The sequence below is a fragment of the Sturnira hondurensis genome, unplaced genomic scaffold (assembly GCF_014824575.4).
Source record: "Sturnira hondurensis isolate 20B ecotype Veracruz unplaced genomic scaffold, ASM1482457v3 Scaffold0013515, whole genome shotgun sequence".
NCBI lineage: Eukaryota > Metazoa > Chordata > Mammalia > Chiroptera > Phyllostomidae > Sturnira > Sturnira hondurensis.
Genome location: NW_028086146.1, coordinates 6,415,629 through 6,659,421, shown reverse-complemented (window position 1 = coordinate 6,659,421; position 243,793 = coordinate 6,415,629). Strand labels below are relative to the sequence as shown.

General features: G+C 41.8%; 1 protein-coding gene and 1 pseudogene across 2 annotated transcripts; one reads left to right on the top strand and one right to left on the bottom strand.

Moving 5' to 3' along the window:
• Positions 1–3,762: 3,762 nt before the first annotated feature.
• Positions 3,763–231,834, top strand: CARM1 (coactivator associated arginine methyltransferase 1). 2 transcript variants are annotated; one of them, XM_037061748.1, is made up of 13 exons: positions 3,764–4,056; positions 76,000–76,125; positions 116,796–116,902; positions 117,761–117,865; positions 137,733–137,843; positions 182,473–182,650; positions 188,628–188,718; positions 210,519–210,600; positions 211,727–211,812; positions 214,308–214,397; positions 216,162–216,299; positions 227,538–227,627; positions 231,200–231,834. In XM_037061748.1, exons 1-13 carry the CDS (start codon positions 3,885–3,887, stop codon positions 231,207–231,209), a joined length of 1,386 nt encoding a protein of 461 aa, XP_036917643.1. In that variant the 5' UTR covers positions 3,764–3,884; the 3' UTR covers positions 231,210–231,834. The 2 variants fall into 2 exon arrangements, with proteins under 2 accessions (XP_036917644.1, XP_036917643.1); XM_037061749.1 differs by lacking the exon at positions 231,200–231,834 and having other exon boundaries at positions 3,763–4,056; positions 227,538–227,631.
• Positions 219,860–220,479, bottom strand: LOC118997811 (60S ribosomal protein L22-like; annotated as a pseudogene).
• Positions 231,835–243,793: the final 11,959 nt, after the last annotated feature.

Sequence of the window (243,793 nt, the reverse complement as noted above, 5' to 3'; positions counted from 1 at the left end):
AGTTTTCCAGCTTTGTTTTCCTCTCATACTTAAACAGGTAGGGACTCCTTGCCTGGGGTGGGGGGGTAGTGATGAGAGACACGCAAGGGGACAGGTGCCATGATGAGTGCCATGCTGGGGATCAAGGGCCATGGCATGAGACACGCAGATAGACACACAGCTTGCAGCATGCGTGGTGCGCCCACCGGTGAATAAAGGCATGCCAGACATCCCAACGGCTCCGTGAATATTTCTGCATCGGCACGAATACCACGAACCTGCCTGGCCTTGAAGGGGAGCAACACAGTGCATTGGTAAAATATATGCTGATGCATATTTTTGGTATCGTCCATTTTATTCTTTCTACTATGTTCCCTAGTAAATCTGATAATCGAGTGTGTTATGGTTGGTGATGAGTTGCTGACAGCATTAGAGGCGGGTCAGTAAGCTCGCTATGTCAGTCTTGTAATTCCTGCTTGGGGGTCAGGAGCCTCCTGAGGACTCATGCCTAGATCTCATACAAACACTCCTCTCTGGGTAAAACTCCCAGCAGATGACCAGCAAAGTCGTTGCTTTGCAACTGACTATCACAAGGGGTCTGACCCCAGATGTATGCAAGGATTGGCAGATGAATACTCATCACGTCAGTCCTCGAAATGCCTCTCCTACCCTCCAACCCTCTTCTCAGTTTTCTCCAAACTGTGTTTCATGTTTGCTTTCACCTTCGTGCAAAAGAATCTGGAAATACACCGTTGTTCATTTGGTAGTTTATAAAATATGGCAAATGTGCCTGTGGACATGAGTACAATATAAATCGTAAGCCATAAGTAAATGACAGGACAACAAAAACAAAACTAAGTAAAAGGTAAAACTCACATGCCTTTGTAACTAGTAAGTCTTTATTCTCTTATCAGGGGAAATGGAGTCGATGCTACATACATCTCTCATACCTGTATGTATTTTCCTTCAATAAAAAGCTCACTGAAAGCTAAGATTAGCTGGCTAAAGAAAAAATGTTGGAAATAATGCTTCTAAAATAATTCTAATGGTCACTTTCAGGTAAGGAAATGTGGTTGATTTAAACTTTTTCTTTTTACTTTTTCATATTTTATTTATTGAGTAATACTACTAATAACAGCCACTATAAATTTAGCCCTTGCTAAACAGTGTCATGTAGTTTTCACAATAAGCTCACAGGGTTGTCGTGGGTTTACAGGGGTGTCCAACCTTTTGGCGTCTCTACACCACACTGGAAGAAGAGTTGTCTTGGGCCACACATTAAATACATTGTGACACGTAATCACAAAAACATCTCATAATGCTTTAAGTAAGTTTACAATTTTGTTGGGCCACATTCATAGCCATCCTGAGCTGCATGCAGCCCACCGGCTATGGGTTGGACACCCCCCTGCAAGCTTCCATAAATTCAAACATCTGACTAATAATTGACCTGGGTTACCCAGGTGATACAGAGCAGGGCTGATATTGGCCCCCAAATCTGCCTCCTCCCAAGCCTCCCAGCGGACTCAGCATGGCTTGTGTGCTGTCCTTGGACTCCCAACCCTATGGGGCCCCCTTTCTCCTCTTGCTAATACAACAGCTGAAACTAGAAGGTGGAGCATCACTTTGTTCAGCGTCAGCCAGGAATGTGCATGCATGACGTACTCTTTCTGGAGGACATGAAAGAGGAAGAATCTGGAACGTGGCCTGGACCCTCTGACTTCCATTGGATCTCTGCACATAGCTAGTGAGGCACAGCCTCCCCGGGCATGCGCCTCGGCTGGCAGAGCGGAGACGGGAGCTCGGCAGATAAGCCCACCCGTATGCTCTCATCAGCGTCCATCCGACTGTGGGCAGGAGACCCTCTCCTCAGGGACTCTGGAATTAGTTTTAGAAAGTTGGGGGGGGGCCTGAAAAGAAGGTGCTGATGACAGAAATGAAGAGGCAGAGGAGAGCAATGGCTGTTGGAAAACAAGTTTCGAGTAAGTTAAAGATACAGAGTCCAATTCAGGGGTGGTTCAGATAGATGATGTGCTTGAATCTACTTTACACTCAATAAAGACATAAGAAAATATGATTTGTGGACTTTCTGCGGCTCATGCTCACATGGGGTGAAAACGTCTCAGGTGCAAGAGAACTACTGGGAGGTGAAACCCGAGGGAGAGTCTGGGCAATTAACAGTCCATGTGAGGGTGGCAGGATGAGAGGAAGGGAAATGAGAACCTTTAAAATATTTCTGGGGGCTCATAGTTCTGGGCACTCAAAGGTCTCGAGCTGTATGCATTTGGGATACTAAGAATTTAGTCTGCCAGCTCCTAACTTTGAGAAGTGACACAGGGGCTATCTATGGTCTTACTTTTCCATCTGCTCTGTTGTACAGGACTTACGCCTCTTGTAAATCCTGGCTTTGGGGGAGTTAATCTTTGTGCCTTGGTTTCCTTATCAATGAAAATTAGGGTAATAATAGTGAGTCTTTCACAGGGAAGGAGAAGAGTGAATGAATTAATGTAGGTAGTGTGTTTAGAACAATGCCAGCCATGGAGTGAGCACTCCATGTGATAAACTTTGTCCCCCCAGGAGCCGCTGCCCTCCGGTTATCTGCTCACCCCTTCGTCAGTCCATGGAAGTTTGGGAAAGCTTCCAGTCTCCCCCATCCAAGTCACAAGTAGGGTAGACCTATCACAGCGAGCCAGTCATTTTCAAATGCCCTGAGGCAAGACTTGCCTTTGCCGCAACGTTGAATATCGGGGACTGCTTCCAGCACACCACTTAGGCCTGTCTGTAAGCTGGAGAGAAAACCATCTGGTCACCTTGAATTGAGTCCCTAAATGTAGGCCTGAACAATGCTTAGACTTCCCAGCGTTTTAGTGAATCGTAATATCTCGAGTTTTTGCTCAGGTTAGTCTAAGCTGAGTTTCTGTTCTATGCATTCAATGTTGGGGGTGGGGGAAGACTGCCATTATTTTTGTTTATTTTAAGTAATGGAACCTCAGATTTGTTGAGAGTATGGTGGGAACATGATATATATTGCCCTTTTATATATCTATATGTATCTATATACAATGGAATATTACTCGGCCATAAAAAAGAATGAAATAGCACTTGCAACAACATGGAAGACTAACAAGGTGTGACTTGGTTCCCCAGCCTTCATCCTTTGACGCCAGCCGACTTCCTAGAGTAGGTAGCTGCCCGGTGTCAGGAGTCAGTCTGAGGACAAGAGTCCCTTGGCCCTCCCCACCCCCCTCTTCTAGGGAAATGCTCACAGTCCAGCAGCAAGTTTTCAATTCTAAGTTAAGTGAGGGGAGATGAAAGCGATCATTCCTCACTCGTACCCAGTGAGTTGCCCGAACTCCCGGTGGTCCCCATCACCTCCTTGCTGCTGTCGGGACCCTGTCAATATGGAAAGAACAGGGCACTTGGGCCCGCTGCTCCTAAGCGGGCGCCAGTAGCCCCCAAACCTCCACAAGGGCGAGGCCCATTGGAGAGCCCGGGCCAAGGCCCGTTCCAAACAGACGCCCAGGCCCGCTAAGCCATCTCCGCTAACAGCAGGTGTCACCCTTCTGCTTCCAAACCCTAACTGCCTCCAGGTGCGTTTTGCGCTCTCCAAACTTGAGAGTTCTCAGCTGCGGCCCGGCCGAGAGGTTGCGTCCACGTGCGCGTCTGCCGCGCGCTCCCGCGCCCGGGGGTGGGGTGCGGTGCGGGGGGTGGGACGGGGCGGGAGGGGTTAGGGGTGGAGTGCTGCAGGTGTCCCAAAAGCCGCGGGCGTTTCCGAGGGCGAACTCGCGGCGGAGGTGAGGAAGGTGGCTAGCCCGGCCAAGTCCCTCCCCCTCCAAGGCGGTTTCCCCGGGCGTCCGGGGCGCGGACCGAGCGCCGCCAGCGCTCCGGGCCGAGGCGCGCGCACCATGGCCGCAGCCCCCGCTCCGGCCCCGGCCCGCCGGCACTACCGCGTGCAGCTGCGCTTCCTGACCGAGGAGCAGCTCTTCACCCCTGGGCCACTCTTGCCCCCCAATCCGAAGTTTCTGTGGCTGGAGGTGCAACCAGCAGGGGAGGAGGCGGACGCTACGGTGACTGACGGTGAAGTACTGGGCGCCACCCACCCGTGCGAGTCTCGCTCCCAAGTTGCGGCCCGTGGGCGCGCGGATAGAGGGTGCGGCGGGGCGGAAGGGAGGTGCGAGGGCGCGCGTGGAGGGGCGCGGGCGCGCACTCTCGGGCCTCTGCGCAGGTGTGCACCCGGACAGCTGGCTCGGGGAACCGCGGGGCGACCACCCAGTCCCGGAAAGGCCCATCGATACAGTTGAGTCTATTGCTCTCGGAGAATTTGGGCGCCGCGGGGAGAGGGCCCTTGAGAGCTAGGCTTGGCCATAAGTTAGAGATGTCAGAAGTTGAGTCCTGAGAAGGGAGGCCGGAGTTGCTCTCTCTGGGAAGTACTTCGCGGGCAGAGTAGGACAGGAGCAGATGTTCCCTCACCTCCAGGGCTGCAGCACCTGGAGTTTCTGAGAGCGGAGTCGGAAATGTAGAGAGCACGGCCGGGGGAGGGGCGGGGGGCCGCCGTCTGAGCCGCCGTCGCAGCCAGTGTGGCGTCTATTAGGCATTACTTTGGTTCAAACACCGCTCTTCACCAAGGACGTGGGAGTGCAATCACCTGGGTTCCTCCAGCTGTGGGTACGTTAAAGGACTGCTTCCGGTTTTTGTAGGGTCTCAGACCTTTTGAGAATTCAAGGAGATCTACGGCCCTCGACCCCAGAAAATGCACGTACTTGTGCACTGACCCTGCATACAAATAGGAAGGCTTCACTCCTCCTCGGCGCAGCTTCTAACCCGGTTGTAGTTAAGTGTAGCCTCCAGAGCCAGAGGCAGCTGGAAGACTCCAAAGACTCCTGGGGTTTCTTCTCGTCCTAAATTATAAGATGTCAAGTTCAAAGTCCTCTGCGCTGTGGTGTGGTTCCACTGGGAATTTCAAGTAACTCACAAGTACTGTCTAAGACCCCTCGGTGATTAGTAGAATACAAATTCGCTGCTGCGTCTCCAAGGCCTTAGAACAGAGGCACACAGTAGGTACTCAGTAAATGCTGTGGAATGAAAGAAGTCCTCGGGATGCGTCTTCTCCCTTTACGTTAATCTGGGATGGGGAGGTTTGGGTATTTAAAAAAGAAGTATTAAATACCATTTGACTAATGTCTTAGGAAGCTTGAGGCTTGGCAAGGGATCAAAAGGCTGACTCAGCAACTCATTGACTTCTCTTTTACATGAAGGAAGAAAAAGGAGTAGCTTTCAGTGTTTCTCCTGGGAATTCTGAAACACAAGCTGCCAAAAAAAAGAGTTCAGTTTGCCTCTTATGGTAATTTTGTTTAATCTGTAGCCAGGCATAGAGAGAAACGAAAGTGCAGATTTGAGATTTACACATTACTTGGTATCCTATGAATTTCTTTCCTGCAAATGTGTGTTAAGAAATATCCTAGGTTCAAGGCAACTGAAGATGCAGATTCTCCAATGCATTACCACACTCTTCTGTGGAGAGTTTTTGGAGGGAGATTGTCCTGGAGTTTGTTTTTGTATTTTTTTAGTAGCTCATTGTATTCTGTGACCAATTAGACCCTTGCAGACGGTGGCCAGACAGAGCAAGCTTAAAAACAAATTCTAATAAACTAGTAGAAGGAAGATTCTGCTATACACAAATATTGTAGATTTAGTAGCTGAATTTTGAATGGGTAGGAAATCTCCTGGGATGAAGATTGGCCCATGTTCCTTAATGGGCTTTAAGAATGGGTCTGGCAGTGCACCTCCAGAAAGTTACCGTTTCTTAGCTCACATCTGGAATCAGTTGGTAAATAAGCGTGTGTGGAGTGACACCACCTGGGCCAGATCCTGGCACTGTGTTTTATTAGCTGTGCTGCGCTTAGCCAATTACTCACCCTATTTAAGCTTTGGATTTTTTTCATAACAATATGCCATGTATTTTCATCATAAGGATGATAATATATGGTGTATGGTTAAATAAAATAATGCATACATCATGCTTTGTACATGCTGGGCATATATTAAAACCCTAAGTATTCAGTATTATTATTAATACTATATTTATGTTCTTCCCCCCAAAACCATTTTTCTCAGACTGTTTTGAGGAATAGCTCGGCTGTAATTTTGTGAAGATATTTCAAAGAAGACAAATTAAATCTTGGAGAAATTGAATAATCTTGCAGATTTCCAATCTCAATAGCTCATGTAAAGAATGGAGCAGAACCAGACAAATCAATTTATTCTCTTTTCGAACCTCCAGTGTCGACAGTGATTTTAGGAATGGAACACACCAGGCCATCCAACAAGCAGTGCACTCCAGCTGGTGAACTCGGGGAAGGCATTCATTCATTCATTCATTCCTTTTCTTAAATATTTCTTGAATCCTACCAGGAGCCTGCCTGAGAGAATGTTTAATTCATCCTCCTGTCCCAGAGCTTTCCATAGTACCTCGTCACACAAGGCATCAATAAGTGTTTCCTGAGTGAATCTGTGATCTAAATCAAGAATGTTTAAATCTTGCTAAAGTCCCACTTAAAATACTGAACACCGAGAGTGCAGAATCTCAGTCGCCCCCAAATGATAGAGACACTGATGTGACTTACAGTCTAGAGGGCTGACTTACATACAGCATAGTCATTGAAAATTGGAGGTATAGTATGGTCAGCAGGTCAGGAGATGACTTATGTTGGCCAGCTAGCGTGTTCCTCACAGTTTCTAATAGGAGGGGGCATGCCACACTGGGGGGGGGCGGCGCACCAGGGGAAGTGCCCGAGCTGCTCAGGAGGCAGACAGAGCACGTGGGCCTGGAGGCAGGAATGGACGCGGCTGGGTAAGCAGGGCTAGTGTGGGTAATTCCTGTCGGCTCTGGGGCGTAGGGGCCTTGCCTCCTTGCTTGGTGCCTGGTCACGTGGTGACTAGAGTCATGGATAGTAGCCCTGGAGTGTAGCCCCACAGAGCTGGTGGTTGAGTGTGAGCTCGGATTGGTTGGCATTTAAAAGGTGTGCTTGCAGGCGAGTTGTTTACTGTCTCTAAGAATTGGCTCACCTGGGAGGGACAGTCACTCTAGGGGCAGCCAGGCCCCAAATGGCAAAGCATCAGAATCAAGGGAATAAAAGACGTGGTTAATACAAGGGAGAATTAGAATGCAGGGGATTAGTAAGTGGATGGGTGGGTGGGAGTGGATGTTGGCTAGGCTCGGACAGTGGCTGTGGGTGTGAGGGGCTTGCAGCCAAGGACTTGAGTTCAGGTGATGGAAAAAGTATGTATATATTGTTTTCATGCCTTAAGTATGTGAAAGAACTGGAAAATGAAGGGGCAACCAAAAAATGGGTGGGGGATAGGTGTGCTTTTCACCTCTTTCTCCAAGCTCTCTGTCAGCCCTGTGCTGGGGGAGCTGAGACTGTACCCCACAAAGGCTAAGGGTCGAGTGGATCTCCAGGAGAGAAGAGAACATTTGTTTCCCCTTTGCAGTTTAGAATTGTCCTTTAATTCATCTGTCAGAGGAAAATGTATAAATAAGCCACACAGATAATTAAGTAAAAAAATGCAGTTGTTTTGTCTCTGAGATTGTAAAAGGATTCTAGGGTTTTTTGTTGTTTTTTTTTTGGTTGTTGTTGTTCCCTAGTAGTTGCTCATCTCATTAGAGGTGGAAAAAAAGAACAGAGGAAAAGGCGGAGAAAAACATCCTTTGTATCACATGGGAGTTTTAGCCTTCGTTCATTAAATTCTGTGAAAACAATTATTAAGTTGAGGGCAATGGACAGAATCCTGAAGTCAGTCACCTACATACCACATAAGCATTCGTTACTTTTCACTCAACAAATCTTCATTGAACATGTATCTGTGCTATCTAATCACTGTGCAAACAATGAATCAGTCCGACAAAGACCCATCTTTATGGCCTTAATATTTTCATTGGGGGAAGACAATCGCCAAAGACACAGCAAGATAATTAATTTCAGATCAAGATAAACATTTTGAAGAAAATGAAGAGAAGGAAAAAAATTGAGACAGAGAGACAGGGAAGCCAGTTTAGACAGTGTCGTCAGTGAAGGTCTCCAAGGAAGTACTCCAAGGAAGTAAAATTTGATTTGAGGCAGGGAGAATGAAAGGAGCCCACGCAGCAAAGAGCTGAGGGGAAAGAGTTACTGGCAGAAAGAAGGACAGTGAGCAGGCGCCGAGGCCAGCCGGAGGGAGGCGGTGTGTTTGAGGCCAGCGTAGCTGATGCTTGTTAAGAGAGATGGGGAGTAATATGAGTTATTGGAACATAACAAGCTACCTCTAAACCTGGTGGCTTAAAATAACTAGTGTGTAGTGCTCCCAGCCTCTGTGGGTTTGGAGCCAGGCCGGGCTTGGTGAGGTGAGTCTCTCACTCCTAGTAGTATGGACTGAGGCTTCTCATCCGCACTCAGCTGGTGGCCAGCTTGGTCTGGGACTGCCAGGAAGGCTTCATTCACCTGAGCTGGTTTCTGGGCAGGTGTGATGGCTAATTTTTTGTGTCCATTTGGGTGGGCCATGTGCCCAGATATTTGTTCAAGTATTATTATCAGAGATGTTTCTGTGAAGGCGTTTCGGGGTGAGATTATTTAAATTGCTGACTGAGTAAAGCAGGTTACCCTCCAGACTGTGGGTGGGCCTCAGCTAATTAGCTGAAGGTGCTAATAGAACCAAGACTGATCTTCCCTGAACAAGAATTCCGCCAGCGGGACTGTAACTGCAGCCCGGGCTCTTCCCTGCCCTTCTCCCTGCCAGCCCAGCCTGCGGATTTTGACCTTTCCAGCCTCCACAGGTGTGGGAGTCCATTCCTTGAGATCAATCACTTCCTTTCTGTATGCACACATCCTGTGGGTTCTGTTCTCTGGAGAGCCTGTGCGAATACAATGGAGTGACTTGCTGTGGAGCTGGTGTGCAGTCTCTCCATGTGACTGGGCTTCCGCCTGCACGGTTTCCTTGCCCCGTACACTTCTTCCCTGGAGACTCGCGCTTCCAGGTGGGAGTCATCTGGCAGGTAAAGCAGACGCTGCATTATTTTTAGTGACCTGTCTGTGGGAATCAATTGGAATCACCTGTGTCATACTCTTGGTCACAGCAGTTACAAGCCTGCCCAGGTCCAAGGCGGGAGGCTGTAGACCTCACCTCCACACGGGAGGAGTGTCAGAGTAACTGGGGACAATGCATTAGAATTAGATGAACCAGGTCGTGTGGGATGTGATAGTCTCTCTCTTTCTCCCTCTCCCGCCCTCCTCACCCCTTGGCTGCCTTTCTCTCTCTCTCTGGTTTTGGAGGGGCTGTACTAACAGTCCTCTGCATCATTCATAATCACTGAAAAAGAGGCTCAGAGAACATGAACCTTCAGGTTATACCACAGTAAACTCCCTAATTCTTTCCTCCTAAATGAACTTGTCCCCTACTGTAAATGGGAAGGAAAAAACCACACACGTCTCGGCCTGCCACTTGGGCAGAGCAGCCCAGAAAACACCGTCTGGCAGGCGGCAGGCAGGCAGGGACTCCAGGAAGCAAGAGGGCCGGTGGCTGGGCTGGGCAGGCTCCTGTCTTTCTCCCAAAAGCCTCAGTCAGAGAACCTTGGATGGGGAGAGTGAGGTGGCGAGAGGGGCTGGGATTGTCCTGGGACACAGAATTTCTCACTGTGGCACGTCAGTGAAGAGAAAGTGTTCCCTTCCTGTGTCAGGCAGCGATGGTGCCTCGAACCGGCGACACGTGGAAAAACGTCCAAGGCCCTTGCACGTCTGGGTCTAGAGACAGCAGAAGTGAAGATATATGAAAAGATTTGTTTTCCTGGTCAAATAAAGACCCTTTATGATCCCTTTCTCCCCCATTTTCAGTAGTGGTACTAAGGTGTATTTAGCTGGTGAAGATAGCACTTTGTGTTGTGACTGGCCACTGGATATTTGAAATAATTACTTTGACAGCTTAGGCTGATTAGAACCTCCTGAACCTCCCCGATGACGAAATCCCTCTCCACTCCTTCCTGCCTCCCCTGGGGTCACAGACAGTGAGCACTTTCACCCCTGGCGGTTTGAAATGGAATCGTGGAGTGAGTGCATTCTGTCCTCTATGTCCTGTCTTCCCAGGATTTTCCTCCCTCAGAAATTCTTAGTGCTGGGGCTGTCTCCATACTCCAAAATTCCTTCTCTTTCTAGCCAGCGTTTCAACCTGAAGAATTTCCAATAAGAGCCTTTTCCCAGTGCATTACTATTTTTATAAGAGACAAATCCTTGTCTCAGAGGAATGCCTTTAGATTTTTGAATAAGGTCTTCTTATTTCCAGGTCTGAGAGATCACGGGGTATCCCACGTCACTTTCTGATTATTATTTTTACCTCTTTTTTTAGCTACTCTTTCTTTGTAGGTGCTAGATACATTATCTCTAGCCTCACAGAAATAGTTTATTGCTTCATTTTGTCTCAGATATATTGTCCTCAAAACTCCCACCTCCCACGATACCCATCCAGCGTTTAGCTACCCAGTTTTTAACGCTGCTAAAGCTGGACGTCTACCCACAGATCGAGTTGCATTTGCCTATAGGATAAAGAAACATTTGCTTATTGTTCGGAGAGAGCTGGATCCTTCAGGGAGCTAGAAACCTTAGTGAGAAGCTAGAGGGACTGACAGTGTGGCTTTTGGCATATTTTAGACAGATTTGAGGTTTTCTAAATTCCAGGCCAGCCATCCATATAAAATTGTGTGATTTTTTTTTTGGTGGTGGTTATTTGCTTCTCACCATTTTAATCTGCTTTATGATTAGGCGGTAAGGGGAGTGGATCAACCTGATCAGTTCCCCCATTTATTAGCTTTGTGACCTTGGGCAAGTTTACTCCCTCTGCCCGAACCTGAGTTTTCTCTCCTGGAGGTTGAAGTAATTTATACCTCATAAAACCGTAGAAAAAATAAACATAATGATGAAACATTAAAACCTCAAAATGACTTCTATTAGTTTTCAAAGGCTATAAAGTCAAGGTTATCAAATAAACCTAATGCAAAAACATTTTATGAACAATTGTAAAGCAAAAGTGCTGCTTTTGCGGAGCCGCATTCTAGTGCCAGGCAGGAAGCGTCCGAAGACTTTGTCCCTGCTCGGCTTGCCACAGGCCTGGGTGCGAAGAATGTATTTTGTGATTCTAACAGGTTCATATCTGCAGTAGGACGTCAGGTGCTGGCTGCCGGTTTGTCCGTGGTCCCGTTGGATTCCTCAGCACCTCGGCCTCTCCGACGTGTTTCATCAAAACCAGCCAGAGAGTCCGATAGCAAAGTGAGAGGCTCCGTCTTCTGGAGCGCGCCTTCGTTGACAGTCCCGGCTCACTGGGCTAGGCCATGCTTTAGGGGCCAGGAGTGCATACCGGCAGGGACGCTCGGCTGGCGGAGGGTGCTCTTAGAGGCTGCGGGCCACAGAACGAGCAGAGCAAAGTCGCCACTTTCAAAGGGCATACCTTCCAGTGCCACCGAGAAAGCATCAGCATTTCTGTCTGTGCTGGGTTTCCCTTTAGGCCTGTCTGAGAAAAAAATACGACCTGTGCTTCTAACGCAAGTTGCTAAACATCACGTGAAGGATTTTTTTTTTCTCAGACTAGTCATCAGAAGCAGTCCTCTCCCGAAACTCTCAGGGAGCCTGCGGTTAAATTGCAGAACTAAAACGTGGTTCTAAAAGTATGCAACCCCTCTCAGCAGCCCTGCACTGATCACTGAAACAGAAAGTAAGCTCCACTATGCTTTCGGCTTCCAGAGCCTTTCCTCTACTTTGGGGAGCCGGATGGGAGAGGCCCCTGTTTATGAAGAAGACCCAATTCCATGGCAGCAACTTCTGTTTCACTTTAAGGCAGCTTTACTTAATCACAACTTCATTCCTTTGTCTTTGGGGCTTAGCTAGCTTTTCTTCTTTGCGGGCAGGAGATGCACTGAAGATAGATTTTGCCTTGTGTTTATGTTCTTACACTGAAGTGCTTTTATTAAGTCGCTAACAGGAGCCAGAGTGAGCTGTTGTTTCAAGTACTAGAAATTAAAGGGACATTTTATAGAGTGAAACAAAGAAGTTAGTACAAGATGGGAAAGGAAAAAGAAAGAAGAAGGAAGGAAGGGGAGAGGAAAGGAAGTTGGACCCTTACTGTGGATTTGTCGCGTCTTGCCTGATAAGCAACTGGCACGCTCCATGGACATTGTTGTTTTTGGTACAGCCCATGTTTTAAGGCTTTAATTCAGTGTCTAAAGCATGTTTTACGAGCCTTGACATTGACCCAGTCATATTGCCTTTATAGTTAGGTGCTCCTATGTTGGGCTCATAAATGGATACAAGACTTAACATCCTCCTGTTGGATTGATCCCATGGATTGATTCCATGTCCTACTTTTTCTCTTACTATGTAGCCTCTGTTGTAAAGTTCGTTTTGTCTGATGTAAGAATTGCTACCCACATTCGCAGTGTGGCTGACTCGGTGCCACCGACCCCTCTGCTGAGGAACTTTCCTTGGTGCTGTTGTTGTGTTCTTCCTTCTTCTGGAGGTGCTGCTCCGTGCCCGCATCTTCATCTCAGCCTTTGTACATGTGGGTCCTTCACACCCTATATAAAGTTCCGAGTTTGAAAGTCGCGTTTCAGAAAGGACAGTTCATCGTGGAAGCACAGCCTGTCCCCCAGTGCCCGCGCCCAAGGGTGTCAGCCCTCCCGCCTTCAGAGCAGTGATCACAGCCTGCAGTGAGAAAGTTTTGAAAAATTATTTACTCTTGGTGAAGGTTGAAGTTGGAATCACAGGCTAGAAATCACAAGAGTATTTCATGAGAAACCATCAGTGGAAGGGAAGAGGTTGAACCAAATTCACTTTCAGTCTGTGTCCTTTATTCTGTCCTTTATTCTGTGTGGGTCTCTTGTATGGAACATATATGTGGGTCTTGTTTTCTTATCTGTTCAACTACTCTCTGTCTGGAAACACCATTTTATCTATTTTTTCTATGAATTGTCTCTTAATGTCTTTTGCACATTTTTACTGAATATTAGTCTTTAACCCTCATTTTTAAGATGCCCTTGTATATTAAGGATAATAACATTTTGTGATACACATGGCAAAATTTTCCATTTGTCAATTATGTTTTGAACTGTAAATGTTTTTTTCTGCATTATATTTTATTAATATTTTTAAGTTGCATCAGTATTTTGAGTTCCAAGTATGTTTTTCCCCACACAGGCGAAAGAAGAATCATGTATGTTATCTTCTGGTGCTCATATGATTTTATTTTTATAATTAGGTTTATGATCCATCTGGATTTTATTCTTGTGTATGATGTGTATAATCTAGTTGTATCTTTTCCAAATGGCGAACCAGTTATCCCAGAGTAACTCATCAAAAATTCATCTTTGCTCTGATGATTTGAGATGACATCTTTATGCTATAGTTCCAGATAGTCTTGGGTCTATTTCTAGATTTTTATTCCGTTTCATTGATTTGTCATTATCTTCATGTTCTTTTTTTCTTTTAATCCTCACCTACGGATATGTTTATTGATTTTAGAGGGAGAAAAAGGGGGAGAGAGAGAGAAATATCACATCAATGTAAGCAAGAAACATCAGTCAGTTGTTTCCTATAAGTGCCCCAACTGGGGATCAAACCCGCAACCTAGCTGTGTGTGTCCTGACTGGGAATCGAACCTGCAACCATTTAGTGCACGGGACTGTGCTCCAACTAACTGAGCTACCTGGCCAGGGCTCTTCATGTTGTAATTACTGAGACTTGGTGATTTTTTAAATGGGTGCTTAGGGGTGCTGTTCCCGCATACCTTTCATTTTAGTGGTGCTCTGGCTATGTGTTGTCCCCACATGAACTCTCATATTAACTTATCCAATTCCACTTAAACAAAAAGTTTGTTGATACTTTTTGGGATTGTGTTAACATTTTATAATAATTTAAAGTGACAACATTATGATGTGAATAATCTTTTCCAAGAATAGAGGAGGCAGTATTTAATGTATTCACATATTTGTGTGTCTTTCAGGAGTGTTTTAAAGATTGCCTTGTCTAGTTTTTGCAAATTTAATGTTGAATTTAAGTACTTACTTACTGTTATTATATTTAACTGGAGATTCTCCTGTTGCAGCCACAAACTGGTTATTGTTTCTGCATTTACACACTAGCAATTCAGTGCCGTTGTGTTAGTTTTATGTTCTGCCACTAGACTGGATTCTTTTTATTACTGGAGAATGTGTTACCATTGTTTCCCTATAGTTTTCAAGGTGCATGATCGTATTATCTGCAAACAAAACCTGCTTTCTTTTGCCAATTCTTATCCCTTACATTGTCTTGGTTAATACTTCCAGGACAAAGTTGAATCATAATGGAGATAGAAGGCATATTTTCTTCTTAATCTTAGTGGAAGTACTTAATCTTAGTACAAGCACTTAGTGGAAAGTGCTTGTAATATTTTCCCACTAAGTTGAATGCTTGCTTTAAGAATGAGTTACATATTTTGTATTCAGTTGAATTTTATCCATAGATTTTTTTTAACACCTCTGGAATATTCCTATAATGTTCTTCTCATTAGATCTGTTAATATAATGTACTATTTTTCTGGATTTCCTAATAGAAAAATAAGCTTGCACTCCTTAAAAAATTGCTTATTCATGATTTTTTAGATTTTATTGTGATGTTGGATTTTGTTTACTAATGTTTTATTATGTACTTTTGCATTAATATTCGCAAGTGATATTGGTAATGATTTTATAATTATGCTGTCATTAGCTTATTTCCTTCAAAGAATGATGATGCTCTGGAGTAAGTTATAGGGCATTGGGTCTGTCTGGCCGTTGAATGTGTAAGAAATTCTCCCATGAACCACCCAGGTCTGTGCTTCCGTGTGGGGTAGCTCCCTCATAACCTTCTCAGTTCCCTTGGTGGAAATTGGCCCATTTAACCTTCTCTTCCAATGAAGGATTTTTTTAAAGTCATAATTTAAAGTATTAATTCTGTTCCTTGTTTTGTATATTGGTTCAGGGATGCCATTTATATCTAATTGGATTATCTTTGCATATATTTCATTTCAAACACTTTCTCTTTTATCTTTTATATTTCTTTTTTAAAGCATTTATTCTCTTTATAGTCTGATTTTCTTCAATGCTCTTATTAACTTTTTGTTTGAATATTTTATTCCTTAGGGAGTTCTTATATGACTCTTCATTTCTTATATAATTTAAACTATTCCTTCTATGTTTTTCCTGAATTTAATCAACCCTTGTTTTAGTCTGTTATTTTGTGTCCATTTCTGTTTTGGGTTTTCAAACTTCTGTTGCAAAGTGGTTTGGTTTGCTTTTCAAATCCCCAAATGCTCACTTGAGACTATTTCATTCCTTTTCAGTTAGTGGAATTTTCATCGGCTGAATTAATTTGATTCTCATTTCCAGCTATATTTTTATGGTAGTTATATATAAATGAAAACTCTCTGTGCCTCTTCGTGTCTGTGGACAGGCCTGTGGTCCACGGTGGTTTAAGAGGTGCCTGGGTCAAGGGCGCTCTGTGTTACCAGCGCCGTGACATGTGGGCGCTTTACTGGTTGGCCCCTTTTAGTGAGGAACCAGGGGCCTGGGGGCGGGACTGTTTGCTCCTCATTGTGTTCCTTCTTTTTCTTTTTTAATTTTGCCTTGTACGACCACAAATGTGCTTTTTAAAATTCCTCTTCAGCATGAGGAATTTGAAAGGCAGTTTGAAAGGGAGCCTCTTTATTTTAAACTCCTTGTCTTCTGAAGTGCTGTTACCTGTCCAGAGCTGCCTCTGGACACACTGTTGGCAGTAAGTGTCTTCCCTGTTGTGAGTGTCCTGATCTACAGCATCACTTTGTATCCCCCAGAATTTCCACCCCGTGGTGAACTTTCTCTGTGCCACGATAGTTCAGGTCAGTACCATGCCTGCTGCTAGTTCTGCTCCTGTCTATGCAGTTTCTCCGGGATTGCCCGTGTGATCCACAAGGGTTTACAGCGGGAGGGTGGAGATAACTCATGAGTATTTTGTGTTTATTTTTGCAGGTATTTTGAAATTTAGGCAGTATTCGTCTTCTTATGCTGAAAGCATGAGTTTAAGTTCTTCTTGCTATTTTTGTTGGGGGGTGGTATTTTCTTCGTAGTGGTATTTTCTGAGGTCACCCCTCAACTACCCAGAAAATTAAATGTTGAATGATATTGTGCCACCACATAAAACATTTCTAATGATGACCAACTGTGAGGGCCCCAGTTTTTCGCTCTTGTCATTCTCTAGTACAAGGGTGTCAAACTCATTTTCACAGGGGGCCACCTCAGCCTCAAGGTTGCCTTCAAAGGACCGAGTGTAACTTTAGGACTGGATAAATGTGACTACTCCTGAACAGTTAAGCGAGAGCTCAGTGCTGCTGCCGGGTAGAATCAAGGTGGGTAGAAACAAGGTGCCGGTTTCCGTAAAACCAGGGGGAGGGCCGGTCTGGCCCAGGGGCCATGTGTTTGCCGCCTGTGCTCTGGCACATGGTCAATGTCACCCCTGAAACAACACAGAAGACTGAGAATGTCAGGATCACCGAAGATGCAGGTGTGTTTGGAGCTGTGTCCACCACCACACACCCCAGCAGATAACTAGTGAAAGAGGGGAAAATGGGAGACCTAAAGACAAAGTGGAATGTGGGGCAGCAGTTACTTGTGCGGCGGTGGCGGCGGCCAGTAAAGACGTGTGCCGACTGCTGTTCCGAAGAGGTGGATGTGGGTTCGTGGGCCTGTCCGGCCTTCGCTGCTTCACCTCTCAGGCCTCAGCCCCTCTGTGTTATGGTCTCGTCTCTTGTTCTGTGAATATTGTGTTACTGGTTTCTTTAACAGAAAATTTACTTCATGAATTTAAGAGCTAGTGGTCTCCAAAGGAATAATTGGGAGGAACAAGTTAAGAAGCAAAAGGGCAAGAATATACCTTTTCATGTGGTGTAGGCTCTAGGTCCTGACAACAGTCCCTGTTTCTCTGAGGTCAAATCATCAAAAGCAGGCATCATTTATGATAATTGGTTATTTTTGATCCCGATGAGGTGGTAAAATGGTACAGGCACAGAAAGGTGCTCAATAAACAATGACAAATAAGTGGAAAACTGTCAGAAATAGTGAAAATGACCATGACTTATCACAGTCTTGTCACTTGCCAGTGACAAAACATGTGGCTTTGGGAAAGGTTTATGCCAAGGCTACTGGTCCATTTCACATGGCACGAAGTCCTAATGTTTTGGAATCTGAGCTACGTGGAGAAAATGTCCTTCTCTTGCTTTCCGAGGAACTTCATGAGTCAGAAACTCCAGGACTGTGTGGAAGGTGGGTACTGTGCAAATACGTGTGGCCCCACGTAAACTATGCTAACCAACAGCATAACAACACCTTTAAGAAAGAAATTGGGGGAAAAGAGTGAAAACTTAGAGGCAGTCACATTAAATGATGCTTTGTTAGGGTGCACATCACACATTAGCTCATCCACTGCCCTCACTCGTCATATTTTACTCTTTTAGAGTTTGGGTTCATGCTCTTATTAGGAAGAATTCACTCCAAATGGAACAAAAATTAGCTCATAATAGCCAGGAGAAATGTGATTCACTTTTGAGAAAATTTACAGAAATTCTCTCACTGTAATAATAGTTGAGTAAAGCTGATATGGGTTCTGGGTCCCTATTTTCCTTGGAAAAATTACACTTTCTGACTCAGAAGCTGCGTGACTATACCCACTAGAACTAGAAATGCAGAAATGATTAAGACATAAGCCCTGACCTAACAAAACTGTGAGTAAAGGGCCACATCATAGTATAGGGGAATGCAAAAAAGTAGAACTACTGAAATACTTTCATACAGGGTAATACACTACCATTCTACACAGAACATCAAGGAATCAAATGTTTTGTGAAACAAAGTTAAAAGTCTCTTATAAATGAAGAAAGAAAAATTATGACTATTCCTGGGATTCAAGAGACAAAAATTGTAAAAGTTAGCTAAGAGAGTGCATTCTAGGTATCCTTTAAGGAGACCACAGCTGAGAGCTGAACTGGGGAGCTGAGCTCTGGCCCGGCTCTAGTAAGTTCTAGCTAGGTAAGCCTGTAGATTCATTCCTCCACTCTGAGCCACAGTCTCTTCTAATGTGCTTATTATTCTATAGAGTAGATAGTTCATATTCAGTGCTGATTGTTGGCATTTCTCTGCTCTTCTAACAATGATATTCCTAAAAATCTGAAGAAAAAGAATTCGTATTCTGAAGGACTTGTCATCTGTGGAAACAGGTTAAAAAATTTCCTTGTCTGAGGATGAAAAAAATATGAAATCAGAAATGAGTCTCCCCGTGAGGAAGAAATTGGCATTATCCAAAGAAAACTCATGAAGTAATTACGCAGAACTTCCCCCCTCAGCACGGAGAAGCATTGTGGAGGTTCAGACACTAGCTGCCCCCCCACCCCCATGACTGGGTTTGCATCTCCGCTCTGCTCTTTCCTCTAATGTGTTGGGCCAGTTTCTAAACTGTCTCAGTCTTTTTCCAAGTACTTTTTCCAAGAGCATCTCACAATAATTTGAAATATTTACAAATATCTTAGGATCTACGGTATCATTAGCTAGACTTAGTTAGACTCAGAGCACTACACACAGTTCAGATTCACTTTCCTTTTCCCTTTCTAAATACAGATTTTCATTAACCTTTGATTTTTCTGATACCTGAAATTGAAGGCGTGGGTGTTCTCTCAAGCCCATCAGGAGTGTATCTCCATGTCATAGGGGGACTTTAACGCCCAACTGACATCAGCAGATAGACCTTCAGATAGAAAATCAACAAGGAAATAGCAGCCTTAAGTGACACATTATACCAGATGGATTTAATTGATATTTTTAGAACATTTTATTCCAAAGCAGCAAAATATACATTCTTTTTAAGTGAACACATGAAACATTTTCCAGGAGAGACCACATGTTAAACCACGAAACAACTCTCAGTAAATTCTAGGAGAGTGAACTCATATTCAGCACCTTCTCCACCACAGTGGTACAAAACTAAAAGTCAATGACAAGACAACAAACTGAAAAACCCACAGGTGTGGGAAGCTGAATAACATGTTACTGAACAATGAATGGGTTAACAACGAGGTCGAGGAAGAAATCAAAAGGTATACATATGGAGGTAAATGAAAATAAAACTACAACAACCCCAAATCAAAAGTACACAACAAAAGTAGTCCTAGGAAGAAAATTCACCAGTGATGCAGTCCTACATCAAGAAAAAAAGAAAATTCTCAATCTAACTTTATACCTAAAGGAACTAGGAAAAAAACAATAAAGCCCAAAATGAGTAGAAGACGGAAATAATAAGGATCAAGAGGGAATAAAATAGAGTTTGAGAAAGACAAAAACTCAACAAAACCAAGAACTTGTTCTTCAAAAAGATAAGCAAGCTAAATTAGTCTATAACCAGACTCATCAAGAAAAATAAAGAGGACCCAAATAAAATCAGATGAAGAGAACTGACACTATAGAAATAGAAAAGATTATAAGAAAATACTATGAACAATTATATGCCAAGAAATTGGACAATCTGGACTAAATGGTTAAGTTCTTAGAAATATACAATTTCCCAATGAGTCAAGAAAAAACAGAAAATCTGAACAAGCTGATTACAAAAAATGAAATCAAAGCAGTTATAATAAAAAAAATCCCAACAGACAAAAGACCCGGTCCAGATGACTCCACAGGTGGAATTTACCAAACATTCAAAGAACTAAAACTTCTCCTTCTCAAACTATTCCAAAAAATTCAAGGGTAGGGAAGACTCTCAAGTTCATTTTATGAAGCCAACATTATTCCAGTCCAAAACCAGATAAAGACTAAGAAAGAAAATTATAGCCCTGGCTGGTGTGGCTCAGTGGACTGAGCACGGGCCTGTGAACAAGAGGATTGAGGTTCGATTCCCAGTCAGGGCATATGCCTGGGTTGCAGGCCAGTTCCCGGCAGAGGACTCACAAGAGGCAACCATACATTGATATTTCTCTCCTTCTCTCCTCCTCTTCTCCTCTAAAGATAGATAAATAAAATCTTAAAAAAATTATAGGCAAATATTCCTTATGGACATAGAATAAAAAAATCCTCAAAATATTAGTAAACCAAATTCAGCAATGAATTAAAAAGATCACACACCATGACCAAGTGGGATTTATTCCTGGGATAAAAACTTGGTTTAATATCTAGAAATCAATTATTGTGATATACCACATAAACAAAATGAAAAGTAAAAATTACTTGCTCATATCAGTAGTTGCAGAGAAAGCTTTTGACAACCATTATCACCCCTTTATGATAAAAATTCTCAGCAAAGTAAAAATAGAGGGAACATTCCTCAGCATTATGGCAAACCTATAGCTAAAATTATACTCAATGGGGGAAAAAACTAAAAGCATTTTCCTTAAGGTTAGAAACAAGGTGAAAATGTCCACTTTCACCGCTCTTATTCAGCATACTACTGGAAGTCCTAGCCAAAGCAACCAGACAACAAAAGAAGTAAAAGCCATCCAAATTGGAAAGATGACATGATTGTATATATAGTGAGCCCTAAAGATTCCACTAAAAATTGCTAGAACCGATAAATGAATTCAGCAAAATATCAAGATAAAAAATAAATATTCAGAAATCAGTTGCATTTTTATGCACTGATATTTCACTATCAGAAAGAGAAATTTAAAAAAATTCTATTTACAGTTACATCAAGAAAATACCTAAAAATGAATTTAACCAAAGAGGTAAAGACTTGCACTTGGAAAATTGTAAGACACTGAAGAAAGAAATTGGAGAAGATAACAGATGAATGGAAGCATATACCATGTTCATGGATAGGAAGAATTAACATCATTAAAATGTCCGTAGTACTATAGATTTATCACAATCCCTATCAAAATACCAATGCCATTTTTCACAGAACTGGAAGAAATCCAAAAATTGAGGTGAAACCACAAAAGATTCCAAATAGCCACCGCAATCTTGAGAAAGAAAAACAAAGTTGGAGGTATCACACTACTTGGTATCAAACTATATTACAAGGCTATAGTAATTTGACCAGTAGGGCACTGGCATAAAAACAGGCACATAGATCAGGAGAATAGAGAGCCCAGAGATAAACCCATGCCTATATCGTCAATTAACGTATGATGCAGGAGGCAAGAATATACTATGGGTTAAAGGCAATGTGTGCAATAAGTGGTTCTGGGAATATTGGACAGATACATGCTAAAGAATGAAACTGGACCACCTTCCTAAACCATATATAAGAAAAAACTTAAAATGAATTAAAAACTTAAATGTTAGTCCTGAAACCATGAAACTCCTAGAAGAAAACATAAGCAGTAAATTTTGACATTTCTCTTAACAATATTTTTTCTAATAGATCTTCTCAGGCAAGGGAAACAAAAGGAAAAATTAACAAATGAGACTGCATCAAACTAAAAAGCTTTTGCACAGCGAAGGAAACTATAAAAAAAAAATGAAAAGACAGCCTAAGGAATGGAAGAAGAAATTTGCCAATGATATATCTGATAAAGGGTCAATATCCAAAGTTTGTAAAGAACTCATACTACTCAACACCAAAAATCCCCCCAAACAATCCAATTAAAAAAAATGGGCTGGAGGCCTGAATAGACAGTTCTCCAAAGAGGACATACAGATGACCAGTAAACATATGAAAAGATGCACCATGTCACTATTCATTAGAGAAATGCAAATTAAAACAACAACAAGATATCACCTCACACCAGTCAGAATTGTCATCATCAATAAATCTACAAACAACATGTCAGCAACGATATGGAGTAAAGGGAATGAATGCTCACGCCCTGTTGGTGAAAATGTAAATGGATGCAGCAACTGTAGAAAACGGTGTGGGATTCCTCAAAATATTATGAATGGAGCTGCCTTATGACCCAGCAATTCCACCTCTGATTATATATACAAAGAAACTCAAAAATTCAAAATGATATATGCACTCCCATGTTCATTGCAGCATTATTTATCATAGTGAAGACATGGTAGCAACCAAGGTGCCCATCGATAGACAAGTGGATAAAAAATCAGTGGTATCTATGTACAATGGAATAACACTAGGCCATGAAAAAGAATAACAGTGTGATGATTGCTAGGGAGAAGGGAATATAAGGGGACTAAATGATAATGGAAAATATGCAATAATAAATAAAAATGCTGAAGCAAACACAAAGTAATATCAGTAAATTTTTCAAAAGAATGAAATCTTAGCATGTGTGACAGCATGGATGGACTTAGAGGATATTATGCTAAATGAAATAAGCCAGTCAGAGAAAGACAAATACCATATAATTTCACTCATATGTGGAATCTAAAGAATGAAATAAATGAACAAATACAATGTAAACAGACTTTAAGGTACAGAAAACAAACTGATAGATGCCAGATGGGGGCGGGACTGGGGGCTGGGTGAAAGGGGTGAGGGGATCCAGACGTACAAATTGACAGTTACAAACTAGTCCCCAGGATGTGAAGTACAGCACAGGGAATATAGTCACTCATGCCGTGAGAACTGTGCGTGGTGCCAGGTGGGCACTGGACTTACTGGGGGATCATTTTATAAATTATATGCATGTCTAACCACTATGCTGTACACTTGAAACTAATACAGTATTAAAATGTCAATTATAATGGAAAAATAAAATCAAAAGAGGACGTTATAAGAAATCATGACACTACTTTGTGCTACTTTGTGAAAAAGAAAAACAGAAAGAATAAATGTCGTGAATAATTTATTTTAAATGCAGCTTTAAAAGTTGACCTCATTAGAAGAAGAAACTCTAAACGGAACAATTATCACAGAAGAAAATGGGGCAAATGTTTAGAGTTCCCCCAATAAAAGCATCAGACCTTAGAAGTTTCACGAGTATCTGCTAAAATTCCTGTAGGTCAAAACATTATGAATACTTAAACTACTCCAAAGCAGGACAGTTGACACCTTTCAAATTTGTATTGTGAAACATTATTATTGATCCCCAAACTGATGATTTCATAGGAGTGTATTAGTTATAAAAATTGCTAACCAATCTAGTTGTGACTATTGCTACAAAAATTTAAGATAAAAGTTATTTAACAAATTCCAACAGAGTATTTTAAAAACAATCAATTACGTTTCATTCTTAGACTGTTGAGAAACCACGAATTTATTGTATTAATTGAGCTGAGGAGAAAACTAGCTGTGTGAGTTGCGTAGATGTGGTGAAGACCCTTGCCTGCCCCACGTTGTCCTGCTGGGCTGTCAGACTCAGTACCCAGGGCCCCTGGTGGGAGGTGGCGCCCCCAGGTGGCCTGCCCTGCTGTCAGCCTTGCTCCTTGCTGGTGTGCACCCAGAGGAGGCCCATAGGAAGGAAAGAGTTGAGGAGTGCCTAAGGACTCCATTTGTGTCTGGGGCTTCCGCAGATTCTAAACGCTCATGTTAGTTTACCTTTAGTCTTAAAAAACCCATTACTCTTTCAGTTGATTGTATTTCCTGCTTCCCCTAGTCTGCCAGGAGTAAAACAATTCGTCTCTCTCATTTCTCCACAGAGGGATTTGTCAGCTTTTTAATTTCAGTTTGCATGGTTGCTTTGTAACCTTAGGTTTTATAGAGAGAAATAGAATATTATTAATATATGCACATATACACACATGTGCATATGTGCACATATATAATTGGCTTGTGCATTTATGGAGGCTAAGAAGCCCTGTCATCTTCAGATTTCAAGTGGAGACCCAGGAGAGCCAGTGCTGTGATTCGGTCCGCGTGAATGTCCGAAACCCAGGAGTGCAAAGGGCAGGAGAGGATCAATGTCCCAGATCAAGTAACCAGTCAGGAAGGGCTGAATTCTTCCTTCCACTACCTTTTTATTTCATCCGGGTTCTCAAAAGGTCAGGCGGTGCACACCACAGTGGGGAGGGCAAACCACTTCACTGATTCCACCAACTCCAGGGCTAATTTCTTTTTTTAAAAAAAGATTTTATTTATTTATCTTTAGAGGGGAAGGAAAGGAGAGAGGGAGAGAAATATCAATGTATGGTTGCTTCTCATGTGTCCCCTACTGGGAACTGGCCTGCAACCCAGGCATGTGCCCTGAATGGGAACAGAACCGCGATCCTTTGGTTCGCAGGCCCGTGCTCAATCCACTGAGCTACACCAGCCAGGGCAGGGCTAATTTCATCTGGACTCACCCAGAAATAACGCTTAGCCAACTATCTGGACCCCTAGTCAAGCTGACATGAAAACTTAACCATCACACACACACATGCATGATATATATAAACCCTGAACTCAGGAGCTGTGGTTTATGCATCAGTGTAACAACTAATCACATGTAGCTCTCCTATTAACACACTCGTTATTGGCTTCAGCTAGACATATCAAGTTACATTAATTGGAAGATTTTTCTATTTTTTTGTCTTCCATGTAAATAATTTAAATATTTACTCTTGGTTACTCCCTGGTGGTAGCATTTTGAAAACAACTGAGAGTATTTATTAGAAAATTATTTGACAGTATTTCAGGTCTGAAAGAGAAGCTCTAATAAATAAGCCAGTACACAGAACAGAAACAAATCCTTTGAAGACGAATAAATCTTGCTGTACTAAAGACATATGAAGGAAAAATCATCAAGCTTTTTGTAAGCAGAATAGGTTTCTGAGAATAGTTACTAACCTGAGATTCTCACCTCAGAGACTTCCTAAGGACAGCTAGGGCTTTGCTTTGTGTTACCAGAGTTCCTGCCCCAGGCGAATATTGGATTTAGGGAGAACACAACACAAACCAAGCAGATGCAAAATTAGATGCCAAGCTGGACAACTGAAAAGTCCAGTCTATTAGAAGTGCATATAGCCACAAGACTGTTGAAATTCATGGTGCATTTTCTTACTCTTGTCTCTCCTAGCTTCTATAATGGTTTCTCTGGGTTTCTGATTTATTTATTTATTTGTTTGTTTATTTATTTATTTATCAGTCTTACTGTTAAAAAAATTTTGCTTCTGATTTTGGTTCCTCTCCGCCATTGTTCTTATGTCCAATTTGGGCCTCACAGTCACCACTTCCCGCAGGTCTTGTTTCTCCGAGTGAGTCCGACAGTCGATTGCTTCTGTGGGTAAACACCCCTCGTACAATCAAACCCCATTCCACGGCCAGTGTTCCAAATCAGATCAGGACCTCCACACTTCTGCCTTTTCCTCCGATAGTTCACATCTCTATTTCATGGCGGCTTTTTCTGGGTTAGTTTACCTTCATCTAGATCAAGTTTATACTCCCTCATTCACTCAACCTGATTGGTGTGTTGATTATCTAAACTGTGTATGTATATTAAGATTACCCTCGTGTTGATGGAATCTGTGTTTGTCTCTGGGGAGGCGTTAGTGTGTTATCTGTGGTATTGCTCTCTGTCCATTCCGTTTCCTCAGTAGATTGTAAATTCAGCACAGGCAAGACTGAAACTTCGCCCATTGCTTAACTTGAGAACAAAGCTCAATTTCATGCTTCTTGGGAGGAGGCAGTAAGGCCTTGTATGGTTCCGGTGTCCTCACTGTGAGCTATAATTAAGGCATGCCTTTTAATAGTTGTCTGGAAATGCTCGAGTCTAGACATACTAGGGATAATAACGAATTGGATAAAAAGTGATTTTACTGAGTTTTTGAAAGATAATACACAGAGCAAGCATCAATATTAACTGTTCTTGTTATCTTTTCTATTGGGACTAAAAAAAGTATGTTCATAATTCTTTAACCACTGAGGACTCTGATCATCCACGTTTATCACTGATGACATAGGTAACTGACACTTCTTTTAAGTAGAACAAATTAACTGTGACACTTGACACACTTTCAAAATGCGACCTCCTTCCTCGCTCTCAAGTCTGTTAGGCCATGCAGGCTGTCTTCTGAGTGGATAACATCTAATGAAACATAGGTACTGCCTCCATTTTACTTCTTCCTCTTTTTCTTCCCAAGTTAAGCTTACCCACCACCTTGATTTTTCTCTTTTCCTCACAGTTCTTGGATGAGGAGGGTCTTAGTTTTTAGACTGCTGTCACAGAAATGCTACAGACTAGTGGCATAGATACAGTAGAAATTTATTCCTCACAGTTCTGGAGGCTGGAAGGCGGTGAGGATAGCAGCATGGTCAGGGTCTGGTGAGAGCCCCCCTCTGGGCTGAAGAGGGCTGGCTTCTCACTGTACCCTCCCGTGGCGGAGGGAAGGAGGTCTTAAGTATAAGCCCCCAGTCCCATTCATGAGGGCTCTACCCTCCTGTCCTCGGCACCTCCGAAAGGCCCTGCCTTCTCATTCCATCGGGTGGGCGTTCGAATTTCAACATGTGGATTTGGGGGAGACACAAACATTTATAAATGGCAATGTTATATTTTTGAAACGACTAGATCTTAGGGTATGTGAAAATTTTGGCTGTCTATAACACATTAAACTTCAACTCTTTTTGAAAAAAAAAAAGCCTTAAAAATTAGTTTGGGTCAGCAACACCAGGTCAGTTTTCATTGGATAATCTCATTTTTTAATATCCTACTGTTTTGTTTCTCTTAATCATGTCATACCAATTTGTACTTAAAAAGTTTTCTGTGTGAATTAAGAGGTGTTATTTAGCAAAGGCAATTATTTGATTACCTCCCTGGTGCTAGTCTCAGCCTGGCATTTAATCTGGCTGAGGTCCGCAGACTGTAATTTGAACAATCAGGGTAGTTTTCTGTAATTGCAATAAATCATATCATTAACCATGGCAGACTTTCCCTCCCACAGATATTTTTTTTCAGTAACAGTTAACTCCTGAACTCCATGTGAAAGCCAGATTTCACTGTGGTCGAGTGAATATCATAGTCAGCCGACAGAACATAGAGACAGTGTCTGTTGGAAAAACACGTATGTCCCAAGAGCGAAGCCTAAAGAGGTCACTTTTACTTTAAGAGATGTGAGGCTCGAATGAATATGCCACACACAGAGACCATCCGAAAGAATAACTGTGAAAGGACTACTTGCTACAGGCTGTGTACTTCCTATTGGAGAAACAGACGGAGAACAGGATGCGAGGCCTACTGCTATTGACATTTTGGTCATTTATGTAAAACATCTCTGCTACTGTGTTAAGGCTTCCTGTGATGAAAAATATGAAAAGAGAAAATCTTTTATTTTCTTTAGTTTTTATTTGTTAATTTGAGAGAGAGAGAGAGAGAGAAAGACCAACCGACCGACCTGTGGTCCTACTTCTGTGCGTATTCATTGGTTGATTCTTGTGTGAGCCCTGATGGAGAGTCAGACACACAACCATCGGGATGATGCTCTGACCATCTGAGCTACCAGGCCAGGACCAGAGAAAATATTTTTAAAAGAACGTATTGTCATTTTATAATGACACGTAAGCTCATTTTACAATGTGTCCCTTTTATATTTAAAAAATTAACAATGTTCAAGGCCCTCCTATCTTAAAACTTTTATCCTAATATTGCCCTGCCCAGTGCCTCACGTTCAGCCGGGTCTCCTAGTTTGTGCTTTCAGTGACACGCTTTTCTGTGATGTGCTGTTGGTGTTCAGGCTGTTGGCTTTCACTGTGGAAGGTGAGAGAGTTCGTGTGTTTTTACTATAACCTTATCAATGTTGTTAAGCGTGTGTTTTTCTCATTATTGTTCTTTTGACCATTTATATTTTGTTCCACCTCTCAAAGTCTCTTTTGCTTTGTCTGTAAATTCAATAAAATAGCATAGTACTATGATTATATAAATTATACTTAAAATGATACCAAATACTAATTAGAACTTGTATTAATTTCCTGTCTCTAAACCCTTGATAATCAAAGAATGTCCCTGTATCAAGGACTTGTTGCTTCTTTTGAATTTCTTTTGAGCTTTCTTTCCATTGCTAAGTTATTCGCGGCTCCACTGTGTGCTGTATGGGGCATGTGGGAGGTAAGTCCTCTGAGTCTCGCGTGACTCAGACCGTCTTTATTTTGTCCTCAAATTAATTTCTGACTACGGGCTTTACAGTCCTAGCTTCGTGATTACTGTCCATCAGACATTCGGATGCGTTTCCGCAGTCCTCTAGTATTTGGGATTGTGTCGAGAAATCTGATCTCAGTGCAACCTAGTTTTTTATGGGTAATCTACCTTTGTTTTCTAGTAGTTTTATTTTTCTTTCTATACTTGGTATTCTGAAACATTATGAATCTTTAAAAATTCTTTTAAAATTTATCTTCTTTACCATTTGGTAGCATTTTGCCTTTTTGGTTTTTATACCATTTTCACAATCACCTTCTATTTCAGACATCTTTTTGTATTTCTTTCCTCAATGACTTTCCTTATTATATAAATACAATGTCTTTTTTCCTGTTAACTTTTTAAAAAGTTTCTGAGCACAAAGATATTTTGAAAAGTGGGTTTCATGAGTAGCTAACACCCCCAACTAGACTCAGCCATTGCTACCATTGGTGCAATAGCCTTTGGAATCTCTGTGTGGACATCAAACCCCCTAACGTGTCCTCCTCTTTTTAGTAAATTATTTCTCTTTCTTCTGGTGTCAGTTGTTCTGATTATTTCTCTTGGACATTCTCTTTTGTGCCATTAGTTTTCCTTAGTTGTTTATATTTTGTATTAGTTGTTTATATTAGTTTAAGTTTTTTCAGAAAACACTAGATTGCTTGGTGGGTAAGCTGGTATGAGTTTCCACTGGGAAGCATTTGTGTTTCTTCCCCTTTTGCTCAGTGAGTAGCCTGGTCACAGGCTCTGGGCAAGAGGCTGGGTGTGTCGGTGGGCAGGCTTCACCTTCAGTGCTGATTGCCAGAGGTACAGATGACTTCAGGACTTCAGTGTGGTTGTTACTGGGCAGAGTGATCTTTCCTTTTTCCCCTCCTACGTGTCTGTTTTATGATTCCGGGGTTATCTTCAGCTTTGTTTGCTTCTCTGATACAATTCTACATATAGGACCATTGTGGAGTTAGAAGAAGGGACTTGCTCTGTACAGATAGAAAGATGTATTTAACAAGAGCTTGGCCTAGGTTTCAGCCCCAGGTAAATATTTCGCAGGGAACCTATGTGCAGCACAGAGCCTACGCACCTGCATGTGGTGACCTTACCTATATCCAAGACCTAAGAGCCTCCCCAGAGTGGAGTTCACTTTTAAAAGCTCTGTAACGGTGAAGGGAGAGAGATGGAAGGCTAGAGCAGCGTTTCTGGTACCCACTCCAGTTCCCACCTGTATACGGTTTCTCCATTGCTACCAGCAAACTTTTCCTAGTATTTATAAACATAACATTTTCTCTTGTCCAACAGCAGGGCAGGTGTGAGTGTGAGGCTTCAATCCTGAGGGAAATTACGTGAATAGATCATGGGAGCCATGGGAGCGGCTACTGGAGGGGAGGAACAAGGAAGGGCTAAAACAGAGATTAAATTCCCATGTGTGAGGTAAGAGGTGTGAGGGTAAAAGTCGGGAAAGGGTACAGGGTTAGAGACGGTGTCTGCAGATTCACCTCCATGGAGGTGAACCCTGAAGCCATGTTGTTAGTGAACTCCATGGGTTTGCCACTTGGGATGTCCTATTCAAAAACAAGATGTGTTTGCTATTAGGTAGTTTTATTTACTTGCAGCAAGTGAAGGAGGGTGTTCATATCCAAAGTTCCGTCTCCCTGAAGGGAGGCTTAGCCATTGCTCATGCACACTATTTAGTTAATTCCCTCTTGATTTCCTCTTCATAGTTGGCTACCCTTACCCACCCGGTTGTGTTCCTGTCAAGCTCATCTTGTTTGCAACTGCCTCTGCAAAACACTGTGCTGTATTCCAACACTGGGCAAGAGTAGCATTTAGTAAGAACTGCCCAGACCTCAAGATCCTTGTCCTGTCCAACAGTGAGGGTGAAAGAAACTGAGGGGGTGGATGCAGGGAGTACACCCTTGACAAACACACCAAGGGTGGGAAAGGCCAGAAGAATTTATGAAGTTAAGAGAAGAAAACAATATAGCTTAGGTGGGAATTGTTGTTACTGTTGTTACAGTAGGTAGTTGGGGAGCAGGTGTGCCATTTTATGTTATGTTTGTCCTGCATTTGTAGCTTGAAAGTTTCTCCATTCACTCACCATAGGACAGAGTGAGAACTGTTGTGCGTGACATGCACCGGCCTCCAGGGTCTGGCCGCTGCTTGGCCTCTAGCTCCCCCACCAACCCCCAGCATTACTGTGCGCTCCTGCATTTCCAGCCTTGAACACCATTTTCTCTCATGTGCCTATAACTGTAAATGTAAGATTTTATCTAATTGCTTTTCATCAACATGAAAAATACGTTTGCCCCCTCTTACCCTTAGAGATCTCTTTGCCACAAAACCCATTCCCATGGTGAGTTGATTTGTTCTTCCATCCTCCTCCCCCTGTACGGTGCCCTTATATTATATTGCATTTTTTAAATTGCTCTTAGCTATTTCCTTCCAGAATTGCCCTCATCATGACATTCACATGACTCGATACTTTACAGGAAGTTGCTCAGTGATTGTCGGCAAAATAGATAGATGAGGTCCACGCCCCACCCATTTCTGACCCTCATTCTCTGACACACCCTCCTGCCTTTTGGCCCTCTTTTATATTAACAACTTTAATTCTTCAAACTCAGAAAAACCCATCTGAAGGTAAGTCAATCAGGTTGAAAGACTTACCTTCTCAGAAGATACAGTAGCAGTCTATTTATTCCTTTGTCCATTCAATACACACTGTGTTCCAGAAACACTGGGAGTGAACAAAAGCGACCCAGTTTCCTCCTCCTTAGAGCTCACTGTTTAGAGAGAGAAACTGACACTAATCACGTGATTGTACAGACAAGTGTGATCTTGTTCTCCAAAGGAAAAATCCGTGGTGCTGAGGGAACCTCTGATGGGGCAGTAGGTAGTTGGGAAAGTCACGGAATACTGCTTCGGGGAAAATCCCTGAAAGGGAAAGTCTATTTATTCTGAGCTGAGATTGAAGAGGAGAGAGGAGAGTGATCTAGCAGGAGTAAACAGCACATGCAAAGACCCTGAGGCTGGCACAGGGACTAGAATGCATTAGAAGAGGCTAGCAGCCCTGGCCGGATGGCTCAGTTGGTTGGAGCCTTGTCCCGTACACAAGAAGACTGCAGGTTCTATCCCTGGTCAGGGTACATACCAGGGTTGCGTATTCAGTCTCCGATCAAGGTGCATGTAGGAGGTGGCCCACTGACGTTTCTCTCTCAGGTTGCTGTTTCTCTCTCGCTCTCCCTACCTCTCTCGCTCTCCCTTCTTCTCTGTCTAAAATTGATAGATATATTCTCAAGTGAGGATTAAAAGAGAAAAGGAGGTCATCAGGGCTAATAGGAGCAACGGTGAGCATATTGAAGAAGGTGGCAAGCAGTCGGCATCGGCGAGCCGTGTCCTCTGGGCCCTGCTCAGCGGCCTTTCCCTGGGACCAGGCTGCCTGAGTTCGCATCCTGCTCTAGCACTTACCTCCTGGATGGCTTTAAAAAGTCTCTCTGTCCCATTTTTCTGTGCACACGAAGATTGTATAATACCTGTCCCAGGATTAAGTGCATTGGTATGAAGAGCATTAGAGCCCCTAGCACTGGGAGAGCTGTCAGCCATTGTTGTCCCTCTCCTGGACGTTCTGCCAAGGTTAGATGCACTGAAGTATTTACTAAGTCATGGAATCATGGATATCATGTATATATGAAATATAGGTATGCCTCTGGTGACACATATGCATCTGCATATATAAAATATATAGGTGGTCTATACATACATACATTTTACATGTGTTATGTCTGTATACAGACCTATTATCAGTATATATTTTATACATGTCTATATCTATATCATCATTGGTGTATATTTTATTTACATGCATACATATATTTATCATTGTAGGTATTTAAATGAATGTATACACATAGATATGTATATGATTTCCATGACTTTATATAAATGCTTGTATCTAATCTTACCCATTTTTATTTTGGTAATACGCCCATGAAAAATATTTTATATTGAAAACTAGAAAGAGAAGGGAAACTAAAGGATTGTTTCTCTAATTGTCCCTTTAAAAACTGTAATTTTCAGACCCATGAAGATTTTGATACAGTTAAAACCTCTGCGTAAAAGGACTATTTATTCCTTTCCACTTTTCACTCCTCTTAAGAGCAGGGAGACCCCGTAGGTGGCATTTTTCTGTGAGCGAAGCAGCGAGTGCTTCCAGCACCCACATGCTCCGAGCCAGCACATCTTGACCCCTTAAGTCGAGGTAAACGTGCAGTAGCAGAAACCTAGCTGATAACAACACCCTTTTTCAAGTCACTAACTGCTGCTAAGACATACTTGCATAAAGGGTATAAAGGGATTTCATTTCAAGCATCATTGAGTTGTGAAGGTAAGAATTATACATAATTTGTTTCATTGGAAGTGTTATTCAAGTGGCCTTATTGATTTTCATTGGTGACCACATATAACTTGTAACATTACTTTCAATGATCATTTAGAATGCAATTGTGTTAAAATAGCATCGAAAGCACAAATAGGAAGAAAGAGAGGTTTCATTTAGAATTCTTTTTTTTGCTGAGTTTTGTGCTATTTGGTGAACATGGAGCCTGGAGTGAATGTGTGTGTGTGTGTGTGTGTGTGCGTGTGTGTTTTCTACAAGGATCACCGATTGTGGTGTCTTTTAGAAGGATATTAGCTTCTGAATACATTTGGACTGTGAAATAATATTACTCTTTGTCTCCCTTTGTCATTGTTAATTAGGGAAAATTGCCAGACTCCCCAGTGGCAGCATGTCTAATTTAATAACCTGAGAATCTGATGCTTGAAAATGTAATGAAGTGTACTAAATACCGTGGCCGTTTTATAATCACTGATACACAACATATTGTAGCTAATATTTACTGATTAGAAAAGACTTTTATAAAGCACAAAATATAGTCAGATGAGAACTACAGCTCTATCTGCATAATTTAATATAATTACCCATCAGGAAATTGTTTTTGAGGATGGGCTGGCTAACAGGCTGGATTCTGAAGACGAAGAAGATCAGTCAACAGTACTGTGCTAGATTTTTTTCTTAGTTATGTAAAACACACACACACACACACAAATAAATTCAGTGGAAGTCTTTTTCTTTGAGAAAGTTTGGACTATTTGGTTCTCTTTGGCAGCCTAAATGATCATCCTAACAGGACAGGCCATTTTCTTTGGTGTTTTGGTATCTTGTGTATACTGCCTGAACCAATCAATGTTTCTACTTACTTTAGAAAAGCCAGTCTCCCCCAGTATTTCCTTTATTTTAAAGTGTTACATAGGTGGCATTGTGGAATAGGGGGACTTACACTGAATCCCCGGTTTAGTCTTACCTCGTTGTGTGACCTCAGAGAAAGATGGAACTTGGCAGGTGACTTGACCAGGGAATCTCAGTTTCCTTATCTGAAAACACAGGTGCATTTATTATGGGGATTAAGTGAGATTTCACTGTAATGCACTTTACCTGACACATCAGAGGAAATCCAGTAATGGTTTTTTCTCTTCTACATTTCCCGAGGAAGTAGCCATGATGCCGGAGTAGTGACACATGAAGACTGAGTGTAACCCATGACCCTAAAGCAAAGACACCATTTACTTATGTGTACGTGCCCTGCGTGCATGGGAGATGGTTAAGTGTGGTGATTTGGAACTTGGAGGTGAATGAATTCAAGCTTGGATGAGCTTCAATACTGGCTCTCTTCCTTATGGGTTTTGTGATTCTGGGGAGATTTCTTAATCTCTGGGAACTTTATTTTCCTGATCTGTAAAATGGGAATAGTAATAATACCTAACGGGTTAAACAGTGAAGCCTGCGTAAATTGAAGCACAGAGAAACTGCACGCAGTCAGGGACACATGGCTGTTTTCCCGTGCCCTTGTGTTTCAGGCGTTCCTCTCACAATCTGCACACGCTCGTGGAGCCTTTGCCTCACTGTTCTACCCTTTGTTTGCGATGTCAACATCATCTAAAGTTTCCTCATGGTAAAACATGGATTTTTATTCCCCATTTAGCAACCGATTTGACTGTGCACATATTGCAAGGATAGTTTTACTAGTTTGAATGGATTTATGGTTGGTAGTGGAATCATATTTTCTTCCTGTTAATAGTAAATGGTTTTAAAATATATATATTTTATTGATTATACCATTACAGTTGTTCTATTCCCCCCTTCATTCCCCTCCACCCTGCACACCCCTCCCCCACCATTCTTCCCCCTTTAGTTTATGTCCATGTGTCACAAGTTCTTTAGATTCTGTATTTCCCATACTATTCTTGCCCCCCGCTGTCTATTTTCTGCCTACCGTCTATGCTACTTATTTTCTGTACCTTCTCCCCCCTTCTCCTCCTCCCACTCCACTGTTGCTAACCCTCCACGTGATCTCCATTTCTATGGTTCCACTCCTGATCTAGCTGTCCTCTTAGATTGCTTTTGTTTTAGGCGTGGTTGTTAATAACTGTGAGTTTGCTGTCCTTTCACTGTTCATATTTTTTATCTTCTTTTTCTTAGTAAATGGGTTTGAGAGAAGGCAGAAACCAAAGTAATAACACAGATCACTCCAAAGAATGGACATGCGTCTTCATAGTCTCTCCCACATTACAAATTTTGGGATAGTTCCAAAAAGTTGAAAAGACAGAAGCTCCAGTGTTTTGCATGTTTCAAAACACGTTCACATTTTTTCCTTAGCAGAGACCAAAGTCTCTGCGTGTGCCATTTGTTTGTTTCGTACACTTTTCTCAATGAACATTCATTGAGCACTTAATGGGGTACAAAGGTTTGGGTGTGATTCCCACCCTAATGTGTTCAGAGTTGGGGGTGGAGGACAATGGGGACAGGCACAAATCGTGCTGCAATTCCCTGTATTAGGACAGTGTTAGAGAAGTGAAGAGGTGTTACGGGGACAGGAAGAGGGGTTCCCCTGGCCTAGCCTGGGGAAAGAAGGAAGGAAAAATTAGAGGTGATGAATAGGGGCTGGGTCTCAATGAGAGATGGTTCTACACTTTTAGGAGGTATTTAGAAAATATGGAGCAGAAGTATCAAACTCATTTTCACCAGGGGCCACATCAGCCACGCGGTTGCCTTCAAAGGGCCTAATGTAACTTTAGGACTGTATAAATGTAACTACTCCTTAACTAGGGGCAAGGAGATCAGCACTGCCGTCAGGTAGAAATGAGGTGCCAGGCTGGATAAAACAAGGTGGAGGGCCGGATTCGGTCCGCAGACCTTGTGTTTGACGCCTGTGATGTAGAGGCATTTTTGGTTGCCACAGTGATTAGGGAGTGGCATTACTGGCCTTAAGTGAGTGAGAGCAGTAATGCTAAATGTACTTCAATATACAGGACAATCCCACGTGGCAAAAATTTTCCTTTCCAATGTCAGTGGTGTCCTGGTTGAGAAACATTGAGGGCTGAGGGGAAACAAAGGGAGTGGTTTTGATGTCCTGTGTATTCTATAGGGTGGGGGGAAAGATTTGCTTTGAACTTGTAGCAGTTGTGAAAATAAAGGCAGTTAGAAAGTGAGAATGATTTTTTCCTGTTTGTTGCTTCTGTTGGAATGCCTTGAACTGGTTTTTAATTGTGTTGGCTTGAATATGCTCTTGGAGAATTAGTCCACTCACAACACTATCAGAAGGATGAAAACCCCAGGAAAGAACATTTCCTGTTTTTATTTTTCTTTCCACAAACTGCCAAGTTAAGAAGGGGCCAACTATAAAACAGTAGTGACATTCTGAACCAGAAAATCTGTTTTTCTTTGCTTTGATACGTTTTAAAATAAAATAGACTTGCTCAGACATCTAGAGCCATTCATAGCGTTGTCCATGGCTATGGCCTAAAGGAGGGAAGACACCGGAGAAATAATTGAGTTGTGTGCAAGCAGGAGGAGGAGGAAAGGAGGGAGAGGAATAGGAATCTAGGAGCCTCTGGCCCCAGGGTCCAGCCCGTGCTCACGGCAGGTATAGCCCAATAGTGAGGGAGCAGGCAAGGTGCCGCAGTATTTCAGCAGAAGCGGAAGTCCCGTGGTGATACACGCAGAGGTTCACACTCTGCTCTCCGAAGTCCCAGCGGTTGGCAGAGGTGTCACGCAGGGCAGAGTTGGGGACAGGGTCCGGGAGGGGGACAAGTGGGAAGAGGAGGAAGGACAGGCGGGGTCAGCCAGTCCCTGCCATGGCCTTTCTGTAGCTGGCGTCTCTGACTATTGTCAAAATAGGAGTTCTGGGTAAGATTTCATTATAAAGTAAGAGTTGTCCTTTTAAAACTGTTTGATAACCATGAGTATTGAAAAGACCATTGGAATGCTCATTCCCATGTTGGCTAATCATTTAGAAATTAGCCTGCTGTTCAAGTTTGGTCAAATGCTAGGGCCTCTCTGTGCTTCTTTGTTTTCCCCCTTCTCATCTGGGAAATGAGGAGTTCAGATGAAATTTCTGCATTTCTTCCAGCTTTAACAGTCTGAATTTTTTAATATATTAATCAGTTTACTGCACTGTATGAAGGAGAATGATCTGGTAGCCTAAGTAAGGGCTTCGTCATAACTACTAACAAGTATCGCACAGAACGCCTAGGAGAGTCTAGGTTTCTGATCTGAGAGTTACAAGAGGCGTGAAATGAAAACGAGGTTATTTCTGGAAGTTACGTTTCGTGCATTCACAGGTCCCAGGGGTTTCATTAAGGCAGAACGTCTTGACGAAGAACAGGAACCCTAACTCATCAATTTACCCAGAGATCTAGTTCTGGCCCTTACCTGGGACAATGAGTGGGCCAGCCTTCTGCTGGGTAGATGAGTTGGCTTTTCTGGATGGAGTAACTAAATTTTTTCAATGGGATGGTCAGAAAAAGAGTCCAATCAATTCATGATAAATGCTTTTAGTTAGTTAGATGGAATATGGAATATACATTTACTTTTTGAAGAATCCTCTCTTTATGGCTGTGCTTCCCATGCAAGGATCTGGACACATTGTTCAGCCTGTCCATTCTGACAGTCTGTTCTGTACATTTGTTCCCCCTTTCCTGCTAGCATTTTAAAAAATCGTGTTACTTATCTGACCTCCATTCATTTTAGGCACATTACCTCAGGTTCAGGTTCAAGTTCAAGCTGTGTGTTAAGGAGCAGTCCCTCTGGTTTCCACTGTCATCTCCTCTATTTGCCGGGGCAGGTCCCTTGGCCATTGCCCAGTAATTTAAAATGGTTTTGCAGGATTGCTGGGTTTTGGCTGGCTCTCTGCTTGTTTTGAAATATACTGGCTGGCATTGTAGACGTTTGTCCAAGATGATCTCTTCATTAAACAGAGAAATGAAACGTCCAAGGAGAAAAGCAGAGCCTAGCACACCTTTATGCTGTGATTTCAAGCCCACACATTGGCCTTTGATTTAAGCCTCACAACAGCCCCATGAGGAAGGTATTATTGTTATCATCACTGCCTTTATCATTATTATCTCGTAATTATAGCTGAGAAAACTGAGGCATAGAGAGGTGAAATAACTTACCCCAAGTCTTATAAGCCAATTTCTATTGCAGCAAACTTTCTTAGCTAACCTAGTTGAACCCACCTAGATTCAACTAGATTGCCACAATCTAGTTGAATCTAGTTGGTGTTTGTTTGCAGAAATTACAAAGGTATATGGAATATATTCTTCAGTCACACATGCACTTCTGTGGTTTAACATCCCAGAGATCTCTCCCACTATAAATTGCAAGGAGAGTGCATATTTTTTATTAGATTAATTCACACTGAGGCCTGATGAGATGTCTTAGACACGAGATGAAGTTTGACTATTCCTGTATCAAAGCTTTGGGTTTGGGCAAAGTAAGCGCAGCCTGAGTCGTAGCCCCGTAACTACCGGCGCTCAGTTGTGTTTTGTGATTCCGTGGTCAAGGACACTCCATCCAGTTCCCTTCTTTTGTTACACCTGAGAACAGCCCAGAAACCTGAAGTTGTTATTTCTTTCAGCGAGTGCTTACAGACTTACAGTGAGAGAAAAGGATTCATCAGATGTTGCTTTTCAGCCTTTCTATCAGGGGAGTGAAGTGGGTAGGTGGGTTCAAGTGATACCAGTTACTGGTACTGGTTTGTTTCCACGGCCCAGCCCAACTGCTCCCTTTGGAATGTTGTCAGTACTTAACACGGCCCGATGCGGAACCCTGCACTGCTCAGGGTTGCCGGTATTCACAGGGGCCCGGTAAAATAGGGCATCATGAAGGCTCTATGGCTGGTGTGTGCCAAGTTCATCCCGACTCTGCGAGGAGGTTTGCCACAAGTTTTCCCCTCTTTTGACATCATCAAATCTTATAAACAACCTAAAATTCTTATCAGAAGTAGGTAAGATGAATCATAAGTGAATAATTTCCACAAACTCTGTATGGTGCCCAATGCCTCCCTTCTAGTGCATGCCTCTACTTCAGTTTATGCCAGCTTTTTGCATTTTTAACATATTGCTCAGTTATTTTTTGAAAGATTTTATTTATTTATTTTTAGACAGAAAGGGAAGAAGACAGGGAGAGACACATGAATGTGTGGTTGCTTCTCTCACGCCCCCTACTGGGGAACTGGCCCACAACCCAGGCATGTGCCCCGACTGGGAATCAAACCAACGGCCCTTTGGTTCACAGGCCAGCACTCAGTCTACTGAGTCACACCAGCCAGGGTCATCAGTCGTTATCTTTAGTGTAAGTTCATGTATGTGCAAATTGTCTCTTAGTTTTTTTAAGCACTGAGTTATATTCATTTTCCAATGTAAAGTTTTGATATTTTTTGTCTCAGTGTTGAAGTACAACAAACTCATTATGTAAGGAAAAGAGGAAACTATAAAAAGGCAGAAGGTGGACAAAACCAAAATATTCCATAAGACAATCATCACTAAAACTTTGTGTTTCGATGTACCCTTACATATTTTTGTACATATTTGTTTTTACAATGTACATAAGATTGGTGCTCTGGTTTTTCATTGATCATAACAGTAATTTTCCAAGCTGAAAAATAAAAAAATATTTTAAAAATAAAAATAAAATGGCATTTCTAAATGCCATTCTAAATGCAGTAAATCTATGGTTTTGTACTAAGAAATATCCAACATAATTTTCAGCTATTAAATTAAGGAAGAGGAGGGTTCTAACTATTTTTAAGGTCATAGAGTTTCAGCCAATAGCCTGTTTCATAATGATGAGACATGAGGAGCTTTAACCACGGGTAAGCACAGTGCGGGCCCCACCAGACGGGGTGGCCAGGAGCCTGTGAGCTGCACCAGAGCCCGCTGTGGCCCTGCTGTGTGAGCCATTAACCTCTCTGAGTAGGAGACTGAGGGTGTCCTGGTGGTGCCGGGCAGCAGCTCCTTACCAGCCCAGAAGGCCTTACCCATAGACTGGTGGGAAATTCCTTCTGCCTTTCCTTCTAGAGTCAGGACCAGGACAAGGACACCCGCTATAACAATGATTATTCTGGGAAATTCTAACAAATTCAATGACTAGTGTCAAAAGTAAAAGGAAAAAAATAAAATTTATAGATGATTTAATTGTCTAGAACAACTCAGGAGAATCAAAAGAAAACTTAATCTTATCAAGAGTTAAATGTCCAGATTAAAAATGAATATAAAAAAATTAGCATTAGCACAAATCCTCAATTTTGTAACATAATGCTGCTTTTGAATATTTTCAACTGAATATCTATAAGTACAATGAAACTTCTTTTGACCCTGGATATTCTGATATGAAAATTTTATATTGTGAGTGAACATCCATAAACCTCAAACCTAGATTTTATCAGTAATGTTTGCCTATACTTGCTTTATCACACATCTAGTCATTAATCTCTCCATTTATGAATCCATCTTTGTGTTTTTGACACATTTCAAAATCATCTGTAGATGTCAGTATATTTCACCCTGAATACCTCAGTGTGCATACTATAAAGTTTAATATTTGTTTACCCTTTTTTCTCTTTGTAAGTAAATTTTACATAAAATTTTCAGCATGCCTGTTATAAAGTTCGATATTTCTTTACTGTTTGTTGGTAAAATTTACATAGAATAAAATGTATAAATTTTACATGCGCCGTTTGAGTTTTGACAAAGTCCTCCATCCATGTAACCCAATCCCTATAAACCTAGAGAGCATCACCATCTCCCCAGAAAGCTGCCCAGCTGTGCACCTGTCCCTCCTCCCAGAGGCAATCACTATTCTGATATGTTTCCCCGTGAATCAGTTTTGCCTGCTTTCTATGTGGAATCGTGCTGTATGCACTCTTTTGTGTAAAGCTTCTTTTATCGACATACTATTTTTGAGATTTATGTATGCTTTTTTGAGTATCAGTACTTAGTTCCTTTTTGTTGTTGAATTGTATTCCATTATATTGAATCTTAATATACCTCAGTTTGTTTATACATTTTTATTGATTTCCACTTTCTGGCTATAAATAAATAAAGCTGCTATAAGTATTCTTATACATAAAATGGCTTTTGATGGCCAGATATTTACCATGCAGAAATACGTAGGATTGGAAATTCTGGGTCATAGAGTGGGTATTTGTTGAGTCTTATAAGAAGACACTGCCAGGCTCACCAGGCTTCTTCTAGAGGGATTATACCACTTTGCATTCCCACCAGTGATGCTTGAGAGTTCTGGATGCATCACCTGTTCACTGATAGTGCATCAGCGTTCTTCATTTCAGGCATTCTGACGTGCTTTAGTAGTGTCTCCTTGTGGTTTCAATTTAATTCTAAATGATGACTACTGATGTTGAGAACTTTTTCAGGCACTTTTTGCTATACATATTTTCATTTCAGGATTATCTTTTTAAGTTTTTTGCCTGTTTTGGAGGGAGTTATTTTTATGATTGAGTTGTGGGGGTACTTTTTAAATCCTGGGTACTAGTATATTGCCAACTGTATGTTTTGAGGATGTTTTCTTCTAGTCTGTGGCTTGCCTACTCACACTTTAGACCATTAAGTGTGATTTTTGTTGAGGTTGTTTTGTAGATGCACTTTATCTGACTTAGAAGTTTTTTTCATATTCCTAGTTTGCTGAGAGTTTTTCTAGTCAGTGATTATTGGAGCATTCCCATTTCTGTTGTTGTTCGTTGAAACAACAACAGAAACTATAGAACGTGTTAATGTGATGAATTGCAGAGATGGAATTTTCAGCGATAAACCAGCCTGACATTGCTGGAAACCCTACGTGGTCATGATACCTATCCATTTTTCATACTACTGTTTCAGTTTGCTTTCATTTAGTTAACAAAATTTGTATCTGTGTTCATAAAGGAAGTTGATCCATAATTTTCTGTATCTTTGCTCGTCAGAGTGATTCTAAATAAGCCTGACAGTTAACGTTGGCCTCAAAAAATAATTAAGAGGTATTCCCATTTCCTCTATATTGTGAACGAGTTTTGTGAGTTCGATGCTATTTTTTTCTTTAAATGTTTGGCATCAAATTCAGCGAGACCACCTTGAGCCTGTGAGGATGAAGTGTTCTTTCAGGTTTTTAATAACAAATAAAAGTTCTTTATTGTGTGTAGGCATTCAGATTTTTAATTTCTTCTTGTGTTAGATTTGGTAAGTTGGATTTTTCAAAATATTTCTTCATTTAATCTAAATGTTGAATTTGGGATTTTTAAAAATAAATAGTAATTGTGATTTATTTTCATTTTACTTCATTGTGGTCAGATAATATAGTCAATATAATTTATGCCTTTCAGAATTTTCTAGACTTCATTTATGGTCCATGATATGGTTATATTTGACAGTACTTTGTATACTTGGAAAGAATGCATGTTCAGCAGTTTGGGGGCATCTGTTGTATAAACATCAGTTATATCATGGTGGTTGATAGTGTTGTTCACACCACCTATGCTTTTACTGATTTTTTTGTCTATTATTTCTGTCCATTTTTGCTTCATGTATTTTGGAACTCTGTTACTAGGCACATACACTTTTATGATTATTTGTCTTCCTGATGATATGACCCTATTACATTATAAAATTATTCTATTTCTAGTAATATCTTTTTGTTGAAACATACTTTATCTATTGATATACCTTATCCACACACTTACTGATTGCATATATATGTATGAATTTTTATTTCTATTTACTTATTTTAAAAATCCATTTACCCCAACATACCTGTATCTTTATATGTAAAGTGTTCAATTAGGATAATCTCTGCCTCTTAAGGTGTTTAGTCCATTAACATTTAACGGGATTGTTGATGTGATTGGACAGACGTCTGTCGTTTTGTTGTTTCTTGTCCCCTCTGTAGTTTGTGCCTCTGTGCCTTCTTCCTTGCCTTCCTTTGGATTATTTAAATGTTTTTGAGAAATATATTTAAATGTATCTGTTGATTTCTTAGGGTTACCTCTTTGCAGTTTTAGGGGTAGCTTTAGGAATTATAATATGCATTTTAAGTTTTCACAGTCTACTTAGAATTATTGTTGTGCCATTTATATAAAATGTAGAAAATTTGCAACCATACCATTTAATTTACTTTTGTATTGTTTATATTTGTCATATTTATCACATATTCATATGTTAAAAACCTTAGAACACAATACTGTGAATCTTATTTTAAATTATCATGGCTATTTTAAGCAATTAACAGAGAAATGATATTTTTATTAAAACATATATTTACCATTTCTGAGTTTTAGCCTGTTTTGTAATGAAAGTCTTCTAACAACAAAGTCTTCCTGTTTTCCATTGTCTGACAATATCTTAATTTCCTTTCTTTTTTGGAGGATATTTTTCTAGATACAGAGTTTTAAGTTAGTGGCTATTTTTTTCCTTTCATTTTATTAAAGTGTCCCGCTCTGTTTGCATTCTGTTGTTATAGACAGAAGTCACTGATAATTCAAACTTCTGTTCCCCTGAATGTTTTGTGTCATTTTTCTCTGGCTACTTTCAAGATTTTATTTCTATATTTGCTTTTCAAAAGGTTAACTAGGCCATTTTTGATATTTATTTTGTGTTTGCCAAACTTTTTATATCTAGAACATTGTGTGCTGCCAAATTTGGGAAACATTCCTTCATTGTTTTTAAAAATATCTCCTCTGCTCTGTTCTCTCTCTTTTCTCCTTCTGATACTTAAATGACATGTGTGCTAGATATTTTCATATTTACCCACAGTTTATGGAGAATTTTTTCGTAATTTGTAAAATATTTTTCTCCATATTGGATCATTTTTATCCATTTACAAATTTGCTGATTGTTTTTCTCATCCTATTATCTGTAAGATTTTAATTTCAAATGCTTTTTATTTTTAGAATTTTCTTTGCTGTTTTTATGGTTTCTATTTCTCTAAATTCTTCCCATCTTTTAACCCATTATAGTTATATACGCTGTTATTTTCTTGAACATATATAAGTAGCTGCTTTAAATTTTTTCCACTCTGAAAGCAGGGCTAGAGCTGAGCAAACAGCATTGTTCCCTCTCTGACCCCGCCCCCACATGCAACACCACAACACAAGGAAGTGAGTTGCCCCACCTGGTGAAGACCTGCGTCTCCACCCTTTACAACATAACATGTGAACTGTAACAAAGAAATATGGCCCAAATGAAAGATCAAAACTCCAAAAACAGAACTAAGCAACAAAGAGATAGCCAACCTATCAGATGCAGAGTTCAAGACACTGGTAATCAGGATGCTCATAGAAATGGTTGAGTATGGTAGCAAAATACAGGAAAAAGTGAAGGCTATACAAAGTGAAATAAAGAAAAACACATAGGGAACCAACAGTTAAGGGAAGGAAACCAGGACTCAGATCAATGATTTGGAGCAGAAGGAAGAAATAAACATTCAGCTGGAACAGAATGAAGAATCAAGAATTCAAAAATATGAGGAGAGGCCTAGGAACCTCTGGGACAACTTTAAAGGTTCCAACATCTGAATCATAGGGGTGCCAGAAGGAGAAGAGGAAGACCAAGAAATGGAAAACTTATTTGGGGAAGTTCTTCATTATGTTTTCATTCTGTCAAAGAAAATTATCTGAACTGCCAGTAAGTCTAGGAAGCTCAGAGAGTCTCAAAGAAGTTACACCCAAGGAAGCCACACCAAGGCACATCAAAATTACATTACCCTAGATAAAAGATAAGGAATGAATCTTTAAAGGAGCAAGAGAGAAGGAGACAGTTACCTACAAAGGAGTTCCCATAGGACTAACAGCTGATATCTCAAAAGAAACCTTGCGGGCAAGAAGGGGCTGGAAAGAAGTATTTGAAGTCATGAAAGGCAAGGATCTACATCCAAGATTGCTCTATCCAGCAAAGCTTTCATTTAGAAATGGAAGGGCAGATAAAGTGCTTCCCAGATAAGGTCAAGTTAAAGGAGTTCATCACCATCAAACCCCTATTACATGAAATGTTAAAGAGACTTATCTAAGAAAAAGAAGATGATCAAAAATATGAGCAGTAAAATGACAACAAACTCACAACTATCAACAGCTGAACCTAAAAGACAAACTAAGCAAATAACTAGAACAGGACCAAAATCACAGAAATGGAGATCACATGGAGGGTTATCATCAGGGAGGAGGAGGGAGAATGGGGAAGAGGTACAGGGAATAAAGAAGCATAAGTGGTAGGTTCAAAATAGACAGGAGGAGGTTAAAAACAGTATGGGAAATGGAGAAGCCAAAGAACTTACATGTATCACCCAGGGACATCAAATGGGTGGAGGGGGGGATGCTGGTGGGTGGGGCAGTACAAAGTGGAGGGGATTAAAGGGGAGAAAAAAATGGGACAACTGTAATAGCATAATCAATAAAATATACTTTTTAAAAAATAAAAATAAAATTTGATCTGCCAATTCCTCATCTAGGTCATCTTGGGAGTGTTTGTGGTTGAGTGTTTTTTCTTGGTGAGCAGATTACTTTTTTCTATTTGTAAGTTAATAACTTTGTATCATGTACATTGTGAGTATTATATTGTGGAGCTTCTGATTTTTGTAGTATTGTTTCCAAAAAAGTTTTTTCTTAAACAAGGAGGTATCTTGGTTGGACCCACACCTCTGGTTTTTGTTTGGAAGCCTACATCTCAGTTTGTTTTGCTTCAACTAAACTCTTTAGTGCTTATCCTGTGTGTGTGTTTGTGTGATTTAGCTTTTAGCAGGTATTTGTACAGTCCATCCACAGAATTGGTTCTCCTTCTCAGGCTGTCTTCTTTATGGGATTAGCCCCTCACTGTGTAGCAGCTGTGGTTAGCCTAAATTGTGTTCTCTTTTCATTCAATCCAGACAGACTACTTTGTAGTGCTTTCAAAGTTTTGCTCACCCTGCATGGCACAGATTGGGATTTTCTCTCAGGCTAGAAACTTTGAAAAGTAGAGAAGGAACACAATGCCATTCCTTTCTTCCAAGGGTCAACTCCTGTCTGGTTTTTGCCTTCTTTTGATAGATTTTTGATACGGAATTTATTTGGGTGACATTTGTTCACAAAACCATACAGGTTTTAAATGTACAACTCAATAAAGTGTCATCTGCACATTGTGTCATGTGCCCATAACCCCAAGCAAAGTCTCTCTCTGTTCCCATTCCCCCTGCCCTTTGCCCATCTCCACCATCCCCCAACTCTCCTTTCCCTCTGGCTGTCACTACACTGTTGTCTGTGTCTATGTCTGTGTTTTTGTCTGTGTCTATGTATATATGTCTGTGTATGTGTGTTATGTATATATGTTTTTTACAGCTATCATTTAGAATCGAAGGGCAGATAAAGTGTTTCCCAGACAAGATAAAACTAAAGTAGTGAATCATCTCCAAGTCATTATTATATGAAATGTTAAAGGGAGATATATCAGAAAAAGAAAAAGAACAAAACTATGAACATTAAAATGGTAATAAATTCACAACTATCAACAACTGAATCTAAAAAAACAAACTAAAATAAAGTAAAAAATCAGAATAAGAACACAATCATAAGAAATGGAGATTGTTTGGAGGGTTATCAGCTGGGTATGGGAAGATGGAGAATGGGGGAAAAGGTGCAGGGATTAAGAAGTGTGAATTAGTAGGTACAGAATAGAGACATGGAGTTGTTAAGAACCGTACAGTAAATAGAGAAGCCAAAGAACTTACATGCATGACCCATGGATATGAACTAAGAGGGGATTGCAGGAGGGAATGGGGGTACCAGGTGGAGGGAGATAAAGGGGGAACAATTGGCACAGCTGTAATAGCATAATCAGTAAAATATATTTAAAAATAGTAATAAATATTTTTTAAAGACTGGTGTACATAATTCAGTGGATACAGTATAGCACCCGTACACAGTGGTGATATTGTCCCATCAACACTACAACCTAAGAGAAGATGGAGTTTTGTACTCCTGATAGTAGTTGATTTAAGCTCCTGTAGACCTGGCCTACCCATCTGGATGAATGTGGCTTCTTTAAATCCTTGGGTGTCAGACTTCCATACAGCTGTTTTCTGACAATTCTGGGTGGTATTTGTTTAGAAATTTAGTAATTTTTTCCATAGTTACGCAAGGAGGTGAGGCATGTTTACCTATGCCTCCATCTTGACCAGAAGTCTGTACCAGTCTTTATAAGTTCAGTCTAATTTATTCAATGCTCCTTAAACATGGAAAACTAAACAGAAGTATCCTAGGAGTGGTGGAAAGGAATGATGCTTACTTCCTGGACTTTCATCGTCATGCTTCTTTTAGTGATCCATTAATTCAAATGTATGTCTCATGTTTAGTAGACCTTGGTCCTAGACTTCTTCCTGCAGTACACAAGTGTATTTTTCACGATTTGTTTGCTCTTAATTATACAGTTTGTTGTGAACAGTTATATGCACTGATTTGGCAGCGAGAATTAAAGCCTATGACAGTGAAAAGGACTGAGAAGCCATCAGCTTGTTGAGGGGCTGAATATATGACCTGGGTCTCAGTAATGTCATGGTGTAACTAACTGAGATTCTTTTACCATGGAAAGCCCACTCTCATTCTAATTTTCATCTGCAGCACAGCACTCATAATAAGGATAATCATAATTGTAGCTAACATTTGCTGAGTGCTTACAAAATACCATGCCTTACGCAAGGGCTTTGTCACTGTGCTATTCTCAGAGAGGTTGAGTAATGTACCAAGTGACCCTCAGAGGGGGTAGGACTGAGATTTGAACTCACAAAGTTCGCCTTTAAAGCCTATGATCTTAATTGTTTACTAATCATAGTCAACACGTGTTCTGTGACTCTAATTCCTCTCCCGTGTATCATCTGACTGTGTGGTTCATTATGTATCTTACCAGAGGGCAACATTTTTGTCTTTTCCATCCTTATCTTCTGTTTAGGGTAGATAGCAGTGCCTCGCATGCAGTAGGTGGTCGGTAAATGTGTGCTGACTTCAGTTGCTCATGTTCCATGATTGCAGTCTGTTTGGTCTGCCGTTGTAATCTCTCACTGCACTTATATTTTCCCTTTGTAATGATTTCTACATCATGATGTATTATACTTTATAAGATTGTTTATCTCTCCAACTGTGTCATATGTATTTTGTAAATACATATTAGATAGGTAGATTCCAGGCAGTTAACATATTTAATGTGTTGTATTACATACTTGTATAACAATATTTGTTATATATTCATTATATTTTTTAGTTCTGTCGTATGGCGGGCCTGTTCTAGACTCTGGGGATACAAATATGAAAAGAAGGCAAATTCTCAAACTGGAATTAATAACTCTGCCTCTACTCACTGTCTTTCTAATACATCCTTTCTCTAGTTTTGTCTTTCATCTTGGATTCAAGATCCTTTGTCTAGATTATATTTAGCCTATATAAATCTAATCTGAAAGAAACTGCTGTACTGCTACTTTAACTCAAGCCCTGTTCTCAGTGAATTCTGGTGACTACAGTTGCAGTGTCCGGCTGGTGGTCACTGGCACATATCACGGAGCGTCAGGAAACACATCAGAACTTTACATTTAATGCTCCGACTTCAGGACAGCCCTGCTGAGCCTTTAGATGACAGCTGATTGTCCCTTCATTGGATGGACTCTAAGAGGAGACAGTGCTCTAGCTCGCTGTTTGTCATGTGCTCACATACCTCAAATGATGGATAATCTCTGCATGAAGCCTGTGATGGGGTTTACAGAGGGGAGAATGAAAGACCTTGCTAGTGAGCATGAGGCTGTCTGTAACTGTTTGCTTGGCGCAAACATTTCACACCGCTTACTCCCATTGCGCCACCCTACATTTTTGCTGGCAAGTGTTGGCTTTTTTGTTTGAAAGTGTTGGTGGGTCGTCACTCTGGGGAGGACCGGTCCTAAGGGCACGAACTTCCTGGCTCTCCTAACCTACTCGGAGCGTGAGCTCAGCATATATCTGAGGCACATGCTTTCAAGTGAAGAGACACAGAAGCTTGTGGTACAAAGTCATTGGCATCAAGGGGACGTGTTCTCTGGGGTGCAGGTGATTGTGCACATTTGGCAGGGGATGGACAGCATGTAGCACAGAATGTATTTGATGTATATATCCACTAACGGTGTCTTGTCTGGGAGATGTAAAGAACTGCTACAATCAATGAGAAAAATACAAACATATCAATAGACAAATGGGCAAAAGCTTAAATGGATTTTTCACAAAAGAAGATATCCAGATGACTCATAAATATAAGAAAAATATTTAGGAGCAGACGCTTGCCCAACTTGGGAAGGGTCCTTATTCAAAAGGAAAGGACCTCCCTTCCCTTTCCTCCCTCCCTCCCTTCTTCCCTTCCGTTCGTCAGAGTTTAGATACTTGGACTGGGTCGAGCAAAAGAGAAGTACCAGACTAGGTGGGCAAAGAATAGGGACATAACATAGAAAACTGTGGAAACAATTTAACGCAGAGGGAGCGGTGACTAACTCTAAGTAGTTTGTGATGAACAGAACAGACCATAGTAAATGGAGGAGGTAAAGACCAATAACAATAGCTAATACGATTTAAGCAATGAGTCTCAGAAACTGTTCATAATGTTGTGTCTATAACAACTGTTAACGCCTTCCCAACAACCTGTGTTGTAGTTACTCTTATCACCTTTACACAGATGAGAAAACTGAGGCCAGAGGGATTAGGTAATTTGTCCAGGTACCAGTGTATGGTAATTGGTACAGCCAAGATATGAACTCTTAACTCCTATAGTTCTTAAATAAGAAATAAGAATTTAGAGAAAGAAACCTTGGAGGCCCCATACAAAAGAATTTGAAATCAGTTCTGTATATAGGGTGGGCAAAAGTAGGGGGAGGGTTGTTCATATGGAAAGTAATACAATAATCAACAAATTCTTATTTATTAATACAAGATACATAAATATCGTGTATTAGTTACCTTGTATTCTGTGTTTCACGTAGTTGAAACTATAAACCTACTCCTGTCCCGCCCTGTATTACGGGGGTCCTTCAGAAAGTTTCAAGGGTTGGGGGTAGTGGGATGACCAAAGATGTATGTTCAAAAATTCAGTACCCATGGGGAGAATAAATACTACCAAGGCAATGTCAGAGGCAGGCATATCAGCTATTTATCTGTTCCCTATTTAATTACAAATAGGAAATGAAGGAGAAAAGGGTAAGAATATGAACTTGCCCACATTAAGGCAAGGGCAGCAAACATAGGGTGCTGTGCTGTGTCCCCACGAAGGCTGTGCCACAGGCTTGGTTCTAAACCACCAGCATGAACATGGAAATACAATCAAGCCACAGTCTCCATAACATACTGGATGAAGACAGTGAGAGGAAGAGGAGAAGGTATAGAAGAAAGGATGATTATGTCATATACATCTTTCTGATGTTTTGGCCTAAGATATAGAGGAAGACTCTAAAATGTCAAGTTCAGAAGATAGTATTTTATAAATATTACTTTTAACCCATATTTTCATAGGTATTGGGGAATACAGAGTTCAAAATTGTTTCTGAATAAGCTCCTTTTGCGCAGCCACTGATGTAGCCAGTTGAGTGAAGAGGCGTATGCTTTAACTATCAGCTGAGCAAGGCGTGCAGTTGACATTCTCTTAAAATGTTGCCTGCCTGGGTAGAACTGGCCTGTGTCCTCAGCCTGTTCCATTACTCACCCATGCAGTCATGCACACATGCTCTGCTCGGAAGTGACCTGCAGGGCAAGGGTGGAGAGTAGAGACCCAGAGGCAGGATCAATGTTATTGTAAGGAAAATATGTCCACCTGTGCTAACATAGGCAATACGTTCAGACCAAGCAAGGTCTACTCCGTGTAGCATGACCATGTGGAGTTTAGTCTGGGACAATTATTAAAGCAGGTGCAACCAAATGCCCATGACAGTCATAACTCATTAAAACACCCCAAAGGCTAGGTTTGAGCAGGACAACCTCCTGGGGTGTCTCTAAGATTCATTGTTTGTAAAATGTAAGCCGAAGTAACTGAAGGGATGTACTGGATGGAGTTACCCGACAAAAATCAAGTGATCGTTTATCTGAAGCTGTCTGTGGTGGCACTGTGTGGATGGCAGGATTGACTTCTTCTGAAGGCTTTCCTTGCTTGTAATTAGAAAAGAAATCATGAAACAATACGCCCATCTACTTCAAAAGGATTATCTTATTATTAAAGGACAAGTGTAAAAGAGCATGATTTAAAGTTTTGAAAAAAAAGGTTAAGAGAAACTTGATTTATGGAAAAGTATTCATGGAGATAATTCCTTAGATGCCTTATTCTCTCAGTAGCTGAATGATGGGAGTCTGACCCAGGGTCTGCACTGAGAGTAAGTAGCTTTCATCCATACAGATTCCCTGCCTCTAGAGGCAAAGAGCAAGGATGGGAGAGAGCAGAAGTCACCGACAATCTTGCACATATCCCCTTAGACTTCCCCAGAGGTGACAAAGAGTATAACATAGTCTGAAGTGGAATGACTGAGGACTTGCCTTCTCACCGGCCCTTCTGCTCTCTTTCTTGTTTGGGGGTAAATCAACCTAAGAAACCCTGGTGTGCAGTTTTATCAGCAAGAAACCAATATATGGTTTGGAAAACATTTCCAAAAGTAAGAAAGGTTATACTTCTGGAGAAAAAAATTTTAAATACCACTTTTGGGGGGCTGGACTCTGTCAGTGGGGACACTTTTATCAAATGCTTAAGAAACAAATAATTCCAATGTTATGAAAACTGATCCAGAGTTAGAGTATTTTGGTCAGTTTCTTACGGCATGGTGTTGATTGTCAGGGGTTGGCCTGCCTCTGGTAGTCACGTGTGGCCAAAGGGCAAAGCAGCCAGAGGTGCATCTTCTGAAGGAGAAAAATGTGAGAATACACTAAATTCTTAACAAGTACATTAACTTATTAGAACATAATTAACAATATCCAAGCCAGGTTATCAAGGAAATTTAGGAATCGTTTAACAGAATACATAGGAATAAAATTTTTCACTTAGCATTTTAATAGAATAAAGGAGAGTAACATATAAATAGATGGTAAAAATTAATTTAATAAATTTAAGCTTTATCTGTGATACATTATTAGTAAACTTAGTAACATTAGTAAAATATTAGTTTTTAAAACTTTCTTAATATAGTGAAGAATTTATATAATAAATATATAACAGATTTCATATTCAGTAGTCATGCTTCCCTAGACAGTTTGGCTCAGTTGGTTGGGCATCATTCTACAAAAGGTCGCTGGTTCAATTCCTGGTCTGGGGATGTGCCTGGGTTGTGGGTTTGGTCCGTGGTCAGGATGTATGTGGAAGGCAACCAATCGATGTTTCTCTCTCCCACTGATGTTTCTCTCCCTTCCTTCCCCTCTGAGTAAGTAAGTAAGTAAGTAAGTAAATAAATAGTCATGCTATAAAGATATTAATCTAATATTTTAAAATGTGACATAGTTGCCTATTCCCACTGCTGTTTAGTCCATTGTATCAATGTTGTTTTGGTCAATAATTAAGGGTGTTTTTTAAAGGAAATTGCAAAGTTATCATTGTTTTGAAATGCTCGATTATTTACCTACAATCAACTGAAAATGCCAAAGTTTCTCCCCCAGATATGGGAGGAAATGCTCCTAATAAATATTTTAATGGAGTGCTTATAATATTCTAGGGCATAAATAATAAACAAAAACATTAGGCAGTATAAAGCTATGTGGAGAATTAAAATAGGGTTATGTGATAGGGAATCATTGAAAGACTAAGGATGGATGGTGGGGAGGTGTTATTGGAAGGTGCATTATTAGGAAGTGATGTTTAAATTGATACTTGAATGAGGAAAAGGAGCCAGTCATGAAGAAAAGGACTTCTCACCCACAGAACTGAGCTAATAAATTTCTGTTGATTTAAACTGCTAAGGCTGTGGTCATGTGCTTACTAGCAGTAGATAAGTAATACATAAGGGTTGTCAGAGGCCTGCGAGAGAAGTGGAGCCATTAATGATCTGCCAGTTTTCTGTCATAAAATATGAGGGGAACTTCAGATCCAAGACTAAGGTTATGGAGTAAAAGACCAGGAGTCCACTATAGGGGTTTTGGAGGCCAAGGAATTATGGGATAGTGGGTCAGATAAATGAATGACTTCAGAGGCTTCAAATTATAGTATTATATGAGGTTAATGAAAGTGTGAGGCATAATGGAATAAGTCTGAATGTGAGGAAAGTTGGCAACCAGCTGGAAGGTCAGGGGCCATTGGGTCATTATTCTCTAATGTAGTTCCAGGCGGGTGGCAGCAAAGAGGTGGGTAAAGTCTTCTTGGAGAACTGTTCTCGTAGGGACTGGAACTGTGAGGTGTAGTGTCTTAGTCTTTCCGGAGAGTTTGATGTAGGGGGTTGGGAGAGAAGTGATCTTATTGGAAACGGGAGGCTAGGAACAGCCTCTTCCTTGTAGAGAGTGTATGGAGATACACAATAGACTGAAAACAGCCAGCAGTATAATGATAATGTATGGACTTGGCCTTAGTTTATAAAGCAGAGAAAGTAAGTCTTGCAGGTAGTAACCGGAATCTCCATGCTTTCAGTGTTGTAACTCTTCAGTCTACTGCTTAAAATCCTTGGTGACCATAGCTAACATCATACTTCATGGGGAAATACTGAAAACTTTGTCCCTAAGAACAAGACAGGGATGTCCACTCTCACCGGTTCTGTACAACATTGTACTGCAGCTTCTATCCAGGGAATTTAGATAAATAAATGGAATATACATAATTTACATATTTCTATACATATATCCATTTCTATATGTATATCAAAAATTTGAAGGAACACACACATTAAAAACTATTAGAGCTATAGGTAGTTCAAGGTTGCAGTGTACAAGATCAGCACAGCCAAGTCAGTTGTATTTCTATGTACTAAACAATCTGAAGATAACATTTTGAAATTCCAAATTGTTTGAATAAAATACTTAGGAACAAATTTAACAAAAGAAATGTGAGACTTGCACACTGAAAACTAAAAAACATTGTCAAAAGAAATTAAATAAGACGAATGGAGAGCTATCCTGTGTTCATAGATTGGAAGACTTAATATTATTAGGATGATATCAGAAGACTAAATATCATTTAGATGACACAACTTGACAATTTTATCAGCAGAGTCGGTGAAATATCTATCAAAAATCCAAATGCCTTTATTGCAGAAATGGACAAGCTATTCCTAAAATACGTATGGAAATGCAGAAGACCCAGAATAGACAAACACAATCTTGCAGAAGAACAAAGTTGAATGACTCACACTTCTCAATTTCAAAACTTAGTGTAAACCGATAGTAATCAAGCAGAATGGTACTGGCATAAAAACAGACATTTAGATCAATGGACTTAGAATTAAGAGTTCAGAAATAAACCGCATACAGTTATGGTAATTGATCTTTGGCAAGGGTGTCAAGCCAATTAAATGAGGGAAAATACGTTTTTCAGCAAATAGTGCTAGGACAACTGGATATTTACATGTAAAGAAAAAAAAGAATTTGGATCCCTTCACCATGTACAAAAATATATAACAAGTGTATAACAAGTGTATATATATTAACTCAAAATATATAACAGTGTAAGCTATAAAACAGTGTAACTCAAAATATATAACACTGACAGCTATAAAACTCTTAGAAGAAAACATAGGCTTAAATCGTAAATTAGGCAATGGTTTCTGAGATGTGATACTTTAAAGTACTAAGTACAAGTAACTACAGAAAAAACAGGTAAGTTGGACTTGATCAAAAATAAAAAACTTTTTATGCATCAAAGAATATTATTTTAAAAAGTGAGAAGAACAGAGAGAGTGGGAGAAAATCAAGCAAAAGACTTGCATGGACATTTCTCTAAGGAAGATAGAAGGTACCCAATAAGAACATGAAAAGATATAGTCATAACAATTCTTAGTCATGAGGGAAAAGCAGATCAAAAGCACAACAAGATACCACTTCAGACTTCCATCCAAGATGGAGGCATAGGTAGACATAATGTCCCTCCTCGCACAACCAAAAGGACAACAAAAAATTAGAAACAGAAACCAACCAGAACTGACAGAAAATTGAACTGTATGGAAGTCCAACAACCATGGAGTTAAAGTAGACACATTCATCCAACCTGGTAGGAGGGGCAGAGTCTGGTGGCTTGGCAGAGAGTGGTTGCGGGGAAAAAAAGCAGTTGCTGGTGGACCTGGGCACACAAGGCCGCAGCAGGTGGACCCAGTGAGGCAGCAGATTGTGGCGGGGTGCCAGCGCTCAAGGCGGGACCGCCTGGCAGACCAGGCGGTCCCACGTTCACACACAGATAAACCAGGCAAAACTGGGGAGCGAGAGAGACTACACAACCCATAGTCCCAGTGTGGGGAAATAAACCCTCAAAACATCAATTGAAAACACTTGTGGGGGTTGGGGTGCCAGGAGAGACTCCCAGCCTCACAGTACAGTTTGTTGGAGAGACCCACAGGGTCCTAGAATATACACAAGGCACCGCATAGGAATCAGCACCAGATGGGCCCAATTTGCTTGTGGGAAATGGCAGAGCTGACTGATCTGGCAGAGAGCAAAGCAAGTGCCGTTGTTTCCTCTTGGATCCCTCCCCCACAAACAGCGTCACAACCCAGCAAGGAGGTTACCCAGCCTAGGTGAATACCTAGGGCTCCGCCCCTCACTAGGTAACAGGCATGTTAAGACTAAAAAAAAAATGATCTAAATGAAAGAACAGATCAAAGCTCTAGAAAAAATACAACTAAGCAATGAAGAGATAGCCAACCTATCAGATGCATAGTTCAAAGCACTGGTAATCAGGATGCTCACAGAATTGGTTGAATTTGGTGAACTATGAAATTTGAAATTAAATTTGAAATTTCAAATTTCATTTGAAATTAAATGAAAAAATGAAGGCTATGCTAAGTGAAATAAAGGAAAATATACAGGGAACCAATAGTGATAGAAACTGGGACTCAGATCAATGAAGTGTACCAGAAGGAAGAAGGAAACAACCAAACAAAAGAATGAAGAAACAAAAATTCAAAAAAATGAGGAGAGGCTTAGGAACCTCCAGGACATCTTTAAACGTTCCAACATCCGAATTGTAGGAGTACCAGAAGAAGAAGAGAAAGAGCAACAAGTGGAAAAGTTATTTGAACAAATAATAAAGGAGAACTTCCCCAGTCTGGCAAAGGAAATAGACTTCCAGGAAGTCCAGGAAGCTCAGAGAGTCCCAAAGATGTTGGACCCAAGGAGGAACACACCAATGCACATCATAATTACATTAGCCTAGATTAAAATGGAGAAAATCCTAGAAGCAGCAAGTGATAAGGAGATAGTTACCAACAAACGAGTTCCCATCAGACTGTCAGCTGATTTCTCAAAAGAGACCTTATAGGCAAGAAGGGGCTGGAAAGAAGTATTCCAAGTCATGAAAGGCAAGGACCTACATCTAAGATTGCTCTATCCAGCAAAGCTTTTGTTTAGAATGGAAGGGCAGATAAAGTGCTTCTCAGATAAGGTCAAATTCAAGGAGTTCATCATCACCAAGCCCTTATTATATGAAATGTTCAAGAGACTTAGAAAAAGAAGATAAAAAACACGTAGAGTAAAATGACAGCAAGCTCAAAATTATTAACAACCACACCTAAAACAAAAAGAAAAACAAACTAAGCAAACAACTAGAACAGGAACAGAACCACAGAAATGGAGATCACATGGAGGGTTAGCATGGAGGGGAGTGGGAGGAGGAGAGAGGGGGGAAGGTAGAGAATAAGTAGCATAGATGGTAGGTAGAAAATAGACAGGGGGAGGGTAAGAATGGTATGGAAAATGTAGAAGCTAATGAACTTATAAGTATGACACATGGACATAAACTAAAGGTGGGGAATGTGGGTGGGGGGTGCAGGGTGGAGGGGAGTGAAGGGGGGAAATGGGACAACTGTAATAACAATCAATAAAATATATGTTTAAAAATACCACTTCAGCCCTGGCTGGTGTAGCTCAGTGGATTGAGCACAGGCCTGTGAACCACATGATCGCGGTTTGATTCCCAGTCAGGGCGCACATGCCTGGGTTGCAGGCCAGTTCCCAGCAGGGGACTCATGAGAGGCAACCATACATTGATATTTCTCTCCTTCTCTCCTTCTCTTCCTTCTAAAGATAAATAAATCTTAAAAAAAATACCACTTCATACCCATTAGGATGGCAAAATGATAATAGAATAAAACAGTAACTATTATAGAAAATGTGGATAAATTGGAAACCTTATGCATTGCTGGTGGGAATGTAACATGGTGCACCTGTGATAGAAAACAGTTTCTCAAAAAGTTAAACATAGAGTTACTAGATGACCTAACAATTCCACTCCTAGGTATATCCCAAGAAAATTAAAAGAAAATTTTAAAACAAAAACTTTTATAAGAATGGCTGTAGCAGCATTATTCATGATAGCAAAACAATGAAAATAACCCAATGGATGAACAGATGTGCTGATGAATGGATAAGTAGTGGTATGTCCATGCATTGGAATATTATTCAGTCATAAGAGGAATGAAGTACCAATAATAGGATAGATGCACCTTGAACATATTATATGGTTCCTTTTATGTGAAGTGCCCAGAATAGGCAAACGCATAGAGATAGAAAGTAAATTCATGGTTAGCAGGTGCTACAAGGAAGGATTGGGGAGTGACCGGTGTTGGGTATAGTACAGGCTTTCTTTTGAGGACGACAAAATGTTCTGGATTTAGTGACGATGTACAACCTTATGAAGTAAAAATACCACTGAATCGTACATTCTAAAATGGTGAATTTTATGGCATGTAAATTACATCTCAACGAATTCCAGGCTTATTATCATGACGTCCTGAAGATTATGGTTTTGATGACTTAAATGTGCATCAACTCCCTTCTAACAAGCTTGAAAACCACCGGCAGGTTTTCCTGAAGCCCGTGGACCCGGGAGGACTTTCGAAACGCAGAAGTGATGTAGTCATGTCTTCTGATCATTCTGCCATGAACCCACTTGGCTTTTTAAATTTGTTATGGTTTTTGGTGGCAGTGGCAGCAGAGTTCCTAGGGTCTGTTCCTTAGTCTCATGGTGCTAGGAGGCAGGGCTGAAACACCTATTTGTGGACATCAGTTGTGGTGAGAGGTGTGTGGTCCTTGAGCCAGCAGCCACTGCGGTAGCTTCACATTCCCCCATTTCTGAGCCTGGCAGAGATGGCAGCTGGGAGGATCATTCCTTAAAGATCAACCTAGAAGCTTCATGCAAAGCCCTTCCAACGCTTTCCTAAGCCCCTGTTTCTTTGAATCAATGTCTTTTTGTTTAGCTAGAATAATTTCTGTTCCTTCAGTTCTAGCCTGATAGCTGCCCATGGGGTATGCGGATCCTGCCAACCTCTTACCCTGCTTTTTCAGGCCTCTGAACCTCTGTACAACCACCGGCAGGTTGGTTGACTGCTGTCACTTCTACCTGGGCTGTGCCATTCTCACTTCTCTGCCTAGTCATCTCCAAAGCCTCAGTCACTACTGGGAAGTGTCATCATATGGAAGAATCATCTCCAGGAGGTCCCTTGGAACTCACCTCCCCACCCCTCCATGTCTAACACCATGCTACACTGCAACACTCTGATTACAAGTTGAGACTGTGAGCACCTGGAGGGCAGAACCTTGTCACACTCTCTCTCTCACCCTTTCGCTTAGCACCAGTGCTTGCTTCTCAGAATTAAATGTATGCCTTTGGATATTCCTAGTATTTGTGTGTGTGTAGGTATTTGTAACAAATAAGGACAAAAGACCAGCTTGAGAAAGAAGAGTACTAGAATTATACATAAGGGAAACTATAATAAAGTGGGGCTCTACTTGTAGGGCCATGATGGAGTACAGTTGTTCTTTAAGTTACTTCTTCAGGGTAATTTAAGGGCTCATTAAATAAATATTTTTCATACAAGTCTGAATATAGTGAAATTAGGGCATACTTTCATCTACTTATATAAGTGGTAGGGTCTACCACCTAAGTTAAAAAGTTTCTGTGATATGATCATTGAATGGTAAACACATTCCAAGTTACCACAGATATATAGTATATTTTATAAATATATGTACATGTGTTTTGGGGAAAATATTTTAAGTGTTGCAGATCTATGGTCCGAAGGCTTGTCCTTATCAGTGCCACAATGATGGAAACTTTAGATTGGACACATGGCACAGGGCCCTGGCTGGGTGGCTCAGTTCCTGGAGTGTCGTCATCCTATACACCAGAAGGTTGTGGGTTCGATCCCTAGTCAGGGCACATGCCTAGGTTGTGAGTTCCATCCTTCCCTGGGATGCATGTAGGAAGCAACTGATCAGTGTTTCTCTGCCTCTCTCTGTCTCTCTCAAGTCAATAAATATGTCCTTGAGTAGGATTAAAAAAATAAATACGGCAGAGCAAAGAAAATTAGAGGGAAATTTTTCGCCTGTTGTATTTGAAAGGGCGGCCTTAGTCTGTCAGTGGCTGGTCACTCAGAGTCCCACAACTAGACACACGCATCAAGTTCTGGATTTATCAAAGAATGCAATAAAGATTGAGTCTTTTTAAAAACTCAGATGCACAGACAACAGTGTAGTGAGAGCCAGAGGGACAGGAGGGTGGGGGAGAGTGGAGGTGAGAAAAATGGGGGGAAACGGGGGTAGCAAGAGAGTAAGAAAGGCAGATGGCAAAGTTCATAAAGCCTGGTGTTCAAAATGCAGCAAGGTATTTTAAAATAATAGTGAGTCGGGAAGATATGCATAAATACCACACTATTTATGAAATTACACTCATTTCTTTGGAAGCCTATGTAAATTTTTAAGGAAATGTGGAAAGACAGGCACACTCCTCACTCTTTGTGCTACACTTACTGAGTTCATTGTCAAGTGCATTCCAGTAATTCCAGAGACTGCAATTTCAGTGTAGTCTTATACATGTATCAGATTCATTTTGTGTGCCTTTCAATTTGATAAAATACTAAGTAATTATTACCACTTCAAGGCATATGAGATATATGCTATGCTCCCTTTTTTGTAAAAATAACTCTTACTTTTTCTATTATTAAAAAGCATAGCTTTTTATTAATAGATATTAATTACTAGGAAATCAAAAATGGAGATAAGCAAGAAGATAACCTGTAATTCTACCTACCAGAAAAAACTACTGTTATAGCTTTTAGACACTTTCCTAAGTGTATAGTTTTTCCTTATAAAATTAAAATTGTACAAAACATCTTATTTTTTTAGAATACAAGAGGAATAGCTATCCATGTTAACATTATTTTTGGCTGTTTCACGATGTCTCTTTATGTGGATTACCGTGACCTATTTAATTAATCCCCTATTGCTTGACATTTAAAATTTTCCAATTTTTCAAAAGTACAAGCAGTACTGTGATGAATAGAAATGTAATTAAATCTCTTCACACAACCTTTATTATATTCTGAGGATAAACTCACCACACTGAAATTACTGGGTCAGAGGGCATGATAATTGTAAAAGCTTTTGATATATTGGGTTGGCCAAAAAGTCTATTTAGTTTTTTCTTTAAAATAAAAGACACATTTTTTATTTTCCCCAGTAACTTCATTGATTTAGATACTTTGAGTATGTCAGCTATCTTCTGCTATTGGCCTCTGGTGGATAGAGGCTGCTAAACATCTTCAAGTGCATAAGACAGTCCCACAGCGAAGAATTATTTGGCCAAAATGTCAGTAGTACCAAGAAACTTCACAAATTACATCTGACACGTTTGACCAGTCACAGCACCTTCTCCATACACTGCACAAATCTTTCTTTTTTTGCATCTTCTACCCTTAATATTAAAATGACTTTACAAAGATTCACCAGTTCTTTCTTTCCTTTCTTTCTTCCTGGGATGGGAAGGAGAAAGAGTGGGAGAGAAACATCAATGTGTGGTTGCCTCTCATGTGTCCCTTATTGGGGACCTGGCCTGCAACCCAGGCATGTGCCCTGACCGGGAATCGAACCAGTGACCTTTTGCTTCGCAGGCTTGCGCTCAATCCACTGAGCTACACCAGCCAGGGCAGATTCACCAATTCTGATACTGTTTTTAAATGCCTGCTGATACAGCAGCTGCCACAATGCAGTCAGTCTAACAAAATTGTTTTGAATGATGTTAAGAACAACTAAGCACTATTAGAACCATCGTCGGCAAAAACTAAACGAACTTTCTGGCTCACCCAATGTATTATCAAATTGCCCTTCCAAAATATACCATCATTTACATTTTCATCATACAAATGTTATTTCTTTGTATTTTAACCCACATTCACTAAAAACATTGAAAAATGTCTTCACAAATTTGATAGATAAAAGTTTGCTTAATCTGTTGCTATATATCACAGCATATTTCCAGTTTGTAACTTGCTATAAATTTGTGAGCCTTTAAACAACAGGTTTTCAGATGTATTTGGTTTTTGCCCTTACGACTGCTGTCTGTGGGATCACACTTGGGAAATAACAACTGTTCTGCAGCCCAAGTTTCTGTAGCAATTTACCTGTATTTTATTTTATTATTTTACTGTTTCACTTTTTAACAAAAAAATGTTTAACGTACTAATCATTTTGGGGGGAAGAGTAAGACATAGATATATAACTGTTTTTATTCCTCAAGTGTTGATCCAGTTCTCTCAACACCTTCATTGCACAAACCATTCTGTCCCCACTGGTGCTTTCTAACGTTAAAAAGTAATTCAGTTGTTTAAAAATCTGCATCATGTTCTATAAAAAAACATGCTGGTCTAAACATTTAAGAATCTATAACTGCAGTAAAAATGCAAGCTCTGTGTCATGTAGAGTCTCATAATGCCTTTTATAAAAGAATTCCTTTATCTAGTGAAGGAGTGGGGCAAAATTATTGAATGACTACCAGTGAGGGCTCTTAGTAACCTTGTTACCCTTTCCTGAAACCTAAATGTCTTGGAAAATTCCAAGGCGAGATCTGGTGCATTAAACAGCATTAGAAAAACATTTTCTTTATTAAGACAAAATTTATTGTATTTTTTCCATTAGTATTTAACCTCCTCATACCCACCTCCTCCTTGCAATAACCACACTGTTTGTTGTCCATGTCCCTGAGTCCTTGCTCCTTTCTGCTCGATCCCTCCCCTTCCCCCCACCCACTAGCTGTCATCTGTTCTCCATCTATGAGTGTCTCTGTCTTGCTTGTCAGTTCAGTGTATTCATTATGTCCACATATGAGTGAGATCATACGATATTTGACTTTCTCTGACTGGCTTATTTCACTTAGCATAATGTACTCCAGGTCCATCCATGCTGTCACAAAGGGTAACATTTTCTTCTTTTTTATGGTCGAGTAGTATTCCCTTGTGTAAATGTTCCAATTGTTTTATCTACTCATCTACAGATGGACACTTGGGCTGCTTCCATATCTTGGTGATTGTAAATCACAATGATGATTTGAATGTAGGAGTGCTTATGTTCTTTTGAATTACTGTTTTGGGTTTCTTCGGATATATTCCCAGAAGTGGGAATGCTGGGTCAAAATGTAGATCCAGTTTTAATTTTTTGAGATATCTCCATATTGCTTTCCACAGAGACTGCACCAGGCTGCATTCCCACCAACAGTGTGCAAGGGTTCTCCTTTCTCTACATCCTTGCCAGCACTTGTTTGTTGATTTATTGGTGATGGCCATTCTGACAGATGAGAGGTGATATCTCATTGTGGTTTTAACTTAATCTAGGACATTGCTGGTAGCAATATTTTGTGTGATATATTTCCCCAGGTAAGGGAAACAAAAGAAAAAATAAACAAATGGAACTACATCAAACTAAAAAGATTTTGCACAGCAAAGGAGACCATCAACAAAATAAAAAGACAACTCATGGAATGGGAGGACATGCTCACCAATACATCTGACAAGGGGTTAATATCCAAAATCTATAAAGACCTTACAAAACTCAACACCAAAAGCAAACAAACAAATAATCTAATTTTAAAAAATGGTCAAAGGACTTGGATAAACTCTTTTCCAAATAGAACATACAGATGGCCAATAGACATATGAAAAGATACTCAGCATCACTAATCATCAGAGAAAAATATTTTCTAGTTGCTCCCTAATTATAAAAGAATATTTAAAATGTAGAATATTAGAATTCTAGAGGGCTTATCTGTCTACTTAATAACAATTTTGAAAAACAGAACACTAACTGCTTTTTTGCACTTTTTAAAAAATTAATATAAGACAGAAAAACTGTACTTGAACAAGAATTAAATAAAAAAATTAATACTGCTAAATAAAACTGGAAATGTCTCCTAAAATCATTGATTATGATGAAAACTGGAGTAACAGCTGAATTCACTCAATAAGTGACTAGATATTTGTCTCATTTTTACCTTTGCAATATTGTAATCTATAAGAAATAAGCATTTGTGGTATCACCGAACACAGCATGCAAACATTTTCAACTTGACTAGACAGCATGCAATATTTCCCAAAGATTTTTATATTTATTCTCTTTACTAACATTTGAAATTGTCAGTATTTTAAGTTTAGGCCAATCTGGTAGATGAATATGAAATGGACTCTCATTTTGCTTTTAATTATATTTCCCTAATTAAGGTTGAGCTTTTTTTTTTAAGGTTGAGCTTTAAAAAAATGTTTATTGGTCATTCCTCTTGTGTAAAGTGCCAGCTAAATTTCTGTGCCAATTTTTAAAAAAAGAAATATGTATTTGGTCATTCAGAAGACCAACATTTAGTTCCCTCAAATATTTGGTCTTTATCCGCAGTGTCTGGCTGACAGCTCCCCAAATCCTTAGAATTCTCTAAATATTGAGAGTGGAAGTATCTTTCATGGTATTTGTGAGGTGACCGTGGAACGCACTTAAGGACTGAGGCTGGTTTCCACCCAGAGGACTGGAACTTTCAGTCTCTCCCCTTAACCTCTGGGGAGGGACCAAAGATTAAATTAATCACCAATGGCCAAGGATAATTAATCATGCCTATGTTGTGAATCCTCCATAAAACCCCCAAAAGACAAGGTTTGGGGGACTTCTCGTTGGGTGGACACATGAAGGTGTTGGGAGAGTGTCGTGCCTGGAGAGGGTGTGGAAGCTTCTTGTCACTTTTCCGTGCCTATCCTTGTACCTCTTCCATCGGCTGTCCCTGAGTTATGTCCTTTTACAGTGAACTAGTAATCTAGGAAGAAAAATGTTTCTCTGTGTTCTGTGAGCTGCTCTAGTAAATTAATAAAACCCAAGGCAAGGGTCATGGGAACGGGAACCTCTGATCTGTAGCCAGAGGGACAACCTGGACTTGTTTCTAGCATCCGAAGTGGCGGCTGGGGGCAGTCTTGTCAGACTGAACCCAAACCTGTGGGATCTAGTGCTATCTCTGTGTAAAGAAATGGTGGCATACCTGGGCAGAATTCGTGAACAACCTACTGATGCCTAGAGAATTGCTTGCAGGTGTGGAGACCCTGGGCCCCACCACACACACACACATTGGAATTGGTACCAGCAATTTAGTTTAACCTCTATGGACACAAAAGAGCAAATATATTAAATTATCTATTTCTCAAGATTATCTGAAGCAATTTTTAAATTAAGCTTAATTAATAGTGTTAGAAAATTCCTTTGGAATGGGTCAGAGATTTAGTCAATAATCTAATGGTTCTAATAGTATTTTGAGGTCTCATGTTCAGATTTAGGGATTTAAAAAAAATTTTTATTGTTGTTCAAGTACAGGTGTCTCCATTTCTTCCCCTCCATCCACCCCCACCCACCCATCCCCACCTCCCACCCTCCATCCTACCTCCTTTGACTTTGCCCCTCTCTCCTTTATTCAGGTTCCTTGACCACCCTTCCCCTATTGTCCTCCACTACCCCCTTCCACCTCCCCTCTTTTTCGAATAGCAAAGGTGCTGAAAATGGAGGCACATGTGCAAAAAGGGACGACTGAACAGAGAGAAATGTGAGAAGGAAATGTGCACTATGACACACAAAATAGGATGGACATCCCCACTTTCGGAAGGTTAGAGCAGTCCTCAAACTTTGTTTGTGTGAGTCATCCTGGGGTCTTGATCAGACATATGAGTACACACGCTCCGATTCGGCATCAGGTAGGCCTGGATCAACATTGCAGACAAGCCCCAGGCGATGCCAAGGCTGCCGGTCCGTGAGTTGCAAACACGTTAAACAGGAATAATTTAGAGGAATTTGACTTTGACTTCTTTTCAGGCACTACAGTTCTAGGCTTAACTAAGTATGGGATTCCTCATTTACTTGGTAAAGAGACACTTCGGGCTTCATTTTTTCAAGTATATTGCTATTTCAGTAGGTGAATTATCCACAGTGACAACCAGAATCTTGACCTCAAGTAAATTAGTTACCCCTGAAGGTAATAAGGATGGGGATAGCACGTTCTCAGATTTCTGCAGGCTGAAATAGTAGAACTACAGCACAGCCAGCGGGACTTAGCTGATGCTGGGCAGTTAGAACGTTACTACAGGGCATGCAGGAGAGACTTGTACAAGCTCTTCCACTGGGTACAGAGGCCGGTCACCATGGAGTCTCTGCAGTAACCCGTCTAAACCACACAAGAGCTGCTTCTGATTTGCAGAGTTTCTGACTTGCCTGCCCATTTTTTTGTCTGTTCTAGGCACAAGAGGCTATGTAAGTGTGAATGTGTGTGTGTAAATTGGCAGATTATCTAAAGTTTTTTAATGTGTTTAAAGGCAAATATAATCAGCTATGGAGAAAATTCCAACTTCCAGATTTCTACTTGAAAGGAGGTTAATGGAGAATGTTGAATGAAGTCTAGGCTCAGATCTACTTATTACCGTATTTTTCGGACTATGTGATACACTCCCCCACCCCCCAATTTGGGAGGAATAATGGTTGTTAGTGCTGCTGTTGAGTTCTGTTTACATTTGCATTGGTGAAATATTATGTTATTTATGTTACTAAATATTTTGCCACATTTTTTGCTGAAAATTTTTTTCCCTATTTTCCTCCTCTAAAACCTGGGTGTGTCTTATTGTCTGAATAATACAGATAACTAGCCATATGGTCTTGAGCAAATCACTTTTCAGCCTGGGTCAGGTACCCATTTCTGGGATGAATGAGCTGCGCAAGACACCCTCTAGTGTGTTTCAGGTCAACAGTGTCTCCAAAGAGCTTGGTGTAAAACCTGAACCTGGGCTTTGAACCTTTTATTTTCATGAGGAATTAATATATGTTAGGCCCAGAGGGTCAGCCTTCTAAATAAAAAATACTTGCTTTATTGCCGAGTTTGAAAAGAGTTTATAACACGGACAACCTCCTTGCTTTTGGTAGTTGTCAGTGTAGTAACCATTCCTATCCGGTTGATTTGATTTTTCACTTTCTGGCTGCATCAGTGATTTTCTCTTTGATTTGGTATACTGAAGTTTCACCACAATATATCTCAATATAAAATGTCTTTTTCTTTATCCCGAGGGCAACTCATGCTTCTAGTATATGAGGATTCATATTTTATGTAAGTTTCAGCGTATTCTTATCCATTGTATTTTCAAGTATTATTTGTCCCTAGTCTCTCTCTTCTCATAGAACTCTTACTAGATGTATATGAGTTCTTCTTATATTCTCTGTCTTGTGACAGATTCCATGTTTTCTGCCTCTGTGTCTTTTCCTGGGCACTTTATAAGATAGCCTGTGGTGTATTTTCTTTTCACTAAATCTTTATTCAGCTGTTTTTAAACTCATCTGTTATTTTGTTTTTTTTTAGTTTCTAAAATTTCTGTTGGGCTCTCCTGCACACCCACCCATGCTTTCTTCATCTTTATTGTCCTTTTTTTTTATCTCTTCCACTTCTCCATGCACATCTGTCATCATTTAAAAGACACATCACACTAGCAACAAATGATCTGAACAGGAAATAAATGCTCCCATTTAAAAATGTTTAATTCGTACACATTTTTCTTTGGATGTACACTTAAACTTTCTCTATTCTAATATTTGAGAAATACTCCCTTATACCCTGGCTTATTTTGAAAAATCACTATTTATTCTTTAAAAAGTTCTTATTTGGGTATGAAATGTTATGTAGGGATCTGTATTAGTTAGGATTCAATTCAGCTGCACACAACAGGAAACTCCCAAATGACCTTAAAAAAATGTCTTTAAAAAATGGAAGTATACTTTGCCTTCACATGAAAGACATCCAGCAGTTGGGTGTTAGGGTGGTCAAGGGGTTATGGCCCTGGGCATCCAGCAGGTACCAGTCCAGAGTTGGCGCCGGGAAATGTTCAGGAACCTAGCTTCCTGAGTTCAGCTCACTACTCTGTCACCTAACTTCACTCATATAAATCGTTACCAAACCGGCCCAGGCTTAACATGTATAGAAAAAGGGTAAACTAATTTTTTTCAAGTTCTTCTTTTGTATCACTTGTTTAAAAAAGCAGTCCTTTGCACATTGACTTGAAATGCTATCTTTGGCAAATACTAAATACTTCGATAACTTTATTTCTGAGTTTTTTCCTCCTGTAAATCCATCCATTTGTTTAGTGTTGTATCAGAACTACACAGCTTTCAGTTTGAACCTTTAATTTCTGATAGTACTGTTTCTGGCTATTTATTTATTACTGTCCACCCCCACCATAGAAAAGGAAACTAATGGCTATTTTCATTCATTTACTTTTCTTGGAAAGAATTTAGAATCATGGATTAATTTCCACTCCACATATGCCTACACAACACTGAAAATCTTGGAATTACAGGCAACTTCTAGACTTTGCATTTATTTGTCTTTTACACACTCCAGCTTTTGTAGTTCTGTTCAAATGGTCTGATCCTTCATGTTTCTTGCTAAATTTAGTTCTAATGGTTTTATAATTTCGTTGCTATTTAAAATACATTTAACAATTGTGCGGGGGTGGGGGGAGAGCTGCTACACAGAACAACTAACTATTTGGTCATTTTATTTTGTAACCAGGTTCCTTTCTCAACTCTCTAATTAGTGTAAGTTTTACGTTGATTCTCTTGATTCTTTCAAATCCACAATCAAACCACCTTTATTCTCCTATTTATTTTCATGCTTGACTACATTGGCTAGAAATCTGAGAACAATGTCAATTAATAGAGATTTGTGCAAACTCTTTGGTCTTATTTGTGACTTTAAATTAATTTCAAACTGAGGTTCAATATTGACTTTTTGTTCAATGCAAATATTCCTTATTGTAATAAAGATTTACCCCAGATTGCTAAAAGTATTTTAGTGAAAGCTTTTCTTTTCCCCACTGCTCTTTTTTTCTGCATTAATAAAATGTATTACATATTTTCCTTCAACATGTTCATATGATATGAATACTAATGACTAGAGGACATTAATATTAATTGCTGTGTGGGACCTAGAATCAGACTGCGAGGGTTCCAATCTTATTTCTACCTTATTTATAATCTTATTTATACGAGCTCTGTAACTGGGGTGCTTTTCTGCTTGCTATCTCAGTCACCCGCCTGGACAGTGCAGGTTAGAGTTGGTGCAAAGGGTTGGTACCTCAGGGTTGGTGCGAAGGTTGGATCTCAGTGCATGTCAGTTCTCAGAACACTGCCAGGTGAGGGGTAAGTAAGAGCAACAGCATCATTACTTTTGTAGGGTTTGGGCTCACCTGATACTATGATATTATTTTATTTATTATAAGATGAATAAAATCCTAGTCATAGAAAGAAAAATAATATTCCTAAGGAGATAAAGCTAAGTACATGTTCTAACCAAGACTTCGATCTAGGCCGTCTCCATGGTCCTTCATACTCACAGCGGAATTCCGTGCTCACTTTGGGAGCGGCATTGCCGACTTTATTGCTGTACTGCCTTGTCTTCGTGAGGGATTCAGGTAGCGTTCCATGGTTTCCTCTGTTCTGGACCGGTGTTCGGTAGCGTAGAAACTCTCCTTCCTCAAATGTTTGATGAAATATTGCCTGGGGGCCATCTGAACTCCATAATTCTTTTGGAAGAAATTCTACAGCACTTCAAAATTATTCTCAGAGCCAAGTCAAAGAGTCGTGATCTATACTTAGGAAATATTTAGTGAATATGTATTTTGTGACTATAAGCTTAGTGAATATGTATTTAGAGAAATGTATTTAGAGAGTATGTATAGTGTGTAAGGGATTTGGTGAATGTGTATGGCGTGTGAGGGATTATGCTGGAGAGTATTGGGTAAAAAGACAGGAATAAGGCACCTGAAGGAATTTACAGGCTGGTTAAGAGGTAGATAGAGGCTCAAAAAGAGCAGGTCAACAATGTATGACAAGAAATTAAGATAAAGAAAAATGTGAAAAGTAAAGAAAAACAAAAAACTAAACAAAAATGAAAAAAAGAAGTTAAGGTAGTGAAAGAAGGCTATGCTTAATCAGTTCTTGGAAAGGGTAATTCTTGAGGGCTAGAGCGATCCCATTCCCCTTACGGAGCAGACGTGGTTTGAAGCAGGCTGTGGTAAGAGAAGGGGAGATGTACCCCTGATCACTTTGAAAGCAGGATTTCAGATCTCCTATATTGAGAAATCTTGAAATGCTTTTGTCCCTTTCTCCTTCCCTTTTCCTTGTCGTAGGGCGCAACATAATGCCGAGCAATGAGGAGGTGAACTTAAGCAAATCCCCCCGTGACTCTTAGCCTCAGCTTTCCTGTCCATAGAATGAGCACGAGGAACCCCACCTCATGCTATGACAGTGTGGAACAAATGAGATAAAAATGGGAAAAATGCTCAACAGAGATAGCTGGCGGCTCGGTTGCCCCATTTTTCTTTGTGTTACAGGTCACTGTTGTCAGTCAGAATGGCAATATGAGTATCAGCAAATGAAAACCTTTTTAAAATCCCTACGCTAATCGCCCTATGCAGATTAATGTATTAACACGCATTACTCTACCTACAAACCATGTGGGACGAATTACCCCTTATTTCCAGATCTACCGTGTTCATTCATGACATGTTCACTCACTAGCCTTTTACATATGCCGTTCCTATTGCTTGGAATGACCTCTTCCCCTTATTTCCTTTCTGTGCAGAAAGCTCTTATTTTCCTTACGAGACTCAAGTCCAGTGTGATGCCTCCTATGAGGGATGTCCCAGGCCGAATGAGTTGCTTGTTTCTCTAGGGTACCACTGCATTTCAACAGATCTCTTCCCCCTGCACTGCAAGCTCTCTGAAGGCTGTGACTACAGTTTCTTTCTGCATCTCTTTCTGTTGCCAATCAACAGTGACTGGCTTATAGCAGATGCTCATAAATGTTAGCTGCATGTGCACATATGAGTGAATCCCCAAACCGAGGCTTGCAGACATCTGGCTCCACCGTACCAGCTGCAGGGTAAAAACACAAATGAATCTCTAGAACAGCTCTTGACAGCCAAGTTGTTATTTTATACTCTTTCATTGGAAGCTCACGCTTTTTTTGTTGTTATAGCTGGTGAAACCACATCAGAACAATTATCTCCAACTGAGTGAATTCAAGAAGATAGTTTATAATCTCTAGAAACCACAAGGAGAAAGCTGGTGATCTGAGAAAACTCTTCCCAGAAAGAACGGAGATACCACAATATTTTGTTTCCCTGAAGAAACATTCACAGTGAAATTAAGTTTAAATCTGAGAGGAGAAGCTTATTTAGGGAAAGTGTGAAGAATTTTACATTCTTATGGAGAAATTTAAAAAGTGAACTTTTTCTTAACGTCACATCATATTTGGAAAAGCATTTAAAAAAACCCCGAAGATCTAAACACTATTTGTCAGAGTTGAAAAAAATCAGCTAAAAATACCAAGTATTTGATTGTCACTTTGACATCTGTAATGCTCTGAGATTTCATTGTCTTTGTTTTGTGTGGTTTAGGAAGTGATCAAGACTTAAATGATGGTATTAACTCAGTTTAATTCAGTAAGCATTGTCAATTATAATCTGTGTGCTGAGTGCTGTGCTGGAAACAGTAGACATACATTCAACAGAAAGAGTTGAGACTTAAAGAGAAAAAGATCTCTTTTTCTAGAATTCCTAGTAACCACGGGCTCTCTAGCTCCCGGTCACTTTCCTATCTTGAGAAATCCCCAGGGGAGCTGAAGCATTACTCAGACAAGCACTGCGAATACATTGGAGAGAACAGTCTGTTCCTAGAAAAGCTGTTAGGGAAGTGACATACTCTTTCATTAAAGGCAGAATGAAATGTTACTTCCTTCTGATTTGAGAATATTGGTCACAGAGGTGTTTAAAATTTCATTATGGACTTGGTTTTCAGTGTTTATTTGTTCTTTCTGCTAGGATCATGTGTAGATAGAAGGACGTGGAGTAAAAGAGAGAATGTTAAAAATTTCTAAGCTGATTCAGAGGCTAGAAAGATGAGCAAAATTTGTCCTTTTCATTTTTAACAGTGAATATGGCGAATGGGCCTTATGTGTAAGTGGTGGAATGAAGCCGATGGTGGTTTCAGTCAGTTTGACAATTCACGGTCCCTGCTGTGCACCGGGGCCTCCAGCGGAATCAAAGATAAGAAGGGCACTCTGCCCGTGGACAGTGTGACACCTTCCCAAGTGCACAAGAATGGGGGACCAATGGGAAAACAAGCTAAGTACTGTGAGGGAGCTACAAAGGCTGGGGGTTGGTGGAGTGAGGGAGACAACATGTGCCGGTTGTAGGGCAATCAGGAAGGGTGCCCTTTGGAAGGCACATTAATAAATTGGGTAATTTTGGTGGCAGGAGGGGAGCTCTGTCCCTTCAGAAGTCCTGATCTTTTCTTTCACATCTCTACTGATACCACAGTTCTGTCTTTCGTGGAGAGCAGCTGGTAGCCAGTTTGGCTGGGGTGTGGTATGTGTCTAGGGAGTTAGGGGTTTGCTGGGCAGAAGCAGGAATGGTGCCGGAGGGCACGTTTCCAGTTTCGTGCCAGGGATCTGTACTTTAGTATTCCAGGAAGGAGTCTTTGAAGGTTTGAGCAGAGCGTAGCAACCACTGCACATGTGCTTCGTTAATTGAAATCTGGTGGCTTGGAATAGAGTGAACTCGTTTTCAATTGCAGGAGCAGATAGCAGTGGAGAGATTGTCACAGTTGTCTAGTTGAGATGTAATGAAAGCGTAGAATGCGCAAGGTCAAGAGATTCGGGTGAAGTGTTCTTAGACTCGATAACGAAAAACGATTCATGAAAAGGGAAAGTGATAGATTGGATGTCATCAAAATTTAAAACTTTTGCTCCATAAATTTCTCATGAGAGAAAAAGGAAGACAAACTACAGAATGGGAGAAAATGTTTGCAAACCATGTATCTGACAAAATACTGGTATCTACAATACGTGAAGAACTCTCAAAGCTCAGTAGTAACACACAGGAAGAGTCCAATTTGAAAACGAGTAAACGACATAGCAGTCACTGAAGAGGACATACAGATGGTAAATAAGCACATAAAAAGATGCTCAGCATCATTAGCCATCAGGGAAGTGCAAATTAAAGCCACAATGAGATATCACTGCACCAGTATAAGAATGTCTAAAGGAGAAAATGGTGACAACCCTAATGTTGTCAAAGATGAGGGGGAAAAATGGCTTATTTGCCCATTGCTGGTGGGAATGTTAGATGGAACAGAAATGGGTAGTTTCTTATGAAATGATACAAAGTCTGTCTGGAAAAGTCCAGCCATTGTTAATATAGTGAGAACTGTGTCCAACATTGATGGAACCTGACAGCCAAAAAACTTCAGCTTTTCTGAAGTTTTGATCTGTCCTTTCATTTGGGCCGTGTTTCTTTGCTTGTTTTGGCAACCTCCCTGTGTGTGTTTCTATGTATTAGGTAGAGCTGCTATGACTCCCTGTCTCAGTAGCATGGCCTAGTGTAGTAGGTGTCCTGTAGGTCCCAGGGCCATAGCCACCCTTATCATCCAAGCTTGGTACTCAAAGTGTGCCATTTGTGTTGGCTGAGTACACCCTGCTCTTATAGTTGAGCTGTGGTTGCTGTCGGCAGGTCAATGGGAAGGATTTAGCCAGGCCAGTCAGCTGCAAGGGTTGGTTGTAACCACTGATCACCAACCTCTGTCTTCTGTGGAGGATCAGCTGTGCAGGACCAGGGTGGTGGTGTTCAGACATGGTCTGTGGCTGTCCACTGGGTGCACTGGCCCTGGGGTTTCCTGGGTGACATAGGCAAAGTTCACCCCCACCTGGGTTCTGCCTGGGGCCACCCAATCTGAGATGATTGCTGCTTATACTGGGCTTGGAGAGTCCCAGGCAAAGGCAACCTGTGAATCCAGGCTGACTGCTGTTAATGCTGAACCTGGAGCCACTTACCAAGAGGAATGAGGGCTGGGGACCCACTGGGATTGTCTGTTGCTTATTTGAGAGGATTTAGGAAGTTGTGAAGCATCAGCCAAGACCAGCCATTCATATGGAAAGGCCACTATTAACAGTTCTAAGTTGGGTGGGATGGATCCATGGTGGGGCAAACAGTGTGAGCCAGGTTGATGGAGTCTCAGGTATGTCGCCTACCTCCTGGCTCTGTGGCTTTGTCGGGAGAGAGCTCAGAAAAGGGACAATGGCCTCTACCAGCCTTTTGGTCTGGTAGAGAGCTGTCCCCCAGGTCTTGTCAGACACTTCGGTTCCTCCCTGTATGTCACTGGTGCCTTTCAAGCTGCTGCATTGGTACTGGAGCTTAGAGGGAGTGAGTCTGAGTAAGTCCTTGTGTGGGTTCTTTAAGAGCAGCTGCTTGGGACTCTTAAAGTTTCTTCTACCAACTCAATCCCCACTGGATTTTGCAGCCAGAGATTGTGGGGACGTATCTTCCTGGCACCGGAACCTTGGGTTGGGAGGCCTAGTGTGGGGCTGGAACTCCTCACGCATGAGATATCCCTCCCAAATTTCTGTCTACCACATGCAGATGTGGGACCAGCCCATTCTGTATCTCTACCCCTCCTACCAGTTTGGATGAATGTGGTTTCTTTAATCCCATACTTGTCAGACTTCTATGCAGCTTGATTTCTGACAATTCTGAGTAATGGTTCTATAATTTAGTTCTAATATTAATGTGGTTGTGTGAGGAGGCGAGCCATGTTTATCTCTGCTGCCATCTTGGTATATATCTGTTTAGACAGCTTTCTACAAAGAGAAACACAATATTAAATTGCTACAGTGATGTTATACGTGCTGCTCTGCAACCTGAACACAGAGGTACCATGTTTAATTTAACTGGCCATGTACGTGATGGACATTTTCTAGCTATAATAGATCCCTCTAAGATGCACGTCCTTGATTATACATCCATCCACACTTTATCGATAAAATACATTTTACAAGAATTTGTTATGAGTAGAATGTCTAGCAAAGAGTACATAGATTTAAAATTTTAAGCCATATGAACAGAATACATTTCAAGAATATACAAACTTACTTTACCACTAATGACCACTCATTGTTTTCTTATAGCCTTTCCAATATTTGATATTGTCAACATATATAGTTTTTAAATTTGCTGTTGGCATTTTCTAGTTGTCAATTGCCTAATGACCCCTCTTATTATGTTGTTAACAGAAATGCTTATTCTCCTCATCTTTTAGAGCTAATTATATGTTGGGGATACTAAGTTGTTATATATGTTGAGAACCTTTTCCTAGTTTATCACTGCTTTTTAATTTTATTTCAAATGTTAAAATTTTTTGCCATAGGTATATTCTAATATTTGAAGTAGTTACCAGTGCTTTCTGGACATTGTGGCGTACTTAAAAAGACATTCCCCATTATATTTAAACAGGATGGGGAGAGGATAAACAAAAGAGGATGCAAGGGGAGGCCTTTTGCAATTTATAAAAGTAGGAAAAAACAGCAACTCAGTCTATACCCAAATTAAATCACAACCAAACAAACAATAACAACAACAAAAAAATGTCCAAACCTATCTGGTTAAGGAGAATTGTGTCATATAAATTTTGAAACTTTTAATCTATTCTGGGGTGGGACACCATCAATACAGGGTGCTTTCACTGTTTCAAAAAATATTTAAGTTCTAGGGATTGTGCTAGGTTTCGGCCCAGGGGTAAAAAAAGATAACCCTAAAATACAGTAAAGTTGCCCCTGCTCACAAAGAGCTTACAGGCTATAATAGTCGTGCTTGTACAAGGGACTTAGGAAGGCTGGATCCTCCTTCCTCCTTCATCCCATCTTATCCTACTTCAAAACCATAAGAAAAACAATTGCTAAATGCTAAAAAGCCCTATTTCTTGAAGAAATATTTCTTGTGACTTTAAGAAAACACACTGTGTAAGAGAGCCCCTGTTTCCCTTCTTCTGCGTCTGTGTTCATGCCTGCCTCCCTGCAAGGAGACACCGATGCCTTCGAGGCACTGACTGGCTGCAATAACAACCTGTAATCGTGTTTTATGCCAGGAAAGTGCTTTCAGAACATCTGCACTATTTAACCAGCCAAGACATTTCGTGAAAAGTGTCTGTGAATGCCTCCGTCGGGAGCTACTCATTCATTTGAAGCAATGGTTGAAAATATTTAAAAATATTTGATCATCTTAACTCTGTATGTATGTTTTGAATGTGTATGCACAAATGTGCATATGTGCATATGCTTACACGTAATGCTGGAACTTTATATACAGTAATGTTTTTAATTATAATTTAATCCATTTACTGCCATTGATTTTGTAAGAGAGAATGGAAGACAAAGGTAGGAGCTAAGATCTGCTTTTTAATGAGAAATAATAACTTACTTCTTTTATTAAATCTCATTGTTTTAATAAGGGTTTTTAAATTACCTAAATTTTATTTTTGAGTTTTAACAAAAAGCCTATGAAATTAGCATCAATATTTCCATCTTGCATAATGAAAAAATGTGACTCTGTGTGATTAGGTGATTAAAGATCCTCAGTTCATAAATATCAAAGATGAAAAGATTAAAGCAAAACTGAAGGTCATTGCTTTTTGCACCACACTGCAACAACCCCAGTGCTAACAGCATTCATGAGTTAGTACCCAATTATCTATGGATGAATCTAATGAGACCCTAGCAAATCACCATGGGCCCTTCTTGCAGACTCCAGGCTCCCTTTTTTATCCCACTTGCAGTAGGAGCACATGTGGTAGGGGCAACATGGGGTTTGGAGTCGAATTCACCTTGGATTTGAATTCCAGCGTGGCCCCTTATTAGCTGTGCATATCTGGATCGAACTCTGCCTTGTCTTCACCCAGGAACATTGTCAGTGATAATGCTTAGAACTGAGATTTTTATGATGTCTCTGGCACATAGTAAATGCTCAAGAGTCACCCACAATGGCATTACCTGGATTCTCCTAGGATGGTGTCAAGAGATGCAAAATGATTTGGGGGATGTAGGGTTATGGGTAATGGAGCCCTGGACATAAAGGCAAAAGCCAACATGTGCTCATTTTGTGAGGTGTTAGCCCACCTGCAAAGAATTGGCATTCAGCTGTAGTTAGATTCATCTCTTTTAATCTCTGATCCTCATATTCCCATATGTCCCAGGAGGGGTTGTATTAAGAAAGAAGAAATTGGGGGCCTGAGAACATGAGAGAAATGTAGGAATGGGGTTGATGAACCTTTCTGCAGTGCTCAAAATGGATTTTCCTAATTCTTTTTTTCCCACCTTTTATAGCTGATGGCGTCTGTGTCTTTAAATGCTTACTCAGCAGAGACACTGAATGCTGCCGTGTGGGGAAGGAGTCCATCTTAATCACTCTGGGGTACAACAGTGCTCTGCTGAAGTTCGAGTCTCATGCTGGTAAGTTTTGTCCTGACCCCCGTCTTCCCTGAAAACCAATCTCCTGATTCATTGACTTCTCACTGTTACTGACTGGTTGGCTTTCGGCAGCATGTTTCCTGATGTGAATTGTCATGATTGAAATGATGATTTAAAACTGATTCTGGTGCTTACCTGATATCAAGGCTAGAGAATACTCAGCCTTTTCCTAGACTATGAGAACATCCGTATCCTTAGACCCCCCACCCCTTTTAGTCCTCCATCCAGAACTGCAGGAGAGGCCACCAAGGATTGTCCAGGTCTTCACCACAGTTGTTGACTCTCCTTGGAGATGGGGTTGTTTTCGGAACTGTGAATTTCAGTGTCAGTGTCAATCAGAATGACTTCATCCTTGTCTTTGGGTCTTTGAGTCACTCGCTGAACATTTTTATATTCTGGACAACAAATGCAGAGCAATAGGGAGGCAGACTGGAGGGTAACTAGAACCACTGTAAGAAAGGACCACAAGGCACTCAGGAAGGTGTTTTCCAAAGTGATTGTACCATTTTACACTCCCATCAATAATGGACAAGTTCTGGTTGTACCACATCTTTGCCAACATTTGGTCTTTCAGTCTTCAATTTCTACCATGCTGATGGTTTCATCCTATCTCATTGTATTTTTAATTTAAAGTTTGCTGATGACTAATGATGTTAAGCCCTTTTTCATGTGCTTAGGAATTAAAATTGGTTCGCTGTTACTAATTGCTTGTTTATCTGTGGAGTTATTTTCTATATATGAGACCAGTGTGTATCAGGTAAATAATTTATGAATGTTACTGTCTAGTTTGTAGCTTTCTTATTTATTTCCACAATGATATCTTATGTCAAACAGTTTTAAAATTGAATGAAGTCCAGTTTACCATTTTTTCCTTTTTGTTTATTGCATTCTGCCCTGAGAGCACCTTGCCTACCCTCAAATAGCAAATTATTTTTTCCTATATTTCCTTCTAGAAGTTTTATAGCTTTATATTTTTGGAATATAATCCATCTTATTTTTATATGGTATGAGGCATGGGGCTAGAGGTTATTTTTAGACCATATGAATAAGCAGTTATTCTAGCAGTGTTTGTTGAAAAGACTTTTGCAAGTCAAATGTCTGTCTATAGACTTAGTCTATATTGGAGCTCTCTACTCTGTTCATTGATTATTGTTGTGCCAATCACATGGTCTGAATTACCTTTAAAGTAATCATTGATATCTTCCAACTTTGTTCTTCTTTGTCAAGATTGTTCTGGATATTTTTGATACTCTACATTTCCATATAACTTTTAAAATTAAGTTGTCACTTTCTATAAAAGTGCTTGGTCTGTTTATGCTTGAGATTGAGCAACTTGGTGAGAATTGTCATTGTAACAATATTAAGACTTCCAGTCACTGGTAAGCTGAAGACAGTGCATACTAAATTACAAGAGGCCCTTATTAAAGTTTCAGGAATTTGGTAGCTTTAAATTAGTGAGCTTGAGAGAATTTACACCGCAGAATTTGCAAACTTCATAAACAGGGATCTCTCTTGTTTTGTGGGGGCAACCAATTGTTAAATTTTTACCGATTTCCCACTGCTTCCAGAAATAGAGTATTTCTCTCCATTTAGGTCTTTGATTTTTCCACAGAAATGTTTTATACTATTCAGTGTGGAAGTCATACACAATTTTTGACAAATTTATCTCTTAATGTTTTATTACTGAACCTATTATGAATAAAATTTTGAAAACACACAATTGCCTGCCACAACTATATAATACATTAATTTTCAGTATTAATCTTGGATACCACAAACCTGTAAATTCACTCACTGGTTCAGTAGTTATAGTTTAGATTCCTCAGCATTTCTTACACTTTTGAAAAAGGTGTTACCTATAAACAGAGACAGCTTTAATTCTTATCTTTATGTTCCTTTTATGTTTTTTCTTGACTTTTTGAAGTTCTTATGATGCCTAGTACAATGTTGACTAGACCCGAGAGAGCAGTTGTCCGTAACTTTCTCCTGATTGAGGGGGGGAATCACCGTTGAGTGTGGTGCTTGTTGTATGTTTTTGTGGGTGCCCTTTGTCATGTTGGGGAAGTTTACCTCTTAGGTTTCTGGGTGTGTTTTATCATAATTGGGCATTGAATTTTCTTATTTTTCTGGCTTTATTGAAATCACATTCTATGAATTTGGTGAAATGCTTCTTATAAAATAGTTTATGTAGGACTGGTACTATTTCTCCACTAAATGTTTGATGGAATTCACCCATGAATCATTAAAGCTTGAAGTTTTATCAATGGGAATAATAAAACAGATATAGGAATCTTCAGATTTTCTTTCTTGTGTCAATCTTATATTTTATGTTCTTTCACAGAATTTTTTCATTTCATCTAAGATGTCAGATTTAGTGGCATTTTTTCATAATTTGCATATTTCTTTAAAGTTTGCAGTTCTGTAATAATATCTCCTGTTTCTTTTTTAATATTGTTTTTGATGTCTTGTCTTTTGATGTCTTTCTTGATCAGCCTAGTCAGAGGTTTATCAATCTTATCAGTCTTTTCAACTTTTGGTTGCCCGATTTTCTCTGTTATTTATCTAGTTTCCTTTTCACTGATTTCTTTAAGAAATGGAAAATTGTGGGGGGGGGACTATGTAATGGGACATAACTAAGCTAAGAGCAAAATGCTATTTTTACTTTTTATTATAATCATTTAATCTATTGTCTCATCTAACACACCATCCACTTGAGGAAGAATTTAATTGGATCATCTTACTAATGAGAAAACTGAGATTTCAAGAAAACCAGTTACTGTTTCAAGGTGCTATGAATGATATTCACTGACGAAGGATTCAAGTCCCCAGCTAACTGGCTCTTCCCAGGCCACCACACATCCTCCTGGGCGAGGCACGTTCAGTTTTAAGAAAGAAATAGGAAATAGCCAGCGAAAGAACAAGGAGTGGCTGTGCAGTGTAAAGATGAACAGAAAACCTTCCTTCTAACATGTTCACACGTGGAACACTTAGTGCTCGAGGAAGTCACGATGATTAACTCTAAATAGAATGCATATTTCCCCAGCGTCCATGTTTCAAGCCTAGGGTAGTGTTCAGAGTTGGTAGTTAGAGATTAAACAGATCTGAGAATTTTACTTTTTAGGGACTTTCAAATTGGACGGCCTTCTTTTTCTGAACAAAAGCCTTTTTTTGAGTCTTTAAATTGCGGTGCAGTAGACAAAGTCCAAAGGTAATGGGGTACGTTTCACTCCTATCACAACCAGTGGCCTCACACTCACTGCCTGTACTGCTCCCAGCCCTCTGCTTAAGAAAATCTTAAATAGCCTGGACAGGCATGAGGCCCAGAACCAACATGGCTCTCTCAGTGCCGGGTCAGTGACAGGAGACCATTGATCTGGCATGAAGGCCCTCTGAGTAATATCTGATGCCTCCTCTGACAAGGGGAGTGGACTGACCCTCTTCATTACATTCCTTGTTGCAGAGATGTTGCCCGCAATAATGAAATATGGATTCAAATGACTAAGGTTCTACTTAATTGTTCATGCAAACCAAAGAAAGCAAGAAGGGGAATTTCTAAGTAGGGAGCTCATAGGTAGACTAATTCGGAGATAATTCTTTAATGGTTCAGTGTGTAACCTGTGTTTTGGGAATATACACAAACTCTTTGGCCCCTTTTGCTTTAGAACCCTGACTATAATTGATTAGTTTCATTCATTCTGTAGGAAGAAAAAATAATCAATACCAAGAATTTCAGTCTTAAGAATTTTCCCAAGAGTGCCTTAAATGGAGTGTCTATTATGGAGTTCATGTGTCTCTTGGTTTCTGCTAAGAGTAAATCCCAGCACCACATGGATTAGAAGTAAAGATTTTTGCAAATTAATGGCCCTTCTTAATTGATTTTAATAATAGTTTTCAAAATCAATGACTACCCCTGGAGAATTGGGGTAGTCCTATGGCCTGTCTCATTTTCCTGGCCCTAGACACTGAACAAGCCAAGCAGCTGATCCCTCATTCTGGATCTGTCCAGGCAGGTTGGGATGCAAAGGACTAGAGTCCACAGCTGCAGGCAAGTAGTGTGGCAGGTGAGGAAGAAGCTGGCTGTGACTCAGTGGGTCCCAGATGGCCCAGTTCCCAGGTGGCAATGGGATCTTAATTGTCCTTCGTCAGCCTGGGTGTTGACAGATTGCTGTCTAATGATGTAACTGTCCAGCAGACATGACTGTGAAATTTTTGAGATGTGCTCTGCTTGGGTAAGAGGATGTGGCATTTGAAATGTGAGGCTGCTATTTTATATTTAGAAGTGAACAGCTGACAATTATCTGTAGCTTGGGTTAGAAAGAAAACCCAGCTTTATTGGGAAGTTGACCTGTAATGATAATCAGGCATCACTAGGAAAGGAATGATCAAATACCCAAATATACCTATGAGGAATATTTCTTTTCTACTTTCCTTTTTTCAGAATTGTGACTCAGTGCTTTCCAAGCCTGATTTGGTTACCAGTCAGATAATCTCCAGTAATCTCGAAGACCACTGTGAAATCCAGTACATTAAAATTCATTGTATTTTAGAAGTAGTGGGGATATTTCATAATGACAGAAGTCAACAGAGAAAAAAGTTTTAATTAAATGAACTTCATATCTATGACATACTATGAATGTTCTAGATATGCACAAGGTTTACTTCCCATTCATTCTTCAAATATTTATTGAGAGTCTGTTATGTGCCATGCACTTATTTATGCGGTGAAGATACAGTACTGAATAAATAGAAGTCTTTATAAATATGTAGTAAACATTTTAACAGAACACAGAAAATTAATAAGTGAGCATAATAAGTGAGTTATGTGTGATAAGTGTTGAAAAGAAAAATACAGCAGGGAAAGAGGCAGAGAATGACTGGGGATTCTGTGTATACTCTTTGTAGGTACTTTCTGAGGGAAAGCCTCACTGATTCAATATTTGACTGTAAAATAGAAGTGGAGAAGGGAAAGAGCCGTGTGTGTCAGGCTAAGGTGGTCCAGACAGTGAAACAGAACCACAGAGGCCCGAAGGCAGGATGCGTTTGAAGAATGGCACTAAGAACAGAGGGCCTAGATGAAGTGAATTCAGGAGAAGGGCAACGATAAGATCAGAGACCTGGAGGGCCCAATCGGGTGAGACCGCGGTTCACATCTTGCTTTATTCTGAGGGAGAATGAAAGTATCAAGCAGAGGCCTAGCATGGTCTGAGCATTATTGAATTTTTATATATTTTTACAGGTATGTATTTATACCTTCTCTAGTAATTCTCACAGCAGCCCTGTGAGTTTGGTGTATCATTACTATTTATTCCTATTTTTAAGCAAAGACACTAAGACTCATAGATTTGAAGAAAATTGCCCCAGTGACAAAAAAAAGGAAATGTAAGGCCCATTTTTTTCCAACAGCTTCTAAACTGCCCCTTCACTCTTCATTGGTTTACAAGGAATCTAGAAAACTCAGCTCATGTCATTAATTGAGATGATAGCATAGCCATGGAAAGCCAACTTTTATTAACATTTTGCTAATGGAAAAAAAGACATAAAGATACTTCCATCTTCCGGAAGTTTATGAAGCATGGGAGAATTGTTGCCCTTCCTCTTCCCCTTCTGGTACCCCTATAATTCAGATGCTGGAATGTTTAAAAGATGTCCTGGAGGTTACTAAGCCTCTCCTCATTTTTTTTGAATTCTCGTTTCTTCATTCTTTTCTGTTTGGTTGTTTCTTTCTTCCTTCTGGTCCACTCCATTGATTTGAGTTCCAGTTTTCTTTCCATCACTATTGGTTCCCTGTACATTTCCCTTCATTTCACTTAGTGTTGCCTTCATTTTTTCATCTAATTTGCAACCCAAATCAACCAGTTCTGTGAGCATCCTGATCACCAGTGTTTTGAACTGTGCATCTGATAGGTTGGCTATCTCTTGGTCACTTGAAAGTATTGGCTCTGGGGCTTTGATCTTTTCTTCTGTTTGAGCTGTAATGTTTTGGTCTGGTCATGCCTGTTACGTATGAGGGGTGGAGCCTTGGTTGTCCACCAGGGCAGGGCAACCCAGTGGCTGGGTTGTGATGCTGTATATGGGAATGGGGTCAGAGAGGGAACAGTGGCCCTTGTTCCACTCTCTCTCGGATTTCAGTCCCCTCTGCTGCTTCCCACCAGCTCTTCTGGTGCTGGTTCCTCAGTGGGTGGATGGGCTTGTGTACATTTTAGGACCCGGTGGGTCTCTCTAATGAATTCTCCTACGAGGCTGTGAGTTTCTCCCAGCCCCTTTTCAATTGGTGCTTTTAGGCTTTATTTCCCGGCGTTGGGGCCCTGGGTCACGGTCTGTCTTGCTGCCCATTTTGCCTGGTTTACCTGTGAGCAAATGTGTGACCATGGTCAGCCAGCTGTCTTGTGCACCTCACTGGGTCTGCTTGTTTCCTCCCCACGCCTGGGGTCTGCCAGCCCTGTGCTGCCTGTGTACCCAGGTCTGCCAACCGCTGCCCCTTCCTGCCACAACCCCTCTCTGCTGGCTGCCATCTTCACCCCTCTTACCAGTCTGGATGAATGGTTGTTGGACTTTGGTACAGTTCAATTTTCTGTCTGTTTTGGTTGTGTTTTTGTTTCTAAATTTTTGTTGTTCTTAATTTTGGTTGTGCAAGGAGGCACAGTATGTCTATCTACGCCTCCCATCTTGGCCGGAAGAGCTGTTTATTCTTTATTATTTTAAAAAAACGTCTCCAACTTAGCAGTTTTATAAACATAACTGAGAACTTCTGGATACCCTTTAAACAGATTCATTAATGTACACTATTTTGTCACATCCAGTGTGTCTATCTGTACATGTGTGTACACATGTAAACACACTTTCACTTCTGAAACCATCTGGGAATAATCTGCATATATCATACTCCTTTACTCCTTAGTACTTCACAGGTATAAGCCATAAACAAGAATATTATCCTTTGTAATTGTGGCAGGTTGACCAAATTCAGGAATTTAACGTCTATAGAATATTTATATCGCCCCAGTAATGTCTCTTAGAGCATCTCTCTTCTCTCTCATACCACATCTGGTCTACGTGTCACGTATTTAGATGTAGTGTCTGTTAGACTCCTTTAATTTGGAAGAGTTCCTCACCCCTTTTCTTCCTTTGATGATATGGAGGTATTTGGAGGACGGTCAGTTCTTTTATAGAATATTCCCCAGTTGGGGTTTTTCTGATGTTTCCTTACAAAAAGATTCAGGTTATGCCTCCCCAGTCAGAGAACCACCTGCCTGGTGTTGTGTCCTTCTCAAGATATCACCTCAGGAAGCAATGAGGTCTCTCTACCCCTTGTCGGTAGCATCAATTTTGAACACTAGGCCAAGATATTTTCTGTTTTTTCCACTGTGAAGTTACTATGCTTTCCCCGTTAGATACAGATAATAAGGAATCTGGGTGAAGGCACTTCAGTATCATGCACATGTCCCATTTTTTAATCACACAGCCCAAATTTAGCATATCTTTAGCTACCTACTGCTTTGGGTATGAAGTTGATTTTTTTTAATCCTGCAGTCTTACCAAGTCACTTAGTTTGTGTAGGTTTCTTTTATAGATCCCTAGGATTTTCTCCATAAACGCCCATATCATCTGTGATTTGAGATAGTTTTACTTTTTCCTTTATCACCTGCCTGTTTTGGTTTCCTGCTTATTGCACTGGCTGGGCCCTCTAGTACAGTGATGCAAAGAAGAAGTGAGAGTGGGAATCCTTGCCTCTTCATGATCTCAGGGGAAGCGTTCAGTTTTCACCATTGGTTTGAGGTATTTTTATTGATGTCCTTTATCAGGTTGAGGAAAGTCCACTGTATTCCTAACTTGCTAACAGTTTCTCCCTTGAATTATGTTTCAGTCCAAGGTAAAAACTATATATGAATCAATGAAGATGATTGTTACTTTTATTTTTAGCCTGTTAATATGATAAATTAAACTGATTGATTTTTGAATGCCGAAACAACCTTGAATTTCTGAGTTAAACCTTTTTGTCATTATGTACGACCCTTTTTGTATAGTGCTAAATTAGATTTGCTAGAATTTTATAAAGAATTTTGTGTCCCTGTTTCTTGGAGATTGCTTTATAGTTTTCTTAATATCTTTGTCTGATTTGGGTATGAGAGTAATATTGGCCTTATAAAATCGGAGCCTGTCCCCTAAGCTTTTGCTTTTGTGAATTCTTTGTATAGAATTTGGCATCATTTCTTCTTTAAACATTTGTTAAAATTAAACATCAAATGCAAATAGACCTTGAGATTTTTGTGGGAAGATTTTAAGTACTGAGTCAATTTATTTAATACATGTCAGTCTATTTGATGTATCTTCTGTTTATTGAATAAACTTGATTGTTTGCCTTTTATGGAATTTGTCCATTCATGTAGGTTGTCCAACTTGTTTCTATTAAGTCATTCATAGTACTCCTTTATATCAGTATGATCTGAAAGATGTTTTTTCTCTCATTTCTTATATTGATAATATATATGTTTTATTAATCTACCTAGAGGCTTATCAACTTTATTGATCCTCTCAATGAGGCAGCTTTCGGATCATTCGTTTTTCTCTCTTTTGTCCATTTTCTGTCTTACTGAGCCGTGCTTTTGTATTTATTTTCTTCTCATTACTTTGATTCTCTGATCACGCTTTTCTCTTACTTCTTAAGGTACACACTTAAATCATTAATTTGAGTCATTTCTTTTTCTAATAGATGCATTTACTGCTATGGATTTCTTTCTGTGTGCTCTTCTAGCTGCGTCTCACAAATTTGGTATGTTGCATTTTCCTTGTCCTACAATTCAAAATAATTTGTGCTGTTATTTGTTTTTTGGCCTATGAATTGTTTTGATCCATGTATTAGAATTATATTGTTTGATTTTCAGCCTTTGGAGATTTTCCAGGTCACTGTCTGTATTTTTGTTGAACTCGTCTGTGATGCGAATGAAAATGTGGTTTGTATAATATCAGCGATTTCAAATTTGTTGGAGTTTGTTTTCTGGCTCACAGCACGGCATCCTTTGGTGAACGTTGCATGTGCCCTTAAAAAGAATATGTCTTCTGTCATTATAGAGTGGACTGTTCTCTAAGTATCAGTTAGGTCAAGTTGATTGGTCTCTAATGATTCTTGGTCTACTTATTTTTCAACTATTGAGAGGAGAGGTTTGGAGTTACCAACTATAACCAACTATTTGTTATAATTGTTTATGACCCTTTGCAATATGAAAGTTGATATTCTATTGAGTATATGTGAGGTTATGCTTCAGATAATGACTCAAGAAAGCAAAAACTAAAAATCCAAGCTTCTAGTAGCCGTTTTTCAATTCTTTTATGAGGAGAACTCATACTTCATGTAAACCCAGCCGGAACACGCCTGCTCCATGCCTCCCTACGCCCAGTATTTCGTGCAGTAACCATGTTCTCGGGGCCCTGTTTCCTGCGGAACATGTGCACAGTATATCTGCATAATACTGAAATGTTTATGGTTGAAATGACATTATGTCTAGGATTTGCCTTGGAATGTCTAGCCAAGGAAACAAAATATACTTGGCAGTATAAATGAATTAAGATTGACAAAAATCTTAGTAAGTTTTGAATCTTAATGATAGAAATCTTTATATCAATCTATGTACTTTATGTACATTTGAAAATCTTCATAATCAATCTATTTTTAAAAATAGGTAGAAAAGTCCATCCAATATCAAGAGCTACCAACATTTCTCCAGGAAACGAATCTCATTTACCTGTAAGTTAACCTGCCCGCTGGTGATCTGAGGTGCATGGATCAAGAGTTGCGAAGCTACAAGGAAATCCTCTCTTAAAATACAGTAGCAAGGGCAGGAAGCGGAGGTGACTGAACAACAGAACTGCAGAATTTTTATAATTGGGTTTTACTGGATTTGGCTGATAGCTCTTGGAAAAGCGGAACAAGAGTATTTAATATAGGACAGTGAGAAGTCAACATTACCGTTTACATTCTCCCCTTCACTCCTGGTTCTTCTTTAAAGTGCTTTCCAACGCTTTATCTCACTGGGGAGTGTCAGAGGAACATATCATATGATAGGTTAACACAAAAGGAAATATTTTTAAAGTATTTAAACTTATTTATTCATAAAAATTGGTAATGCGCTATGTTGGTGATGCTGTAGGGAAGTAAGTGGACATATTATGCGCCCCTGCAGAGTATAGGGTTTAACACCCTATAGTGGGCAGTTTGGGCAAAACATTTAAAAATTAAAATGGGCCCATTATGTGGTCTCATTTCTAGTAACTTAACCTACAAACATCCTCATAAATAGGAGGAATGAATTTCAATAAAATATTAACGCAGACTCATTGTTTGTAACAGCAAAATACTGAAAACAACCAAAATGGTGATTCAGAATACCATGCAGATGTTTTAAAAAAATCTCTGCTTATTTTTGAAAAGTGCTTCTAGATGTACTATTCAATTAAAAGTTTTAAAATGTTAGGCATTATTTGTACCATCTGCCATTCAGTTAAAAGTATTTATTTGGTGTTCAAAACCCTCAACACTTAAGGCACTGTGCTGGGTGCTAGGTATACACTTCCTTTCACTGCTTTTCTGTTTTTTGACCACTTTGTTAACCCTCCTCCAATCTTGGCACCTTTGCTTCACAAGAGAAGACTCCCTGTGGTTCCCAAGTAACCACGGGTAGTGATGTCCCCAAACTACTTTGGTTCATGTCATCTCAGGGTTTTTTACTGGATCCTTACGGAGTTGTGGACAATATAGGAAGAGGCAATCTGCTATATTAAACCCATCTTGGGGAAGAGAACTCTCTACAAAGAATTTATTGATGAGACAGCGTGTTGGTTTGCCCGTTGAAAAAACTGCCAGATCTACTGCGATGTGTTGTCAATGGCAATCTTACATCAAAAGTGAGTTTAAATCTCTTCTAGTAGCATGAAATTCAGAAACCGCTCTACTGAAGTAACGTGCAGGAGGCGTGTGTTCAGACCAGTTTTCAAATTGCACCATATAGCTGAAGCGTAATACTCAACTTCTTTGTAAACAAGTCGTGGTATAGAGTATAACACCCGTATTTAGCAGCGAGAATAGTAACATGGGGAGAGATCTCTCTGAGGAAAAAATTTAAGATGGCAAAACATTTTCTCCCAATAGTTTGTGTGCTAATGAGACATATTCCCAGCAACTGGCAGATACAGTAGTGGCGCCTGCCGTGTGTGCGGGACACTGCCCATCACACAGATGTGTGGGCGAGGACGGAGGAGTGGGGCGAAGTGGTGCCTCCGGGAGTCCCCAGAATGAGGAACTGAAGCAATATTTGCCTGCCCGTAGTTCTTTTAATATCTTGGTCATGCCCTTTCACTGTGTGGGGGCCAGACGTTGGTTAACCCTTTTGCATTTCTACAACCCACACCTATATCAGGTACTGCTTAGTGTTTAAGGATTCTCTGCACATCAAGCTGAGCCTCCTTTTCTGCCTTTTAAATTCTCACACAACTACTTAGGCCAGGGTTTTCCAACAGTGACACCACCACCGTTTTAGGCTGGGGGACTCTCTGTGTGCAGTGCTCTCCTGGGCGCACTGCAGGGCGATTAGCAGCCTCCTGGGCCCCACTCACCAGATGCCAGCAGCTTGCCCTTCCCCGGTTGTGACAACCAGGTGTCTTTAGACAACACCAAACCTCCCTGGGGAGCAAGATCACCCCCAGTTGAGAACACTGACTTGCAAACCTTTTGAGGTTTCTATGGATTTGACTCTGGAAATAAGGATGGAGATCAAAGTTCAACAAATAAGCTGCATTCTATTGTTCTTCATCTGTTTTGTTTTTAATTTCCATCACTTATTTGACCAAGAACCACAGTGTGCAAACTTATGACCAGAGGAATTAATTTATCAGAAGGAAAATTACAGCTAGCCTACAGAGCGATTTTGTTTTTAAATTAAGCTTGAAGGCTTTTAGATTAGGTCTGTACTCTCCACTCCAGGTTCTTACCCATCCCCTCTACTTTCTAGAGACTCACACAGTTGGCCACCTGCTTCCCCTGTTGATGTAGCCTGTCTGACCCATGAAGTATTCAACTGCGCCAGCTCTTTCCAGAGTAGACCTTGGAGGAAGGGCGAGGACTAATGTGGGCTCGTGGGGCACACTACAGAGCCACCGAAGACCATATAACACTTTGCCTGAACTAGGAAAAGCAAAAACAAAAATCTTCCATAAGACAGGAAGTTATGATATACTGATTCTGTTAGAAAATAAGACAATTTACTGCCATTTGCTAAAGAATTGTAGTAAATAAGTCTGCGGCGCTTCTGATGAGTAATGTAGCTCCGAAGTTGTGCAGCGTGTGTCCTGCCCAAACATCTGTGGCAATCTTACATGTTCACATGAAGGAAGTTCTGTATTTCATGGGAAAACCTAGATTTAGCCTTCACTGGGAGTTTCATTAAACTGGATTAGATTTCATAGAACAGGTCGTTGAGAGAACGGGGAGAATCACAGTAAGAGGGAGGTCACTCTTATCTTCTGTTCCCTGCGGCCCAGGGAAAATAACCTGCTCTTTCTAATAGGGGTGTTTCAACTCAGACCCTGTCCTGAACTGGTCCTGGGGGTGGGAAGGGTAGAACTAAAGAAGGGGCGGTGGAGAGGGAGGAGGCAAGGAAAGCAGAAGAGACTGTTATGTGGTGGTGACAGCAACGGAAGAAACGGGAGTTTCTGTGGCTGCCAGGACGGTCCTGCCCACGCAGAACTGATCCTGGGAGACTGTTCTTTCTAGGCCTGAAAACTATTTCTCTCCTTATTGATTAATGTTACCTTGCCAGGGTTCTTAAGAGAGATGATCCCTTCATTTTTATATTCTTTATTCATTCATTTATTGCTATTTATCTTTTTTTTCATGTATCTTTTAAAATTTATTTACACAATAAATGTTTTTTGAGTACATAGTATGAGCTTGCACTATTAAAACACACCTCCTCTCATGGAAAGACCATCTTCTAAATGTAATAACTATGGACAAGGTCTTTCCAAAAAGTATTCAGCCATGTAATATGGGAAATAGACATTTACTGAAGAAGATACAAGATACATAAAACATTCCACACAGGACGATGATGCCTCAGTCCCCTTCAAAGTTCTGCCCTCCTTGAGGAAATCTGGTTCATCAGTAGCGGGGTGAATCAGGTCATCAGCAACTGCAGCGTGATGTTCCTTCTGCTCTGGTAGCAGAAGCTGCAGAAGGAATTTTGTGACAACACGTTTCATGCCAAGATCCTTTGTCAGAATCTCAGACACAGTAGTTTTTGGAATCCCCAGATCAGCTTCTAGTTCTTGCCCTGTTGGTCACCAATCTTTGTTCATTGCAGCCCCTACACATTCAAAATTCTCAGGTATCCTGCCTATTGCAGGCCTTCCAGAACATGGATCACTTTCAACAGATTCTTGACCATCTTTGAAGCATTTGTGCCACACTTTCATTTGCAGTGCACTCATTGCATCATCCCCCAAAGTCTTCCGAATCATCCAAATAGTTTACACAGAGGAATGCTCAAGCTTAACACAAAATTTGACACAGATTTATTGCTCTGCTTGCTTAGTCATTTTGAATGTGATGGCCACACAGTACACATGCTCGCTCAATGGCATCTACTGCCCCCACTGACTAGTACAATGAAGTCGTCATTGTTCACAAATGCGCTTTCCAGTCCACTCTCATTGGCTGCCAGGTTACATCAATGTTGCACAAGCCATTCTTGTTATATTAACAATGACTGGACTTTTTCAGGACAGGCCTCAGCAGAATGCCAGATGGGTGCTCAACTTATCATGGGGATAATTTCGTAAGGCTTATAAATTGTTGAATCACTATGTTATATGCCTAAACAAAGTATCACTTAAAAAAATATGTTCTAATTTTTGATGATTCCAGCAGTGTTAAGAGTATATCATTTTACTAAAACCTCAACAAAATTGGATATTGTAGGTTTACTAATTCAGTTGTTTAAAAAAAACGGAATCATTTCTATTTGCATTTCTTTGCTTTCTATGCATGTGAAATCAAGGGGGACTTTGTCAGCATCCCAGAGTGTGATCTTGGGACATTGGGTGGCACCATGTCTCTGCCAGTAGATGTGAGAACATCTGCTCTGGCCGTGGCTTTCTTCAGAGCTGCTCACGGATACTCCTTCTGCTTTTCCTTCCAGCCGTATGATAGGATTCCACTTCCCTACTCCCTTGGAGCTGGGTGTGGGCACACGACTTGCTTTGGGCAATGAATGTGAGTGAAAATGATGTGTCATTTCAGTCTGAAGGTTTCCCAAGCCAGCGTGGGGCTCCCCATGTTGCTGTTTTCTTGCAGCCCCAATCCCGGGCACTTTCTGGCCAGGACCCTTTGGTGAGAATAACATGAAGCAGAGCCCTGCACTGAGCTACAGTGAGCGTGTAGCAAAAATGAGAAGCACTGTGGTTCTAAGCCGTCGAGACTTGGTGATTGGGTTTAGGAAGCCTACCCTGCCTGTCCCATCTGATTCTGCGGTGTGGCCCGTCCGCCGGGCCTCGTTGCTGCACCATCGTACCAGCGCGCAGGGCCTCTCAGCACCACAGAGCGTGCAGCAGACCTTACAGTCGACTGCTTTTCCAAACAGGGAAGGAGTGTGGTCGTGTTTATATATAATCCATTCAATTCCAGGCAACAAAGTGGATGACAACACTGTGCCATCTGCCAGCCCAAATTATTTTTGTCATCTCAGATTAAAAATTGTTCTAATATTTAGCAGGGAAATGATGTAATGCAGGTAGGCTTTGGGCAACATTTTACAGATTGCTTTTTCTCTACGGCAGGCCCATAAAAGCTAATAAAAAAACTCCTGACATTTATTGATTGTTCATTATGCTTCCAGGATTGTGCCAAGACAGTTTCCTTTATTTCTCCTTGCCACATGATGAGGTTAGTGAGGCTCAGGGTGAATGGCACTTGTCAAGGCTGTTCACTAGTTAGTAGCAGCACTGGGATTTGAACCAGGTTCTGCAGGGCTGTGCTCCAGCCACTACACAACGGGGGCCGCATTGTTTCGTCCAAGACTTTCTCAGTGCCCCCAAGTGGCTATGTTTTGATTCTGCTGTCCCTCATCCTTCACTGCCATCTCCTTTTCCTCTCACCTGCTTTTTTTGCCTTATTCTGATCAAAGATCTTTTTCCTACGCATGACACTTAGCAAACAGTCACTGCAGGCTCGGGATGCAGAAATCTGCGACACATAGGTGCTTCCCTCCAGGAGCTTATACTCTAGAGCGGTCATTTTCAACCCACCTTTTTTATCTCGTGAAACACGTCAACTAGTTACTAAAATTCTTCGGCATACCCCCAAATATATTTTTTGCCAATCTGACCCCCCCCCAAAAAAAAAGAAAGGTATAATTTTGATTCCTTCACACTGGATAACGTTGTTGTGTTGGCTGTTGTCATTTTTATTTGACAATCTGAGGGAAAAGAGGTCAGTGCCCCTGACCAAATAGTCAGGTATTGCCTACTTTAAAAATTCCTGTGGCTCCCTGGTTCAATACTGCTGCTCTAGGACAGGACCCACCAGTAGAAATACAATGTGAGTCACAAAGCACACCACAGATGGTAATTTAAAAAAATATATCTGTTTTTCTATTTTTCAATTATAAGCACATGTAACATGAAATTCCGCATCTCAGTCATGTTTCAGTTTACAGTCTGATGGTATGAAGTATGTTTGTATTGTTGCAGCCGTCATCGATACCCATCTCCAGAACTCTTTCCACCTATGCAATGATAAGTGGTCTAATAAACACATTTTAAAGCCAAAATAAACAGGTTAAATTAATTTTAACAGTATAGTTTAACCCAGTAAGTCCAAAATGTGATCACTTAACCACGAAACAGTGTAGAAAATTATTGAGCTATTTTACATTCTTTTTTGCACTGTGTTTTTGAAACATCGAGCTATGGACTCACCGCATGTCAAGGGCTGCTCTGCCGTACGTGGCTAGCAGCTGTCGTGTCGTACAGAGCAGGTCTGCGGGGAAGGGTGAGGCCATAGACTGATGGTTTCAAGGCTGTAAGGAGAAGATGGGATGTAATGTTCCCGGGACACTGTGGAAAAACAGCCAAGGAACACTTAGCTCAACCTGGAGTTCTGGGGAGGCTTCCAGAAGAAGACACCTGGGTTGTGCAGAGAAGAGTGAAAAAGACTAGCTCCGAGGTACAGAGGCGGGCCATGCAAGGAGCTGCTGCCGGTCTGCTGTGGCGAGCACCAAGGGCAAGGTACAATGGAAAGGGAAGTGGAAGGAGCTGTGGCTTGTCAGGCACAGTGGAGCCCCTGATGGGCCTTGTCTGGGAAGACAAGGAGTGTGGATCTTATTTTCATGACTCTGCAGTTTTACAATATTCCTTCATATACATTGGGATATCACTTGGGAACAACATCATCAGCCCTGAGGCTAGCACTTATGCCCAAGACTGCTAATTGCTTCCTCGTTCTATAATCTTGTTCCATGTTATCAGAAGTCCTGTATTATTAGGGGTGGCAAATAAGGGTAGCTAAAATGTGCACCTTTCAGGCAGTTTTGCTAATAAAGATGACAGCTGAAGTTGTTGCATAGGATTTCTGGAAAATCTCCTTAACAGGGGCTGATTCAGAAAAGTATGCCATTTATCCATTGCCCCTTTCAGCTTCTTGCTGCTTGGAGTATAGAAATAATTGCTGGATCTGTGGCAGTCTCTTTGTGACTATGAGGTACTCTGAGGATGCCAGGTGTGCTCTGAGCACATCAGAGGAGAAGGATACATGGTTCCTGTGCCCATACGACTGTGGAACTGCTGTGCCGGCCCTGGTCTGGCTAGTTCAGGACTTGTTTTATGTGAAGGAAAATAAGTCACACTCATTTAAGTCACTATTATTTGGGGTTGTTTTGTTATATGCAAACCTAATGTTGAATCATACAGGATACATAACCCACCAATTAACTCTAGGTTATTTTGCAAAGGCATTTACCAAGGATCTGACAAGTTAAGTGACCTGATAAGGTTCATGCAGGGAGTAGTGGTATCAGAAACAAAACTCAAGCTGGGGGATTCTGGCCCCAAGGCCTGTGATTCATTAATTTTATCACTATTTTTCAAGGATGCAGTTTCTGCTACCTCCCCCTTTCTGATGCTGCACATTGCAGTGTAGCCACCATGCTGACGGTGACTGTGGAGTCCAGGTTACAGTTGACGGCCTGCATGGAATATGTGGTAGCGAGCGATGTGATGACCACTTTGCCCCACACTCCACGTGGGCACTGGTGTCCTTTGCCTTGACCATCTGACGGGAGGCCCAGAAAACACAGGGGCAAGCATTTATTATCTCCTCCCCTCTTTTGAGCGCACCCCTGCCCCGGGCTAGTTTCTTGCCTTTAGGGCTCCCTCTGGCTGCTTCCACTGAGTGGTTCTGGCTATGCCGAGAGAAAGCTCAATCAGGCCCCCCTCAGCCTGTGCTTGCAGGATCATGCAGGCAGGCATCTGGTTGCCCCCTCCCTCTCTGCTCTGTGCCTCTTGGCTGTGTCACTGTTCAATTAGCATCCCTAGCACAGGGGGGTGATACTCAAATGTGTCAATTCTGCAACTTGTTCGCATCTCCACAGAGAGCTCAGCAGGAGAGGAGGTTACTGACTCAAGGCTTAATGGGATTTCCATATCATCTGCAGAGCTCAGTCATCCATAAGATCCTTATTATTTACAGGTTGGCCAAATCAATCAATGGTTTATTGAGCATCCTCACTGACCTTCAGCTGTACCTCCTCTGCCAGTAAATGGACCTGAGCCAAGTGTCTTGTGCCCGCCCCCGTGGTCCCAGGTATGGCCAGGGCCTTCAGATGGAGGTGCTTTGCAGCTGACATGATCCTCGTCACACGACAGTTTCTCTCACCTTGGGTGCCAGTCTGCCTGCAGACTTGGGTGCAGAAAAGTGTCTGCTTCCTGGCTATGTGTCTGAAGATGGGGTGAATAAACTTTTCTCTTAAAGGGCAGCTAGTAAATATGTTCCGTTTTATGAGCCGTACGGCCTTTGTCCTAACTACTCAGCTCTGCCACTGTGGCAGGCAGGCGGGCAGACACAACAGGTGGAAGGAAGCCTGGATGGGGCTGTGCTCCAGCAAAACCGAATTTGGGGGGCACTGAAGTTAGCATGTCATATAATTTTCATTTGTTGAAATATTATTCTTGCTTTGATTTTTGAAAACTGTGAAAATGTAAAAACTGTTCTTAGCTTATACACCGAACAAAAATAGTTTGCCAACCCCTGATCCAGAGGCAAGGTTATATGGTAGTTAAAAACCCAAGGGGTTTTGCCGGGTGGGGGCAGGGGGGTAAATCCCATTGCTGTCACCGGTCAGCTGTGTAACTTAACAGTCGTTAACTTCATCTTTCTAAGGTTCCGTTTCCTCGTTGTGAGATGGAGGTAATTCCAGTATATACCACAGAGGCCTGTGACTGGATTAATTGAGATACTGGATGTGCTGTTAACCCAGCACTCTGTTCCGTGTCCACAGTGTGCCCGGTGCTGGGCTGGCCACCCACAAGTGAACCAGTCACAGCTGCCCTCTCCAGGAGCATGGAGTCCAGCAGGGAGATGCTGTGTGCCCAGTGACTGTCACACACACAGCGCAGTGATCATAGCTGTAGGAGAGGCACAGCAGGCACAGCTTGTCATAGTGACTTTCGCAGTGCTGCTTCTGGGGTTTTGGAATGCTCGGGGTATTTGCTCAAAGGAAGAGCAGCCCCCAGGGACTGCCATGGTGAGGCCAGTCCATGCACCTCTGCGAGCCTCCCGCCACCCGCACTGGCTCTGCGGCACCGGGTGTCCTGCGTCCCCATCACCCTCGCAGCACCTCTGCTCTTTCCTCCTCGGGAGGAGGCCTCAGCAGCCACAGAGGCAGAGTTTCCACTTTCTATCTTTGTAACGTAACCCAGTGGAGCGATGGCCAATATCACCTTGTCGTCGGTGAGTTTCTGTTAAATGGTTTCTGTCATTCTAATTTTCAACATGCAGAATTTAGCAATAACTCACTTGCAAGCAAGGTAGGGTACATAGTAATGGACACTTTCTAGTGTTTGCATGACTCTACCTTCCACTTAAAAACCAATCTTATGCTTACCTCTTTGTACGATTACTTGTTCTGCCCAATCTGGCCACCAAGTAGAATCTTAACTGAGCTTATCACCTGGGGACCACCTAGGCTATATTCCTTTCCTTAGTTATAGAATTTCTTTAAGGCCTTGAAGACAGAAGATAACAAAGCAACTCATCCTGCATAACTGGAGCCTCCGTATAGTTTTAGAGGCATACAGTTTTCTAAATTGTTTTCTTTTATATAATGTAAAATCACAGACACACATCTGAAACTATAGTAATAAATCGTGATATTTGGCTGATCAGACCTCCAGAAAGAGGTGGTAGAAAGATTGCTGGTAGCAATCTCCAGAAAGATTGCTCAGCAACAGTGGTGATGCTTTTCAGTTTGTTTCCTGAAGTCTTTTGGAATCGACCTCCCCGCAAATCCTGCCGCATCCCACGTTGCTCGTATCCTGTGCTGTTCCATGCCAAGTTGATTTTTCATGGTCTTCAACCAGGTATTTTATGCCAACTGCAGAGCTCTTTTTGTGATTTGACTGCAGTTACTCAATTTCAAACTTTTCAAGTAGTGATCTTCCCATTCTTCCTTTTTGCAAACCCTTTAGGAGGATCCTTTTCTTCCAATAGGCTTCAGAACACCTGCTGCAGCGGCCAGTTACTTTGTGAATTATTGTATTTCTCTCATTTTTGCACTGTTACTGTTTCTTTCTGCTCTGGCCACTCCTTGATTTGCCTACTGCTCTGATAGCAGGAAGGGTTTTGAAGGTTATTCTAGAATTCTGAAGTATGGAAGGAAGTTGGGTACGGCACGGGGGGGCTTGCCTGTGCAGGGCTACTGTGCAAAACAGTTCCAGACAACACCATTCTCTTCAGAGTCCACGTGTTTTGTGCAGCGTGCAGCCTGCATGGTGGTACTCAGCTACCCTGGCTCCATGGACAGGGCCCACTGAGCTGTACGCATACTTTGTCCAATACTGCCTTTTTAGGGAGGGTTGGGCAGGTGGAGACGAAGGAGGAGGAGAAAGAGAGAGAAACAGCACTTCTGTGGAGCTCCTTTTGTGCTAGGCACTCTTCTAAGCACTTTACATGGATTAACACTTAATCCCTAAATAGGAGATTTTTCCTTACTCCCTGGAGTCAAGATTGGCTCCTATAGGGCTTCAGACCCTGACATGGACAATGCAGAACAGGCCAGAAACAGGCTTCCTTCCCTCCTACAGGTGGCAACCTAATGGATTTTGATGGAGCTGATAAAAAAAAAAGTCAACTATGATATCCGTGGTGGAGCCAAAGCAAAGAAATTACTAAATTGTCAGACCCTCCTCAGAAAGTCTGCGCAGACTGCCTATTGCATGAGAAACAAATCCAAGTTCAGTTTAACATTACATCACCAAATGGCCTTTCTAATGAGCTCTGATTTTTCTCTATCAGGCCTGATCTCCACCTCTCACACTGGAAAACCAGGCCCCTTCCGGTTCTGCACAGACTCAAAAACCTCCCTGCTGGGAGCTTTGCTCTGGACCATTACCCTCCTCCCTCCCTGCCTGTCCGGATTCCTCCGACCTCTGGCCTGCCTTTCACATCTTCTGAGCACAGTCTTCCCTGAGGAGGGGGTGCACACCGCTCTGTCTCCGTGGACTCTGGATGCAAATTGTCCTCCATCAGTTTATGTGTAACAGCACATTGCCTCGTGGGGGTGTGTGCGTGTGACCACACAGTCAGTCGCTATAATTCCCCGCCACAGCCCTGAGCTATGCGTGTGAGACCACAAGTGACCAATAGGTGCTTTTCTCTGATTTTCTCAAAGAAACACAGATTCAGAACCCAGTTATTTATAATTTACACAAATACAGCAGTAAATAGTGTCATGAAAATGCAAACCTCCTGTATTTGATACAGCACTTTCCTGTAAAGCTTTTTACATTTGAAGTTTTGATATAATTACTTTAAATATTAGCACGTTTGTTTCTTTCTCTTAAAATTACAGAATTCTTCATTAACATTTTTGCCAGAGTTGAATCAACAGGTTAACAATCTATATTTCAAAAGAAAAGTACTTTCAGATAATTTTCTCATAAATACCCGTATTTTGCCATGTATAATGTGCACCCATATTTTTGGCCCAGACTTCCAGGAAAAATCTGTTGTTTTAATTTTCCAGTTCAACTTTTATTTATTTATAATTAGATTTTTTTTGTATTATAAAGGAATTTTAGCTTTTATTTTTGAACGTATAATGGTATAAGAAATTTTATATAACAAATAACTACAAAACACAAGAACAGATATAAGGTATTTTAAATACTACCCACGTATAATGTGCACCCTTCTTTTCCCTCAAAAATTTGGACAAAAAAGTGTGCATTATACACAACAAAATACAGTAAGTTGTGAACTCTGTTGTTACTTTACTGGTGTTCTGTCTAGTGTCCTATCATTCAGCCTGAAGAACTCCCTTTAGCATTTCTTACGGGACAAGTTTGCTAGCTATAAATGCCCTGAGCTTTTGTTTATCTGGAACTGTCTTAATCCTACCTTAAGTTTTTTCTTTCTTTTTTAACATTTCTGGACTCTTATTTTTATTTTATTTTTTATCTGTATTTTTATTGTTGTTCAAGTACAGTTGTCTCCAGTCCCCGCCCCCTGCCACTGCCGCCCCCACCCCAGCCATCCCCACCCCCCACCCTCAATCCAAAGCCAAAGAGATGCTTTTTAATCAGGAGCTGACTCACCACCAGCACTCTGGTGCCCTTGGCTCCGGTTGTTCTGAGTCATGCAGCCTTCCGAGAAAAGCTGGCTTTCCTGACGTCCTTCTAGAGCGCTGGTGTGAATTTCCATGCCAGACCTTCGAAGAAAAACCGGAAAGGGCCATCCTGCCCTTCTCTAAGTGTGAAAAAACAGATCCCCAGTGGAGGGGAGCCCTAGGGACCACTTAGATGAAATTCACACCTATGTCTACGCATTTTCCTTTAGCAAAATGAGATCGTTTCTAGCCTGAGCTAACACTGGGTACTTACCGTATTTTATATATGGAGGTGGGTAAAAGCAGGTTAATAGTTGTTCATATGGAAAAAAACATTCAGGTTATGATTATTGCAATCGCTTTATAAATTCTGTTTTGCATACTCACAACTGTAAACTTGCTTTTGCCCACCCCATATGTGTATATTTATTTATTCAATAATCCGAGGGGATAGATTTTATCATTTTCATTTTTACAAAGGACAAAATGGAGACAAAGAGGTTAAGTAAGTTATCCAAGGTCACAGAAAATGGTAGAAAATGGTAGAGCCAGAATTCAAAGCCAGATAGGCTACTTTGAGTCTGAGCTCTTGACCTCTGCACAGTATACTTTTACACCAGAGATTTTCAACCTGTATGCTGCTTAGGGCAGAAGGGACTCTGTGGCCCAAGGCAGGGGCTCTGCCCTCCACTGGGAGGTGTGGTGTCAGCAGTCCAGCTACTGTGGCTGCAGCTGCAGTGGTGGGGGAGGAAGCTGTATGGCCTGGTAGGTGGTGGGGAAGGGACGGTTACACAGGAGGCCACTCAGAGCTGGGACTATGGAGGGGCAGAGCGGCATTACGGTGATAACGTTTGGTTCCTGGCCTGTCCTGATTCAGATGCTATATTCATCTGCTTTGACCTTTGCCAACCAGAAACACTGCACAGTGTCCTCAAGAAGTGGCAAGGTGAGACTCCCAAGTTTTGCCCCAGTACCAAGGTTGTGCGGGTTGGCTATAAACCGGACCTGTGGACTAACCTGGCCATCATGAGGGAACTGTCCAAGAAGCAGCTTATCCCTATTGCACATGAGCAGGGCACTGTGCTGGCCAAGCAGGTGTGGCTGTGTTCTATGTGGAGTGCTCCCCCAGCTTGTCTGGACGCAGTGTCAGGGATGTCTTCCAGGAGGCAGACTCCCTTGGCTATGGACATAGGTAGCTGTTCCATAGCGACTTATGCCAGGAACAGCGGCAATCTACTCAGCTGGCGGGATGGCCAGACGGGGGGATCGGGAACGAAGGTGAGATACACAATAATGGAGCTAGGAGTTGCAACCTCGTGTGAGGAGCCTGGGAGGGGCAGAGTGTGGGGGAGGGGCGGTTACGGGTACCATTGTTCCTCTGCCTGTGCCCTGGCTTCCTGAGCTGACTCTGGCTGGGACTTCAGGGCAGGCTGGGTGAGCACTTCTCCTAGGCAGGACACCCGGAAACAGAGGGTGCCACCATTCCCCGCATCTTCATCTCTCCGCTCCATTGGAAGCTGGGGGAGTTAGTAGGACAGACATCTGGGCCAGGAGCTGGGATAGGGCAGAGGGGTTGGGGAAGCTGGCATTGACCGGTGACCTGGATTCAGTACATGTGTCTGAAGGCTGCCTTCTCTCCCTGCTACAGTCCCCTTATCCTGGTGCTGGCTTCCTTCCCTGAGGAAAATGCCCCTTCCATGACCTTCTCTTTTCCTCTCCTCTCACTTCTACAGCTGTTCTCACTCATCCTAATTTCTAGGTAACACACATTAAATTAAACACTAAGTTGAGAGCCCCTCCCTCCTTATACTCACCAGTCTAAGACCCTCCCTGTCTTCCCCCAGCATCCCCAAATAAAGTCCATGTTCATGGAAAACAAATGCAAAACATGTAATAGCTGACTGTTTGGTCAGGGGCACTGACATCTTTCCCCTCAGATTGTCAAATAAAAACATGACAACAGCCAACATAATAATAACCATATGGTGTGCATGAATCAAAATTATTCCTATTTTTAGTCAGATCAGCAAAAATGTATATTTTTTGGTGTGCTATAGAATTTTAGTAGTTACTGTATGTGTGCCCTGAGGTAACACAGGTTGAAAGTCACTGATATAATGTATAGTCCAAGTCCTGTTTTTGTACTGGTTGTCTGGGTGACCTGTCCATTGTTGATGGTGGAGTATTGAGTCCACTACTATTGTTGTATTGTTATCTATTTCTCCCTGCAGATTCCCTATTATTTGCTTCATATGTTTAGATGCTACAGTGTTGGGTGCATACAAAGACATTCTTTGCCTGTGTTTACAGTTTTTGACTTAAAGCCTTTTTTTTCTTATGTAAGTCCAGCTGCTTCTGCTCTCTTTTGGTTTCCAGTTGAACAGCTATCTCATTACTTTGATCCTGCGTGTGTCCTTGAAGGTGAAGCCAGTCCCTTGCAAGTAGCATCACACTCAGGTTTTGGTTTGTTACTCGTCCATCCACACCATGCCTACTGGTTGGAGAATTTAGTCCATTTACATTTAGAGTAGTTATTGATAGATAGGAACTACTGACACCCTCTTATTAATTGTGTTATGGCTTGTTCTGTAGTTCCATTCCTCTTTTTTCTCTTGATGTTCTCCTTTGTGAATTGATGGTGTTCCCTAGTGGAATACTTCACCTTCTCCTTATCTTTTGTGAATATTCTGTAGGTTTTTGCTTCCTAGTTATCATGAGGCCTACATAAAACAGCTTACAAATATAACATTGTTTTACACTGATAAAAGCTTAATTTCAGTCACACGAAAACTGCACCTTCGTTCTCCTCCCCTGTACTCAGCTTCAGTTTCCTGTGTTCATTTACTTCTTTTTATGTTGTGTGCTTGTTAACACATGATTGTAACCATAGTTCATTTTTATGCTCTTGTCCTTTAATCCTTAGAGTTAAGTGGTTAACATACCACCATATTGCGTGCAGTGTGAGAGAGTTCTGAATTTAACTGTGTACTTATCTTCACCAGCGTGTTGTATTTTTTTTTTAAAGATTTTATTTATTTATTTATTTATTTTTAGGGGGGAAGGAGAGAGGGAGAGAAACATCAATGTATGGTTGCCTTTTGTGCGTCCCCTGCTGGTAGTTAGCCTGCAAGGAACTGGCCTGCAACCCAGGCATATGCCCTGACTGGGAATTGAACCACGATCATCTGGTTCGCAGGCCCGCACTCAATCCACTGAGCTATGCCAGCCAGGGCAGCGTGTTGTATTTTTTAAAATATATTTTATGTTACTAAGTAGCGTCCTTTCATTTTATCCTGATGAATGCCTTTCAGCATTTCTTGAAAGGCATGTTTAGTGGAGATAAACTTCCTGAGCTTTTGTTTGCCTGGGTGTGGCGGGGCAGGGGGTGGGGGTGGTGGGAGGGATCCGCCCCCAGGGCCGCCCGGCTGCCATGGATGAGAATAAATCTACCAAGACATGATCTATTTGGGGAGGAAAGGTGGCCTAATTCTCAAAGGAGAAGGGCCAGGAGCCTTTTCCTCAGTGGGCTTTTATTGGGTTCATTTTGCACAGGAATACAGGTAAAGCTCATCAATCATTGTTAGGCAGTAAGAATTAAACAATAGATAACATACAAAGAACTCTAAGGGCCTATTTTGAGTCAAGGTCAGATAGCTAAATAGCCATAAAACTTTGAGGAACAAACTCACTTCCTGCTTGGACCCTTATCATTTAATTGAGAGCATCCTAAACAAAGCAAGTTTCACTGGATTTTACACATTTTTTCTTAGGCCTGATTGCCCTAGGGAACTTGCCCTTTCCAGCACAGGGCTGCAACGCCCTTCGTCATTGTTTCAGGCTTAAGACGGGCAGGGGAAGTAAGGCAGCCAAGAGATTAAGAGACTTCTTCCAGACAGAATGAGGACTCAGGCTATGTCAAAGATGAGGGGTGAGGGTCCATCACCCCCTTTTGCTATCGCCCCCCAAGTCCTTCCCTAGAGCCTCCCCATGATTGTGCCTATCTTAGGTCATTCCCCTGTTGGGGAATCTTACCTGTCATTTGCTAACTGATCAAGCATTGGGTGCCAGGCAGGGTGAAGAAAAAGCAGAAGCAGTGCCCTTGCCAGGGAGATAAGCTTTGTCTCCTTAGTGGCTCATGGTCTGAAGGTCTCTCACTCAGCTATAGCCCTGGGGAGTTACAGCTTCTGAAACCATGCAGGGCGGTTCCCAACATCTGGGAAAGTCTTTATCTTGTCTTCATTTCTGAAAGATGATTTTGCCAGACAGTGAACTCTTTGTTGGTAGCAGTATTTTTCTATCAGCCCATTGACTATATTGTCCCACTCTCTGTGGCCTATAAGGTTTCTGCTGAGAAATCTGAGGATGCTGTAATGGGTGTTTTCTTCCAAGTTGTAAGTTGGTTTTCTCTTCCTGCTTTTAAAATTCTCTGGATTTGATTTTTTTTTTTTTACAGTGTTTGGACAGATTTTTTTTACATTGAGATTGTTCGGTGACCTATGAACTTCATGAACTTGATTTCTCTCCACATGTGGGAAATCTCACCCATTATTTCTTTAAATAAGCTTTCTGCACCCCCTTTTTCCCTTCTGGAATTGCAGTAACTTGCAAAATTTTTAAATGGAATTCCATAATTCATATATGCTTAGTTTATTCTTTTTTATTCTTTTCCCTTTGTTTCTGGACTCACATATTCTTTCTTCTGCTTAATCTGGTCTGCTGTTGATGTTCTCTGTTGCACTTTTTTCATTTCATTCATTTTTTAGCTCCAAATTTTCTGTGATTGTTTTTATAATTTCTATCTCTGACAATCTTTTTATTTTATCAAATTGTTTTGGTGTTTTCTTATACCTCATCAAGTTTCCTTAAAACAGCTATTTTGAATTGTGTACTGGGTAAGTCACAGATCTCCATGTCCTTGTGACTGGTCACTAAAAACTTATTGTACTTCTTTGGTGGTATCATGTTTTCTTGACTTTTCATGTTCCTGGACATTATGTGTTGCTGTCTTCCATTTGAAGTAGCATTTCTTCCTACAGTCCTTACTAATTGGGAGTGCTATGCCCTCCGTCAGCCCTGCTAATGATTCTGAGGCTCAGACCTTCTATGAATACACCTGACCATGTTTCTTGCCCCACTCTGTGGCAGAATTCTTAAGCTTAAACATATATATATATTTTTTTGATCCTGCAATGCAACAGGCTGAGTGCTTACAGACTTCCTTTGTCTTCCTAAAGGTGGTGCTAAAGCTTAACCTTGTGGTTTCTCCCTGGCCCACAAATTCGGGCCAGCTCTCTGGATATGCTCACTAGTTGCCCGTTGTCACTGCTCTTTTCAGGAACTTGCACAGAGAGCTGGCCACAGGGTGGAGATGTGTGTGGAAGTGATGCACGAAGCACTGGGGTTGTCCATAGGCTATGTGTACAGATCAGCAGACAAAGGTATTACCGGTGGCTTATGGACAGACTTCTTGGTGGAGTCCATGAGGCAGTTAGAAAGATCTGTGTTCCTATAATGTCCTCTAAGAGTCCTATTTGCCACTCTCCCCATCTCTTCCCATCTCCCAAGTCCTGCTGCTCCTGATTCACTGCTCTGAATGTGGTGAGAGAAATGAGCTTCTTTGGCAGGGTCCTGGGTAGCTGGGGAAGCCAGGTGCTCACTTACATGCTCTTACCTTTTCCATGCTCTGACCTTTTCCGTGGTAGGAATCAAAGGCTTAGAAGACTTCCCTTGTCCTTAAGCTGTGTTGGCTGAGGGGAGTAGCGATGCAGGTAAGGTCAGACTGTTATTATCCTCTCTGATGCGTCCAAGTCTGTACCTTTTTGCTCCAGCCACATGTTGGCACTTCTGGGCTGGAAACCTGGACTTTCACAGAGACTCTCTCATCCATGGGTGACTTCTAAGACAGAGTTTTCCAGGGGTTCCTGGGCTAAGAGGGCTGGATCCAGGTCATGGGCCACTGCAGGACACACAGCTGTGACCAAGATCTGTATGTCCACTACCCTCCTGAGTCACTCGATGTATGGTGCTGGTCCCACAGCTCTCACAAAGGCACTGTTGTCTGTGGATGGACACCAAATGGTCATTACCGGTGTGGTGGAGGGGCAGATACACTAGTGAGCGATGTCTTATTCAGCTGTGATGTTCACGTCACTCTGAACTTGATGTTTTTGTTGTTTTACTGTGACAAGTCACACAGTGTAAAATAGACAGTTACTTGGTTCATAAGAATAATGAGGAGTCAGCTAGAGTAATTTTTGATAATTTGGCTAAATTTTGCCAACCTAGAATAATAACTAGTGTTAAAAGAAACATCTCCAAAGAAAATTTCTGTAGTTATACCCACAGAATTCATTTGTGTCATGATTTTATAACATTTGGAATCAAAAACATATCCTCGTCTAGCCAATCTTTCTGGCTTCTGCTAAGTCATTTCTCTGTTACTGTGTTACATTGATGTGTTAGATGTTAATTTTATTTCTGCTCCTTTTCTTCCCTGCCATCCTGGATTAGTATAGCCAGCATCTTCCAAAGTAGAACATGCCACTCAAGGACTTCCTCTGTTTTAGAATTCTCCACTTTCTGGAGTATGGATGCTGGTATTGGAATGAACACTGGCCTTGCTAATTCGACTCGGAGAAAACTGTATCTGTAGCTGTTCTTCGTGTGTGCAGTGGAGATCACCACACCTCTTGGCAGTGAGGATTGAATTTAGTGAGGTCATAAATGTGAAAGTACTATCAGATGGAGCAGTTTGTCAGTGTGTGCCTGCTTTTTAACCATGGCTGAGACTGGTAGCAGGAAGCGCTCCTCTTCTCGGCTCCTGATTGCTCTCTTGCGTTTCTCTCCCCTCATGCTCTGTCCCCAGCCGCCTCCTCTTCACTTTGGTTCCTGGGCAGCTGCTACTGTGAAGACAGTGCAGCTCCCATCTGCTTTCAGCATATGGGACCAACACTGTTGCTTCCAAAGTTCTTGTATTTGCTGTTCAGAGCAGGGTTGGTTATTGTGCAGAAAGTGAGGCAGAAAATTGCAGAACGATTTAACCAGTGTCTGTCTTTCTATAAACATGATGGAATTAATAGATCAATCTTTTAATCTATCATTCATCTATGCATGCCTGTGCCAACATTTTCCACTGAGAATTTTAGTTTCCACACCCATTTGTGCAAGTCCAGGGGAAATACAGAAAGCACAGAAGACGGAGGCCAAGAGGAAATTAAAACACAAATCTGCATATTATAAGACCTACACATATTACTTCCAACCCATAATTTTGGCTTTGAGAATCTTGGCACCCAAGCAAAGGAGGAAACACTATTGATCTACAGATTTCCCAATGTCCATAAGGGAACAGTGGCAAGTAAGCAGAATATATCAAGCAAAGCTTCTTTTGGCATTTAGATCTGGCATTTTTCTTTGGCAAAGAAAAATTTTTGAGTGGCTTACGAATAATATTTGGAATATCCTTTATACCAGAGTATCAGGGTTCTAAACTCAACGACTCATGCTAGAGCTGGGTGCGGTTAAAACTTCAGGTAAGCCACAGATACAGAAAGAACTGCTGGTTGTAGATATGAAAACACTTTTGATAACCAGTATCTCTGGATTTAATTGTCCTGATTTTAGGTCCCTGTTATCTACCATCCCAGGTGAGAACAGTGCAGATGGATGTCAACCGGGAGGCATTCACTCAGTTACTGCTAAATCCATTGGTTGCTTGTAATTGAAGTAGGTGGTTGGGGCCATTTGTTAGGGGATGATAGTGATGCAGGGCAGTTCTGTGGACCTGCTTCCTAATTGGAATTGGTCTTCAACTGCTAATGTCACACTCCTGAGTCCCCTGGGTCATCCACAATTACAGGGGAAGGTTAGGGGCATGGACGGTGTAGTAAAAACTCACCTTCACAGCTGAAATCACACATCACACTGTAGGTCAGTCCACAGTAACCTTATCCACATGAAAAGAGGTTGTTTGGGAATGGCGGTTGACTAGTCCATAGGACTTTATCTAACGGCTCTAGAATCTGAACCTGCCCTGATGAGTGTCTGCACAAAATAGGCAAATAAAGGAAGTGCCGTGAAACTCCATAACTACTCCCATAAGATTCAGATGAAACAACTGATGAAAAAGATACCATGATGAAGTGTGTTCCACTGTCGTTTAGCTTTTTTGACTTCATGATGCTTACAAATAGAAGGGAGGTAATGGATATTTTACATTGCAGACTTGCCGTCCACTGAGTGTTGTAATTGATCCTTGGGGATATGGTCACACAGACTCAAATGCCTGCAGCGCCCAGGCAGGTCATGAAAATGCATGAAGTGAGCTGATCGCAAAGGAGAGGGCAGCTGTGGGGAACCGGGGGTGTGGTAGTCATTCAAAAGGTGGCATCGGCCACTGCCCCCGTGCCGATGATTGCCACAGAGACATTCAGACCCAGGGAGATGGCTGCACGGTTTTAGCCAGAAACTCACATTTCCTCTGAGTTGTTTCTGATTTTTAAGACACACAATTGTCAAATTTTAAAATGCCTCGGGGCTGGATGTAGTCTCTGCTCAGTCATTTTTGCACCCAGCAGACCAGCTGTGGAAAAGTGAGAGAGAAAACAGGAGAAAAACAAAGAGATTGAGCTAAGAAGACACGTGGCCATCCATGTCTTTAGACAGTTGTAGATTCATGTTGTGGAACAAACTACAGTAGATATATTTTGATTCTTAAAAATTAAGACAGGATTGTTAGTTTCTTGTAAGACAGTGAAACGATGTAGTTATTACTGTTAAATCTGTGTTTGAGCAGGAAGAGCGAGATCTTAAAAGTGCAAAACAAAAAGCACCTCCTCGTGCTCGGAACTGAATTTTTTGGTGCGACTTAAAATCTCAAGTCTGTGAGGTACAAAGTCCTGTCTTTCTTTTGCCTTACCTCAGGTATAGAAATTCACAACTGAATTTGTGGGCAATTTTGTCCTACTTGTCTTCAGTTAACATATAAAGAGAAAGCCCAGAGAGATTTCTGTCTACCTATTATGCCAAATTTTCACTTGACAAAATGAAGTGCCCAAACATTATGTACTCAAGCTACAGGCTTCTACTTCTGTTTTTAAAATTTTATGTCAGGTTATACGAATGCTTCCCGAAAGTCGGGGTATGTTTGGAGAATGTATGGAGTAGGGCATAGATAGCCATAAAAATGTTGATTCAAGCTATTAAACATCATTTTAAAAATTGTGTAAATCTAATCAGACTGGGAATGGGCCACCTGTTCGGTGTTCACCTGTGCTGCTTTGCTTGCTGGGAGGCATGCCGAGGCCTTGGAAGCCACGGAAACTAATTGAATAATGGCTTCTGCTGCCACATAAATAAATTAGTCCCTCTGTGAATATGCGTTAAATGCTCCAGAAGGTGCATTCTGACCTCACTTAGTGAACTGAGATACCATTTGTCTTTCTCCAAGTCTGGTGACCTTCAAGTGATTAGGTGGCTTTGTGGAATTCAATTTTGATCCTAACTAACGTAAATATAGGAGGGTCTTCACCGTAATGGGATTAAAACACTACCATTGAAATGAGCCAAATGGCAAATTGGCAGATTCACCGTCAGAATAAAGTATGACATAGGTTAAATCACACATATACACTTGAAATGAGTACAACATAGAAATTGTTAGTAAAACCAAAAATCAAACCAAATCAAAACCAAAAAACCCCACAAAAGCCAAAAAACTAACTTATCAGTAAACCGGCCATGGCTCAGGAAAGAAATTGTTGCAAAGTGAGTGGGGGAACTTCTGTTCGAGTCAAGGCTGTCTACACAAAGTATGTAGCTCAAGTCCAAAAGGGAGACTTACTGTAAGGGAACGTCTTGGGGCATTTGAGGCAGAAGAGCAGAGTCCTGAACGATTGCGGGAAGCAGGTATCCGTTGCACCTTCTCCCTCAACTGCATCTCATCTCATCTCATCTCATCATCTCTCTCAGGCCCCTCTTCCCCTGTGTTTAACCTAGCATGGCCACCTTCCCCAAGCCTGCATTTCCGTATAGCTAGGATGACTCAATTATTTGTCATCCAAGACAAGACTCTTCTGAGTGTGAAATGAAACATGATCAATAATTTCTCCAAGATACAGGCTTAAGTTGGGCAAAACAAGTTGTAGATTCACACCCTCCCCACCCCACCCACTTGTTGAGCCCTAGAGCTGGTGTCTGTTTATTAGTGTCTGGGTTTCCTGCTTCAGGCTGAGCTGTCTCCTCCGATCAGTAGCTCACCCTTAACCAGTCTACCGGGTGGGGTATGGGATCTGGTAGTGAAAACAGAGCATCAGGAGCTGTGAGCAAGACTCAGGGAGTGTGGGCAGGAAAATAAAGCGGGTGACTCTGGCAATGTCATGTACTCAACGTGGTATAGAACCAGAAATGTTTGGTCAGTTGCTTTGTAGTGATCGTCCACAATAGCAGTCTGCTGCCGGGAGCAAAACCGGTGTTTAGGCTAGGCCAAGCTCAGAGATCGCAGAGGCCAAGAATCTAAATGTCTATTTTCCATGGCTCATTGTCTCCGAAGCACAGATTTTCTAACTCCTACTTTCCCTGTTTCACCTTAGTCCGCACCTCTCTTTCAGTGGTGGTCACCTGTGGTTTGGCCTGTCTTTAATCTACTTCCCTGTTATCTGCTTCAGATAACAGGAGCTCAGTTTATCTTTGGGTTTAGATACGGCCAACTCAACTCTTGTCGGTTGGCACTGATCTCTGGCTATAGCAACTGATTTGGAGATGGACCTATGGGCCTTTGATTTAACCTAGGTCCGTGAGACTCAATCTGGGTTTTTTGTTGGAATAGTTTGGAAGTCCTGAGCTTGCTGAGCTAGTAGAAAGGTGGTTCTGGAGATGCCGAGGGTCATCTAGTCCTGTGAGGTGGGTGCCTACCCGAACGGGAAGCTAAAACAGAGAAATAGGGAGACAGAAAGAGGGACATAGAGAGAGAAAAATAGTAATAGTGAAAGAGAGAAGCGGGGAGATAGGGAAGGGAAGGAGTGGGAAGGGAGGGAGGGGAGGAAAGGGAAAAGTGAAGGGGAGAGGGGAGAGATGAAAGGAAAGGAAAGAAGAAAATGTTTACATCATTTGAACTCCTGGACACAAGCATTCTTGAAAATAGAATTTTAATCCTGGATTTTTCAGTTTTGTGAGCCATAAAGTTCATATCTCAGTTGAGTTTCTACCACTTGCCAACAACAGTTTTCACTGATATCCTTTCTTTAGCATCTTGTTTCTGCTCTGGCTCAGTCAGTTATTCCTCTGGCCAAGGCTGACCCCTGATGCTTCTGCTTACTGGAGACCACACAGTTTTTAGATCGTGCGATTCCTCGTTGATGGGTGATGTGTCAGGACAAGTGCACTAAGATCCCACAGGGATCAGAGACCTGGCTCAGCATCCAAACATATGAACAATCTATCCATTCATGAATGGTGGAGCTCACTCTTTTATTAATGTTTAGGCCACTGCTGCTCATCTCAATAAGTGTGTAATTGGTTTTGAAGACATGCACAAAAATTGCTTTTGAAATTTGACAAGATCCCTGGCCTACTTGTTTTGCATAAAATTTTTGACATTTAGAGATGTGACAAATACACAAAATTCTTCCCCGTGGTCTTTCCCAGTGCCTTGTACTAAGGCAGTGATTCCCAGCCAGTGTACTCTGTGGCAGGCACACTGGTGCGCCACAAGAACTGTGAAAACGCGAAGTACCTGCCTATTTAGTCAGGGGCACTGACCTCTTTCCCCTTAGGTTTTCGTCCACAAGAATGACAACAGCCAACCCAACAATAGCTATCTTGTGTGAATGAATCAAAATCACACCCATTTTTGGGGTCAGATCAGCAAAAATACTTTTTGGTATGCTGCAAAATTTCAGTCATTAGTTTATGTGTGCCATGACGTGAAAAGGTTGCAAATTGCTGTACTAATGTTTTGGTTGCACAAAAGTAGTGTTAGGTAAGTATTACTATTGATTGCAAATTATAGGTTTGGTTGCTAATTGTAAGGCTTCGAGAGAAGAGAAAAGCCAAATAATACATTGAATTTCCTAGAGCTTATAAGTACCTTTGTTTTAAGAGAGGTTGATTTGGCAATTGCTTTTAAGGAATGAGGACAAATTCTTTTTAAAAAAAAAAAGGATCTAAATGCAATAAAGGAGACATTAGCTTGCAGTCTGGAGAAGCAGTCCATTTTTCTAGTTTTCTCACATATGCAACAGGAATATGCAGTATCTCATAATAATGCTACCTATCTATGGTGGGCGCTCAGAGAATCTACCTCGTTTCTAAATCCTTTTACTACTTCCCTGAGTAAACCTGCTTATACGAGGCTCTTCTTAGGATCACCCTTATGTTTAATTTTACTCAGCAGCAGAGTTCTCTGTAAGTATTTACCATTAGAATGTATTCATTTTTTTCTCCTGCTCCACCTGGCACTACCTGAAATTGCAGTGCTTTTCTCTGGGAATATGAGTACATATACACACTCCCACACACATGCACCCTATATCTGTACATAAAATTTCCTAAAATCCAGTTTGCAGTTGCCTCAGTTTGGGAGTTGGGATGAAGAAAGTATGGAAACTATTTTATGCAAATGTTATGTTGCTCTTTGTTAAGGGATACAGAAGCATAGTCGTATTGCGATTTAGGAGTTCAGATGGTGAATACATTTTGACTTAACATGGATTGTACACAGAAGATAATTTGGTTCTGCCAGTGACACCTAACTAGAAGAAATTTTTGATTAATTAAATGTTGCTAAAAGATAGAGCAGCTGGGACCAAAAAGTTAAGTTCACCTCTGGTTAGGGACTAAATGAGTCAGTGAGAAAAATAAACCAGCAATTCTAAGGTAATTACTTTGGGAGAACTGGACCAGCCAGGAGGTGAGATTGGAAAGGGATACCAAAATAATAATAATAATAATAATAATAATAATAATAATAATAGTAGTAGTAGTAGTAGTAGTAGTAATAGGAAGACAGGAAAGGGGAAAGAGAAAGAGTGTTTTTAGCCACTCGTTCATTCAAGGATATTTATTGGATACTTACTATGTGCCGAGTATCATATTAAGCACTAAGGTTTAATGGTGAATAAATCTTTTGACCTTCATAGACTCTACATTTTACTGGGTAAGCCAGAAAAAATAAACAGACAAATAAAAGTGATTATTATGCCACATGATGTGCAGAAAGCTCCTGAAGGGCGATGGAGACAAGGCCACTGCAGCTGTTGGCACCACAGTTATCCTGTCAGAACGATGCCCTAGGGCGCCATCCTGTGCCTCCAGCCCCCACCGAGTAGGGGGGGGGGCGGGAATGCAGTCTCTCCTAAGCTACGTCCATTCCAAGGGGAAAGCACCACAAAGCCAAGGGAAGGAGAACTGAACGGGGTGTGTGGTCAACACTGTTCTTTTTGTATACTAACTGCAGGAGAATAGATCGCTTCCTTAGGTGCCCAGTGAAAAGAGCTTTGGCACACTTGAGCTGATAGACTGGAGAGAATGAAAATAGGCTGTCTATAAGTGACTCAGGACAGCCTAAAAGCAGTTCTGCAACAATGTCTAGAGTGAGTGAGTTTGTTTGCTTGTTTGTTTGTTTATTTATATTCAGTATAATTCATTCTGTATTAGTTTCAGATGTACAGCATAGTAGTTAGGCAATCATATGAAAAACTAATCATCAGAAAGAACCTATGCACCCCTATGTTTATAGCAGCATTATTTACAATAGCCAAAGTCTGGAAGCAGCCTAAGTGCCCATCAGTAGATGAGTAGATGAAAAAAGATGTGGTACATTTACACAGTGGACTACTACTCAGCTTTTAAAAAAAAAAAAAGGAACTCTTACCCTTTGTAACAGCATGGATGAACCTAGAGAATATTATGCTAAGTGAAATAAGCCAGTAAGAGAAAGACAAGTACCATATGATTTCACTTATATGTACAATGTACTGAACAAAATAAACAAACAAAACTAGATTCATGGATGCATGGAACAAATTGGCAGATCTTAAGGGGGGAACACATTAGAAGAGATCAGCCAAAGAGCATATATCCATAGCCCATGGACTCAGGCAACAGTGTGATGTATTATTATTTGTAAAAAACCTACACCATGAGTATCATATTGTCAGTTGTGGATTTTCTGGTCTGATATGGGACATGTGGCCAGAACAGCTGAGGCATGCAGGCAGGTATTACCCTTCCTTGGCACAGAAAGGTGCTAGTATCTAGGTAAATAATTTTTTTTTGTAAAGCACCACAGACTGTATCACTCGTAAATAGAAGCTATTTAAGAGAAGCAAGCAAACAAAAACAGATCCCTTCAATATGGTCTTTTAAGAAAAACAAATGGTATGTCTCAGGAGTCTCTATTGGTCCCTAAATATAACTACACGGTAAAATTGAGAAGTAATGGTTTGTCAAGAAGAAACCTAAGCCAACACTGAGACACAAAAGGGGTAATTACGGCCTTGGCATGGAACTGCCTTGAGCTTGGTTAGTATCTGTATGGTAGGGAAGATTATATCCGTGTATTTATGGAGAACATTCAAAAGACTTTTTTCTTCTATGATTTTTGTGCTTTTGAGTCTTACGTTTAAGTCTTTCATCCATTTTGAGTTTATTTTTGTATATGGTGTAAGAAGGGTGTTTAGTTTCATTTATTGTGCATATATCTGTCCAATTTCCCTAACACCATTTATTGAATAGGCTGTCTTTTTAAAAAGATTTTGTTTATTTTATTTTTAGACAGAAGGGAAGGGAGGGAGAAAAAGAGGGAAACATCAATATGTGGTTGTCTGCCCCGCCCAACTAGTGACCTGGTCCGCAACCCAGGCATATGCCCTGACTGGGAATCGAACCTGTGACCCTTTGGTTCTCAGTCCAGCACTCAATCCACTGAGCCATACCAGCCAGGGCTGAATAGGCTATCTTTACCCCATTGCATGTTCTTGCCTCCCTTGTGAAATATTAGCCATAAAAATCTGAGAAGAAAACATAGGAGTAAAAAATCTTGGATGTTTCTTGCAGCAATATTTTTTCTGATATATCTCCTCAGGCAAGGGTAACAAAAGAAAAAATAAAATGGGGCTACATAAAGCTAAAATGATTTTGTACAGCAAAGGAAACCATCAACAAAATGAAAAGATACCTCACTTAATGGGAGAACATATTCATCAATGATATATATGATAAGTGGTTAATATTCAAAATTCATAAAGAACTTATAAAACTCAACACCAAAAATGCAATCCAATTAAAAATTGGGCAAAGGACCTGAGTAGACACTTCACCAGAGAGGATATACAGATGGCCAATAGATATATGAAAAGATACTTAACATCACAAATCATTAGAGAAATGCAAATTAAAACCACAGTGAAACATCACCTCACACCTGTCAGAATGGCTAACATCAATAAATCAACAAACAAGTGTTGGTGAGGATGTAGAGAAAAGGGAACCCTCATGCACTGTCTGTGGGAATGCAAATTGGTTTAGATATTATGGGGGGCAGTATGGAGCTTCCTCAGAAGTGGAAAATGGATTCCAGCTAAAAATGGATCTGCCTTTTGACTGAGCAACCTCACTCCTGAGAATATATCCAAAGAAACTCAAAACACTAATTTGAGAGACTATGCCCATCTCTATGCTCGTTGTAGCATTTATTATGTTAGCCAAGATTTAGAAGCAGCTCAAGTGCCCATCAGTAGACGAGTGGGTGAAAAAGCTGTGGTACATTTACACAATGGAATACTACTCAGCTATAAAAAGGGAGATCTCACCTTTTGTGATAGCATGGATGGATACAGAGAGTATTATGCTAAGTGAAAGAAGCCAGTCAGAGAAATGCAAGTACCATATGATTTCAGTTATATGTGGAATTTAGTGAAGAAAATTAAAAAGCAAAACACAAGCAGATTCATAGATACAGAGAACAAACTGTCAGAGGAGAGAGGGGTTGGGGGCTGGGTGAAAAAGGTGAAAGGAATAAGCAAAAACAAAACCCACCTCACAGACACAGACATAGACACTTTTCCTGTGATTTCCAGGGGGAAAGAGGGGTAGGGGGAGGTAGGAGAGGGTAAAGGGGGAGATAAGTGGTGATGGCAGGAGCCTTGACTTGGGGTGGTGAACACAGCACAATATACAGATGATGTATCATAGAATGTACACTTCAAACCTATATCATTTTATTAAGCAATGTCACTCCATAAATTCAGTAAGAAAAAAGGACTATTTGTTGAGCAAGTGAGTTTACTACAGGCTTAGAAAACCCAGGCAGTGAGCCAAAGGGCTCCCTGGCGGGAGGCAGAGCATGGCTGGCGGCCTCTGGGGGCGCAGAGGGAGTTGCACAGGTCTCAGGGCATGAGAGCTGGTTAATGTTAACCAATGTTTTTTCCCTAGTGTGTCTGAGAATTTTAACTTTATTTCACTTTATTTTTTGGTGAAAACATTTACGTTCTCTCTTATCAAACATCAGTTACAATACAGTGTAGCAACTACAGTCATCATGTCATGTGTCAGCATCTCAGACAGACCTCGTTCGTCTGATAGCTGAGTGTGTGCACACCTTTACCGCCGTCTCCCTACTTCCCCCGGCCCAGCTCCTGGCAACGGCTCTTCTCTTCTCTGTTCCTGTGAGTTTGGCATTAAAACATCTGTTAACAATGAGGTCAAGGAGAGACAACTTCAATGACTTGGAAAGTTATTCATAGAATTTTAAATAAAATGATCTGGTTATAAAATAATATGCAGTTTTATAAAGAAGAGAAATGTTTACGCACATAACACCTCAAAAGAACATACTGAAATGTTAATAATAATTAGTAGCTTGTGTAATAGGATTTTTCTTTTCTTTTTTTAATTGGTTGAATTTTGTAACTTTTTAATATGTTTCATGTGTTGGTTTTATGATTATTTTTAAATCATTGTTTACATTCTTTCCTTTGTAAGGGCATAATTGCAAAAGGTAAAGAATTGACAGAAAATTTTTATAATGGAGATAAATTTAAAGAACCATTCTATTTTCATAAAAGAGATCCATCCATATGGGAACACTGGCTAAATAAGGGTTTATAAATTGGAATGAGCTGTATAATGTGGTGAAACATTGATTGTTCAGAATACATTCTGTCTAATCTTGATTTATATTTCCACCAAGATTCCCCCCCTTTATCCATCTCCAAGTTTCTTTAGCATAGCTGCCAATCCTTTGAGCAAAAGGAGCTGTGCTAGGTATGTTTACTTATTTATTCTCCAAAAAGATGTGTTTTAACTGCCGCCACAAGGAACCACCCCAGGGCTTCACAGGGCTGCCTCACCAATTGAAAACAGTTTCACCAAATTCATTAGTCACTTCTCCAGATTTACATTTTAGACCTTTTATTGGGGGGCTGCTCTGTAAGCACCATGTTTTGAAGAGATAAATGAGATAAATAAGGCTGGAACCTCTAAGTCGTGCCCTAGAAGTGTGATACAGATAGATGGGCGTTTTTAAGATTGATGAATTCAGTAAAATGTGAAAGACAGTGGTAAGCTGAGAGAATGAGATTGGAGCCAAGGCTGCCATCCCTAGCTACACATGGAGACTAACTCTGGAGGCTTTTGATAAAAAGTGGACGTGCCTTGTCCTACCACCACGACGTCGGATTAGCAGATATAGGATGAGGGTTCAGCATCCAGATTTTAAAAACTCTTCCCTGGTGATTCTGGTTTATAGCCAGTATTGAGGCCCACTGTTCTATAGCAACTGGTTCTGCATGTGGAACAAGGAAATGCTGGTTGAACTGCAACTGGAGGATGAATAGGAGTTTGATGTCAAAAGGTGATCTAAACAGATTCCAAGTCCAGAAGCCAGGCCAAGGCCAAGTTGACGTGGGACTTGGTCAGTGCCTCAGCATGACAGACACGTGGAGATGCGGTGCATGTTGTGTGTGTGTGAAAGGAGGCAGGGCATGGATACCCACATGGATACCCACACGGGCAGAGAGACTGCGCGGGCTGGAGCTCATGGTGAGCAGAGTGCTGGCCATCAGGGACCCAGCGTGGGCAGTGAGACCTGCTCACAACTCCAGGTGGAGATGGCAGAGGCCACAGGCAGTGAGAGCCACAGGCAGGATTTGAGAGACATTTTTCAGGCAGAAGTCACTAAATCTGACAACTGTACATGCTGTGTTATCTATTAGTAACATCACTTCTGAGTTTTTTTGAGCCTTCACTTTTACATTTTTTCTTGAAATAGAAAACATTCCCTTGTAGTCACATATCTCAGCTATTTTAACTCTCCTCTATGTGCCTAGAGAATACTGTGGGGAAAAAAACAACCCTGTCACTATGTAATAGAATGAGATTTCATATATATGTTCATTTGCATTCACATATATTTTGTATTCACATATACATTCTTTTTTTATATTATCAGCAATCACCGTCCCTGGGGCACATACTGAGAATAAGCCCGGAAGCTCTGTGAGCACAGTGGCAGGGAGAATTCTATGAGCCTGTTGCTGTCTGTGTTCCATTATGCTCTCTCACTTGACATTTGTGAATGAAAATATGTCTGACAAGTGTAAATAAGGGTGTCACACCTCGGAGTAGTACCCATTTCCACCTTGCCATTCCTTATCATGCGTGTGTTCAGGGATGAACATGCTGTTATAATCTTCCAATATTTTCTCAGTTGGAATTTTGTAGAGTGCAATGTGAGTTCTGTGGTTTCCAAGGTGTAGACACATATTTCCTTCTTTCTCCTTGCAGAATTCAGTGCATTTTCGAAAACCTTGAAAAGATGCCTGGATGAAAAAAAGAAATACTCAGTGTTTAGCCAGCGGACAGAAGAGGCGTCTGCCACACAATACTTCCAGGTCAGGGAAGTTGCCCCGGGTGGAATTGACTTGTTCAAGGTGACACACACCTGTGAATACACCTGAGCAGGGCAGCGGGCGGAGAGGAGACAACTGATATTGCACTGCAGTGTTTCTGAAAGTGTGGCCCCCGGGCAGCAACAGTACCATCCCCTGGATTAGAAGCCCCACTCCGTCGCCTACCAAGTTGTCAGGACTTGGGCAAGTTTCTGTATGTTTCTGAGCCACAGTTTCTTCAGCCAAGGAACATAATTCACCTTACTGTTCTGATGGTTTAATTTGAGGTTAGGATATTTGTGAAGTACGTATAATTGTGCCTGGCAACAGAAAACTAACAAAGTATGGCAGTTACAAAGAAGATACCCATTGCTGTCAGTGCTCATGGACCCTTGTGCCCGACTTCCCCAACCCGGCCAGCCTCCCAGGGTTATCACCATCTCTGCTTTGGGCCTCACCCCCACCCTCAACCAGGAGTTCTTTCCAAGAGCTGTTTTTCTCTCCAGGCGGGTGGGGCTCATTGACACCGTCCGTTTTGGCCCTAGCCCCTGTCTCAATCTCTGTTTTTGATCTGTGCTGTTTTATAACAGTGGCGTTGGGAAGGGCATGCATGCACTTACCTGGTCAAGATCTAGGCCTCAGACTGTTGTCTGGAGTAGCAGTCAGAAGCCTGGAATCTACTAAGAGTTGTAAGCCTCATGAATAGGGCCAGCGTGGACCATCATTGCCTCTGTCGGAGCCTCGTCTTCCCCGGCTGTTAGGCTGAGCCTGCCTGGCCCAGGGTGGCTGTGAGAACCAGATGCTCTTGAAGGTACTGCCCTGTGGCTTGTTCACTCTCTCTCTGTTCTCTTTTCCTTGCAGTTTTATGGCTGCATTTCTCAGCAGCAGAACATGATGCAAGACTTTGTGAGGACAGCCACCTACCACAGAGCCATCCTCCAGAATCACACTGACTTCAGAGATAAGGTAATAATGACAGCAGGTGATTAATCTCTTATTAGTGGTTATTAACTGTGGTAGGAAGTCTTGTGTCAAGACCTAGAATCAAAACGAAGCTTTGATAGAATTCCCGTAGGACCCATAAATTCCACTCCTAACTATATACCCCGCAAAATGGAAAGCAGGTATTCGGGCAACTGTTTGTACATGAATGTTAAGCAACACTACTCACAATAACCCCAAAGTGGAAACAGTCCAAACACTCATCAACTTATAAATAGAAAAATAAAGTGTGGTATAGCCATACAACAGAGTATTAGGAATGTTACTTATATTCCCGTTATCCATAAAAAGAGACAATGCTGATACATGCTTCAACTAGGATGAACCATGAGAACATGCTAAGTGGAGAAGCCAGTTACAAAAGCTCGGATGATTCCATGTGTAAGAAACATCCAGAATAAGCAAATCCATACAGAAAGCAGACCCGGGGTTCCCAGAGGTTTGGGGCTGGAGAAATTGGGACTGGCTGCAGAGTGGGTACAGGGGTTACCTTCTGGGGTGATGAAAATGTCTTGGAACTTGATAGAAATGATGGATGCACAACACAGGGAATGTGCCAAACACCACTGAACTGGGCCCTTTAAAATGGTTCGTGGCTAATTTCCTATTATGTGAATTATACCTCAATCAAGATACTAAGCTTTGAGTGAAACTCTGGAGACTGTACGCACTGTGCTTTGGCGCACAGAACAGGTTAAGAGCTTTATTGCTACATAAGGACTAGCTCTTGTTTTATCACTTTACTTCATTTTTTCCATAGACTTCACAAGTGCCTGCATTTATTTCCTTCATAAAATGGATCTGAATGAAGAATGATTTGTGAACATGTTCTATAAGTGTTGTTCTTTATTCTCCTAGCTGCTAAACAGACAAAGTGTTCAAAATACTGTACAGTGCATCTCAGAGATAAGAGTACTGTTCAGTGGAAGAAGCAGTCCTGGGATTTAGTTTCATACTTTCCCCATGTGTGGTTTTAGGCAAAACACTACCTTTCTCTGAGCCTCACACTCTATTCCACTACCATAGTAATTGTAGGTCCGTGGCCTTGGAACTGCAGCATTAATTCCCCAGGGAGGGTGTGGTGGAGCATTGAAATAATGACCCAAATGACTCATGCCTCCCTGTGTCCACATCCATTTGCAAAGTTGTGTAGCTGCTGCTTTCATCGAGAAATAGTCTAATTCCCCCCATCTCTGTGCTGTCCTTGTGATGTACTTTAATCAGTAGACTATGACAAAGGTGACATTAGGTGAATTTCAGCCTAGGCCTTAATGAGCCTTGTGGCTTCTGGTCTCACCCGCTGGGAAGGCGGAGACCACCCTTCTGCGAGGAAGCCCCTGCTGGCCTCCCAAGGCTGAGAGGGCACAAGGAGGCAACGCCGGCACCAGTGCCAGACCTATGAGTGAGGCCACCTTGGGCCTCCCAGCCCAACCACCCCTCCAGCCGAATGCAGAAACATGAGTGGGTCCAAGCAAGACCAGAATGGGAGAAATAATAAACTGTTTCCAGTTTAAGCCACTTCATTGTGATGGGTTTGTTATGTTGCGCTAGCTAAGTAAAGCAGAGAGATGATGAGTGAAAACCTCGTGACAAATGGGCCTCCGGCTGATTTGCCCGTGGCTCGCTTTCCTCTGCCGTCTCCATTCTGCTATTAAGCCCATCAGAAATGTTTTAATTTTGATTATTGTATTTTTCAGTTCCAGGTTTCCATTTGGCTCTTCTTTGTGTCATGTATTTCTTGACTGATACTTTTCTACTTTTCCATTGATTTCAGCAGTGTTCATGATTACCAGTTGGAGCTTTATATATATATGGAAAAGTAGCATATATATATAATAGTTGCTTAAACGCTTTTGTCAGGTAACTCTAATGTCTGTATCACTGCCGTGTTGGTTTCAGTTGATGATCTTTTCCAGGGAATTGAGATTTTCCTGATTATCAACATGACAAGAAGTTTTGGATTGCATTCTGCAGATTTTCAATATTACGTTGTGGGACTCTAGGTCTTGATTAAGGCCTGGGGATAATGTTGATATTTTTCTTTAAGTATGTATTCAAGCTGATTGGGTTTGGGCCGTGAGTTCCATGCCACTTGGTCTTCTGAGGCCCCTGGTTCCTACCTCCGCTCAGTTTTCAAAGCCTTAGCAGGGCCGTTTTCGTCTGTCCAATGTGCGTGTCACCCAGCGGTCAGTCTGGCACCTGGGCAGAGTTCTCAGTTCTGGTTTGCTGAGTGTGATCAATCCATGCATATATAAGTTGAGGATAAACCAAGGACTTTCTAGATACAAAAAAACCCCAAAACCTTTTATGGGGTGGCTTTGCCAACTTCCTTCCCCTCCGTGATCTCCCTGGTATTTTTTGGTCCCCTGGGGACACTTTTCAGTCTCTGGGCCAAAAAGCTTACTCTGCCATGCACTTCTGTGAGTTTGCCTACATATTGGCCAAATAGAGAGAGAAGGGGAAAAGAGAGCATAAAAGCAGTGGGGGTTAGTCCCAGCCTCTGGAATGACGGCAGTAGTGTTTGCAGACAGAGGTTGCCCTCTCCTGCAGTTTCGGCTCCTGAAGACTGATATGACGACACAGTGTTGTTGGGGGCTGGAGCATCGAGGAGGAAAGGGGAGGGAAAGGGAGGAAAGCAGGGATGGAGAGGAAAAATGCCGAGGGTTTCCACACACTCTCTGAGCATTAGGATTTCCCTCTCTGATGTTGGAACCAGAACTAGAAGGCATCTCCGGGAGCCCTCGTGTGTGCACACTGGTGCCCATTTTTGGTGTGTGGAGTCCAGGCCATGAGTCGGTGTTGGGATATGATTCAGTTGTATTTCACATTCTGGTCTTCTTTCCCAGTCTACCTGCTACTGTTCACTTTGCAGTCTTTAAGTAACTGCTTCATGTGTTCTGGCCAGGTTTTGCAGCTGTCCTCTGTGGGAAAGACAGGGTAAAGTGGCCCTCTACAACTTACCCAGGACGGGACATTTCCTAGAAGACAAATCTAGATACTTAGGTGGGGTGAGGGTGACAGTGAGAGGCAAAGGTAAGACAGAAATGGCTGTATTTGGTAGCAGGGTCTCACATGTCTTGTCATTTGTCTTGAGGTTCCAGAACCCTTGCTTTGCCAGGGGGCTTGTGACTTTTGAACAGTTATGAAGCTAACATTCCTGATGAGGAGAAAGGAGAAAAGCTTGTTTCTTTTGAGACCTCACCTGTCACTCAAGATAGTTGGTAAGCAGTCTGATCGACCTAAGATAGGTTTTCTTGCCAATGAAAAAAATAAAAACTCAACCTGAACTATTAACCCATGGCTTGAGGAGGATTTCAGGAGGTAATATTTTTGTTTATGGAAACTTCCCTCCTTCTGAATTTGTTTAGTTTGAACCTGTAATCAATTTTCTACTATCTATAATATATTTTCTATATTATTTATAATCTAATTTTAATTCTGGTTATAGCTCTTAAAGACCACTCCCCAAACCATTAATCATACTAATTTACATTATGTGGCTCTTTCTCAGAATTTCACACGGGCTATGTTACTTGACCAGTTTATTGGTATATCTTTTCATCTCTATAAATGAAGATACTGGATCAGGTCCTCTTTAAGGTCACTTGCAACTGTAACCTTGTTTGAGTCTATAAAATACCCCTTTTCTGCCAGTCTGAAATGGGCTTATCTGCCTGTGAAATAAAACAGGCACCCATCTGCTGGGGTTTATGAAGGTGATGATTAATCACATGGTTGATAATTAATTATATCCCTTTCTCCCTCTGAGTTCTGAACTGATTTAGAAGTAGACACAGATGTCAGGTAGAAATCATAATGCCAGCTTTATTGTTGGAAATGCTGTTTGGAGTACAGTGTTTGGACCTGTGTCCAAATAGAGATCCCTACTTTGTTTTTCCTCCAAAATAAAATTTTCTACCCACTAAACAGCTGGTCTCCCCAGACTAGTCCAGACCCTGCCCAGCAAGCTTCCACACGGGGGACTCCAGAGCGCATGCCTGAGTCGGGAGTGAGCAGGCTGGCTGCTGGGCTGGACAGGCTTAGCCCCGTGTCTCAGTCAGATGGGTCACCTCTATCATGAGGAAAGAAGGAAGAGGTGATGGCTGTTCTTCCCTCTGGTACTTCCCACTCCTGGGTGTCAATATCCCCTCCTCTCTGAAAACCAGAAGGGCAAATTGTGCCGGTTTTAGTGTCTCTGGAATCCCCTCAGTCCCAGACAAACCAGGATGGCTGGTCTCCCTAACTCCGAATCTACCACGGATCCAGATCCTCAAAAGTCCTTTTTTGTTAGCGTTATTATACTGAAGACCATTCCGAATAACCTGTGTCCATGGATAGTGTCCACGGAGGACACTGTCTTTTTACTGACCCCCTGTATTCTTTCCCACTGAAACTGCTGACCTAAAAGGGAATGATTAACCCCAGTGGCTATTATGTATTGAGGAACTCAGTATATGCAAGCACCAGGCTAAGAGCTTTTCATACATTGTTTCTGTCTTAGTCAATTCAGGCCGATACAACGAAAATAGTACAGACTGGGTGCTTTAAACAGCATTTGCTTTTCATAGTCCACGGTCAGTGTGCCTGTGGAACTGGTGTCTGTTTCCCTGTATCTTCACATGGCCGAGGGGTAGAGGAAGCAAGCCCTCTCCTGTCTCTTTTTGTAACCGCCCTAATCCCATCACAAGGGCTCCTCTCCTGAGACCTAATTACCTCCCAAAGGCCACATCTTCAAATACCATCACACTGGGGGTTAGAATTTTGGAGGGCACAAACATTCAGCCTGTACCAGTGTCCTTTCATCTTCACTACAGCTTCATTACTGATATTTTTACTGTTTTAAAGATGAGGGAACTGTGGCCTGGGGATGCTGATAACTTAGGTACTTGATTTAGTGCAACTAGTAAATGAAAGGCCAGGATTTGAATCCAGTTCGTCTTACTTTAGAGCCTACACACGTGACTTCTGAATGGCACTACCTATGGGAAAGCTGGCTGAAATGGCCAAGGGAGACTTTTGTTTCTTCGGATTTAAGGATGGGGTGAAAGCACCGTGGTTTCTTACACCTCCTCATGTATGCATGAAGCAGCATTGCCCAGTGGTTATGTCCATCAGTTCTGGAGCCGGGATGCTGAGTTGAAGCTCCAGCTTGGCCACTTTCCATGCACCTGCCTCAGACCGTTGTCCTGTTTGCCTTGCGATCCTGTCCAGGGTGTGTACCATCTCTGGGCTTCAGTTTCCTTGTCTATAAGAGCAGCAGCTACTTCCTAGAGTCCTTGTGAGGTCAAGATGATATTGTGCACGTGCATGGCTCAGTACAGGACTCAAATACGAGTTTAGTACATAGTAGCAAGTATTGTTATTCCTGCTGATTTGGACGTGGTGCTGTAGTTTCCAGCTCTGCTACAGTTTTAAATCTTTCAAGTTTTGATTTTTTTCATTCTGCCTTTTTCGTGCAGTTTTAATGAAAACCCTTCCTCGGCCAGAGCACTGCTGGCTGAGAACTCCATTTGGAATCCATTCAAGAAACTGACCCTGCTGGAACCCACCCCAGCCCCTCCTCAGAGTTTCTGTTAATTGCCATCTGGCTATTTTTAGTTTCTCTGAGTGTGTGCTGGGTACAAGCAAGGGAAGTCCATTCTGCTGAGGGTGTGAGGCTGTGTGAGCTGTAGGCCTTTAATCTGGAAATGTTTTGACACTTCATTTGTCAGGGCACCAGTTGCTGGAAACTTGTGAAAATAAGCAGGAGCTGGGAGTTAGTTTTTGGTTTTGCTTTTTTTTTTTAAGTCAGTGTTTTCAGAGGAGAGAATCCCCAGTTGCAACAGCTGCTTAGTGCATCCAAATGTTGACTTAGGCAGGCAGGGTTCAGGGATTGGAAGCCTTCAAATAACACAAATAACAGCAACAAACATGCAAAGCAACCTGTTCAGATGTCAGCTGACATTCAGAGTTGCAGAGCCTGGGCTCAAGGCTCTCCCAGTGTGAGCTTCCTTTGGACTTAGTGCCGTGGGTTTGGCCAAAGGAGTTCATTCTAATTCTGTTGTGAAATTCTCCTCCCACTTTAAAACACTGCACACTTTGGGTTAACCTGGCACACTAAGGGGGCCCGTCCTTAATCCTCGGTGCAAATAGAGGCTGCAGCACAGACCTGCAGCACAGAACTTCAAAGAGCTCTGCATATTTAATATACACAACTCAATGAGTTTGGAGATAAGTATATGTCTGTGAAATCATCACCAGGATCTTACCTATCACCTCAAAAGTCCCCTCCTGCCATTATTGTTATTATTACATGATAAGAACTTAACATAAGATCTACCTCCCTAGGAGATTTTTAGGTATGCAACACAGTATTGTTAACTCTAGGAACTATGCTTTGCCATAGATCTCTAGGAAGTGAAAACTATGTTATTCATCTTGCCTGACCAAACGTTTGTACCATGGCTGATACTTTCCTGCCTCCCCCTTAGTCCCTGGAAACTGCTGTTCTGCTCTCTGCTTCTATGAGTTTGACTGTTTTAAATACCTCATCTAAGTGGAATCATGTTGTATTTGTCCTTTGCATCTGGCTTATTTCACTTTGATAATGTCCTCCAGTCTCATCCGTGTTGTCACAAATGGCAGGATCTCCATTTGTAAGGCAGAATAATATTCTACAGTGTGTATAGACCACATTTTCTGTATCTATTCTTCGAATTCTCCACTTCTCACTCCTCAGCATCATTGTTAACCTGGCAACAGAACCCTTGTTCAGAGCTGTGCAGGGAAGTGGGGAAGGAAGGAAACTACTCACCATTCCTGCTTAGGTCCTCTGCATTTCCTCAGTTAATCTTATTTAATCTTTGCCTATTAGACAGCTGGTTTAGAAACCAACTCTGCTAATTTGATTTTTTTTTTTAAGATTTAAAAGGAAAGAAAAAGAATTTCCTAAAAGGATAGAGGAACATTGAGGAACTAGGCTTAGAGGCTACCTAAGCAGAAAGAGTTTCTAAGCTCATGCTGCAGAATTGACCTCAGGAAGGCAGCAGGGTGGCAGGCCATGGACACTGCCTCCCATGTACGTGCCGTCGGGTGCTGCCTCCCTCAGAGGAGCTGGAATCTGGAGGTAGCTGTGACCTCATCTTAGTGAATTCTGCGCTGCCCCAGGCCTCACACTCTCAGTTTCTCGTGCAGTGTACGTCTTGCTGGCAGAGCCTCAGCCGTACCTGTGCTTTAGCTGTGAGGGTGCTGGGAGGAAGCATCAGGCACCTCAGCGTCCCCAGCTGGAGGCTGCTGCTGCCTCACAGGCGGACATTGCCCAGACATAGGGAGGGGTCAAATGCAGAGCAGTACGAACAATTACATGTACTTGGTAGTCTAGCATTATTGGTAAAGGGACCAGAGCTACATCCTTTTAATTAATTTGCTTTACTGTTCGCATCTACTGAGTGGTAGATCTGTATGCAAAGTCAGGTCTATTTGTGTCAAAGCCTATAATGCAGGGTGATTTCAGAGCAATGGAGAGCCATTCTTTAGATGATAATCAAACGGATATTTTATTTGTGTGATTTTTGGCCTGTGTATGGGGGTGGGATTTGTGGTAATGAAAAACAGTCTCATGTAGAAATATGTATGTATATAGTTGATTCTTGAGCAGCACAAATTTGCGTTGCCAGGTCCCCTTATATGCAGATCTTATGTAGTCAGCCATCTGTATCACTGGGTTTCGCATCCATAGTTGGGAGTTTGTGCGTGCAGAGGGCCAACTGTATGCATTGTTCTATGTCATTTTATATAAGGGACTTGAGCATTCATGGATTTTGGTATGCGCAGGTGGTCCTGGAACCAATCCCCCACAAACACTGAGGGAAGACTATTTATTTATTGAAAAAAATGAGTACATCAGTGTGCATATTATTTGTATGGCTTTATTTTTCATATGATTTGGGGCTTGGAAGCTGCTTTAGTTTCCCAGGATTGCCATAACAAATCACCGCAAACCGCGTAGTGTAGAACTGAAATGCGTCGGCTCGCAGGCCTGGAGGCCAGAAGGCAGAAATCAAGCCTCTGAAGGCTCTGGGGAAGGTCCTTCCTTGCCTCCCTTGCCATCTTTGGTTGCTGGGCGTCCTTGGTGTTCCTTGACTTGTAGATGCATCACTTCAGTCTCTGCATCCATTGTCACATGGCATTCTTCCCACGTATCCGTGTCTCTGTGGATGAATTTCTCTCTCCTTATGATGACACCAGTCATATTGGATTTGGGGTCCACCACAATCCAGTATGATATCCTAACTTGATATATCCGTAAAAGACCCTATTTCCAAATAGGTTCATATTCACAGGTTCTGGGTAGAGATGAATTTGGGGGTCACAGTTATACCCATGACAGAGGACAAGGTTTATGTTAGGTCCTGTATCATAAGCACTCACCCATGGAATTAATTCTGTGTAATAGAGGTTGAAGAGAGGGTGGGGGGTTGGTAAATTTGTTTTAACTGATCTCTTTGGCTTCTCAGCCCCAAGAGGGCCTCTACATGTATTTCATGATTGTGAATATGAGGCAGATGGTGTGTCTGCACCAGCGTCCTCCTGAACTTGAATAGACTCTGCTCCTGCCAGCGTACTGCAGGAAGATACCAGAGTTGGCGGAGGAAAATGCTTTCACTTGGTATGAAAACAAAGTGCAGCCTTTAAGGAGGGCCAAGAAGACCGAATAAACAATGCCCATAGACTGCTTTTAGGGTATTTGGGAGAGAGCTGAGACTTTAATGCAATGGATGAATTTCTAGTCAAGATACATGTACTGAAAGCCAAACTCTGCAGCTTTCAAGTGGGTGACACGTGACCTTAATCTTTTTGAAGTTATTTTTAAGTTGGGATAAGAACACTTAACACATGGTGGCTGGAAGAGTTGAGTGAGCTACCCTATGCAGAGTGTCAGGACAGCCTCAGGATGCTGTGGGCATAGCTGGGGAATCTGACTCGGAAGTCATTGGCGCCGCATGCATATGGCTGACCTGGGCTTGTTAGGATAAACTAGGTTATACGGCTGTAACAATCAGCCCTCAGACTGCAGTGATCTAAACCAGCCCAGATCTTCATTCCTTGCTTACGGTCCACATCTCTTGTGGGTTAGTGAAGGGCTGTGCTCTCGTTCTCGGTCCAGGATCCAGGCTGAAGTAACAGTGTGACACACACTAGTTCCTGTTGCAGAGACAAGGAGAGAGGGGCAAGTCCTCCTCCTGAAAGTGACCCATGTCACTAACAACCGTATTACACGGGCTAAAACAAGACATGTGACCACTGCTAATTTCAAAAGGGCAAGGGAGTGCAATTCTACTCTGTACGCATAAGGAGAACCAGAAGTATTTGTTAAATGGCACTAATGACTATCATAACAGATGGCACTTTTGCAAAATCATTAAAGAAGGGACAGATTGCTAAGGTGATATTCTCAGCTCATCATCTGTGCATGGGAGAGAACTAGGAACATGAGAGGGGGTTGAAGGATTAATATTTTACTGGCAGGGTTTACTGGTGAACTTACTGGTAACTTCTGCCTGGTGCATTGCCTACCTAATGAATGCAAGGCGTTTTAGAAAGATCCTAGGGTTGCATTTCTAAACCTTTCACATTGCTTCCGAGACAGCACTGTGAAGGGTCAACTACTGACTTTGCAAAGGCTTATAAAGAAGATGCTATACAACAGTAACTTTTAAAGTAGGTGACTTTTTAAATAGTGCTTGCCAGGATAAGAATGCATGTAGATAAAGAAGATCAAGTCGGGGAGAACGGTTAAATTGGACAAAACAATCAAAGAAGAAGCAGTTCAAAGTGTTACACCAGAGCCCAGTCTCCTCTGGCAATGAACCAGGAATTGGGCTTCAGGGAACTTAGAGTTTGCCCCCAAATCCTCCTTTCACTGACTTTCCTCAGCCTGAGGTGTCAGCACCATTACTCAGCTATAGGGTGGTGGCTTAGAAGTTCCGGAAACCCAGGAAAGACTGAATCTCAGAAAGCTGTCAATGAATATGGTGGGTTGCATATAGCTACCACCATTTCTAGGTTCCCTAAACCACAGATAAAAGCAGGAGTAAGGGAAGGAGCATGAGGCAGGGAAGGAAGGGAGAATAAGTGTAAGTGTACCTCACTGAGCTGGCCACACTTGGGAAAAACTGTTCCATGTCACAGGACATCTACAAAAAGGCCATATGAAGCCACTCCATCTTCAAATAGTTCATTCAGGGGGAGAAAGGAGAATGATCCATCCTTTGGCTGCCCCCTCCCTTGGTCCAGGGTGTTAGCTCCTTTGCCACTCTAGGTGCACACGCCTGAGCGCCACATGGGTCCTGGAGTGTGGCCTCAGCAGCACCAGGAAACTCTGTGGTAGGGGCAAGGGACAAAATGAGCATGGCATGGGTGAGGGGAGCACTGTTTTTTTGTGCCATGAGGAATTAGGAGAAGCCCCTGCAACAGACGCCTTGGGTGGTAGTGGCTGTAGCAGCAGTGGGGGCAGCAATGAAACTGAGCTCCAGTTTTTAAAGGTCAGCACAGGCAATTTCTAGAGACACTCTGGCCAGAGAGCAAGGCAAGTGAGTGTTCCACAGTGGTGTGATACAAAAACTGAATGTATGCACAGTAGTCGCCCCTTCTCCGTGGTTTTGCTTTCTGAGGCTTCAGTTACATACAGTCAACTGGGGTCCAAAAACAGTAATGGAAGATTCCAGAAATAAACAGTTCATACATTTTAAATTGCACTCTGTTCTGAATAACATGATAAGATCTCCTGCCATTCTGCTCTGCCCTGCCCAGGATTTGACTCATCCTTTGTCCGGCATATCCCCGCAGTACATGTTCCCACCCGTTAGTCACTCGGTAACCGTCCAGGTTATCCGAGTGTCATCATATCACAGTGCTTGTGCTCAAGTAATCCTCATTTTCCTTAACAATGGCCCCAAGTTAATTCACGTATTTTATTACAGTGTATTATTATAACTGTTGTATTTTGGTTTCGTTAATCACTTATCATGTCTAATACGTAGATTAAATTTTATCATAAGTATGTATGTATAGGAAAGCACACACACACGGTTCGGTATTATTAGAGGCGTCCATACGTTCAGTGGGTCCTAGAACACGTCCCCTGTGGGTAAGGGGCTACTACTGTGTTATAAACATCATCCAGGCCAGGAACCTGAGGGAGGGGGTCAGTCTAGACTTTCTTTCCTTTCCAGTCTCCAAATTCTTTAGCATCTGCTAACTCAGCATCTTTACAACTCTTCCGTTTCCTTCTGTTCCACACTAATTCTTAGTTCTCATTCTTATTGCATCATTCCTAGGACATTGCAAAAGTTTTCCAATTAGTTTCTCCACTTACACCAGTTGAAATATCTTTGGCTTCAAGTAGGAGAAAATTCCCACTCAAATTAGCTAACACAGTTGGAGATAGTGTGACAAGGAGGTGTTATAATCCAATTACTCTGAGCGTCGAGTCCAAATTTAACTATGTTCAGGAAAGAAGAGGCATCTTCTCTTTGCCTCTGTATCAGAAAGGAGGAAATCTTTGCCAGTAGCCCACCTGCAGACTTCCCTCTGGTCTCATTAACAACACTGTGTCACACACCCAAGCCTAAAGCCATCACTGGCAAGAAGAATGGAACCATCCATGATTGCCCTAGGCCAATCCGATCCCCTCCCTGGGACTGGGGGGTGGGTAAATTCTCCATAAAACTGAGGTTCTGATAGGAAGGAGGAAGGGTCTGATGTTGGTTGGGAACCACCCGTGTCTGCTCTGTTACCTCTGATCTTGTGCCCTCTGACCCAGGGTTCATCACCAGGATGCTGCTGCTGAAATATGACTGTGCAATAATTACACCGTTTAAAACTTTTTCATGATCCCTGTGTGCTTAAAAATCACATCTAAGTAGTTCTTAGCCTTGTGTACAAGACCATCTATGATCAAGCATCTGCCACTTTCTCCAGTTTTTGCTCTTGCCATGTTCATGTCTCAAACACTCTCCCACCTCCGCCCTTCAGACACACATCATGCTCCTACAGAAATTTACTGTCTTCCCCCTGGGACTGGCTCTGTCCTTCTTGGCTGCCTGTTTTCACACGGATCCTTCTTCCTGGACCTTCCATCATTCACATGGTACCTCACTGATTCACCTTTCAATTTTCACTACCCAGGCCACCTCAGATCTTTCCAGAACCATCGGTAGAGTAGAGCATTCCTCCTTCGTACTCTAAATGTGTGCTCTGTATAACTCTAGCATTGCCCCTGCGCATGTCATTGTACTGCTTTCTTACATACGCCCTTCTCCTTACCAGACAGTTGTGCTGCATTCATCTTTGCATTCCTAGAACCTAGCAGCGCTTGATAAAATGGGTAAACAGTAGATGCTTAGTAGATGTCGGATGAATGAACGATGAGCCTATGGGTTTAGAGCTGAGTGACCCAGTCTGAGTCTGTTGGCAGCCTTTGAAGGTGAGATGGACTGAGTCATCGGCACACATTGTATGTTCCATAATACTGGAAGACAATAGTTGGAGAACCGGGAGAAGGGTGGTTCAAAGATTGGTGATGGGTTTACTTGGCCTTTGCCAGAAGACCAGGCAGAGTGAAACAGGGGTGCTTATACGCACGGATTCTGATTACTGAAATACAGGCAGCACTTCAGTCGGAAGCAAGTTTCATTGCACAGCAGATGTGGAGTTCTGTCTTATGTGGAGCCGTCTCTGCAGAATTTTCCTGCCATAATTAAAGTACTAATTGTCTGAATAAGATATGAATCTAAGCTACGAAGTCCACAAAGAGATCACTTCTGCAGCCCTTGAGATGATTTGGAATTTTTCTTCTCCAATAAAATGCAGAGTAGGGGTTGTGATGGGCTGCAAAGGCTGTATGCTCCGTGCTTATTCTGTTACTGCCTAGGAGTTGCTCAGGCAATGGTCTGAGCATTGGAAGAGTTGGGTGTGGTCCATGGAAATAGGCAGCCCCTGCCAGGTGACAATGATGGTGAAAGTGCGTGGCACTGTGCTGGGCGTGGGGTGCGTGTAACTTTGGGTATGTCTAAACCTTCTGCACGTCTACAGATGTAATCAAATGATGGCTGGCAGAGGCAGTGATGGTAGTGGAAGTGCCCAGGTGGGTAGGATGCAGAATTTAGGAGTATAAAGCACACAAACAAGGCAGTGGGGGTATTGCAAGTCAGAGCAGCCATCGGTATATGCTCAGGAAAATAAAGGAAAAAATAATAACCGGCATAACTGGAGGAACTGATTGTGAGATAATTAGGACCTCAATATTGGAAGAACATTATGAAAATGCTGGAGTGAAAAAGCTGTTATGACCAATATTACTATAGCATGAACAGTGCAAAGAATAACTTAGAACTGAAATGAGGGGAGTAGCTAAAAGCATAGGTTTGATATAGATACATTTGTTTTTATCTCATCTCTGCAGTTTATTAAGTATAGGACTTTAACTCCATCTTATTCTCAGCCTCTTTATCTACAATGTGGAGGATGTGTTCCTGCGCACATTATAGACTTGTCACCACAAGTGAATAAGTTAATGCCTATGAACTACTAAACAGGCATAGCACACAATACATATAAAACAAATAGTGCCCAATTATTTTATTTTACTCTATTATCCAAAGATTATTTTGTTCCACACTTTCATAAGGATCTGGATATTCCTTATTAGCTTTAAGCTAGTAAACCCAATTAAATAGCTTTGAACCCGCTTGGAACCTTTTTGGCCCTGTCCAAACATTTTGCAGGATTTCTTTGCCCAGGAAACAACAAGAGCATGTAATTAAAATCATCTGTACAAGTGAAATGATGATCCTAATGTTGAAAATTTTTAAACTTCACTTACAAATAAATTCATTTTGGCCACTGATTCATGGACCAGTTGTTGACTTTTCCCTATTAGTCCTGGCATGGATTTTGCACCATTTTCTGGCATTCCCCCACGTAAGCCCCAAATTAATCACATCTGCAGTTACTGCCTGTGCATCCAGGGGCAGCTGAGGATGAATTCTCTCTCTAGAGGAACATTGTGCACAGAACTCACTGGATTGTAATATGATAAATGGCAATGTCAAAAGTAAGTTATACTTTGAAGGATGCTTAAGATCCCTAAATTGGCATCAATGTGCTATGCTGGTGGAAGGTGCTTTCTCAGGGAGGAAACAGATTTGCACCGTATTTTCTAGACCGTGACTCTGCTCCCCATTTGGGGAACTGAAACACGATATTGTTTATTAGTTTGTTCAACAAAGATTTAGTGGGTATCTCTCCTATGTGTCAGACCCCACATTATATCATAGATTCAATAGTGAGAGACAGTTGGTGGTCTATCCCTTAATAAAACTCACAATCCAGGGGAGGACGCCGATATTAATCAAGTAATCAGTCATTGAATGAAGAGGATGACTGTGGTGAGTGTTATGAAGGAAGAGTATAAGGAAGTGGTGATAAGGAAGCACAAGCAGGAGGACTTGCCCTGGGAGAGGAGCAAAGATTAGGAAAGTCTTCCCTGATGAGGAACTGTCTGGGGTCTGAAGGATGAGTTGGTATACCAGCCAGGGGGCCTGCAAGGAGAGAGGTAGTACCTGACACGGTGGTTTAGAAAAATTAAATAATGGGACTATTTACACAGATGTGGGCAGAGGTAAGGGAACGAACATAGGGTGGTGAGACACTGTGGCACTAGCAAGAGTGGGTATCTGTTACCACCATTAGGCCTAAAGGGGCAAAGGGTGGGGGTGGTTACTGGGAACCTGAGGGAATGGTCGTAGCTCTAAGAGATGAAGGCCCAGCAAGAGCTGTGGCTTTTCTGGGGTACAACCACAAAGGAAGGAAGAAGCCGGGAGAATAAATCATCTGACCTCACTGTCCTCCTTCCTTCTGACCTGTTGTCTTTTCTGGACTGATCCCAACTGGAGTCCAATGGCAGGGAGTCCAGTGGTGCAGTCTGTGTAGGTCACACAGACTCTTGATGAAGAGCAGGATGGAGAAGAGTAGAGAAGAGGTTTAGTGGAATGAATTGAAGAAATCTAGACAATGGGCATTGAGTAGGTAAAAATTTTTTAAATCACCATAGTCTGATATCATAGTATAGTGGGGAGCACCCCAGGCAAAGGGAACACCATGCAGTAGGGTCCTGTGTCAGGAAGGAGCACAGAACCTTCCCAGATGGCCACTGTCAGGGCAGAAGGCTGCCTCAGATCATTAGAGGAGGAACCCAAGGGTCATGCTTGGCTGAGAGTCAAGGAGGAAGGGCAGAGATCAGGAAGAGAGCCAGGGTAGAAAGTGTGAGGTCAGCGAAGGGACTTGAAGGCCAAGAAATAAGAAATAGGCCAGGAAGCAGAAGAGAAGGTTGGAGGAAACCATTCAAGATATAGGGCAAGGGCATCCCAAGCACATCCTCTTTGAGTGCTAGCTTTGGGATGCAAGAACACCCCCAGAGTCCAAATGGCTGGCAAAACTTATAAGCCTTTTCCGTAGGCATTTCAAGGTAATCTTGGAAGTAGGAAACTGCCATATTGAGCCATCCCATTCAATCATTTAGTCAACAGATATTTATTAATGCTTATGTTTCCCAGTGCACTGGGTGTTAAGAGAGCAATGATGTGATTCTTGTCTTTGAAGAGCTCGAAGGCTAAGTGGGGAAGATAAACATTGTAAAGAAATATTTGCCATATCCTATTATAAGTGCTACTGAAGAGCTACGTCCCAGATGTGAGAGAGTGCAGCGTAGACTGACTGGGGATGTGAGGTAAAGCACCCCTGAGATGTGATGTCTGAGCTGGGTCTTCAGGTCTCCAGGTAGAAAAAATGAGAAGTATTTGTCCAAGCGGAATGTATTTATCAGTGTATGCCAGATACTAAAACAAATGATTCCTAAACCTCAGTGGTTTAACATAATAAAGTTTAAGTCTTGCTCACTCCATGTCCAATGTGTTCTGAGTAGCTCTTCCCAAAGTGTTGATGCAGGGATTCAGGCTTTTTTCAAATCCAACACGTGATTTCCAATGCCCAGCAGAGAGCCTGAGGAAGGTTCCCAAAACCATCAACCACCTTAGCCCAGATGTGACAGTCATCAGTTCCCCTCACATTCCATTGGCCAGAACTAGTCACATGGCCATATGTAGATGCATATGGGGTGGGGCATGTAGTCCCAGCTGGGCAACCACATCCCGACAACTCTAAGAGAGCATGAAGCTATTGGTGGGCTGTTAGCTGCCTTTACCATGGGGGATTGCAGGTACAGGAGCCTAGAATCAGCAAAAGGGATGCAACTGCTGAGCCCAGAGAGCATGGGGAGGAAGGAAGAAGAGATTACCAAAAAAAGAGGCCAAAAAAGTCAGTCATCGCTGGATTACTCAGGCCCAAGGATGACACCAAAGAAACCTGGGCTGCCTTCTGCAGCTGCATGGAACCACTGGAGGTGGTTACTCAGGGCATGGTATGGTTAGGTTTACATATCTTCACAGTTGGCGTGTGTGTGTGTGTGTGTGTGTGTGTGTGTGTGTGTGTGTCTGCGTCTGCCTGCCTCTCCCCTACACAAAAAGCGAGCCATGATGGTGCAGATTGTTGACCACTGGTTTCTCATTCCATCTCTGTCACTTACCAGCCTTGTTGCCTTGGGCTGAAAACAGTGTCTCCAAGGGTCAGTTTCCTTATCAACAAATGAGGACTCAACTGTGTGCTCTCTATCCCAGGAGGCATGAGGATCAAACAGATAGTGTCAGTGGAACGTCCTTTGGAAACTGGAAACTGCTTTACAGTTTCAGGGGGATTTTATTACTCTTTCACCTCTGCCGGAAGGGAGATATTTTTCCCTAGAGCGAGAATGTATAACATCATGTCTGCCAAGGTCCTCACACATACCCAGTTCTGTGATGGTCTACCACCGGTACAATAAAAAATGGGCTCAATATAATCTTCTGTGAGGACAAGAAAATATATCTAGAGGTAGCTCCAAGGCTTCCTTTGATGTCATGCAAGAAAGTGTCACACAATTTTCTGTGCTCATGTTCCCTTACCTCCCAGTCTTAGAAACACCAGCTGAAAAGGGCTGAGGTGGTATATTTCCATTCAAGCCTTAATGCTTGCTTTGGTCATTGATTTTTCACCAGAGAATTTACTCTCAGCCTTCCACAGCTTTGCTTTTGTTACTGCATGGCTTACGTAGAGAAGGCAAGATGTCCCTCCCCCTCTTGACCCTCTCCCACCAGCCCTAGACTGAACATTCATTTATTAACTTTTTAAATATACACACAGGTTGGAAGTAGCTGGCCTCATCTGGATAATACTAGCAAAAGATCAGATTCTTTTTCAGGCCTTATACCTTGAAAAAGGTTCTGAAAAAGACAAACAAATAAGGTTAATTTGGCTTGAAATTAGATAGATGTAAGGTATTTGGAAATTGCCTCAGTTTATAATTTTTCACCTGTAGAAAACATCTAAGCCTATCAAAGCATCTTTCTACCTAATGAACTAATTTGCCAAGAGCTGAACCATACCAGGGTCCCTCCCATCTCTGACCCTTTTCTCTTTTACCCCATTCCCTTTCTCCTATGTCTCTGGCCTGGTGGTAAAAAATTTCTTTGGTTTTTAGTCTGTAGGCCCAAGAGACCTGAAAAACAGCTGCTCTAAGACGTGCCTCATGATACCCAAATGAAAGGGACCAAGAGCCCCGTTCAACCATTCTAGGGCACCGTCACCAGACCAAGCAGGTGAAATATCTGCCATCTCTTAATTTTATATCCATGTTTTGTATTGAACGTGGAATCTGAGGAGTTATATTTTTAATTGAAGAAGGTTCTGGAGAGGTTTTTCTGGATGCATCTTTTTTGATAATCATGGACTATGACCTCCAATTTAATAGCTTCCACTCCCTAAAAGGCACTCACAGGTGTTCTTGCAGCGGACCAGGCTCATGTGGAGACAGTGCGTTTCCTACGGGGGACGAGGAGACGTGGATATTGGTATTGCTAGACGTATAGACAGCCTGAGAGCAAATTCCAGAGACTGGGCGACATTTAAATTGGTAATGCTCATTATTACCCAAACACTAGGAAACCATATGGAATACAGTGACAGCTCTAGAATTAATATAAGCGAGCACTGTGAACCCGTTACTAACAGCATATTCTCTTAAAATAATGGCGCATGATCTGTGTCCGCACAGTGTGGGGTTGCAGTTAACACACACATGCACACGTACACACACCCTCTTGAGATTTCCTAATTTCTGGAAAATTTTTCCTGCTATCAAAATAAAAAAACAACAACTAAGTTTTCCTACAAAAAGTAGTATTTTGTCTCATTGTCAAACATTGCCTAATGGTATTCTGTGTTAAAATGTCATATTTACATTTTTAATATTGGTAAAACAATTCCTGCATTGAAATCCTTAACATCAAATCCTTATTAAGCTAATTAATGATGCTCTTTAGCAAATAGATTCTTTTTGCAAATGTAGAAGGCTTAAGGGAAGTAAGTATAAAGAGCCTCACATGTCACTAAAGCTAGTCCTTTGAACTATCAGGCCTCAGGGGGACCACCTTTGTGCTGGTCTTCTTGGTTGTCTTCACCATTTGGGTTCCCATCCTTACAAACAGTTTGGAGAAAAGCAAATGAGGTAACTAACTGCTCAGTAGATTAGGTCATTCATTACTTCTACTGTGAAATACTTTGTAAGCTAATTATTTTATGCTAGCATAAGTATCTACATTCGTTACAAAATGCCAATCAATAAACAAGCTAAAAAAGAAAAGCATGTCATATATATACAGATGAATTTAAGTAAGTGGTGTATGGTTTTATGGAACATGAGCTTGGAAGGCAGAAGTACACAGATTCAACTCTTAGCTCCTGTACTTTCCACTAGGTGACCTTGGGCTGGTTGTTCAGTGTCTCTGATTTTCAGTTTCATTTGTCTATAAAGTAGACATCATAATGCTATCTACTCCTATGTTTATTGTAAGGAATTACAGCCAAACTAAATGGCTTGCTCAAAGCTAGTTGTAGAAGATGCTAAGAATAGCAGTTTCTAATGAGACAAAAGGACAATAACCTGAAATTTCGATGGTCAGACAAGGCCGTGGCTTCCGCCGTGTTCGGCAGTAGGGACCCAGTATGTGCTCTGCACCTCTTGCCTGTCAGCATGTAGGTCCAAGTGCTGGGCCTTTTGTGCCAGCGAATCATGGTTTTCTTGACTTTAGTCCCGGGTCTGAACACAGAGAAGGGAAAAGTTTCTGTAGATCCCATCTGTCCACCGCCTTGATGGCCTGCACATAAACCTCCCCAAGTTTGTGGATGGGGCCTGGGAAAAAACAGACACCTCACTTTGGAATTTTTAAAGATGTTATTTTCAGTTATTTCTGAAAATTTTATATATATGTATAAAATTTATAATGATACATATAATTCTAAAAATTATTGAGATGGCATTCACTTTGTTCGTGGACTGATTTGGCAAGCAAGCCCATTCATGTCACTCTGCTTTCCTTGGCCCTAACCATCCTAAAAGCAACCCATGCTACAAGAAAACATATAGCAGTGATTTGAAAAACACCAATTATGTGCCACATTCTTCGTATATACTTCATATTACTTAATCCCTGCAGCAAACCTTAAGAAGTGGATATTAACAACCCTGTTTAACATGAGAGAAAGAGGAGTCTCTCAGAGATTCCTGACTTGGCTGAGACCACTTGTAAATGTCAAAGCCAGCGTGAAGTCTGAGCCCAGTGCTCAAGGTTGGCGTAGTGCCAACAGCCAAGCGCCTGTCTGTGTTTTCACCCTGTTTTGCATTCTCCTTTCCTTCCAGGTCGTTCTAGATGTTGGTTGTGGATCAGGAATTTTGTCGTTCTTTGCTGTGCAGGCTGGAGCTAGGAGGGTCTACGCAGTTGAAGCCAGCTCCGTGGCCCAATATGCCGAGGTGAGTGGTGTTTTTGCAGCGGCTCCTCACTAGGTCTTCAGTAAGCTCAGGGGACTTCATGACAGACTCTTCCAAGTATGTAGATTAGAAGAACATTTTTTATACCAGTTTGATTTTTTTTCCTATTAAGATGTTATGAAACTCATTGTACTAATTAATAGGAAAACAATTATTTTAAAAATTTCATGAATTTGAAACTGACACCACTTTCTTTCTCCCCATTGACCAGGTTACAGGTGGGCCTGAGGGAGATGAATGTTTTCTTACCTTTAATGACCTACCAAGGGGAGGAGCCAGACCTCCCTGGAGCTAGGTGAAATTTTTATCTTAAGTGCTGTCCGGACAAGTAGCTGCACCACTCACTTTAAGTTGTACTCTTGCTTTCAGGGCCTAGTGCCACATGGTTGAGCACAGACACCTGTCTGTGCTTCGAGGAGCTGTTTCGGATTTTTGGTTCTAACTGGAGGACAGGGAGATGCTTTGTTTTACACATAGTGTTCAGTACAAAATATGTACAAAGAGAGAATAAGTCCCAGTCAGGAGTCGGGTAATAATGGATTGTGGTAGCGTTTGGATACAATAGTTAACCCAATCAGACTGCCGTGTTTGGATGTGTATGTACTCAGGTGAACAGGGTGGTGGGTTTGTCATTCACACGGGAAGGAGGCCTAGGTTTTAATGAAGGTTAGTCTGACAGAGAGAGGAAAGCTGGGCTTCTGCTTCTGTTGAACCACTGGTAGCTCTGAGTGATGTTTGGTTTGGATTGAGGAAACAGGGGGAGACTGAGGCAAGTAGCCCAGTAGGTGTGCTGGAAGGAAGGACCGCCTGGGCCTTATGGCTGGCATGTCATTACCCTCATTTTCCTTCTTCCAACAAGTCTTGGATTGAAGTTCCTTTTGGTCACTTGCTTCTTCAACAATTTTTAAAAGCCATTTTTATTAAATAGTGGGTGTACACAAAAGAAGATTTGTTAAAATATGTGCTGTGTAAGGAATAACAATACAATAAATGTGTGCACACACTTCTTCTAAGAAACAGGTCATTGGTACTTTCAGGAAAGGTCCATGTGTCTCTTCCTGATCAGTTCTCCTTTCTGCCCTAAAGAGAGGGCAGAAAATCCTATTTTGAATTTGTGTTTATCATTTTTTGTTCCTTATAGTTTTACCATATATATTTTCTGTCCCTAAAAACAAACCCTTATGAACGTTCTGAAAGTGGAATCATAATATGTGTTCTTCTGCAGTTGGCTTTTTTTAAACCCAACATTATGTTCTTGAGGTTCACTTTGTTGATGCATACAGCTGTTCTTCATTCATCTTAGATGCAGGACAGCGCTATGTTGTATGAAATGCTGCAAGCGGTAGGTTCCCTGTGCGGCTGGCAGACTTTAGACGGCTTCCATTGTAAAAGTGTTGTTATTACAAATCCACTTGCATGTCCTCCCCACTGTCTGTTTGCTGGAGTTTCTCAGCACACACGCAGCAGCACAATTGGTGGATCATGGGGAGGGCTTGCCTTCAGGTCTGCTCCATTATGTGAAATTGTTTTCCAGAGCGGTTGTACCAATTTTCCCTCCCTCTAGAAGTAAATGAGAATGCCATTGTTACGCAACTTTGTTAGCACTTGATATTGTCAGGCTTTGGGTTTTGCTGATCTGTATTTGTGACAGGATATTGGTGGTTTTAATTTGTACTCCTGCTTACTAATGACTGAGCATCTGGGCAAAGTGTTTTGCCCATTTCTCCTGGAAATGCCTGTTTAAGTTTTTTTTACAACTTTTCTTTTGAATTGTTTTCCTAGTCTGAATTTATTTGTAGGAATGATTTCTGTATTTGGATATTAATCCTGTTTAGTTTTTTTAAAATATATTTTTAAAGATTTTATTTATTTATCTTTACGGGGGAACAGAAGGAGAGAGGGAGAGAAACATCAATGTATGGTTGCCTTTTGTGCGTCCCCTGCTGGGAGTTGGCCTGCAGGGAACTGGCCTGCAACCCAGGCATGTGCCCTGACTGGGAATCGAACCGCGATCGTCTGATTCACAGGCCCGCGCTCAATCCACTGAGCTACACCAGCCAGGGCAAATCCTGTTTAGTTTTACATGTGAAAAATATCCTCTCCCAGTTCGTGCCTCTTTTCTTTTTCTCTGTGTTCCTAGGAAACTATAAAAATGGAATTCTAAATAAAAGAGAAGAGGAGAATATAAACTTATATAGAGATAACCCCACAGATAAAAATGTCTCCTAGATCTTAATGGATCTTAAATGCATTCTAAAAGACGAGGAGTCAAACAAGGAACTTTGTCTCAGGTGCTCCTTATTCTTTTATCACATCTGCGTTCTGTTTGCTGGGGAATATGGGAGAAACAATATGATTACGGTCAATTCTGTATTCAGAGAGCTTCTGTTCTAGTAAAATCTGATCTTATTGTCTCATATCAGATGTTTCCTGCTCCCCACCCCCAAAAAGAGTGGCATAATTTAGGGATTTTCTTTTTTGCATATAGTCTGTTTTCTCATACAGATTCATGTGGTTTGGGACACATTAGATATTTATTTTAAAACTATAAAAATCTAATACTCTTGACTGTATAAGGGAAGAGAGGAAGAAGTTAACCAGAGGCGTTCTTGCGTTCCCTAGCCATTATCCTGTCTCCATCCCCAGCACACACTCGCAGTAATCACCAGCACACCATGGGAAGAGCCGTGCTGGAACTGTCTGTGTGATTGGTTTCCCCTGGAGCATCCACATTCTGATTAAACACATCTGCAGGATCGTGCAGAGTGGGGCTCCCCTCCTGGACACTTTTACCCGGGGTGTGGTCGCTGTACAATTGTAAAGGCCTCTAGCAGGAAGCCAAGACGGAGAAGAAAAGAGAACTAACATGCATTTAAAACTTAAAAGTATTTAAAACTTCTTAAACTATGACACTACCTAAAACTTGGGTATAAGTTCCAACTTACAGATAAGTTGTAAAAACAATATTTCAAAGGCTACCCAAATTCTCTTCACCTGTCTCCACCTGTTGTTCACATGGTACCCCACCTGCTTTATCACTCGCTCTTGCTCCCCTGTCACCACACACACACATGCATATATTTCCATATGTGTGAGTAGTGAGAGAGGCATACACACATTTTCTCACCAGTCAGTTGTATACAGTACAACCCTTTATTCCTAAACAGTCCAGTGTGTGTGTCCTAAGAATGAGGCTACTCTCTTATGTAACCAAAAAAGAACCTATTTTAAGGTGAAAAAGAAGCTGTACAATGACTTGTCCACCAATCAAAAGGTGTCGGGGAGACCCCAGCGTGAGCAGAGAGACTATCGCTGCAGGCGCGGAGGCGAGAAGACCCGATATCTAACTGCTTGTGTAGTATTTCCAGAAAGACTTGGTTTCTTAAAGCTTTAAAAATCAATGCCCGGATGAATTCCAAAGCACCACAGTGTGGTTTTGTCTTTGGTTGTAGCTTCTGTAGAGGATGTTTGTGTTGCTGTGTCTTTTCTGTGTACAGATGGGGGCGGGTTGGGGGCAGGGCAGCTTTCCAAATACTGCGGGGGCTGCAAGGCAGCCCTGAAATTCTGGCTGGTAAGTTTCTTTTGCCCAGGAGGCCTTCCCTGGATGTAGCCCCAAGGACAGGCTAGTTAAAAATGCATTCAGAACCAAGGATGATTACAGTCTCCTCAAAGTGTGAATTTAATGACAGCCCAGCCCCTCCTGATGAAAACCGTGGCCTGCGCCATGCTCCTTGCTGCTGCCGTGGGCGTGGGCGTCGTGAGATGCCCCCTGAGGGCTAAGGCCCTTCTGTACCAGCTCTTGGTTTCTGCATCTCACACTGACACTCGTCTGTGCGATTTGTGGGTGGCGAAATGCGAGTGTGAACAGCCCACAAAAGAGATTCGCTCTCAGAATAGGCTCTTACAGCCGCTCAGCATACAGTGCATGGTGCTCCTTCCGACCTTTTCATTATTTGGTAATTGAAGCAGCAGACATTTAATTCTTCCCTCTGGAGTCTTCATTAAATTGCTCGGAAAAGATAAAATTGCAACAAGAAAGAAAAATGTACAAATTTAACTACCATCGCCTGTCCCTGGATCCTTCTTCTTCTCACGGGAGGCTCCTGGGCTTTAAGTAAACAGAATAGTTTCAAATTGTGTTGAATTCAATTTCAGTTGCATTTGGGGGCCCAGCCAGATTTGGGAAGGGCCAGCCCTCAGATGACAAGATGTTGTGAATGAGTCTTTGTCTGGAGGGCATGCAATTTCAGTCAGTTTTTGCAAAATGGTCATGAACTTGCCCAGCTACAGCCATGTGCTCTCACCCATGGCCCCATCTGACATTTCTGAGTCAGTAATAAGAGATCATTCTCGTCCAAGGAACAGGGCAGAACAAAAGGTCTTCCACGGGCCCCAGCTGGTAGACTGCCCGTGTCAAAATGGCAGCTATCTCCTGCCCTTTTTCTCTTTTTCCTGTGTGTGAAGCACAGAGCTAAAGCCCCAGAGTATACAGACCAAATGGGGGGGGGGGGATTAATGAAACTTACATACACATACAGGCACGGAGGGGGTACTCCTCAACTTACAGATGTACCTGAGTGCATGTTGCATCTCCCCATCTAGAAGATAAACTCCTCAGAGAGCCGGGAAAATGAAAGAGTAGGAGGGTGAGCAATCATGAGTAGATTTATGCGTTGTAATCAGCTTAAACTGACAGCAAAACTCTCTGGCACTTAGATTTAACAATGTTCATAATCATTTTGGGGCTAATTAGGCTGTACTCATACACAGCTCCTATATATGCCTCATTAGGATGATTTTTGAGGAGTCAGATCGAGTACTTCTGGGTTGTGGGAGAAGTAGAGGCAAGTGGAATTGGGTCTAATGTGACACTGCCTTTCTGGACCCACTGGGTTCGTAATCGAGGGGTGACTGTCCACTGTAAGAGCCACTAGACACAGGTGGCTATATATATATATATATATATGTATATACATACACATATATATATATATACATATATATATATATATAAATTTTAAAAGCCGTCAATTAGACCCACTGGCCATATGTCAAATTCTCAGTACCCACAAATAGTTAATGGCTACCAGCCCAGGCAGTGCAGGTATGGAACACAGAACACGTCCCTCATTGCAGAACGGTCTCATGGGCAGCACCAACAGAGAGAACGCAGATGGCCAAACTTCACTTTGCTGACATACAGTGTCCAGGCTGACGGCTGTGTTCACGGCCAGGTGCTGGCAGCCACAGCCAGGTCGGGTCTGGCTTGCCGGTAGGTGAGGCCGAACTCCCAGCCCCTCTTGCTGTGGACATTGTTTATCCTTTCCTTATTGATGTGTAAGATCCAAGATCTGTCATAGAGTATGTTCCCCAGGAAACAGACTCTAATACAGAGACTTGCATGCAGGAAGTTTAATGCAGAGGGCTCTCAGAAGCCTGCCCTGGGCGGGAGTGAATGAGCAAGACAGGACTGGGCAGAAGAAGGAGCTGAGCCACAATAGAGTAGTAATAAAGGGCTCAGCCCACCCCACGGGGAGTTCTTGAGCTGGGGAAACCCTTCTGAGTTGAGCCACTTTAAGGCAAGTGTCTATATGTTTTACATTTTTTGACATGTGCCTCCCTCAGGAAGGGATGTGACTTTGGTAAGGTGGCGCTCTTGGGCTGAGGGAAGTTTCTAGAACAAAGCTGAGAACCATCATGTGCCGACATTCCCAGGAGCTGGGAGAACAAGTGCCTCGATCCTGAGGGAAGTGTGTTACTGGCTGATTTTTCCAGTGAAGGAAGATTTGGTATGGTGTGTCACTGCAAGTTCAAGATTTAGGACTCTAACCTTGGGCTACTGACAGGAAACTGATGGAGAATAAAGGTAAAGGTAATTATAGTAAGTCAAGGGGGAGAGTTGAAGTGATGGAACACAGGAGATGATACTGAAAGTGTAGGCGAAGCCACGGGGTGATTGTTATGTGTGCTTTTGGTTGAGCAGAAACTTCCTAGAAACTAAGTACCTCAATGTTCTCTGTATAATTCTAAGCCTGAGAGGACACAGGACACTTCTAAGACATCTCTTCCCTCAAGTAGTTTAGAACCCAGTTGGGTTTCAAACAAGTGAAATCCTTGACATAAGACAGTGAGTGCCAAGTGCAAGTGAGAGGCAGAGGTAAGCAGTGTCGTGGCAAGGAGCAGCTGCCGTTGGCTGGGCGGGTTTGGGAAGCCTCGGATTAACCATGGGACTTGAACTGAATGCTGAAGGATGAGAAGAAGTGAGATGCTCTTTTCATTTTTCACCTCTTACTGCCAACAATGAGATTTTTGAAAACCTCAGGTTTTCTCATGGGTCTTCATGGGGTTTCTCACCTTAAATGTGTTGACAGTCTCTGCACAGATGCTTTGAAGCCTAATGTTTAGAAAGGCATGTCTAATTTTTCATCTTGAATGCTAGAAAGAGCATAACCATTCAAGTTTTCTAATATCAATTTGTTCTGATTTCAACTCTTTGAGCTGGGATTTTCCTCCAGTTTCTTTAGTGTCTACAGTAGCTAACTTCCACTTCCTTCTCTCTCAATCATAGACACCAAATGCCTGAGTCAGAAAAGTCCACCCAGCTCATCAGTACCTTTTATATTTACACTGACAATGAAGTTTGAAGACGGTGATGAGTACTCTGTTCAGGGAACAATAATACACATTTTTTCATAACTGAAGTTCTACGGTTTAAGATGCATCTCCACATCTATAAACACATGAATCTTAAGCATCTGTGAGGTGCTTGGAGTAGATGACATTGTCCCCGTATTGCAGACAAGGGGGAACTTCAGAGCAGTGACATTACGAAGAGGGGACATGGCCTGTGAGATACGAGGCCTCACTGCCACTTCCTCTGGAACATGCAGGTGAGCGGGGACTAGTGGTTCCTTTGGAGGCGAGGATCACAGTGTTTGACTACAAGCTGAAGCATTTAGCCCTGTAGGTGCACCGTCTAGGATCCAGGAGAAAAACTATCTTGCTCTTAAGAAACCTACTGTGAAATATGTTAACAGGCAGACAGATCTGCCATATAAGAAGTAATTTCCCTTCTTTGGAAAAGTCAGCTAGTAACACATGTAATAACAGAGAAGCAGTTTAAGATAGTCCACATGAAATGCCCTAAAACCCCACCCAAGAAATAAGAACCCTTTCTATAGCCGGATAGGTGATTGACAGGGATGGACGACAACTTGGGAGAGAATAGCCATGCCTCTTCTCACTCAACACTCACTTCCTGTAGGGTAGGCCCTAAATATCTTTGCGAGGATTAGAATTGAGGATGCGAGTTCAGACACCATGCAGTTGTATTGATTCACAGCATAATGGCCTTGACAAGTGTATTAGTTTCCTACCGATGCTATAACAAAGTAACACAAACTTAGTGATTTAATACAAATTTGTTACCTTACAGTTGGGAGGTAAGAAATCTGAAATTGGTCTAGTAAAATTAAATCAAGGTGTCAAAAAACTGTGTTCTTTCTGGAGGCTCTAGGGGAGAATTTGTTCCTTTTGTTTATTCGCCTTTAGGGGATGCCCAGACTTCTTGGCTAGTGACTGCATCACTCTGACTTCTGTTTCCATCATCACATTTTTTATCACTCATCCGTCTGCCTCCCTCTCATGAGATCCATATGATTATATTGGGTCCACCAGGATAATCCAGGATAATTTCAGCATCCTTAATTTAATCACACCTTCAAAATCCTTTTGCTGTATAAGACAACATATTCACAGTCTCCAGGGATGAGGACGTGGAGATCTTTGGGGGTTCATCATTCTGTCTACATTGTAGATTATAATAGTCCCTCATGAACATAGTCTGAGGATTAAATAAGAAAATCCATAGCCCTGGCTGGTGTAGCTCAGTGGATTGAGCGCGGGCCTGTGAACCGCACGATCACGGTTCGATTCCCAGTCAGGGCACATGCCTGGGTTGCGGGCCAGTTCCCAGCAGGGGACTCATGAGAGGCAACCATACATTGATGTTTCTCTCCTTCTCTCCTTCCTTTCCTCTCTAATGATAAATAAATAAAATCTTAAAAAAAAGAAAAGAAAATCCATAAAAAATTGGCACAGTGCCTGACACTACCTAGTGTTATTATTGTCACTGAGGTTATGATCAGTATAGTTCTGGGGCCTCATTTTACCTCTGTGGGAATGTGCTGAACAGATATCAGGGAAGTGGAGGTCACCAGGTGACAGCAGAAACATGGGGTCAGTCATAGTACATTTTTTCAAGAGCGTGTTGTTCAAATTGCATTTTACATTGTTCTTTATTACCTTTTTTTAATGAAACAAAACATTACAAGATGCAGAGCTTCTGCACAGGTCTCAACTCTTCTCAAGGGTCCTGCAGACTGGGCAGGGCAGTGTGTCGAGCAGCCTCTGATACTCAGTTTGCAGAAGAAATTCATAGCTATTCTCGAGTCCTTTCCCTAGTAGGTTCTTCCCTTGCTCACCTAAATCTACCAAGTTCTCCTCAGGTGGCCTCGGTGTTGGTGACTCTTGGGGGAGAACACAACTTTGGCCTCAGAGAATAACACAGCAGCTCTCAAACAAGGAGGCATCAGGATCCCTTTCTGGGTTTCTGTGACACAGTTTCTGATTCCGTAGCGGTGGGATATGGACTGAGAATTTGCATTTCTAATAAGTTTGGGTGATGCTGATGCTTTTGATCAGGGGACTGCACTCTGAGGACCACTGGAATTATATAACATCAGAAATGAGAGTTCCGATCAGGATGAAGGCATAGGTGGAAATACTGTACCTCCTCCCACAACCAAACTTAAGGACAACAAAGATTTGGAAACAAAAACACAACCAGAACAGATAGAAAATTGAACTGTACCGAAGTCCGACAACAACGAACCATTAATCCAGACTGGTAAGGGGGATGGAGTCGGTGGCCAGTGGAGAGGGGTCGCAGCAGGAAAAGAGGTGGCCGGCAGACCTGGGCACGGGGAGGAAACGAGCACACCCAGTGAGGCACGCAAGGTGGTTGGCTGACTGCGGACACACTTTCATGTGAAGATAAACCAGGCAAAAATAGTCAGTGAGACAGACCCAGGGCCCCAGCGACAGGAAATAAAGCCTAAAAGCGCTGACTGGAAAAACTTGCAGGGGTTGAGGTGCCGGGAGAGGCTCCCAGCCTCACAGGAGAGTTTGTTGGAGAGACGCACAGGGTCCTAAAACGTACACAAGCCCACCCACCTGGGAACCAGCACCAGAAGGACCCGATTTGCTTGTGGGAAGTGGCAGAGGGGGCCAAAATATGAGAGAGAGAGGATAAAATGCCATTGTTACCTCTCTGACCCCACCCCCACATACAACATCACAACCCAGAGACTGGGTCACCCCCCCTTCAGTGAACACCTAAGGCTCCTCCCCTCACTACATAACAGGCATGACCAGACCAAAAAATTATGGCTCAAACAGAAGAACAAATCAAAGCCCCAGAGCCAATACTTTTAAGCAACCAAGAGATAGCCAGCCTATCAGATGCGCAGTTCAAAATACTGGTGATCAGGATGCTCACAGAACTGGTTGATTTGGGTTGCAAATTAGATGGAAAAATGAAGGCAATGCTAAGTGAAATGAAGGAAAATGCACAGGGAACCGATAGTGATGGAAAGAAAACTGGGACTCGAATCAATGGAGTGGACCAGAAGGAAGAAAGAACAACCAAACAGAAAAGAATGAAGAAACAAGAATTCAAAAAAAATGAGGAGAGGCTTAGGAACTTCCAGGACATCTTTAAACATTCTAACATTTGAATTATAGGGGTACCACCAAGGGAAGAGGAACAGCAACGAGTGGAAAACTTGTTTGAACAAATAATAAAGGAGAACTTCCCCAGTCTGGCAAAGCAAATAGACTTCCAGGAAGTCCAGGAAGCTCAGAGAGTCCCAGAGAAGGTGGACCCAAGGAGGAACACACCAAGACACATCATAACTACATTAGCCAAGATTACAGTGAAGGAGAGAATTCTAGAAGCAGCAAGAGATAAGGGGACAGTCACCTACAAAGGAGTTCCCATCAGACTGTCAGCTGATTTCTCAAAAGAGACCTTACAGACAAGAAGGGGCTGGAAAGAAGTATTCCAAGTCATGAAAGGCAAGGACCTCCATCCAAGATTGCTCTATCCAGCAAAGCTTTCATTTAGAATGGAAGGGCAGATAAAGTGCTTTTCAGATAAGATCAAATTCAAGGAGTTCATCATCACCAAGCCCTTATTCTATGAAATGTTAAAAAGACTTATCTAAGAAAAAGAAGATAAAAATATGAATAGTGAAAGGACAGTAAACTCCCAGTTATTAACAACCACACCTAAAACAAAAGCAAACTAAGAGGACAGCTAAAGCAGGAGTGGAGCCACAGAAATGGAGATCACATGGAAGGTTAGCAGCAGGGGAGTGGAAGGAAGAGAAGGGGGGAGAAGGTACAGAGAATAAGTAGCATAGATGGATAGATGGTAGGGAGAAAATAGATGGGGGGGCAAGAGTAGTGTGGGAAATGTAGAAGCTAAAGAACTTATGACCCATGGACATGAACTAAAGGAGGGGAATGTGGGTGGGAGGGGGTATGCAGGGTGGAGGGGAATGAAGGGGGGAATGGGACAACTGTAATGTCATAATCAATAAAATACATTTTTTAAAAAAGAAATGAAACAGCCCTGAAAGGGAGTATCCACAATGTTTTCGGAAGATGCACCGAAGAAACCTTTCAGGGGCTGAAGGAGAGAAAGGAGTTTGCACAGCAGCGTTGAGCCTGCCTGCCCCAAACCCCCGGAAATGAGAGCAGTATCACCATTTTAAAGCTTGATTGAGGTATAATTTATATTTAAAACCTGTGAACCTTTAATGTATATGTATTGAAGAGTTTGGACATATAAATACACCATGAAACTATCACTACAACCAAGGTACTAACCGTATCTATCACCTCCCAAAATTTCCTTGACTTTTTATGCTTTTGTTTGTATGTTTGTTTTTTTTAATAAGAACTCTCCTAACATGTTTCCAAGTATAAAATACTGCATCGTTTATTACAGATGCTATGTTGTACAGACGACCTTTAGGACTCATTCCTCTTGTATAACGAAAGTGTCATGCCTGTGACAAACAGTTCTCCACTCTCCAGTCTCCTGGCCCCTGCCACCCAACATTCTATGCTGTCTCTGTGAGTTTGACTGTTTTAGAGACTTCATGTAAAGGGAATCATGCAGTATTTATTCTTCTGTGATTAGCTTACTTCATTGAGCATTATGTCTACATTCATGTCACGAAGGCTGAATAATATTCTGTTGTGTGTATATACTGTATCTTCTGTATCAGCATCTTGGCTGTTGTGAATAATGCTGCAATGATCATAGGGAAACAGTTATCTCTTAAATCCTGATTTCACTTCTTTTGGATATATACTTGGAATTGCTGGTTCCTGTGGTAGTTCTATTTTTAATTTTTGTTGGAAATCCATGCTGTTTTCCACAGTGGATGCACCATTCTCTGTTTCTACCAGCAGTTCATCAGGGCTCCAATTACTCCAAATCCTCACCAACACTTGTACCTTTCTGCTGTTTTCTTTTTGGAAATAGCCATCCCAACAAGTGTGAGGTGATATCTCATTCTGGTTTTGATCTATAATGTTTTCCTGATGGTTGGAAGAGCAACACCCTTTTTATCTGTTTTACTTATTGGGCTTCTGAATCAACTTTTCTTTGAAGAAGGGTCTGGAAGCCAAAGCAACAACAACAGCAACCACAGTAAAACCCCTTCTGAAACTGGTGTCCAATCTCTTCAGTTTACAGAGGTGACTTAGAGGAGGTAAGGGATTTGCCCAAATCCACAGTTGTCTTTCACCTGAGGGGTGTTGTCCTCACTTCCAACACTGATGTGTATGTCATCTCGATATTTAAATCATATTCAAGCAACTCCTTAGCTCGCCTTGCAGCTTCCAAAATCTGCTGTCCTTAACTGAAAACCTTAGCTCACAGCCACTCGCCTTCCTGTTCCTCTCCTTTCGGCAGCAGCCCCAGTGTGCACAGCAGTTTTGGGCCCCTACTTTAGGGCCAATTTGATTCTGGGCATTAAAAGAGAAAAGCAGCATGTTTGCAGAAAGTGCTTATTGACCTAAAGCATTTTTCTGCCCTGGAAGCTACACATTTTAGGGGAATTGTGATTAGGCCACACATTTTCCTGGCAAGCCGAGCAGGGAAGTTGACACAGTCTGTAATTTAAATCCCCCTAAATAAGAAAGCCATCGTGTGGACTCTCCCAGGGAATGAAGCAGAAAAGCATTCAGATGCTTGATTACTAATCATTGCTAACAGTGTCTTGATGCCTTAGAACTCAATAAATTTGCTTCACATTCACCACCCCCCCACAACCCCACTTCACTTTTCTTAGCCAGTTCCAGGTAACTTAAGCGTCTGGCCCTCTAGGAGGCCCCCACAAGAGTGAAAAAAAAAACAAGATCAGTGTTTGGCCATGTGAGATTCTTCAAGACCAGACCAACGGCTGAAGAGCCAAAAATTCACTCTGATCAACAAGTTGGCTTCCCCACACAATGCGTAGTAATCATTTTGACTCCTTATTTTCCACAGAATTGATGAATCCACTTTCGCTCTGAGCAAATGATACAGCTGTCGTGTAACCTCAGATTGGTGTCCAATCTTGCTCTTTTCATCTACTGTCGCTGAGGAAATGACAACTGGTTCTGCCACCCGGGTTACTTTTTAATGATCTGAAAGACTGCAAGGAGCCAGCATTTCTTTTGTGCATTTCCTCATTCAACAACCTAATAGCTGTCTGAAAAGAGCTTTCTTGAAAAGCAAGGAAAGTTTGCTCCTCTCAGGCAGAAGCGGTAATCCTGCACGATTCTCTGATTAAACTCTCACACTGTGCATATTACTGGGCATCTGACCTGCTTGAAATGGACTTACTGCTGAGGTTCCTCAGTATCTGCACTGCTGCTTTCCTGCCAACACACCGCAAAATGACAGATGAGTATCCCACACTTTAGAGTGAATGGCAAGTAAAGTGCCCGAGAAACCGCTGGGGCCCAGCCACCTCCTGGGGCAGTGCTGGAAGGGGGAGTGCGTTTTTCTCCAGGGTCACCCTCTGTGCAAATGAACTTTAATCACAGGTGAAACCAAAGCTAGCGCCATGGGTGATCCAGTGCTGGAGCGAAAACATGCAGCACGGTCTCCCCTCCACACCAGCAAACCGGCAGCCTCTGCTACCAGGTACCAAACTTAGAGGTGAAAGCAGGAAATGCTTCTTTTTCCTTTATGAATTCTTATTAAAAAACGGAATATTTTAAACCTCAAAACCTCCATAATGTATCTAAGAAAGCAACTTCCTAGGCTTTGGAGTGGCCAGGGCCTATGGCAGGGACCGGATCATTACTGTGTATAGGTATCTGCGAGGGTCTGGTTGCGTATCGTGACTGGTGAACATTTTTAGCAATCCTGTCAACATGCACATGTGAATTTGTTTGAAAGTGATTGTATGTACTACTGTACGCACACATTATGTATATTATAAACATACTCCAAAGTGAATGTGCTGAAATACTGCTATACAAGGTCTGTCCAGAAAAAGTCCAGCTGTCGTTACTGTAATGGGAACAGGTTGTGCAACATCAATGTGACCTGGCAGACAAGGAGAGTGGACTGGAATGCGCATGTGTGAATAATGATGATGTCACTGTACCTAGTCATTGGGGGTTGAGTGAGTGTGTGTACTGTGTGGTGGTTGTGTTCAAAATGACTAAACAAGTAGAACAATGAATCTACATCAAATTTTGTGTTAAGCTTGACCATTCCTCTGTAGAAACTATTTGGATGATTCAGAAGGCTTTCAGGGACAATGTAATGAGAGCAGCACAAATAAAAGTGTGGCACAAATGCTTCAAAAGATGGTCAAGAATCCATCAAAAGTGATCTAGGTTCTGGAAGGCCAGCAACGAGCAGAACACCTGAGAATGTGGAATGTGTAGAGGCCACAATCAACAAAGATCAGTGACTGACAGTGGGAGAACTGGAGTCTGATCTGGGGATTCCAAAATCTACTGTGTCCAAGATTTTGACTCAGGATCTTCGCATAAAACATGTCATGGCAAAATTTGTTCCATGGCTTCTGCTACCAGAGCAGAAGGAACATTGGGCTGCAGTTGCTTGATGACCTGAGTCAAACCGCTACCAATGAACCAGATTTCCTCAAGAAGCTCATAACCAGAGATGCCCTGTGGGTCTACTCGTATGGCTATGATCTGAAAACGAAGGCCCAGTCATCCCAGTGGAAGTCGCCTGTTCTCCATGCCCAAAGAAGTCATGGCACAGTCACAGCAAGATAAAGATCATGTTAACTGTGTTTTTGATTGAGAAGGTATTGTCCATCACGAGTACACTGCTCCAGACCAAACAACTAAGAAGTACTACCTCAGTGTTCTTCATCAGTTGAGAGATGTAATTCCAATTAAAATGGCCATAGCTACGGGTAACTGGTGACTGGCAGCTGAATCACAACAACGTGCCTGCTCATGCATCACATTTTGTGCCGAGATTTTTGGCAAAACATCAAATCACCCAGGTGACTCAGCCCCCCTACAGCCCAGATTTGGTGCCCTGCAACTGGTGTCCTTTGACTTTTCCCAGAACCAAAATCACCTTTGAAAGGGAAGAAATTTCAGAATGTTGATGAGGTTCAGGAAAATACGATGCGGCAGCTGATGACAGTTTCAACAAAGGATTTTGCAGTGTTTTTGAGCAGTGGGAAGATGCTGGGAGAACTGTGAGGTCCCCTGGTGCCTGATTTGAAGGGGACGGTGGCTTCATTGTCCTGTGTGCAGTGTTTCTTGTATGTTGTATCTGATTCAGGAAATGTCTCTTTTTCATATTACATGGGTGGATATTTTATAGACAGACCTCATACACCCCAAAATAACTAAAACCTAAAAGGCTGACAAAAAAAGCCTCATACATTGCTGGCGGGGATAAAATATGACACAAGGAGTTTCGAAAACAGTTGGGCCATTTCTCACAATATTAAAAATGCACTTTGCCTATAACCCAACAATATTCCACTCCTTGGCATTTACCTAAGGGAAATGAAAACACCAGTTTGCCTGCCTTCCAGAAGGTAGATGTCTACCTGATCTCTACCTGCAACCCAAATGGCCATCAACAGATGAAAGGACAAACCAATTGTATATCCAAACAGTAGAATACTATTAAGCAATAAAAGTGAATAAACTACATATGCCCATAACTGTGGATGAATCACAAAAACATTATGTTAAGTAAAAACCCAGATACAAAAGAGCATATAAATTTATTTATATGAAATTCTAAAATAGGAAAAACTAATCCCTGTTGACAGAAAGCCAATCAGTGGTTGTCTGAGGCTGGGTGGTAGTAAGTGGGCTACAGGGGTCTTTTCTGTAAAGAGGCATGAAGGAAATTCGGGGGTAATAGATAGTTTCTATATCTTGATTGTGGTGATGGTTATATGGGTATGTATATTTATTAAAATACACTAAACATTTTAAATGAGTGTATTTCATTACATATAAATTATTCAACAAACATTGAGTAAACATGCTTTTTATTTCTTTATTTTTTTTTAATCCTCACCCAAGGACTTACTTATTGATCTTAGAGAGGAAGGGAGGGAGAGAGAGAAGGAGAGAAACATCAATGCCAAAAACATGGATCAGTTGCCTCGTCGTGTAGGTGCCATGACCAGGGATCAAACCCATAACCTAGACCTGTGCCCTGACTGGGAATGGACACAGCGACCTTTTGGTTTACAGGATGACCCTCCAATCAACTGGGCCACACTGACCAGGGCTAGACATGCTTATTAAAACAAAAGTCAACTTCTGTTCACTTTTGTAGTCTTGTCTGTGCAAGAAGGGGCACCCAGAAAAAAAACTGAAATAATAATCTGGAGGGCAGGCCCCTTTTAATACAGGCCTCCCCTGCTAGCTCGGTGTTCTAGGAACCCATCTGTATCAGTGCAACAGCTGGCGTTGTGCGAGGCTATGTCTGGCTTCAGTGAATTTTTTTGGAAGATTCTTTCACCTCATTTTTCCAATTCCTGGTGGGTGATTTACGAGCGCACCTGCCTATACCACACTGAGTGTTCAGCAGTTTTTGACCAAAAACAGCCTGACACCTGTGCCCCACCCTCCCTGTTCACCTGATCTCACTCCAAGTGATTTGTTTTTCTGGATGAGAAAAGTCCTCAAAGGGAAAAAGTTTTGCCGATGTGGGAGAGGTGAAACCAAAAATGGCAAAAGCACTAAAAGGCACCAAAATCGATTAGTTCAAAAACTGTTTTGATCAGTGGAAAAAATTCTCGGTAGGTGTATTGCATCAAGTAGAGAGTACTTTCAAGGTGCCTGAAGTTTAAACATGTAAGAGTAAATACACATTTTTAAAATAAATAGCCCTGGCTGGTGTAGCTCAGTGGATTGAGCACGGGCCTGCGAATCAGAGGATCGCGGTTCGATTCCCAGTCAGGGCACATGTCTGGGTTGCAGGCCAGTTCCCGGCAGGGGACACACGATACATTGTGTGTCCTCGGCAGAGGCAACCATACATTGATATTTCTCTCCCTCTCTCCTTCCCTTCCCCTCTAAAGATAAATAAATAAAATATTAAATAAATAAATAATCTGCAGGCTTTTTTCGGTTACCCCTCATATAGGAAGCAGAAATAAAATAATGAAAAAGGAAAGAATGAAATAAATATGAAAATCAATAATATTTTAAAGTATACATAGTTCATTAATGGCACACAAAAACGTATAGAATTATGTGATTTAAGATATTTAGTATTTGGAGATGATGAGATTTGAGGGTCTGGTTCTGTGTTAGATTTATTCTGATACTTGGTTATGAGGGATTTTGCCACTGGAGTGAAGACATTAAAAAATATGTAAATTCAAATGGAAGAAAGGCAAAATTGGTTGAGCTAAATAAATCGCAATACTAATTTTTTAACCAATCTATGAAATTAGTTAATATATTTCTCTTTTTTTCTCTCGTCAATCAGAAAGTCTTACTAATTAGAAGGTGTTGCATGTTTACAATTTTAAGAATGGGTTTTTAATTATTAAAATTCTTTATTTGAAAGAATTAGAAAATTATGTTTCCAAGTTTTTGAAATTTTGCAGATATGAGACACTTTATGTCATTTTCAGAAATAAAATCATGTATCAATGAAATATCCCAAACAACCATTTCACAATGTTCTTTCCATAGCAGGAGTTTAAAAAAAAAAAGCCACTTCTCAAACTGTTTTACCTACAATCTTATCTGCATAAGATTATCCTGCCTCTGATCTAAAGAATGTTGTATTTAAAATTCTGAGATAGTAATCTCCATAAATTACCTGTCACTGTGAGGAACACGGGGATGGGAGACTCAACCTAGCCTGTTGAGCTGCAAACTTGTTTTTCCAGGCAAATCAGATCTGAATTTAACATGGATTCCTATTGACTATATGGGAGCAGCCAAAAGTCATTTCTATTTTAATGCAGAAGGCATTAGATAATTTGTGAAGTAAATTCGTCTCCCTAATTATGTTGGTTTACACTGACTGTAACATGAGTGCGGCTTGTATCTCTGGGCATTTAATGCATTGACCTTCAGAAAAGGTGCTCAGAAGGGAGACAGCAATACGCATGGTTTTAATAACGGCTGTGGATACCCTAGAAAGTGTATAATTCATGTAAGGATAATGAAAGACCTTTCAGTTCAAAAAAAAAAAAAAGAAAAGAAAAGAAAAGAAAACTAGTATGTCTCTCATTCATTACTAAAAGTCATCTTTACTTTGGAAGGGCAAATTGAGTTTAATGTTTTCAAAGTGCTTGCTAGATAGAGTAATTCTGACAACTACTTGTCATCACAGAAAATTTTATCAAATTACAACTCTTGTCTTTAACAGGAAAATTTCATGATTCATCTGTAAGTGAGCCAACCCCTCCAAATACTTTGCTATGAAATAACCAGTGAAAGCTCATTGCTGTAAAGATTTTTGAGGACATTCCCAAGTTATTACAAATTTGTAAACAGTGTATTGCTTCTTAGAGGCCTTTTAAAAACATATAAAGTGTTCATATTGATGACATCCCATAGCGCCATTTTAAGGTAACTGCTTGTCCGTAATACCTTGCTGATGTGTGATGCTGTGAATGAGTTTCACGCGTGGGACTATCTCTGAAATGTTCTCTTTATATGCATTTTAGAAATTCCTACCAATGTAAGTAACTTCCATGGGTGGCACACAACTTCCCATGAAACACTGATATTGTTAGAGATCACAAATCTTCTCCAGTATCTTGCTTCAGCTTCAGCTGGCCCTGAGAAAATCAGTTGTTCTGGTATCATTCAAACAGAATCTGAAATAGAGCATCTCATACTAGGAACATTCGCATGTGATACAAAATGGAGGTAGCAAACCTTCTATCTATCATGTTGTTTTTTTCTGAATGGTTTCTTAAAATTATCAATAGTTTTCTCTGCATCATCAATAATATTTGCTAGTAGGTGCATGCATATTAGTGTTTTGCTGTACTATTTCCATGTATTACTTCAGTCATTTCTACCACAGCAGAAAGAACAAGTATTTCTCATTGATAAGTGGCTTTTATCCTTTGTTATTATGCAAGGAACCTCAAAAGTGGTTTATAAAGAGAGAAATTTGGGGAAACTTTATGCAGAACTAGGCTGCATAATGCATACCTTTAAACAGGGCTCCACATTTGTTTTTTAAAGTTTGGCTTCCTATCTCAGATGGTAATCTGTTTAGATGTGTAACCAGTCTGCATACTTTGCGCTAGCACTGTATGTAACCTTGAGCCGAGCTTTGTGGTGAATGATGTGTGGTGTAAATATATATTTCAATAAGTTTTCTTAGTAATTTTGAATTTTGAGAGCTGTCTTATGTGAATTAAATACCTGTGCTTTTTGTATCAGAATGACCCTGACAAGAGCTTATAGCCAGAGGGTCAGGTCTGCTGTTTTCTTGTTTGCTTGTTTTTTTTTATGTTAGGACTATGTGGACGTCTCTTGGATGCTTTGGAACCCGAAAGAGGGTGATAGGGTGCTAAGTAAGAAGCAAACCTCAATTTTCTCCCCTCCCCCACACCTTTGCTGCCAGGCATGTGACTGGCAATAGCATGTGATTGCTAAGAGTGTAGGCTCTGGAATTGGTGTCTGGGTGAAAGCCTGGCAGTTCCCTTTTACGAGGTGTATGGTCTTGCACAGGCAACTTGTACTTTCTACATTCCTCATCTGTAAAATAGGGATATGAATAGTATATCTGATTATCAACTCCTTTCCCTCTTTGTCTATATATTGGGTTGGCATAAGAAGTTCACTTTTATTCTGTAAGATGGCTCTGGTAGCACTTAGTTGTCTTTAATTTCATTTGAAACAATTTTGTTAGATTGTATTATGACAACTGTCATATCAGCATGCATTTAAGAGAAGCTTATCAAAGTTGGTGAACTTCTGTGTGGCTGTTTTGATATTAAAGATGAAAGAAAATACACAGCATTTTCAGCATATTATGCTTTATTATTTCAAGAAAGGTAAAAATGCAACTGACAGACACAAAAAAGATTTGTACAATGTATGGAGAAGGTGCTGTGACTGACTGAATATGTCAAAAGTGGTTTGCAGAGTTTTGTGGTAGAGATTTCTTGCTGGGTGAAGCCCCATGGTCAGGTACACCAGTTGATAAGGATCAAATCAAGACATTAATTGAGAATAATCATCTTCAGAATATCCAAATCAGTGAAATTATTGATAAATATGAAAAAAGGTGTCTTTTATGGAAAAAAACACACGAGCTTTTTGGCCAACCCAAAATAACATGTCTACCTTCAAAATCTAGGATCCATCCACCCTTCCAGGCAAAGCTATCTTTTACTGAGACTAGCAGAGTAGTGTCCTAATTCACCTTCTTGCTTCTACCCTTGGCCCTCCTATTCTGTTTTCCATGTAGCAGACAGAGAAATTCTTTAAAGGTATGAGTCAGAACCTGGCACTTGTCCACTGAAACTTCCCAGTAGCTTCCCACTCCACTCAGAGTTAAATCCACAGTCTGTGACGTGCCCTGCAAGACCATTCACCCTGGCCTCCCACTCTCTCCATGACCACACTTTTCTCTGGGGTTCGCCCTCAGTCTGCTCAAGCCTCTCCAGCCTTGTCCCTTTTCTCAAAAAGAGAAGGTGCACTTCTGCCTTGTGGCCTTGGTTCTGGGTGTTCTCAGGCAGTCACCGGGCTGGCACTCACTCCATTGAGTTCTCTTCATTGTTATCTTAAAACAGAGGTCGTCCCTGATCACTCAGTCTGAATGACCCTTTTGGGTCATTTCCTATTATTTCACCCTGCTTTATGTTTACCGATGGCACTCCGATAGTTAACATTTCAAATCAATAACCTGTTTGTCTGCTACCACTAGTCCCATGGTTCTCAGCCTGGGCTGATTTTACCTTCAGGAGGACATCTGGCAATGTCTGGAGACATTTTTCATTGTCACACTGGTGGTAAGGTCTAGAAGTCAGAAATGCTGCTAAGCACCTAAAATATCCAGAAGAGACCCTGACATAACAAAAAATTACCTGGCCCGAAATGTCAATATGTGTTGCTGAGGAAAGAAACCTTGCTGTAGACTGTAAGTGGCATGAGTACAGGGACCTGGTCTGTTGTCTCCATGGTCCTCAGTGTTTACAACCAGCCTGGCACACAGGAGGTGCATAATCCATGTCTAATGAGTAAATGAATGCAAGTGAGTGTGCGGTAAAGCATTCGGCATAGTGTGTGCAAGAGGAGCCATTCCCTTCCACAGTGAACAGGTGTTCATTGAGCTTGACAGTCTGCCAGGCACTGTGCTAACTTCTGATGGTGTGACAGTGGGCAGTGTAGTGGGGAGCAAGACATCCTAGGGCCCCGCTCTCTTTAAGGTGGCCTTTATGTGGACATGGATGTTAGCCATTTTTGTTATGGTTGTCATTGTTTATTTTTTAATTTAAGTTTTTTAGAGGAAGGGAGAGAGGGAGGCAGGGAGGGAAACATCAGTGCAAAAGAAACATCAATCAGTTGCCTCCCAAACACACCCCGTCGGAAAACTGAACTTGCAACCTAGGCATGTGCCCTGACCCGGAATTGAACCCACAGCCTTTTGGTTTATGTGACAATGCTCCAACCAATGGAGCCACACCCGCCAGGGCGATTGTCATTGTTTATTATCAGTCATCCTGGCACTTGCTGTGAGACCATGGTTTCTTGTTTGTTTGCGTTTTTAATGATGTGGTCTTGATTCGTCAGAGATGTTCTGGAAAGCCTGCTAATTTTAGGTTAGCTGGAAGCAGCCTGGCAGAGTGTAAATAAGAGCTACACAATTGGGAACCAAACAGCCTACATTGCTGTTTGGGCCGTAGCACTTGTGTAGATGTCTGTCAGGATGGGCGAGGTTTTTAGCAAGGCTGCGGGAACAAAGACTCTGACTTCCCAGGGCTAACAACCACACCAGGCCTGTTCTCTTGCTCACATACATGTCCATGGCTATGGCTTATTTTGCTGACTAAATCAAGTCCCACGACCTATCCTGATATGAATGAAACACAGTGGGAAGGAAGAGAATATGTATGGGCAATAGGAAGACAGATGGGTTTCTTCAACTTCAGAAATCGGGCCAACTTTGTAAATTTATTGGTCAGGCTTTGGGCTGCAAATCACAGTAGGATAACTCACATTGGCTACCGAGAAAGAGAATTTGTTGTCTCCTGTGACCAGGTAGCCGAGAGCAGTGACTAGTGATCCAAATGAGGTGCACGCGCTCGCTCTCTCCCTCTCCCTCCCTTCCTTCCTTCCCTCCCATCTCTTTGCCCACCCTGCCCAGGCCCACCTCTCTGTGTGTCGGATTTATTTTCCTGCTGTAGACAGCCCATCCCCATGTGGAAGGAGTGGCCAGCGACAGCCCCTGAATAACATCCTTTCACATCCATGACTAAGAAAACAAGTGACCTTCTCCCAGTCTAGAGGAAAGGGAGTGTGATGACGGCCTCAGCATGGATCATGTGCCACGTCTGTGGCTGGGGTGGGGCAGCTGGCTGTACCTGGCAGCACCTGGCTGTACCTGGCAGCACCTGGCAGCCTCTCAGCAGCCCCACCTGGTCAGCATAGGGGAGTAAGAACTCCCAGAATTACCCAGGAAGAGCAGGTCCTGCGCAGGTGACATCGATCCTGGGCTCCAGCACATATCTGCCTGGCTCTAAATACCATAAAGTATGTGAAAGCCTTTTGTAAACTGTAGAGCATTGTCCAAATGCTAATTGCTGTTATTATTCCTTTCAAGTTGAATAAAAGCCCCACTATTTACTAGGGTAAATCAGTGCTGGTGGCAGGCTGGTGTTGCTCTGTACACTTACTTGGGTGAAAGTAAAGTTGCAATAAATAAATGAGAGGTTACCAGCAAATTGAGTGAGTCAGTGACAAAAACTGGCTCGTATTAGACCTCGAAATGATGCTTGTTACTTTGGAATGAGGTTGCACCTGCAGGTCAGCTGTAGAGGGATAATGTGAAGAGTTCTGCAATATGGGCTTTCTGACTGCTGCTATGTCCCTGGCTTGATGCTAGGGGGTGTTCTAGGAGAATAAGGCACCGCCCCTCTCTTAAAGAAGTGTTTTGCTGTAACCAGATTCCAATAGCTCAGAATATGCAGATTATGTCAAGGAAGGATCAGGACAAATTGACTGAATTTTTCACTTTCCCTCCTGATGCCTTGACAGCCTGCTTCTCAGACGTACCGAATGATGTTTAATTTAATTCATGTGCTCGAGGCGGCATGCTCTGCGTTGCAGCTGTGCACAGTTTGTTTGAAAGGGCTTTTGCACCAAGGCCAAAGGCAGGCAGCACATTGCCGTGACACCTTGACGAATGCATCCCTTAGGAAGGAAGCGCCCTTATAATGAAGTCACAAAAGAAATCTTTATACATGCATCCTTGGAAGCCCATTTGCTGCGAGTGCAGCAAAATATTTCCAAATGACCCTGTTGGAGGTAAATAAAGCTAATAGTAGGCAAAGTTTTTACATCTGACTGCTGTGTCTCCAAGCAGCATTCCTATAGCCATCTCCTGGTACACACATACATGTGCATGCATACATATAAGCATGCACATATGTGTGTACACTATATCCATCTCTGGTGTGAATCCTACTCCTGGTTCCAGCACCCAGTGCCTCCTACTTTTCTAAGCAAAACAGGAAACACATGTGTCACTCTCCCTTGTTGAATCAGCTGGGTTACTTTTGCATTATGAATTTTACCTTCTCAGTAGTGCATTTCAGGCCTTGAACTCTAACTGTGGTAAATGACAACTGAGAAAATGCGTGCCTAGTTGGGGGAAGGGTGAGGTGTCTGGGATCGCACTTAACCTTATTGTGACAACAGTCCTGATGGAGAAAGTCTGATTCAGTCTTTATAGCGAGACTAGGGGACAGTGATGTGGGATTCGTGTCTTCACAAGCCTCCCACTTCCCAAAACCTTAAGTGGCTGGGGAATTTGCCCCAGAGCTGGTGTCACAAGTCCCTGTCTCCTGGTCTCGACTCCATTCCAGGAACCAGAGCGGCATCAGAGACAGTGAGGCTTCGCCGACAGTGGCTTTCCTTTTTCTTTTATCAACCTTGTATCAGTTTGCTAGGGCTTCCATAGCAAAGTACCACAGTTGGTTGGTCTGAACAACAGAAACTTACTTTCTCACAGTTCTGGAGGCCAGCCATCCAAGATCAAGTTGCCAGCAGGATCGGGTTCTTCCCAGGCCTCTCTCCTTGGCTTACAGATGGCCGTCTTCTTCCTCTGCCTTCACGTGGTCTTCGCTCTGGGTGTGCCCGTGTCAGGAGTGGGGTCTGTGTGTGTGGTTTGGGGCCCAGACTAGTGATCGCACTTTAATTTAATTACCTCTTTAAAGATCTTATCTCCACATTCTGAGGTGCTAAGGGATTGGGACTCCGTTTGGGGTTGGCCAAAAAGTTGGTTTGGTTTTTTCCATTTGATGGTATTAGTAGTGCTTAACTGTCTTTAACTTCATTCAAAACAATTTTGCTAGATTGTATTGTGACAGGTGTCATATCAGCATGCATTTAAAAAACATCACAATTCATTAATATTTCTGCAACCATTTTAATTTTGAAGATGGAACAAAATACACAATGTTTTCAACATAGTATGCTCTATTACTTCCAGAAAGGTGAAAACGCAACTAAAACACAAAAGAGATTTGTGCAGTTTATAGGGAAGGGGCCGTGACTGATCTGGTTTGCAAAGTTTCATGCTGGAGATTCCTTGCTGGACGAGACTCCACAGTGAGTCGGGTAGACCGGTTGGAGTAGATAGTGATCAAACTGAGACATTAATTGAGAACAGTCAACATTATGCCAGGCGGGAGATAGCCAACCTATACTTAAAATATCCAAATCAATAAACTTATTGGTGAAAAATGAAAAATGTCTTTTTTATTTTACGGAAAAAAACTAAATGGACCTTTTGGCCATCCCAACATGAATTTTGGAGGTGAACAATGAGCCTATAAGAACATGTCCCCTTTCCTCTGTCCTGACTGATGGCCTGGCCACTCCACTTCCCTTAACTGCCTAATCCAGGGCAGGCCTGGCTGACCCAAGTCCCTGCTTGCCAGATGGGTGGAGCCAGAGAAAACTAAATGGTTCCCCTCCCCCAAAGCCAGAGAGACAAAGCCAAGAAGCCCTTGGAGCAGGGGGTGAGAAGCTGGGTGGGTTTGAGGTGGTCATCAGAGGCTGAGGTTTCGATCTGAGGAGTCAGGCAACCAGGGAGGGTACGATGAGGAACGATAGATCACAATGGCTAAAGGGGCCCTCTGGGCCAGCACAGACTTAGCAGCCTCTCACCCATGGCTGTTTATAAGAAGTCGGTGGCATAAGAACCTGAGACAGAAGGGGCATTAACCCAGCCTTGCATAGAGCTTTCTCTTCCTTACCTTGTTGATTCAAAATTCTTTGACATTATACACATTGCTTTCTCTACTCACATTCTCCTCTGCCTCAGTATTAACCTGGTAGCTCCTGCATGACCTTCTAGATTTTACTAACATGTCATTTCTGATGAAAAGTCTCCCCAACTCAGTACATTGTAATTTAGCTGTTCAGAGATCCAGCTAGATTATTAAATTCCGTGAGAACGGTGATACACCTTGTACTTTTAAGTGTCCCCGCAGTTGCATTCTCAGCAAATGCTTACTCAGTGAATGTTTTGAATTAGGCTGCTCACAATCTTTCTTTGAACTTGCTTGGCTTATGTATCCCTCTGTGTCTCTCATTCTGTCTTACGCATAGGGAAGTCTACAGTGCGCTCAGTGCTTTAAGAAGTATAAGCAGGTTAATGAAATGGTTAAAAATGCAGACGGCCTGGCTGGTGTAGCTCAGTGGAATGAATACAGGCCTGTGAAGCAAAGGGTCGCTGGTTCGATTCCCAGTCAGGGCACATCCCTGGGTTGCAGGCCAGGTCCCCAGTAGGGGACACATGAGAGGCAACCACACATTGATGTTTCTCTCCTACTCTTTCTCCTTCCCTTCCCCTCTCTCTAAAAAAAAATAATAATAAAATATTAAAAAAAATTTTATTGTATAAAGATTCTGTTTAAAAAATGCAGACTGAAGTGCCAGGATGCTTGGGTTTGAAGTCCTGGTTTATTGGCGAGGTGACCATGTTAGTTTGCTAGGACTACCAAGACACAGTACCACAAACTGGGTGGCTTAACAAATATGTCATTTCCCAGTTCAGGAGGCTAGAAACCTGAGATCGGGGGTTGGCAGGGTTGGTTTCTTCTGAGGGCGGTAGGAAGGATCCTAGCTTCTGGTGGTTTGCAGGAATCCTTGTCATTCTTTGGCTTCTGTTGCATCCCCCAATCTCTGCCTCCATCTTCACCTGGTGTTCTCTCTGTGCACATCTCTGTGTCCAACTTCTCATTTTTATACGGAGACCAGTCAGATTAGGGGCCCACTCTACTGCAATATGACTTCAACCTGACTAGTTTCATCTGCAGTGAGTCTGTTTCCAGAGAAGGTCATATTCTGAACTACTGGGGATTGGTGCTTCAGCCATATTAACTCTCTGTGTGTGTATAGGGGTATATTCAACCTGTAACGGTGACCCTTGGCTAATCACCTGGGTTCAGTTTCCAAGTCAATAAAATAGAATAAAAAATATCATCTACCTTGTAGGGATGTTGTATGATTAAGTGAATTAACATTTGTAAAACACTTCAAACAGTGCATGGCACATGTAAGCTCCGCCTCGGTTCTGGCTGCATGTGTCTATCTCCTTTTCTAACCTCTGCTTTGTCACAGTTCTAATGGTGTCCCATCCTGTATAGTACAACACACAGTGGAGCATTTTGTACCTGATACGGAATCTTCAAACTGAATTTATTAAGCCAAACATAAGTCAGGGTGCTCCTGGGCTGGAGCTGAAAGTCTGTCTGGACTTGTGTGATTTGGTACATTTGGTAGATGATACTTTATCATGCCATTGGTAGAGTTGGTCCCAAAGGCTTGTCCTGGGAGGGATTAGAAAACCCTACTCTTTCTTGGTCTGTTCCTGAGGTTTCCTGCTTTCTTAGAAATGCTTAAGGCATTTGGTATTTCACATTCAAATGCCATCTCATCTCCAGGTACAGAGAGACCGTTCAGCCCGAGCATCTTACCTTCAGTTATTGGCATCATTGAATGCCGCGGTTCTGTGCTTCTCTGCTCGGTTGTGATATCATCAGTGCAAGGCAGGAAAAAGAAGGGAAGAGCTATGTGATATTTCTTCCTCAGAGTCCTGGGTGGGCCATCTGGCAATCTTTAAATCTTGGTGCCAGATTGAATAACATGCTTTGGGTGACTTTATAAATGTATTATTCAGGGGAGATGTTGTTTTAACCTCCATGCTTCACGCCACTTCCTAGCTGGTGGAAATCTTTTCTCTCCTGTACTTGAAAATTGTGTGGAACACAGCCCAGTAGAGACTAATAAATCAGCACGAGGATTTCTCAGCTGGTCTGAATAACACCTAATGATGGAAAAGGTGGACCAATTATTCTGCATGAAGCCAGGACTAGAAAACGATGTGTGAGTGTCATTCAGCACACATGAGGTACAGGCTGGGGTCTGACTGAGACAGCAACTCAGATCTTCGTCTTATTCCAGCAACACGGTGGTCACGTCCATGTGGGAGTCCCAGTGCCGGGGTGAGAAAATGCTTGTGTGGCGGACAGTGAGTTCAGCTTCTGACCTTGACTGGGTTGCTTATTAGTTTCTTGAAATTGACAAATCACAGTACTTTTTGGGGTCTCAGTTCCCTCATTTGCACAATGAGGTTGTTGAACTATGGCTGTGATCCTTGAGGTCCTTTCTCTGCTTTCACTCCCTCCATCACATGCTATAAACCTGCAGACCCAGAGTCTTCTGACTCCAGGCTAAGTGGTAACAATCACTTTAGTTTCTGACAACTAACCCTTTAATTACTCTCCTGGAGCTCAGAGCCAATATTTATGTATTCTGAATTGCATTGTCTCAAACAAGTTCAAGGCTTGAATAAGAGCCTGAGCCTGTGTTATAAGTGAATGAAAGGGGGGAAAAAACCCCACGTGAGGTCAACCCTTAACACTGAGAAATTATCTGAGTGGCTTAGCAAAGAAGGGGCCCCATGTGTAAGATGGATGACTATCCATCATCACTGCGCATGTATGTTAAAGGAAAACTGTCCCTACTCACAATACTTCCAATGCCAAATGTGTGGGCTCCTATTTCCCCCATACCAACCAATTTTCCAATTCTTTGGGCTCCAACTGGGCATCATATTTATTTCAATTCTGCCACTAATTACCTAGAATCAATGCCAAATTCCACAGGCTTAAGGGCTCAGTCCCATAAGAATTGCCCTTAGCTGTAGACACCAGTCACATGTGATATGACCCCAGGGCACCCACACTTCTGTCCATCTTGGCTACTAAGTTGGGGATTCCCACAAACCCAGTCAATTTCAATAATTTACTAGAAGAGCTCACAAAACTCAGGGAAACATCCACCTATGTGTATTGATGCAGACGAACAGCCCAATGAAGAGGTAAATGGGGAAACGTGCAGAAGGGCCCCACGCACAGGAGCTTCTCTCGCTGTGGAGTCCGTGCGTGCTACCCTCCCAGTACCAACCTACCAGCTCTCTGAACCCCATTTAGGGGTTTTTAGGAGGGCTTCATTATGTAGGCATGCGGGGTTATTAACTCAATCCAGCCCCTCCGCCCTCCCCAGCAAATACAAGCGGGGCTAAAAGTTCCCAGTTTCTAATCCTGGCTGATTTCCCTGCTGACCGGCCCCCATTCTGCGGCCATCCAGGAGCCAACAAGGAGTCATCTCATTAGGACAAAAAATGCTTCTGTCACTCAGGAGATTGAAAGGGTAAATATATGTATTTCTTATCATGTCACAGTGTCTTTGTGAAGTCTTGGAGTAAAGCAGAAATAGAGAGAAGGAAATATAAAGAGTGGAAAGCATCTCTGAACCTCACCTTGAACTCAGTGCTTCTCAGCAGGAGGATAGAGGTTTTATTGATAATTGACAGAAACAGATGAAGGGTCTCCCAGAAATATGTCAGTGGGTCACTAGCTGAAAGAGCTTGCTGGAACATTCTGAAGGGGTAACAACTCAGTTAAGGTACCAACTGGCTGGGGATGGTTTTTTCTGTGTGGGGATGGAGGCAAGCTTAACTTAAGTAGTGTGTGGTTTGGGATCATCTTGGAAGAAAGACGCTTTGTAAGGAAGGGTACAGTGAACCGGTTCACTCTGCCCAGATTGTGAGTGGATATTTCTCTGAAGCAAGAGGGAATGTGGATGTGGAAGAAGTTCTGAAACCACTGGCCTTCCTAAACAACCCCTGTAAGAAGAGAGGTGGGGTGCAGGAGGAGGAACACACATCAAGACCTAGATTCTAGAAGTCTAATCTCGGGTTTTCAAGAATAGAGTAAATGTGCTTTCATTCAGACCCAGGTTCTCATGAGAGTCCCGCATGTTTTCATTCTCTAAGTTCCTAATTACATTCATTTGATAATGAAGGTCTGCATGAGCTCAGACTTTTTGCTACATTAGCTTTGGTTGTCGTTAGTCCTTCCGTCCATGCACGATGCTACCGGCTTGACCGTTCATAGCAGCTTTCTTAGACCAGGTGCGTTGTCCTTAAGAGGGACTAGAAGAAAATTGTCAGAATGCCTTGGCTACATTTTTACGACAAATGCGTTTTATCAGCCCTCCCTACAGAGGAGTGATTCTATTTACTCATCTGCTGTCTCTTCAGAGCTCTACCGAGTGGGCTGCAGACCAGGCCACTCGATATTCCCAAGTCACTGGCTGCTCTCGAAGCCAAGGATGGGCTAATTAGCTGAATTTCACATTTGAGGGAAAACCATCTGAGAATATGAAACATTTGGGTTGGTAAAACTGAGACAGTTTTTATCTCACATAACATTTGGTGGAAAATAAATCCAAATAACCCTAATTCCTTCATATTTAAATGGCTAAAATATCACTTTGTCTGAATTATTTTATAGACACACAAATTTTTGTTAACAGAGCGCCTCACTTTGATTGGCCTACTTGTATTATTTGTCTGTTTACTTGTATTATTTTTCTCACTTCAAAATCAGCAAAATCAAGCATATAGTTTGTCAGCCATTTATATATATATATTGAAAACTTTAAATTCAAATAATCCTTTGGTATAAGTTTTGAAATCACTTTTGCTATTAAAAAACCTCAATTTGCACAATAGTTTCTTTGGTGACTAATTGCTCTAAAGAAACAGTAAGCTTGATAGAATTATTTAATCATTTTGAATTTTATTTTTATATCAATAAAGTTGAAATAAAAATGTCCCTCTTACAGTGTTGGGGAATAAATAGGAGATAAAGGGGACACAGTTTGTGAAGGTAAAGGTCTATGTTATCGATTTTACTAAAAGCAAAGCAGCCGAATTACAGTCACATGAAAATGTAATTATATAACCTAACTTTAACTAGAGTTATGTAGGCATATAGCTGCATACCATTGATATATCTCCCCAGAGGGGGCAAATCGAAATTAAATTTTTATTGATATACTAATATTTAGTATTCCTATAGAGCCCATAAGTATACTGGGCAGTCATAGCCCTCCACACCCTGAAGATTGCTCACAAGTAGAAAAAAATTCTTCAGTGGAAAATTTCTCATTCGTATAAAGGGAGGTGTAGACAGAAGAGGAAACTCTGCATCCCTCCACACAGGCCTCTGCCGCGCATGCTCCCCTAGAGCCCCCAGTAACCCCAGTATAAATAGCAGCGGGTAGGAATTGATCTGAGTTCTCAAACTACACGGTTCTGTTATGACTATTATGGTTGAGGGGCCCCGTGGGCTTAACAAGACCCCCCAGTGCATTTTAATTTTAATTTTTTTCAGTTACACTTGACAGTCAATATTACTTTAATGAGTTTTAGGTGAACACCGTAGTGGTTAGACATTTATATAATTTATGATGTAATCCCCCTGATAAGTCTAGTACCCACCGGGCACCCCACGTAGTTGCTGTAGTATTATCGACGGCGTTCCCTCTGCTGTGCTTTACAGCCCCGTGACTGTTTCGTAACTGCCAGTTTGTACTTCTTAATCCCGTCACCTTTTTCACTTGCCAACCCCCACCCCATCTGGCAACTATCAGTTTGTTCGCTGTATCTGTCAGTCTGTTTCTGTTTTATTATTTCATTTATTTTGTTCTTTAGATTCCACAGATACATGAAATTCCACGTATTTCTCAGTATGGTACTGAGAAACCCACATTTATCTGCTAATTTATCTCCACATACCAGAAAACCCAACTCAACACACAAGAGCTTTCCTATCTTGTGTAAAAGAAGTCTGTGGGTGGCAGCTCCGAGATTTGTGGAGCCCGGGCTCTTTGCATCTTCCTACTGCACTGTCCTGGTATGTGTCTTATCTCCGGGAGGTCGCCCCAGTCTCCACGGTGGTTGCTGTAGCTTCGATCACAGAGTCGTGTTCTAGGCAATTGGATGAAGAAAGAAAGGACTAAAAATGCCTTTCCCTTGCTGTGACCGGTGTGGCTTTGTTGGTTATACATCATCCCACAAAGTGTAAGGTCACCTGTTTGATTCCCAGTCAGGGCACATGCCCGTGTTGAGGGTTTGTATGAGAGGCAACCAATAGTTATTTCTCTTTCTCCTTTCCCCTCTCTTTAAAAATAAATTAAAAAAATCTTTTTTAAAAATGTCTTTCCATAGCGTTTTCTCCTTATTTTAAGGAACCTTCGTGGAAGTGCCTTCCTGGCAATTCACACTTACATTTCATAGGCCAAACTTAGCCACACTTAGCTGCAAGAGAGGCTGGGAGATATAGTATTTTAGTTTGTGCATTGCTGCCCTCAGTAATCAAGGTATTTTATTAGAAAGAAAAGGTAAAAGTGAATTTGTTTAAGCAATTAGCAGTTGCACACAAAGTTTAAATTTTGGGGGGCTTTCTGGAAAAATAAGGAGAAAGGAAAACCTTTGGTTAGGGAGAATTCCTGCCTGGTAACCTGACCAGCTGTCTGCATCCACACTTTCCCTCTTACTAAAAACTGATCACTAATAGCCTGGATCTCTGACCATTGGTGAAAAAGAAAAAAAACAAAAATAGCTAGCATCTATTATGCACTTGCTACTTGCCAAGCCATGTATAATCACATTACATGCATGATCTCACTAAGTTTCAGAGCAACCCTGGAAGTGCTAGCATTATTATTTTACACATACGGAAACTAAAGCTTGAGATTGGTTTTACAAAGATTACCAAGAAGCAGAGAAGCAGAGACTTGAACTAAAATCTGTTAAAAATACTCATAATGAACATGCTATATGGCAATCCCTAATCTTTTTGGCACCAGAGACCAGTTTCCTGGAAAATGGGGGGACTGAGGGCTACCGAGTGGACAGGAGGCGTAGCTCCGGAGCTTTGCTCGGATGAGGGGCAGCGTTTTGCTCGTTTTGCTCGCTGGACCACTGTCAGGGGAGCTACAGGGAGTTTGTAGGCGGAGCTCAGGAGAGCTTCACCTGCAGCCCGGTTCCTGATAGGCCACAGACCCTATTGGTCCACAGCCCTGGGGTTGGGGACCCCATTTATACCACATCACACCTAGAAGAGAAGGAGCAAGAGGAGAGGAGAGGTCAGGAAAATGTTACAGAATAAATTATGTCTCGGAACTAAAGTGACCAAATGATATATTAAAATATTTATGTGACTCACACGAATATGACTCACTTATTTAATATGTGACTCATATTAAATAAACCTGTGACTATTTAATATTTTAAACTATTTATTTAATTTATCAGTGTGTGAACCAGGAAGCCGTTGAACCTCATCAAAGGAGAAATCAGAGAACCATATTTATATAGGCAAGAAAACAAATTACAAATAGATGCAAGACTGACCTATCCACAGGACAGTCATCAGTTGCATTCCACCAGATGCAGTTTCTTCCTATTTTTAAGGACAAGAATTACTTGCATCATTATCTATTTTTCTTACAGAGTTGTAAAATAGCTCCAACACACTGAAAGGCAAAGATAACCTGGAAGGGAATGCTAGACAGGACATTCAGTAACCTTTTTGTCCATTTTAAAGTCATAATTTAAAATGTTTTTCTGACACACCAAAATTACCCTTTCCCCATTGCCAGAAATTTCAGCATTTAGACAAACATAAAACAAACATAAAACATATCCCCCAAATTCCTTTTAAACAATTCCCTTTTATTTACCTGCTATCAGAGGACCAGCAAAGAGTTTGGAAAGGCAAAGAATGATCTTTTATCACTGAACTACCCCTTTGTGTTGCTAATAATTGTCCAAACTAAGATGGAAACTGAACCAAGGGTTGCTACGTCCCCGTTGCTGAGGTAATTAACAAAGACTTCTTGGGTGCCTTCAGGGTGCTGGACACACTGCTGGCCGAGCATAGTAGACATGGCATCTGCTGTCAGATACAGTTCAAAAGAGAAAACTTACCTACCAATAGAGGGCAAATACGCTGGCTGACAGGATGTACAAAGGTGCAACCCTGCTGTCCCCCCTCACACGCACAGCAGTGAATCGCTTCTATAGACATTAGAATATTTCTTAGTGCCTGCTGTGTAACTTGGTCAAAGCATCCTTTCTAAGCCTAGACAGCTTGTCTGCTTCCTTGATGCTCTTCCCCAGTTTTTGAGCATTCTGGAACATCTTCAAAAGGAAACAACTTTGTCTATTAAAGTTGTCAGGATGGTTTTTGTTGTTGTTGTTTGTTTTTTGGGGGTTTTTTTTGGTTTTTTGCTGGCAGCCAAACCATAGATAGGATTGGCAGCATTTCCCTCACAAAAGCTTCATGTGACTTCCTTCTGTCATCTTTGGAGATTCTGCAAGTGATAAAGGGGCGTATAATTACTCAGTACAAAGAAGCTCCTCGCCTCCTCCAACTCTGTCCTTAAGTCATCCCACAGAGAAACGAGGAGATAAGACCCTTTCTTTGAGTCTGCCCCTTTCTTCTTTCCCTTCCTTCCTTCTGAGTCTGTCTCCCTTGTCTGTCATTTTCTTTTTTACTCTGCACGTTGTCTCGTTGCCCTGCCAAATGGTTCTTATTTGCACAGGTTTTTTTGTGCTCACATCTCTGGCAGGTTCCTCCCGGGGCCTATTTGCTCTTTCAGAGCAGCAGCTTTCAGAAGGCCCTGTTTTCTGCACACTGATAATTAAGCACTGGCGGCCCAAGAGGCGTCCTGTGTGCTGCTCAGTGTGTGATCACCTTGATTACAGGTGGGGGGCAGGTGTGCACTGAGGGGAGGGACAATGGGAGAGACAGTCACTGGGTCCTTCCTCTTTAGATCCTTCTCAGAAAGGAATCAAGCCATAATGCTGCTATCACCAGTAATTAGTTAGGAACTAAACTTACTGAGACACATTCACAAATGCAATTGCTTTTGTCCACGTCTGTCCCTGTTTAGCGGCAGGTCCTGTAGTTGGACACTGACCTTCCTAGGACTGTTTTCTGAATTATAAAATGATGGGTTCAGAACAGGTAGCAGAGAACTTTAGTTTAAATATGCTGTTTAAGGAAAGTAAAGCCAATGAACTTTTTAACAGTAAGCTTAATATCGCTTTTTTAAATATTGAGCAGATGTTCAGAATTGTCGATTCTGAAATGGAGCAGAAGAGATATATAAAAGAAAGACTGGTAAGGTTTGAATGGAACTAATAGTTTTGGGAAGTATTGTAATTATAACAATCGAAACTTCCCATTATGTAGAATGATTTATCCTTCCATTTTGTGTGTGTGTTCTTTTCACTTTCTGTCTTAAATGTCCTATAATTTTTTTATTTAATTATTGTTCAAGTACAGTTTTCTGTCTTTTACTCCCATCCCACCCTCCACCCCCCCAGTGCTTTCCACCTCCCTCCCATATCCATCCCCCTTAGTTGTTGTCAGTGTGTCCTTTATACCAGTTCCTGTAAATACTTCTCCTTTTCCCCCTGAAATTCCCTTCCCTCTTCCCTCTGGTCACTGTCTCCCTGTTCTCTATTAGTGTCTTTGTTTTTATTTTGCTTGATTGTTTGTCTTGTTGTTTAGCTTTCTGTTAAAGGTGAGATCCTATGGTATTTGTCTTTCAACACCTGCCTTATTTCACTCAGCATAATGCTTTCCAGTTCCATCCATGCTGTTGCAAAGGGTAGGAGCTCCTTCTTTCTTTCTGCTACATAGAATTCCATTGTGTATATGTACCATAATTTTTTGATCCATTCATTTACTGACGGGCTCCTAGGTTGCTTCCCACTCTTGGCTATTGTAAATTGTGCTGCTAGTAACATTGGGGTGCATGGGTTCTTTTGGATTGGTGTTTTAGGGTTCTTAGGATATACTCTTAATAGTGGAATTGCTGGATCAAAAGGCATGTTCATTTTTAGTTTTCTTAGAAAATTCCATACTGTTTTCCATAGTGGTTGTACCAGTGTGCAATCCCACCAATAGTGGATTAGGGTCCCCTCTTCTCCACAACCTCTCCAACACCTGTTGTTTGTTGCTTTGTTTATGATGGCCATTCTAACAGGTGTAAAGTGGTATCTCGTTGTGGTTTTAGTTTGCATCTCTCTGATAGCTAATGATATTGAGCATCTTTTCATGTGTCTCTGGATCTTCTGTATGTCCACCTTAGAGAAATGTCTGTTCACGTTCTTTGCCCACTTTTTAATTGGGTTGCTTGTCTTCTTGGAGTGGAGTCGTATAATTTCGTTGTATATTTTGGATATTACTTTGTCTGAGGTATCATTGGCAAATATGTTTTCCCATACAGTTGGTTCTCTTTTTATTTTAATACTGTTTTCTTTAGCCATGCAGAGCTTTTAATTTTGATGAGATTCCATTTGTTTATTCTTTCCTTTATGTCCCTTGCTCTAGGCAATGTCCTATAATTTTGAGAGCACAGGTCTTTCACAACTTTGTTTATTCCAATTCACAGGCACTTATTTCTTTTCCATGCAATTGTAAATGGGATTACTTTCTTTACTTTTTCATTGTTTATTAGTGTTACGAATATGACAGATTTCTGTATATTCAGTTTGTATTTTGTTTTGTAATGAATTGTGTAATTAATTCTATTAATTTTGTTGAACTCTTTTTTAGGGGGAGTTTCTTTTTTCCATTTTAAAAATTTTTATTGTTGTTCAAATACAGTTTTCTTCCTTTTACTCCCACCTTTTTCCCCAACCCCAGCCATCCCCACCTCCCTCCCCTGATTCCACCCCCCTTGGTTTTGTCCATGTGTTCTTTATAGTTGTTCCTGAAAAATCCCTCCACCTTTTCCCCCCATTACCCCCTTCCACCTCCCCTCTGGTTACTGTCCATTTGTTCTTAATTTCAGTGTCTCTGGTTATATTTTGCTGGCTTGTTTGTTTTGTTGATTAGGTTCTGCTTAAAGGTGAGATCGCATGGTATTTGTCTTTCACCGTCTAGCTCTAACACAAACAACTAATCTATGAGAAGGTAAAAATACACACTTAAGAGTTGATAGAGTTTCAAAAAATGGTCTTAGAAACATAAAATTTATACATGCAATAAAAAAATTTTTTAAGGAAAAATTGGTTAGGTATCCTGCTGTTTGAGGGACTGACTGCTCATTGACTGCATTTTTTCTTTAGTACCAAAGTAAAAACTGGACACGAGGAAGCAGAATTGAGCAGTGTAGGTAGGTCTAAAGTAAAATGTAATCATGTCCAGTTTGGGCCCTATCACATTTCCGAGTGAACCTCTCTGAACTTTTGTTTTTTAAGTTCTTCCCTGATTGCTGTCATAAATTTATATCATCAGACACATATTTCTGTTTCCAGTACACCGAACTGTAGATGTACTGTGGACTCTCTGTAAAATTAATAGAGGAGGAACTATCCTCCTCAGATGCACCTCCCAGTTTTGTTTGATTACATTATTCCTAGATTGCCAAGGTTTAGAATACTATGTTTTTAATGGTTTGTCTGTAGCTCCCTTCTGAAAATTTAACCCCCCAAAAAGCAAATTAAGTGTGATGACCATATAAATATCTTTCCCTATTGAACCAAGTAGTTTCATTGGACCTATAGGAAAGGAAATGTCATCCTATGTCACTGAACTCTTACTACTCCAAGAAGAATGTTCTTTATAACAAAAGTGAATAAACTTTTAATTTCTTTTCAGATATATTCACTTCTAATTTGTATTCAGCTTGCTACCTTTTCTTCTACTCATGTTATGCTTTTTGTTATATATTTTCCTCTTGACTGATCCCTTGTATTTTTTTCATCTGTGACACAATTGAAAAACCTTTGAGGCTTTCTATGTCTGAAAATGTTTTCTGTTCCCTCACACTTCTTGGGTTTGGGCCTGGGTATAAAATTATGGGCTGAAAGTCATTTTCCCTCAGAACTTAATTTATAATCTGCCAATGTCCCATGTTGCTAATGAAAATTCAGTATCAGTATAATTCTTGTTTACCTGAAACAAATTATGGTTCTTTTAACTTTGAGAGCTTTGGGTATTTCTCTTTTTATTCTGTGGGTTGTCATATGTTGCTATGCTGTGTCTAGATTTGGATGAATTTTTTTGAGCTACTCACTCTACTTTATTCTCAGTGGGCTCTTTGAGTCAAAAGATGAGTCTCTTTCTTGAGTTCTGGAATTTTTTTCTGCTATTTAACTATTATGTTCATATCCACTTGGTTATTATTTTGTGCTTTCAAATTGCTCTATTTTGTCTTCAGGTTGGCTCTGTGTTCTTAGATTTCCTGAAATTTATCTTAGAGATCACTGTCTTTGTTTTAAGTTTTGGCAATTCATCTGAATTATTTTCAGATAATTTTATTTTTAATTTTACAGCAGCCTATTCTTGTTTTATGGACAAAAAAAAAATCTCTCCTACTCTCTAAGGATAGTACTTAAAAAAACAGTTATCTCCTGGGGTTTTTTATTAATATTATATTTGTTAATCATCAGGTTTTTTTCTTTTATGCTATTTATTTCCCTCCAATGTATGGTGATCCTTGTTTACTCATTCTAAGCTGATGAATAAAGAACTAGGTGGCTTGGTATGGTTATTCGATGGTTCTGTATTCTCCACAGCCCTCTCTCCTGAGAGGGAGAGCAGACCAAAGCTTTTGCCCTAGTGGGGAGGGTGTGTTGACAGGTAAGCTTCCTGTAAAGTGCAAGGATGTGGAGCTCACTGGCAGCCTGTGAACGTGACTCCTGCCAAAATAAAAATGTTATCCTAGGAATGACACTTTGGATGGCATTGCCTCATAACTTTCTTTCCTCAAGAGTGTGCAGTTGGGATCCAGTTACCCCAAGTTGTTCTTTATTTCCCTTCCTGTCTTCAGTATCCATACTAGAATTCCTACTAAGGTGTATCACAGAAGAGAATACTAAGAACTTTAGCCAGGTGCAAATCCACAAGATAGCTCTGGAGGCTACTGCTGCTCTTAGTATTTTCTCCCAAACAGCCTTACAGGAAACCTGCTTTAGCTCTGATATTTAGGGGTTCAGAATTCTTTGTTCTGTTTTCTCCATTAATCCAATTCAATCTACTTCCTATCTTCTAAAATTTCGTCAAAATTTCTGCTCACTGCTACCTCTTTTTAATTAAATTTGTTGGGGTGACATTGGTTACAATACACCATCTGTATATTGCATCGTGTGTTCACCACCCCAAATCTTCCGTCAATGTATATTTGGCCCCTTTACCCTGTACTAACCATCCACTGCTCTTTCCCTCTGGTAAACACCACACCGTGGTCTGTGTCTGAGTTTTTGTTTATCTTCTTTGTTCATTTGTCGCTTTCAGTTTTATATCCCATATGTGAGTGAAATCATATGGTTCTCGGCTTTTTCTCTCTGACTTATTTTACTTAGAATGATATTCTCAAGATCCATCTATGTTGGCACAAATGGCAGTATTTCATCTTTTTTATGGCCTGGTATTCCACTGTGTGTATGTACCACATCTTCTTGAGCCAATCATCTGTCAAGGAACACTTTGTTTCCATGTCTTGGCCCCATGAATAATGCTGCAATGAACATAGGGTCACATATATTTTTGCAAATAAATGTTTTCAGGTAGATACCCAGAACAGGGGTTGCTGGGTCATATGGTAACTCTATTATTTTTTGAGGAACCTCCATACCATTTTCCATAGGGGCTGTACCAGTTTACGTTTCCACCAGCAGAGTGCAGGAATTTCTTTTTCTCTAACCTCTCCACCTCTTATTCCTTGTCTTGTAGATAATAGCCATCCTGATAGGTGTGAGGTAGTATCTCATTGAATTTTTTGAAATTTATCTTTATTGTATTTTTTCCATTATCATTTATTTGCCTATACCCCTCCCCTCCACAATCACCACACTGTTGTTCCATGAGTCCTTTTCCCTTTTTACTCAATCCCTCAATCCCCTAACTATCCCCCACAAAAGCAGTCATCTGCTGTCTATGATCCTGTCTCTCTTTTTTTTTGTTTGTTCAGTTGTTCATTAGATTCCATATATGATTGAACTCATATAGTATTTATCTTTCTCTGACTGGCTTATTTCACTTATTATAATGTTTATAGGATTATCCATGCTGTCTCAAAGGGTTAAATTTTCCTTTTTATGGACAAGTAATGTTCCATTGTATAAATCTCCTACAGTTGTTTTGTCCACTCATCTACTGATGGACATTTCGGCTGCTTCCATATTTTGGTGATTGTTAATAACACTGCAAAGAACATAGGGGTGTTTATATTTTTTCAGATTAGTGTTTCTAGCTTCTTCAGATAATTTCCTAGAAGTGGAATCAGTGGGTCAAACTCACTGCCAGCATTGTACTCAATGGGCAGTAAATACAAGTGTTCCCCTTAAGATCGGTGACAAGACAGGGTTGTCTGGTTTCTGCTTTCACCTGTCTTATTCAACATAGTACTGGAAGTCCTAGCCACAGCAGTTAGACAAGATTAAGTAAAAGGCATCTAAACTGCGAAGGAAGAAGTAAAACTGTGTTTATTTGTAGATGCCATGATACTGTACATAGAGAACACAAAAGATTCTACCAAGAAACTACTAGAACAAATAAATGACTTCAGTCAAGTAGCAGGATACAAAACATCCAAAAATCAGTTGCATTTTTATATGCCAATAATAAACTGTCAGAAAGGGAAATTAAGAAAACAATCCTATTCACAACTGCTTCAAAAGAATAAAATATCTAGGAATAAATCTAACTAAGGATATGAAAGATCTGTACTCAGATAATTATAAGACACTGAACAAAGAAATTGAAGAAATCTCAGTTTTATTGTTTTATTATCTTTAAATAATTCTTCTACTTAATCAATGTTCTCTTTGATTTATATATTCCTTTGTACTTTCTCATTTGGTTTGATCCTTGAAATAACACTATGGAATAGGTACTATTATTATTCTCATTTTATAAGTGAAAAAATAGACTTCCAAGAAATTATGTGTGTTGGCCACAGTCTTACAGCTAATAAGTAGAGGACTCATGACCAGCACCTAAGTCTTTTTTTTTTAATTTTTAAAGACTTCATTTATTCATTTTTTAAATTACTTTATTATTGTTCATTATAGTTGTCTGCATTTTCCCTCCACCACTCCCCCACATCCCAGCCAATCCCACTTCCCTCACTTGCTTCCACCCTCTTCCTTGGTTTTGTTAATGTGTCCTTCCTGAAAAGCCTTCTCCCCATTGTCCTCTCCCCTCTCCCCTCTGGCTATTGTTAGAGTGTTCTTAATTTCAATGTCTCTGGTTATATTTTGTTTGCTTTTTTCTTTTGTTGATTATGTTCCAGTTAAAGGTGAGATCATATGGTATTTGTTCCTCGCTGCCTGGCTTATTTCACTTAGCATAATGTTCTTTGGTTCCATCCATGCTGTCGCAAAGGGTAGGAGCTCCTTCTTTCTCTTTGCTGCATAGAATTCTATTGTGCAAATGTACCATAGTTTTTTGATCCACTCCTTTACCGATGGGCACTTAGGTTGCTTCCAGCACTTGGCTATTGTAAATTATGCTGCTATGAACACAATTGGGGTGCATAGGTTTTTTTGGATTGGTGTATCAGGCCAAGTCTTTTACCTCCAAACAATTGCTATTTTCACTGTTTTGAGATAAAATACAATTAAATGTTATATTGTCTAGTACAGCCTCTAAAACTGATTAAGCTTCCATACTGAACAGGCATAAATAAACAATGTGTATTTAATGCACATAACTCATTGAAAAACCTCCAAAATGAGATGAGAATGGCAGGGTACCAGGTGGAATTACGCTGATCTATGTTGGAAGTTACTGTGGTAGGAAAAGGATGACTTCTACTGCTGTTGCTACCACCTAAAGTGTGTGCATGTGTGGGCGTTTGTGTGTATTTTAAGCAACCGATGACAAGTGATAGGACTATTAAAACAGGCTTTTGAAACCCAGTGTAATAACAAGAAAGCAGGATCAAAACAAGAATAGATGTGATAGTTTACCTGTGCCTTGATGGTATCTGGAAAGAAGAGACTTTACTCGGAATCTCTCTCTATCCTCAACTCCCTCTCTCCTGAAGGCCTAGATCACACAGTAAAAATCTGTGTAACAGTGAATATGGTGGGCACTGGAGCCTTCTGCAGGAAGGGCCTTTTATAGCACCTGGAGGGACATACTGAAGTTCATGTTGTCCTGGAAAGGAGAGTTCTACTGCATTTCAGTTTTGGAAGAAAGGTGTATGAAGTGACATAAATGATCTGCACTGAGAATGTTATAAACCAAAGATGAAGAGAGGCAGCAAGGCTAACTCAAAAAATATTACATGTTGATATCTGGAATTAGGTGCTCTTGTGTCTTCAAGCTCTTTTTGGTTGAGTTTATATCCTGTTTTCAGCTGTCCTTGTCAAGAAATTGTATTCAAACCTAGGATTGCCAAATAACTATTTTAATTGCTTCCTCCAGGTTGATCTGTAGGAGATAAATAAATGCTCAATTTTAAAAAGCCCTGCAAAGTATTCAAATAAGTGTGGATGTGTTTGATTTAACCATGTCAACTGGTCTAAAGCATATTACAGAGAAAAATATTATTCTATATTAATTAATTAATATAGAATTGCAAAATATTATATATTTTTTAAACAGGGGTACACTAAAATGTCTGCTAGAAAATATACCTTGCCTTCATCTGGATTATGAGAATACAAGTGATTTTTATTTTCATATTTTTCTCATCTACATTTCTTTTTTTAGTGAGTAATATTTTTCATAAAAATAACATGACAACAATTATAATGTTAATACTTAGCCCTTAATAAGCTTTATCTTGTGTTAGCTTCATGCAAGCCTATGAAGTAGGCACTACTGTTACTATTTTTATTATGTAAATGCTATTTTTAAATTCCTGATTTGAAGCTATTAGGAACCAGACAAGTTGGTGCAGGCAGAGAGGAAAAAGTGGAAATGAGTCATATCTGAAAGGCAGAAATAAGAAAACATAGTAACTAATTGTCTAAGGGGAAACAACCACGTGTGCCTCCAGGATATTGAGGATTAATTATAGTATTAGTGACAAAAACAGAATCAAGGAAGTCTAAGTTTATATAAAGATTCAAATGACATTTAGAGAAATAGTTAGTTTTCAAGAAGGACCTGAGTTTGGCCCTTTACTTGTCCATATTGAGGAGATGAGAATCACATTGTTACAAATGTTTGGCCTCAGCTCAGGTGAGAGAGGAACCTAAATACATCGTGTGGACAGTCATCCACGTGGAGCTGTACTCTGAACCACGGAGGTGAACGGACTCTCCTGAGAAGAGGATGCACAGAGAAAAGCAGGACACTAAAGGCTTTGACCTTCAGGTCCTGTCTCTATATAACCCCATGAAGTTGACTAACGGTTGGAATGATATGTGGAATGACAATAGAATGGAATTCTGAGTCCTTGTGCAAGGATGACATTTTTGGATAGTTTCCTTAGAGACTACTTGATTTCTTGTTGTTTTTTTTTTTAATATTTTATTTATTTATTTTTAGAGGGGAAGGGAAGGAGAGAGGAAGAGAAACACCAATGTATGGTTACCTCTTGTGTATCCCCTGCTGGGAATTGGCCCCTTCGGGGAACTGGCCTGCAACCCAGGCACGTGCCCTGACTGGGAATCGAACTGCGATCATCTGGTTCGCAGGCCCGCGCTCAATCCACTGAGCTACACCAGCCAAGGCTGATTTCTTGTTTTAAAAGTAAAAGTAGAAAAGACATTTAAGAAGCATATAGGGTGAAACACCAATCCAAAAGAACCTATGTACCAATGTTCATAGCAGCACAATTTACAATAGCCAAGTGCTGGAAGCAACCTAGGTGCCCATCAGTAAATGAATAGATCCAAAACCTATATAGGTACATTTGCACAATGGAATTCTATGCAGCAGAAAGAAAGAAGGAGCTCCTACCTTTTGCAACAGCATGGATGGAACTGGAAAGCATTATGCTGAGTGAAATAAGCCAGGCAGTGAAAGACAAATACCATATGACCTCACCTTTAACAGGAACCTCAACAACAAAACAAACAAGCAAGCAAAATATAACCAAAGACACTGAAATAGAGAACAGGCTGACAGGGACCAGAGGGGAGGGGGGAGGGAATTTCAGGGGAAAAGGGGAAGAAGGGTTTACAGGAACAAGTATAAAGGATACGTGGACAAATACTAAGGGGGGTGGAAATGGGAGGGAGGTGGGGAGCAGTTGGGGGGGTGGGCTGGGATGGGAGTAAAAGACAGAAAACTGTACTTGAACAATAATTAAAATAATTTTTTTAAAAAGTAAAAAAAAGATAAGCGTATAGGGCACATGGTGGTGAGCAGCACCCTAGAAGATAGAATTTGTGGTGAGAGATACTCTAGCTATGTGAGGAAGTGGTCAGAAATTGAGAATGAAAGTGTGATAAATTTATGGTACACTGTATTTAGGATGAGGGAAGGGATCAAGTTAGGAAAATACAAAATGGAAGGTCTCAGACTGTGTATAAATACAATGAGTAAAGATGTAAAAGTCTTAGGGTCTCAGAGAACCCCAACTTAACAAGGAATGTGCTGTATATTATGCTGGTATATGTAGGATGTTTACTAGGAAACATTTCACGCACTAGAAAGACATAAATGTCATAATGCAATTACCTTGTCATGTTTTGCACTAAGAAGACCTATATTAGAAAATAATAAATACATTTCTTTTCAAGGCCCCTCTTTTCAGTGAGTTCAAAGTTATTCAATAAAGCAGAGGACATCAAAGAAAAATGACTACGTAACTGTAAAATGTACTTCTAAAGACAGGTTAATGCACATGGTATTATTTTTGGAATCAAAAGATTAAGGGATAATTTAATGAGGATCAAGATCATTAACTAGGGCAAGGTTATTGTACAGAACTTTTTGGCATCTTTATTGCAGGCAGAAAAATGGAAAATAAGCTGAAACCATCAGTAAAGAGCAATCTCCCCAAAAGTACCTGTAGGTATACAAGGTGGGGAAAATATAGCTTTACAGGTGTGAGTACAAAAAACACAGTTTATTCCTGTATTATTATTTATTAATTATTATTTATTTGTCTTACAAGTGTAAATCTAGTTTTGCCCCCGGTGTGTATATGCAGACACAGATCACACATATTCACACATATAAACATACAGTATTTCTAGGAAAGTACGGAAAGGTATACATCAAATTATTAATAGTTAGTATTTGTATGTGGTACAATTACAGCTGCTTTTACTTGCCCCATATCTGAGTCTTCTAATTTATCTATATTAAACATGAAATACTTGTGCAGTAGGAAGAAAACTGTTTACAGTGTTTACAGGAACAGATGCATCACTTCTCTCATCCCTATGACACGGTCGGCCCCTTACCTACAGAACTCACAGATTCTATATGGTAAGAGTAGCAGTACTCTCTTTTATCTTTTTCAGATGTTAGTGAAAAATAATCACCTTTCAGACAAGATCATTGTTCTGCCAGGGAAGATTGAAGAAATCTCACTTCCTGAGACTGTGGATGTGATTATTTCTGAGCCAATGGGATACATGCTATTCAATGAAAGGATGCTGGAGAGTTACCTTCATTCCAAAAAATGGCTGAAAGCGGATGGTGAGTTGTCCGATCCTGGTTTAGAAAACAAGCTAATGTTTTGAAATTTGCAATCTTTTCCCTTCATGTTGAATTATTGACAGAAAGGGGGAGAGAACATTTCTGCTATACCAATTCTTTGAGTTTCTTGTCTTATTCCATAATGGATGAGATAGTCTCCAACCATAAAGAGATGATGGTGCCTTGACCAGTGTGGCTCAGCTGGTGGGGCAGCATCCCACAAAGAGAAAGGTTGCTAGTTCGGTTCCCGGTCAGGGCACGTGACCAGGTTGCAGGGTCAGGCCCTGGCTGGAGTATATATGATCAGTGTTTCTCTCTCACATGGACATTTCTTTCCCTCTCTTTCTCTCTCTCTAAAAGTGAATAAAGTAAAATCTTAAAAGACATGGTGGCAATGTGCGGAACAGTGTTCAACGTTGTATGAGCACCAGTTCTGAGTTAGGTGTTTTTGTCCTGGTTCTATTACTCCCCTCCTCAAGGAACCTGGCCTCATATTTGACCTTTTGACTTTGATTTTCTCATCTATAATGTTAAAAATAAATCTCTAAATTCCTCTCAGATGTTGGCCCTTCTACAGTGTCATAGACTCTGGGATTTGGTAGTTATTTCTGACTTACCCTTTTTCTACTCTTTGTCTTTTTCCCTATGATCATTGAATATAATCAAGATAAAAATATAAAGTCTAATAATTTTTGTGCTTACCAATTGTCTGCATGTGCTAGGCAATTTGCATGAATTATTTTATGAAAACCTTACAAAGTGTGAAAGACAGAGGTTTTTAACTTTTTCGAAGAGTTATTGCTGAGGTTCTACATGATTTTACATTCCTTCCCTAGGGGACATTTGACAACATCTGGAGACATTTTGGGTTTCACAACTGGGGGGAGGGGGTTTTACCAGCACCTAGTGGGAAAAGCCAGGGGGATGCTGCTAAACATCCTTCAATGCACAAGACAGCCTCTATGCTTCAAAGAAGTATCCAGTGTAAACTGTGAGTAATGCCAAGACTGAGACCTAAAAAGACCTGGCACAGTGAGGGAAGCAACTTAGCAAGGACACACCTTTAATAAGTGACATAAAGACCCATATGTGTGCTGTCTGCAAAAGACTCACTTCAGATTGAAAGACACACACAGACAATATAAAGGATGGGAAGATAGTTCATGAATATGGAAACAAACAAATAAACAAATAAACAAACAAAATCTGGAATAGCAATACTTACACCAGACAAAATAGACTTTAAAACAAAAATCATATTACAAGAGACAAAGAAGGACCCAGCAATTCTATTTTTGGGAATTTACCCAAAGAAACCCAAAATACTAAATTGAAAAGACATATATCCTTATGTTCATTGCAGTGTCATTTACTATAGCCAAGGTATGGAAACAACCTAAGTGCCCACCAGTAGATGAGTGGATAAAGAAATGGTGCATCTATACAATGGAATATGACTCAGCCATAGGAAAAAAATGATGAAATCTTGCCATCTGCAAAAACACAGAGGGACCCAGAGGGTACTGTGCTGAGTGAAATAAGTCAGACAAAGGAAGACAAATGCCATATGATTTCACTTATATGTGAAATCTATAAAGCAAAATAAATGAACAAGCATAACAGAAGCAGACTCATAGACACAGAGAACATTTTGACATTGCCAGATGGGAGGGGGTTAAAGGATGGGTGAAAAAGATAAAGGGATTAAGAAGTGTGAATTGTACTTACAGAATAGTCATGGGGGTGTAGAGCACAGCGTAGGGAATATAGTGAGTAATGTAGTGCAAACTCCATTCTCGAACTTAACTCATTCCAGAAAATTGTTTGAGAAGTGATTTGTTTGAAAACTGAATCACCGTTATGTGCTTGTTACCTGTGAGACCTGTGACTGATCACACAGATATCAGCATGAAAGGGTTTTTGGTAGAGAATTGAGAACTGAAGTGAACTAGTTGGTGGAGACCCCAATTGTTTGAGAACCCAGATGTTCAAGAACTGAGGTTTAAGAACTAGATTTATTGAGATGGTAACTTAGTGAGTTATATAATGTCTAATCACTAAGTTGCATACCTGAAACTAATATCATATTGTATGTCAACTGTAACTGAAAAAAAATCATTGGAAGTCAAAAAGCAACAGAACAGCAATTTGACCCCAGGTCGGTCTGGCCCACACCCCACCCTCACAGCTCCTCTGCATGCACTGACTTCCTGCTCTTCACCAGAGGGAGTGGGCAGATTCTAACAACTTGTGTTTTTCAGTTAAGGTGTAGAAGGTAACTAGCCAATCTTAACAGTTTTCTCTCTCATGAGAATCACAGCCTCCTACCATATTGTGTTTACTGTAAGTTACCAGTGTTGTGGCACCCTACCTGGGCATCCAATGAAGATAAAAAAAGGAAATAAAAGTGCAGTTCATATTCAACCAAGTGACACAGTATCTGATTATCAATAAACTTCGAGACTCATCTATAATTTCGTACATGTTTTCAAATTTTAGGGATTCAGAAATATGCGCTGAAAAACCTGATGTCAACAATAAACAAACAAACTTAGGCAAAGTACACCGAATGGCAAGAACTTCATTGGTGCCCCTGTTGCAGAGCAGTCTGGGATGACCCTAGAAGCCTTGTGTTCAAGCAATAAAACTGAACTGTGGGAAATGAAGGGAAGGAGCAAGGCTGCTTAGATTCCCTCCTCAGTGCCCCTCAGGAAGAATTTTTATACTTTTTCTGGAATTTTTCTAATGGTGAGGTGCCCTAATGGTGCGATTTTGCACCTAGTTAATTAGCGTGCATCTGGTTGAGCCTGTCTAAGTGGCATATTTCCTCAGATGACTGAAATGGATATGAAATTTTATATTGGGCTATGTATCTTTAACTAGACAAGTAGAAATAAATACTGATTTTATCAGCTTTCTACCCTGTGCACTCCTGAGGGAAGGATGATTGATTTTCCTTCTAATTATTTTTATTTTCCATTGAACGAAGACATAGTTTACAATATCCAATGGTAATAAAAGGCTTATAATGAAAAAACAGGAACCCTCTGTCTCATCTCCTCCTATCCTGAGACTGCTCCCCGAAGGCTATCCCTTTGAACTCTGTTCTGTTTTTTCTATTATTTACCTGTATGTTTCCATATAAAGTTATCCTATTGCTATTCTTGTCATTCTGTGGTCGAGGAGTTAGCTTTCTTACATAGCGGCTCTCTCCCTTCTTGACACACCCTCCCTGCCCCCAGTCCTCTCGATAAATTTATACAGGCCCTCAATCCCTTATCCTAACCCTTGGGGCCAAATATGTTTCAGAATTCAGAAGCTGGAGGACTTTAGAAAGGCCACACACTCATATACCATGTATTATGTAACATCTCCAGTTGCATACAAGGCAACACTTCATAATGAGCCACATTATATGTATTTCTGCAACAAAAATATGATTATGGACCTCGAGTAAGGTAAATAGGAAGTATAAATAGACTAGCACCAGTTCAGGTCAGGTTTTGTCATCAGATGATGTTGCAAACTTAAAAAAAAAAATCTGTTGCTTTACGGAGCAGAGCTTTTTAGGTTTCAGAATTTCAGAATTTAAAGAAATATGTGTCAGGATGGGCGGGGTAGGACAAAATGGTGGCTGAACTACAACCCAAAATGGCGGCTGACGTCAAATCAGAAAGCTGAAAGGACTGGCTTTGCCAAAATGGATATCCGCATAGCAACCTGAGCCCGAGGAAAGCCACCAATGACATATTGCCACTTTGTTCAAAGGGGACCAATCCCTAGCTCCCACGAAGAGAGCCAACCAAAATAATACCCCACCACATTCCCTGCGTGGGCTCGACTTCCCTGGCTCTACTCTGGGGACCGGAGGAGAACGTCACCCAGGTGCACAAACCCCAATTACGCTCTATACTGCCTAACTTTGTGGCTGATTGGCATTTCTTCCTCGATGGAGTCTAAGAAAACCTTTCAATATGGACCTAGATTATTATTTGGTTAAATTCATAATCAATGTTTATTATGAAAATATATTGTTCAGTGCTGAATCAGGTAGTATAATATGTACATATTATCATCTATTTTCTCATGAAATCTTTTGCTTTTTCTGGAGTTAATTGTCTTGTTTTTTCATTAGCTTAGTTTTCTATATACGCATGACTAATTTTTTCTGTGTTCCAACGGGTTGCACAGGTCCTATCAGTATTTAGTCCACGGCAGCCTTCCTCCTCTGATCTGCTCTTCTCCACTAGTCCTGTTACATGGCTACCACAGTTTGCCTCTCTCTCCCTTCCTGTGTCTCCCTCTTTCTTGGTTCACACCATCACTTCAGCGAAGAATATTCTCTAACAGGTGCTGGAGAAAGGAAGCTTGAGAAGTTACTTTTTATTGAGTCCATGGATTATCATATTGCTGGGTAGAGTATTTTAAATTAAACACAGTTTTTACTCAGTATTTTTAAGACATCTTTTTCTGGTTTTTGGTTTCTAATATTGCTATTGAGAAGTCCAATGCCATCCTGACTCCTGATGCTTTAAAATGACATGGTTTTTTTCCTGTGGACATTTTTAGTATCTTGTCTTCGTTTCTAATCTCCTTCGTGTAAAACTTTGTAAATTTTTGTGATGGACATGTAGTGAATATGTTGAATCAAAAGACATTTCCTTTAACTTTTGGAATATTGTTTTATATTTTGCCTTTGATGATTTCCTCTTCTCCATTTTACTTACTATCTTTGAATCCCTATTAGACTTAGGCTCAGAACATCCTTCTCTGAAGCTTCCCAAGTTTACCCAAATAGTGACACTTACTACTTTTTTAAGGTTTTGTAATATCCTTCCATCTTGAAATTGAAAAATCACCAAGCAGTCATTATTGTTTTGACATTGACATATGAGATTTAGATTGTGACATATAAGTGAACTTATAATCATGCTTTCTCTGTGACTACTGCTGAAAATACCCTAAATAAAACAATCGGTCCTATTTTAATAGGCTTTGAGTTAAAGTTCAGGGCCACTGACTACTGACTGAGATTCCATGCCTGGATTTTGTCCTTTCACTTTTTAGCTCTGAAATCGTGGCTGAGGCACTCAAGTATCCCTGTTCCTTATTTTTTCTCTTTTACAAAGTAGGTATAAATAATAGAACCCACTTTATATTGTTATGAGGACTAAATGAATTAGTACATAGAAAACTCAGGAAAAAAGCTCATGGCAAAGGTAACAAAATCAAGAAATTTTGTGGAGTTATTACTTTTTACTTTAATTAGTTTCTTAGGCAATCCTCATTTCTGAAATAGGGTTAATAGTTTATCTGTCTTTAATGTACAGTTTAATAATGACAATGAAAAAGGGTCTCCCTAAAATGACAAGAATAATAACGTGGATCACCCAGCCGGCGAAGGAATCTGCCTTTGCCCGGTGACTGGAGATGTCAGGAATGAAACACAAGTGTGGGTGTACCAGTGTGGAGGGTGCCAAGCCTGTGTGTGAGCACAGATTCTGATTGTGCTTAAAAAGAGAGGCAGTATGATTATACGTGGACAGGTCTGAGAAGGAAAATAATAATGTGATAGAATGGTGAAATGTTGATTATTTTCAAAGCCAAGTTGTTTTTACAATAAGTAAGAGAAAAATTAATAGATAAAGGAAGTGCCCGGGATTTCAAGCAGAGGACATACAGGAAACAAAAAAGCCAATAGCTGGGAGGGCGCATATGCCAGGTCGAATCTCACCTGGGACTCCCCGGGCTTTTATCATCACAAAGTTTTGGGACTAGCTTTGGTGTCCTTTTATATCCACTCCGATCTCCTGCCTAATTTTTGTATCCTTGCTGTGAGGAAAAATTGTATTTCAGCCTGTTGTGTGATAACCGAAATAGGTGAAAGAATGGAACTGGTCAAGTGGTGGGTAAGTGGACTGTTGAATCAGAAGGCAGTGGGAGTCACCCTTTGGGTCTGTTGTCTTTTGCTCATCAGGACTGATGTTCCCGACATTCAGCGACATCCACTTGGCCCCCTTTTCTGATGACCAGCTCTACATGGAACACTACTCCAGAGCCAACTTTTGGTAATACTCTTTCTTATTTTCCTTTTCCTTCAGAGTAAAACAGAGTTCCTAAAATGACTGGCATTTGAAATGGTATTTGGCAGCGGGGAAGGGCTGTTCTCTGTACTGTAGAATGTTTAGCAGCATCTGTGGTCTGTACCATCAGCACCTTCCCCACAATGTGACAACCAAAATGTGCCCAGACATTGCCAAATGTCCCCTTCGGAGCAAAATCCCTCCGCACTGAGAACTAGAATGGACAAACCAGGGTACTGCTTAGGCAGCATCAGATGCCCGAAGACCGCCCGCCCTGAGGCCAGCATGACAGCACCTTCCCCTGTTCGCTATACCTTCCTTTCCACTTCTCCGCATCCAGTTCTTCAGCTCAGGGCTATGGCTTCTGTTACAACTTGCCTTTGTCAGAGAACGTATCACTCAGTATACCTCAGTGTAAATGAGCAGATCAAAAATGTTTGGGAGTTTTTCTAATTGACTGTCGGCTTTTGGGCAGTTCACTGCACCCTCTGAGATTTGGTTTTTCATTTGTAAAATGAGAACTAAGACAAAACCCCTGCCTGTTCTAAATGGCATTCCTTCTGGAATTCTTTTTCTTTTTTTGGCTCTTTATTTTTTTTAATTTTTAATTTTTAATTGTTTTTCATGTAAGGTTGCCTCCATTTTCCCCCACCCCCTACCCATCCCCCGCCACCCCACCCACCCCCACCTCCCACCCTCAATCCTTTGGCTCGAATCCACCTTTGGCTTTGTCCATGGGTCCTTTATACATGTTCCCTGATGGTCCTTCCCCTACTTTACCCCATTTTCCTCCTCCCCCCTCCCCTCTGGTTAATGTCAGTTTGTTCTTTATTCCAATATCTCTGTTTTTTATTTTGCCTTCTTGTTTGTTTTGTTATCAGTTTCTGCTTGTAGGTGAGATCATATGGTATTTGTCTTTCACTGCTGGGCTTATTTCACTTAGCATAATATTCTCCAGTTCCATCCATGCTGTTGTGAAGGGTAGGAGTTCCTTCTTTCTTTCTGCTGAGTAGTATTCCATTGTCTAAATGTACCATAGTTTTTTGATCCGTTCATTTACTGATGGGCACTTAGGTTGTTTCCAGCACTTGGCTACTGTAAATTGTGCTGCTATGAACATTAGGGTACATGGATTCTTTTGAATTGGTGTTTCACGACTTTTAGGGTATAATCCCAGCAGGGGAGTTGCTGGGTCAAAAGGCATTCTTCTGAATGCCTGATATCTGGTTTTTATAAGGAAAAGGAAGAAGAATGATGATATTGGACCCATGGGAGGGAGAAACAGAACAGATATCATCCTCGTGGGAATGATGCGTATGAAGGAGGGAGCACAGGTCTCAGGTCTCTGCGGGCAGATGGATGAGCGTGGATGCTAAAATGTACCCTCTCAGCTCTAGCTGAGGTATGCAGAACCCCTCCCACAGAGATAGCCAAGGTCCACTTCCCATGTTTTCTCTTTGTAATTCTATCCTTTGGTGAAGGGGAAGCAAACAGGAGGTGCTTTGGTTTCCTGGATTACAGAATTCTATGAGGGTCAAAGGGCTAAGACTTTTGTTTTTCTTATAGCATTCTGTGGCTTCTGCTCAATCTGTAATTCTGAAACTTTACACCAGAGACTTTCCAGTGGAGGTGAATGGCCTGTTGGTGTGTGGAGACCATTCACACACCAACTGTGGCACAGAGATCGGGGAGACCTTAGTTATGATTATTGTCCTGTAAGGTCATGCCTGCCCTAAATGTTAAACATAAACATAAATGTTTATGTTTTAAATGTGACCTGATTCAGTGGAGAAGTTGGAGGCTTAGGGATTCAGATAAAAGAGTGGACTGGGCTAGTGGCAGGGGTTGGTTGCCTGGGCATTAATGGCCTGTAAGGCCTTCCAGCCATGCCATCTGTGGGCAGCTTACTACCTTGAGACTATTAATGATCACTGTGGACTGGCTAGGCCTCCCATCAGCATGCAGATATGCTGCTATTTATTCTATCTAAAAAGAAAATAAAAACAAAGCTATTTTTGTATCTCACTCCCCCAGTCAGCCACCACCCAACTCTCTAAACCCCTTTGCAGCAAAATTCCTGAGAGGGGTTCTCTGTACTCAAACACCTCCAACTGCCGCCTCCAGTGTCTCTCAAGACATTCCACGAAAATCATTCTTATCAAGGGCACCAGTACCCTGACCTCCACTTGCTCAATCCAGTGATCAACATTCACTCCTCAACCTACGTAACCTACCAGCATTTGAGCAGAATTTGAAACAGTATTTGCTCCATGTTCTTTTGATTTATCTTCTGCCTCACTGGTCACTTTCTCAACCCTCCTGTGGTTGTTACTTGTCTCCTTAACCTCTGGTGTTGGAGTTCCCCGGATGCAGTGTCTGGACCTCTTCTCTGTCTGTGGTTACTGCCTGGTGAGTTCACCCATTCCCAAAGTTCACATACCGTCTGTATACTGATGATGCCCAAGTGTATCTCTCTAACTCAGACATGTCCAGAGAACTCCAAATTTTCCTGTGGCCAACTTCCTTCTGTAAATCTCCCCTTGGGGAGACTTACCATGTTCAAATCTCAACTCCCAACCTCCCCCACACCCACCCCAAACCTGCTCCACTCACAGTCTTTCCACCTCCGTTGCTGGCAAGTTTGTCCTCCCAGGCACCAGGGCCCCGAACCTTGAAGGCCTCTCCTTTGTACCTGATACATCAAGAAATTGTTTGTCCTACTTTCGAACTATCTCCAGAACCTGACCAATTCTCAAAATATTTGCTGTTCTCTCTTGACCCCAACACTATTATCTAATCTCAGTCATTGAGACAGCTCCTTAATCCGTCTTTCCCAACGTTTCCAAAACCTTCCAGTGGGTGTGACCCAGTCTGCCTCTTCCTTTCTTACTGCCATGTTCAATCAGCTCCATCCATACAGGTTTCCTCCTGCTCCCCAGACATGCTCCCACCTCATGGCCTTTGCATTTGCTGACCTTTCCATCTGGAATACTTTTCCCTCAATATTCACATGGCTACTTCCTTCACCTCCATAAAGTCTTTGTTAAATGCCACCTTCTTAATAACACTTACCCTGACCACCTGATTCAAAATGCCAACCACCCCACTTCCAATCTCACATTTTCTGTTTTTTTTTCTCTCTAGCACTTATCACCTCCTAAGAGATATGTAATTTTTTATTTATCATTGTTTATTTTTGTATCCCTCCTGATGGAATGTCAGCAGGTACAAGAGCCAGAATCCTATCAGTTTTCACTGCCTCCTCAGCACCCAGAACAGAGCCTCCCACATGGTCAGCCTTCAATAAATGTGTATTTATTGAATGAGTAAAATTTCAGTAATTTCAAGCAAATGTAGAAATAATTACTATTAAAATTTTAACTGACATATTTTGAATTTTTCTGTTTTTTTATACCATACATTAGAATCATACCCTACAAAAATTAGAATCATACCATAAATACCATTTTAGAGCTTTTCTTTTTTTTCTTATTTTGACAATACCTTGTTGACATTTTCTCATATCTTTTAGATATTCTTTTGTTGAGGAGCATATTTTATGCCTCTCTCATAATTTACTGACTCAAGCTCTAGTGTTTGATGTTAAATTACTTTCATTACTATTTTAATCCCATAAATTCTATAAGAAACAATACTAAGGTATTGTTTCTACATTCTACAAGAATATAGAACTTTATAGAACTCTATATCCTAATTTCTATAAGAAGCAATGCTATAAAGTAAGTTTCTTATTATGGAAATCTTGGTGTGCATTCTGATTATTTCTTTACAATAAATTGCTAGACACAGAATCACTGGACCAAAAGGTGTGAAGAAGGAACTTTAAAAAATTGTTCTTATATATTGCCAAATTGCCCTGTGGAAAAGTTTTACCAATTAACACTTCTACCAGTGGTATATGAGAATGTCTGCTGAGTCTTGCCCATACGGGATATGTTTTATTTTTTTTAAATGCCAGTTTGATTTGCAGAAAAATGGTGGCCAGTTTATTTTTAATCTGTACTTCTTTGATAGCTGGTGCATTTGAATTATTTTATTTTTAGTCAATAAACACAAAAATATTTTTAAAAACATATCGTTATCAAAATTGACAGTCTTTGCTTTCTTCTTAATTTGCTCGCCTCTCTAGAGCAGCTTTTGCATTAGACTCCTGGCATGTGGACCTTTTGTTGCATTGATCCAGGGAACAGGTGGTGAAAGCTTGCATAATTTCTGTTAGAAGAAGCAAAGAAGTAGAAATGCTGGCTGAGAGGAAGGAGGGGGATAAAGAAAAGAAAAGAAAAGGAGTGAGTTTGGGTATATTCTGAGGGAGTGAGCTGAGAGACTGAAGAACAATTAACAGGCTACATAAATAACATCCTCAGATATTCGGGTGTAATCCGTTTTCAGTCCTCCCCTGCCTTTCCTACCAGCAACACTGGACACCATTGGCTCTTCTCTCCTGGCGCCTAAACCTGGTTGTCCTTCTTCCATCCTGGCCCCACCTTCTCAGTCTCCTCCCCCTACGGTCCAGATCTCTAACACTGGACTGACTCCACGTTAGTTCTCTGATGGCTTCCTCTTTCTGTCTACACTCACTTCCTGACTGATCTCATTCAGTCTCCTGGCTGTCAATATTGTCTGTAGGCTGACAACTCCCAGAGTTAGAACTCCAGCCCAGATCTCTCCCTGGAAACATGCACTGTAGATGTCCATCTGGCTGTTAACAAGTCTGCTTGGATGTCTGTCGGATATTTTAAATTTAACATGTCCAAAGGCAATCTGCTGATCTTCATCACCACCCCCTGCCCACCCCTGCAAAATAAAACAAGCAAAACTAAAAACACTGCTTCTGTGACAGTCTTGCAGTAGTCTCCCAGCTCATTTCTTCTTTTCAAACAACTGAAATGATCTTAATGATGCACAGTTCAGGCCATATTCTTCTTCAGCTCAAAACTCTCCAGCGGCTTCTCATTACTGTGCATGCAGAGTGAAAGCTGAAGTTCTGAGAATGGATGCTAAGACTCTGCGTGGTCTAGTACCCCTGCGACCCCTCTGACATCGTCTCCTGCTACTTGCTGTTATTCTCTCTACTTGGCCTGGGTGGCTGGTCTCCTTGCCTCCTCTTGAACATGCCTGGTCTGCTCCCACCTCAGTGCCATTCCCCCTGCCCGACGGGCCCGTGGCTGCTCTCTGTTCCTCCAGGTCTTAGCTCACATCTTATCTTCCCAGGGAGATTGTCTGGCAATCAAAAATTGTCATCTCCTGCAAACTCTCATCCCACTTCTCACTTCATTCTCCTCAATAGCACTTGTTGTGATCTTACATGTTATATGTTTTTACTTAGTTTATTTATTGTCTGTCTCCCCCAAGAGATGATGCATTCCAAAAAAGTGGCTGTTTAGTTTACTGCTCTGTCCCCGCTATCTAACGTAGCTAATAGTAGTTGTTCAATACATTATTGTTACCTAGAAGGTAAATATATTGATTTATAAGAATTCTATGTACATTAAGGATATTAAGACTTGTATTTTCTTGAAAACTTTTAATTTGCCTTGTAATATGCTTTGTAATGGTTTTTGCCACAAAAGAAGTGAAAGTTTTTTACATAGTTAGATCTCCCTATATTTTCTTTTATACTTTCTTTTTTACCCCTTTATTTGGGAAGGGGCTTTCCTACTCTGAGTCTGGTATTAATTTCCTTCTGCTTCTTTCATGTTTCACTTTTTCCATTTAACATTTCAAAATTTACATTCAACTCTAAAATTCATTTTATTTTAAGTGTGTGGTAAGCATATAACTTTATCCTCTCTAAATAACCAGTAATGGAGTTCTCTCTTAGTAGATAAGGTTACTACATTCTGATGCTAGTAGTAGCCACTTACACAGATAATTTTCTTACCTGATTAAGATTTTCTGGCCCTTATTAATTAAGATTCTGAAGAGTATCTCCTGAGAGTCAGGCTCAGTCACAAGGAATTAGCATTCTCAGCTATAAAACTTCTTTATGGGATCGGTACTACTGGCATTATTGAAAATAATTGGTTCAGGGTTTTCAACCAAAGCCTTTCAATAAAATTTTAAATGGATTCTCAAAAGAAAGAATATATATTCATAGGATCAATTAAGAGGAATAACCAAATATTCTCAAGTAGTTTGAGAATATTTATTACATTTATTACAGTTATAGAACATAAAAGCTTGGGCAAACAATCAGACTCTGGAGCCAGACTGAACTGTGTTTAATTCCTGGTTCTGTCAGTTACTAACTATAAAGCCTTAGCCAATTCAATTCAATTTCTCTGAGACACGGTTTCCTTATTAATAAATTAGAGGTAACAGCATTACCTACCTGTGGGTGGGAAGTCTCAGCCTCAGGGCCGTGTGCGGGTTCTGCCAGATGCGGCATGTATCCACCCCACCTGCACGGCCAGGGGCTACGGCAATAACCACAGGGTGGGCATTCCAAACGTTCATTTGCTGCCTGTCCTCCACCAGCCCTCACTAGCCAGAGGCACCCTACATTCCCAAATATCAGTATCAGTTCCCCCTTTTTATCTAATGTTGTTTTAAAAATTGAGATACTCTCCTTTCTCCATGGTAGTTGCTTTGTCCCAGAAGCCCAGGTCCCCATGGGAAAGGATTGGGGCACATCAGCCACAGGTGCTTGTGGTGGTGCAGCAGGGTCCTGCCAGGGACGGGACCCCCACCCCGCTCCTGGGCCAGTGGCCCCTGGAGCCGTAAGCCAGATCTGGAGATTAGATCTGCACAGTGGGTGAGGGACCCACTCTTCCCACTGTGACAGCTGATTATCAGCCTATTCACCAGCTGATAGGTGGTTGTTGCTGTTGGTGTACAAACTGAGTACTATCTTAGAGACTGTACATTTCCTTCACCTTAAAAGACACATGTTTCATTTTCACCAAGAACTTTATTGATTTGGATATTTTGAGTATGTCGGCTCTCTCCTGCTATTGGCTTCTAGTGGGTAGAGGCCAGAGGTACTGCTAGACAGCTTCCAATGCACACGACAGCCCCACAGCAAAGAATTATTTGTCCAAAATGTCAATAGTACCAGGAAACTTCACAAACCACTTTTGACACATTTGATCAGTCACAGCACTTTCTCCATACACCGCACAAATCTTTTTTTGTGTTTCAGTTGTAGTTTCACCTTTCTTTAAATAATAAAGCACTGAAAATGTGCTTAAATGCTGAAAATGTTGCGTATTTTCTTTCATATTTATTCATATTTAGTATTAAAATGGCTGCACAAAAATTCACCAATTTTGAGAAGACTTTTTAAAATGAAGGCTGATATGACAGCTGTCACAATATACAAACTAACAAAATTGTTTCAAATGAAGTCAAAGGCAACTAGGCACCATGAGAGCCATTCTACAGAAAAAACTAAACAAACTTTTTGGCCAACTCGATATTAGCAACCAGCACCCGTCCCTGTGGGTCAAGGTGCCCTGATTGCCACTCCAGCCTTGCTGTCCAACACAGTAATCGTGATGTTCTTGTCTATGACAGTTCATTCCTGCTTTATGGCTTCTGACATTCTCACATTCCATTGAAATCGTGCCCATTGGGAGCACAACTTAATGGCGACACCACCCATTATTGGTCTCCTGAGGACAACCACCCCAAGCATCTCAAAAATGCCACTGCTCTGTCACTGGTGTGTTCCTGGCTACCTTTGTAAAAGGGGGGTTTCCTGGGCTTTGCCTGAGAACATAGTCAGCTGGGACGTCCTTAAGTGTTGTAGAGTAAATTCCTCCCTGTTTCCACCTCTCTGAGCTTCCCGATCCTTTCCTCAGCGCTTGCTGCAGACCTTCTGGAGTCTGCATCTCAGGGACAGGCCGTCGTGATGACCACGCTTCAAAGCGGCTTCCTGGCAGACCATCAGGACAGGTGTCTTGCTAAAACACTGAGCCCTGTGAGTGCCCGATGTGCCTAACCTGACTTACACTCTGCCCTAGTCCATTCCTATGTGTTTTCCTGGTTCTCAGTGGGAAATATGGGCCAGCTTCTGCAGTTTCTCAGGTGTGTAAGTTATCTTCTCCTGGGATAGGAACTGTGCTTACTGCTCAGGCTGTGCTGGAGTTATCAGCCTGACAACAGTGAGGGACCATTAGCCTGGAGGCCATGGTCAATAGTGAGGCAGATCCTGAGGGGAACAAAATTATCTTGCAAGGCACAAACTTCAGAAGGAGTTGTGCAGTCTTCGGACAAAGGGAAACTCTTCTCTGCTGCTGACAGGGGCGGGGATTCTGCTCCTACTGGCCTGAAGGAGTCAAGGGGCTTGGGGATGTGTCCTCAGGGTTCTCTGCCTTGGCCCCTCCCCTCTCCCAGCCCCAGTCTCAGAGCCCTACTCTTTCCCTCAGGGCCCCAACGATGACACAGGAGACCTGCCAAGGTTGCACGTCCAATCTCCTTTACGGCTCTTCCACTATCACTCTTTTATTATCTCATTTTGGGATGGGGAAGTGACACAATTCTAGTTTCAGGAACTGTCAAATTCTGTACCTGATCTTCAGCACAGTGGGGCTAGAGATAGGAATTCCCTTAAATTCTGCTGAGGACGCCCTCTGCATTTCACAGTGTGTCTTAAGTTGGGACTTGGCTGGCCTGAGAATGTAACTTTGTTTTTGCAACACTTCCAGTGCTGTTAACCAAGACTTGCCTACTTCTGAATCCATATAATAATTATCAGTCCCAAACTTTAAGCGCACAGTTATCATATAGCCCAATGCTTCACCTTCTACCTTCACTGCCTCCTATTTAACCACCGGTGGGATCATTAGTAACCGTGATGAGACCACATGCCAAGCTTGGGTTATCCCCACTAGCAGTGAGGAAGCTATTGTCATCAAACTGGTGAGTGATTCCATCCTGAGGGTCTACATTCTAGTGCCACACCTCATATTAGTTGTCTTTGCTTGGGGTCCCCAGGAATCAGGGTCTTAGACAAAGTGTATAAGCTACCACTCCAATGCAATCCCAGTGAAACGAGAATGAGGAGAAATAAGAGTGAGACAGGCAAGGAGGGAGAGAATACAAAATACATTACTGAGCTGACCACCCTGTGGTGTCAAACACCAAGAAATAGCCTTACGTTTTTAGGACCGTCTTCAATAGGTCAGTTGAATCACATCTCAGGTCAGTTTATACAGAGGGAGGGAGAGAAGCAGATGTGTCCACTGGCTCTTATCTCCCCACTGGTTCACCCTTCAACAGTAGCCCACACTTCTGGGTTGAGCATGTGTGGGCACCAGATGGGTGTCGAGGCATCTCCTGACTCAAAGTCAACAGGGACACCCTGGGGAAGGAAGGGTGAGACATCTGGTGCAGGTCTGAGGGGAAGCACTCTTGGGTTGTGCTCATGTGTGGCCAGCTGAGTGCATGCCTAGACATAGCAGAGGCAGGATGTATAGCTGAGGATTCCAGAGACAGGTAAGACTGAGTGGATCTGACAGTGAAAATGTGATATGCCACTTAAGGAACACAAAGAAAGAAATCAGTTCCCTTATAAGAGAATTGTGAGTGGATGGTCCGAATCCGTCATGCGCAACAAGGGCAGATTCAGCTGAGTGATACCGGCGGCAACAGTGGTGGAAGGCCGGAGCGTTGTTCCACTCGGATCTGCCAGGTGCCTTGGTAACCACAGTACTGCTGAGAAACACATTGTTTTCAAGGAAATCCATTGGATGGAGTGGATAAGCTGCTAAATTCTACTGTGAAAATAATGGACGGTTTGTTCCTAGGCTAATTCTTCCCCCAAACTGGAGTTTCTATTAAAGATTCTTTTGATGTAGGGTAGAGTTTTAGACCTTTTGGCCTTTCCTGAAAATGTATTTGACCCTGAGAATCACTGGTTCAGAGAAATACCATGTGGACCAAATAAGAACCTTTCAAATGACCATGTGGTACAGCCATATTTTTGTCAGAAGATAAGGATAAGCACCAAGTATCACAGAGAAAGGACTGTTGCGCAAATACTATCATGACCAACACAATCATGTTGGCATTCTCCTTTTTTATACTATTTAAAGATATTTATTGACATCCTTTGTGTGTACCTTAATGGTACATTATTTTATCACAGTCTTAACAACTGTTATGTTGACATATTTCTTTTCTTTCTTTTTTATTTATTGGGGAGACACTGGTTAACAAAACGACATAGGTTTCAGGTGCACAACTCTTCAGCACATCATCTGTACATTGTTCCATGTGTTCACACCCTGTAGCAATATTTTTTCTGGTATATCGTTTCTGACATATTTTGTTTCCCTTAGGCAAGGGAAACAAAAGAAAATAAACAAATGGGACTACATCAAACTAAAAGGGTTTTCACAGCAGAGGAAACCATCAACAAAATGAAAAGAAAACCCACTGAATAGGAGAACATATTTGCTGATACCTCTTATAAGGGGTTAACGTCCAAAATTTATAAATAACTTATAAAACACAACAAACAAAAAAAACAAACAATCCCAATTAAAAAATGAGCAAAAGACCTGAATAGACACTTCTCCAAAGAGGACATACAGATGGCCAATATACATGAAAAATGCTCAGTGTACTAATCATCAGAGAAATGTTTGGACTTTCGTAGGCCACTGTCCTTGTTTCATTATATTTCAGTAATTCCTGGAACTGTAATTTCCTTTGAACTGCCCAGTATTTTTTCTTGATATTTCCTTTACCTCTCTGTTTGTATCTGCCACTCTTGGACTCATCTGGCTTTTGTTTATACAACAAGCCTCAATTTCTATATTCATCTTTTTTTTGTAACCTCCACCAAATTCATAGGTCTTCCATAATATTCTGCCACTGAGCCTGTGCTCATCCAGCCCTGTGTAGTCAGGGATGGAGTATTTCAGTTTCTGGATCCTCTGGAATCAGAGATGCACACTGCCGACAGGATTGCCACGTCCAGCCGCCATCCGTCTGACCATGCCCCAGCCTGGTTCTAATTGCTAAGGAAATCTAGTTGAGTACTCACAGAATTAGGAGTCTACTGAATTGGGCAAAACTATTCATTAGAATTATATTCATAACATGTACTGGCAGACTTGTATTAACTATTTTCTTTTCACTTTTGGTTTTAAGAAACCAAAAGCCCAATGAAAAATGGCTTAAGAGGAAGAATATTTCTGACTAATGTATCTGAAAAGCCCAAGAGCAGATTTACCTTCTCAGATACAAATGGACTCAGCGCACAGATCCTCTCCTTGGGTCAGGTTGGTCTCCCTCTCCCCATCTCCCAGTCCCTCCACTTTCTCTGTCAGCTGGGCTTTATTCTCGGATAGACATTTTCCTCATGGCAGCAAACGTGTTTTCCAGCAAATCCAGATTTATAGACCCATAGCTCCATGTCTACTTCTCCTTTGTAACAGTAGGAGCAAATGACATAGACTTGACTTTCACTGAGTCAGATGTTTAACTCTGGGCCCACTGCCAAGGCCAGAGAGAAAAGGTGCTCTGATTGGCTGCAACTGAGCCACATGCCAGTCTTCAGAGCTGAGGGCAGAGTCAAAACCATCCAAACCACAAGAACTAAGAAAGAGTGGGGAAGAGGTACCTCCCAGAAGAAGATCTGGTGCCACTGCCAGAAGAAGAGCAACTGTTTGCTGGTAGAGCAAACAAAAGACATCCACCACAGTTGTCTTGACTGATTCACTCTTCCTTTTGGTACAGGCTTCCGTAGGCCGAGTCCTGTGCAAGGAATGTCTAGACTCACATTGGCATACCTAGGAAATACTCCACAGATTCCTTTACAGAATCACAGGCTTTCTCTCACTTGTTACAGAAGAGGCACAGGCTGAAGTTTGGTTTCTTTTAAGCCTGTGCATTCATTGCCTCCTCTCCTTTATACTAAAAAACATATTTTTACAAATAAAAAATGTATATAAATATAGCACATGTAAAATATAAGCTGCATAATGAGCTGGGCATCTTTATAAATACCACTTTACACAGTGATATATCTGCATTCTGTCGATGCAGAAAAGTTTTAGAAACAATCAAGCCTTAAGTCCTATGTAAAAAAATGAATAAAGATGCAATGTGTTCTTAGACATATATCCTTCTATCAGGCACTCCCACCAGGACATTCCAACCACCCTCTTACATTGGGTTCTAAGTCACCCTCATGTTTGACTTAGTTGACAATTCTTGGATCCTTGTTTTTGGTTTCTAGCTCTTAGGATAACACGTGTCTCTCATCAGTGTGGCAAACCCTTGGTTGTTGATTTTGGTGGAGCGTAGTATATGAAGGTGCCCAAAAGGTGTTTAATTGTCAAATAGTGGCATAGGGTTTGCCCTCCCTCTTATTTCCTCCCTTCCTTTTCTTTCTTTCTTTCTTCTTTTTTTTTTTTGGTCTTTTTAAAGGAAGGAAGCTTATAACAGGGATGAGTAATTTCTTTTGAAATGAATAAGCAAAGATTTTTATTAAAATATCTGAGTTATACTATGAGAGAGTGTGTTCATATTAGCAAAAGAAATGAGCGTGTGTTTAGAGAAGCTCTCTTGTATTGAATCTGGAAGAGCAGCTCCAACTTCTGCAAGAGAACCTGAGGCTCTACCACCCTCCACCTAAGACAGATCCGGGACACTGGTGGGGAGAGGAGATGCGTGGAGGGGGAGGAGGAACAAAAGACCAAGGCGAGCTAGAGGAGAGACAACAAAAACAAAAGAGGCTGGAGAGGGAGGGGTTCTCCTGGATGCTTCCCCAAGTGAGGCTCTGTGTGGAGAATGTGCAGAAGTTAATGTCATGGTAAGTGGATTGCCTCTTTTTCTGCACTCTGTATGTTTAGGCATAGCCAATAGTAAGATGGTTTCCTCCCAGACTGTATTTGTAGGACTTGTATTTCCAGATGTTGCATGTATTGTGGAGAAGAAGGAGGCGGGGAGGGGGAGTACGCTTGTAATGTGGAAGTCAGAACAAAAAACCCCACATCGATTCTGCCTTATGCACTCATAAAGGAGTCATAAGTTAACTCAGAAAATAAAGCCCACAGACGATGAAAACAATGGAACTGATCCCCAGCTTGCAAGTCAACAGATTCAGTTCCTAATCCACCCCCCCTCCCCCAGTGCATCTTAGGAGACCCAGAGAGATGCCAGCTCCCATCTGCTTTAATTATTTTATGATGAATTTCAGAAGAAGATTCGAGGTGTCTAAGAATTAGAAAAATGGTCCAGCCGGAAAGTTTTTAAAACCCAGGCAGTGGGCTCCGTGCCCACAACTCTCCGTCTGCCCAAGGAATGGTGCCCATTTGCACCACACTGGTCATGGCTGCTGGGTTTTAATTGGCACTGAACACACAAAGCAAATGGCACAGCCTGCCGCCCCCCCCCCAAGAGCTGTGGATGTATGCAAAGGATAGAAAGCTGTTCTCATCCTCAGCCACAGCCAGGTGGAGGGCTGTCTTTGCTCTTGGGGTTTGTCTTTCACCTACTTGGCCAGGCTTCTAGAACAGCCAAGTTAGTACTATTCAACCTGATTGCACATTAGAATCACCTGTTGAACTTTGCAAAGAAACAAGCAACCAGGGCTGTACCCCCAGATCAATTAATTCACCACCTGGCAGGGGACAAGGGGTGGATGGGATGCGGTCTAGGCACCAGCACTTGTAAAAACCTTTACTGGGGATTCTAAAGGAAGGACAAGGTTGCGTCCCTCCTTCTGGACTCTCTGGGGAATTGTCTGTCTGTCTTCCTCTGTCTCTATCTGACCCTCCCCTCTTTCTCTTTTATCTCTTGTCTTCTCACTTCGCTCTCTCCCCTTTCCCTCTCCCTCTATCTCTCTCCTCTTTCCCTCCAATAAAAATTTTGTGACAATGACTTATTTCCCCTAAGAACATGTCCATCGCCTTCGAAACAAAGATTGTTTAATTGTAGTGTTCTGTTTCCAAGCATTTTCATATTCAATCATATGAAGCTTATTTTCAGTGTTTGTTTATATAATAATATGCAGTACTGTTCTTCGGCCTTGCCTGTGGGCCAGCCTGGCTCTGGCCCCTGGTGGAAGGAAAAAATGAAGAAACAAGTAATGAATCTGAAGAAACTTGGGTGAATAATTTTCCATTTCTCCATTATTCTTATTGGCACCTGTGCCCACATATAGGGCCGTAAAGGACACCATTTTCTGAATCCATTCATTAAAGATGATAGGTAGATAGATAGATATTTTCAGTCCTAACAGCATATAAGGTTTCATCAGTGTATATTTCAAGTGCTAAATATACACTGATGAACAGAAAATACTTCTGAGATCCATAATGGTGACAGAGTAGCTGGCAGCTTTGTCCACTTGTTCCCAGACACCGACAGGACTAGCAGTCAAAACACAGAGTAGGAAGTGAATGAGAGCATCTGTGAGTAAGCCTGTATGTGGATGGAAATGCAGGGAGTGCATGGCAGTGTGCAGGAACGAGCCCTCCTGCAGGCGCCCAGGAGCTGCCAGCCCAGCCTTTCTAAGTGAGCCCGCTGCCTAGCCCAGCACTCCAGGCTTCACAGAGTCTGGGTGGTGGCAGACCAGCTCAGTAGCTGCGAGCTACCAGAAGGGAGAGAGAAGGCCTGGGAGGTGTGGGCCCCAGAAACTGCCCTGAGGAGGCAGGCCTGCCTGGGGCTGACAAGCTCTAGAGGTAGTGGGGTTACCATGCCACCTCTGCCCTGTGTTATACTATAGCTGCAGGGATTTTCCCAATGCCATCTGGCAAAGCTCCAGAGAGAAACTATCTAAAACTGTCTGAGACTCTGAAAGGTGGTGGCCAGCTCTGACCATGAGAGACTGTGTGATTTTGGGGGGATGGGGAGTGCATGGAGAACATGCTCCCCAGGGAGTGGTGCTACACCATGGAGACTTCCACACAGAAACTTCTGACAGGGGAGCTGAGGTGTGACCCAGACTTGGCAGGGACCCGGGCTCATACACCTGTGTGCTGGCACAGCGGCTTTGCTAACCAAAAACTCGAACAGGTGGAGTACACGGAAGGAACAGTAGGGCCCAGCCCAGCACAGCTCATGAGCAGGGGGCTGTCCAGAGTGGAGAATTAGGGCCTGAACCGACTGTGAGAGAGCGGCAGGCTTGGGACTGGAGCTCAGGAGCTAAATGCCTCAGATTTGCTGAGACCAGCCAGATGCCCTCACAGACAGGTAAGCCCAACCCCACCAGATTACAGGCTGTGCAGGTCAGCGAGTCCAGCCTCAGGAGTATCCTGCTGTGTACATTTCCACAGGGGAAAGAAGAAAAAGCTCTACCAGACACTACATGCTACACAGTTCCTTGGGCCCTGATCTACAAAACCTAGGAGAGCAGAGAGAATAGAAACAGGTGCAACAAGGTGCTATCTTCTCTCCTGCATGAGAGAAGATTCTTAATGATTCTTAATGTTCATTTCATATCATATCCTTCAAGTTTGGGCCTAGTATGTTACCAGGTTTTATATAACAGTATATTTCAAGTGTCATATTTTGCTCTCCTTCCTCCATTTTACCTTCTTCCTTCCTCTTCTTTGTTTTGTCATAAATTCTGTTTTTCTCTCTTGCTACAACTTGTTTCTGTTCTGCACTCATACTGTTAGTCCCCCCTCCAGCCTCTCAAAACCATTTGTAATTGTCATTAGTCATCTCAAGTCTTTTTCCCAATCTTAAAATATGTTCTGTCTCCACCATTATCAGTCGTTGCTTGTTGGTTGTGGATAAGGTGGTTGTTGTTAAATTTCTTCAATCTTATTTCTACATAGTCACTATTTTTGTATTTCAAATCTCTAATTTTACTGTTCCCCTCTCCTAGTTCGTTTTATCTTCCTTCTGCCCTTTCTTATTTTTCATTTTAAATATGTTTCACTGCCTCAGCTTAGTTTTCATTCCTCACACAGTATTCCTTCTCCCTCTGTCCTTTCAAAATAACTTTGCTTTCCTTTAGACATCTCTTAAGCTTTTCTTTTCCCCCCACTTATTCCCATTCCACCTGTTGTTGCTATTGCTGTGGCAGATCTTTTTCTCTGATTGGGTTCCTGTTATTTATATATATTCTTTGTTGGTGGTGGTGGTGTTTTTTTCTTCTCAATATATATATATTATATATATATATATATATATATATTAATTTCAGTTTAAATCTAATACTGTACACTTCCCTTCTCTTACTCCATTCCACCTTCCCTCCTCCCTTTTTTATTTACAATGTAAATTTTATTTTCTTCCTCTCTTCACTTTATTTCTATTTTCTACTCTTATTATTGCTCCTCTCTCTACCCTTGCCAAATCACTTTTCTTTCAGTTAATAACCTCATATTCATTTTTCCTTTCTTATAATAGTCTTAATCTTTTTACACCTTTACTAGTATTGGCTCATGTGCTCTTGATACTATATGGTTGTGGATGGGGGCTATTTTTCAGGTGTGGGTTTGTTTCCTGGGCTGTTTGGTTCTGTTCTGGCAGCACCTGTACAACAATATACAAGATGTGGTGGGTGAAGTGACTCTAAGTCAGCCAAGTGGGGGGAAGGACCCACTAAAGAATGACCCAGCAACCAAAACCCAATTACAACCAGAGAGCCCACATAAACTGCACAAAGGGCAGCCCAAGAGCATTAAGCTCAGGAAATCAAGGAGACTGCACCACTGAGTCCCACAGGTCCCCTGCCATAGAAGACAAAAAGTCAAAGCAGATCAAACTATTGCACAGAAACAAACAAGAAGAATCACCTAAAATGGGGAAACAAACAACTCCCAATGGAAAAGAAAGGAGGAATCCCCAGAATGACTGCTAAACAAAATTGAGGCAACCAGACTATCAGGCATAGATTTCAAAATAATGGTTACAAAGATGTTCAGGAGCTCGGTGAGAACTAGGAAAAAACTCCAGGGAAGCTATAAGGAACTTACTGCAAACTATACCAGGATGAAAAAGGACATAGTAACTATCAATAAGAGGAAGAAGTGAAAAGTACAATATCTAAAATGAAGAACATAGTAGAAGGAATTAAAAGCAGGTTAGATGAAGCAGAAGATTGAATCAGTGAGCTGTAGAACAAAGTAGAAAAAAATTCCCAGACAGAGCAACAAAATGAAAAAAGACTCAAAAAGGATGAATAGGGGTTAAGGGAATTGCAGGACAACATGGAACGTAATAATATCCATATAATAGGGATACCAGAAGAAGGAGGAGGAGGAGTAGGAGGAAGAGGAGCAAGGAGTAGAAAACCTGTTTGAAAAGTAATGACAGAAAGCTTCCCTAATGTGATGAGAGAAAAAGTCATGCAAGTCCAGTAAGCACAGGTGGTCCCAATCAAGATGAACCCAAAGAGGCCCACTCTAAGACACATCATAATTAAAATGGCAAAATTCAAAGACAGAATCTTAAAGGCAGAAAGGGAGAAATAGATGGTAATATATAAGGGAGCTTTGATAAGGTTATTTGCTGACTTCTCAAAAAAATACTATAAGGCAGAAGGGAATGGCAAGAAATATTTCAAGTAATGAAAAGCAAAGGCCTCCAACCAAGACTACCATACCCCACAAAGCTCTCATTTAAAATGGGGGATAAAGCCCTGGTTCATGTAGTTCAGTGGATTGAGCACAGGCCTGTGAACCAAAGGGTTGCCAGTTCAATTCCTTGTCAGGGCACATGCCTGGGTTGCAGGCCAGGTCCCCAGTGGGGGGTATACAAGAGGTTACCACACATTGAGTATCTCTCCCTCTCTTCCTCCTTCCCTCTCTAAAAATGAATAAGTAAAATCTTTTTAAAATTAAATAAAATGGGGACTAAATAGTTTACCAAACAAAAGAGGCTGAAAGAATACATCTCCACCAAACCAGCAGTGTAAGACATATTAAAGGGACTGCTTTATGAAAATGAAGAAAAAGAGAGAGAGAGGAACAGAGGACAAAAGGAAAAAAATGGCAATGAATAAGTACCTATCAATAATAACCTTAAATATAAATGGATCAAATGCTCCAATGTAAAAGTAAGAATGGAAAAGAAAACATAACCTGCATATTTGCTGTCTACAAGAGACCCACTTCAGAACAAAGGATCTACACAGCCTGAAAGTGAAAGGGATGGGGAAAAAATTTCCAAGCAAATGGACATAAAAAAAAAGAAAAAAGCCAGGGTACCAATACAATCAGACAAAATAATTTTCAAAACACAGTCCATAAAAAGAGACAGAGAAGGACACGTCATAATACTAAAAGAAGAATCCATCAAGAAGACATAACCATTGTAAACATATATGCACATAACATAAGAGCACCTAAATGTGTGAGGAAAGTCTGAAGACTTCAAGAAAGATAGATATAGCAACACATTTATAGTAGGGGATTTTAATGCCCCTTGTCAACAATGGATAGATCTTCCAAACAAGGAACCAACAAGAATACTGTGGCACTGAACAAATCTCTAGATCAAATGGACTTAATTGATGTATACAGAACTTTTCATCCCAAAGAGGCAACATATACATTCTTTTCAAATGCACATGGACCATTTGCAAAGATAAACCACATGGTAGGACACAAAACAAGCCTCAACAAATTCAAGAAAACTGAAACCATATGAAGCATTTGCTCAGATCTCAATGGCCTGAAACTAGAAACCAATCTCAAGGAAAACACTGAAAAACACTCAAATTCACGGACACTGAATAACATACTGTTAAACAATGAATGGGTCAACAATGAGATCAAAGAAGAAATCAAAAAGTTTCTGGAAACAAATGAAAATGAACACACAGCAGCAAAGGCAGTCCTTAGAGGCAAGTTTATAGCAATACAGGCCTAGCTAAAAAAAGAAAAATTTCAAACAAGCAACGTAACCCTACATTTACAAGAACTAGACGAACAACAACAAAACCCAGAGCAAATGGGAGCAAATAACCAAGATCAGAGCAGATTTAAATTATATAGAGACTAAAAAAAAACAATTTAAAGGATCAATAAATGCAGGAGCTGCTTCTTTTAGAAGGTAAAATTGACAAGACTTTAACCAGAGACTCATCAGTAAAAAATGAAAGACGACCCAAATAAATAAAATCAGAAATGGAAGAGGAGAAATTATAACCAATACCACAGAAATACAACAGAATATCAGAAAGTGGTATGAACAACTATATGTCAAGAAATTTGACAACCTGGGTGAAATGGAAAAGTTTCTATGAACAAATAATCTTTCAAAACTGATTCAAGAGGAAGCAGAAAGCCTTAATAGATCAATAACAGCTAGTGAAACTGAAGCAGTAATAAAAAAAAAACTCCCGGCGCACAAAAGCCCTGGACCAGATGCTTCACAGGTGAATTTACTAAACATTTAGGGGAAAGCTAACTCCTTCTCAAACTCTTCCAAAAAATTCAAGAAGAGGAAAGACTCCCATACTCTTTTTAAGAGGCCGGTATTATCCTAATTCCAAAAACAGCTAAAAACAAAACAAAGAAAGAAAACCACAGGCCAGTATTGGTGATGAATATTGGCCAAAATTTTAAGATGCTAAAATCTTCAACAAAATATTGGCAAACCTAATCCAGCAATACATTAAAAAGATCATACACCACGATCAAGTGTGATTCATCACTGCTCACAGCAACATTATTTACGACAGCCAAATGCTGGAAACAACCTAAATGCCCATCAGTAAATGAGTAGATTTTAAAAACTGTGGTACATTTACACAGTGGAATATTACGCAGCAGAAAGAAAGCACTTCTACCCTTTGTGACAGCATGGACAGAACTGGAAAGTATTATGCTAAGTGAAATAAGCAAGGTGGAGAAAGACAAATACCACATGATCTCACTTATAAGTGGGACCCATGAACAAAACAAACAAATGAGCAAAATAGAAGCAGAAACGTGAAATAAGGAACAAACTTACAGTGAGCAGAAGGGAAGGGGGAGAAGGATAACAGGAGAAAGAAGGGGAAGAGTCTAGTCAAGGAACATGTTTAAAGGACCCATGGACAAGGACAATGGGGTTGGGGTTGACTGTGGGAACAGAGGGGTGGACAGGGCAGGGGAAAGCAATGGGGAGAAAATTGGGACAACTGTAATTGAACAGCAATAAAAAAAGAAAAAAAACTGCTTTTAATTGGGCAACACTTGACTATTTTAACACAGGGTTTTACATTTTAAGTGGAAATATTTGACCTGATTCATAAAGATTGAGTAGGAATTAACATGGTAAAAAAAGGAAAGGGGCGTTCTAGGTAGAAAGGGAAACAAGCAAAGGCTCAGAGATGAGAAACAGGACAAGCCCTTCAGGACCTGTAAGTGGCGCAATGGGGCTTGCGTTTCACTTGGAGGCTGAGGACTGACTGTCAACTTCACATTATTATGCTCCCCTGACTCGTGGGCTACCTGAGACTTTGCCTCCTGATTTAGAGCCTTACTTTGGCTGGTACTTCTATAAAAATCTAACCACAATTCTGTAATGTTTATTCTGTGTTTTGTTTGTTTTTGTCTCTCTCTTCTTCCCATTGGTGGGCATGGGATTAGGGGAGGATGGAGACTGATGAATTAAATTCCCATCTGACTCACAGGCTATATAATACAAACCCTTAGATACACATCTTTTCAATCTCAGGATAAAGGCCTTCAGTCTTAACTGGTGAGGCCCCAGGCCCTTCTGAAGTTGGGCCTGGGAATTCGAATTTTGAACAAGCTCCTTCAAGTAATCCTGTGGTACAGTCAGGTTGGGAGCCATGGCCCTAGTGCCCAGTGCTGATCTGAAGTGAAGTTCAGAGAATGATAGTCAACAGGTACACAGCAGTAACGAAATGCCACGCTCTGCTCAAAGTGCTTTCCTTGTAGTAACTCATTTAACCCTTCCAGAGACCCTACAAAGTGAGTATTCCATTATTTCCATTTTAGAAATAAGGAAACTAAGAGAGTCCACTTGCCTTGCCCAAGGCACACAGCTACTCAGCAGCAGAGTTTGGACAAAGCTAGTCTTAATCCAGGTGCTAGAGCTCGTCCCTAAATAGCCAAGACCGTTCGGCAACATGACAGAGAGTGCATGCTGCGCTCCCGTACCAGGGGTGTGCTGGTGAATGCTTTACAGCCGGCTCGCTGAAGGCAGGAGGCAGGATTTGTAGCACTTGCTGGTTTCTAGGAGCCAGCTGTCACCACAGAACTGAGAAGAAATGCGCACAGTGGGCTGTGACAATCCAGCTGCAGTTCCCCACCAGACAGAGCCATCCCTCACTTGTGACTGCCAGTGTCTGCCATGACAGCAAACGCCATCATGCAGATGCAGCCCAGTGGCTGCAGAAGAACAGAGAAGGGAAATCTATACTCTAAAACCACAGGAGTGTCTAGGGGCTTTGGAGATCTAAAATTATGCTCTGGGTTAGGATCACAAGAGGGCCCAAGAATTGTATTTTGGGACTTGGACAACATGTCACAGATCCAGCAGCCTCCTTGGGGCATGAAGTCAAGGATAGGAGCCCAAAGGCCTTCCTACCCCCAAATATCCTTCTCAGTGCTCTCCCCCCAAATAATTTCCTTAACCTCAGTTACCGCCTCCCTTCTCTCTTCTCCAACTACAGGTCAAATACAGGTCTGTAGATTTTTCTAAAGCATTTTCTTCTCTGCCACTTCCTACTGACCAGTTGGAATCCGGTCAGTAGGAAGACCTTCACATGGTCTCGTACTTGTCCCAGGGCTAACTGAGAGGACCTGTGGAGAGCTTTGCACATCACCTCTGTGCTGGGCTTGGGAGCTTAGGCAAGGGACAAGATGCATGGTGATTCTTTATGCTGCCTATTTCAGGAACCAGCAGTGCTTCTATGGGGTCAACCTGTCCAGTCTCCGGGGTGCTGCAGTGGACGAATACTTCAGACAGCCAATAGTAGTAAGTTCGGCCTCTACAGGCTTTCTCCCCATGTGTTTATCTGTTGATTTATTCACTCACTCACTCATGAGCATGGAATACACTGTGCTCCCGGGCCTTGTGCTAAGCCATCACAGAAGAGCTCTGTGTTTTCAAGTCTAAAAGTCTCAGATTGATACTTTTAGTCTCAGATTGAAAGCAAGGAGGTTTGAGGACTGCCTTTCAATGAGTAACTTCTAATTCTCCTACTGCTCAGCCCCACCCACCTCCTGCACACACTCAGCCCTCATACTTGTTCAATACTTCACATCCTTTCATTGATTCTAGTGGTCCAAGGCATAATTGAAGAGGAAGCATTGAAAATAAATAGCTTAGAACAGAAGCTTTGCTGTTGAACAGATTAGGGTTTCAGTAGTGGCCCCATCTAGCTGTGTAAGCTAGGACAATTTTAAGTTTGGGTCAGTTGAAACTCAGTTGTAAGTGGAAGGAAAGCCAACTCTAATGGTTTAAGTTGAAATGGAATTACCGGCCCTCAGGAATGCAAAGCTTAGAAAGAGCACTTCAGGGACCTGCTGTAGAAGTTCAGACAGTGTCACTGGAATCTGATTTTCTATCCTCATCACTTACCTCCATTTCCTCTGATTGAAGTCTGTTCCTAGGGAAGATCCCCTCTCAGGGCAGTAGGAAGGCTGCGGAAACTCCAGGCTTAGGTTTTTACATCTGTAAGTCCCAAGTAAGAGCCTGCCTTTTTCCAGTAACTGGGAAAAATCCCCAGAATGAGTTTAGATAAAAACTTGATTGTCCAGTTTTTCTGGACTTGATTGTCCAGATAAAAACTTAGTTCCTATAGAACTTCTTGTAATATGGCGAAGAGGTAAATTCTGGATGGTCAAAAACCACCAAAGGCCTGCTCCAGAGAACCTGTGAAGATTGATATAACCTAATGAACAACAAGCTACTTACTTGGCATATAGTAACCACTAAATAAATGTTAACTTGTATTATTAATATTCTCCTCATTGAGCTCACACCTCCTACATTCATACTCTTACTGACTTAAAATTTCAGGGAGAAATCCAGACCACAGTCTTGCTTGAATTCAGTCTGTCCTGACAGAAAGATAATATCTTTGTATTTCTTTTCCAAGGACACTTTTGACCTTAGGATTCTGATGGCTCGATCAGTCAAATACACAGTAAATTTTATGGATACAGAAGAGGCAGCTCTCCACAGGTTTGTACCACTCACTGTTGCTCCAGATTTTTAAATCTCTTACCTCCTCTCCCATCCCCAAAACTTTAGTGCAGAGATTTGCTGCTCACATAGGCAAGAGACTTTAGGTATGAGTCACGCACAGTAATGGTACATTAACACTAGTTTCAGTTATTGCAAAATAAGGATAATGATGCTTCCTTCATAGGATTGTTTTAAGAATTGAATGAGAAAAATTAAACAGTTATGGCTTGTACTTATGCAACTAGACACTGTTCTGAGCCTTCAGTATATGACTCACTTAATTTCCACAGCAATCCTATGCAAATGGCACTATTGTTATGTCCATTTTACCAAGGTATGACAGATATGAGGCAGAGTGGAACAATAAATTGCGTAAGGTCACAGAATTGATGTGTCATTAGAGCTAGGATTGGAACTGTTCAGAAAGCTCCAGAGTCTGGGCTCTTTAAGCACTCACTCGGGGCCGGGCCTATGGTAGCAACGAGAAGAGCTGCAGTTGGTTGAGTGCTCATGCCATGCTAGGTGCTGTGCTAAATCTTTTCTAGGCACTGACTCATCTTGCTCAGTAAATGTTAGTTTTTGCCCTCTTTCCTTCCACTTAAAGAGGCTGTGCCCTGAAGACTCATTTCTCAGATGGTGATGTGAATCCTCTTTAAACAACGTCTCACTAGTGTTTTGTCCTTTTCTCCCTGTGTAAATCGATATTCTTTTTTTTTTTTCTGGGTAAGAAATTTAAGACCCAGCCAGGTAATAATTTGCTTAGACTAATGAGGAAGCAGGGTCAGATTTTATAAAATGCAGCTGGCTGCCTCAAAGCGTCATCTGTCTTGAGATCACACAGGACAAAGGGGGTCAGTCGGGATGGGTCAGAACATGCTGCAGTAACCAAAAAAATCCTTTAGTGGCTTATCATAGCTTAGGTGTCTTTCTCCCCTACATTGTTTACCCATCACGCACCAGCTTCAGCTCTGCCAGCATCCCCCACCCTATCGGTTGAGCTGGTGCCACCCTGTGTTTGCAATAATGCCAGTTACTGAGGAAAAGGAAGGAGTGTGGCAAAGTATGTCCTGGAAATAAAATTTGTGCCTGGAGACAACACATCTCACTTCTGTTCACATTTAATTGGTCAAAGTAAATCACATGGCCATACCTGAACTCAGGCGAGTGGATAAATGCAACCCTACTGTGTGCTTGGAGCAAGAGAACTGGTGTGCAGGAACAACTATAATAAATCCCACAGGTCCAGACAAAAGTGGGCTTCAGTGGGCTTTGTTTACTGCTCTGGGCTACTCTGTGTCCCAAGGACTTTTTGGAAAACTCTGTGTTGGTTTTCCAGACATGTCATCTATTCATTTATGCACCGATTCAACAAATGTGTATTGGGATCCTACCACATACCTGCTACTGTGCTGGTGAATGCACAGATACAAAAGGTAATTTTTTAAAGTCTGCTCTTAAGGAGCTCATCGTCCATGTAGAAGAATGACAAAAATGGGAGGTAGTAATTAAATGCAGTATCAACAAATTCAATGTGACAAGTACAATGGAAACCTCTAGAAATGTGCTGACTGGTGCAGAGTGGAAGAAGTTAGCCCTTTGGGGACAGCATCAATTCAGATAAGGTGCAACTTCCTTTGAAAATTTCTAGAGCACTCAGTAAAATAAGTTTCCTTGGAGTGATACAGCCCAGCAATGGGCCCATAATATCACCTTTTAATTGCAAAACACTTTAAAGTTTGCAAAATACTTTACAGCACTCGTATACATCTTTTTTCTCACTTGACATTCACAAGAACTTTGTGAGGAGAGTAAGCGAGATATTTTGTCACCCTTCAGCAATCGAAAACACCGAGGCTCCGAGAATTTAAGTGGCTTTCCAAGGTTCCACAGTTAAAGCAGATCCAGCATCTAGATTTTGTTGTATCTTTTCCAATATTCTTTCTATTCCCATTAATTCTACATTTGGCGTAACCCAAAGCCACTTCTGCATGACTCTTGCTGTAGCCTGCTGGGAAGTTAAATTGCCTCCCTGAAAAAATAAATGAACGATGGCACTGACCTTCTGAGCTGGATGTTTCCCCCTTGTGATCCACTTCATTTTCTGGAGGCCTGAACAGCCTTTCCAGTTGAAGAGCTGCATAGGGGAGCTGCCACAGCCCGTGGTTTGGCCTCCTGAAGGATGGTTGTCACCTGTGTCCTGGGTTGTCCCCCTGTCCAGTAGTCAGGCCCGGCTCCAGATGCTCCACTCGGCCAGTGGTGTTCTGGGTCACTGCAGCACAGCGATGTGCTGTTTGCAGAATTTTGTCAGGGAGCAACAATCTCAAATGTGCAGCATCATCCAAGCATTAATCACACCGAGAGAATCTTGCTGCCAAAGCAAAAGCACTTAAGAGGAAAAGAAAGTGTTCCGTGAATGTTCCCACTCATCTCGCAAAGTGTATCTAGGATGTGTGTCAACAAGAAAATCTTCTTTCTTTTTTGTTTCTTTGCAGAGTAGAAATCCCCTTTGTGTTTCAGATGACACAGTCGGGCCTCATCCATGGCCTGGCGTTCTGGTTTGACGTGGCCTTTGTCGGATCTGTGTATGTATCGCCCCCTCCTTCTCCTGCTGTGTCCCATGCTGTCCTCTGCTGCTGTAATTATAACTTTAACATTTCTAAAAGTTAATTTCAACAGTAATAATACTGGTTTCTATGCATTTCAAGAAAATAAGCAAAGAGCCACTGATATTAATGTGGCTTTTAGATGTGACAATGTGACTGTTTTTCATGGTGTCATACCAACTCTGGCTAAAATAAAGGAGTGAGAGAGGGTCTGTGCTTTTTTCCAGAATAGATTGGGAGGGACAACCCCTGCCTTGACACCTGTCAAACCTGCCTATAGAACCTCTGGTGCCTGGGTTTATACCTCAAGTCATACTTTCGCCTTCAGTTTCACAGCCTAGAATTCTTTTTAGTGATCAGGCAGGCTGGTGTACGAATGCTAATTGCAGCATTAGCTTGTCCATTCCTGCATTCCTTTTTCCTCTTGCAAACATTTGAAAGTTGCAGGGCTTTAAAAGAAAAGAAAGACCACCTACAAGTTGACTGGTAAGGTTTGGGGTTCCTTATAAAGGCTTTGCCACTCCCATGTCCCCAGATCTTTGCTCTCCTGACCTCCCTGCTTTCTTCCCGACTTAGCAAAGAGGTTTGCTCTGAGTCACATGACCAGGCGAAGGGAAAATTTTGCAGTATGTTCTCCTCCACTTTTTATACAGACATCCAGGCTTGTCTCTGCACCTGCAGAGAAGGAAGTGCCCACAGGCTGGTAATAGAGCTCAGGTGTTTTGGAGGCTCTGGGGAAGAGGGCATCCCTGGAAGCCTTGTCCGGGCTGACAGAGAGAAAGAAAATGATATGCAAGTCATTCGTACACCACCTAAGCATGTTTGTGCAAAGAATCCATACATTTTCCCCCTCAGGCTTTCCCCCAGTATATCCCAAGGAAATGAATTTGTTCCTGCAAAAGGTCAAAAAGATAAGCGTCAAGTGGCCTGCGTCTAGGGAAAAATTTCTTTGAAGTTAAATGTGTTTTCTTAAAAAGCTGCAGAAAATTTGCATTCTACTCCATAATGTAGACGAATATATTTTGATGTAAAAGTGGTTTCCATTACTTAGTAAATTATATAAAAATTTCCCTCCAAATCTTCAGGCTTACTGTGCACATTTCTCCCTGAAGCCAACAACCATTGCCTCACTGCGGGGCAGGTGAGCTCGATGTTCAAGCACAGCAGGCTGTCCTCACTTCTCCCCGGAAACAAAGAACCTCCATCTAGATGTGCCCGCGTGCACAGACATGCGCAGGGCATCTGAGCTGGCAGGGCAGAGGAGGCGGTGGGCCCTGGTAGTTTTTCTTACTCCTGGAATCTTCATCAGGACCCCTGAACAGGTTGGCCTAAGACAATCAGAGGCCAGACTTCAGACTTCTCAAACAAATCAATCCCAACTTAACTCTGTCACTGGATTTCTCACGAACTTTGATTCAGAGAGACAGGTTGACAGCGTGGCCAAGCCAGTGGGTGGGGAGCCTGGCTCTCCAGTTGCCCTCTGTGTGACACTGGCAAGTCCTTTAACCTCTCTTGGCTTATTCCGTAGGGTTGTTGTGTAGATTTAATGATCCAGTATACATAAAGTTCTTGGTACAGTACCCAGCACTTAATAACTGCTCGATAAATTGAACTGTCGTTATTTTAAAAGGGTTCCACGAGTCAAAACCAATGAAAATTATTTATCAACCTAAGTCGCCAGTCCAAGACATTAACACAGGTCTGGCATGTAATTGGATTTCAGTTCTTTGTCTTGCCCTGCAGGGTCACCGTTTGGCTGTCAACAGCGCCCACTGAGCCTCTGACCCACTGGTACCAGGTGCGGTGCCTTCTTCAGACCCCTCTCTTTGCCAAGGAAGGAGAAACCCTCTCAGGGAAAGTGCTGTTTGTGGCCAATAAACGGTAAGCAGGAGAGTCCAGCCTCGACCCCATCTCTGCTTTTCTCGCGCTGCCGTGTTGGGGCAGGAAGAAGCTGGCAGGCCCCTGGGGCCCCAGCCCCAGGAGACAGGCAGCACACTTTCTGAAGGCCTGGCTGAGCTTGCTCAGGTGCCCTCAGCCACAGAGTTGGCAGAGCCAGTGTCACCTTAGCACTGAGTGTGTTTAGGGAGAGGAGTTTCGGGTAACTCAAGGACAGTGTTATCCACCTGACCGAGGAGGAGAGAAGGAAATCCATCAGCTCATGGGAGCTCTTGCCAAAGGCTTGAATTACCAGGCACTTTATATCCCACATCAGCTCCCTGGCCTTACTTACAGCTGTCCAGCCACTCACCCCCAAATTTAGTACAATAAAATCGATCTGCATTGCAGGAGCGGTGTATGGTGTGTGTCAGGCAGGACTGGCTGCTTCCCCCTGCTAATGGGTTTCATGATGTCTCTGGAGCCAATTACTTTGATTTATCTCATATTTAAAATGCTCTATTTTCTTTTGCCTTATTGGAGCGTCTCCTGGGTACATTAGAGGAGGAAGAGATAGCAGAGTGGGTCAAGGACTCAGGATAGTAAGGGTGCTCAGAGGTCATCTCATTCAGCTTTCTTCCCTCCCTACCTCCCACTCTTCCTTGGGTCTGTGCTTGCACACTCCAGTGACAGAAAGCTCACCACCTCACAAATCAACACTTCCTTTTTTAAAATATATTTTATTGATTATGCCATTACAGTTGTTCTATATCCCCCGCTTCATACCCCTCCACCCTGCACACCCCCTCCCCCACCATTCCCCCCCTTTAGTTTATGACCACATGTCTCAAGTTCTTTAGATTCTATATTTCCCCTACTATTCTTGCCCTCCCCCTATCTATTTTCTACCTACCGTCTATGCTACTTATTTTCTGTACTTTCTCCTCCTCCCACTCCCCTGTTGCTAACCCTCCATGTGATCTTCATTTCTATGGTTCCATTCCTGATCTAGCTATCCTCTTAGTTTGCTTTTGTTTTAGGTGTGGTTGTTAATAAGTGTGAGTTTGCTGTCCTTTCACTGTTCAGATTTTTCATCTTCTTTTTCTTAGATAAGTCCCTTTAACATTTCATATAATAAGGGCTTGCTGATGATGAAGTCCTTCAACTTGACCTTATCTGAGAAGCACTTTATCTCCCCTTCCATTCGAAATGAAAGCTTTGCTGGATAGAGCAATCTTGGCTGTAGGTCTTTGGATTTCATGCCTTGGAATACTTCTTTCCAGCCCCTTCTTGCCTGTAAAGTCTCTTTTGAGAATTCTGCTGACAGTCTGATGGGCACTCCTTTGTAGGTGGCTGTCCCCTTATCTCTTGCTGCTTCTAGGATTCTCTCCTTCATTTTAGTCTTGGCTAATGTAATTATGATGTGCCTTGGTGTGTTCCTTCTTGGGTCCAACTTCTTTGGGACTGTCTGAGCTTCCTGGACTTCCTGGAAGCCTATTTCCTTTGCCAGACTGGGGAAGTTCTCCTTTATTATTTGTTCAAATAAGTTTTCCACTCGTGGCTGTTTCTATCCCCCTTCTGGTACCCCTATAATTTGGATGTTGGAACATTTAAAGATGTCCTGGAGGTTCCTAAGCCTCTCCTCATTTTTTTGAATTCTTGTTTCTTCATACTTTTCTGTTTGGTCATTTTGTTCTTCCTTCTGGTCCACTCCCTTGATTTGAGTCCCATGTTTCCATCACTATTGGTTTCCTGTGCATTACCCTTCATTTCAATTTGAAGTCTTTATTTTTTTAATTACAAAACCTAACATGCTCCTATGTAAATCAAAACTACAAAAGTGTCTCGAGTCCACCTATATTCTCATCCTTCATCCCAGTCTCTAGATGGGACCCCTTGTCCATGTTCTCTCAGGTAGTTTTCTGTGCATTTGCCAATAAATAACATCACTGTAGGCTTCTTGTTGTTTTGTAAGGAGATGACACTGGGAGTCTGAAACTGAAGATTTCACTCAGTAGCAAGTCCTGAATCTGTACAGACAGGTTTATTTTGTTGTTTTAGTAGATGCATAATCGTCTAGTGAGTGGATATACCGTGATGTTTTTAGGACTTCCTGATTTAGGTTGCTTTTTTTTTTTTGCTGTTGTAAAAAATGTCTGCACTAAACTTCCTTGAACATGTAGCTTGCACAGTGACAGGAATATTTCTTAATGAGATGTCTAGAAATGTAGAAGCAGAAATACTGGATCAAACAGTATGTACATGTTACAGTCTGGTAAATACTACGTTTCAAAATCTACTTTGAAATATTTCACTAAAACTAAAGTAGGATAACATACGTGTTCTGATAAGTGCTGGGTACAGAATGACAGTGACCGCTGAAGTTTTGAGTATATACTTATAATAACACAAATAAAGTTTAAATTAAGTCTAGGGGCCTTTTGACTTGACTGTTTAGTCAATTAAAGGTAAAAAAATGTGTATCTGTGATCTAGCTTTAAGTTAGATTAGTGTACAGGTGATTTTTGTCAGCTTTGCTTCAAGTTTTTGTGTTTATTCCACCCATGCATTTATCATACTGTTTTTAGATCCTTACTAGAGCCAATGGATCATTTCATTTATTTGTAAAAGTTCCGTTGTCTGTCATATTAATGAGTCCTACCATTTTGTATCATTTGCAAATTGAATGGGTGAATTTTTATTCAAAACTTATTAAGCAGAAAGAGGCCAAGGAGGTACTTTTTCTTCGACACGTGCATAGCCTAATCCACACCCCTTGGATCTGGTCGTGGAAGGAGCTCTGAATCTCCCCACCTGTGCTCACATCCAGCCACATGCTCCCATCCAGTCCAGAAATGAATACGATACAGCCTTTGTTGAATGTGATCTCAAGATCAGCCGAACACCTGGTTTCACTCTCATGGCCAAGTCCAGTAACCTTGCCAAAAAGGGAAATGAAGCTAACTGAACAGAGTTCTTATTAGTTTTTAGTGAAACTTATTTTTCCCTGCTTTTATTCCTAAATGGCAACATTCTATATCTGTGTTCTGCATCTTAATTTTCTCACTTAATAATACATCTCCAAGATATTTCCATACGAGCACAGTGAAGTATTCCCTCCTCTTCCTTGACTTTTACGTGTGCCAAGGCATCATTTACCTGATGTGTGTTTTACGTCTGTTGGTATATTTTGCTACTCTTTTTCTACCTTTTTAAACAATATCTTTGCATTAGTGTTGTGGTTGCTCATCATGCGATTAAAAGGACACTTCTGGACAGCAGTTTGCAAGAAAGAAGTTCCTGGGGTGGGTGGGGAAAGATGCGGTCGTCTGCGTGCCGGGTGTTTTTCTCACCCGCACTCTCCTCCTGTGCCGCTACAGAGCCATTCTGCTTCCTGCAAATTCGGCTCCTCAGTGCGTCTTCAGGTAGTTCCACCCGATCCGGTTCCAAAAGCATTTCTGCCTGAGTCTTACTCCCCCCACTTCCTGCACAAGATGTTAAAAACAAGGACTAAAGCTTTCCCTTTTTGGTGTCCGAGTTTTGTTCAAGAACGCATACAAAATGTGTCATATCAGTGAGTTTTCATCCACATCTTCCTTCTCTTCTTCATCCTGGTTAATCTGGAAGGCACACAGTTTGCCACTCTCTTTGCTGTTAGCAGCTACGCACGACCGATCATAAATATTCTTCTTCTTCAAATATTTTTGGTGAGATATTTCACATACAGTACCTTTGGGGAACAGGCACCTCAGAAGTTACAGTGATCTCACTCTGGCTTCATTCAGTGGTTAAACCCTTCTACCGAGATGCTCAGCTTTTCCATCGACACTGATGCTCTCCTGAAGAAACAGCTGAAAATTGGCGGCCTCCCTGACACTGTCTTCCACAGGGTGGGTGCAGTCAAGGGGAAGCTTCAGAACCTGCTTTTTGTTCGCCTCCCTTTGCCACAAGCTTTTTCACAGGCGCCGTGGCGGCGGCGGAGGCAGAAAAGAGGAATAAAGCTTCTGCGTTTCAGAAAACGCCCTTTGCTTTTGGGGAGTTTGTTATTGCAAGCATTTTCTGAGACGTGCTGTCCCCAGGCTCTCCTGTGCCTCTTTGCACGTGTGTATTTTTTTCCACAAGCCTTCCAACCAGCCGCTAGTGCTCCCACAGCACGGGCACACGAGGTGAGGACAGCAGCTTCCATCTTCCCCCGACTGTACAGAAAAGGAAGCCTGTGGTGCACAGGAGTTTTCTCTTCTCCTTGCTTTTTGGATGGATTCCAGGGAGAAAAGTGGAAAATGCTGATTTATGCCATGTTCTTCATGGAAGTTACCACTTTCTTCTAAAATTCTTATAAGCCATCTGCTTAATGACCAGTTCTAAAAAAAAAAAATGTGTTCAGTAGCAGTGCCCAACATCTGCCTGGAGTTTTGGACTGTGTCGTTTCTGCTTTGTGCAAAGCAGTATAACAATCTTTTGCTTTCAAATGTTTATATTTTAAAGTACCTTAGGATGTAATTAGGTAAATAAATTTAAATCACCTCATTCTTTCATTACCTTTTTGTAACACACCTTGGGTTGCATTGTTAGCAATCCACTCTTTTCACCTCTGTTTCCCAAACAGGCGGGAAGGGAGCAAACCATTTACCCGCCACACACGCCCGTGACTCGGGGGCTCCTGCAGCCCTTCAGGCCTCACACCGAGGTCGTGTTGCTGTTGTTGGCCTATATCTGAGCTTCCCGAAAGAGGGCCTGAGTCTTATTCTGTGGTGTATCCCTCTTCCCTTCATACAGCACATTCCAGAGACTTTGCAGGATCGTGAAATGACCTCCTGAGTGAAGGACTCATAAGCGCATGATCCCTCTCTTATTGAGAATTTAGTGCGGTGCAATCGAAAGAAGACCCTAAAATTTCATGGGTGTGCACTACTTCGTGGGCAGAAGAAAGGGCCAGAGGAAGGGAGGGAGGAAGTTCTTCATCTTACGAGAGAAAAGGAGCCAGGTTTTGGAGTCTCTCATGTACCCGGTTCTGTATAGTCTCTAGGACTAGCCGCCCCCCCCGCCCCCCAGTTTCCTGACCTCATCATCTGCAAAGTAAAATTTATAGTAATTATCTCAGGAAGCTTTTGCAAATATTACAGAAGAGGAAATAGTATAGTAAGTAATACATAGTAGGCCCACAGTAAATCTTAGCTCCATTTATCTCCTTTTCCCTTATTCTCCTTCTTACTCTCATTCTAACTCATCAGATTTTTTGTTTTACAGTTACCGTTTTCCTTGATATTTTCTACAGACCTCAGCACTTTCTGAATGTCAGGGCTTTCACACTATTTTTTTCAGTGAGGTGCTATGTCTTTGTTCAGCCCTGGATAGAATCTGCCTTCCCTTTCTGTCAACTAATCTTCTAAACTCTGACCTCCCGGGAGAACTCTCACTGCAGCCACACAGGTGTGACAATGACTGACCTTTTCTTCCCCGCCAGGACCACTTATGATTGTACCGTTAGCATTTTTTTGACAGCCTCCCATCGTTCTTGAGCTGTCACTCATTTTATTGCTGTGGACTATAAAATGGAACCTATCTTTTTTCTGAACTTTATGAAATTTATATCTCTAAAGGTCACAGATATGGCCTCCAAAGCCTTTTGATCAGGTGCACCTATGAGTAAGAACACTTCATGTATGTGCCTCCCAAGTATATTAATATTTCTCTTTTAATTATTTGTATATTCTACAATAATAATAATAGGTAGCACCAAACTACACTCTCTCTATATATAGATAAATAGGTATACAAGGTCTGTCCAAAAGGTATCCATCCCACTAGGTAATGTGAAAAATGAAGACATTCGCTGAAGAAGATACAAGATACAAAAACCATTGTACATAGGACAATGACGCCTCAGTCCCCTTCAAAGCAGGCGCATTGGGACCTCACATAGTTCTCCCAGTCATCATCAGCAGCCCTGTCGTATTTTCCTGAATCTCTTCGATAGTCTGAAATCTTTCCCCTTTCAGAGGTGGTTTTAGTTCCAGGAAAAGCTAGAAGTCACAGGGCACCAAATCTGGGCTGTAGGGGGCCTGAGGCACCTGGGTGATTGGATGTTTTGCAAAAAGCTCTGCATGAGATGCGATGCGTGTGTTCGTGCATTTTCATGATGAAGCTGCCCTCAACAGTTGCCCGTAGCTGCGGCCTTCTGAATCATCTCAATAGTTTCTGCAGAGGAATGTTCAAGCTTAATGCAAAACTGGTTACAGATTTGTTGCTATAGTCACTCAGTCATTTTGATTGTGGTGGCCACACAGTGCACATGCTCACTCAGTGGCATCTACCACCCCACTGGCTAGCGCAGTGAAGTTGTCATTGTGCGTGCATGAGCATTCCAGGGCACTCTCCTTGGCTGCCAAGTTATATCAGTGCTGTGCAAACCATTCTCATTACATTAACAATGGCTGGACTTCTTCTAGACAGACCTCATCATATATACATATATAATATAAATATATACACACACATACATACATAGATATGTTTGTATATGCATACAGAAACTCATATAATGTATATACGACATACCAAAATAGAAATAAGAATGAATTGAAAATTAAACATAAGCTGAGCCACTTGTCCTGTGCCAAACTGTTTTGAAACATAATTTATGGTTTTTGGATCCCTGTGAGGGACTGCTATACCCAGGTTTGCCAGGGGATTTGTTTTGCAGAATTTGATGAGCTTTGTGGTTTATAGAACTGGAAGAAATACTGATGAAAGAATTAAAGCTGTTAGCCCTCACTGGTGTGGCGCAGTGGGTTGGGCGTTGCCCTGCAGACTAAAAGGTCACTGATTTGATTCTGGGTCAGGGCACGTGCCTGGGTTGAGGGCCAGGTCTCCAGTTGGGGGCGTGTGAGAGGCAACTGACTGATCTCACACACCCATGTTTTTCTCATTCTTTCTCCCTCCCTTCCTCTCTCTTTAAAAATAAATAATTAAAAAAAAAAACAATGAAAGCTTTGGAAGCTTCAAGTGCTGCTCCTAATGGTCATCATTGAACCCTGGATCTCACCTAGGATAGTTATGTGTTTGGACGGCTGCCTCAGAAGGAGCGATTGTGCACAGCAAGGCACAATGAAGTAATAGTGTGTGTTGGTGCAGTTTTAAGTGACATTTCTTTATTCCGCAATGTTATGAGAATCTCCTAGCTCTGACACATGTGCCCATCACATGATTAGTAGTATTTAGAAATGTTATGCCACATTATTTAAGATACAAACAGAATCTTATCTTTGCAAAACCTGAGAAACTGTGTGAACATAACAGATAATCTTAACTCTTAGCTGGTGACTAGAATCCAGCATCTACCTAGTAAATTCACTAGTGTTCAACACATATTTGGTAAACAACTGTATCAGTTTCCTAGGGGTGATAGAACAAATTGCCACAAACCAGGTGGCTTAAAACAACAGAAATTTATTTTCTTACACATCTAGAGCTTAGGAGCGTTCAGCCAAAGTGTCAGCAGGGCCACGTCCCCTCTGCGGGCTCCAGGGAAGAAGCTTTGCTGTGATTTTCAGCTTCTGATGGTGCCGGGCAACCCTCGCTGTTCCTTACAGCTGCACCATTCCAGTCTCTGCCTGTCTTCGCCCGGCCTTCTTGCCTGTGTGGACCTTCATGTGTTCTCTTATGGGGGTGCCGGTTATTCATTTGGGGCCCACCCTCATCCAGCAGGGCCTCCTTTACACCCATTACACATACAAAGGCCCTATTTCCAAATTAGACCATGACAGACAACGGGGATTAGGACATGAACACGTATTTTGGCAGGATGTGATTCAATCCATGATAACAACTAATTGAAAAGATGAAAATGACTGTTCAGTATTTTCTTTCACGCCCAGCATATTGTCCTACGTCCTCTCTGGGGCACACTCAAACCTCCTTGAAGATTGCCAGCCTAGAGTCTGTGCTTGCCTCTGAGATTCTCAGCCTTTCCTTTATCTGTCAGTACATCCCCACACTTCCTGCCACTTCCGTCTCTCCGTCCCACGCTGCTCTGATGGGCAGCCCAAAGCTGTCTCACTCTCGCATCTTCTGTCTTCTCTTAGATGAAATGATCATGAATTAATCCATTTTCCAGAAAAGACATGTCCAGTGTATGTTGTTCTCAACTTTTTGATTCTTCTTAAATATTACAAAGACATGCTGATATACAAAGCAATGATTTTGTGTTCAGACATTGAACTAAGTTGCATCCCTACTTATGCCACCTGCTCTGTCTCTGTAAGATTTAAAATGGCAAAGAACTGGGGGTTTCGTTTGTTTTTAATACACATTGCTGAATAACAGCTTCAAAAGAATTGATAGTTACTTAAGGTCCTGTAGTCAGTCTTAGATTATCCGTTATTGTTTATTATTGCACATTAGATTTTGGGTTTGCGGTTGGCCTCCTAATATCTTTGCACTATCTTAATGCTGCTTCTGGAATAGAAAAGTGCATTAGTTCCCTAAAATTTAAGCAAGGGCACATTTTCACTTGTTTAGTGAATCATAACAAGTGAACCCAACTACCCCCTGCTCCACTCTCTGACCACCGCCAGCCCCCCCCCCCTGCTGCCATGGGAGGGCTTTGGGGACAAGTCTGAGCTTTTCACTGAGCTGTGACATGACATGAGATGACTCGAAGCTCTCTTTCCCTTCTTTCGGGGAAGATGGGACTTAGATCACGGGAAAAGAAGAGGAGTGGGTTGTGAAAAGTGACTGTAAAGCAGCAATGCCATCATGCCTGGTATTCTGAAAAGAGCCTTGCTAAAGACCCTGTGGCAGGAATTCACGGACAGTTTTCCCCGCCACCACAGGAACCATTCAGGTCTTGGTCACAACAGGTCTGACACACATGGGCATCCATAAACACACACATTTGCATCTCTCTCGGAGTACTCAGTGCCTGCTCTAGGTTATACAGTAATTGCTTCAAATATTGTTAAGGCCAAATATTTCATTTGGCAAAATGCATACAAGGCCTGTCCATAAAAAGTCCAGCCACTGTTAATATAATGAGAATAGTTTGTGCAACATCGACATAACCCAGCATCCAAGGACAGTGGACTGGAATGCTCATATGTGAACAATGATGACTTCACTGTGCTAGTCAGTGACTGGGGTGGTAGATGCCGTTGAGTGAGCATGTGCACTGTGTGGCCATCACGTTCAAAATGACTGAGTGAGTAGAGCAATGAATCTGCATCCAATTTTTCATTAAGCTTGAACATTCCTCGAACACTAGATGACTCAGAAGGCCACAGCTAAGGTGATTGGTAGCTTCATCTCAATGCACTTGCTCGTGTATCACGTCTTGAGCAGAGTTTTTTGGCGAAACGTCAAATCACCCAAGTGACTTAGTCCCCCCACCACCACAGCCCACAGAGGCCTGCGACTTTTGGCTCACTCAAAAACTAAAATCACCTTGGGAAGGGAAGAGATTTCAGACTATTGATAGAATTCAGGAAAATAGGACAGGGCTGCTGCTGCTGGCAATTGGGAGAACCATATGAGGTCCCAAGGTGCCTAGTTTGGAGAGGACTGAGGTGTTATTGTCCTGTGTACAATGTTTCTTGGATCTTCTTCAGTAAATATCTGTTTTTCATAGTTCATGGCTGGAAACCTTCTGGACAGACTTTGTAGGCGCTCCCCTCCCTGACTTCTTTACCAGGCTGATCTCTCGGCCTGTCTGTGTTTTCTAAGGAGCTCCTTGTCTCAATGCCGAGTTCACCTCGAATCTGCCATGAAGTATCACAGCAGGAACTACTAAATGTAGGCCTCCTGCCAGAAACATTTTAAAAGAAGTGCTGATTCAATTAGATGTATTGAAATAGGATCAAAGGACATAATTATTTTGTTTTGTTTATGTATGGTTGTGTTTCCCTCTTATTTTGTTTGGCCCCAATAAAATCTAAAACTCGAATTCCTGGTTACACAGGATCTGATGTTATATTTAAGCCTCCTCACACCACCACTGGCAATGACAAAGTGGGTGTGGAGATGGGGAATTGTACATCAGTCACTGATTTCTGGAGTTTGAAAAAGAAGCTAAGTAATTAAGGAAATTTAAATAAAAATAACGGATAATATTTTTAACCCCAAACATTTAAATATTAAGAATTAGAAAAGATGTAATAAAATTAACACTGTCGTACTTTGTCAGTAAGGAAGTAATTGAAAACATTTTAACAACAGGTGTTGGAAACCTCAAATACATCTGTGTGCTCTATGTGAGTCTGAGAATTACTTTCAAGTAAGTGGTCATAGATAGGACACAGAGATGTGTTATAAGAATGCCCTATGCAGCAGAATTTCTGTCCTAAAACTAGATATGTGTTACTATAAGTAATATTTTGTTATAAAAATATAAATATCTAGCAATAGGAAGTTACTAAATAAATCATGCTATATCCATACAAAGCTATTGAAAAACACATTTTCAAGAATTACAGAATAACTGCTTGCTAATGTGAAATAAAATAAGGCGATATTAAGGTACTTTTAAGCATCATTTTTTGGTAAAAAAAATTTGTAAGTACAATAGAAGGGAAGTACTCTGTAATGCTAGTTGAATCTTTGTCTAGTGACATTATGGATTATTTTTATTTCTTCTCATTTTATTCTACAGTGAATATGTAACCCATAATCAGAAGAAATACATTTATTCTTGAGAATGACTAATAAAAATCCCACAAATGTGTCCCTTCAAGATTAATCACCAAGCACGGCACATTATTTGTTCTTAGCTGATTCCTCTTTCTGTATTGCATGAGCCCTCGTCTGGGGCCTCTTAAAATCAATCCCAGTTGTCAGCCGGTCCACATCAGTTTGCGATTTTAACTTAAGCCATCCTTTCATGATTCAGATTGTTTTGGTACATCAGTGGTGACCCATAAAGTGTATTTGGTACTTATAGCCATTCTTGTCATTGATATTGGTAAAGCTTTTTTTGCCCCCCTAAAAAGTCACTTTGACCATTGAGAGGTACCATTACGTTTGTAATTTTTAGATCAAGTAATGACAACTATTAAACTCCCCTAACAATAAACAAGGCCTGTAATTGCATCTACTAATATTAATAGTTTCTAAATCAACACACTCAGACATGTAAAAGATAAATAAGTACTCTTGAAGCCCTCATGAAGTACGTACATGCAGAAGGTGCCCTGAGTGTGTGTGAATAGCCAACCAGCTCTGAGAGGATGTGTCTGTGTCTTCGCCCTGCAGACAGAGCTATGACATCCAGATCGCGGCGCTGGTAAACCAGACGGGCTTCAGATCTGGGAACATCCTCGACTTGAAGAACCCTTTCTTTAGGTAAGAATGTTTTCGTCCACTTACTTATGACCAGGTAAAAAGGTTCAGAGTCATTCTGTCTTCCCTAAGAGGAGGAAAAACATCTGCTCTTCCTCTTGGAAGAGACTCAGATTCTGATACAGAGTTGAATGCATTATGTAGTATTAAACAATTCAATGTATAACAATCTGCTCCTAAAACAACCCTGGAGAGTCCTGGAGAGTGAAATCCCATTCAGCTGAGCGGTGGGTGACAAGCTGTGGGGCCTCCGGCAAAGTCGCTTTTCTGAATTTGGTTTTCTCACCTGAAGGATGAGCTCCTTCGACCTTCATTCACTAAGGGATGACTTTCACACAGCAGTATTCCAGTGCACATCTCAAACATGAGTCCATTTAAAGGACATATTTGAGACTCTCTTTGAGGTCATGTGAGTCAGGACTGGCTTCTCCAGAAGGTGCACAGACTGTGTCTGGTACAGAGGACTTGCCACAATGAGATGGATACCACAAATGTTTCCGGAAACACGCCCACTCTTTCTACCTATTCAGTGTGAGGTAATTAAAATCCACACACGAAATAAGCCGCGCAAAGAAAACCACTGGATGCTGTTATTCCTCACCTCCTTACAGAACAGAGGCTTTTCCCTCACATCATAATGTCTCCCTAAGGCTCTTATTCAAAGCTTTATGTCTCTATAGCCTTGAAAAGCCTGAAAAGAAAACCCTGGAAACTGAACCAAGAATTCTTTGGCAGAGATGGGAGAATGAAATTTTGACCTTGAAGCAGGGGAGGGAAAACAGAGGCCAAGCCGCAGGTTTGTGTGGGATGTGCCAGTTGTTACACAGGGTACAAGGCTTTGAAGTCCGTGGATCTCATATCTAATTCTGAGGGCAGGGAGGAGCCCTCGTGCCCACCCCTGCTCTGCACAGTCCTGCCACGTAAAGCAAGGGACACAGGTTTGGGCCTGACCACTCGCTAGTGCCAGTTAACCTGCCGAGGCCTCAGTTTTCTCATCTGTAAAGTGGGGTAGACAACACAGTGTCACTGGGAAACTGCAAGAATCTCCATACTGTGTCCCAGTACTTGACAGTTCAGATAAGTAGCGCTCAATAAATGTGAGTTTCCTCCTTCCTTTCGCCCGTTTTTTCCCTTCCCTCTGCTCTCCAACTCTCTCAATGAGGTAAATAATGATTTATGGTTCACCCCAACCAGAATCATTTGGATTTTGGAAAAGAAAGTAGATTTTGGGAGAGCTTTGGAAAATTCACCTTTTGAATGCAAGACCCATGTAAACTAGCACCATTCGAATCCCTCTTCCAGTTCATCTTGTAAGAACAAGGTTTTTTACCAATAAACGGCCCAGAGAAGGCTCTGTGCTTGGCCATGGCCAGCCCCTGCTGTGGATGACGGCAGAAACACTGTGGAAACGAGTGCAAAGTGAGAGCTCGTCCGAGCTAGACCGAGATACCCGGGGGCCATGGCCCTGCCCGAACAGGTGGGCTACTGTTGTTGAAGGAAGGGCAGGTGCTTTTCTCTGTCCCGTTTTCTCTCAGCGGCAAGTCTGACTGACATATTTAATTAGGCAGATGAGGGTGTTTTAAAACGTGACTCCCCTGAGAAAGATAAACGGAGTAATATCAACCTGATTTCAAGACTTAATATATAGCGGCTGTAATCAAGGACAGGCACGGATTGATGAAAAGGTGACGTGTAGACAGATGGGTTGGAATAGAGGTCACGGATAGACTTAAATGTCTATGCCGATTGATTTTTCAATGAAGTTGGAAAGGCAGTTCACTGGAGAAGTGAAAGCCCTCCAAACTGGTGCTGGATGATTGGATATCAGTGGGCAATAAAACGTGGACTTTCATCCACATTTCACACTGTCTATAAAAATCAGCTCAAAAGAGATCACAGATTGAAATGTAAAACCTGAAAAATATCGTACTCTTAGGAAGAAAACAAAAAATTCTTTGTGACCTTGACTTGACAAAGATTTTTCAAGTATGACACCCAAAACACAATTTATGCAAAGAGAAAAATGGTAAATTGTACTTTATCGAAATCAAAAACTTGCGGTCTTTGAGAGGCACATTTTAAGAAAGTGAAAAGATAAGTCACACACTGGGTAAAAATATTTAGAAATCACGTATCTGAAAAAAAGGAAGCTAGAATCCAGAATATAAAAAGAATTAGTGATATAACACTACAAACAAGCCTAATAATACAAAAATAATTTTCAAAGGGCAAAAGATTTAACCACTTTATCAACAAAATATAATAGCCAATAAGTATACGAGAAGATGTTCGACATCATTAGTGGTTAAGGAAACCCAGGTTGAACCCTTAAGGACATGCTACTGCACACTCAAGTAAAAGCTCTGACAGTTCCGAGAGGGCGGGCAGCAAGGTGCGGCTGCTGGGCCTCTCAGTCATTGCCACGGGGAATGGGATGTGACCCTGCCGCTTCAGAAAGCGTGTTTACAGTTTCTCCCGTAGTTAAATGTTCACCTTCTGTGCGACCCAGCCATCCCATGCCTAGATATTGATACAAATGAAATGAAAACTACATTTGAATGTTGCAGCTTTCTTTGTAACTACTCAAAACACGGAATTGACTAGAATGTCTTTCCACTGCAGAATGAATAAACAAACGGCGGTCCATCTATACAGTTGAATAATTTTCAGTAATAAGAAGGAATGATGCATGTAACAGTACACATGAGTCTCAACTACATTATGCTGAGTGAAAGAAGCCAAACTCAGAAGGCTACAGACTATATGATTCCATTTATTTGCCATTCTGCAAAAGGCAACACTATTGATACAGAAAACAGATCGGAGCTGGGGTTGGGAGAAAGGTTAACTATTGTATAAAGGAGGGCAGGACACTTTTCACAGGATGGAATTTCTCTGAATTTGATTGTAATGGTGCTGGTATATGGCCGCATGCATCTGTCAAAACTCTTGGAACTGTACACTGAAAAAGGTTAAATTTACTGTATGTAAAAAACATTTTCAGTAATATAAAAGTTACCCCCCAAAAGGACTACATGAAGGGATAACAGAAAACGAACAGAGTGATTACACAAGCCTGCGGCAGGGCCAGGGGTGGGAGGTGGGGGTCATTCGTTGCGAGGGGGCTGGGCGGCCTCTCCGCAGAGGGCTTAGCTGCGCGGAGACAGAGATGGCAGGAAGGAACCCGCCGGGCACCTGGGCAAGCAGAGCCTCCTGGGAGAGGACGGTGAGGGCCAAGTGAGCGAAAGGAAGAGCAAGAAGAGAGAGAGGTCGCTGCGTATTAGCCTTTGCTATAAACCTATAAAAAGAAAAAGCTCTTTCAGTGAACAGAAATCTAGATCATCATCTCAGATCTGAATTTAGGCTATGCATAATCAAACTTACTAAATATAGTGGGTAAATATAGATCTAAGGCTGCCCATAAAAACTTCAGGGAAGGGGATGGAAGCGGGGAGCGGGCAGGGGGAGGGGAGAGGAGGGAAGGCGAGGGCATGAACACACGGCCTGCCTGTAGCTTTGGATCTAGGTGGAACTTCATTGCTTTCGGTGTCATGGAATCACCTTCTCTGTTTTAGGTTTGCGTAGAAGACCAATAAGTAAAAGAAGGCCTGAGAAGTCCCTCAGCGTTCAAGTTCATGGTTCATGTTTCAAACATGCCTTCTGAATATTACAAGAATATTAGCTTTATTTAAATTTCTTTTTTTTTTCTTACTCTAAAATGTGCATCCTAAAATTGTTGACAAGTCTGTTTCTTAGAGCTTCTTAGACTGGCTTTTTATAGCTTTTTGCATGTAGTTGGGGAACAATTTTTTTAATTTGTGGTTTCCCTATTTTTATTTTAATAAAGCCATCAGCATTGCTTCCATTTCTGAAGTATTTAAAAAAGAAAGTTAACACTACCTCATGTTTATATGTATGCATATGTACGACATGACACAGACTGTTAGAAGTGATCTTCTATTTGCAATTTTAATCTATTTTTGCAAATCTTTTCAACAAATCAATGGCTATTTCCTAGCTCAGCAATGTGTTAAAGAATCTTTGCCTTATTCATGTCATGGAATAATATGATGTCAGGAATGCTCTTCACTGACAATATTTGATGACTGTACGTAGTTAAGAAAGTACAGATGGAACCTTTGTCAATTCTCTTAGGTTTACAATAAAGTGTTCAGTGTGAGGGGCCAGTGGGGCCTCTCCTTTACTTTGAGACATTTGTTATATGTCACATGTCAAATGGTGATGAAAGATGATCTTTCCAAAGAGCAAGTTTTCCCCTGGCCCCAAACACCCATATAAAAGTGGGATGTCACATCAGCACGACAACCTAACGAAGCCCAACAGGCAACCCGCTCACTCTGTCAGGGGAAGCGGAATAGACAGCGACCACGTGTTCTCATCAGTCAGTCTCCCACAGCATCGGCTTCCTGCTCTGGTGCTCTCCCTCATTCGGACCTCTCAGTTGGAGACTGCCTCCCCGTCTGTCCGTTCCAACAGTCTCACTGCGCTGCAAGGCTCTGTCCAGTACGCCCTCGCCAGCACACTCGCCGACCAGCTTCCCTACTCGCACACCCTACTTTGAACGGATGTCCTGTCCCTCCCTTTATCTAATCCTTTCTCGCAGCATTTTATCACTTCATACCCTAAACATATATATTATCTTTCTCAACCAAATTTTTTGTGGGTTGGATCTAAGTCCAATTCATTTTTTAATTTCCCACAGTGCCTAAGAGTTTGCCTAAGGCATCAAAAGTGCTTAATAAATGTATACTGATTAAATAAATTTATCCTGAAGTTAAGAGCGATTGGAATTTTGGAGTCAAGTCTGACAATGTTTTAATTGCCTTTCAAGCTGGGTAGGCAGAAACTGTGCAAACCCTGGATTGCAGAAACAATTTGGATCTTATCACGGTCTCCACCTGCACCCAGGGCAGACATTCATAATCAATCCCAGCACTCTTTCCTGCTGAACCCTGCCTTGGCTTCACTGTCCTCCTCTGCCCAGTGCCCTGGGAAGCCATTATCAGTCTATGGAATTGGGCATAAGAGATGAAACCTATGACTTATAAGGATTCAAAAAATTGATATTATTTCCCAGTCTTTGAGCAATCCCCAAAATCTGGAATATTTATTAATTTGTAATTAGCCCCATGACCTTGGTGGTGGTTCAGAGATCAGGAATAGAGCTTGGCTGAGCTCCAGAAAGAGTATTGAATACACGCCCCCACCGCCGTCGCAGAGGAAAGGGGTCAGGGTGGGCTTCTTTAACCAGCTCCTCCTCCAAGTCTTCCCCAAACTCACACAGTTAACATTATTTTCAATCCAAGGCCAGGAGAGAAGAATTCACAAAGCAGTATTTTCATCACATGCCAAAATCTGAGGACAGACAGGAGTGGCAGACCGAGGCCCCTCCAATTGTCTGTTGGGGGTTACCCCTCAGCCGCCTCAGTGTGGTGTTGGGTCCCCTGCTCAGAGGGCACCCCTGGGTTCCAACCTCTGAGTAGGGGAGACCTCAGCCTCAGGACAAAGGCTCTCTAAGTTTTTGGTTGTAATTAGCCATTTTAAACAAACAAGGAATAAAAGATCCCAATGTAACCAGTGTAAAGAAAACATGAAGAACAAACTTGATTCCCATACACTACAGGGTAGGTGTGGGCACTGGGTGTCTTTTTGTCGTCACTCAGAGGATGTGTTCCATAAAGCTTATTTTTCTTCCTCTTCACCTTTTCTTTTGGAGATTTGTGTGTTCTCAGTAACATGTTGCTAAAAATGATCTAAGATAATGTAGAGTAGGTTTTTTTTTCATGGAGGAATTTCGTGACTTATTCGAGCCCTATACCTCTAGATTACTGAGAATCAAAGGGCATTCCTTACTAAGTGCAAGTTGACCATGTGTGTGGGAGGGGGCAAATCATATTACCATTTATCTTCACATTTGAAAGTTACCTCAAAGCAAATGCCCTGAGAAGATTCTTTTAAGAGTAGATTCTGAAATTAGGGAAATCTTGGAAACCTCCATTTTCATGAAACCATCTCGCGATGATTAAGACCAGCACCTCAGAGAGTGGCAGCGAGTTGATCAGGTGCTGGTGGCAGGAGCTGCCCTGAGGCGGCCTGCCCCTCGGGAGGGGCCGCCAGGGTCCCACTCACTGCAAAGTCACGCAGGCTGAGGAGCGACAGGACGGACACCGGAAGATTCTGCAGAGTTTAAATCGTGCCTTTGACTGCCAGTAACCCAGGACTGTGACCGGAAATACTTTAAACAAAACGAAGAGGCATTATGTCACAGAATGAAATGTCCAGAGGTAGAGTGGACGCCTGGACTGATGAGTCAGCGGCTCAGGGATGTCCTTAGGACGATGTTCTCTCCTTTTGCTCTGCCATCCTCCCTCAGAGCCCAGCCCCCGTGGAAGCCACGGGGCTCTCATCCAGACACACCGATGTCCAGAGTCATAAAAACAGGCTATCATTTCTGGTGTCTTTTTACAAATTAGGATGAGGATAGTTGAACTTATATAACACTGCATGCCAGGCACTGTTTTAAGTGTTTTACAAATACAGTAAGTCCTCACTTACTGTTGTCCATAGGTCCTTGGAACTGCAACCAACCCACATCTAAGGAAACCAGTTTTACCATCAGCTGATTGACATAAACAGGAGGTAAGGTTTTTAAGGACAATGCAGTTGCAGCTGCACCTAAGGGCTGTCCATGCCGCCCCTGCTCCTGCTCCAGACTCACCGCTGTGCGCTCTCACCGAGGAACAAGGCATGGAAGCCACGCTGCAGCAATGGCGTTTAAAGATACCAGAAAGACACCTGTGGAACTGGAGGTGGTGACTCACCGAATTAGAATTACTCCAACCAGCTAGCTACAATGTAAAAAGTCTTTGGAGAAGGCGGAAGCTGATTTGATTAGAGGCACAAAGGAGGAAAATCTCGCAGTGAAAGAAACATTTCAGATGCCTCCCAAGACTGAGAAGCACTAGAAGAAAAACTCCCTGTGGGGAGGGTTCTAAGACTTGGGATCTGTTTCCCGTGAGGATTTACAAGCAACTCAGCCCTGTCTGAGATTGGTAAATAGATTACTTCCATCAGTAGTACTGAGCCAGGAGGAGCCAAGGTTGCAGATGCTTAAATCAACCTTTTAAATAAACTATCAGTTCATAAAAAAGAAAAGTTAAGTGCCTACATCTCGTCAACATTGTAATAAAACGACATTGAATTAAAGGGTGTTATTTGAGGACCTGCTATATTAACTAATTTTGATTCTTTCAGTAACTCTCTTAGGTATGTATTATTACTGATGCCACTTAACAGTGGAGGAAATTGGGGCAGAAAGGGTAAGCAACTTTCCTCATGACACACAGCTAGGGAGTGGTGAGGCCGGGGCGTTGAACCAGGCAGTCCACTCCAGAGTCTGTGCCCATGGCCACAAAGCTCGCCGCTCCACCTCCCAAAGCACCCAGAGACTTGCCTTCTTGCTTCACTGGCCCAAACTAGTCACACTCCCCTCTAATCACTGACAAGAGACCTGAAATTATCATAAAGAGGCTGAACCAGACAAAATTTATGACTGAACTGGATGTCAACTCACGTTCCCAAATGATAAAAAGTAGTTCTATTCCCAAAGAAGAGAAATGGACATAAGGCCAGGAACCGGCAACCCCTGCTCCGAAGAACCTCTGTGCTAATTATTTCCATCTCTTCTGCTTTCATAAGGTAAGAGAGCATGCTGCCTCTTAGTCCTCCATGCATGCATTTCTGCCTCCCTGCACTTGCTTGCAAGCACTCCAGAGACAGAAGCAAGTTTGCATGCTCCCCGTAGGGCCTGGCGTAGGGCCTTGCAAGTAGAAAGTGTTCTAGAAAAATGTTTGTTCATTGTAATTGAATTTTCATTCTCAAGTCTACTTAATTGGAGAGGTCAACAGTTGGCCATGCTCAAGACAGGCAGATAATGCATTTTCACATTGATCTAGCAATCAAATGAAGTTGAGGAACTTCCTTGCCATGCAAAATAGCATGAAATCATACATTAACATAGGTCAATGCAAAAGCCTGAACTTATTAAATTGTTAGTGTCTTGCACTCAGCACCTTTGGAGGTAACATTAATGTCACATTTTTATTATGACTTGACATTTCCACTATATTTAAAGAAACACATCAGACAGCCGTAAGACAAAGCAGACTACATATTTCATACCACTCTGTGCACAGATCCACTCAATTCTACATCAGCTATTACTGAAAGTGATATTATAGCACAGTGGTTAGGGTATGGGCTCTTTAGACATGTGTGGGTTCAAAGCCTGGTTCTGTCAGTTAACAAGCTAGTATGGATTCGGGCCAATCATATGCTTTTCCTAAGCTCCAGTTTCTTTATCAGCTAAAAGGAAGCGATAATAATAGTGTATTTGTGGGGGCTGAATGAAATCATACATATGAGGCACTTAACACAATGCCTGGGTCATTAAATGTAGCTGTTACTGTAGTACCTTACCATAGAAAATGCGTTCTTAGGTTCTCCCCCCAGCTTCGTGTTTACATCCTTTTTAAAACTGCTGTGCTCCCAATTATAAGAGGGAGAGAGGCACACGCCTAATCTACCCCATCTACCGGTCTCTCTCCCCTGTGCAACCCATAATTCTTTGGGGCAGAAGGGGTGACTATTTTTTATTCCTTTTTCTACTGCGTAGCCTTGTCCTCTGCCTTTGGGCAGCAGCCTCAATACCTAGCCGTCCAGTAGGGAACAGCCTCTTATCTACAGAAGGGACACTTGGCTAGACCCTTATGTCTGAAAGGAATTTAGAAAAATCCACATTCTGTTCATAGCCTAATTTTAGACACATTGTCTCACTAAAGAAGTTCCCTCATTCATTTATTCATTTACCTCCTCTTACCCCATGTTAAAAAGCCTACACAAAGGAAGATCTAAAGAATGATGAAGGAAAGGAAGAAAGTATAGGAAAGAAAGAAAGAAACTAAAAAAATTAGTTTAATACGTCTAGTGTATTGTCTTTATTGAAAACAGAATTTATCATTGTTGTAATCATGTGATAAGTAATTTATAAAAATTCCTCTTATCTGTCACTTCTCAAAAAACATGTACTTTGAGGAACACAACAAAAGTTCTACATCAGAAGCCCCAGAGGCTGCTGGCACTGTCCCCGGCTATTAGGGAATATACCTCCAAACTGGAGTGAAAGAGTGCATTCATCGAAACAATAACTCTAGGGCCCTGCGCTCTCAAAAACGGAGGGGCTCGCCCCGTGGGCTTCAGAATCAGGCACATTGGGTTTGCGTGTGTGATGTTGCCAGGTCCCTCCTCCTTCCAGGAGAAAGAGGATCACTTTCCCGACCCCTTGAAGTTAGGCAAGGCCTGGGGGCTTTCATGGCCAGTGAGCAGAAGCAAGGCATGTAGAAGTATTTAAGAGATGATACGAGATTCCTCATGTCTGTTCTTCTTCCTCCCTCCATTGCTGCAGAAATCCTGTAAAGATGACGTGGCATTACACGGTGAAGTTGCCTTCAGCCCCAATCGGTCTATCGGTCTCTGAATATCTCAGAACTCCCATGTCGACCTACATCATACGTGCAGTTTGAGCAAAAACCATCCTTTGTTGTTTTACCACTGAACTTTGGGAGTATTTTTCATTGCAGAATTACTGAGCCTGTTCTAACTAGTAGCAGCATCATCCTAGGCACTGAGGCTGTGGAAATAAACAAGCTGGACAGAGTTCTCCTTTTTTATATTATAGCAGAAGGAATACAAACAGTAAACATGTGAGCAAATAAGAATCTAAAATATTTAAATATGCAGAGAGTCTGAAGACTGTAATACTGGGGCATGGAAGGCATCGTGCCCTGGAGGTTGCCACTTAGGCAGCAGTGCTCAGAGAAGCCCCCTGCAGACCCGGGGAAGAGGCCTGAGACCGACACAAGCGCAGTTCGAAGGGGTGAAGCAGAGGGGTGATGTGGCTGGATTTATCCTGTGCACTGGTTTATTCTGGTTGCTTTTGATACGCAGACTGTGTGTGGGCAAGAATGGAAAGAGAAAAATCCTGATATAATAGAACGAATGACAGATGGGATGTCAGGGCGAGACTTCAGTACTGAAGATGCTGAGAAGGGACCAGATTCAGGGCCTGTTTCGGAGAGTAGTGACAGAACTTGCTCTTAGATTGGCTGTCAGGAGAAGAGGCAGACAATGAAGGCCGACTCCCAGGTTTTTGGTCTGAGCCACCCAGTAGTTTTAGTAAAGCCGGAGAAGACACACAGAGGAGCAGGTTTGGCGGGAGGTGGGAACATGGAGTTCTGAAGGTGTTGGGTTTGAGATGGCCACTGGATGTCAAAGTGGAACTATCTAGCAGGCAGATGCCTGCATCTGGAACCTGGAAGAGCTGTGTCTGGAGACAGGGGTTGGAGGCTCACAGAGCATACAGATGGCAGTCAACACACAAACCTGGATGAGGTCCCTTAGAAGAGGGTATAGAGAAGAGAGCCGAGAGCAGAGAATGCAAGTGGGTAGAAGTTGGAGAGAGTAGAAGGGGTCGGCAGGAGAGACTGAGCGGTCTGCCCAGTAAGGTCAGAGGAATGTGGTGATGTGGAATCAGAGAAGACTTTGCTCCAGTGGGGAGGGACGTGTGTCAAACCTGCCTAGGAGGTCAGATGTGATGGAAAGGAGATTTGACCACTGAAGTAAGTAACATGGAAGTTACTGATGTCTTGGATAAGGGCCATTGTAGGGGGAAGAGTGAAGGTGACGATGACAGAGTGGAGGAGATCTATCCAGACAGCTCCTCCTGGGGTTTGATGTGAACAACGTCGGAAACACGGGGCACGAGCTGGGCCCCTGTCCCTGAATCCCTGCCTCGACCACACGTCATTGTACCTCATACCCTCCAGCTGTGTGTGGGCACCAGCCTTTTCCTGAATTATAGCCCCTCATCTGGGAACGTACAACTGTCTGACCCACTACCCTGAGGACAGATTTCTGCCTATCAGAATCTCCATTTCAAGCAAGAGGAAACCACATACCCAAGAGAGACATGGACAAAAATAGAAAGAAGAGAAGTCTTCACAAAACCAGAAATGATCCATGTAGTTGATGGCAGTCATTGCCAATGCTCGGCCCCCAGAACTACAGTCATCGGGGGAATGAGTGGCGTAAGAAAGTCAGGCTGCACGGTATCAGCAATTATAAGCTGGGTGACAGATGGTCACAGTGGTGGGGATTGATAAAGTTTAATTTTTGAATTGTCAATACATTTGCCTGAGGACATATTTATTGATTTTAGAGAGAGGAGAAGAGGTGTGGAAAGAAAGAGAGAGAGATTGAAGTGAGAGAGAAACATTGATTGGTTGCCTCCTGTATGGGCCTTGACCAGGGATCAAACCCACAACCTAGGTATGTGCCCTGACCAGGGATTGAATTCACAACACTTTGGTGCATAGGGTGATGCTGCAACCAATTGAGCCACTCAGCCAGGGTACATGATTCAAAATTTTTAAAGTGTACAGGATGTACAGTGAAGTCTCCACCTGGACCCTGTCCCCAGCCTTTCAGTTCATGTCCTCGAAGTCAACTAATATTTCTTGTTCATTCTTCCATACACACATGCAAATGCACATGCATTCTTTTCTCTCCACCTTTTGGAGCAAGCGGTATTATACCCCACGTGCTATTCTGCATCACGAAGCTGGGGCATTGTGGAGAGAGGTAGATTTTTGCAACTTCGCCTAATAAGTGAATTTATCATGAATTCATGATAAATATTTTTAGGAAAGCAGTTATTAGGTGGTAGGCATGATAAATGGAGTCTACATTGGGTTCTCATGTGTCTGGGGCAGAGTCTGTTGAGTAGGGTGGACCTGTGAGGAGGTGGAAGATGCCTAGGAGAACAGAAGTAGGAAATACGACATGTAAGCATTTTTGTGCATGTTCCCAAGGACTGTCATGGAGTTTCGCCCTCGCTGATGGGTTTGCTCCCTGTCGCCCTGTGCCTTTCATCACTTTTGGGAAGGTTCTGCCCTCCTGCCAGCACGCCCACAGGGGTTCTTGGCTGGCTCTCTCTGAAGTCCTTCAGCCACCAAGATTACCACCTGTCCCCCGTCAAAACTGGCCTAGTACTGCAAACGCATCCCTCTTAGCTGACCATCCTTGCGGTGCCTCCACCCGGATTTATTGTGTGACCTGGTCCCCGTGCTCCTTCCTGGTTTGATGTCCCATCAGCAGCCGCATGTGTGAACCACTCTCCTGGCAGGGGGCCTGTGCTTCTTGAATGTGAACCGATTCTGATGTAAAAAAAATAGGACCTAGTTTTCTAATTTGCCATCTGACATGCCTAGTGAAGTGCAGCTCATTTTCAGATGATTCCCAGCTGTCATAATAGCGTTGTGCCGGAATGGCTCAGTCATCACAGAAGCAAGGAGGGCAATTTGATCTCATATTTGACCTGATAACAGGAATTGTGATTAGAAATCAACTCAAGATACTTAAAACAGCTACTTATAATCACATCAATTAACATTTGTACATTGCTTTACTATTTTTAAAGCACTTTCATGTGCACTGTCATAATACGGCAGGGATGGCGGCTCCGAGGAGAGAACGGGATGGAATTCTTTTACTGCTGAAGCTGAGAAACAGGAAGGAAACAGACAGGTTCTGACAAAAGGGAATATCAAAAGAAGACCCCAGTGGTAAGCACAAAAGAATGAGCACTAACTGTGCTAGACTAGAGATGCTGAAAGGAAAACGTTGCCAATTCAAGAGAGACATGTCATGGAAGGAGGGTCAAGGCCAACGGGGGTCCCACCACAAGGTGTTCAAAAGCGGGGGCAGTGGAATAGCAGTGTGACCAGGCTAGGTTGTGTGTTCTTTCATTTATTACATAGGTAATACCTAGCTTTGTATTCAAACATCACAACAGCAGATAAACCAAAAGAAAGGAGCAACATATGTTAGGCTTCTCTGTCTGGCCTCTCTTCTGGCCCCATTCTTGGACAGAGTTGCCCGATACTCGCCTCCATCGATACCCCGAATCTGCTGCTGCTTTCTTTCCCCTTTCCCCTGAAAAGGACTTTCCAGTTCCCTGTCCAACCTGCGCCCTCTCCAAGGGTCTCAGAATGGACATTTCTTCCTGTTGAGGACTCAGTAAGGACTTAATTAATGATAACTGCATCTCCTGAAGGGTTGGTACTCAGTTGTGCTTTGTCTCAGGGGCCGCAATGTGGAATGTATCCACATACATTCAGAAAGTATTTGGCTTGATGACGGTCCTGGCAGTGAAGGCTAAGCAAAGTCATGATCAGCCATGTCCAGCAATTATGATTTGGACTAGGACAGATCTTTGTGTTTCCACTCCCCACCCTCCCTCCATTGGCTTATTGGATTCCCTTGCATACAGTAGGTGCTCAGTGCATGTTTACTGCATGAAAGTTCTCTTCCTTAGAGTGTGATGAGGCTCCGCTGCTGAACTGATTCAGTAGGCTTTGTTTCACGTGAACTCCTTTGGGAAGCCATTGTCTTGGTGGGAAAGGGAGAGCAAAACACTGAAAGGACCGATTCTCCCCCTTGGGTGTAAACATGTGGGAGTGTGTGAGGGTTAACGGCATGACTGAAATGTGAAGGGTCTGGCTGTGAGTGCCACACATAGGCGTTATTACTTTATTCCCAGACTGTGGGTTTTCCAGCATGTGACCCTTCTCAGCAGAAGCTAGCACTTAAAATTCTTTCTTCTCTGACAGTTCTCTTCTCTGGACTCCCCTCCCTCCAGAAGTCTTCTCCACCTTATCACAGTTGTCCCCACATGCCTCAAGTAAAACTTGACCTAGATCCTTGAAGAAAACCAGACTCGGGCCATCCCAGCAGGGCACAGGTGGGGGTGAGCTCTCCGCAGTGGCCACCAGGCAGGGACAAGAGAACAAACCAAGCACGGGAAGTTGCCCGTGCGATGAGTACTGGGCTGGCATTTCTGGAACATACTTGAGGGGCTTTTTTCTTGTAAAGGTCTAACAGCACCAAGCCTGCAATTACCCCAACCCCTGTCCTTGCCCAGAGATGAAGAGAGGAGCAGGTATGGGACACAGAGGGTAGCAGAGGGGGATGAGGGCAAAGAGAATTTGTCTGTCTATCCATCCATTCACGCACTCACCTGTCCATCCATTCACGCACTCACCTGTCCATCCACTCAACTGCTCATCCATTTTGCCTTCCAAAGGGATTTAAGTTAGTTTCCAAGGATAAATTGTATATGATGATATAGTATAAACTATAATTAGGTAGGATAATGGAGAAATACAAGGATGGGGATACAATGGAGCCAAGAGTGGGGCTGAGCCTACACGCTTGCTGGTCCGCGTCACTGTGCCTCACTGAGGGACTGTCTCTGATACTGAGGGGCCGTGGCACACATAACCGAAGTGAGCACCTGCCACCAGTTGAGTCTCTGGCCTGTGACATGTCTTCCTCTCCAATTATGCATCTCAGTGGTGTCCTGCTTGTACTCTGCAGGCTGGTTGGACTTTGAGGGTGGCCCTGATATGTGGACTGGGGGAAGCAGACCTAAATGTATGTGTTTATGAGGACAGTATATGCTAAAACCCAAATGCAAATTGCTTCACTTGCATAAGGCAAAATAGCAAAATCCGCCCAACTCTGGGAACATATCTTGTCAGAAGTTATAAAACAACATTAATTTTTCAGAGCTCAAAAAAACCAGCAAATTTTAAAATCTTTTTTTTTTTTTTTTACTTAAGGGGAAAAAGTAGGGTTTTAAAATGTGTTGATAGGGCCTATCAGAGTCTTTTCTTATCTGACATCTCCCTCTACTGACAGTGTCTCCTCTCACTTTTCCCTTAGAACCCAGCAGGGAAGTCCTTTGAAAGTGACAGGCCTATGAAATGCCTTTGAGTCCGTGCTCAGAGATTGGAGCAGGACCAGGGGGAAGATCATAGGTTCTGTTTGGGACTTGGGGAATTGGAGCCTTCCAAGTTCAGTCCACAGTGGGAGGCACGTGTCTGGAGCTCAGAAGAGAGATCTCAAAGAGAAGAGGCAGCTTTGTCAGGGGGAGTGGAAGAAAGAAGAGAGGAGGAGGAGGGGAAAGCCCCAACCCTGAGTCTCTCAGACATAAAGGTCAGGCAGATGGGTAGGAGCGGAGCGACCTAAATTCAGTTGTTCATTTCTCTGCAGGCCTTTTGACAGCACTTCCTACTGGGGGCCGCCCATCCTCAGCTTGTAGAATCAGACTCCTTCATAGTCAAGAATTGTTTGGCAGCATTTAGCATTAGAAAGTTAATTTTTATGATGAGCTAGAATCTATTTTCTACAGTTTCTGTGTTTTAAAAATCATTCTGCTTTTCTATGCAATGTAGACTCTGTCACCTCGGATGTTTACCCAAGAAGTGCTTCCCCGTGAGAATCCCATTCAACAAATGTGGCTAGATGGGTGAATGACCTGATTCCAGACCTATTCCTTCCTCCCCCTCCCTCATCCCACTGCGATCCTTTGAGGGGAAAGACTTTGTCTTATGCTATAACCTCCCTCCCCAACTTCCAGCCTCTTAAAACATTTTAGGGAGGCTTTCTACGTAGCAAGTGCCTCCTGTGCATGATCTCTCTTTTTTAAAAAGATTTTATTTATTTAAATTTAGAGAGGAAGGGAAGGAGAGAAGGAGAGAAATATCAATGTATGGTTGCTTCTTGTGAGTCCCCTGCTGGGAACTGGCCTGCACCCCAGGCATGTGCCCTGACTGGGAATCGAACCGCAATCGTGTGGTTTGCAGGCCTGCGCTCAATCCACTGAGCTACACCGGCCAGGGCGCATAATCTCTTTAGACACCACGTCAATTGAATGAGCTGGACATTATTATTACCTTTGTTTACAGATGGGGAAACTGGGGGTCAGGGAGACATGTGGCTCTCACAGAGCCACACAGCAAGTGTGCAGTGGAGTCTGGCTTGGAATCCACATCTCTCTGCTGTCAAAGTTTGGGCACGTGAATCAATGTGATTCTACCCGTTTCCCCCCAGACAGCATCCGGCACAGAGAAAGACCACAGGGGAGTCCACTGGACCGAATCAAACAGTTGTAATACCTAATTGAAAATTGGGAATTGTGGGGTCGTGGAGCTTAGGGATAAAACATGTACGACTTTGTCTCGGGACTT

Coding starts and splice junctions, on each gene's coding strand:
- CARM1 (XM_037061748.1), top strand. CDS start 3,885: ATGGCCGCAGCCCCCGCTCCGGCCCCGGCCCGCCGGCACTACCGCGTG. Junction 116,903..117,760: donor CTGCCACACAATACTTCCAG/GTCAGGGAAGTT, acceptor TTTTCCTTGCAG/TTTTATGGCTGCATTTCTCA. Junction 211,813..214,307: donor GAAGAGGCAGCTCTCCACAG/GTTTGTACCACT, acceptor GTTTCTTTGCAG/AGTAGAAATCCCCTTTGTGT.